The 288358-nt window shown below is 38.1% G+C and overlaps 1 protein-coding gene and 1 pseudogene across 4 annotated transcripts; both read left to right on the plus strand.

Moving 5' to 3' along the window:
* Positions 1-2649: 2649 nt before the first annotated feature.
* FBXW7 (F-box and WD repeat domain containing 7) lies at positions 2650-126043 on the plus strand. 3 transcript variants are annotated; one of them, XM_081332827.1, is made up of 12 exons: positions 2650-2763; positions 44257-44799; positions 88128-88210; positions 91263-91404; positions 96544-96678; positions 103790-103913; positions 104481-104617; positions 109433-109546; positions 111602-111783; positions 113043-113268; positions 117207-117417; positions 124221-126043. In XM_081332827.1, the coding sequence occupies exons 2-12, from the start codon at positions 44326-44328 to the stop codon at positions 124487-124489; spliced, it is 2097 nt and encodes a 698-aa protein (XP_081188953.1). In that variant the 5' UTR covers positions 2650-2763; positions 44257-44325; the 3' UTR covers positions 124490-126043. The 3 variants fall into 3 exon arrangements, with proteins under 3 accessions (XP_081188953.1, XP_081188955.1, XP_081188954.1); XM_081332829.1 differs by lacking the exons at positions 2650-2763; positions 44257-44799 and adding an exon at positions 64756-64995; XM_081332828.1 differs by lacking the exons at positions 2650-2763; positions 44257-44799 and adding an exon at positions 85259-85504.
* On the plus strand, positions 35867-36195 carry LOC308671169 (eukaryotic translation initiation factor 1b-like; annotated as a pseudogene). Its single transcript has one exon. The product of its transcript is annotated as a eukaryotic translation initiation factor 1b-like (transcript).
* Positions 126044-288358: the final 162315 nt, after the last annotated feature.

The raw sequence follows: 288358 nt of genomic DNA on the forward strand, positions 1-288358 counted from the left end.
TGTGTGGAGAAAAAAAGGCACAGCACACCAACATCGAAACCTCATCCCCACTGTAAAACATGGCGGAGGGAGCATCATGGTTTGGGGCTGCTTTGCTGCCTCAGGGCCTGGACGGATTGTTGTCAGTGATGGGAAAATGAATTCCAGAGTTTATCAGGACATTTTGCAAGAAAACGTACGACCATCTGTCCGCCAACTGAAGCTCCGCAGAGAATGGGTGATGCAACAGGACAATGACCCAAAGCATACAAGTAATTCAACAAAACAATGGCTTCAACAGAACATAATACGGCTTCTGGAGTGGCCCAGTCAGAGTCCTGACCTCAGCCCAATTGAAATGCTGTGGCATGACCTTAAGAGAGCAATTCACACCAGACATCCCAAGAATATTGCTACACTGAAAGAGTTTTGTGAAGAGGAGTGGTCCAAAATTACTCCAGATCGTTGTGCAGGTCTGATCTGCAACTACAGGAAATGTTTGGTTGAGGTTATTGCTGCCAAAGGAGGGTCAACCAGTTATTAAGTCCAAAGGTTCACATACTTTTTCCACCCTGCACTGTGAATGTTTCCATCTTATGTTCAATTAAAACATGACAACAGCTAATGTTTGTGTAGTATTATTTTAAGCAGACTGTGTTTTTCTATTGTTGTGACTTACATGACATTTAGAGCGCATTTTATGGCCAATTCATGCAAAACTCCACGTAATCCCAAAGGGTTCACATACTTTTTCTTGCAACTGTATATAAAAAAACTAAGACTTTTAAGAGACATTTCTAGACTTTGTGGGAAAGCCAGAAATATTGCAGTTTGATGCATTCTCCGATGCTTCTGATGTTTCATAGACTAACAAAAGGTTGCTTTATTAGTAGCTTTAATGAACAAATCGCTTTATTGGCTTAGGCATACTGGTAGCTTTGTAGGTCCAAACAGCAATGAGTTCTTATTTCAATTCACTATTGTGCTCAAGTAGTGAAGTGATAGCCATTGACCTTCTACTAAAGCACAATAAAAAGTTTTTTTGTGAAGAAGAGAAGTATGCAAGGAAAGCTGCAATGCCTTCATAGCTTGTGTGTTCAGACAAGCTCTTGTTTTGTTCTCAATAGATAGCCATAAAAATATAGTATTAATTATCTTTTAGTGGACTTGCTTAAAAATTTAACTTCATATTTAATATATATTTCATCCATGAATTTTTTTTTATTCAAAACACAATGAAATTTATATAGCTGTAAATAATGTTATATATAATAATATATGTTACATAGCTTTTGTACTAAATTGGTGTCCTGGACAATTTGAAGAAATTATAATGTGAAATTAAATTGAAATGTTGTATTCACTATCAATTGGCTAGAAAGGACTTCAAAAATAGTACAGAGATATTTTTTTCATGAAGTTTTATCATAGTGATCTCCCATTCAAGAACTAACAATTCTGCTTATTTTTTCTGAAGGTAAGCCATAAATGGCTGGGTGCTTCTATAGCTCTTCAAAACAGCCCTTCACCAAAATAATTAAAGTGCAGAATTAAAAGGTGGTGCATACACACACATTTCAAGTTGCTTAATGTCATTTAGCGTTATTACCAGAGATGGTTGTAAATAGATAATAACCTGCATTTTGTATCCTGTTGATTGTTTATGGGCTAGGTTTCAGCTGAGCACTCAGTTGAACTTTGGAATACACAGTTAGAGAGGAGGAAGCATAGCAGTGCTCGTTTTCGTTTGCCCAAGCCAAACCCCTACACATTTTAGAACTAACTGCTTAGGTTAGTGATGGCGAACCTTTTAGAGACCGAGTGCCCAAACTGCAACCCAAAACCCACTTATGTATCATCGGGTGCTGGCTGGGTGTGGCCGATTGGGTGGGTGTGGCTGCCGTGGTAACGGCATACTGGGTGGGACTAAAAGGTTCAATCAATCAATTCCAACTTTGCGAGATCTTTTTTTTCCCCATGAGAAGTTGAAATTGATTGATTGAACCTTTTTCTCTTTTCTTGCACATGGCGGTGGAGGCCTAAAGCGAAAAGGTTTTATAAAGCCCAGCTGAAAGCCTAGGATTGGAGTGACGGTGCACATGCCCACAGAGAGGGCTCTGCGTGCTACCTGTGGCACACATGCTATAGGTTTGCCACCACGGGCTTAGGTTGTCCCTTTTCTAAAACAGAGCTGCCAAACCTATTGTGAGAAAATGGTTGAGGAATTTCTTCTTCATCTTCACCCTTCTCATTCATTGGAATATTTGTGTAAATGTTTGTATAAAGTAGCCTGAATGAGAATCAGGATATCTGAAATTCATGTTCAGGAAGTAGGGTTTTTTTTACAAGTTTTTAAATCTTATTTTATATTCCTGCATAAATGGGAATGGCTCCATTGAACAGCAACTTGATTTTGGGTAATACATTTTCTTTGGTTTTAACTGAAATCAGATGAGCATTGTTTGGGTGAAAGATTTGTCAATAGCTGCAGAAAGGAAAGTGATATTAGACGAAAAGCAATGAAACTTGGAAGTAAAGAGAAATGAGATACCCAGGATCATCCTGACCAATTGGGGGAAGGGCGGTCCAGAGATCTACTTTGAGCACCACGTAGAGGAATTTTCTGTGCATCTGGCAGATAAAATTGCCTGATTTTATTCACATTTGGATGTCAAGCCTATGAAGATGCCGGGGTAGCAAATGTACTCAATTATCTGGGAATAGTTTGATTCTGTTTGTCCAAGGAAGTGAACAAAGTCAAAGTCCACTCAGGAGGAGACATGGGTGAGTCCGACTGATGGAGAGGATGTTTTTGGCTTCTGTAAAACGGGGTGATGCACACTGTCCCTCAAGCCATCACTATACCCTATTGTTCTAGACAATTTTTGTCCAGACTCCCACCTTCCCAACACTATCTCTTTTCAGAGATAGTGGTTGAGAAGATAGTGGCATTGCAAACTCTAGAGAATCCGGGATGAAATGGATTATCCAGACCCTTTAAGTCAGGTTTCAGGCCCAGATATGGGACAAAACAGCATTGGTTGTACTTTTAGATAATCTCTGGTAGGAGCGGGATGAAGATGGTATATCCATCCTTGCTGTTCTTTATTTCTTGATTGCTTTTCAATACCATTGACCAGGATATCCATTTAGATTGACTTGGGGAGTTGGTGGGTGGAAGGTACAGTTTTATACTTGTTCACTGTCTTTCTCCAAGGCTGGTCCAATCAGTATCGAGAGAGAGAGAGAGATCGAGCCCACTGTTGTAAGGTGTTGCAGGGCTCGGGGCTCTTTCTACTCCTTTTTGACATATAGATTAAATGCCTGAACGAAATAAATAACTATGGGATGAGGTATACATCTCTGTCATAGCTAAATAATGCTGTGGACATTCTTTTGACATTCTTTTGTAGTATCCTAATGTTTATGGGGTTTGGATGGGGAACAACAGGCTTCAGATAAACTCTGGTAAAATGGAGTTGGTGTGTGTGTGTGTGTGTGTGTGTGTGTGTGTGTGTGTGCGCACACGAATTTCACTACATCTGGAGATTTATCATCATTAGTCTTGGATGGAATGGCAGTATCCCAGACAGGCCCAGTGCATAAAGAGGTCCCTTATAACTCTTAGCTCCTGCTCAAGGAGCAGGTGGCAGCATGGCTAGGAGGTCATTTGCTCAGCAGCATGTTGTGCACCAGTTACTCCACTTCTAGTCAATCACATCCTGGACATTTCTCATTTGGACTCCTGCAGAGAGTTCTACATGAGGCTACTGCTGAAGAGAATCTGGAACCTTCAGCTAGTACAAATTGCAGCCACATGAGCAATTTTCAGCATCCTAAAGATTGCGCATGTAACACCTCTGCGGCATAAATGAAACATTATGAAATACACTTCCTTGGTATTAATAATGTCTCGATCTCTATGTTGTTTTTAGTTGCGAAGTTGTGTCTGACCCATCACGACCCCATGGACAATGTTCCTCCAGGCCTTCCTGTCCTTTACCATCTTCTGGAGTCCATTTAAGCTCACGCCTACTGGTTCAGTGACTCCATCCCGCCACCTCATTCTCTGTCGTCCCCTTCTTCCCTGGCCCTCAACCTTTCCCAGCATTAGGCTTTTCTCCAGTGAGTCTTTCCTTCTCATTAGGTGGCCAAAGTATTTGAGTTTCAACTTCAGGATCTGGCCTTCTAAAGAACAGTCAGCGTTGATCTCCTCTAGGACTGACCGGTTTGATCGTCTTGCAGTCCAAGGGACTCGTAGGAGTTTTCTCCAGCACCCTAGTTCAAAGGCTTCAATTCTTTGGTGCTCAGCCTTTCTTATGGTCCACCTTTCACTGCCATACATTGCAACTGGGAAGACCATAGCCTTGATTATACGCACTTTTGTTGACAGGGTGATGTCTCTGCTTTTTAGTGTGCTGTCTAGATTTGCCATGGCTTAGGAGCAAGCGTCTTTTAATTTCTTGGCTGCAATCCCCATCTGTGGTGATCTTGGAGCCCAGGAAAATATAATCTGTCACTGCCTCCATTTCTTCTCCATCTATTTGCCAGGAATTGAGAGGGCCGGATGCCATGATCTTGGTTTTCTTAATGTTAAGTTTCAACCCAAGTTTTGCACTCTCCTCCTTCACCCACAACAAGAGGCTCTTTAGTTCCTCTTCACTTTCTGCCATTAGAGTGGTATCATCTGTATATCTTAGGTTGTTGATATTTCTCCCAGCCATCTTAATTCTAACTTTTGATTCATTTAGCCATGCCTTTCTCATGATGTGCTCTGCATATAAGTTAAATAGGCAGGGCGACAGTATACAGCCTTGCCGGACTCCTTTCCCAATTTTGAACCAATCAGTGGTTCCGTGTCCAGTTCTCACTGTTACTTCTTGACCCGCATATAGGTTTCTCAAGAGACAAATAAGATGATCTGGTATTCTCATCTCTTTAAGAACTTGCCACAGTTTGTTGTGATCCACACAATCAAAGGCTTTAGCATAGTCAATGAAGCAGAAGTAGATGTTTTTCTGGAACTCCCTAGCTTTTTCCATGATCCAGCGTATGTTGGCAATGTGATCTCTAGTTCCTCTGCCTCTTCGAAATCCTGCCTGTACTTCTGGTAGTTCTCGATCCACATACTGGTGGAGTCTAGCTTGTAGGATTTTAAGCATAACTTTACTAGCATGTGAAATGAGTGCAAAGGTGGGATAGTTTGAACATTCTTTAGCACTGCCTTTCTTTGGAATTGGAATGTAAACTGATCTTTTCCAATCCTGTGGCCACTGTTGAGTTTTCCAAATTTGCTGGCAAATTGAGTGTAGCACTTTTACTGCATCGTCTTTTAAGACTTTGAATAGCTAACGCCCACTTCACTTCACATTCTAGGATGTCTGGCTCGAGGTCAGTGACCATCTCATCGTGGTTATCAGGGACGTTAACCTCGTTCTTGTATAGTTCTGTGTAATTTTGCCACCTCTTCTTAATCTCTTCTGCCTCTGTTAGGCCCCTGCCATTTTGGTCCTTTACTATGCCCATTTTTGCATGAAATGTTCCCTTCATCTCTCCAATTTTCTTGAAGAGATCTCTGGTCCTCCCTATTCTATTGTTTTCTTCTATTTCTTTGCACCGTTCATTTAAGAAGGCATTCTTATCTCTTCTAGCTATTCTCTGGAATTCTGCATTCAATTGGGCATATCTTTCTTGTTCTCCCTTGCCTTTCACTTCCCTCCTTTCCTCAGCTATTTGCAAAGCTTCCTCAAACAGCCATTTTGCTTTCTTGCATTTCTTTTTCTTTGGGATGGTTTTAGTTGCTACCTCTTGTACAATGTTGCGAACCTCCGTCCATAGTTCTTCAGGCACTTTGTCTATCAGATCTAATTCCTTAAATCTATTTGTCACCTCTACTGTATATTCATCAGGGATATGATTTACTTCATACCTGAGTGGCCTAGTGCTTTTCCCTACTTTCTTCAGTTTAAGCCTAAATTTTGCAATGAGAAGCTCATGGTCTGAGCCACAGTCAGCTCCTGGTCTTTTTTTTACTGACTGCATAGAGCTTCTCCATCTTTGGCTGCAGAGCATATAGTCAGTCTGATTTCTGTGTTGACCATCTGGTGATGTCCATGTGTAGAGCCATCTCTTGGGTTGTTGGAAAAGAGTGTTTGCTATGACCATCGTATTCTCTTGACAAAATTTTGTCAGCCTGTGCCCTGCTTCATTTTGTACTCCAAGACCAAACTTGCCTGTTATTCCAGTTATCTTTTAGCTTCCTACTTTAGCAATCCAATCCCCCATGATGATAAAGACATCATTTTTGGGTGTTAGTTCTATAAGGTACTGTAGGGCTTCATAGAATCGGTCAATTACATCCTCTTCAGCACCGGTGGTTGGGGCATAGACTTGGATTACTGTGATATTGAATGGCTTGCCTTGGATTCAAACTGAGATCATTCTGTCATTTTGGGGATTGTATACCAGTATTGCTTTTCCTACTCTTTTATTGACTATGAAGGTTACTCCATTTCTTCTGAGGGATTCTTGCCCACAGTAGTATACCTGATGGTCATCTGAATTAAATTCACCCATTCCTGTCCATTTTAGTTCACTGATTCCTATGATGTTGATGTTCAGTCTTGTCATCTCTTGTTTGACCACGTCTAGCTTTCCTTGTTTCATGGATCTTACATTCCAGGTTCCTATGGAGAAAAAATCTTCACAGCATCGGACTTTCCTTTCACCACCAGACACATCCACAGCTGAGCGTCCTTTCGGCTTTGGCCCAGTCGTTTCATTCTTTCTGGCGCTACTAGTACTAGCCCTCTGCTCTTCCCCAGTAGCATATTGGACGCCTTCCAACCTGAGGGGCTCATCTTCCAGCATCATATCTTTTTGCCTTTTGGTACTGTCCATGGGGTTTTCATGGCAAAGATACTGGAGTGGGTTGCCATTTCCTTCTCCAGTGGATCACGTTTTGTCAGAACTCTCTGCTATGACCTGTCCATCTTGGGTGACCCTGCACGGTATAGCTCATAGTTTCATTGAGTTATGCAAGCCTCTTCGCCACGACAAGGCAGTAATCCATGAAAGGGCCCAATCTCTATAGATAGCTTGATAAAATAGGATATTTATTAATACATAAATATTTAAATGTGAGCTATGTTTGGAAATGTTTTCTTTCTTAATGAAATATTTTTTTGCAAAAGCAAATACAATTTTTAAATCAAAAATATTTTTAAAGCTTTTATAATTTTTACTATTTTTTAACGTTCTAAATTCTGAGAATCTGGCAACTGTTACAAGTATTATTTATTTTCTGATATAACTGCTTTTCATACTGAAAGAGACACGTAGAACTAGTGACTTGACTAGAACAAGTTTCTTTTGAGAAGATTGAAAATAAACATATTTGGTCACCCAGTTTAATGTGATTTATCCCCATGAAAGTATGGAAGAAAACTATATTTTATTTGCGGAAATTTATTTTATTTAGAGTTCCATGAAACTGACAACTATGACCATACTAGTTTAGCATTTCTTTATTAGCTTTTGCCCAAAACAATACAGTACAGAGGAAAATGTATGCTGTTGACTACAAGGTAGTTTCTATGTTCAAGTAATAGCGTCCTATGCAGAATTTCAATATGATTATAGTTATTCTGAATTGTTATTATATTACATAGCCTGTGCATATAAAAGCAAGGAGGAAGAAAGGAGAAAGGTTCTCATTTCTTCATTACCATTCTTGTTACCCTATCTGGGAAGGTGAGGCTGTAACACACTATCTATCGGTCTATCATTGAGTGGGAGAACATGGTTCCTCTTGTTCATCCTGCTTCACTTCCTTATGGATTGAGATTATATGGTTAATAATGCTGCAGTACTGTAGTTGCTGCACCACTGGGACTCCTTTATTCTCTTCCTTTTGGAACAAATGATATTCTGCAGAATGCAAAAATGTTTAGGAAATAATAAGCAAAAGAAAATAATATCACATAAAAGCAACAGAAATATAGCTAAATCTAATTCAATTTGAATATACTTCATCTTTTCATATAATTGCTAACCATATTTGCTTCTAGCAGTCCCTCTTTTCAAGTGAAATCATTTCATTAGTTTTATTTTTCATTTCATTCACCCTGTTGAAGACTCCTTGCTTATCCTTTTTCATATACTTCAAAAACTTTTTTTATTTCAGTCATTCTCTTTGACTCCATTCTTACAACCATCTTTTTCTCTGTATACATATTGCATCTTTTATGCTTAGTTTTTTGTGGCAGGCTTTATCTGATGTGTATTTTTTTGTCATCTACAAACTTTTACTTCATTGCTTCATCAGTCATTCTTTTTTATATTTCCAGCATACTTTAGTGGCACTTGTAACACCATGCTTTTTACTTTATTTCAAATACAATGCACAGTATATTTTCTATCATACATATTCATTCTGTTGTGATATTAATATGTCTAGTAATAATATTTTAATATAGGACTCATTTGTTTTTTTCCTGCAGTCATTCTGCTTTCATTTCTGTCACCTTTCTCTCTTTTCTTCTGTTCATTTTGACACTATCAACGTTTAGAATATCTTATTACTCTTGTATCTTTCCCAAATTCTCTCAATCTTTTATTATAAATAACCAAAAGTCATGTTTTCCAATTTATTGCTTTTCCATGCATGAATAGACTTATTCTTAAAGTAGATATTTGAAAACAGACTGTTTTGTAAGCTGATGATCATCAGTCATCTTATTCATTTATGGGTCTCTGAATGACTGGTAATTGTTTTTGTACATTCATCAAATTTCTTTCAGTCCATTTATATCACCTAACAGAATAATCTTTTAACGTGGGTCACATCACACAGAATGTTTCACAATTTCCCCAAAACTTCAATTTCAAAACCCCCCAAATCTCTTTTGATTTATTATTGTTTATGAAATGGAACAGTTAGTTCTCATCTACTACTGAATTCTCATTTTTATATGTATTCACAGCAGTCTAATGATATCATATAATACTTTATGCATGTTAGTTTTTGCATTCATTAGAAATACATATCTTTGTTCCTTGTATGTATTTTTCAAATCTACTCCACCCCATCAGACTACCTCTTCTCACATGTAGTATATTCTTCCTCCTTAGTTGTGTAAATATGGAATATATCTATTTTTTTCTTGTGTTAGTTCAAGCTCATTACCATTTTTTTCTCTCACCATTGAAATCTTCCATATACCTCTAGAATCTCTATTCTAGAGACTTAAGTTATAAATCAGTACATCTTTGCTACACTTCGCCAAGTAGGATGTACATGCAATATATTGACAGACATGTAAAATAAGAGTTTTCAAATGTATTTAAATTTAAATCTTATAAGCTAAATATTTGTTTAAAAATTAAGTGTCTTAAGACATTTGTGTTTGTATCAGTGGAATTTGTTGTGTGCTACAAAATACAATAGAAGTTTGAGAGGGGATATATATGTTATTTTTAAAAATACATTCACTCTTTGGTAATTCTTAAACCAACATCTGCTTTTGAAATTCTGGGAATTGTGAAAAGACCAGTTAGGCCATTTGTCTTATTTTTATCCTCTGAATGCTAAATGTCTTAAATATATCACTACACATAAATGTTTTAATAGGGTCTTCAAATTCTTACAGGCTTGGACTTGGACCAACTCCCTTCTAACTGTTTTCAGTTATCTTCTGGTAGAATGTAATCGTAATGACCTTGGAGAAATTTACATATATGTAATCAGTTCTTTTTTTCTTAAAAAAAGGTGGTGGAACTCAGAGGTGCTGTCACTGGGAGCGATGCCGGTGTCTTGCTACGGCGTTGCTGCCCGTCCTTTGCACCCCCGTGCCTGCGGCTCGGAGCCACATGCTGCGGGGATTCCCTTCCCCACAGCCGCCGTGGGGATTCCCCTCCCCGCAGTTGCCACACCGCGACCCGTGCTGAGCCCCCACCCAGAGCTGCTCCGAACCCCGACCCAGAGCTGTGTTCCTCGTGGCAGTGGTCTCTGGCACCAAACAGCCTCTTTCCAACCACATCCAGAAAAATTTGTAACAAACATTGGGATTCTCAAGGCCATGTTTGGTATTTCCCAGCAATCAGTAACTGGAAGGAAAAAGCAATCCCTGCTGCGTTACTGATCCCAGAGAAGCATTTGCATGTATGCAGGTATCCTTAGGGTGCCATAGTTATGAATGAGAAATATTGGTTGCAAAGTTGGGATGTAATACAGATATTTTGGACTTATTTTTGTTTCTTTGCATGTTTGATATTTTTAAAAAGGCATATGCTACTGACTACACTTTTGCATATATGTAACATCTTTTGCTAGGATACATGACCACTGTTTGTCCAGAATGTGAAAAGTGAAAGATTGTGACTAAACAAAATTTTAATGTACAGATAATACCACCAGAAATTATTTTATCCTTTTTAATAAATGTTGTTATTGACGTTAAGCTCACCATGGGAAAATCATATATTGTTATGTATAAAGTAAAGGTAAAGGTTCCCCCGCACATGCGTGCTAGTCGTTTCCGACTCTAGGGGCCGGTGCTCATCTCCGTTTCAAAGCCGAAGAGCCAGCGTTTGTCCGAGGACATCTCCGTGGTCATGTGGCCGGCATGACTAGACGCCAAAGGCGCACGGAACGCTGTTACCTTCCCACCGGAGTGGTCCCTATTTTTCTACTTGCATTTTTACGTGCTTTCGAACTGAAGTGCAACATGACTAGATTCTAAATAATCTATTTTTCAAAACACACAACAGTCCAAACAGTAAAAGTAAAGTCCAAATTAAGAATATTTCATTCTTAAGAATTGTTTAATTTAAAGTGGTTTAGTTGTAATAGATGTTTATAGATTCAAAATAGTTTTCAAGAGTGTACAAAAGATACAATTTTTTTTTCTAGCATCAGCTAAATTAGACATATTACATTGAGAAAAATGTTTCTCATTTCTTTCCTGTTAGAAGAGCCTTGGTGGAGCAGTGGGCTAATGCCTCCTTAAGTAACACCAGCTGCCTGCAATTAGTGCAGGTTCGCATCCCACCAGGCTCAAGGTTGACTCAGCCTTCCATCCTTCCGAGGTAGGTAAAATGAGGACCCAGATTGTTGGGGGCAATTAAGCTGACTTTGTAATAATGCCGCTTGGGGTGTGTGTGAAAGCCCTAATAAGCAGGCATATACATAGAATGAAGGCTACTGCTAAGCTTGTAAGCCGCCCTGAGTCTTCGGAGAAGGGCGAGATATAAATGGAATTAAATAAATAAATAAAATAAATAAATCTTTATTGATTTCATTGCAGAGCTGTTAACATAGGAAATAGATTATTTTGTTATCTAAAGACAGAAGCAGATGAGAAATGTGAGGTTCTTTCCTGTTGGCTTTTTTGAATTAGCTGTTTTAGATTCTAAAAGTTTAGTTCCTAAAGAAGTAACCTTGTAAATAATTTTAATGTCCTCCTCTAGTGCAGGGTAGGCAACCTTGGCTCTTTTATGACTCAAGGACTTCAACTCCCAGAATTACTGAGCCAGCATGGCTCAGCTTAAAACCTTTCTCTTTCCCCTCAGCTCAGGATTTCTGGGAGTTGAAGTCCACGAGTCATAAAAAAGAGCCAAGATTGCCTACTCCTAAAGCCAATAGAGGGAGCCTTTTTTTTTTTTTTTTGCAAAAAAAGGTGCTGGAACACCGTTCTGAGCGTTCTATGAGAAAAAAAGCCCTGTATGTAATACTCAAAATCATGTGTGAATATTTCAAATATTGGTTCTTAGTAAGCTACAAAAGAAATTTATCTATCATAATATGAAATAGCCAGAATTATTTAACCTTTTCATTAGGCAGGATTACTTGAGGTAGTAAATTTAGAACCAGTTAAAGATAGAACTTTGCTCATTTTTTAGCTTACTGCATTTTTTCCCTTCTGCAGGATGCCATTTATCTCCTTTTAGCAAAGCTGCTAACTGTAATTTGCTCTGCAGCCTGTTGTGCTACTATCCTTAATTGTTTTGATAAAAAGCCCATTTTTAAGATGATGTTAGATTGGATTTAGGTACTAGGTAAGAAAGAGCAAAAAAATTAAACATTAGAAAGTAGACTTTCTCAAAGTGAAAAAAAACAGTGATAAAACATTCTAGTAAACAAAATCTTTTTTCTATAGACCGATATCACTTTTAAATACAGATTATAAGATATTTGCTAAGGTGTTGGCTAACAGATTGATGAGGGTTCTGCAACAGGTGATTCATGGGGATCAAACTGGGTTTATTAGTGGTAGGCAAATGAAAAATAATGTGAGGCATATAGTTGATGTGTTAGAGTTTTTGGAAAGGAACAACCAGATCCCTGCGGCGCTAATTTTTTTAGATGCTGAAAAAGCTTTTGATCAATTGAATTGGCAAGTTTTGATGAAAGTTTTAGATAAAATGAATTTTGGGGATAAATTTTTGCAACCAATTAGGGCATTATATCAAAAACAAACTGCCCGAATAATAGTTAACAATAGTTTGACTGAAGCATGTAATATTGAGAAGGGCACAAGGCAAGGGTGTCCGTTATCGCCTTTACTATTTGTGTTAACATTGGAGATATTACTAGTAAAAATACGGAATTCGGAAAGAATTAAGGGTATACAAATTAGAGATCAGGATTATAGATTGAGGGCGTTTGCAGACGATCTGGTTGTTACAGTGACCCAGCCAGAAAACTCTTTTGTGGACCTGATGGAGATAATAATGCAATATGGGAGGGTTTCTGGATTTAAAGTTAATGCACAAAAAACTAAAATTCTGGCCAAAAATATGACAGTATTGCAAAAGGCTCTTTTAGAAGGATTAACTGGATTTGAGATTGCTTGTTGTTGTTAGCTGCGAAGTCGTGTCCGACCCATCGCGACCCTATGGACAACATTCCTCCAGGCCTTCCTGTCCTCTACCATCTTCTGGAGTCCATTTAAGCTCACGCCTAGTGCTTCAGTGACTCCATCCAGCCACCTCATTCTCTGTCGTCCCCTTCTTCTATTGCCCTCGATCTTTCCCAGCATTAGGCTCTTCTCCAGTGAGTCCTTCCTTCTCATTAGGTGGCCAAAGTACTTGAGTTTTAGCTTCAGGATCTGGCCTTCTAAAGAGCAGTCAGGATTGATCTCCTCTAGGACTGACCGGTTTGATCGCCTTGCGGTCCAAGGGACTCGCAGGAGTCTTCTCCAGCACCACAGTTCAAAGGCCTCAATTCTTTGGCGCTCAGCCTTTCTTATGGTCCAACTTTCACTGCCATACGTTGCAGCTGGGAAGACCATAGCCTTGACTATACGCACTTTTGTTGACAGGGTGATGTCTCTGCTTTTTAGTGAGCTGTCTAGATTTGCCATGGCTTTCCTCCCCAGGAGCAAGCGTCTTTTAATTTCTTGGCTACAGTCCCCATCTGCAGTGATCTTGGAGCCCAGGAAAATAAAATCTGTCACTACCTCCATTTCTTCCCCATCTATTTGCCAGGAATTGAGAGGGCCAGATGCCATGATCTTGGTTTTCTTAATGTTAAGTTTCAACCCAAGTTTTGCACTCTCCTTCTTCACCTGCAACAAGAGGCTCTTTAGTTCTTCTTCACTTTCTGCCATTAGAGTGGTATCATCTGCGTATCTTAGGTTGTTGATATTTCTTCCGGCAATCTTAATTCCAACTTTTGATTCATCTAGCCCTGCCTTTCTCATGATGTGCTCTGCATATAAGTTAAATAGGCAGGGCGACAGTATACAGCCTTGCCGGACTCCTTTCCCAATTTTGAACCAATCAGTGGTTCCGTGTCCAGTTCTCACTGTTGCTTCTTGACCCGCATATAGGTTTCTCAAGAGACAAATAAGATGGTCTGGTACTCCCATCTCTTTAAGAACTTGCCACAGTTTGTTATGATCCACACAATCAAAGGCTTTAGCATAGTCAATGAAGCAGAAGTAGATGTTTTTCTGGAACTCCCTAGCTTTCTCCATGATCCAGCGTATGTTGGCAATTTGATCTCTAGTTCCTCTGCCTCTTTGAAATCCTGCCTGCACTTCTGGTAGTTCTCGATCCACATACTGCTGAAGTCTAGCTTGTAGGATTTTAAGCATGACTTTACTAGCATGAGAAATGAGTGCAATGGTGCGATAGTTTGAACATTCTTTGGCACTGCCTTTCTTTGGAATTGGAATGTAAACTGATCTTTTCCAATCCTGTGGCCATTGTTGAGTTTTCCAAATTTGCTGGCAAATTGAGTGTAGCACTTTTACTGCATTGTCTTTTAAGATTTTGAATAGCTCAACTGGAATACTGTCACTTCCACTAGCTTTGTTGTTGCTCAGCTTTTCTAAGGCCCACTTCACTTCACATTCTAGGATGTCTGGCTCGAGGTCAGTGACCACCTCATTGTGATTATCAGGGACGTTAAGCTCATTCTTGTATAGTTCTTCTGTGTAATTTTGCCACCTCTTCTTAATCTCTTCTGCCTCTGTTAGGTCCCTGCCATTTTGGTCCTTTATCATGCCCATTTTTGCATTAAACGTTCCCTTCATTTCTCCAATTTTCTTGAAAAGATCTCTGGTCCTCCCTATTCTATTATTTTCTTCTATTTCTTTGCACTGTTCATTTAAGAAGGCATTCTTATCTCTTCTAGCTATTCTCTGGAATTCTGCATTCAATTGGGTGTATCTTTCTTTTTCTCCCTTGCCTTTCGCTTCCCTCCTTTCCTCAGCTATTTGCAAAGCTTCCTCAGACAGCCATTTTGCTTTCTTGCATTTCTTTTTCTTTGGGATGGTTTTGGTTGCTACCTGTTGTACAATGTCGCGAACCTCTGTCCATAGTTCTTCAGGCACTCTGTCTATCAGATCTAATTCCTTAAATCTATTTGTCACCTCTACTGTATATTCAACAGGGATATGATTTAATTCATACCTGAGTGGCCTAGTGCTTTTCCCTACTTTCTTCAGTTTAAGCCTAAACTTTGCAAGGAGAAGCTCATGGTCTGAGCCACAGTCAGCTCCTGGTCTTGTTTTTACTGACTGTATAGAGCTTCTCCATCTTTGGCTGCAGAGCATATAGTCAATCTGATTTCTGTGTTGACCATCTGGTGATGTCCATGTGTAGAGCCGTCTCTTGGGTTGTTGGAAAAGAGTGTTTGCTATGACCATTGTATTCTCTTGACAGAATTCTATCAGCCTGTGCCCTGCTTCATTTTGCACTCCAAGGCCAAACTTGCCTGTTATTCCAGTTATCTTTTGGCTTCCTACTTTAGCATTCCAATCCCCCATGATGATAAGAACATCATTTTTTGGTGTTAGTTCTATAAGGTGCTGTATGTTCTGAACCAGCCCTCTTCTGGCCTTGTAAAGGCAAACCCCTATTTAGAAAGAAGAGACTGGAGAGCGTCCAAGGCTAAAAGGCATCCGCCAAGATTTATTACGCAGTTAACAAAAACACTAGAGCTTGTCTTCTCAAGCGGAAAAGTTGCTTTCAGCAACCAGCCCCTCCCCAAACACTCCTTTTATAGAGAGCTCAGGGCGTGGTCTCCCTGTGCCTCCTCCCGAGGAGTCCCACATTCTTTCTTTGTTTGTTCCTGCTCGACTGCCTCCTGCGTCGGGCGTCCTTGAACAGGGCCAGCTGTGGGTCATCATCTTCCGCACTATCGGGCTCACGCAGCTGAGAAGAGGGCCCCGGCTGGGAACTCTGCCAAGCCTCCACGCCATCATCAACCGGTTCGTCTCCCACACGGTCCTCCTCCCCCTCATCTGAGTCATCCGACACATCTGAGCCGGCTGCCGAAACCACAGGCTGGCCCTGAGTCACAACACTGTAGTGCTTCATAGAACTGGTCAATTTCATCCTCTTCAGCACTGGTGGTTGGGGCATAGACCTGGACTACTGTGATATTGAATGGTTTGCCTTGGATTCGAACTGAGATCATTCTGTCATTTTGAGGATTGTATCCCAGTATTGCTTTTCCTACTCTTTTATTGACTATGAAGGCTACTCCATTTCTTCTGAAGGATTCTTGCCCACAGTAGTATACCTGATGGTCATCTGAATTAAATTCACCCATTCCTGTCCATTTTAGTTCGCTCATTCTTTCTGGCGCTACTAGTACTAGCCCTCTGCTCTTCCCCAGTAGCATATTGGACACCTTCCAACCTGAGGGGCTCATCTTCCAGCGTCATATCGTTTTGCCTTTTGGTACTGTCCATAGGGTTTTCATGGCAAAGATACTGGAGTGGTTTGCCATTTCCTTCTCCAGTGGATCACGTTTTGTCAGAACTCTCTGCTATGACCTGTCCGTCTTGGGTGGCCCTGCACGGCATAGCTCATAGCTTCATTGAATTACGCAAGCCCCTTCGCCACGACAAGACAGTAATCCATGAAGGGGTGAGATTGCTAAAAGGGTCAAATATTTGGGGGTGTTTTTGTCACCCTCTAATACAAAGTTATATAAAAATAACTATGAAAAATTATGGGGAAAAATTCAAAAAGAAATGGAGAGTTGGGAAAAATTGCAATTGTCTTTGTTGGGAAGAATCGCAGCAGTGAAAATGAATGTCCTGCCTAAATTTTTATTCTTATTTCAAATGATACCGGTTCTTAAGAAAGATTCTAATTTGGAAGAATGGCAATGGGGTATCAGTAAATTTGTTTGGGCAGGGAAAAGGCCACGAGTTAAACTTAAGATTATGCAGGATACTCGTGAAAGAGGTGGTCTTAAAATGCCCAATCTTAAATTATACTATGAAGCTGCTGCGTTAGCAGGAATAAGTGATTGGATTAATTTGACACAAGAGAGATTATTAAATCTTGAGGGCCACGACTTGTTATTTGGCTGGCATGCATATTTGTTGTATGATAAGAAGGTAGATAATGTGTTTAAAGTGCATATTTTAAGACAGGCATTGTTGAGAGTTTGGAAGAAGTATAGACATAAGTTAGACTGTAAGATGCCATTGTGGGCAATTGCAAAACACGCAATAGAAAACATAAATGTTGGTTTCAAACATGATGTGACTACGTATAAGGAGATTTTAAGCTTGGAAAGAAGTGTATGGTGTTTAAAATCGTATAACCTCTTGCGAGATGAGAAGATTGTTCAAACCTGGTTTCAATATACTCAGTTACGGGCCAGGTGGAAAGAAGATCAGAAAACTGGTTTTGCAATGACTGATGAAAATTTGATAAAGCAAATTAGAAATCAGGGTCCAGCACATATCAAACGGATATATCTTGCATTGATAGAAATTGACTCAGAAACAGAACTTGTTAAAGATTGTATGATAAAATGGGCCCAGAATATCCAAGAAGTTATTACAATGGACACGTGGGAAAAGATCTGGGTGAGGAACGTAAAATTTACACAAGCTCAAAATCTAAGAGAGAACTTTTATAAAATGTTTTATAGATGGCATTTAGATCCTAAAAAGCTTGCAAGTATGTATCCGAATTATCAGCCAAAATGCTGGAGGTGTGGTGGCGAAGATGCAACATATTTTCATATATGGTGGACCTGTAAAAAGGTCAAGGCTTTTTGGATAAAAATTTGGTGGAACATGCAGAAGATCTTCAAGCAAAGGATAAAGTTTTGTCCGCAATTCTTTTTGTTGGGTATAATTGCAGATGCTACTGTTGTGGACACCAAGTTGATGTTGAATTTAATTACAGCACAAGACTTTTAATAGGTCAATATTGGAAGAAGGAGGAACTGCCGACTATAGAAGAATGGACTTTAAAGGTTTCTGACCTGGCAGAAATGGCAAAGATTTCGGCTTATTTGAAAGATCATTCGCAAGAATGTTATATTATGGAGTGGAAAAAATGGATTGAATATATCCAGAACAAATATGGGACTAAAAAGTTTCATTTAGCATTTGAATAAGTCTTCCTTTCTATTTTCTTTTTTTTTCTATATGAAATATTAGTATTGCTTGTAGTTATCTTATATGAGCTAGAGAGTGATAGATTTAAGAATTTATTGTTGGTAGCATATGGATGCTCATGATTGTTCTTTGTTTTTATACCCTGTACTTAGCTCTGGGAAGTCGGGGGGGGGGGGAGGGTGGAAAGGGGGGGAGGGGTAGGGAGGGATAGGTAAGGGAGGGAGAGGGGGGGATTGTTAAAGATAAAATGTATTTTAAAACTTTTCAATAAAAAAAAACAACAAAATCTTTTTATAATGGTTGAAAAATACTCAAACTATAACAATAGAAATTTTCTTACAATGTACATTTCAGGTAAAGAATAAAAACCAAATCCAATGAAATATGATTAATGAACAGAGTAAGAAAAATTGTCAGAGAAAAGAATATTTTCTTTTAAGTATAGAACTAAAAGCAAGAATATAAACTTGAGCAAAAGAAATGCACATTGGTAATAAAGAATATAAAAAAGTTAATTTTGATAGGGCAAATGATTCAAGTGGTCCTTGCTTGCCGATGGTAATTGAGACTGGGAAATCCAGTTCTAAGTTGTAAGGCATAACGTGATTACATCAACTTAAGATAGCAGTTCTGGCAGTTGCCATCATTAGGTGAGTCTGTAACCTGCTGGCTTCTCCATTTACTTTGCTTGCCAGAATCTGGCTGTGAAGAGTGCAAATGATCATGTGACCATGGAATGCTGCAATGTATTTGCAAGCCAGTCACCAAATGCCCAGATTGTAATCACATCACTATGTGGATACTACTAGTATGTGCCCTCAGTTACAATAAGCTGCGATAAGTATCCCTCACTCAGTGCCATTGTAATTCTTTGAACAGTCACTGAATGAAAGGATGGTAAATGAGGCTTACCTCACTTAAGAACAACAGCTAAAAATATTTTAATATATTATAGGGGAAAACAGGGACTATAAGAAACAAAAGATAATATTGCACAGAAACTCAATGAATTATTTGCAAGTGCCTTCACTTTTGAGGATGCTCACGTGCAAACATTTTTTGTGAGGGAAAAGATATGAATAACTGAAAAAATAGAAATATGGATTATAGGCCTTGATAAATTAAAGCTCTGAGATATATTATTTTTCTGCATTTCTTTAGTAAATGATATTCTACAATATCTAATTGGCAACTAAATTAATCCTGAAGGGAAGGAAGTCTTCAATCAGGTAGTTACATGGGTATTTTGGAGATTAAAGATAAGGAATTTTCTTTAAGAAGTATGTTACAGAATGATAGTTAAGTAGTGTGGTTGGAATAGATAATGAGAAAGGAGAGAAGTAAACTGAGACTGAGCTAACTTGATTGATAGTGGAATTAGACAGAATGGGTGTTGGTTGGAGAGACAGTGAGCAGGATCCAAAAATGGTGCCATGTGAACTCTGTGCAGCAGAAGCAGAAAAGCAAGAATGGAAATTACCTTTTTCAGAGCCATTGTGGGTACATCTATCTGGAGATCTATGGACTTAAAGGGCTGAAGGTGGAAGTCAAATTGGTTGTCATTAAAACGTGTAGTGCTGTTCAGAGAAAAACAAATGTTTTGTTAAGAGATTGTGAACAGTTTTGGTGCAGCTTAGGAAAGATTGGGAAAAGCTTTAGTGCAGCCAGTTAGGAGATTGCATGCAGGCACCCACTGTGAAAATAGTTTGGGTAGGAAGAAAGAAAGAGTCAACAGTGGAGAAAATCCGAAAGAAGGGCTATGCTGGAGGGTTGAATTGGAGTTAGGGAAGTGAAGTCAGCCAATTAAATTGAAGGACTATATTGAAGGTGAGAATGGGAGAGACCAGATTAAAATACTGTATTAGAAGTTAGAATTATATAAATAAGAGAGAAGAAAGTATAGGAATCCAGGTTGAAGAATTAAATTAGAAAATAGTGCTAGAACGGAGAAAGAAAAAGAGAGAAAATCAGGTTGTGTTATTATAGGGAAAGAGGAGATTGAGGTGGAAGATTGGATGGATGCTGGGGGAGTTGAGTGGAGACATGACGGAGGATTTTGAATATGAAGTTAAGGGCAATAGGTTGAATTTGGGCTGTAGTGAATGACTTGCTGTGAGGGGAAAGTGCTGATGTGTTTGACAAAGTTATTAATGCATCTTCTCAAGAAATTGTCTAAAGATTTCACTCTACTGGTCAACTCTTGCGTAGTGTCCAACCTTTTGTTTTTGGGAAGGTTTTTGAGAAGGTGGCAGGGTGGACAATCTACATTCTTTCCAGTTAGTATTCAGACAGCAGCATAGGATAGAAATTGCATTGATTACTCTTGCTTTCAATCTATGACAGGATTGGATAAGCAGTGCATAATCCCAATAGTTCCGTTGAAAGAGCAGTTTGTAATATCTCCCTTTAAATTTCTATGTGATTGCTAAACATAATCATTCATATTTCTTAAGATCTTAACACCATGTTGAAGTAATTGAGGCAACATTTTACCTGATGCCCTATACAGCTCCTATGGGAAGTGAATGGGTTGGGCTTCTGTGGATGAGTGGTTGGGTTGGGGATATCTTTCTTTAAGGAAGGGGTTAACATCTGCCCCTTCGAAGTAGGTGGTGGCACTTGCCCACTTAAAGAGGCCCTCTGTTAACCTAGTAGTATTACTGTTAGATACTATTCTGTTAGATAGGCACAGGTCTGATTTCTCAGTGGCTTTTGATTGCAGTGTTTACTGGTGTGCCAGTTGCTGCTGTACTTGATTCCCATAGCAGTGATAACTGATATCCTCATGATTTCTCAGTTGGATCACTACATTGTCCTTTGTGTGGGGCTGTTCTTGACAGCTACTTGGAAACTACAACTGGTGCATAACTTAGCAGCTTCCATACAGTAGGGTAAGAATCCATTGACTTAGGGTACCGAGGGGACTGTTTCCTGTGTATCAGATCTAATCTAAACATCCTGTTTGATTCAGGAGAAAATGTTCTGGTTTCGGCTTCCACACATGAGCTAAAGGAGAGATGGCCCCCAAAGTAAACATTCTCTGCCCAGTAGTAGCCCCCTCTCATTGGAATGTACTGTCCCCTGAAATTCATAGGACTCTCATTTCATATAGCTGCAAAATACTGACTTTTTAGGAGAGAGAGGGGGGGAGGGAAGGAGAGAGGGAGGGAAGGAGAGAGAGAGTGCACTAGTTTGGTTTAGTGGTTAAGGCACAAGGTTACAAGGTGGAAGACTATGAGTTCAAATGCTACCTTAGCCATGAAAGCCAGCTGTGGATGACTTTGGGCCAGTCATTCTTTTTCAGCCCAAGCATCTCACAGGATTGTTGTGGGGAGAACAGGAGGAAGGTGTATTGAATATGTATGTTGGATGTATTTGCTCCTTAGAGTTATTTGTAAAAATAATACAGGTAGTATATAAATAAATCATGCAATAAACGCCTGTAATATTTTATTATTTGCATTAATGCTTTTCTTTTTAACATTTGTTATATAGAATTGGCCTGTAACCGTAAGAAATTAATGCAGTTCAAATGTAGATATACATATAATTAAATAGAGTCAGAATTCTCAGAAAGCTTCAGACAATTTTGAACTGATTTTCTTTTACCAATGCCTTTAATCCATTTTCTTAGTAATTCTACCTTTTGATAAAGCTGTGGCTCAAAGGAAGACCAGAAAGGACTCACTGGAACTATATTGATGTGATGTGATGGTGTAGTGGTTTGAGTGGTTAGAATGCACTATTGAAGTCTGACTCTGCCGACTGCCAAGAGTTCAATCCTGACTGGCTCAAGGTTGACTCAGCCTTCCATCCTTCTGGGGTCGGTAAAATGAGGACCCAGATTGTTGGGGGTGATAGGTTGACTCTGTAAACCACTTAGAGAGTGGTGTAAAGCAGTATGGAGTGGTATATAACTTGTAAGTGCTATTGCTATTGCTATGTTACTTATATCTGAAAAACAACCCAGTCTGTTGTTTGTCAGAGTAGAACTGACAAATTATGCACATTGTCTCAAGGAAACTGACTGCTAAATCAGTCCTCCAAATAATCTCATTCTGATCTAAATTTCCAAATTTTTCCAAACACAAATTACAGATATAGGTAATCCTTGACTTATGACCACAGTTGAGCCCAAAATTTCTGTTGTTAAATGATACATCTGTTAAGTGCGTTTTGCCCCACTTTACAATCTTTCTTGTCACAGTTGTTCAGTGAATCACTGCAGCTGTTAAGTTAGTAACACAGTTAAGTGAATCTGGCTTCCCCATTGACTTTACTTGTCAGAAGGTTACAAAATGTGATCACACGACCCCGGGATACTGCAGCCATCATAAATATGAACCGGTTGCCAAGCATCTGAATTTTGATCATGTGACCATGGGGATGCTGCAAGAGTTGTGTGAAAAACAGTCATAAATCACTTTAATCAGTGCCATTGTAACTTTCAACAGTCACTAAATGAACTGTTGTAAATTGAGGATTACCTGTATTTTTTCTTAAAAAAAGTTTGTTTCATCATCAGATAATTATGATAATAATATGATAATGATTTTTTTAGCCAAGTTCACGTTTATCATTTTATGTTGTAATACACATACATTAATTTTCCAGTATTCATAACATGTTTATATCCAAAATGGTTATCATAATTTTTAAAGTTATGAAATTACTCACATTTGTAGAAATTTAGATTTAGCATTAAAAGCATCAATATTATAATGAAATATCAATATTAAATGATACTAATGCATGAACAGATATAATAATAACTAAATGTAAAATATTTGTGTCTTAAAATAATTGATTTGAATATTGAAGTGGATTAATCATACAGTTAATGGGGTTGGTTTATACATTGTACTAAACTAGAATGGATTGTTATTTTGGTTTAGTGATGTGTGGATTTACTGAGTATAGTATAGCATTAAAACAGCTTACTGTTGTGTGTTCAACAAGTCATGTTTAAAAGTTTCATTTAGTGATATTGATGATTTAATTGCTTTAAAAAAACTGGTTCATATTTAACATTTGCTTCAAAACAGTGTTATTTGCATATTTGTCACTCAGATTTTATGCATCTCAAATTATTTGTGAAGATATCACCTTGCTTTATTTCTTGGATGGTTTCCTATGTGTGGTCTGTCACTGGCTCCAACTTTATGCATCTTGAGAATCAATAGTACATTAAGGAGACTGACATGAGGTGAGAGGGAAAGCACATAAATAATGAATAACAACCTTAATTGCTAATCTTTCATTCCTGTTAGGGGAAATGTAAATTTCATTGAAATGTTTTATATTCAGTATAGCCCAAAATTATTATAACTAGTAATCTTGAATTATATGTACTATAGATTAGAAGCAGTTTCTCTTTTTAACTAGACAATGGCATTAAAATGGCATTGGATCTTATGCACATTAAAGCTTGATTTTCTTGAAGAAAAAATACAAATATAGAAGTTGATGAAGCAGCCTTATTAAGTGTATCATTTTCATCTCAAATCAGTATCTGTGTTCAAAGCAAGAGCTTCATTTTTACAGTCTTCCAAAACTTAAAAATCTAAAATTTATTTTGCCTTCTCTGGCCCAGTTCAAATTGATCCTTACATTTTCATTCATACCATGGTATCAGGTAAATCTGTTCTTTTTTGTAAATAAATTCTGTGGTAGTAGTAGTTGTTAGCGAGCTAAAACCCAAGTTAGAAAAAATATTTCAAAATTGTATGGGATGGTTTTAATCATTTGCTAGAATTATGCACTTGGACATTCATGAAAAAGGTGAATGTGGAAAACAGTATGAAATCTTTCCTTTGAGATGTAGGTGCAAGAAAAGACACTTTTAAGTTATCAGGCTAAGGATGATCAATGAACTTTAATTTTTGCATATGTTTTTATTAGCTTTCCGTGATTTCATGTGCTGCATACCAGTGCAAACCTGCTTAAGGAATAATACTTTATTAGCACATTAATGTGACTATGCAAGACGCAGTTGACTTTTTCAAAGTTGACCTGTTTCATGTCACCTTGAGTGATTCCACTTTATATTACTTTACATTTTCCCTGTAATGTTTTTCTCTGATGAATAGCTGTGTAGAATCAGCACAGGAAGAGCAAAGTCCTTGGCAATACCAGCTCAGTTGCATCTGCAGATGAGGATTTAAAATTCTATGCAGCAGACAGTACCTCCAGCAGGCGAGTAAAAGGTTACTGCATTATTTGCTTGTTTGCATGCAGAATCTTTTAATACAAAAGGCTTCTTAAATTTAATTTTCACTGGCTGTGTGAATTTAAATATTACTGTAAAATGAATTAATAAAAATGTGAATATCAAAAGGGCAGAGCAAGGTTGAAGGAAGAAGCAATGCTGGCACAATATAGCTATAATCAGTCTTGTGTGGAGGGGAGGAGGCAGAACAAATATAGCTTTTGATGCAGAGTGAAAACAAGAAGTTTTGCTTAAATATGTGTGCTTAAGCTGCTGTCCTGTCCCTTGCTTATTAAATTATCTGATGACTAAGATTTTGTAGTAGCTGCTAATACTGCCATCAGTATAACTGACAATTATTTCAAGTCTGATTATACTGTAGTTGGGTTGAGCATCTTTGTTAATGTGAGTGCGCTCTGCTTTAATGTGTGCTGCATTAAATGAAATAAATGCATTGCTTTTAATAGCTAAAGGACAGTATGTTATCTTTTAGTATATAGGGTTTTTCATTTAGTACTGCTTCAAGTTATCTGTATGCATTTATTTTACATTATAATTCACTTAAGTGAAATTTAAAAAATTACTGCTATTAAGGTCAATTTTAAAATATTTTATCAGCGCTTTTATATACAAAGGACATTTTATTTTTGTTTACTTTTCTTTCCAACTTGTATGATATAGTTTGCAAGCATATTTCTAAGTTGGCATTGCATAACAATGCTATGTTTTCCTTGCAAGGATCTTATTTTTTATTGCTTTGGCTTTTTTTAGCAGAAATTTGTTTCCCCTCTTTGTTATTGTGATGTCTTGCTTTAAATTGTCTCTTTGCTCAGTTTTATGTTTAGAAAATAGTTTTCCTTTTAATTTAAGTTTAAGTACAGTTATGTTTGTAACAAAGGCAGAACTTGAAAGTTTTAAGAACAAAAAAAATCATTCTTAAGTGTAATAGATAGCTACTCTATCTATTAAACACTTTAAGTAGCAGGTGTTCTTGCAAATTATATTTCAATTGTAATTTAAATTGCTCACAGTCTCTACTCCTACCAATGCCAAAGAAATTTTTTTTAGATATTAGGCGGATCTTGCATAGTGAATATGGGAACAGAATAGGGCGTGGTTATTTTCTGTTGGCTGCTTAAGGACTGAGCTTTCAAAGCGGGAATAACTTGGACAGAGAATGTCATTGCAGACATGAAGTGACAAAACAACAAACTATTTAGTGTATAGCGTCTGTTACTTTAGTTAATAGCTCTTTTACAAAGCAGTAGACATTATCAAAATTGCTTTTCTCATGGAAAGTGTAGTTGTAAAAGGCACTTTAAAATTGCAAGCTTTGCTTAGCGTAGAGAGAGTGGCTAGCATCAGCTTTAGAGAACCACTTTTTAAATTTTTTTGCAGTATTATTTTTTGCCAGAAAGCTGCAGAATGAGGCAGTCAGCCAATTTTGGTTGTTTGTGGGCCAGTACCAGTTCCGTTTTCTTAAGAAATAATCTCATCTGATGAGCAAGTCAATGTGTGGCTGTGGCTGCAGCATTATTTCTTCTTTAATGAAGAGGCTGGGCCGTTCGACCTGCTGCTCGGATCTCCTATCTTGTAGCCATACATCAGACCAGTTGCAGAGATTATCCATCAAATATCCCAATCAGCCAAAGAAGGTAATTATTTAGATTTATTTAAAATATTTCCTTTAATACAAATACAATGTTGAGCTAAATTTAAGCCACATTTTAAAGTGCCTTTAGGTTTCTTGACCTTGCAGCAGCTATCTAATATGCTTTTGCTATCTCTAGCTTGTGTAGCAAAAGAAATGTGCTGCAGTAATTGATTTTATAATGGAATCAGGTGATTTACTAGCTTCCTTGATAACCACTTGCTTGCTCTGAATTGTGGAACACTTTAAGAACATCCTGAACTAAAGTATGAAGTTGCTGTAAGAGGGTTAGACATTCTGGAATGTCTCATTTGAATTAAAATGGCTGGATTTCTTTTTATTGCAGTTCTTCTATATATGCATTACTTTCTTTAAAAGTTGGGTTCTAGTTTTAAAAATATGTTTTATAGAATTTAATAATACTGTGTTTTTGTAAACATTTATGGTGCCAATTTTAACAATATTCTTAGACAACAAGAAAGATCAATGTCTTTGACCATTTGTGGTTTAAAATAAAACTGTGACTTTGCAAGGTTGTTAGGTTTTCAGTTGCTTTTTATTACTGACTACAGCCAAGGTAGTCAGGGCAGTTGGCATTTTCTTTTCAGTCCTAAGTCTGTGATTCCCAATTTTAGGTCTTGCTTAAATTATGGTATAATTTACATTTATTCTGTTCTTTGAATTAATGGATAAATTAATTTATTAATACAATTAAACATTGTGACTTATAATTTAAGTTAGTGTATAGGTATTATATATGAGGACTATTATTGTTAAATTTAATGAAGCATACATATATATTTTGCTGTTTTATTTGTTCTTTTTGTGTTGCTATTTACGTTTTGATATGTGGGAAAACTGAAGATTCAAAAACCAGTGGGAGCCACAGAAATGTAATCCTTGAGCAAATAGGCAGATATTACTAAAATACCACAAATGCCCAATGAAGTGTTTTGTTTTTTTGAACAATGTCTCCAATGTCTCAGTATCTGAAGATATTTGTCATTTTTATAGTTCTTTAAGAATCAATATATAATACCTAATGTGTCTCTAAAGTAGATTATTAATTATCATTCCTGTGTCATGGATAGATATAGCCATGTGGAAGGAGGAAACTTTTGATTGGCTGATATTATTTTATATTAACAATTCAGCTGATGTGGCTGTGTTTTTGTACACACTTAATGTATAATACAGTTCAGAATTTTGAAATAAAGACACAAAGCAGCTTCAGAGCGCACAAGGCCATCAATATGCAACTGTGCAAATTCCTAAAATTATGCATACATTTTCTTACATTCACATGGGATATGTGTTATTCTGTATCACTAATGATATCATTCTGAACTATTTTTAATTTCTTTAGAAGTATAGAAGTAATTCTTAAAGATTACGAAGCACTGGTAGTCCACGACTTACAACAGTTCTTTAAGTGACCATTCAAAGTTATAACAGCACTGAAAAAAGTGACTTTTGACCGTTTTTCACAGTTACAACCATTGCAGCATCCCCATGGCCATGTAATCAAAATTTAGATGCTTGGTAACTGACCCATATTTATGGCAAGGTCAAGTGATCACCTTAGTGTCTTTCTGATAAGCAAAGACAATGAGGAAGCCATGTTCATTTAACAATCATGCTAGTAACTTAACAACTGCAGTGATTCACTTAACAACTGTGGCAAGAAAGGTTGTAAAATTGGGCAAAATTCACTTAGCAAATGTCTCACTTAGAAGAAATTTTGGGCTCAATTGTGGTCATAAGTTGAGGATTACCACTAGTAACTTGGAGATGCAAAGATTTTGTATAGTATTTACTGCAGTAAATATCAGATTTTGAATTTCAAGTCAGATGTATTATGATTAGCATCATGGCCTCTTAAAGTTTATTTTAAAATCCCCTATTTGGATAATATTTTGAGGTTTTAATTATGAGCCGTGGTGGCACAGTAGTACTGCAGGCTACGTCTGCTGACTCCAGGCTGCCTGCAGTTTGGCAGTTCGATTCTCACCGGCTCAAGGTTGACTCAGCCTTCCATCCTTCCAAGGTCAGTAAAATGAGGAGCCAGATTGTTGGGGGCCATATGCTGACTCTGTAAACTGCTTAGAGAAGGCTGTAAAGCACTGTGAAGCGGTATATAAGTCTAAGTGCTATTGCTATTGATTTATTTAATCTTTTTTTAGTGATCAAATAACTGTTAGGTTCCACAGAATTTGTAAATTCTAAAAATAGAAAAAAGTAAAAATGAGAGTAATTAAATGGGAAAAATATGATTTAATAGGTAAGTTTCTGCTTCTTCTGTTCTGAAGAAAAAACTTTTCCTATGCATTTCCCTTATAAAATTTCTGGTTGAAAAATATGTTTAAGCCTCAGAGTTAGAAAGGACCTAAAATCAAGTCCAATTGCTTGCACACTACAGGATTCACTGCTATATCCCCCCCCCAAAATAACTAACCCGTTTGTAGTCCTCCAGTGAAGAGGAAGAAATCACTATCAAGTCACCTATTCCACTGACTTGACAGGTTTTATTGTTAACAGGTTTTTCTAATATCTAATCTGTACCTACATTCTTGAAATTTCATCTTGTTAGTTCTAAACTTACCTTCTGGAGTAGGTGACAATAGGCTTGAACCATTTACAATGTGACAGCCCTTCAGATTTCTGAAGATAGCTTCCCCCTTTTCTCTGCCAAAAACTTAAATAAGTTTGACTGCTTATGTGTCTTTTACAAACTGTGAAAGTGCATTTATTTATTAGTAGTATATATTGCATTTTATGATGACTATTGAATTTTATGATGTAGATTCCTGAGAATCCTTATTGTGATGTGTTTTCATACCAACTGATAGGAAAATGCTCCCCAAATTATAGAGAGTTTTATCCTTTTTCTAAACACATGCCCTGCCCAAATATCATGCTTATTTTGATTGCTGGAAATTATTTGCGGATACCTGACTTAGTAGCCAGGCCACTATGAATAAGATCATTAAATCAGAATATAAGAGAATTGAAATGCAGCTAGCTTGGCTTGGAGGGCTACCTAAGCAAGTACCTGGATGGCAAAATAGGAGACCCCAGAGACAGAGGAAACCTACAGTAGTGAGTTTCATATTGTTTATTGAACCTTCAATAAGAGAACCTAGCAACCAGATCTTTTGTATTTTGTATTTGTAACTTGAATATTTCATAGAGTTATATCTGTACCAGAAGGTGATCTGAACGGTCTACAGCAGACATGTCAAACTTGTGATGTCACGTGACATCGCACAACATATCGGGATGGTTTTGCCATTGCCGGCAATGGGGTGGGTGCAGCTTCCAGATGACGCGTCTGGCCCATGGGCCGGCAGTTTGACACCCCTGATCTACAGCATTTTTCTATCTTCAGACTGTTCAAAGTAAATGTATACCAGATGGTGGTTTCTAAATTTTTGGAACTAAAACTGCCATAAAACCATACAATACCATCACTCAAAACATCTGGAGGGCATTGGATTAAACCCACATACCAATTATTTGTTAAACCAGGTTGTAGGAGGCATGTTTGTCTAGTGCCTCTAAATTATGTATAGAATGGGATAATATAATTACACAGATGGCATACATATTGCTATATTGTGTTAATGGCTTCAAGCTTTTCTTTTGGGAGGGGTGGTAGTGTATTTTTAAGGCATCGCACTACTTTTCTTCCTCTTCAATCCTATCTTGAATACTGGAAGAAGAATTGAAATGCCTTCTAAACAAAGTCCTAATGATTACAATATTTTATTTGAACTGCATTTTAAAAAGAACTACTATTCTTTACAATATCTTCATAAAATATAGTCTTGGTAACAGATATTGTAAATGAATACATCAACAAAATGGCTAAATGTAAGTGACTAAAAGCAAGTTTTCTGACACCATGCAATTTTTTTTAATGCTAATTGAATAACATATGATGGCTCCCATGTTTAGTATGCTCTCTGTAAGAGGACACATTCACTTCATTGTCAATGCCAATTTTCATCAATTTCTGAAGTTCCAGAGTCAGTGTCAAATGAATCACATATCTGTGTAACTTATATATTATCGTAACTATATTGGCAATGAAACACAGGTGAAATAAAGTATAATGAAAAACAAATGTGTTTGCATTTTTGAAAAAGGTAAGAGATTGGAACTGACTTCTTTCTAAAGGAAAATAATGCTTTGTGACAGAACATTCATTTTCTTATAACGACATAGAGAGGAGTGGTTCGTGCCTAAGGCAGGACCAGAGTTCAGTCTCCAGACCAGCATCTTAACCACTCTCATTTTACATTCAGTCTTTACCTTTACTAATAATCGGCTTCTTCCTTTTCACTGTTTCTCCTGTCACAACCACATTCTCTAGCTTCAATCTCTGCTGAAATTGCCTTTTTAAAGTAGTGCATTGTAATTATTGTGCTCTACTGTTGTTGCTTTCCTATCATAATGTAGAGTGGAAATTTAGCTGTCTCACAGTTATGAAGTACCGTATATACTTGAGTATAAGCCGACTCGAGTATAAGCCGAGACCCCCAATTTCACCCCCAAAAACTGGAAAAAGTTATTGACTCGAGTATAAGCCGATCCGCCGTTCTGCAAGCCTCCGCCGCCGGCGGAGGCTGGATCCGCGCTCTGCAAGCCTCTGCTGCCAGCAGAGGCTCGATCTGCCATTTTGCAAGCCTGAATACACAGGAATACCCTGTGTGGCCGCGGCTCTCGGGGAAGCCCTGGCTGTCCGCTTCCTCGCTCCACGCTGCCATTCGGGGCCCGCGCGTTCCCCGGGCAAATCGCGGCGCCCAGCAGGCGAGGAAACACGCCCGCTCCAGTCGCCCCCCCTTCCCTCAGGAGACGCGAAGCAAGTGACCGCCCGGAGCTTACCGAGGACTTGCGCGCGGCCGAGGCTTCGGTGCTTCCAGGATCGCGCGCACCTCTCCCAAGCCACCGCCGTCCGGAGACCTGCCGAAGTTTGGGGAGGTTTGGGGAGGTGCGCGCGCACCTCCCCAAACCTCCCCAAACGGCAGGTCTCCGGACCTCCGCGCCCTGCCTGCCTGCTTCTTTCCGCAGCGGAAAGAAGCAGGCAGGCAGGGCGCGGAGGTCCGGAGACCTGCCGACGTTTGGGGAGGTTTGGGGAGGTGCGCGCGCACCTCCCCAAACCTCCCCAAACTTCGGCAGGTCTCCGGACGGCGGTGGCTTGGGAGAGGTGCGCGCGATCCCGGAAGCACCAAAGCCTCGGCCGCGCACAAGTCCTCGGTAAGTTTTTTTGTTGACTGGAGTATAAGCCGAAGTGGAATTTTTCAGCCCAAAAAGTGGGCTGAAAAATTCGGCTTATACTCAAGTATATACGGTAAGTTTGCTGCATTACCTTGTGTCCCAATATATGTGGTCCCAACACTGACTCTGCTAGGAAGAGTTTATTGATGTAGCACAATTAAAACTGAAAACTGTTCAGACTATTTTCTTTCTCTTATCTGTCCATGATTAACTGTATTCTATATGGTTCTCCAGTATTAGAATTGGCAGTTAGTCTATTTCAATCTAGTTAGCATGATTGTACATTGGGAAGAATCTATTTAAAACTTATATACCAAGCTGCTCAGTGAGAAAAATTCCCTGAGTGACATATGTAACAATGAAAAGAAAAAACAAACAAACCTGTCCTCAGAACTTCAGTCTAGAAATGTGCACTATGATTTTATGATGGGAAAAAGATAGATTTTCACTAATGGCCTGCTATAATGGCAATGATTTACTTACAATATAAAAATGAAGATCTGTATGCAACCAAGAAACAGCACGATAAGCAAGTTTCTTTTTCAAAGCATCTGTGATATGTTGAGGAATCTTGGCTTGTTTGGAATGTCCTGAAAGCAACTTGAGGGGGGAAGAGGAATCTGTTTTAGTAAAAAATATTATTAGATTGAAAAAGGACTACATTGTGGAAGCTGTTCAAAATACACTGCAAAAATTTTAGTGAAATGAGCAAGCACTCTTCACTTTACAAAACACATACACAAAAAAGATATAGATATGAAAATAAATTAGAAACTAGATTTATATCAACAAGTTGTTTGTTTCTACTTCTATGTTACATGTATATTTGGTAGCTAAAATATATAGACCATTGCTAAAATATTTTCTTACATGTATTGAAAAAGTGAAATTTGAGATCATAGAATGATTATTTTGAGCCAAGAGATGGATCACTGAAGACCTTCACTTCATATCAGCACAATTCTTTATTTCTTTTGCCATAAAATGAAGATGATTCTGTTCTTAAAACGTTTTTCCATGCTGCTTGTGAATTCTGGGTTCCTCTTTTAAAGCCTGCATAAATGTGCATTTACATTATATATATTATAATAAAAACAAAACTGTTCTGGAAGTAAAACAGTTATATGGTGCAGGAAATCTTATTTATAAGAAATAATATTATTTTTAGTCATGTTAATGGTTGAATATATTCTTGCCCTCATTTCACTTCATTCATCTGGAAAGTTTAAATCTAATTACATTAATAGATTAAATTGGTGGCATTTATGTTTCTTTGGAGTGTATATATCAATTTACCTTGAAACAGAAAGTAATCTAATTAGTTCTATGAAGCATCTATACTGCTGCTTCAGCTGTTACTAAATATAAAGATGATGTACAGTCAGAAGAATATTTTTTAGGTATTCTTTACCATAGCTCTATGGCAGGGGTGTCCAACTCGCAACATCATGTGATGCGATATATCACAACTTTTTTTCCATTTCCGGCAATGGGGTGGGCGCGGTTTCACCATGACGCATCCGGCCTGCGGGCCAGCAGTTTGACAACCCCTGCTCTATGGTAACAATGTACTTTACATTTTGGTCCCAGTAATTGTAAGTATTTATCACTTTTCTACACTGCCCATCTTTTGTAAAAAAATTGCTGTATTCATTTATCCTATTCACTTTTACCTCTTCTTAGTTTTCTTACTAAAAGAATTTTGATTTCTATTTACACACTTTATTTTTGTTAAATGTGAACCTTTATTCTGTGATTTGGCCATTAATATTAAATATTATTTAATTCACAGACAAAAGAAATTTATTTATTTATTTATTTATTAGGCTTATATACCGCCCTTCTCCCATAGGACTCAGGGCGGTTCACAAGGTTTTTTTAAAAAAAACGATACAACAATTAACAAAAAATAAAAAATAAATAAATGATTACATTAACCTTGAATAAATAAAAATCCCAATTAGAATCCAATCCCAATTAATACTCTCAGTCCAGGCCAGAAAGCTCAAAGAGCCAGGTCTTCAGGTCCTGGCGGAATGAGCGAAGGTCAGGGGCAGTCCTAAGCTCTACAGGCAGCTGGTTCCAAAGGGCCGGCGCACCCACAGAGAAGGCCCTTCCCCTGGGTATTGTCTGCCAGCAATCTTTTACCGGCGGTACCCTTAGAAGGCCCTCCCTGTGGGAGCGCACAGGACGAAGGGAGCTTGATGAAATACAGGAAGCTAGAATATAAATTAATCTACATGTCTTATTTTTTGCTGAATATTTTATTTGGAATCTTAAAATATATTAAAGGGTATAAAGTGCATATATAAGTACTGTATTAGAGATGAATTTTGATATCAGATAACACTATTAATCTGTAGGAAGGGTGGGATCAGCCTTTAAAGAGAAGGAAGGAAGGAATAAACATTTGGGAGAAAAGTAGAAACAGTCCTGTGATGTTTACTGCTGGATGAATGGATGGAAAGAATGAAATAAAGTGACATGTTAATTAAAAAAAATTGCCATCTGGAATGTCCAGCCAGACCATAAGTGTTTTGTTTTGATTCTATTCACATAATTGTAAATTAATACTTCATAGTATATGACAACAATATATATTAATTTCAGTTATATGTGTTAATATATACGTACAGTACATGCTATTATAAAGCATGATGTGTTTTATAATTTCAAATGATTTAAAACTCTCATTTAGATAAGAGCTTCAATGAATTCTAATTATATTGGTTGTCTAGTACCTTAGTATTATTAGCAGTACTACTACATATACGTAATAGTGGCTGGATAGTGTAGTGGTTAGAGCGCCATCTTTGATGGAGGAGACCGGGGCAGGTCAAATCTGCTGGTACCTGACTTACCAATAGAGGTCCTTGGGCAAAGACCCCCTAACGTCTCACCTGCCTACCTCAAAATATGAGAGTGACACATGAACCAGGAGAGTCATGCCTGGAGAGGATGTGGAAAGTGAAGGCGAAAGTGGTGCCAGTGGTAGTAGGAGCATTCAGGGTTGTGACTCCTAAGCTGAGAGAGGGCTTTATCAGAGCTCTCTGTCCTGAAGAGTGCAGTGCTAAGAGGAGCTAAGATTCTGCAGAGAACTCTCAAACTCCCAGGCTTCCGGTAGAAGACCTGAGATTGAGGAAGACACAAACCATCCTTCAGCTAGCCTGTCTATTATGACATACTGAGTGCATTATATTAGTCCAGCCTAATGATGTTATCATGAATAATTGAAATTACATCCCTTCCAGTTCAGTTTCAAGTACACATACCATATAAACTAGTAAAAAGCATTCCTAATAATTGGTTTTGCTTGAACCTGCCCAGTTAGCAATACATGTTTGGTCACTTGAGAGAAATGCAAGTTTGACTTTGCAAACTTTTCTCCAGAATAATTAGTTTCTATACCTATACTGCCACATTCTTCTCAAGACACAATTTCAACTTGTTCATGCTCATAAAAACTTTTTTAAAAATATTCAAAACTTCCAAATATTGGAAAAAATAGTAATACAGTTCGTCCTCAACTTACAACTGTAGTTGAGCCAGGCAATTATTAGTCATATAACATGACAAACTCGCTTTACAACTTTTTTGTGGCAGTTACTAAGTGAACAGGACAGTCGTTAAGTGACATTGTTTACTGTGGAGCATTTTTTTCAGAAACTGGAAGTAAATGCAGATTTTCAGAAAAAAGTGTAAAATGTAGTCATGTATACCAGGGTGGGCTGCAAATGGTACTAAATGTGAGCCAGTTAAAGGTTCCCCCACACGTGCGTGCTAGTCGTTTCCAACTGTAGGGGCCGGTGCTCATCTCCGTTTCAAAGCCGAAGAGCCAGCGCTTGTCCGAGGAAGTCTCTGTGGTCATGTGGCCGGCATGACTAGACGCCAAAGGCGCACGGAACGCTGTTACCTTCCCACCGGAGTGGTCCCTATTTTTCTACTTGCATTTTTACGTGCTTTCGAACTGTTAGGTTGGCAGAAGCTGGGACGAGTAACAGGCGCTCACTCTGTTACGCGGCACTCAGGATTTGACCCGCCAAACTGCCAATCTTTTGATCGACAAGCTCAGCGTCCTAACCCACTGAGCCACCGCGTCCCTTTGTGAGCCAGTTACCAAATACCAAATGTGGTGAGGTGACTGGGGTGAGATTCAAAACTTCAGGACTGAGTCGTAAGTAGCTTTTGGGGGAGGTCCATTGTAACTTTGAATGGTTGCTAAGCAACTGGTCATGAATTGAGGAAAACGTGTAAGCTTTTTACTATGTGAAGTAAGCCTTTGAGGAACTAATTGAACTTTAAATAGTAAAATGAAAAAAATCTTGGAAATCATATTAATAGCCTTTCTTCCATTTGAAAACAGCCAACTATATGTTACAGATCCTAAAGGTAAAATATCTGAGATATCAGTTTATAATTCTTTTGTAGTTTCAGTTTTCTGATCTCTTTCATTTCTTTTCTGTGATTTACAGTTTCATAAATCCCTGTGTTGATGCTAACTATTTTTCTTCTCTCGTATAATTTGTTAGTCTGTTTGTGCTCATTCTAATATCATTTTCAATAGTTTTTTGTATCAGTACATAAATAAATGGCCAATATTGCAGAGTTCAAACATTTACAGTGGCTTACAATATGACAGCCAAAAATGACAGCCGAAATACAATATGACAGCCATTTTGTGAGCGACTGTTGCTGTTGTAGCTGCTGCCGCCTCCCCCATTCTCCCCCCAGCTGCGTCTTCTCTGCCCTTCAGGTTTTGCTAGTTTGCATTTTCCCCCCCTTTATTTCCCCCCATTACTGAACCTGGGAGTCCCCCGCGAAACTAGCTGGGGTCTTTTCCCTACAAGCGGTGCCTAGCCGCAGAAGCGCATGGCCACTATCCAGAACCTCCAATCGTTTGACTCCTTTGCTGATGCAACTAAGAGTGACAACTTACTCCCGACAGGGACTGAAGACTATATCCATATAAAGATCCAGCAATGAAACGGTAGAAAAACATTTAACAACTGATGATTATGAGAAAAAGAAACTTGTGAAAGCATTCAAAAAGAAATTTGCCTGTAATGGTACTGTGATGGAGCATCCTGAATACAGGGAGGTGATCCCAGTTGCAGGGTGACCAGAGGAAGAACATTTGCCAGTTCCTCCTAGAGGTTGGCATTGTTAAGGAGGAACAACGGAAAGTTCATGGCTTCTGAATTGTGTGTATGAATTGTTCTTATTCCATCAATAGTATTTTCTTATTCTCTCATCCATGGTGATGATGGGACTTTATAGGCAGTGCTCATAAAAAAGGAAATTACTTTTTAAGTAGTTTCTACATAACTACATGTACACGTGAAATATTAAGTGACATATCAAGAAGCAATATGACTTCACTTATAAATTCACATTTAAATAATTTTGGCCAATAGCTCAAGATCATATTAAATGATACTAAAATAAAATTAGTATTCGTTGCATAGGCACTTAGTAACTAATACTTTCATAGGTGTAAACGTTAGTCCATCATGTTCTGGGCTCATTCTGGGAGGAAAATTGGGTCAATTTACAGGCCAAAGGGTTTGGATTTGCAGTTCTTATACTTACTTCTAATCTCTATAATATGTATGGAACTGTTCATATAGAGCTGTAGTGGTGCAGTGGTTAGAATGCAGTATTGCAGGCTAATTCTAGTTTGATTCTGACCAGCTGAAGGTTGACTCAGCCTTCCATCCTTCCGAGGTCAGTAAAATAAGGACCCAGATTAAGGGCAATATGCTGACTCTGTAAACCACTTAGGGAGGGCTGTAAAGCACTGTGAAGCGGTTTATAAGTCTAAGTACTATTGCTATCTTAGCAATGCCATGTACACAGATTTAAAATTTATGCAGCAGTGGAGGTAGTTTCAACTTAAATTTAGTGACTTTTCAGAATTGCAGCAGCCTTGAAAATAGTGATTTGCCACTAGTACTCACTCTTATAACCATTGCAGCGTTCCTACGATCACATGATCAAAGGTTGGGCGCTTGGCAACCAGCACGTATTTGCTGTGGTTCCAGCATCCATAGGTCATACGATTGCCATTCGTGACCTTCCCAGCCAGCTTCTTATCAGCTGAATCAGTAGGAGAAGCCAAATTCCCTTAATGATCACACAATTCACTTAACAATTGCAGTGATTTGCTTAACAGTCATGGCAAAAAAGGTTGTAAAATCAGGCACAAGTCACTTAACTACCTTGCTTAACAATAGAAAGTCTGGATCCAATTGTGGTCATAGGTTGGGACTACCTGTACAACCATTCATTTAGTGACCATTCAGATTTACTGCTAAGCTTGTAAACTGCCCTGAGTCTTCGGAGAAGGGCGGGATATAAATGGGATTAAAAAATTTTTTTTACAGTGGCACTGAAAAAAGTGCCTTTGCACTCAGAACTGTCACAGTATCTCCCTAGTCACATTATCAAAATTTGGCGCTTGGCAACTGGCATGTATTTACAACAATTGAGTGTCCAGCAACCTCTTACGAGAAAAGTCAATGAGGGATGCCAGATTTGCTTAACAACAGCATGATTCATTTAACAACTGCAGTGCCTAACAATTGTGGCAAAAAAAGTCATAAAACTGGACATGAGTTGCTTAGGAACCATCTTAGCAATGGAAATTCTGGTCTCAATTTGGTGATAAGTTGAGGACTAGCTGTATCTATAAATATCCAACCATTTAGACTCCTGGTATGCTTCTTATTCCTGTCTATACCATGTGGAAGGTCCTGGGATGGCTAAATTAAGAGTGAAAAATTTCCATGGGAAAAGATGTACTATTAGATGAAGGATGTGCAGGAAAGAAATTGTGTTCCTCCCTCTTCCATGATCTTTTAAGGGCTTTCCCTTATTTTATTTGATGTGCCCTTTAAAAAGAGGGCATAGCTGTGTCAGTGGCAAAAAAAAAGAACAGTTGAGCAAAACTGAGCTGAGGAGAAAACAAAAATGCACAGAAAAGAGCTAAAGGCTTTGCAACTGAGCAAAACGAAGCAGCAGAACTTTCAGATAGCAGTAGCTGACAAGTGCCAGTAACAGTCACAATATTGCAGTGATATTACAACCAACTCCTTCCCTCCCTCCCAATAGTGAATAGAGGCAGAATACAAGGGACCAGAAAATCTGCAATTCCAAGGGGGTAGATTCTGGCAAGGTGAGGAACTTTACAGGAGATGATCCAGAATGAAAGCTGCAGCTTAGAGTGTCAGGAAGGCTAAGTACCTGACAGCAGCTGCAGCCTTGAAGAAGGAGGTAAGAAGCCATACATAATACAGACTCCCCCCCCCCCTACTGAGATCAAATAAATGAGCCATGGGACAGAATAGATGGGGAATCACCAGACTCAGAAAGGAATAGCCCAGACAGAATTGAAAGGAAAATAGATAAAGAAGATTCAAGAATGTGAATCATATTTAACTCCAGAATCATAAAATAAAGGATGAAGTTAGAATATACGGTAGAACAATAAAAGTAAGTGGATAGGTTAGAACTATAATTAGAGATAGAACTGTAAATAAAGTAGGAATAGAGAGAGGTAAAAATAGAACAATAGAGAATAAAAGTAAAAATAGTTCTCTGACATAACAACTTCAAAATAGAACTATTATGAGAAAACTTTATAATAATTTTTGGTAGTAAAGTCTTTGCTGAAGGGAATTGTTCAGTGTCATGACTAATTCTGTAACTATTAACCAAATTGCATCTATAACCTATATTAGTGGCAAAAATTATAGTTTTATACAATGAATAATTAATATATGAAATTCGCTACTTAAGAATTTGTGATATAATAGCACAATTATTTTTAAATAAAGGTTTATACTTATAAAATGGAACAATAAAAATGAGTAATAAAACTAAGGTAAAAATAAAAATGTATATAAGGTCAAAATAAAGCGAGCATCAGAATAAATAGAGTTGAGATGTAGAAATAGTTAACGCTTTTGAGAATAAATTGTCTTAATAGTCAGAAATCTAGGACAAAAAAACCCATAACTACAAATATTTTTCTTATTTGATATGGGACCCGAAGAAGAACCTTGTGTCAAAAACTGTAGGTTTGATAAATCTGGAAGGGGTTACTAATCGGATAACTTGACCTCAAGTCTTTTTGTTAGGAGAAACATTCTTTAAACCAGGGGTGTCAAACTGCTGGCCCACAGGCCGGATGCATCATAGTGAAACCACACCCACCCCATTGCCGGCAATGGCAAAAAAGTTGTGATACGTTGTGACATGTCACGTGACATTGCGAGTTTAACCACCCCTGCTTTAAACAATCCTTCGGACTTTAGAGTGCTTTGCCTCTTCCCCATCCAGAGTAAAAATGAAGCAAATGCTTGAGGAAGTATGAATTATTCCAACCATTCTTATGGAATATAAAAATATAGCTAATGACAGTGAGACTTATGATTGGTGTCTGTATCATCAGACCACTTGGTTTTGGTGTTGGATGAGAAGGACAAACTGCTGCTTTTCCATAAAGATGCACATGAATTGTGGGCTGACAGTAGATGAAACTGGGAATTCTGTATTCATTAATCTCTACTCCCTTTAATTGAAGAACATCCACTGTTGTGCTTTAAGACTTGGGAAGTACTTTTTATAATTTCCATGTGCAGTAAGCTTCTAGAAACAGTTTTCATCTTTGAAGATCTATATAGCTTGGCACCTGAATAGGTACAGAACTGTCTGCTTCTATTTAGATCCTATTCATTCTGTGTATGCCTCTCAGGAAGCAATCCTCCCTATGCAATCTAGGAAACAGTTATAAACTTCTGTTTTCTTTACCTTGCCGTCAAATTCAAGACTGTAAAACAATTTATAGCGTAATTACCCTAACCACTTTTTTCAGAGCTTAAAGTGGCATGCAAGCATCTCTTCTCCCGTTTATGTCAACAATAATTTCATGTATTAACTGGGTTGAGACTGAATGATTACCCCAAATCACAGAATGTTCCATAGCCAAGCACAAGTTTAACCTGGGTTTTCCTGTTCTCTTAATTGCAAAACTAATTTTAAGTAGCTCTGATTAGGAGACTGGAAGAAAGATCGAGAGGTGTCCTTAAATTTGAAGCCTTTTTTTCCTAGAAATATAGAAAATAAATGTTCCAAATTTAGCCAAGACATCAAATTGAATAGAAAGAAAATTAGCAATCTGAACTTTTAAGGTAGTTATAATTCTATGTCCTAGTAACTTCGTAATTGGACCTTCTTTGTATTCTAATTTTAGGTAGCCCAACAATTATTTTTTGTTAATAATCTTCACTCCAGCACAACATCCTATGATTTAAGCTGCTGAAACTTTTATTTCATGATATTCATGAATAAATAGATATTAATGAAATTAAGACAATCTGAGAATTAGGCACTCTTAAGACAAATTTAACATTTATGGAAACAAATTTATAGAAAGATTTCATTACAGATACTTCTGAAATCTGTATATTCCTTATTTAGTTGCCATTAGAATAAAAGGTGTATTTTAAAATGACACATTAAAGAGCTGTTATGATTTAAGTTACATACTATGCTTTAAAATAATTTGTCAGTTATTTTAATAAGCAGAAAGAGCTACCCCCTAGTGGAGTAATGTGCAAATGCATCTGATATGATATGTTTCTCATTTTTAATCTGGCTTGAAATCAGATTCCATATCATTCCATACGTGAGAGAAATTCAGTGAATAAAAGTGTATTACAGTGGAACAATTGATGCTGTATCTTCTGTTACAAATTAAATTACTTGGCTTTTCAGTATTATATCATTGATGTATTATCATATTGTGCTGTGGAGTTTTTTTTGTTTTTGTTTTGGTCAGAGTTTAAAGAACCAAATAGTACTTTTGTGTAATCAAAGATTCTTTGGCTTTGATTTCTTGATTAAGACTCCTTAAATGCACGATTGGATTTCTAAAACAGTTTAGTTTAACTGGAGGAATTGAATTCCAATATTTGTTTGTGTCGTATTTTCATCCAGTTTTATTGTAATATTATATACTTAGCCAATTAAAAATGTCAATAGCTAGTTCTTTATTACCACTTAATGTAAATTAGTATTCCATAATCTTGTTTTTTCTAGGTCTACAAATCTTATTCATACAGTCAGTAAAACAAAAAAGCATTAAAGATTAAAAACATAGTCTCATATTTCTGAAGACTATTGGAAATTACTCCTTTGACCTGAAGATTTAGTTTAAATTTAGAATGAATATTAATTTACAACTTAAAATATTTTAATAGCACATATGCCTTTTCATTTGTTTTATATAAAAGGATAAAATTTTAAAAAGTTAATTTGAGAACTATCAATGTCTGTCATTTATATTTTTATATAAATACTGTTTATACTGTGTGCTAAACAAACAAAATAGTATAAAATCAAACAGATGACAAGTGGCTTTAAAACTATTTAATGTGCATTTTGATTTTCAAACAATCTCAGTTCTTAAATATTTTTGAAAAATTAGGATTGGAGTCAATTATTAAGATTAGACTAGATTAGAAGATTAATATTAATTAAGAATCGCTATTTGTTTCACAGTGTTTGTAAAACCCAATTTACAAATATTCTGTGCAGTTTAGAGTAACACAGTAGAACACAGTAAATACCCTACTACATCCGAATACCAATTAAAATAAAATGGTTAAAATAGGATTATTAGTTCTTGATTTATGATAATTTAGTGACAGTTTCAAGTTACATCACTTAATGACTAAAACTCTGGTCCCAATTGTGGTTGTAAGCTGGGGACTACCTATACCAGGGGTCTGCAACCTTGACAACTTTAAGACTTGTGGACTTCAGCATAGCTGGATGAGGAATTCTGGGAGCTGCAGTCCACAAATCTTAAAGTTGTCAAGGTTGCAGACCCCTGACCTACAGTCATGGCCGAAATTGTTGGCACCCCAGAAATTTTTCCAGAAAATCAAGTATTTCTCACAAATATTGCAGGAACACGTTTTGCTATACACAGGTTTATTCCCTTTGTGTGTATTGGAACACAACAAAAAAGGGAGGAAAAAAAGCAAATTTGACATAATGTCAAACAAAACTCTAAAAATGGGCTGGACAAAATTATTGGCACCCTTAACTTAATATTTGGTTGCACACCCTTTGGAAAAAATAACTGAAATCAGTCGCTTCCTATAACCATCAATAAGCTTCTTACACCTCTCACCCGGAATTTTGGACCACTCTTCCTTTGCAAACTGCTCCAGGTCTCTCTTATTGGAAGGGCGCCTTTTCCCAACAGCAATTTTAAGATCTCTCCACAGGTGTTCAGTGGGATTCAGATCTGGACTCATTGCTGGCCACTTCAGAACTCTCCAGTGCTTTCTTGCCATCCATTTCTGGGTGCTTTTTGATGTATGTTTGGGGTCATTGTCCTGCTGGAAGACCCAAGATCTCGGACGCAAACCCAGCTTTCTGACACTGGGCTCTACAGTGCGACCCAAAATCCTTTGGTAATCCTCAGATTTCAAAATGCCTTGCACACATTCAAGGCACCCAGTGCCAGAGGCAGCAAAACAACCCCAAAACATCATTGAACCTCCACCATATTTCACTGTAGGTACTGTGTTCTTTTCTTTGTAGGCCTCATTTCGTTTTCGGTAAACAGAATGATGTGCTTTACCAAAAAGCTCTATCTTGGTCTCATCTGTCCACAAGACGTTTTCCCAGAAGGATTTTGGCTTACTCAAGTACATTTTGGCAAACTAATCTTGCTTTTTTATGTCTCTGTGTCAGCAGTGGGGTCCTCCTGGGTCTCCTGCCGTAGCGTTTCATTTCATTTAAATGTCGACGGATAGTTTGCGCTGACACTGATGCTCCCTGAGCCTGCAGGACAGCTTGCATTCCTTTGGAACTTGTTTGGGGCTGCTTATCCACCATCCGGACTATCCTGCGTTGCAACCTTTCATCAATTTTTCTCTTCCACCCACGACCAGGGAGATTAGCCACAGTGCCATGGGTTGCAAACTTCTTGATAATGTTGCGCACTGTGGACAAAGGCAAATCTAGATCTCTGGAGATGGACTTGTAACCTTGAGATTGTTGATATTTGTCCACAATTTTGGTTCTCAAGTCCTCAGACAGTTCTCTTCTCCTCTTTCTCTTGTCCATGCTTAGTGTGGCACACACAGACACACAATGCAAAGACTAAGTGAACTTCTCTCCTTTTTATCTGCTTTCAGGTGTGATTTTTATATTGCCCACACCTGTTACTTGCCCCAGGTGGGTTTAAAGGAGCATCACATGCTTGAAACAATCTTATTTATCCACAATTTTGAAAGGGTGCCAATAATTTTGTCCAGCCCATTTTTGGAGTTTTGTTTGACATTATGTCCAATTTGCTTTTTTTCCTCCCTTTTTTGTTGTGTTCTAATACACACAAAGGGAATAAACCTGTGTATAGCAAAACATGTGTTCCTGAAATACTTTTTCTGTGAGGAATACTTGATTTTCTGAAAAAAATTCTGGGGTGCCAACAATTTTGGCCATGACTGTATACAGTAGAATGCAGATGCTCAATGCTAATCTTTGAAGGAAGAGCCAATTCTACTTTTTCATGTTTACTAGAGTGGAGTCTATTCAGATCTTACACGTGAGTTTATTCCACAATATTGATCAGTAATGGAGAAGCAATGCTTCTGGTCTTAGCAGACATAACATCTTCTGTAAGGATTTACAGAATGGTTTTTGAATTATTTAACATTTTTTGTAATCTTTTAGCCAAATGTTTGTATAAGCTTGAAAATCTTTAGTAGTTTTTATGTTGTCAGTTACACATATGTGTATATTGTTTCATGCATTTCCATTCCCCTAAAGTATTTCCATAATTAGAGAAAATACATCCCATAATCAATTGTGAAATAGATTTTTCAAAACAAAATGTATAACATTATTTAAAATATTTCCATTATACTTGATACTACCATCAATGTCAAATTTAAGTGCAATAGTCTATAAGATTCTTACTGTATTACTGTGGGCATCTAGTGTTTTGTTCTTAATATTTCCTCTTGTACCACTTAGATTTACTTTAATATATAAAACAGACTTAAAATGCATAGAAACAAGATTTTATTTGCAATAAGTTCATTGCAATATAAAATTAAGTTGATGTGTTACATCAGAAGTATTCTGTGTTAAGAGATATTCTTAATATCTAAATCTTTATAATTAAGAGTATAACAAAGTTTATAATTGTGATAATTCTCTTCTTTTTCTCTTCTCAGAATGTAAAAACTTTTGCATCTTCAGATAGTTTAGGGAAGGTCCAAGAAGTAGCAAACTGGCTTTTGGAAATGAATCAGGAACTCATATCTGTTGGCAGCAAGAGACGACGAACTGGTGGGTCTATTCGAGGTAATACATCAAGCCAAGTGGATGAAGAGCAGATGAATCGAGTTGTGGAGGAGGAACAACAGTTACGACAACAAGATGAAGTTGTTGCAAGAAATGGGGAAATTGGTGAAGGCCAACCTGGACTGTGTCATAGAAATGAATCTCAATTGGAAGAAAACAACAACAGATTTATTGAAGTAGATGAAGAATATTCTGGCAATCAAGAAGAGGAGGAAGAAGATGAACATACTGGCATACCAGAGGAAGAGGAGGAAGAGGAGGAAGAAGAAATGGATCAAGACAGTGATGATTTTGATCAATCTGATGAAAGCAGCAGAGATGAGCAAACTAATTGTAACAATATCATAAATTCCAATGGTAATATGGATTTAGCAATACATCAGCAGTCATCACCATTCTATATTAAATCTAAGGTGAGTAACTTTAAATACTTATAAGTACAGTTTTAGAATGTAGAGAGTAAAGTTCCCAAGATGAATATATTCTGTTTACTATCAACTATTTGTAGCACTGTTCAAACATTTTTCTTTGAAAAAAACCCTGTAACTAAATAAAAATAGCATTACTATTTCTGTTCTTGCTTTCTTAAAATCTATGCTAAGATTTACTTCAAAGCACTTTTCTTTCTCTAATTTCTGAATTAATTTTTTGTAGTTATAAATAGGCTTATTCTCAGAATTTCTGAAGCATCAGATTTTGCAGGAAAATATTTTAACTTTTTACTTTTGTTTATAAATCTGTATTTGCAAAGTACTGGTGTAATAGGCTGTCAAAACCTGGTTGAATAACGAAACATATTTTTTCTGATGTTCTGAACTTTGGTTAAGAAAATGTTTTCCATTTTAATATTTCTGCTTTTAATATATTAGAAATTAGGAATTTAATTTGCTTGCATGACTTGCTAAGCTGTAATGTGGCTAAATCTAGCATGACATCTGAATATGAATCATGGTTTAAACTGTTTAAGAAGAAATGCCTTAATTCTTATTTGTAATCATTGCTATCATGAGTGAACTCCCTTAAAACACAGTGCAACCCATATATATGGGACATGGTCTTCTAGATAAGCCTTTCACCAGAGTTTTTAAAACTGGTATTACCGGTATATTTCCCTGCCATTCTGAGATGAGAAGTACCCCAAAAAACTGTAATATAATTCCAAAAATAGGCTTAACATAGCTTTAAAAAGCAAGAAAAAAATCATCTGTAAGAAAGACTGCCTTTCAAAAACAATAGCCATTTAAAAATATGTTTTATTCACTTTGCGTTATTACATCCACCCTAAAAATATAAAGTGTGATTCCTGTTGCTGATCCCTGGCATAGAATACAGCTGTGATTACCTTTCTTTCTACTCTTTGCCATAAAAAAGAGGGAGTACAAGAAGGAATTGCTATTCCCAGGTCTGCCAATGTTATTGAAGCTTTTCATTTTTAATTTGAGGTATTTACAAGTTAAAAGAATCAAGTAAAAAAGAAGAATATGTTAGCTAGCCATCACAAAGGTTGCTGTGGTTTGTGCTTATGCACGCCATGGTCAGATAAGTAGGTAATTTCTAGTAGTACTGCCAGATGTAGCTTAGCATATCTGTGAAGACGGTCTGCTTGTCGATTAACTGTTCCACAACAATTTCATTCCAAGTTGTTAGTGATGTGCAGAGCTACTCTTGAGTAAGCAAGAGCTTGCAAAGAAAAACGGGATTTTGAGAGTAGTGAATTATGCACAGTAACCATACAGATGCACTGGGATGTGTAAAGCTTTTACTTGTAGAATAAAGCATAGTCCAGGTCATTCATAAGTAATTAGTTGATAGTCAGTAACAACAGTCTAAGGATTATCCACTACAGAGCCGTCTTACCAGTCTTTAAGTCAACCACAATAAACAGAGTTCTTCAGACTTTACAAACAGTAGCAAAATCCACACTCCACAATAAACAGAGAGTATAGCAGAGAGACGTGAAAACATCACCGATTGTAACAGAGAGAAATAAGCCATGTCACTAGCTCCCTCTTATGGCCATTGGGATCAGTGCTAGACAATCGGCAAAAGGTATGATGGAATACATTTACTTTTAAAGTTATGCATTACAGTTTTTATTGCAATCATACAGTAGTAGTTTATATATTGCCAACCCAACCAGTTAGGCAACAGACATATACCTAACACAAGTACAACAAACAGGTAAGATGTCAGGGAGACAGGCTGAGAGTTACTGAAATTAACTTGAAGCCTGTTATTGGAACGAAAATACTATTTCAAATGCTGTGAAGGTGAAACAAGGATCTACAGTGTAAGTAACAACAGAAAGGTAGTCCCTTATATATTAAGATGTGAAGTGGAAAAAAATCTGTACAGGTAGTCCTCGATTTGTGATCATTTGTTCAGTGACTGAAGTTATGACGGCATTGAATGGTGATACTTACAAAGGGCCCAAAGTTACGGCTATTGCATCACCTCCACATTCACACCCTCAAGTTATCAAAATCCGGGTGTTTGACAGCCTGCCTGCTTTTAGACCACCAGGGTGCTGCAACTCACCCTGCCTGCCTTTCCATCTGTGCCCTGTTCGCCCCCTGCCATCCTGTACTCCATTGCCCTCCCTTCCATTCACCATGGTCTTCTTAGTCCCACTCATGATGAGGCCTGCCTGGCCTACCTGCTGGGCTATATGGGGCTGGCTTGACATAGCATAAAAGAAAAAAAAACCCTGCAGAAAGCAGCTTAAAGGCATCACAACACATGAAACTCCCCTTTGCAAATGCTGCGCTTGTTGGCAAATGCTGGCGCTTGCTGGCAAGCTCATGTATGCTGCCACTTGCTGGGACAGCTGGGGAGAGAAATTCTGACACTTGCTGGGGAGTGAAGGCTTCCCAGAATGTGACAAGCAGTCCAGAGTTGTGTGGTTCTCGGACTGCTTGACACCCTGCAAAACTGGATGGCCAAAATGGCATAGCAGGGAGCACGTTAGGTGGGTGGGGGGAGTTGGAGGCTGTCTCTTATCTTAATGAACTTCAAGGCTGGTAGGGATCAAGCTGGGAATGGCTTGGATTGGGGCGGGTATTTCCTTAAAGACCTGTGATTCTCAACCGCAACAGGAAGAACTGGGGTTGCCATAGTAATTCAGTGAGTCACGTGACATTTCTCTTTTATGACTGTATTGACTTATGACCGCAGTTCTGATCCCAATTGTGACTGTACAGTAAGTCGAGGACTACTAACTTTTTTTAGCTAATAGAGATAGAATGTGGAATAGTCTTGCCTCCTACATATATTTACCAACCTAATTTGATTTTGCAGTTGGCTTGGGTTCTTGAACCAAAATTTTATTTCCTCATTATTTGACTTTAGTACAGTACTGCCTTTGCACACAAGCCATTGTCAGCATCATGTAGTTTAGTTTAGCAACACAGCCAACATTTTCCTTCTATTGGGATGGTGATGCACAGTAGCCTTTTCATTTATTTCTTTGATTTATAGGGCCTCTCATTTGACTAACAACTCAACGCAGTTTTCAAGAAAGATTTAAAAACATGAATTGACAAGGCAATAAAACATTACTAAATAACTTCATAATAGGTGACTGTATATTTTCTAAACTTATTAAAACGCCATTTTAAACTCTGAACACTAGAGGGTGCAGTTAGATGCCTTCAGATAACACTCAGTGATGTTCCAGTATAAATAACATTTATACTGTTTTTCGTATTCTTGATATTTTTCAAAGGGTACAGGTAGTTCTTAACTTACAACCATTAAAAGTTACAATAGCACTGAAAGAGTGACTTACTATTATTCCCCATACTTAACGACTGTCATGATATCTCCATGGGCATGTGATCAAACTTCAGCTGCTTGGCAACCGGCATATTTATGACAGTTGTAGTGTCCCAGGATCATGTGATTGCCATTTGTGACCTTTGGCTGGCTTCTGACAAGCAAAGTCAAGACGGGAAGCCAGATTCACAACCGCATAGTTCACTTAACAACCATGGCCAGAAAGAATCATAAAATTGGGCTTGACTCACTTAACAATGGCCTTGCTTAAAATCTGAAATTCTGGTCTCAATTGTGCCGTAAGTTTTAAAATATGGGATACAGACAGTCTTCACTTTACAACCTTAATTGGGATTGGTAACTCCATCAGTAAACGAAGTGGTTGCTAGGTAGTTGTGACCACCCTGCTTCACAATGGCAGTATCACCAGTTCCATCATTAAATGAATCCTGCAGGTTGTTAGGCGAGGACTGATCTCGATCCAAGCAATTGCCACTCTGTCTTTCTATCCTCAAGCCTCTGTTCTTCCAAGGCAACCGACTGCCTCCCCTGCATCTCCCCCTATCAGTCTGTCACCCCTCCATCTCTGCCCTTTTGGCCACCCACACACCATAAAAAAGCTGTTGTATTCTCCCGCTGCGGCCCCCAGTGGACCTTCCTCCTCGGCATAATTGTTGTATTCTTTCTCTCTTCACTGCCACTGAGGTGTGCAATCTCAAACCCCATGGCACAGCATACCAAGAGGCCCCTGAACCGTGCTGCACAAGCAGTCTCAGAACTGCAATGCAGCGAGAAGCTCTAGGACATTTTGCCACATCATAGCTTGAAAGCTTCTTGCCCCAAGCAATCTCTGAGCTGCAGCGTGACAAGCAACCTCTGAGCATTTTGTTAGGAGCCCATCTCCTCTTGGGTCTCATCAGTAGCTTACCAAATGAGAAGAGCCTGGTACTGATCACCTGGTTCTCTTGCAAGGCACTGTTTGAGGACTGGTTGCAAGTCCTATTTTTTTCAGTATTGTCATAACACTAAATGAAAATTATTAGTAACAAATTATGGATAATTCTTCTCTTTTGTATTTTGACTATAACAATATAATGAAATGACATTTTAATGTAATATTTGTCCTGATTTTTGAATTTTTGAAGATATCATCCAAATAAATTGATAAGAATTAGTTAAATTTTCTCCAGTAAAAAGCATTTGGACTCATTATCTACATAGTAAATATTTTTGGAGCAAAAAATTTTCTATTTACATTTCTGTACAAGGACTGAGACTGTAATGCCTATGCAAGTTGCCACCACTTTAAGGCAAGTGCTTCCTGTAATGATTAATTTGTTTTTGTGTGTATACTATATGTCAAAGTTGACTTTTTTTGGCATCCCAGATAATATTTCCCTAGAAGACCATATAGTAGCTGTGACTAGGGGGGCCTTCGCCCAGGTCCGCCTGGTGCGCCAGTTGCGGCCCTATCTAGACCGGGATGCCTTACGTACGGTCACTCATGCGCTCGTGACCTCTCGTCTTGACTACTGCAACGCTCTCTACATGGGGCTACCCTTGAAGACCACTTGGAGGCTCCAACTGGTACAGAATGCAGCCGCGAGAGTTGTGTTGGGAGTTTCCCGACACTCCCATGTCACACCTTTGCTCCGTGAGCTGCATTGGCTTCCAGTTGTCTTCCGGGTGAGGTTCAAGGTGTTAGTAATGACCTACAAAGCCCTACATGGCATGGGTCTGGAATACCTTGGGGAGCACCTGCGGCCGGCGTCAATTTCCCTCCGCCCAGTACGCTCCCACAGAGAGGGCCTCCTCAGGGTGCCACCGGTCAAAGAATGCCGACTGGTGGCCTCCAGGGGGAGGGCGTTCTCTGTGGGCGCACCAGATTTATGGAACCATCTTCCGGTCGAGCTCCGGATGGCGCCTGATCTTCGCTCCTTCTGGCGCGATCTTAAAACCCACCTTTTTGAACAAGCCAGCCTGACCTGATGGGATGGGGTTGGGTTTTATAAATTGGTCTTAACTTTTAATCTGTACTAATTTATTACGGGCATCGCTGTTTAATTACTTTTTAATAATTTTTAATTTTTGTATCTTGTTTTTATTATGTATTGCCCTGTTCACTGCCCTGAGTCCTTCGGGAGAAGGGCGGTATACAAATTAAATTAATAAATAATAAATAAATAAATAAATATTTAAAATTCATTATAGAACCAGCCAAGGCACTTCAGTGTAAAAAATGAAGCAATGGATTTGGAATATATTGACTATTTTCTATAATTGTGTATTTTCAATATCTTATAAATTTTACAAACTTACAGCTAATAGGTTATTTAATACGCAATTTGTTCTTTCTATTTTCTTGTACTTGTCTTGTGTTATCTGGCTCTTTAGAGTTTGATAGATTTATTGCCCTTTTTTCCTGGAGATGAAGGTCGGGTACAAAGCCTTCCCTTCAATTTTTCTTTAAACAAGAATTCCATGAAATATATTGAGAGAGTGTGTCTGGCCCCAAGTCATTTGGTCAGCTTCCATATGAAAGGGTAAATTTGAATTGTAGTCTTCTCAGTCCAGAACCTTAACCACAACACCGTATTAGCTTTTGCAATACTGTATTTAGCATTTTGAAACCTAAATAGACACTGGATACTCTGTCAATAAAGCTTAAATATCTGACGTTCTACCTAAAATGGCAAAAGAGTGAAGGAAAACTATGTGCATTCCTTGCAAGTCTCTTATACTTGTATAAAGTGAATAGGGATTGCTAGAAAGAATTAATAAGAATTTACAGGGAAAGAGGAAGACACTACTCTGTTCAAAGATTGTGTGGTCCTTTCTCCTTCAAAGCTATTATGAAAATTGTGATGCTGATGAAAATCTTAAAGGGTACTTATAAAGTGTTTATATAAATGTTGAACAAATCTTTCATTTCTGCTTAGTATATCTATCTTCATTGAAGAGAGGAATATATTTACTTAATTGGAGCCATAGTGGCACAGAATGCAGTATTGCAGGCTAATTCAGCTCAATGCCAGGAGTTTGATCTTCACCGGCTCAGGGTTGATTCAGCCTTCCATCCTTCCCAAGTTAGTAAAATGAGGATCCAGATTGTTGGGGGCAATATGCTGACTTTGTAAACCGCTTAGAGAGAGCTGTAAAGCTTACATGGATCTGTATGTAAGTGTAAGTGTTACTGCTATTAAGTTGGGAATGAATAACAAGGACACTTGAAGACAAATGTAATTCTGTTGTTGAATATTTAAGCTTTTCATTTTCAATTTAAATGTATTCTTTCTAGCATTATAACTCCTACAATGGTCTATCTGAAATTGTTTTAAAAGTGTTTTAATTTTTTTAATTAATTAACCTTTACTCAAACACTTTGCTTATAATATTTGAACAAATGAAGCACTGTCTATTTGCGAAGTAAAAACTATTCCTCTTGGACTAGAGAGAGATTCATCATTTTCAGCTGCCTGGAAAGAGGCAACACAGAAGCTTCAAACAGTTCAAAATGCAGCAGTGGGAGGCGTGGTGAACATGCCTTGATATGCCCATATAACATTTTTGCTTTGCAGGCTGCACTGGTTGCCAGTTTGCTTCTGGGTTTGGCAGTTGTTATTTGTAAAGCCCTCCATGACATAGGGCCTGATTACTTGAAGCACCACCTTTCTTTTATAGTATCTGCCCAACCACTTTGATCTTGTAGAATTAGCATCGTCTGGGTTTCTTTAATTAAACAATGTCGTCTATCAAGATCCATGAAATGTGCCTTCTGTAGCAGTGCCTGCCCTCTGGAATGAGGTTTCTCTTAAGATCTAGATGGACCCCACTCAGCTGTTGTTTAGAAGAGTCATGAAGACCTGGCTGTTCACTCAGGCCTTTGGTAAGGGAGAGTGAGATCTTTCCCTTCATTCCATCTGTTCTGTTACTCTTGTCTTGTTTTACATTTTTTAAAAATCCATTCTATTGTGATTATCTTGAGGTTGTGAACCACCCACAGTCATTGGGAGGTATATCTGTATTATTACTAAGTGAACAATAGCCTTTCCCCCTTATTCACTCTGATGTCACTGAAATTATTTGCATGTACATTTGAAGGCTTCCAAATGTTCCTGAATCCTAATAGTGTAGGCTTCAGGTCTGTATGGCAGCTAGTGTAAACAAAGTTGAAAAGGTATGAAGTACTTGTGGGAATCACTCTCACTTAAATTGATTTGTGAAAGGCGTCCATTAGAGAACTTGGCGCTTGAAGGATTGTATGATACATAAGTATCACAATATTATAAAGCTATATTATAATTTTAATTATAATTTATAATAATATAAAGATAATAAAAAAGGTCTCCAGCACTTACTGGACATCAAATCAAATTTTTATTATGGCCATAAGGCCAACAGATGGAAAGAAATAAAATAGTTAAAAATGAAAATAGGTAACATTTAAAATTAATATACATTTTCCAGTCCCACGGAGAAATGAACCCAAGGAGACACACTGCAGAATTGGGCAGCTCAGAAGTATATTTCTGAAATTTGGTCAATCAGGAGAAAGGACAAATAGAATTTATGATCCCTCTCAGAAATATCTTAAAGATAGGATAAATGAAAGATATACAGGATTTTCTGTAGAGATAGAACTGGAAAAAGCTTTGCTCTCCATACAATTACATATACCGTATATACTTGAGTATAAGCCGACTCGAGTATAAGCCGAGACCCCCAATTTCACCCCCAAAAACTGGAAAAAGTTATTGACTCGAGTATAAGCCGATCCGCCGTTCTGCAAGCCTCTGCCGCCAGCAGAGGCTCGATCCGCCATTTTGCAAGCCTGAATACACAGGAATACCCTGTGTGGCCGCGGCTCGTCGGCAGGTCTCCGTTCCTCCTGCCGACCTTTGGGGAGGTTTGGGCGCCTCCCCAAACCTCCCCAAACCTCGGCAGGTCTCCGTTCCTCCTGCCGACCTTTGGGGAGGTTTGGGCGCCTCCCCAAACCTCCCCAAACCTCGGCAGGTCTCCGTTCCTCCTGCCGACCTTTGGGGAGGTTTGGGCGCCTCCCCAAACCTCCCCAAACCTCGGCAGGTCTCCGTTCCTCCTGCCGACCTTTGGGGAGGTTTGGGCGCCTCCCCAAACCTCGGCAGGTCTCCGTTCCTCCTGCCGACCTTTGGGGAGGTTTGGGCGCCTCCCCAAACCTCTGCAGGTCTCCGTTCCTCCGCGCAGACCTGCCGACCTTTGGGGAGGTTTGGGCGCCTCCCCAAACCTCGGCAGGTCTCCGTTCCTCCTGCCGACCTTTGGGGAGGTTTGGGCGCCTCCCCAAACCTCCCCAAACCTCGGCAGGTCTCCGTTCCTCCTGCCGACCTTTGGGGAGGTTTGGGCGCCTCCCCAAACCTCGGCAGGTCTCCGTTCCTCCTGCCGACCTTTGGGGAGGTTTGGGCGCCTCCCCAAACCTCGGCAGGTCTCCGTTCCTCCTGCCGACCTTTGGGGAGGTTTGGGCGCCTCCCCAAACCTCCCCAAACCTCGGCAGGTCTCCGTTCCTCCTGCCGACCTTTGGGGAGGTTTGGGCGCCTCCCCAAACCTCCCCAAACCTCTGCAGGTCTCCGTTCCTCCGCGCAGACCTGCCGACCTTTGGGGAGGTTTGGGCGCCTCCCCAAACCTCCCCAAACCTCGGCAGGTCTCCGTTCCTCCTGCCGACCTTTGGGGAGGTTTGGGCGCCTCCCCAAACCTCCCCAAACCTCGGCAGGTCTCCGTTCCTCCTGCCGACCTTTGGGGAGGTTTGGGCGCCTCCCCAAACCTCCCCAAACCTCGGCAGGTCTCCGTTCCTCCTGCCGACCTTTGGGGAGGTTTGGGCGCCTCCCCAAACCTCGGCAGGTCTCCGTTCCTCCTGCCGACCTTTGGGGAGGTTTGGGCGCCTCCCCAAACCTCCCCAAACCTCGGCAGGTCTCCGTTCCTCCTGCCGACCTTTGGGGAGGTTTGGGCGCCTCCCCAAACCTCGGCAGGTCTCCGTTCCTCCGCGCAGACCTGCCGACCTTTGGGGAGGTTTGGGCGCCTCCCCAAACCTCCCCAAACCTCGGCAGGTCTCCGTTCTTCCTGCCGACCTTTGGGGAGGTTTGGGCGCCTCCCCAAACCTCGGCAGGTCTCCGTTCCTCCTGCCGACCTTTGGGGAGGTTTGGGCGCCTCCCCAAACCTCGGCAGGTCTCCGTTCCTCCGCGCAGACCTGCCGACCTTTGGGGAGGTTTGGGCGCCTCCCCAAACCTCCCCAGGTCTCCGTTCCTGTTTGGGGAGGTTTGGGCGCCTCCCCAAACCTCCCCAAACCTCGGCAGGTCTCCGTTCCTCCGCGCAGACCTGCCGACGTTTGGGGAGGTTTGGGGAGGCGCCCAAACCTCCCCAAAGGTCGGCAGGAAGAACGGAGACCTGCCGAGGTTTGGGGAGGTTTGGGGAGGCGCCCAAACCTCCCCAAAGGTCGGCAGGTCTGCGCGGAGGAACGGAGACCTGCCGAGGTTTGGGGACGTTTGGGGAGGCGCCCAAACCTCCCCAAAGGTCGGCAGGTCTGCGCGGAGGAACGGAGACCTGCCGAGGTTTGGGGAGGTTTGGGGAGGCGCCCAAACCTCCCCAAACAGGAACGGAGACCTGCCGAGGTTTGGGGACGTTTGGGGAGGCGCCCAAACCTCCCCAAAGGTCGGCAGGTCTGCGCGGAGGAACGGAGACCTGCCGAGGTTTGGGGAGGTTTGGGGAGGTGCCCAAACCTCCCCAAACAGGAACGGAGACCTGCCGAGGTTTGGGGACGTTTGGGGAGGCGCCCAAACCTCCCCAAAGGTCGGCAGGTCTGCGCGGAGGAACGGAGACCTGCCGAGGTTTGGGGAGGCGCCCAAACCTCCCCAAACAGGAACGGAGACCTGCCGAGGTTTGGGGACGTTTGGGGAGGCGCCCAAACCTCCCCAAAGGTCGGCAGGTCTGCGCGGAGGAACGGAGACCTGCCGAGGTTTGGGGAGGCGCCCAAACCTCCCCAAACAGGAACGGAGACCTGCCGAGGTTTGGGGACGTTTGGGGAGGCGCCCAAACCTCCCCAAAGGTCGGCAGGTCTGCGCGGAGGAACGGAGACCTGCCGAGGTTTGGGGAGGTTTGGGGAGGCGCCCAAACCTCCCCAAACAGGAACGGAGACCTGCCGAGGTTTGGGGAGGTTTGGGGAGGCGCCCAAACCTCCCCAAAGGTCGGCAGGTCTGCGCGGAGGAACGGAGACCTGCCGAGGTTTGGGGAGGTTTGGGGAGGCGCCCAAACCTCCCCAAACAGGAACGGAGACCTGCCGAGGTTTGGGGACGTTTGGGGAGGCGCCCAAACCTCCCCAAAGGTTGGCAGGTCTGCGCGGAGGAACGGAGACCTGCCGAGGTTTGGGGAGGCGCCCAAACCTCCCCAAACAGGAACGGAGACCTGCCGAGGTTTGGGGACGTTTGGGGAGGCGCCCAAACCTCCCCAAAGGTCGGCAGGTCTGCGCGGAGGAACGGAGACCTGCCGAGGTTTGGGGAGGTTTGGGGAGGCGCCCAAACCTCCCCAAACAGGAACGGAGACCTGCCGAGGTTTGGGGAGGTTTGGGGAGGCGCCCAAACCTCCCCAAAGGTCGGCAGGTCTGCGCGGAGGAACGGAGACCTGCCGAGGTTTGGGGAGGTTTGGGGAGGCGCCCAAACCTCCCCAAACAGGAACGGAGACCTGCCGAGGTTTGGGGAGGTTTGGGGAGGCGCCCAAACCTCCCCAAAGGTCGGCAGGTCTGCGCGGAGGAACGGAGACCTGCCGAGGTTTGGGGAGGCGCCCAAACCTCCCCAAACAGGAACGGAGACCTGCCGAGGTTTGGGGACGTTTGGGGAGGCGCCCAAACCTCCCCAAAGGTCGGCAGGTCTGCGCGGAGGAACGGAGACCTGCCGAGGTTTGGGGAGGTTTGGGGAGGCGCCCAAACCTCCCCAAACAGGAACGGAGACCTGCCGAGGTTTGGGGACGTTTGGGGAGGCGCCCAAACCTCCCCAAAGGTCGGCAGGTCTGCGCGGAGGAACGGAGACCTGCCGAGGTTTGGGGAGGTTTGGGGAGGCGCCCAAACCTCCCCAAACAGGAACGGAGACCTGCCGAGGTTTGGGGAGGTTTGGGGAGGCGCCCAAACCTCCCCAAAGGTCGGCAGGTCTGCGCGGAGGAACGGAGACCTGCCGAGGTTTGGGGAGGTTTGGGGAGGCGCCCAAACCTCCCCAAACAGGAACGGAGACCTGCCGAGGTTTGGGGACGTTTGGGGAGGCGCCCAAACCTCCCCAAAGGTTGGCAGGTCTGCGCGGAGGAACGGAGACCTGCCGAGGTTTGGGGAGGCGCCCAAACCTCCCCAAAGGTCGGCAGGAGGAACGGAGACCTGCCGAGGTTTGGGGAGGTTTGGGGAGGCGCCCAAACCTCCCCAAAGGTCGGCAGGAGGAACGGAGACCTGCCGAGGTTTGGGGAGGTTTGGGGAGGCGCCCAAACCTCCCCAAAGGTCGGCAGGAGGAACGGAGACCTGCCGAGGTTTGGGGAGGCGCCCAAACCTCCCCAAAGGTCGGCAGGAGGAACGGAGACCTGCCGAGGTTTGGGGAGGTTTGGGGAGGCGCCCAAACCTCCCCAAAGGTCGGCAGGAGGAACGGAGACCTGCCGAGGTTTGGGGAGGCGCCCAAACCTCCCCAAAGGTCGGCAGGAGGAACGGAGACCTGCCGAGGTTTGGGGAGGTTTGGGGAGGCGCCCAAACCTCCCCAAAGGTCGGCAGGAGGAACGGAGACCTGCCGAGGTTTGGGGAGGTTTGGGGAGGCGCCCAAACCTCCCCAAAGGTCGGCAGGTCTGCGCGGAGGAACGGAGACCTGCCGAGGTTTGGGGAGGCGCCCAAACCTCCCCAAAGGTCGGCAGGAGGAACGGAGACCTGCCGAGGTTTGGGGAGGCGCCCAAACCTCCCCAAACGTCGGCAAGTCTCCGTTCCTCCGCGCCCTGCCTGCCTGCTTCTTTCCGCTGCGGAAAGAAGCAGGCAGGCAAGGCGCGGAGTTTGGGGAGGTGCGCGCGCACCTCCCCAAACCTCCCCAAACTTCGGCAGGTCTCGGACGGCGGTGGCTTGGGAGAGGTGCGGGCGATCCCGGAAGCACCAAAGCCTCGGCCGCGCACAAGTCCTCGGTAAGTTTTTTTTGTTGACTGGAGTATAAGCCGAAGTGGAATTTTTCAGCCCAAAAAGTGGGCTGAAAAATTCAGCTTATACTCAAGTATATACGGTACATTGAAGAAGGGGAATATTTTTGTAATGCTGAACCAAGATGGTATAGGACAGCAAAACGGAACTAAAAAAGTGCAAGATCTCATCAGTTGAAAAAAGACGATGCTGACTATGAACAGGTGCCAGACTTGTCTGGACTCAGAAACTAAACAGGATTAAGTTAATTAGTATTTGTATCAGAGACCGTCAATGAATGCTAGGCCTATATACTAAATTAAGAATTCAGAAAACCTCTTCGAAGAAGACTGTGGCAAATTGCTGTCATAACAGTGTCATGTTCATCTAGCCACAAAATGTTGACATCTGAGGACAATGTTATGTTTCTATCTTGAAAGTTCTGTGTGCAGAACTGAATTATCCAGACAAACCATAATAATTGGACTTAACTTTACAATCTCAATTTCCTTCCTCAGAGCTTTTGCCTTTATTCTTTGAAGTACCCAAAAGTAAGATTCCTTTTGATTTCAGTCAGATATGATGAGTGAATGGTGTCATCCACTAATTTGTGTGAATTATTTCTCACACTGATAAAATAACTGACGGACATCAAAGTAAATTTATTTGTAAATTTATATAGCTGGTCATCTCATAAATGTGACTCTGAGCAATGTGCAAAATTAAAAACAATACAACAAAAAATCTTTAAGAACCTTTAAAAAGACAAAAGTCATTTAAAAATAATACTTTTAAACTGCCCTACTGAAAAGCAAGAAGCTCTTTACATAGGATGAATTGGAGGAAATAAACATAAACAAGCCAGTTAAAGTTGTCTTTATATAGATTTTTAATTTGAACAAAGAGCACTCACTGGAATCTTTCTTCTAATAGATTCTGTTAATTAGACCTCTAGGAAACTAGAAGAGATCCTTTGTACTAAATAAAGAGATCTTAATTTCTAGATCTAGTCAATTGTCAGCATATAACAGCTAGAAGCTGCAAATATGTAGTGATGTGTTCCAATTGTATATTACGGCACCTTTATCTGGATCATATTTTTATTACAGGTAGTCCTCACTGATTGTAATTGGGATTGAGAATTATCACTGAGCAACACTGTCATAAAGCATGATTTCATGAGCGCACTTGCTTACAATGGCAGTTCCATCAGTCCCAATTGCTATGGTTAGGTGAATCCCATGATCATATGATCACCATTGGTGACTTCGAGCTGGTTTCTCTATTGACTGCTTGTTGGAAGCCAGCAGTGGACTTCGCAAATGTTGATCACGTGATTATGGGATGCTAGACTGTTGTAATAGCAAGCTGGTTGCTAAACTCTAGAGCAGAGGTATCAAACTCCCGGCCCACGGGCCGGACACATCACTCAGAAGCCGCACCCACCTCATTGCCGGCAATGTCGCGCGATGTCACATGATGTTGCGAATTTGACATGTCTGCTCTAGAATGATGATTACATGTCTATCGGGATGGCTGCAATATAAAGACTGGCTGTAAGTCCCCTTTGCTCAGCACCATCATAAGTTCAAACAGTCACTGAATGATTGGTTGTTATACAAGGATTACCTATATAATTCAGTTGTTATTCACTTTTCTATTCAGAGGCACATAAAACAGCTTAAATGCTAATCTGAAGGAAGTTATTTACAGAGGATGTTAAAGAACTCTTGAAGAAACTGCAATAATATAGTATAATATAGTATATGAACTACATAATACATAAGAACTTACTTAAAACAAGTAGCAGGAACCAGTTTGCATCAGAAAAGTAAAAAATATATTTTCAGTTTCCTGCAGCTAAACTCACAATAACATTAACTACAAGATCACAGAGAAGCCCTGTAATAGTTTCTTAGTTTGCAAATGGGAGAATTCTGTAATTCATGTAATTCCAAGAATTTAAATGGGGTACTTTCTGGCAGGCTTTCAAGATCTGTTATTGTACCCTACAATAATTTACTTCAAAGAATTCTTGCAGTGTCTGTTTTCTGGCCTGGCCTATCTTGAAGAGCTGACACTAGTGAATCATATAGAGTTTGTGTCCTAATTGCATTCTCTTCTGCTCAATTGATGGAACGCTGACAGCCTTCATCTGATGTACTATCAAAATAAAGCTACAGATAGTATCTTTGTTTATTTCAGAAGCCAGAACTGTTTTCTTTCCTTCTTACACTTTAAGTTTATAAAAAAATCAGGAAAAAGAAATGCCATATTGATACTGCATGACACTTAGTCATGTTTAATCTGTTTCACTTGTGGTCTATCAGGATGGATCAAAGGAAAGGACCACCTCAGCCATTTTTAAGCAATTGAGAGATCATGAGGCTTTGTGCAATAAACCATCCAAACACAGCACAAATCATTCAGTGAAGGGATTTCAGCAGATTTCAAGAACTTTCCTCACTAGAAAAAAAAAAGATAAGGTAAACAGTCTGGTTTATCAGTTTCTCCAGCTACTACAGAATCTGCATTTTTTTCTTAATACATGGATACTGTTTATCTAAGGGTCTTATGCAACTGCCATTGCTTGTTAAAACGACTTCTGATCTAGTTTTCTCTTTCTGTTCATTCTCAAATAGCTGTTAGGCAGATAAATTATATTATTTGGTTTATGGAACTGATTGAGAACAACAATTTTTTTTAAAAAAAAAGTAGTATTTTTTATCATTTTTACCCTGCTCTGTTTCTGAAGGTGATTTACAAGGTTAGTGATGTGATTAAATCTTATGATCTAAACCATGGGTGTCAAACTCGATCACGTCATGTGACATGACGTATCACAATATTTCTTTGCCTTAGCGGAGCCAGTGTGGGCGTGCCTGTGCGTGACACATCCGGCCCATGGACTGCCAGTTTGACACCCATGATCTAAACCGTATAAATTGGGATAGAAATCCAAATTAAATCATTTCTGATAGATGGCTCTCTAGACTGACTTTGAGCACAACTGACAAAGGAGAGCCTACCAGTTTTCAGAAATACAGTTTTTATAACATTCAATTAAAAACTATAACTGTTAGTTTATATTCTGTACTCTGGAACAATGGGAAAAAAGTTTTTACCTTGTGTTACATTCTTTCAGATCCTTGAAAAGTGCTATCATATCCCATCTCAGTCTTTACTTATGAAAGTGAAATCCTCGATTTCCATCAAGGTCTTTATATAATTTTTACCTAGTAAACTGATTGTTCCCATTGTTCTTCTTTTACTCTTAATGATCACATTTGATATAACCACCTTTAACTTCATCTTTATACAATAATCAGTATATCTATTGATCAGGATAGAATAAAGTGGAAATTACTTCCATTATTTGGAAATTATACTTTTGTTGATATACACTGTATTTTTCTTTTCTGCATTATTACTTCTGAGTCTTTCTGAGGATTTACACTAAAAATTAGGATCTTAAATATATCTGAAAGAATGATTGCCTCTATTATTGCATATATTTTAAATGTGTACCAGTACACAACAAAACAATCACCAAGCAAATTCTTCAAGAGCAACTGTAGTAGTTATTCTAACAGCTGGTACTATCCTAAGACAACCAAAGAGTTTAACTTAATCAACACATAAATCATGTTATAGCCAATAAGGATTGGAGTGACATTTCTAGAATATTTAAAGAACACAAGATGATGCAGCTGGGTTTGTGTCACATATTTGAAATGGTTTGTGGAATATTTTAATGTAGGATGAGGACAAATGTTCTTGAAACACTAATTTAAAGCAGGTAGGAGAAGTGAACTAGGAATTGCTGTTTTCTTTGAAGAAATGCTGATGTTCTATGCACAAAAATAAACTTCCCATGTTTAACTAATTTACTTCATGAACACATTTTTCATTCTTTTCATGTAGAATTGTTTGAGATAATTTCACACCCTCTACATAGAAAAATAAAATAAAAATGAGGGTAATCCACTAGATAATTTATTTAGTTTGGGATTAGCACTTGGTTAACTGAAACTTATTTTGCTACTATGTTGCTGAACCAATCAAAGAATGGATGAAATTAACTTTTCCTTTCTCCTTCTAATTTGTAATCCCCTTACAAATAAATTATAACACCATTGCACTTACCTGAGATTATAATAAAATGGGCTATCAAGCACAAAAAATCAAGAATTCAGGCAGTTCAAATGAATATAGGTGTATGCTAATGCTCTCTACGTGAATCTGAACTACTAATAGTCAAAGCAAATTGGTGGCAGGTAAGAGTAAATGGAATTCAAGGTGGACTGGACGTAGAACTCTTGTGGGCACAAAGGGACTTGAGACTGATGACGGGTTTAAGCCCTTCCTCGGGTTCAACCTGGTAATTTCCTACAGGGGCAGAGTTAATTCTAGTAATATATCCTGTAATAGTCTCTTAGCATTCTGCTATCTACATAAAAATGAGATTAGTCTGTATTTAGATATTTCACAGAGTGATGCTGATGTTACAGCAGAAAGATACTAGATTTACTGATATTGAGATTTTTATGTGCCACCCTGAGCAGCTTATAGGAGTGTAATAGTAATTAAATAGTAAGCAATATTTTCAGTAAAATGTAAAATCAAGGTGTTTTTTAAAAATTAAAATATCTGCATGAGATAATGAAAAGCTCTTGCATGTTGCTAAAGCAGTATTTGAAAAAATAAATGTCTGTCTCATGCCCCAATGTCTTGCATTTTTCTAGGTTTTTCCAGTGATCTCTTCAAAAGAAAGCCAAATTGTAACAAATAATAAGGTAATCAATGCAAAGCAACTTGAAAAACAAAATGAAACATAACCGACAGATAGGAATAACACAATGCCCTTCAAGATTTATTCCTTCAGATATGCTGAGAGTCACCTTGAACCACAAGATGGGGTGGCAAATAAATTTGATAAGTAAATAAAATACCCATGTATTTGCTCTACACAGACATAGAAAACTCAGGAAGCAATATATCTGGTAGCTTATGCTTTTCTTTAAATTGAAGATCTCCTGCATAAGTTAGAAAAAAATCTAAAACAAATACACATAAGAGTTTTAAGTTTAAGCTGTGGTGGCGCAGTGCTTAGATTGCAGGGGTTCGATCCTTATCAGCTCAAGATTGACTCAGCTTTCCATCCTTCCGAGATCAGTAAAATGATGACACAGATTGTTGGGGGCAGACTCTAAACCGCTTAGAGAAGGCTGTAAAGCACTGTGAAGTGGTATATAAGTCTAAGTGCTATTTAAGCAGCAGAGATTTCTACTTAACTCAGTCCAAGAAGCAGGATATTTCCTTGAAAAATTTAAAGAGAAAATAGAGGAGATACAAGTAGGCTCAAAAGAAAGGATCTAGGTAGCAAATGCAGCAAGAGATTGAGGAAGAGACTACTGTGATAGGCACTACAGGTGTAGACTTTTTATGTTCACAGTGTAAACATCAATTTTAAATGCCTAATGTGGAATACAAAATGGGCAAATACCTTGCAGAAAAGAAAAAAGTATTTCACTATTTTAAAAAGTTAAAGCAAGATATAATTGGTTTATTGGAAATGTAAGTAAAAGGACAAAAATATTTGATTCATAAAAATTTGAGCCAACATTTTATTATGTCAGGGACAAGTAAGCAAATGAGTTGTTTATAAACCCACAACTATGATCAAAACTGGTATTGACTGATGATTATGGTAAATATGTAGGGGTTGAAATTAATTTGAAAAACCAAGATTGTGATATATGCCTCAAATGATAACAAAGCTATATTCTTTAAAGGACAATGAAAAACTAATAGATTTCCCATATGAAAATTGGTGTTTTTTAGGAGACTGAAATGGCATAGTTTGCCCACAAAAATACAGAATCTCTGTGAAAGGCATTAAAAAACAACTGATGGTATTTTTTTTAAATGATGGATAACTTTAAATCTATAGAAATTGTAACTAAAAATATACTTCTCTGAAAAAAAAAGATCTTGTTGAAGAATAGATACATTTTGGATTTCTAAAAATCTTGGTACATGTATTAGCAAAGTGGAGAGATACTGCCAGACTTTCAATAATCTAGTGTCTTTAACATACAAGAAGAGAGTTAGAACATAAAGGGAAGCTAAAGCAAACTTTACTGCAAAGGGAATCAATAATGGAGGATTGTAAAAAGAAATGAAAGAATTTTTTGAGATCAATATTTAAAAAATAATCATGTGAAATCATAACTTTTCTGATTAGGATTTATGAGCAGCCAACCAGAAACTACTTATGGAAGATTTTTTTTAAAAAAAAATGATAACAGCACGTGCACAAAGATTGAAAAATACTGAAATGGCAGAATTTGAAGAAATGGCAAAGTGACTTGTTTGGGGATTAAACAATAAATACTATTATAAAAGACTGAAGATCCTTTATTAACTTTTGAAAATAAAAATAAAATGAGTAATTTTTGGATTTTCTGATTAAAAAGGATTGAATATGGGAAGATAGGATTTTTCTTTATTCGTGTTACAACATCTAATAAAATTATATATTAAGGAATCTTGCTGCCAATATCAGATTGGAGAGTAAAATTATAGAATATGTAATAAAGGCAAAGTTGAGAATATATATCCATAATGGAAGTGTAATCAAATGTAAATGGGAGTGGTTCCCTTATATACTATACATTACACAGCAAGAGAGTTTTAGACAGAATCTGATTTCTAAAATAAAACTATGAGACTGATAAAAAAGATACATAAACTAAACAAATAATAGTAATCTTCAGTGTTCAGTGTAAAGCACAATGTTCATGTTGTGGTCATCATTTGGAGAAACAAATGGAAAGAAATGGAAAATATATCACTAGAAAATTTTCCCATGATGTTTTTATTCTTCATTTCTCCCTACTTTATTCTCCTGTTGCAATCTAATATAGATATTTTCCTTTTATTATTCTAACAATAAAAATATATTTCAAATTAAATAAATCTTACATAGATGAGTTACACAGACACGTGTGTGCATACCACCAAGACGGGTACAATTGAAGCTCTAATAGATATAATTTATTCATGGCTTCTATGTTTAAGATTTATAGTGTATTTGTTTGAAATAGTTGTAATTGAAAATATTAAAGCCTGGTGTCACTTAAATCTATCAGAACCATAATAGACATAATTGACTTTAATTTTGTAACTCAGCTGCTTTAGTTCTAAGCATTTGCTTTTTTTTTCCATGTCACTTATGTTGATAGTATATGTGTTAGTGATACTGCATGGGTGGGCCAATGGCTATTTGATTGGCAGGAACAGTCTGTTGCCATAGTCGTTTATAATTCCTGTCTATGCTAGGATAGCTTGTACTTCACTTAGCAGCAGACAGGTCAAGACACTTACTAGGAGAGACTGAGACAAAGGCAAAGCAGGCCCTGAAAAGTGAATCTCTGCTTTAAAATCCTCAGTTGTACTAGATACTATTTTGTATTACTATTTTTTTTTGTAATGCCCTTTTATTGAAAATAATTTTGGACCAAGTGACAATAGTATAATGTCAAAACCAGGGAAAACTTCCTTAAATCATGGCTTGGTTTCTTTTGATCTTCCAAGTACAAAAGAGCCTTTGCCACATCAAACTGTGATGAAGATATTTAGCATCAGCATTATTACCCAAGGTCTTCCTTTTTGTCGTAGACGGGTAAGTGTTAAAATGTTTGCCCCTTCTATGGGAAGGGATATACCTAAGATATGAAATTACATATCTCAAGTATTGTAACTTGGTTGTAAATATTTCCAGTTCATAAATCATTATTTCTTTATAGTAAGAAAAATAAGTATATAATATATGCTTTAAGAAGGTTTGATTCCTTTTTATTAGCACGCTTATTAATCTCAAAATAAATGTCAAAGAACAAATACATTATGAAAAAAATAATGTGTAGCATTTTCTGGAAATTTCCTCAGTGTTTCAGCAAGATAACTTCCTTTGTAAATGCTGATACAGATGAGGAATAAATACATGTTATTTGAGAAACATATATATTTTTTACCTTGTTGAAATGGTAACATTAATATTTTATATGATTAAAGTGTACTGAACATTTCTATGTCATAAAATGATTTGGTTTCTCAGTAATAAATTGCTAACTTTTAAGTTACTGTAATTTTAAATATTACTAATAAAGTCAAATAATTATATGTATTTCTTACATTGCTTTCATATTTCATGTCTATCTTAAATTTCTTAATTCCAAAAACTTCTAATTAAACTATACTGTAATACTTCAGCAAAATGCTTTGATCACACTATATTACATGAGTTGTTTAATATGGTATATTTGTATTTCTCAAATACTTCTTAAGCTTTGCTTGAAATTTTGAATGAATTTCCCATGATGTGATTAGATATCAATTCAAGATATCTATTGTTCTCTCAAACATTTACACAGTGAAATCACTGAAAATAATTTCTTAAATGATCTTGCTTGCACTTAATGCTAGAAAGTTTCCTTCTCATTTAGACTGCAGATTGGATGATCTATCAGTTGGGGTTACCTGATATGTATGCTACAGTTTACTTACATTAAAACAGATGCGGTAACGATGCTTAGTAATGCTTCTGAAAGTTAACACTATTTCTCTTTAGGAAAAAAAACATAATTCTTAAATATAATCAATATTTTGAACATTCTTAATTATTTAAACCTTTATAGTACCAGTTTTCTCCTTGTGTGAACTCAGTCATGTATAGGAAGCAAAAGCGTACAGCAATCCTTGCAGTAAAAATACTTTCTGTTAGGAGATCTGACAGTTCAAGTCTTATGTGTCTCTATCACTAGTTATATTCAGCTTCCATTGAGCGCATTACTATAAATGGCCATAGAACTCAACAGTAACCATCTATATTTCTTTTACTTGAATCAAGAAGCATAAAGAGGTCTAGCTAGTTTTTTATATATATTAAATGCTGGATCTTTTCATTTTAACATGCAAAGGTATTTAGCAGTCTCTAGCTCACAACTGAAACATCTATAATAGGAAAACTATTTCTCAACTAAATGAAATCTCACTTCCGGCTATACAATATTTCTTAAAAAGCTCAACATTAGAATTCCCGGTTGAAAGTTTAATCTTGCTTATTATTAATATTAAAGAAAGTTACATTGTCATTTTGGTTTGCTCATTTCACTGCAAAGAAGCAATCTCTATTCTTGTGAAAGCCTGCAATTTTGCAGTATGATTCAGTGGATTTTAGAAGCTGCAGGAAACTGAAGTCATTTCATTTTTATCTGGTCTCCTACCTGTTATTTTACACAATGAAGTCTGATTGTTTGTTTAATATCTCTCTAAGCAGTTAGTAGTTTTACTCAGCTAACTTAAAAGTAAAAACGTATATCTTACACAGACATGCAACATGCTAATATAGCGCAAGCTTCATAGCTATCATCTTCTGTTTGGATTATTGCAGTGCTGATTAAATGGAGCTAGTCTTGGAAGAATATTGGAAGCTTCAGCTACTACAGAATGCGCCTGCATGAGCAATCTTGGTTGCTCAAAGAATGGTGCACATAACACCTCTGTTGCCCAAGCTGCATTGGGTGCCAGTTTGCTTCCAGGTCCAGTTCAGGGTGTTGGTTTATTAACTTTAAATCCCTACATGGCACAAGGCTATGTTACCTATGGAGCTGTCTTTGCTCCATTTTTTTCATGTGCAAATTCTGTAAGAGGAATAGATATATAGATACTTATTTTGTGGCAGCCTAAAGTAATACAATGCTGAAATGATTGGGGGGGGGAATGATTGGTTATTCATACTTTTTTATGCATAATTCAATCCAGTAAAATTTATGTATAATTTGTAACATTTGGGAGAATTATTTGCTCTATAAAGCTAAAGTTCCAAAAGGTTTTCTTGATAATATCATTAGTGACATGTAGATAATGATAAATGTAGCATTTATGGACAATCTTTAAACTTGACCTTTATAGGAATTGCTTTTGCATTCTTAATACTATGTAGTATAGTTAGTGAAAAACACTGAAAAAACGCTTATAACAAGTTCATATTGAAAGTGTTACAATTTTAAGTTTACTCTTTTCAGTATTGCAAAACAGTAATAACTTCATAAAATGTTAATGTCTATACTTGCAACAATCAAGCAGAGCCAAATGGAGGCACATAGCTATCTTAGGGTACTGGAAAGCAGATGAGTAAAATAGACTTTGCTTATCTTTCTTATTTCTGAAATGTCCTCTACTTTCCCAGCTTAATTTTCTCCCTAACCTGAATAGCTGAGTCTATTCTGAAACTAGTCATTGAACTGTAGCAGCCTTCAGATTTTATTTTATAATAAATTGGTACGGTATCCTACTAAAATAAAGTTTATCACTAATAAATCTGTGAAATGTGCGCATTATATTAATTTCAAAACTAAAATTTAATACGCAAAAGTTGCATGGGACAAAAGTATGATGAGCTGAAAAGGAAATGTTTGTAACCTCATTTAATGATTGATTGATTGATTACTACCTCTTCGAACAAAAATACACTTGGCAGGTAACATAAACATCAGACTGCCAACTTTGTTCTAGAAGTTTTCAATCTCTGCTTGGATTCATAGTTAACATCCCCAAAACATTGTTCAATGAATCAAAGATTAGCATTTACATTAAAAAAGTGTACTGTTTGGCAGCTCCTACTTTTTATTTCCATCTCTTTCAATCTGAATAGCTTCTCCATTAGTTGATCTCACCGAAACATATGCCCTGGTTTTGTGTTCTTTAACTTTTTATTAATGCCAGACTTGTCCGAGTCACTGCATATTGCCAATCATGAGAATCCTTATAGAGTGCCAGCCTAAAAAAGATGAATTATTTGTGACCATAGCAAGTTTACATTCTTGGATAAAGACTATAAACTAAACTATTCATTTGAAAAAAAAGGATTTATTATAGGCTTCAGTAGCTCACAAAGTTTACGGAATTCAAACAATGTTTAGAAAAACATACATATAACTACAGGGAAATTAAATTTAATTTGGTCAACTTGTATAGGTACACACTATGTTGTAATACTGCACTTTTACTATATTAAATATACTTTTATAAAAATACATGCTGATAAAGCATTTCATTGTGTGTGATCTGATGAAATTTGAAAAAAGTTATTTCTTAGTTTGCAGAATTTTAACCGTCAGGCATTAAGATTCTACCTCTGAAATTCAGAATTCATCCCTTTTTACCTTGAGGGAAGAGGACCTTTAAGATCACTTTGCAGAGAAAAAATTCATATAGTCCTGTGAAAGAAGTCAGACTTATTTAACATTTTCTCTGCAAATACTAAATTACAGACTGTCACATCTGTTTTATTAAATATTTGCCATGGAATGCATTGTTAGTATTTTAGTGGTGCATAAATAAATATGCAGTTCTAATTGTTCTGAGCTACATACAAATGGCAGACATTCCTGAAAGCAAGTTGCTATTAATAACACTGTTATACATTTTCTTCTCATGATAATGCCAACAGCTGACAAGAATGCAAGCAGTCTTGGCTATTTGCTTTAGTGTAGTTGCATTCCATTCACATTTTTCTCATAGCACGTTGTTCTTCAACAACCCATTTTAAGAGGTTCCCTAATTCCAAGATGGGTATTAATTCATAATTTTGGCACAGTTCCTTGCACTTAAGAAAGAAGTGTTTATTGCAGACCTATTCTTTGATGCTAACAATATTATGTTGATGTTAGTTTCATTTTAGGTTTTAATTATTTACTGGTTCCATATGTTACTGATTTTGTTCCTTGAGAATATGTCTTCTTCCTGAACAGGATTATTATTGACATAATTTTATATACCGAATTTTCAAATTTACATTCAGTTTAACTACTACTTTATCAGATAGGTGAAACAGGGTTTAGAAATGTTTACGGTGCAAGGGTTGGCTTAAGGATCTCAAGATAAGGATAATGTAAAAGCTAATGTCTGGACTGATGCAATTTTGATTTATTGATCTAGATTTTCAGTTTTTGCTTGCATATACATATGAGAAGTAAATGGTTGACCTTATATGTACTTTCAAAGTAGCACTGCCAATTCTTACATATAGTTCATATTAACTCATTTTACAAATATTGTACACTGCCCAATCATAGGCTCTTAGGTTCTTTACAATAATCAGTATAAAACAAAGTTCTTTTTTAAAAAAACACCTACAAAATCAACACAAAAAACAAAGACTTAAACATAGGCTTAGTATATACTTAAACAATGATCAGGACAATATATAATAACATGCTATCCAACTATTACCTACATTTAAACCCAAAGAAAGATGATAGTCTTCACCTCTTTCCTAAATAATAACAGAGAGAGTATTTTTGTGGCCCTGAGCATTTGATAGAATGGGATAGCCCCCAAATGGCCCTTTTCTATGATCTAACCCCCTTCTCTCAAGTGGAGACAATCATAAACTGTCCTGGATAAAGCATAAAATGGGCAAATTCTTGCTTAGACAAGATGTCCTTGTAGAGGATATTTTTTGTAATTTAAAAAGTTTGTATTTAATACTCCTTCAGTCTTTCTCCCCATGTGTATATTATAGGCTTTCTCATTGCACTTTCCTTAATAGTGGAGTTGGGAGATAGAGGCTACATTGAAGAAGGGGCTTCACTGAATAAGGGGCAAAAGATGCCCCCAGGATTACCCACACATCTCATATCAGTCACACTATCAACATCAACACAGCTGGAGATTCCTTCAGCTTCCTGGTTACTGCTGACAGAAAAGCTGTCTGTTTGCCTGAGTGGTCAGTTCAGAAATCTCATAGGAGCCACAGCATCACCTGAATCTATTGGTCCCCTTCCCTCAGCAGTAATTGGGCAGCCTTCTCTAAACACATGGAAAAGATTTTCTCATCCTAACAATAAAATAAGTACATAGGCCCGTGTTTTGAACTCATAAAAACGTTCTTATGTTTTAGCCTCTTAATTATCCTTTGTTAAATAAAAGGTCTGTTTATTGGGAAAGTGAATGGAAGGGTAGAAACCTTTTAGACCTTAATGATGACCTTGTAATATAACGATTGAATAAATTCTCACAACTATTTTCTTTTGCATGTTGATGTTCTTCTGACTATATAAAATATATATTCATTGAAAAGAATTGTTCATGATTTCTGGAGTTTATGAATTCAGATTTTTGTCCTTATTTAAGTTGAATAGAAGTATGACTATTATAAAGGTCTGCAACACTTTTGATTTTAAAAAGTATCATCAATATTAAGGTTTAGAAATAACTGCTCTAAATAATTTGTTAAAAATGCTTACCTAAGTTAATAATTTCTGTAATTGTAATATTAATTTTGCATGCTTTCATGCACTCAAAAATAAAAAACTATTAGAAACTATATTTGTTAGTCTACAGTATGGAATAATATAATATACAATGAATGTATTTAATTCTTTGATGTTTTTGTATAGTTTGTATCTACCTTCTAAAACAGGTCACTGAAAATATAAAAAATCAGAAACAGCCAATATTTATTCCATAACTAATAAAATGTTTTTGGAATTAAAAATAAAATAAATAAATAAATTTATATATTTATTACACATTAAGAAATTAACCCAAAATTTATAAGATTATCTTTTTTCCTAGCCATATGTTTGCAATAATATGGAAACAGTATTCCAAGTAGGGCCTGACCAAGACAGAAAAGAGTAAGGAAATTACTTTGGATTCTATGCTCAGCTAACATATCCCTTTTTAACCACCAACTGTTGGCTCATGTTCAGTTTGTGATCTACTAGAACACGTCAAACTTGCCGCATCATGTGACTTTTTTTTTGCATTGCCGGAGCTGGGGTGGGCGCGACCTCCGTATGATGCAACCGGCCCACCCCTGTACTAGAACATTCAGATCCCTTTCACATGCTAACCAAAAACTCCCTCATTCTCTATTTGTATCTCAATTTTTTCTTCTTCTCAGACACAAAACTTTATGTTTCTGTTCATTTCATCTGCCTGTTCAAGCTTGTTTAGATCTTTTTGAAACTTCTTAAGAGTTAGTCACTTGTCTTGCTTTTGTGCCCTGCATATTTGACAGCCATTCTCTCAAACTCTTCGCCCAGATCATTAAAAATGATAAATAACATAGGATCCCACACTGAGCCTCCAATTGATGCTACAATTCATACCACTCTCCAATCTGACGTGAATGCACTTCTGAGCACTCAGGAAGCAAGCAATCCATTTGTTCTGTCACTTAGTCTATATTATTTTATTAGGATATTATGAGAAACTTCACTAAATGTATTCCTGAAGTCATAGTGTTTTATGTCCCCAGCCTATTTCCCAATCTGTTAAGGTATTAACTTTGTCAGAAAAGGGGGACTCTTTTGAAGATAGAGCAACATTTGCTTTCCTCCATTTTTCCATTCCAAGTAATTTTCAAAGATTTTAGTTCTGCCATATTCTCTGCTGGTGTTCCCTATGATGTAAATTATCTGTTCTTTTATTTTCTCCTTGTTTATCCTGAGCAGCTATCTCCTTCAACTAATGATGGAGAATTAGTGCTTTATTTTTCTTCTGAGAAAATATATAAATTTGAATAAGACATTCTGCCTTCTTACTCATTACTTTCCCACTTGTTTCTCCTTCCAGTAGTCCTACAGACTTTTGCCTTTCCTTTTAAATACTGACATACCTAAAAATAGCTTTTCTGTTTTGGGGCATTTCTAACAAGCCTCAATTCATGTCTTAGTATATTATGGGAGGAATCTCCTACATTAGATTACAAGACATCCAGCAGCAGAGAAAAGTTCTAAATTATTCTGGGAAAGCAATTGAAGTTAATAAAAAAAAACTTAATTTCATTATTTCTGCAGACTGTACCCATTAAGTTTTTATTTGTTTTTAATTGGACTACTTGTGGTTTTTAAAAAGTATATTTGGTATTGCTTAAACTTGTTTCATTGTTCTCAGCTTGACTGCTTAACAATGAAGTGCATGGATTCTATCTAGAGAGATGTTATATATAACTATCAAATTATTTGCATCCTTGGAATAACTACAAATTCAACAAGAGCAGTTCAGTACTATCTAATCCCCCCAGGAATCTCCCACAGTTTCTTAGAGTCTGCAACAGATTTTCCACATGCAGTGAACTAATAGCTACAAAACATTCAGTTCAACTGGCATTGTTCTAATTCTGATGAAATTGGAGCATGGTTTCTGAATATCAGACTACCATTGTTGATCCCAATTTATAAACAAAACTGTCATGGCCATGAAAGCCTTACTTATATGAAACAAGGTGGTTGAATATTGAAATCAGATCTATAGAAGTTAGCAACATCTAGACTATTTTTTCTAAATATTAATATCTCAATTTTTCATTTAGATAAATTAATGCTTGCTATTGCATTATATATTGTTGTTTTCACATGCAGTAGAGCAGGAATAAATGCATTATTAAAATATTGTTCTAGTACTTAGCAAGTACTAGCAATTTTTGAGACATTTAGATGCTGTTTAATAATAAACTTACATGCTTTTCCATTAGTGAACATGTAGGGGCACTGCAACACTATTATAAAATAGTGTTGAGATGAATTGGTACAAATTCTGCAAGTATTTTGAGAACGTTGCAGAAATTATACTTTGTTAAATTAAATTCTGTCTTTGCAAAAATTATGTATATCCCTTGCAAATTTTAGGATTTAAATATTGTATTCAAAGTATTATTAGGTAGATTGGTATGGAAAAATAATCTTATTAAACTAATGCTAATTTTTCTATTTTCTTTCTCTTCTATTTGACCTAAACTGATTTGATGGTAAGAAAGAAATATATAAATAAGTCTTAATTAACATATTCTAAAAATTAATAAGAAAAATTAGTATTTATATTATCTACTCAGAATAAAGATCTAGTTAAATTAATAATCCAATGTATTTTTTAAAAAAAGAACAAACAGAAAAATAATTCAGTATTTTTGGTATTCATTCCTTCATACTCTTTTCTCTATTTCTTTCACAGATATACTGAGAAAAGAAAAACTGCTAATATGTCTTTTTCTTCCCTAGCAGTGATTAATGAAAATTTATTATTTTTTATAAAGTATTGACTATGACAGAGGTCCCCAACCTTTTGGGCACCAGGGACCAGTTCTGTGAAGAGAGGTTTTTCTGCGGACTGGAGGGGGCGTGGTTTTGCATGCTGCTTGCATCCCATGGATGGGGCTTCACTTGTTTTTGTGGCCCAGTTGATGGTATGCTGCGGCCCAGTACTGGTCCACGGACCGTGGGTTGGGGACCCTGGACTATGATATGCTTGGCAGTCTTTGAGGACTGGTGATCATTTAGATATTATAATTAGCATACTAATTTGATTGGATTTATATGTTTCTAATGCAGTATATAATGAAAAATACTATATGTAGAAGTCAGGATTGTACAATACAAACTACATTTATTGTAAATAGTTAACGAAAAAGGGCCAAAGCAGTTATTCTATAACCATTAAAGTAAAACTACATTTTAAGAAAAAATAATAACATTGAGATAAGAAAAATATCAGCCAATATACATACTTCACTGTAATTGTGTAGATATATACCTTGGTTCAAATAAGGTTTCTCGGAATTAATGTAATACAGTTGCAAGAAAAAGTATGTGAACCCTTTGGGATTACGTGGAGTTTTGCATGAATTGGCCATAAAATGCGCTCTAGACGTCATGTAAGTCACAACAATAGAAAAACACAGTCTGCTTAAAATAATACTACACAAACATTAACTGTTGTCATGTTTTAATTGAACATAAGATGGAAACATTCACAGTGCAGGGTGGAAAAAGTATGTGAACCCCTAGCCTAATGACTTCTCCAAGAGCTAATTGGAGCCAGGAGTGAGCCAACCTTGACTCCAACCAGTGTGATGATATTGGATGTGTTGCTGCAGGTGTCGTGCCCTTTAAAAACACACACCTGTTTTGGGTTTACTGGTCTCAAGAAGCACTGTCTGATGTGAACCGTGCCTCGCAGAAAAGAGCTCTCAGAAGACCTACGATCAAGAATTGTTGACTTGCATGAAGCTGGAAAGGGTTACAAAAGTATCTCCAAAATGTTCATGTGTCTACGGTAAGACAGACTGTCTACAAATGGAGAAAGTTTAGCACTGTTGCTACTCTCCCTAGGCGTGGCCGTCCTGTAAAAATGACTGCAAGAGCACAGCGCATAATGCTTAATGAGGTAAAGAAGAATCCTAGAGTGTCAGCTAAAGACCTACAGAAATCTCTGGCACATGCTAACATTTTTGTTGACACATCTACAATAAGGAAAACATTAAACAAGAATGGAGTACATGGGAGGACACCACGGAGGAAGCCATTGCTGTCCCAAAAAAATATTGCAGCACGTTTGAAGTTTGCAAAAGAGCACCTGGATGTTCCACAGCACTACTGGCAAAATATACTGTGGACAGATGAAACCAAAATTGAGTTGTTTGGGAAAAACACACAATACTATGTGTGGAGAAAAAAGCACAGCACACCAACATCAAAACCTCATCCCCACTGTAAAACATGGCGGAGGGAGCATCATGGTTTGGGGCTGCTTTGCTGCCTCAGGGCCTGGACGGATTGTTGTCATTGATGGGAAAATGAATTCCAGAGTTTATCAGGACATTTTGTAGGAAAACGTACGACCATCTGTCCGCCAACTGAAGCTCCACAGAGGATGGGTGATGCAACAGGACAATGACCCAAAGCATACAAGTAATTCAACAAAACAATGGCTTCAACAGAACAGAATACGGCTTCTGGAGTGGCCCAGTCAGAGTCCTGACCTCAACCCGATTGAAATGCTGTGGCATGACCTTAAGAGAGCGATTCACACCAGACATCCCAAGAATATTGCTACACTGAAAGAGTTTTGTGAAGAGGAGTGGTCCAAAATTACTCCAGATCGTTGTGCAGGTCTGATCTGCAACTAAAGGAAACGTTTGGTTGAGGTTATTGCTGCCAAAGGAGGGTCAACCAGTTATTAAGTCCAAAGGTTCGCATACTTTTTCCACCCTGCACTGTGAATGCTTCCATCTTATGTTCAGTTAAAACATGACAACAGCTAATTTTTGTGTAATATTATTTTAAGCAGACTGTGTTTTTCTATTGTTGTGACTTACATGACGTTTAGAGCCTTGGTGGAGCAGTGGGCTAATGCCTCCTTAAGTAACACCAGCTGCCTGCAATTAGTGCAGGTTCGCATCCCACCAGGCTCAAGGTTGACTCAGCCTTCCATCCCTTCCATCCTTCCGAGGTAGGTAAAATGAGGACCCAGATTGTTGGGGGCAATTAGCTGACTTTGTAATAATGCCGCTTGGGGTCCCCCCGAAAGCCCTAATAAGCAGGCATATACATAGAATGAAGGCTATTGCTAAGCACATTGATTTGTGCTTAGATTGTAAGCCGCCCTGAGTCTTCGGAGAAGGGCGGGATATAAATGGGATTAAAAAAAAATTATGGCCAATTCATGCAAAACTCCACGTAATCCCAAAGGGTTCACATACTTTTTCTTGCAACTGTATGTAGTATACAGATTTTACATATTTCCTGGACTCCATGGTCTTCAATAGTTTTACAATTCAAACACTGAAATTATATGCATTGCTGGATCTAACTTTATCCTAATCCAGCGTCATTAATACTGGCAAGATAAATCTGGAAAGCTCCCAAACAAAGGATGATGATGATGTTGACGATGGTGGTGATGATAATGATGATGATGATGATGATTGCCTTCTGCTTCAGTGGGTGCCATAATTTTTATCTTTCATGACTAGTAATATAAATTATGATTATACTGATTGTAAGATATTTGAATACTTAACATAAACATGCTTTTAACATGGTTGGATTTTCAAGTAATCAAAGAATTGAGCAAGTATGTATGATTTTAAAAAACAAAGCTTAACTTTTGCTGAAGCTGAAGCTGAAGCATATATTGAAAATACTTTTTGTTCCTTTTAGGGAGCCTTTGCAATCATTGAAAGGGGAGATAAATAAAAAGAAGCGTTCTCACTGAAAATAGAAAACTTTATGACAAATAATGTATGGTAATTTATAAATATTGCTTTCATCATACCCTCTGTAGATCCCAATGATAATTTGTGAATAGACAACTTTTATAGGAAATTTCTGCCTTTTTTGGAAATAGACTGAATATGTAAATGATCGGTATGGCAATTGGCATATCATAGTACATCAGAAATAAGCTGTGTAAAATGTGAAGAACTGATTCATGCATATTAACAAAAGTACCTTAGAATTTAGGCTTTTCATTCAGCACTTGTACCCCTTCTTGAGTTTCATTCTTCCCATGGATCCTCCCTTCTTTAACTATCTGTACAGGCCCTTTTCTTTTCCCCCCCAAACCTCCCCCATCTCTGTTCAATGGATAATCTGTAAAGTTCATGCTGCCACTGCTGCTTTGAGTGGGAGCGTTGTTTTGCCCATTTCGTACCAGCTTTGTTATTGTGCAGTATTTTTCGGCTGTTTTTGCTCATTATCATACAGCTGGTATTTAGAAGAGTGAAGCAGGCAGAAGCTGCACTGTCTGCAAGTATAAGAAGTTCTTTTGCATTTGGGAAAGTGGCAGATGGGGCATGTGTTTTAAACGGATTTTGCTGATAGCAGACTACATTAAAAATCATTCTGAGAAAGACTAAGGTCAGCCTATGAATTCAGAGCTTGAGAGGTATTCAGCTTTTGGAAACCCTTTTTAGAATATAAATTAACACATGAAAGTGGAAAATGGCCTGTTTGCACAACTGCCTACTAAATTTTCCTATTTGATGATGTGACTTATTCATTATCTATTAGCCTTTATTATCTCACTAAAAAGCAAAGCACAAATATTTTAATAAAAAATGATAATGATAAATTTGGGAAGTAATCATAAGACAATTGTAAAATATACCTTTACACATAAAAGGACCTATGTAGAACCCAAACACGTTCAGTTTCAGAATTTCAGAGGACTACAGAGCCACTGCTGATAAAGAAATAGAGAGTATTGAACCAAAAATCTTACTCAGATCAACATCTTCCCATTTTGGGGCAGGGCGGTTGTTTCTACTTGAAGATTGACTTTTTCTAATATTAAACTGAATGTATTTAAACAAATTGCTTGCATAAATATTCTAGATCATATTCTATTAGATGATATTCATATAATTCTATTAATAGCTGCAATCAGTAGACATCCTTTAGAAACATTTTTGTCCTAAAACTCCAAAATGATCAATAATGGCTTGAATTAATTATTTAATAATTTATGCAAAGTCCAAAGTATAGTATAAACTAGTCATGCATAAATTGAAAGATTCTGTTAAATTTGATTTATTTCTTAGCAACATCATTAAGAAAAGAAATACAAACTTTATATTTTAAAGTAGTATGAGACAAAAATAATAATAAATATGTTGACATTATAAAAATATAGAGAAATGATATAGTCAGAATTAAAAATTACCAATATAAATTACCAAAAGTAATTTAAGTAACCATGACCTTTCAAGATAAAAGCTTTATTAGCTTTGAACTTGTCATCTGTTATATTTGAGTTTGTTTAGATCAGGGGTGTCAAACTGCTGGCCTGCAGGCCGGATGCGTCATGGTGAAACCGCGCCCACCCCATTGCCGGCAATGGAAAAGAAGTCATGACACGTTGCAACACATCGCGTGACTGCGAGTTTGACACCCCTGGTTTAGATGAATTGAGGGAGATTTTGCTGTTAAATAATAAAAAAGCAAGTTGCTTCAAAAGATCCTGACACAAGATTACAAAACATTTCCCGCTCCTACTCTAAAAAGACATTGAATTCAACTTAGTTGTTAAAAGATAGTAACTGTGAGTTCTAATCCTTCCTTAGGCATGAAAGATGCCTGAATGACTTTAGACCACAGGTCTGCACCCGCGGCTCCGGAGCCGCATGCGGCTCTTTCAGCCGTCTCCTGCAGCTCCCAGTCCTCTGACATGTGCAGTCCAAAAAAAAAAAGTGGGACTAAAGAAGTTCAACCAATCAATTCAAATATGCAGGGTAGGTGCATATCTCGCCTTGGCTCCACTCTTCAGTCAAACCCTGTTCTGCGCATGCGCGCATGTACGTGCATGTGCACACATTTTTTGCGGCTCCCAGTTTTTCCTTTTGTGAGGGAACCGGTTCCGAGTGGCTCTTTCACTGTTTCAGGTTGCTGATCCCTGCTTTAGACCAATAACACACTCTCTCAACCCAATTTTTCTCACAGGGTTCTTAGGGAAAAATAGGTAAAGGAAGAAACGTATGTTTAATGCCTTGAGTTATTTATAAAAATAATAAAAGGTGGGATTAAAAAAAAATCTAACAACCCCCCCCCAAAAAAAATCTTAGTTAATGGCCAGGGAAAGACCTTCTATGAAAAAAGTGAAAGTGTAGTGCTTGTGAATCAGGGTCTCTCCATGACTAAGTCTTTTATCAGAGTAAGAAGAGGCTTGTTTTCTTGCCAGGGGCAAGAAATACAGATTGAAAAGCCCTCTACTTTATAAGTCATGGATAGAAATTCTTTAAATAAATTTTGCCCATCAGCTTGAGGAGTATTTTCTAGTCTTTCAACATAGAAAAAATAATTGATTTGATTTTTGATGAATTTGTTAACTTACCTTTTTAGTTAAAGTGTTAATCTGTATGAACTTTTATAAGACAGTGAATGATAATAAGTTAAAAAAAACTTCAAAGAAATTGCTATGACCTCTGCATTCTAGAGATTTGTTATTTTTATAATTACTTCAGAGGGATCACAGTTTGGATAAGGTAATATATATTAAAGTAGGATTTTGTTTTCTTTTTAAAGAAAAATAATGTCACAACAGACAATGGGCATATGAAACAGAACATAATTTCCCTGCTTCATTTTTCTTGGATTTGCAGTATTTCCTGATCAGAAGGTGATCTGTAATAAGACGTAGTCTAACCATATATTATGTACATCTATAACTGTAAGATAATGCAATACCACTTTGGTCTACTGGTTAAGGCACCAGGCTAGAAAGCGAGAGACGGGGTTCAAGTCCTTCCTTAGCCATGAAAGCCCAAGTATACTGTACCTTCTATTTCCTTAAAAGACACACAATAAAACCTTCTCAGCTAACCAAGCAAAAAGTAAATATTTTTACTTTGAACTGCTTAGTCAAAATAATTTTGTAAGCATTTTTGAGAACTTTTTTCACCATACTGCTTTGGATTCTGTGATTTGAGTAATCCAAGGAAAGGTTCATCTGAAAAAGGGCTGTTTGCAACCTACAGTATATGTGGATGTGATAACAGCATATAATTATATTTTACTGCTCTATTACAGCAATGTAATCTCTAATATAGGAACTTGGACAAGCTTTTAAGATTTTGTTTTACCTAATACCTCTATAGTAGCATTCCTGAAATTCTGGTATCTTATTTTTAATCTGGCATACCTCAGAGGACTGACGGCCCTAGATGAACAGCTCACCAGATCCTTAGGAAAAACCCTAAGCTCTTGCTGAAATCCTCCAGGTCCATTACTGCCTGGGGCAGACCTATCTAATGGTTCTACCTAATTAAGGGTGGAGTAGCACTAGCAAGCTGCAATACAATTAAAAACTAATCTGATTATGGCAGAGGAATAATGGTAACATCTTTATCTTCAAATCATGTTGCAATGCCCCGAGATAAAAAAAACAGATCATGTGTTTCTTTTAGGAAACTACAGGATCTTAATGTTTTTCAATCAGGATCATAACTGATAGAATAGGTCTATATTCTGTATTATCCAGAGACATGATAAAATCTTCAAGGACTATCAAATTTAGGGATTCCACTGCCAACTTGTAGATATAATTATCTTTTGCATCAAGGTTTCGCATCCAGTTTAAACGCATTACAGAACCTCTGAAAGCCATAAAGGTTTCCCAAATGACAACCACTACCTCATCTTCTTTGCTCTGGAAATCCAGACAGGCACAATTTTGAAACACAAACACTGGCCTTCTGGTCTACCCAGGTCTCATTTATATATGGAATGTAGACTGCTTTTTCCATGACAATTCATAACGATGCTCTTATTGCAACTATTCTAGCCATTAATAGCAACAACCAAGAACAAGGACTATCAGTAAAGGGTGTAAAACTGTTGCAAGACCTTTGCTAGTGCAAACTATAGGAATAGCTTTCTTCTTTCCCAACATTCATCCTTTAACTGGAGATAGCAAAGAAAATAAAGATTTTTTGTTCTTTTTTTTTACCAAAATAAGCGAGATGACAACTATATATCCATTTTAGACTTCATTTTAAGGGCTCATTTTAAGTAATGTACCTTCTATATAATATTATATAGTACAGCTCTGAATCTGTCTGCCTGCCTGCCTGTCTGTCTTTCTAAACCACCATGGCAGTTTTAAGACATTCAGATGATAGTCTATGCTTTCAAAATTCTCGACTATATCAGCATAAATGGAGCAACTATTTTATTAAAAGATACCGGTAATGAAGAAATTATAGATTAGAACTCAATATTAGTTCCTCAGTTTTGGATTTTGGCTTCCTAATAAGTTTTCTTCCTCCCCCTTCTTATACAATTTTTATAATTAATAAATTAGCCTTTATATTTGCTAACTTTAAATTTTAAAAATTGTTCTTGACAACTATTTAAAAGTAAATCATCTGCACTTACTTAGGTTGCAGCTTGAGGGAGCTGATTGCCTTCTCTAACAACTCAAGAGTATTTTTTATTCCTTTATCCTCACTTGATTCCTGTTTGTCCCTGATTTATTTATTATTATTACTGGAAAGTTGTTAGCTTTAAATAATTAATTGTTTTTGACAAGACTATTAATCTAGGCACCTCAGTTCTGTGTGTAAATGGTGGACTTGCATTTCTTCCCTTCTTACTATGAGACAAAAGCCTAATTGCATGTTAATTTTAATGTTATTGTCTTATTTAATATCAGCTTTTCCCTGAACGTTACCTATTTTGGAGAATTTGTCATAATAAAATGAAACAGAGGGGTCCATTAAACTATGCTACACAAGTGTTTTGAAGAATATAAAGATATATCTGAAAATGTGATTGAAATAGTATTAATTTCTTATTTCCTAGAATTTTGTTTTATATCTAATAACTCTTATCAAGAATCATTGGAGAGACAAGGTGCAGTAACTCTGATTTACTATTTTTTATGGCATATCATTATTACAATAATTTTGTAAGATGCCTAGTTAATGCAAATTGTATATGTGTGTGTGTGTGTGTGTGTGTGTGTGCGCACGCGTGCACACACACACATACTGTACAATTCAGACTAAATACAGAGTTAGGACAGGAAGGCCTGGAGGAACGTTGTCTATGGGGTCGCGATGGATCAGACAGGACTTTGCAGCTAACAACAATATAGAGTTATTTTTAACCATTTGAGCACAGGGAGGAAGCCTCTGGACAAACCTTTTCCCTGACATATTAGATTAAAGGATGTAAAGTGAACATTTTGTTTGACTTTCCCCACAGCAAGGCCTACAAGTCTATCATCTCACCACTTCATAGACTATAGGTACTTTTTAACTTTTTAAGTGGTTTGAATCTAGAACATGTATTCTGCCATTGAGTTACTTCTTGTCTATAAATACTAAACTACCTGTTGGGTTTTAAATTGAATACTGTACTGACAGATATTTCAAGTAGATTTTTCCAGATATATTTATTTACTTTATTATTATATCTAATTTATTAGATTTTATCTTGTCTTTATTACTATATAAGTAACTCAAGATGATAAGCATACATAATATTCCTTTCTCCTATTTTTCCCATAGTAGTAGCCATATGAGGGGTAGGTGGGCTCAGAGATAGCGGGTGGCATGAAGTCAACAAGATGGCTTTCACAATTAAGGAGGGACTAAAACTCACTGTCTCCGGTTTATAGGCCAGCACATTAACCACTACACCAAACAGATTCTATTATTTGTGAATTATGCTTATATGTGTGTATGTGAATATATATGTATGTATACAGTATACAGTATATACTGTATTAGTGCCCCATGTTTATCCTGGGGTACATATTTTCTACCCTCCCATTCTAAACTGTTCCTGCGATGAAAGAATATAGAAACAAGTTTTTCATTCTCTAATATTAGTGGAAAATCAGGTTTTCATCAGAAAATGTATTGTCAGGGTTTTGAATTATAAAGGTAACTACATAAGCTGGCTTCCTATTCTATACTTAATTTCCAATATTCAGAGATAATGTGGATGGGAGGGATGATGTCACTGACCAGGGAAGAACAGAAAACAGACTCCCACTATCTGTCCTCATGAGATTGTAATTAGATGAGAATAAACATGCAATGCTGTATGCCTTACTAGTTACTGCAATGTATATAAATAACCCTTTTCTATATAACATTTTGAAAGCCAGTCTAGTATAGTTGTTAAGGCATCAAGCTAGAAATCAGGAGACTATGAGTTCTGGACCCGCCTTAGGCACAAAGCCAGATGGGTGAGCTTGGGCCAGTCACTTTCTCTTAGCATTAGGAAGCAGGCAATGGTAAACCTTGCCAAGAAAGCTAAAGGCAGTCTCTAAGAATTGGACACAACTGAACAGAATGAAACAATACAGAATTATATCTTATTTTCCATATTATGGCAAGAACTGTACTGTTTCAGGACTGTATGCTAAACAATAGTATAAAGAGCAAACATATAGCAATCATGAAATAGTTTAAATATCTCTAGTCTCTGCAGCATCGTTATCTAATAAAGGTAGTCCTCGACTTATGACTACAATTGAGCCAAAATTTCTGTTGCTAAGAGAGATAGTTGTTAAGTGAGTTTTGCCCCACTTTATGACTTTCTTGCTACAGTTGTTAAATGAATCTGCTATTATTAATTTAGTAACAGTTGTTAAGCAAAGTCCCTATTGACTTTGCTTGTAAGAAGGTGTCAAAAGGTGATCACATGACCCTGGGTCACTGCAACTGTCATAAAAATAAGCCAGTTGCCAAACATCTAACTTTTGATCACATGATTGTTGGATCCTGCAAGAGTCATAAATGGGAAAAACAGTCATAAGTCATTTATTTCAGTGCTGTTGTAAGCTTGAGGTCACTAAACAAATTGTTGTAAATCGAGGACTTATATATATAATATATACGATTCTTACATTTCCTGTATTTGGAATCAACAGAATAGTGCAAATGTATCACAACAATCATGGTATGTGCACTTTAAAAAATAAGAACCATTTTTAGCATAACAAAGTGAAGGGAATTTTATTCAAGTAAATAATAGACTGTAGACAAATTAAGTAGCATTTTTTTTTAAATCCAAAGGATTTTCTTGTTTTATACTACAGTACGAGGGAGGGAAAGTACAGTGTGTTAATGGCAAGGATGCCATCTGGGAAACTATGAACATACCTTCCACACAAGTGCCACACTGCAGTTATTAACAGTAGAGAAAGCATCATGTTCAGAACATGTGATAGTTCTACTTGATTTAGCAAACTTCTGCTGATCATTTTATGTTTGTGAATCTAGAATATACTGTATAATGTTGTACTGCTTTTATCTCTCTGCAGTATAAATCATTCTCCTTTTATAGATGTTGAACTGCTGGGTTTAGACAAATCCTGTTAGCTCTTTGTAGCAATGACCATGGCTTTTATCCATGATTGCTTAGACTAGAGTGAGGTTGGTTTATTCCTCTCAAACAAAATCAACAGAAGAAATCAAGAACTTCCAATTGTGTCTTGTTTTGAGTTGATACATATTTTTTTTAAAAAAAAACTTAGTTCCTTGTCTTTCTTTTAGTAGTGAGTGTATTTACTAATAGTAGGAACTAATCAAAGGGAACAGGGCACTGCTTGTTTCTTGATAGACTATGCAAGCCTTCCCTTTGATTGCCCCTCCTTAATGGGTTACTGTGGGTTATAAGTATCTAATGGTGAAAGTGAAATGGTCACATGACTCCTGAGATATTCAGTTAAATTTCTAAGTATTTTTCATTTTTTATCTGTAATTTCATACCTTCTGAGTAAAAGCTACAATTAGTATATCTTAAAAGATTTTAAGATTTAAAAACACACTTAAAAAAAGTGTGATGGAAGCAAGTTACCATGGAAAGTCATGGAATAAATATTTTTCATTTTAGTTTTAACCAAAAAGCAATTAGAAAACATTTTCCTCATGCCACATTTAAGGTGAATTAGATGATCTCATTTTGGAATTGCAGCTTAATATTTATATCTTCCTGGTAGATGATGCTTAGTAAGATTGGACTGAATATTAAATATTCCAACGTCATGAGTTTTTTCTCAAATAAGAAATGAGCTTGCCAAAAGGAATGCTTCTCTCAGACTATTATACAATGAACTGTACTGTATGGAGCATTTTCTATATCCATTAGGTTTGGCTTGAAGGTGCAGACAGCTTGCCTGAGGGCCACGGTACGCTTGTAATGAGAGAAAATTAACTTGTTTGCTGCAGCTGGCAATTTAGAATTAGCCAGTACTATTCTGCTTGCCTAAAACGAGGGAGATAAATTATTGGTCTCGGAACGATAGAGTTTCCGTGTTTCCCCAGTCCCAGTGGCCAATGTGAGCAAGGCATGGGGCTCCTCTAATTTCCTGCCGAAGTCCTTCCCATGCTGTACGCTCACAGGCTCCTTGGAACGGAGCACCGCGTAATTGATGTGCAGTCTGCATTGCTGAAACTTGGACTGCACCATTCTCAGCGTGAGGGAAGATGTAATCCGATCTCTCTGCGCGGCTGAGGGAGGAATCCGTTCAGTCAAGGCTTTGACTGGGCAAAGTCTCCTCCAATAATCTTCCCTCCCGATCTCATTATTCCCCCAAGTTCTTCTTCGGCAAGCCCTGCGTATGTATGCGTGCCGGGAGAAGCTGTTGGATCGTGAGCTTCCTTGTCGTTCGCAGTGGAGTTTGGCTGCTGGTTTCTGTTGCCCAGTCTTCCTTTTCTGACGTGCCCGAGCATGTCCACATTAGAGTCCGTGACATACCTACCTGAAAAAGGTTTATATTGTCAGCGACTACCAAGCAGCCGAATACTTGGGGGCACGGAATCTCTAAAGGGGAAAAATACTGACAACATGGGTTTCTACGGCACTTTAAAGATGATTTTTTACAAAGTAAGTAACTCGCGCGCTTTTGAAAGAGGCATTATTATTCTGTATGTTCGGGAGAAGAGGAATGGAGGAAAAATCCGTATCATTGTAGATGGCTGCAGTATCTCCGTTAGCTGCCCCCCTCCTCTTAGTGGATGGATGCTTAAAATTCTGTGTGCTGGATAAAGGCAAATAGCGAAAAAGGCTCAGTGAGATGCGAAATGCGTTTATTTAAAAATCTGCAGGAGATACCAGGAAAAGATTCAGATTATTTACCTTCGACTGAAATGGGTCTTCACATTCAGCTCAGCTCTTTAAGCTTGTTTCTAATTAGACCTCCCGCATTCTCTTTTACGTATTGTCTCCAAAAGTATTTTATTTTTATTTTGTTAATGCTGCTGACCTTGAAAGCAAATAATTATGCTTCTATGTTAATATTTACATCGGGGAGGAATTTTAAAGATGTGCCTGGTGCATTCCCAGTAGCAGTGCAGAAAACAGGCTACAGTGGTTGTTCTTTCAGATAATAATGTTAATACTATATAATACTTTCCTATAGGATTCAAATGTTTTCATGAGTATTTATGAATCATGTTTTACATTATGTAGTAGCTCTGCATTAGATTATTCTGAAGGGAATAAACTTTACAGGATGATGTATGATAATTTATTAGGAATTTTTTTAATACAGTGTCCATTGCAGAGCTATTGCATATTTTACAATCTAGACTAAATAGGGATAGAAAAAGTTTAATACAAATATTGAGAAAATGAGAGTTTGATAACATTCTTTGGCAACTATAGAAAGTGTTTAGAATATATCCTGTACTTCTGAGACAATGAAGTTGTGTTTAACATGGGAGTTTATGTTACAGTTCTGACTCCCTAAATTTGCCTGAAGAATTTTTTTTGGGTGAATGTCTTTTTTATATTAAACTATCCTATAGGAACATCAAATTAAAGATAGAAAACATTTTCCTGAATAAACACGTTAATGTTAATATAGAGTTGATCTATATAGTAAAATAAGTAATCCTTTTCCAGTGGTTTCCTTTCTCCTGCACATGGGTAAAAATATGGTTTCTGTTATTCTGTGTCTTGTTTTAAAAAAGAGGCACGCTTGCAAAGAAGGTTGTTTTCTCATTTTGATTTTTAATTCTGCATGGTAACATGCGGAGTTATGCTCCATATGAGCCAGAATCATACAGATAGATTAACTATGAGAGCAGCTTTATTACTGAGAAAGTGAAATGAATATGCATAGCAATTTACATACCGTATTGTCCAAAATCAAATGTAATACATTGAGTGAAAGGACATAAGTACATTTTAAAGCTTTGGAAAATTTTACTGTATCTTTTTTTATTGGTACCAAAGCACCAGTACCAGTTCAATAATTAGTGCATATCCATTTAATAGGAGAAAAATAAACATAATTTGCTTGGAAGGGCAGGGTGCCTTGGACATTACAAAGGCCATTTTCAAAAACCAATAGGAAAATAATGGTATGGTAGCAATTATTTAAAACATAATATCTACAATAATAAAATCCATCAAATTCAATATTCATCATTCTGCTCAAGCATATTATGCCATGTTACTTAGCCAGTGTAGCAAGTTATGGCTGCAATGGTCAAATTTGAAAAGTTTGCATTATAAATAGATTTTAATCTGTTATAAGCAATTTTATACAGTAATGAAACTATAAAATTCTTGCATACAGATTTAATTTCAATTGCTTGCCCTAGCAGTTTCTAAAAATCATTGAGCGTATTAACATTTAATAATCTGTTTGACTCAATATGCTGATTGCTAGGTATATTTTCTTTTTAGTAGATGTACTTTTAAAACAAAACCGTTTAAGAAATTCTCTGGAGTCAAATCTTCATACATTCACACTCCCCTCCCACATTATTATTATTAGAAAAAATAGTTTTATTGAATCTATCAATAGGAGTTAGGAATACAAGGAACATCTCACAGAAAAGGAATTCAATGTCCTTGATTCCTTTTCATAAAATGTTTCTCAAATAATTAGGCAAGAACCTTTTTATATATTCATTCGGTTGTAGGCCACCCAAGTCCTTAACTCTGAACAACTTACAATTAAAAAGAAATTAAAAAAAACAAATATGAAAGAACACAGCTGACAAAAAACTAAAACAAAATCATAGGACTTCCATAACCATCCTGTTCCAAGCCTGGGAGAATAAACAGGATTTTAATCCTTTTCAAAAAGTTATTAAAGTGGGGGCAATGTGGATCTCATTTTAATCTCATCTTCCTTAGTATTTTTATGCTTTTTTTTTCATTCTGAGCAATTTTAAATGCTAGTACTTATAAATCTATGTAACCAGTTTATAGAAGACAATTTATAATGTACAAGTGTGTAGAAATAAATATAGCAAATATTCTGGAAGCCTAGTAATAATGGCATGCAAGATTACACAGAAGGTTGTCTGATTAGTGAAATTATTTCATTATTTTTTTTTTAAACTATAAATCAGAGTGTTCATTCAAAGGGACTAAGGGGTCGATAAAAAGGGAGGTTTTTTCAAAGTAATATAAATGAAACTATCACTCTGTTCGTTACAGTTCTACCTTAAGGTGGTAAGCTAACATCTTTTTTTCTTGTCCAATTTTACAGATGAAAAGAAAGTTAGACCATGGCTCAGAGGTCCGTTCTTTCTCACTGGGAAAGAAACCCTGTAAAGTGTCAGAATATACAAGGTAATTTGGTATAATAAACTGTCATCTGTTTTCAGATACTTTATCAAATGCTGTCCAGGCAACTATTTCATGTTTATACTCAAACAAAAACTCCGTTCTCTGCAAAGGACCGAAATTTGACATTTAAATGCTAACTACAGAAATATTTTAATTCTGAATTAGAAATAATGGGGTTTATAGCACTGTCCCCATGCAAAGACTTAGGCGGGTCAGGACACTTAACATTTTACTGGATTGTTTGAAATATAGAATTGACAATATATCTGATGCTAATCATAATTTTCTTGCATGCAACAGCATGATACTTCATGACTCATTGAATTATAACCGTACAAGAGTGCGAAGTTCCACTTATAAATTAAAGCAACATACATTCATCATGAGCCAGCCTTGTCAGTTTATCAACCCTTTAATTTCTTTTGGCCAGGAATTTCAGTATCAGTGCGTTCAGTTCAGCTTTACTACTAACTGGTTGCCATAACAACTAAATACAGTTCTGCTGCATTTTGTCATGTACAAATCTGCATCACTGGAACACTTGCTTTTACAGGCTGTTTATCATTTAAATATAAATTCTTTTCTAAATTTTTTATGAATTGAAATATATTCATTTATATGTTATTCACAATTACTTCTTCAACATTAACTCTTAAGAAATAAAAAAATGTCGTACTCGGAGTTTCCTGAACTGCAAGATGGGCAGCAAATAAATCTGATAAATATTTGTATCTCCTCACCCCCCACCCCCAGCTTACAAAAGTGTGACTCTGGACTTACATTGAGGCTGAAGTTAATATTAAAAATATGAAAACTTCTTCATTCTAGCCTAATTGGTTCTAATGGTTTCTAATTTGGGGGAAAAATAATATAGATGCTCCTATAAAACAATGCATTTTTAAGACAATATTACTATGAGGCAGTGTTACTTTTTGGATTTGAATTACAGATAGAATATTTGGAATTGATTTCACATAATTTAGTGGCCTGTACCAATAAAATCAAAAAATTCCTTGAACTTTTTATTAGACAAATGAAAATAATAGATAATATAAATGAATTCTTATTATAATCTTGAGATAAAATTTAACTATGAAAATGAAGTAATTTAATTTGCACTGTAATGACATCCTTATTAGACATTAGATCCTAATTTTGTTTTCAGCGGGAGATTGTAATGAAAAATAATAAAATAATGCTGTTAAAGCTATCTTATACACTGAATCAGATAACTCATCCCTCTAGAGCAGAGGTCCCCAACCTTTTGGGCACCAGGGACCGGTTGTGTGGAGAAAGGTTTTTCCACAGACCGGAGAATACATGGTTTTGTGTGCTGCCTGCATCCCATGGATGGGGCTTTGTTTGTGCGGCCTGGTTTCTGGCATGTTGCGGCCCAGCACCGGTGTACGGACCAGGGTTTGGGGACCCCTGATCTAGAATGTTTTTGACTTCTGGTCTCTTTAACTGTAGTCTCTGAAGCAGAAGGTTTTATTTGTAGCCCTACTTCCTGAAGTCCTTCTAAATGAAAATGCTTAAAAATAGAAAACCATATCTCCATTTTTCTTTCAAATACATTTTAGTATTCCTACACAAATGTTTTTCAAATATGTGGCCCTATAGTAATTGAGTCTCAGAAGAACTGGGAAAGAAATAAGTCAGCAGCTAAATATTCAAAAGTATGTTAGCAATAAATACACTGATTAGAAATACTATGTTAAAGCCTTGAATTTCTAAGCAAATTTTTTTGCTATTCAGACATTTTGTGAAGTATTTTTCATAATTTAATCTGTTCAAAGGCAAGTCAGTATGAAATATGCTTGTAATCAATAACATAACACAGAGGTTAAAATTATTTTAAAACTTGAAGATTTTCCTAGCTCTAATTTTTAATACAGGTAGTCCTTGACTTACAAAAGTTCATTAGTGACTGTTCAAAGTTACAACAGCACTGAAAAATGAGACTTATGATTGTTTTTCACAGTTATGACATTTGTAGCATCCCCATGATCATGTGATCAAAATTCAGATACTTGGCAACTGGTTCAGATTTATGCTGTGTCCCAAGCTCATGTGATCTCCTTTTGCGATCTTCTGACAAGCCAGATTCACTTAACAACTGGCTTACTAACTTATCAACTGCAGTGATTCACTTAACAGTTGAGGCAAGAAAGATCATAAAATGGGCAAAACATAAAGATACTTTAAACTGATGGCCATAGTACCACTTGCACATTATTCACAAGTAAAGGTGCAATAAAATATTTGTGCATTATGCTTCTACTTTGGGTAGTATTGCCAGCCCTCTGTCTTTCCGAGCATACTATAAGCTGTAAAACACTCAACTAGGTTATTTTACTCCTTACTGTCTTTACCACTCTGTTTTCAGTGGACAGTCATCATTCCATGATAACTGGATGTACTAATTCTTCCTGACAAATTATATTGGTTTATTTACTTTAGCTTTTTCAATGTGCATCTGGGGGGGGATTTATTTGTTCATTTATGAAAAATCAAGTTTCCTATATATATAGTGCTACTCCCTTTAATTCCCAGTGGCTGTTTTTGCTCTATTTTTGTTTGCCCTTTCCACATGAATTCACTTTGAGGTTTTATGGCTAAAATTCAGCATATTACCTAGCAGTGCCCAGTTGACTATAAACTGTTATATAAACACCAGGGGTTTGGGGATTTAAAGTAATTTGACTACTTAACTGAAGCTCAAAAATACTAGTAAATCAGTGTAAGCCCTTTGATACATCTAAAGTAATACTTCAGGTTCCCTGTTACTGCTTATAGATAATATCCCTTCTTCAATAAATTAAGCTACACATGACTCACATTTTGTTAATTTTATAGGGTTTAATTACAGCCTTTTTGGACATTTCATAGCCTTACAAAATATCAAAATACTGAATTTGTAAAGGAACTAGGATTGCATAAAATGTGCTAATAATAATGAAATTTACTTAAATAATTAGAATTGAGCTTGCTAAAGAAAACGTTATATTTAATAGAATAAATATTTCTGGAATCTGAATTATTCCCCCTGCCATAGCACTACTGGGCTTGTGCCTTGTTCAGCAACACCAACTACATTTGGAGATCTGAGAGCAGCCAATGGTCAAGGGCAGCAACGCCGTCGTATTACATCTATCCAGCCACCAACTGGGCTTCAAGAATGGCTGAAAATGTTTCAGGTAATAAGTTTCTTTAACTAACTAATGGTAATAATTCAGAATGCCCTTTTTGTGACTTTTGTATTAGAACAAATGCAGAATATTTCACTACAAAGTTACACCACTTTTCTCTCTTTACTCTTCTTTTAAAATAATGAAAATTAATAGTCTATGTGTTTTTTGTATCCTGCTCTTTTTTTCTTTTTCCCAGTCTTTTGATTATAATAAAAGTAAAGGTAAAGAAGTCCCCGTGGATTTTGTCTGTTAAGTCGTAGCGACTTTACGGGTTACTGCTCATCTCTGTTTCTAGGCCATGGAGCCAGTGGTGTCTGAAGACATTTTTGAGGTCATGTGGCCAGCATGACATCACACTGCATTGCAGAGCATGTGGTGAAACACAGAGCCCTGTTACCTTCCAACCGAAATGATACCTATTTATCTACTTGCATTTATATACTATCAAACTACTAGGGTGGCAGGAGCTGAGGCAAGTGATGGGAGCTCACTCCATCATGCAGTGGTAGGACTTGAACCGCTAGAGTACAGACCTTTGCCAGCATCTTTTAAGCCATTGAGCCACCGTGCCTCTTTGATTATCTTTATTAAATAATCTAAGTCAAAACATTACAAGGCAGTATATATCTAATTGGTCCTTTATAGATATATTAAATTAATTAAATATCTTTAAAGGCACAGTACCAAGTATAAAACAAGGTGGATGGACTCAATTATATTGGTGATGGTTGCACTATTGAAAGACTAGGTTAGACACAGATTGTCATGGACAAAATCTATCTTAGGTGGTTGCTATGAATTAATCTCGACTTGATGGCACATAATCAAAAAATAAAGTTTTATAGATCTTAATTATAAATTTAAATGAAAGATTATTTCTTCTTTGAGATTTTTCATATATTAAAAAGAAAATTAAAAAACATTTCATATAGAAACCCTTGTGTATAATACTGGTTTTTTAAAAATGCAATAACATTCATCCATAGAAATTAGCATATTGTAATTTCTAATATTTTTTTCTCTAATGTAGTTGAATATAGTTACTGCCATTGAATATTAAAAAAGTGAATTCAGCATATAATATACCATATTATACTATACTAGCTTGAGACCCAAAAAACACTAAAATTCAATCATCCTTATTAGCTATGTTGAATTGTTATAAAATTAGTGAATAATAGTAAAATCAATATTTCTTAAATAAGCTTAATTATATAATTCCAAAAAGCTTTTTAAAAATATACAGTCAAACAATGAACATGCAGAGAAGAGCAACAAAGATGATTACAGGACTGGAAGCTAAAACATATAAAGAACAGTTGCTGGAATTGGGTATGTCTAGTTTACTGAAAAGAAGGATGAGGGGTGACATGGTAGCAGTGTTCCAATATCTCAGGGGCTGCCACAAAGAAGAGGGAGTCAGGCTATTCTCCAAAGGACCTGAAGGCAAGACAAGAAGTGATGGATTGAAGCTAGTCAAGGACAGAAGCAACGTAGAACTAAGGAGAAATTTCCTGTCAGAACAATTAATGGGTGGAACAACTTGCCTCCAGAAGTTGTGAATGCTCCAACACTGGAAGTTTTTAAGAAGAGATTGGATGGCCATTTGTCTCCTGCCTGAGTAGGGGGTTGGACTAGAACACCTCCAGGTTCCTTCCAACTCTGTTATTCTGTTCTGTTCTGATATTATTCAAGAACAAAAATGCCTATTATTAAAACTGCATGCATGTTTTCATTCCCTAAATATCTTAGAAAATGTCCCATGTAGGATTTCTGCTTCCTAAAAATCTCATCCTAATGCAACTTTCTTGAAATAAATATATATTTTTTAAAGAGTCACAAGGTTCTAGGTCAGACATGTCAAACACAAGGCCCGGGGGCCAGATCCGGCCCGCGAAGTGGTTTCATGTGGCCCGCGAAGCCATCCTGGAAATAGTGAGGGAACGGCCCCCACTGCCTTGGCCCTGGCCCAGAGACCCTTCTTCTGCCAGAGACCCTCAGATCTGTCCCACTCCTGCCCAGGCCCCCATAGGCACCCTTGATGCGAACGATGTAGAGCTGGCCATGCCCACCCAGTAGGCCATACACACTCTAGCCACGCCCACCCAGTAGGCCACACCCACCCTGGCCACACCCACCCGTCCCCCTGAGGGCAACTGCAATGCTGATGCGGCCCTCAATGAAATTGAGTTTGACACCCCTGTTCTAGGTGGTATATAACAAAGCAAGAAATACAGAAAAAAACACATATATATGCTACATATATCTCTAGGGCAGGGTGTCAAACTGCCAGCCCGCAGGCCGGATGCATCATGACAAAACCGCACCCACCCCATTGCTGGCAACGGAAAAAAAGTTGTGATACATCACAACACATCACGTGATGTTGTGAGTTTGACACCTGCTCTAGGGCAAGCAGAGCATAATGCAACCTGGGTGCTTAAATTGAGGAACTTTCCAACGCTCCTGAGATGTTCAGAACTGACTGACAGTCAGGTTTGGCAAAAGTATATCTGATACATTCTATTGCTACAGCATAGTAGACTTCTCATGTGACAAGCACCAATTTGAATTGAACCCAGAAGCCTAATGGTAACCTGTACAATGACTTGGGAAAAAGTGCTATTTTGTAGTCATGGGACCATCACCCAAAACAGTGTGTTTCCTGCATTCTGGACCAATCAACATCTTCCAGGTCATTTCTAAAAGCTGCCTTACATACACAAGCTGGTGTTGCAATAGTCCAAGTTAAATATCATCTGTAGCTTAAATATGTATTATGTAGTATATAACTACGCTAAGCACATAGATCTATAATAAAATATTGAAGCTGAAGAAATTTTACATTTTGAAATGGCTAAGCTGAAGTCCTGATTTTAACTCATTTGAAATTTTGTTCAGTGACCTAGATAGTCCAAAAATACCAACAGTTTGAAGCAATTTTGTAAAGAAAAATACCAAGGTATCTCAAGCCATGTAGGATTGTCTTAAGAAAAACTGGAAACATTTGATAAGTCATTTCCACTAAAGGTCATGCTATCAAGTTACTAAATCCAAAACTGCACATATGTTTTGCAGCAAAGTAAATGTTAATTCAGTATGGTCAATACACAGTACATTACAGTTTTTAATTTATTATTTAATAAGATTGTTTAACAAGAGTCACTTTACTAATAGAATTTAGATGAACATTTGTTCACTTTTTAGAGTCACAAACATTCTTATCAGTATACTTTATAATTTAAGAAATGTTTCCGCTTAATACTTTCCAAAGACATGTGAAGTAGACTAACAGTCCCAAAATTGAGGTTTCTGAAGTATAGAAAGGTGAACTAATTCAATCATTAATATGTATCTTAATTATAAGGAAGAAATTTCAGTAATATCTTGCATGTTTGGGTATTTGACAGTTAATTGTCAGCAGAAATTACATACAATCAAAACAAGCATATAAAATACTGAACCATCTCAGATTTAAATATCATTCAAATTATTTTCTGACTCCATATAAAAATGACCTTGTTTGTAGTCAGTGTGCAAATTACATAGCCCTAAATCTCAAGTTATACTTTTTGATTGTTGAAAGAATGCTTCCTATAAACCATAATGCAATATAACAATCTATGCTTGTAAGTATAATTTGCAGACTCATGTGTAAGGAAATACATTTTAAAGACTGAATATGTGGCATTTTTCATTGCTAACTTCAGGAATCAATAATAGAACAGAATAAAAAGTTGGAAGGGACTTTGCAGTTCTTCTGGTCCAACCCCCTGCTCAAGCAGGAGACACTATACCATTTTGAACAAATGGCTGTCCAATCTTGTCTTAAAAACTTTTGGAGGCAAACCAGTTCACTGATTGTTTTCATTGTCAGGGAAATTGCTCCTTTGTTTTAGATTGGATTTCTCTTTGATAAATTTCCATCCATTGCTTCTTGTCCTGCCTTCAGGTGCTTTGGATCAGGGCTTTTCAACCTTTTCACAGATTGTACCACTTTTAGGATATGGCAGTATTCGAGTACCACCAGTCACCTAGCAAGGTGTAAAAAACTTGACTAAAAAGGGGGGGGAGTGATAAAGTACAGGTAGTTCTCAACTTAACAGTTCGCTTAGTGACTGTTCAGAGTTACAACGGTAGTGAAAAAAGTGACTTATAACCATTTTTCACACTTATGACCATTGCAGCATCCCCAGGGTCAATCTACATTTGCATGCTTGGCAACTTGATTCATATAAATGATGGTCACAGTGTTCCAGGATCATGTGATCCCCTTTTGCAACCTTCTGACAAAGTCAGTGGGGAAACCAGATTCACTCCTTTTATATCATCTCTTTTCTCCTCCCTCTTTTATTTCGTCTCTTCTCTCCCCTCCTTCTCTTATATCCTCTCTTCTCTCCCGCCTTCTTTTATATCTTCTCTTCCCCCTTCTTATATCCTTCTCTAATATCCTCTCTTTTCTCCCGCCTTCTTTTATATCTTCTCTGCTCTTCCCCCTTCTTATATCCTCTCTTCTCTCCCCTCTTCTTTTATATCCTCTTTTTTTCTCTCCTTCTTTTATAGCCTCTCCTCTCTCCCCTCCTCCTTTTCTCTTCTGTGCACCTTCAGCTGATTCCTCTCAAGGCTGCGCTTCTCCATATATGTTTTGCAGTCCCCTCCTCTTTCCCCTGTTGTCTTTTTTTCTCTTCCTCTCCCGCCAAAACCTTTTATAGCCTCTCCTCTCTCCCCCCCTTGTCTCCTGTGTGCACTGGAAGCGCCGATCCTGGGGCTTCTGTCTCACCCCTGCAACCCTGCAGAAGCGCGCGGCGATCCTGGTTCCAGAAAGCCTTGAAAATCTGGCTCTAGTCTCAACCTGGGGTTGATATTTGTCATAATTAATGGCCCCTGTTTTGTTTTGTGGCATTGGTTAGTGGAGTATTTCACTCTAGGGTGCCTATTGATTTAATATTTCTTGCTGTTTTTTGTTTATTGTACGCCAGCCTAAATCAACTGGAGATAGACCAATGAATTTAAATGATTAAATGAAATAAGATTTTTTTTTACTTCAAGAGTTTATTATAATAATTTCCAAATATTACAAAGTTTTTCTAGCTACAGTTTATTGAAACAGTAGTGTGAAAGTAAATACAGTTTTGTATCTCTCAGAGCTGGAGTGGACCGGAGAAGTTGCTTGCCTTAGATGAATTGATTGATAGTTGTGAACCTACCCAAGTGAAGCATATGATGCAAGTGATTGAACCCCAGTTTCAACGAGATTTCATTTCCTTGCTCCCCAAAGAGGTGAGGATTCTTATTTAATATTGGGCTCTGGGTACTGTTTGACTATGTAATATATCATTTGCCACCCTTAAGCATTTCCTAACTAATTATAGTCCTCAATATTTTCAGCATAACAGTGCTAATTGGTGTTAAAAAAGTTTGGAAGGTGAACACTGCTATGATTTAATAATGTAGTTCTTAGCTTAAATAAATGCTTGCAAGACCAATGACTTTATTTCATTGACTAACTTACTGTATGTCCCAGGCTGCTTTGTTACATCATTTTTTTATTTGTAATTTTCTTGAAGCTTTACAACTGATTTAAAATTATTTAGATTAAATACTTTCTATCTTGTTAGCATTTAGCTTCCCAAAGTTGGATATTATCTTTCCTGGAGGGACTAGTTTCATTATGTATGACATAATCTCTTGTAGAGTTTGTTAGGATTCTCCTTGAATTAAGTAGACAGAGAAGCTATTTATTCAAGCATACAAATCTTTATTTGAATCTTAAACATAGACAAGTCTTATTCATTCATTTATTCAGTTTTTGTGGCCACCTATTCACACATCATTCTGATTAATTCACAAGGTTTAAATCCGTAGAACAGTTAAAACAAAATTCTTACAACCATGGAGGGGGGGGGGGCACGCAATTACAAAATATTCACCCATACTAAAGGGTACTACTCTTTATGCCTTACCTTACTGCCTGCAGAAAGAGCCTGATCTTCAGCACTTTCTTGAAGGCAGATAACATTGGGTTTGTGCAGATGTTGAGGGAAATGTTCCAGCGGACATATATACAATGAGAGAGACAACACCCTTCATGAGGTGACCCTGTTTAATATATGAGACCCAAAACATGCTGAGTTTATTGGATCTTACCAAATAGGCAGACATAATAGGATACAACCAGTCCTGCTTCTATATTATGAAGGACACGTTAGATAACAATTAGATCCTTGAATTGAATTCACAAGCCTACTGGTAACTAATACAACTTGTATGCAGATAGTCCTCAATTTACAACCATATTTGGGACCAGAATTTCAGTTGCTACGTGAGATTTTACGACTCTTTTGCCAAAGTTGTTAAGCAAATGACTGCAGGTATTAAGTGAATCATGCAGTCATTTAGCAAATCTGACTTCCCCCTTGACTTTGCTTGTCAGACGCCGGTTGCAAATGACACTGGGATGCTGCAACCATTGTAAATATATGCCACTTGTCAAGAGCCTGAATTTTGATCACGTGACCATGGGGATGTTGCAACGGTCGTGAGGAGCAGTTAGTCATTTTTTTCGATGCCGTCGTAACTTTAAACAGCTGCTAAACAAATAATTATTAGTCAAGGACTACCTGTTATAGTGTTACAGGAAGGTACCATCCTACAGCTGGCACCAACCCATACTGTAACAGTTGTACTTTCTGAGTGCTTTTCAAGGATAGTTTCCTGTTGAACATATTGTAGTGCTTTTAGTGGGAATGGACTGAGGGATGAGTGATCATGAGGAGGGCCTCCCAATCCTGGAAAGAGTGCAGTTGGCCCATCAGTTGAATATGTACAAAGACCTTCCTAACCAAAGAGGTCATCTGCTCCTTGAGCACAAAAGAAACACATACTGTGAGCTAGCTCTGATTGGGGAAGTGCCACCCAATCCACAGCTAAAGTTGGTAAATCCCCAGAAATATGTAAATCATTCTTGCCAGATTGAGCTTCTCTATAGTAAAAATAATTTTGCTTAAATATAAGACCCTGCTGTTATTTCTTCAAATCTTTTGCCTAAAAATTAAACATTCAGTTTATTTAAAATCCTTTCTCAAGAAGGGTGTCTACTGTGTCTTAGAAGAATATATCAATAAAGTTGTCACAGGGAATACATGTGCTAAGTATTAATTGCAAAGGAAAGATTAAGTGGACAAGTAGGTTTTAATTATTTCTTTTAGTTCACCATTTTTACAAAGAATGCTTTCCGTTACCTTTATGTTTCAATTAACTGGGTTTTTTTGCCAATTTGTGAAATTAGCGGAAAAAATGTCATCACTATTCTGTATAATTTTGCCTATGCTCCACTCTCCTTGCCCTTGGATCAAATGGAGCAGGCAGCTGTTCCTTCTCAGAGGAGATTGGCTGCCTATCAGCACCAGTGCTGGTCATTAGCCAATTCTCCCCTGTGTTTGTGCAAGCAGGCAGGCAGTGGTCGACCACCTCCCCCAATGTCTGAGGGGCTTGGGACAGCATTGTCCTCTGCCCCTGGTGCGCCTTCCCTGTCAGATGGTCCGAGCTCCAACTCCTCCTCCTCCTCTTCTGAACCTCCTCCTCTGAGGGGGCCATAACATTTCTGCAGATATTCCACAGGGAGGGAGCCACTACAGAGAAGGCCCTTCTTCATGGGTGCCACTAAATGGACCTCCTTAGGAGAAGGGACCCTAGCATTCCCTGCCTCCCCACTCTGTTAGGGAAACAATCTATTTGGGCTTTGGAGAAGAGCTTTCTGTGTGAGGTATACAGAATCTTACAGAAGTACAAGTAGTCCTCGATTTATAAGCATAACTGAGGCTAGAGTGATATTAAGACATTCTAGTCATTAAATGGGTCATGTGATCATACCTGATTTTATAATTTTTGTGGCAGTTGTAATTTGGATGTCGTGGTCATTAACCAAACATTGCAGTCATAAAGTGAACCCATTTTAGCTAATGAGCTTGTTTTGCCCAAAACCAGAGGTTTTGCTGATTTGCAGCAAACACACACACCCATTTTAATTGTAGTCACATGACCAGGGAACACTGTAAATAGCTGTAAATGTGTACCAGTGGCCAAGCACCCAAAATACAATCCTATTCCTGGGGGGGGGAGTGTAGGGAGCAGCCATTAGAACTTAAATTTGGGTCATTAGCCCTGAAGATGTCTGTTGCTACTTCAGTTGCTTAGCTACCAGTCGTAAGTCAAGGACCACCTGTACTGTTTTCTGTCTATCTGAATGTCAGTCCCATATTCTCTGCTTAGATTCTACAAGGATATTTTTCGTCCAACTGTCTTCAATAGAAATAGAAATACTTCTTGTCTTGCCTTCAGGTGCTTGTAAAGAGCCGTGGTGGCGCAGTGTTTAGAAGGCAGTACTGCAGGCTACTTCTGCGGGCTGCTGGCATTTTGGTAGTTCAAGTCTCACCACAGCTCAAGGTTAACTCAGCCTTCCATCCTTCCAAGGTTGATAAAATGAGGAGCCAGGTGTTTGGGGGCAATATGCTGACTCTGTAAACCGCTTAGAGAGGGCTGTAAAGCACTGTGAAGTATCATATCATTCTTTGCCTTTGGCTCAGATGAGTTATTATCAAAAACTTTGCTAAAATTGAGTAGATTATATTCCCAGTATTCCCCTTATTCTCTAAAAAAAAACTTGCCGTTCATTTTGGATCCATTTTTGTTATTTTATATCCAAAATGTAATTTTTAATGGCCCCTAACTCTGATTTTCTAAACCTGCCTGAGTTGAGAAGACAGGATTATGATTAGTTCAGAAATATTTTGAATTTGTTCTAAGTTACTCTCCTTGCACTTATATTTATCCCTTACAGTGGAAGTTTTTTGAGTCTTAGATTTTACAATTTTATTTTAGAACTACTACAATAAAGTAGATTTAGAACTACTACCTTATAATCAGTGGTGGGATTCAAATATGTGAATAACTGATTCTTTGTGTGGATGCCGTTTCCGGAAGTCCATTCTGGGCCTGGGCAACAAAAAATTAGCTACCGGTTCTGCCGAAGTGGTGCAAACTGGCCGAATCCCACCACTGCTTATAATTTGTCCTAATTTTCAGGATGATTGTTGTTTTCCATTTCTACGATTTGAGTGTAAAATATATTAGTTTTTTTCTTTTATATTTTTTCACTTATGAACTGTTTCTTTCCAATCATGTTCTCATTTTTTTCTTTATATAATTGCTTTGAATTAGGTTTTTAGCCTATTAAAATATCTTGAATGCTATTAAGGATATTTAGGACAATATGCACATTTTACACAGCATAAATGACCAAATTAAGAACTAAAGAAAATTGAAGTGCAGAACTATAAATATTTTGATTAAATCAAGCAGACCAAAATATATAATGCTTCCTTAAACAAATAAGGTCAATATGATATTGTTAGAGAGTTTCCAACGCCGAATCACCTCATAAATGAACTTGTCATTTATTTTCAGCAAAATAATTAGAATCACAGGTTATGCTGCAAGCCTGTTTTCCTCAGAAACCATTCTTATCAAATCCATTGCTTTAAATTAGGTCTTCAACTCTTCTTAGTGTTTATATAGAAATTCCACTTAAGATTCTCAGAAATTATAGTCTGTTCTACTATTTTATTTTTAACATAACCTGGTGATTTGAAATACATCAGTAGTACCAATAGAGGAGACTGCATGTAGTTCAGGGTTGAACTGTGGAGTCCTTGGTGCTTTCTGAGCATGGTTGGTTGCAGAAGTTTCATTACCCTCCTGGGTAACATCATCAGTGTGAATGAGTATGGATTTGCTCCCTGATTAATATTCAATTGCTTCCCCTACCAGTTTTGGTAGATATGTGTTGTTGTTTTTACCCCTTGGTAGTTCCTTGATTAAGGATAAGTGCATATGTGTTTTATCTGGTATTAATCTCTGCTTATCTGGATGTTGGCTGCTGAAGAGGATGTGTTCTGGTCTTTTGGTTTCCTTTTTTTGCTTTCTCACTGTCTCTCTTTAATGGAGAGTAAATATGGTTTATTTCTGTGTGTCTATTAATTTGTCTAAATCCCAATCTTCCAGGAATTCCTTAGCATTTTTGGATTTACCTTGGATGCTCACAGTTTCCCAATTGAAGCTATGGTTGAATGTAACTATGTGTTGTGAGATTAAGGAGTTTTCATATGTCTTCTGACAGCTAGTTGGTATTCATGGATACTCTGCTAGTTTTCTACTTCTCTGTGCCATTTGGTGGCTCTTACACTCCTTACACTATAGCATTAGCACTTATAACTATATGTTATAAATGGCTCCTGTTTTGTCTTCTTGGGCTGCTAGGTCATTTACTGAAGATATTTGGGAGGGGTTTATTTAATTTTTGTGCTACGGTGATGTGTTGTTGTAATTGTCTTTTGGTTGTTTCTGAGATGTTTTTGATGTATGGTAGTGTTATCCGTTTTCTAGCTTGTGTTAGTTGGATTATAATAGGTTGAGTGGTCAGGTACTCTTTGATAAAGTTGTAGGGGTATCTATTTTGTTGGAAGTTATCGTATCGGCAGTCTTTCCTTTTTCTGGTGTTCTGTGCTGCTGCAGTATAGCATTCTTATACAGATCATCTTGTGTGAGGATAGATTGTTGCTTAGTACTGGAGCACTTAGTTAATGTGGGTTATTTTTCAATAGAATTACATTTCTAATTTGCATTGTTTCCTCTGCTGATGAAGATATCCAGGAGTGCTAGTGTCTTGATATTTTTCCTCTTCCCTTGTTAAATTTATTACTTTGAAGATGTTGATTGTGTATCTTCTCTAGTTGTTTCTTTTTATTATGATGAAGGTGGTGTTTACATATCAGTTCCATAGTTTTGGCCACATGTGTGGCATTGCTATAGTTTTGAGACACTGAATTATAATCTCTGTTATGAGTCCTGAGTGTGGTGATCCAATGGGTATTCCTCTGTTTTGTTAATATATTTATTTATCAAAATGAAAGTAGGTAGTTAGGCAGAAGTTTATGAGATCCATGATTTCTAGGTATTTTGATCTTAGTGTATTTGGTTAGGTTGGGCATGTTGTGTAGTGCTGCTGCCATTAGTTCTGGATCTATGGACATATAAATGCTATGATGTTGAAAGTATAATTTCATGAGCGTCTATTTTTAGCTCTTTGATTTTCTGGAGGCACTATAATGGAGAGTTGAAACTATCCAAAGATATCCAAACTTGTTTATAAATTCTTTGGCAATGTTGTATGTTGGGATCCCTGGTAATATAATTAGACAAAGAAGTATGTCAGCTTGTGTATTTTTGGATGTCCATAGAAGAGTGGCAGAATGAGTCCACCGCTTTTCATCCACCACTGTTCTTTTTTTATTTGACTTTTCTTGGTTAGGTTGTTGAGGGTTCTCTTAATTGGTTTGTGCAGTGTTGGGTTGGTATTTACTGAGATGTAAGTTTCTTTGTCTTTCAGGAATTCTTTGGATTTTTGTATGCATTCTGTCCATGATAATCATAGTTGGCCTTTGTTTTCTGGGAGAATGTGATGGTTTGGTCCTTCTTCAGGTTTTTGAGGGTTGCTCTATCCTCTGCTTTGAATTGGCTCTGCTTCAGAATTCTTCTGATCTATGGTATGATTGTTGCCTTATGTTTTCTTGGATCTCTATAGTAAATCCTGTGGTGTTTAATGCTGCTGCTAAGACTGCAAAAAATTCTAATTGAGCACAAGATCACCTAGCTGGTTTTGTGTCTAATGTGGATCTCCTTTTTTATAGTCTGTTGGCTATAATTTGGCTCATGAGCAAGCTGGTTCGTGAGTGTCCTAGATCAATCTAAATCCAAAAACACTAGAGAATTCCTGAAAGCTTAGCATTCAGACAAATCAGCCATAAGTAGACACATAGAAATAAACCATATTTAGACATCATTCAAACAAGACAATACAAAAACTAAGAAGGAAACAAGAAATCATAACACATCAGATAATACCAGATAAGCTGGAATTTCCATCAGAGAAACAATCAAGCAGAAAACAATACTCTAATCAAAGAACTACCAACAACAAAACCACATCCTCACCAAAACTGGCAGGGCAAGCTACTGAATATTAATCCAGGTGCAAACCCTATTCATACTCATATTGAAGATGTTACCCAGCAGGGTAATGAAACATCCACAAGCAAACAGAGAGTACCAAGGACTCCACATCAGTAGTAGCAGTAGGTAGTATTTGTAGAAACCTCTCAAATTCAAGGATGTTTCTTGGCATTTTGGAGAAGTTGGCAAGATATAGGTATTATGCATGTTGTGTTTGTCATAATCATTCTTTATTGATTATATAAGTGAATATACAAGGCATAGTAAATTACCTAATTATTTCGATGAGTTTCAACTTCCACTTTTTTTAAAATTTTTGTAGCTGGCTCTATATGTGCTTTCTTTCCTGGATCCCAAGGACTTGCTGCAGGCAGCACAAACATGTCGATACTGGAGAATTCTGGCAGAAGACAATCTTCTATGGAGAGAGAAATGCAGAGAAGAAGGTAAAGTTAAAATTTTTAAGTTCTGAGAGTCATTGAAAAAATGTCTTTGGTTATGGAAAGATCATTATTTTGAATATTTATATTTCACCAAAAAACCAGTTCCAAATATATGTTAACTTGCTATGGTAAATCAAACAAGCCAATAAATATGAATTCTGGTATTCAAGGCTGGAATACTAGAATTCAACACTAGAATTCAACTGAGTGTTGCTGAACCTTTTTTTTTTTTGTAGATTCAAAAAAACCGAAAGAGATGTGCCTCATGTTCCTCCAGATCATATATAAAGCTTGAAAATGAGGAACAGCAGCTCAGTTATTATACAGGGAATAGTAAATATTTAATTAAAAAAGTTTAAATGAGACATTTGAAATAACAGAGGTAAATAAGGGTTGTAGTATAAGGCTTTATGATAAATTGAATGGAGGATAGAATAGTTTTGAGTTGCATGACAAATAGGTGAGACATCACTAAGAATGTTACACAATTGGCAGTAGTTTATCATTTTAGAAAGGGAGGGTAATGAAACATACAATTAACATCATTTTGGGTTTGCTTAAAATATATAGGAATTGATGAACCTTTACATATCAAGAGGAGAAAAGTAATAAAGCCAGGCTTTATTCATAGCCCATGGAAAAGTGCTTACATCAGGCAGCACAGAATTGATACTAACTGGCGGCGAGGTGAACTTAAATCTCCGAAGGTAACGAACCATTCTTGAATAGACTATTATATTATGAATATAGTAAAATCACATCTTAGTATTGGTCTGTTCTGATTATTTTCAATATTTAAGAATCTAACTTTGTTCAGATAATTTGCAAAAGTTCAGGTTCAGTATTTTGTATTATCTTTTCTCTCACGTTATAAGTATTACAGCTCAAAACAAATTTGTTACTTCTTGATATGCTGGCAGTTACATCCATTTTAATGCATACATGCAATTTAGCATATCATATACAAAAAGTATAAATGCTTCCATTTATATGTTAAATAATGGTGTTTGGAAGAAACCATCAGAGACATAAGTGGCAATTAGATGGTGAACCAATTGAACAGGTTAACACCTTTGTATATTTGGGCATAACTTTTTCCAAGACTGGATCTTGGGTCTGCCATCATCAGCGGAGTACATTTAGAGCAAAAGCCCATTTGAATTTACTGCTCAAACTAAAGAACCATAGTTACGCAGGGCCCCTAGCCCCATTAATCAAGGTTTATAAGGCTAAGGTTACCACAATGCTCTTGTATGGAGCAGAAATTTGGGGTCTTTACTCAACCACAGTACTAGAACAAACACAGTCCCAGCATTTGAGATGTATTTTGGGTGTAGATCCAAGAACATTTGCTGCAGCAGTTAGAGCTGAATTGGGAATTCATACAATCCATGCATTATCTAAAATTAGAGCTTATAACTACTGGTGCAAAGTTAATGAAATGAAGACTGATAGACTCCCTAAGTTATGCCTAATAGAGCAAATAAAACCACAATCACAAATCTCCTGGATCACCAAACTAACAAATTTTGTAAGAAGCTGTGGCCTTCCTGTCTCTTGCGTAACAGGAGAACAATCCAAAAAAAGAGTTGCCCAAAGAATTAAGGATATAGAAGCACAAACTGATATAGCTATCCTTGGTATGGTGGGTAACTTGAAATGGCTGAGTAAATACAAACATACTTTCCAAGTAGACAGTTATTTGAAGTTACAACTCCCAAAACATCTTAGGGAGATATTTATGTGAGCGAGATTCGAACAGCTTGTCACAATGGTCAGATATGGGAGATTTTATGTTATACACTACAATGAGCGTCTCTGCATTTTGGGGCGGCAGACGTAGAAGACCTGGCTCACATCCTATTTGACTGTTGCCTGTATAAGAGGGTGAGAGACAGGTATCTTGGTATGTATGTATGTATGTATGTATTTATTTATTTATTTGGATTTGTATACCGCCCTTTCCCGAAGGACTCAGGGCAGTTTACAGGGAATTAAAACAAGAAATACAAAAATTAAAAACAATTAAAAAGATTATAATAGTCCCTGAGAGAATAAAAACCCAAATTAAAATTAAAATTAAAGTTAAAATTCTCAGCCTGGGCCAGAGAGCTCGAAGAGCCAGGTCTTCAGGTCCCGGCAGAATGAAAGGAGGTCAGGGGCAGTCCTCAACTCTACAGGCAGCTGGTTCCAGAGGGCAGGCGCACCCACTGAGAAGGCCCTCCCCCTGGGCGTTACCCGCCGGCAATCTTTATATACCAAAGGAATGACCCATTGTTGTTGTTAGCTGCGAAGTCGTGTCCGACCCATCGCGACCCTATGGACAACATTCCTCCAGGCCTTCCTGTCCTCTACCATCTTCTGGAGTCCATTTAAGCTCACGCCTACTGCTTCAGTGACTCCATCCAGCCACCTCATTCTCTGTCGTCCCCTTCTTCTATTGCCCTCGATCTTTCCCAGCATTAGGCTCTTCTCCAGTGAGTCCTTCCTTCTCATTAGGTGGCCAAAGTATTTGAGTTTTAGCTTCAGGATCTGGCCTTCTAAAGAGCAGTCAGGATTGATCTCCTCTAGGACTGACCGGTTTGATCGCCTTGCAGTCCAAGGGACTCGCAGGAGTCTTCTCCAGCACCATAGTTCAAAGGCCTCAATTCTTTGGCGCTCAGCCTTTCTTATGGTCCAACTTTCACTGCCATACATTGCAACTGGGAAGACCATAGCCTTGACTATACGCACTTTTGTTGACAGGGTGATGTCTCTGCTTTTTAGTGTGCTGTCTAGATTTGCCATGGCTTTCCTCCCCAGGAGCAAGCGTCTTTTAATTTCTTGGCTACAGTCCCCATCTGCAGTGATCTTGGAGCCCAGGAAAATAAAATCTGTCACTACTTCCATTTCTTCCCCATCTATTTGCCAGGAATTGAGAGGGCCAGATGCCATGATCTTGGTTTTCTTAATGTTAAGTTTCAACCCAAGTTTTGCACTCTCCTTCTTCACCCGCAACAAGAGGCTTTTTAGTTCTTCTTCACTTTCTGCCATTAGAGTGGTATCACCTGCGTATCTTAGGTTGTTGATATTTCTTCCGGCAATCTTAATTCCAACTTTTGATTCATCTAGCCCTGCCTTTCTCATGATGTGCTCTGCATATAAGTTAAATAGGCAGGGCGACAGTATACAGCCTTGCCGGACTCCTTTCCCAATTTTGAACCAATCAGTGGTTCCGTGTCCAGTTCTCACTGTTGCTTCTTGACCCGCATATAGGTTTCTCAAGAGACAAATAAGATGGTCTGGTACTCCCATCTCTTTAAGAACTTGCCAGAGTTTGTTATGATCCACACAATCAAAGGCTTTAGCATAGTCAATGAAGCAGAAGTAGATGTTTTTCTGGAACTCCCTAGCTTTCTCCATGATCCAGCGTATGTTGGCAATTTGATCTCTAGTTCCTCTGCCTCTTCGAAATCCTGCCTGTACTTCTGGTAGTTCTCGATCCACATACTGCTGAAGTCTAGCTTGTAGGATCCCCATATCAAAATAACTTACCTTATGTCTGGCCAGAACTTGAAAACAACATTTAACGTAGCACAGTACCCAAACAAAATGGTTCGGTTGAGATTGCATATGTGGGACTGATTGGGGGAGATTGCAAGGGCGACTCCAAAATATAATTTTATCATATTTTAATCTATATCTTAAATTATTGTACACTATTACAACTTCGTTTTAGATTGTATTTTATTATCATTTCATTTTAAATCGTATTTTATTCTAATTCCATTTTAAATTGTATTTTATCAAATTCCATTTTAAATTGCTTTTATCAAATTTTAGTAACAATTTGTTGCTGGAACTTTGCACTTTATATGGCCCAAGGGCTAATCAATAAAGACTTTTTAAAATAATTTTCACAGTCAACAAAAATTGAATTTAAAAGTGAGCTGTGTTCAGTTTTCAATGTTAATTATTGAGAAATTCAAGTTAGAAATTATAATAGGTAAAACTGTTCAGGGCACATCAATTTTTTTGAATAATAGAATCTTGTCTATACCTTACTGGTCTCTCTGGCTTTTCTTCCTTCCAGAGGCTCCCTAACAGGAATAATATCCTACATTAAGAGATACTTGCTTTTTTAGGGATTTCTACAATTATCAAATATTTCTAAAAACAAGGCAAATTATAGCATGCAAGATATAACAAATCATCAGTTGCAATGGTATTATCATTTTGTGTAGTATGCAAACAGTTAAAGGTGCTCTTTTAATATGCTAAGGCATCAACTTAAGTTATACCTGCAGATCAATGTGTATTGAGTATGACTGTAAATATATGCTACTTAATAGTATTACGGTTAATACTATTATGGAACTTGAATTTTGGTCATGATATCTCAAAGATTAAGTACTAAATAATGCGAACTAGGAGAATAAAAGTTAGATTGAAAAGCAAAATCTCCAGTTGTTTTCAAACCTCAACAGATTGCTGCAAGAATCTTCTAGGAATATATGTGTCCTACCTTAATATGTCATAAAGATGAAAATGAACAGTAAATTTAATATTGCCAGATTGTACTAATAGAAAAATCATACTGCCAAATATTCTGCTCTGTAAATAATTGCTACAGACATTAATTTTGTGGCCTTTTCAGTTAAATTTATTTGTATCTAAGATCTAGATTAGCCCATAACGGTAGGGCTCAATGAAAACTGTGTTGCTATATCTGAGTGGAGAGCAATTCAGATAGGCATTATTTTATTACAATATTTTCAAAAGCCATAATATGAGAGATTTGTCTTCAAAATGTTTGATTAAGATACAGAAATTTTTGAGGGATGTTACTGGGGCTTATCAGAAAGGAAAAATAGCGTTCTTTAATCTATGTTAAATCACAGCATTGTCTGCAGGCATGTAATTCAGTCCTATAAAATTAAGCAACTTTAGATCTATTAGTTCCTCTAAAGGAAGAACTAGTAAGGAACTTGCGTATGCAAATGTGAACATATGGAAGTTTACATAGAGCTTGTGAATGCCATTTTAATTTTTATGGAAAAAAGTATGTAAATGATTTCACCAATGAACAGTGGAGAATGCTTTTTGAGCCAAATCTTTTTGTCTAATTTCAAAATGGGATTGCCTCTTTTTTCTTCTTTTCCATTCCAATGAGTAATGAAATTCAGATATCAGGTTAGTAAAAAGTCAACAGAGACTCAGCTGAATTTGTAATGTTGCCCATTTGGAAAAGTCTGTATATATGGAAAGGCTTGCACAAAATGGCGTCACAATTAAAAGTAGCAAAATGGTACTAGAACGAAGTATGGAAAGATAAATCATGTTATGTATTACAATATTGCTATGAGTTGATTGCTACTTGTTCACATAGGTAAACTGGATTAAACAGCTGAAAACTAAATAAAAACATGTTTTGTAATATCAGGAGAAATATATCCTAATTAAAAACCATAAGAACTACCATTTTTATTTTAATGGTATAATCAATTCTGTTTTTGTCTGAGATGTGTTTTTTATATTGCTAGGTGCTCAAAGGTCATGATGATCATGTAATCACATGTCTACAGTTCTGCGGTAACCGAATAGTCAGTGGTTCTGATGATAATACATTAAAGGTTTGGTCAGCAGTTACAGGAAAGGTAAATCAAATATGTTTACTGCATTTTAATAAAGTTCATCCTAAATATGTTCTTTGCTTTGTAAAATATGCTTTCTGTAGCTCAATCTGGTATTCATAATGCATAGTTCTATTTCATCTCTGCACTTTTCTATTCACTTCACTCCCATTTTAAACCAGAGTTCCCTTATTAATATATGGAATGTGGTATTCTGCTTTATAACAGAGCAGGCCATCATGCAAGATGGGGAACGAAACCCAAAGCCTGAGGTTGTAAAGTCCATAATGTAAGGTCCATAATCCATAATTTATTATGCAAAACTGTGAACTACCTCTTGAGCAGTGTTACTTGATCACTGTAATCTTGAAGTGGATATCAACATCATATATTGTACATATGTACTATTCTTTTAGGGACGCGGTGGCTCAGTGGGTTAGGACGCTGAGCTTGTCGATCAGAAGGTCGGCAGTTTGGCGGGTCGAATCCCGAGTGCCGCATAGCAGAGTGAGCGCCTGTTACTTGTCCCAGCTTCTGCCAACCTAGCAGTTGGAAAGCACGTAAAAATGCAAGTAGAAAAATAGGGAACACTACAGTGGGAAGGTAACAGCGTTCCGTGCACCTTTGGCGTCTAGTCATGCCGGCCACATGACCACGGAGATGTCCTCGGACAAGCGCTGGCTCTTCGGCTTTGAAACGGAGATGAGCACCGGCCCCTAGAGTTGGAATCGACTAGCACGCATGTGCGGGGGAACCTTTACCTTTACCTTTCTTTTATGTGAATCCAGTCTTGTCACTGGCAGCATGTTAGCCGTTCTCGCATTCCCACATAGCTGATATCCTGTCCTCCCCACCCTAAATGATTTAACATAATTGTAGTGTATAAACAGAAAAAATGCAATGTTACAGATAGAATGTGGTATTTAATTTAATTCAAATAATACTTAAATAAATATGTTTATTTACAATAACGTGTGTGTCTCCTATTCAGAAGATGATGTATCTAATTCATTTAGCACTGTTCACTAGAATTAAGACTACCTCTAGGGTGGCCTTTAAGCTACTAAGCCAAACCAAATTCAGCATTAGTACAATTTAACCCCTTTCATTTATTACAGTCTGGGAAATACCTATTTGAAAACCATTATATTTAAAATACTGTGCACTTTCCAATTTCAATTAAATTGCCTTTCATATTCCCAGCACTTGGAATACACAACTAAAATTAGTAGCAGAAATTGTTCAAAGAAGCAATGGGGCCATTCAGAATATTTTCCTAACCACCAAGGCAAAGGACAAACACTGTATATACCAGCCACACTTTAGCTTTTAAAATTAGGTCACTGGCCAAAATGTTGTATGAGTTGCAGTTTATAAAGATTATAAATCTTTTAGAATTATTCAAGCAAAAAAAATTAAAAGCTATTTTCAAGTAACACTGTCTATCTCTAGTTCTATCTCTGTCTATGTCTGTCTGTCTCTCTCTCTCTCACACTGTAATTTAAGATAATCCATATGGAATTTGTGCATGAAATTATCTCCTCAATTGCTGGTTCAAATTAATATATCAATCCATCTTGGTAGTATAATATAGATCTGTAGTATAAGTATAGAGACTACTGTAATTCTAGTCTTACTTTCCTAGAATTATGAACCCTTCCAACAACCCATGAGCCCCTCCTCCAGGGATATAAGTTAGTCCTGGACAACAACAAAAAACAGTGTTTGAAGATGCAGTAACATGAAAAAGCAAGCTGTTTCTTTCTTGTACATATTGCAATAACATACAGCTTTATGCTGTTCCAGTGTCAGATTCAAATCAAGTATGTATTTGAATGCATCATGGCTGACTTGCTAGTATAGTTCCAGTAATCCATTTCTATATAATAGGACAATTGAAGAAGGCCAGTGAGGGCACTAGAAAATTATTGCATTGATGTTACCACATGGCTGAGTTTCCTATTTCAGGTATCAGCCTGAAGAATGCAGAATATTACTATGTGCAATAATAACATACTAGTTCATCTGTCTTTTGTCAACTTTGTCTAAATGATAACCAGATTAATTGTCTATTTCCAGTGTTTAAGAACACTTGTTGGACATACAGGTGGAGTCTGGTCTTCACAGATGAGGGACAATATAATCATCAGTGGATCTACAGACCGGACCCTCAAAGTGTGGAATGCAGAGACTGGAGAATGTATACATACATTATATGGGCATACCTCAACTGTGCGTTGCATGCATCTCCATGAAAAAAGGTAAGCATTTATCTTGCATACTTTGTTTGAAATGTAACAAACATACTCTGATATTTAAGTATTATTTTTAATGTACTGTATATAGTTTTGTACTGAAGTTTTATATTTAATAGAAAAATATTAGACAACTTGTAAATATAAATAAACTATTATGCATTATACATTTTATTCTTTCATTTATGTACAAATGCAGGAAAATCAAAAACAAAACGTTTCCTAAGAAAAAGGAGGATGCAAAAAAGAATACTAAAAGATGAGATAGAATACCGCTCAATTTAATTATTCAATATAAAGGCTCTTCCTGTCGTTTTCTTTTATTCTACTGCAATATCTATTTGTACTAAGCACTTTGCACATTTTCTTACAAAGAAGGTAGACAGTTATAGTTTCTAAGTCAAGATATTAAAATATAAGGGAGATCAATATACAGAAGCAGCTACTTTCAGTTCATTATTAAAAGGTATGATGCATGCAGGTAGTTTAAACCTGGGATCATGATCAATATGAATGTTTTGTAATCAGGTGTTCCATTAAAGTAAAATAATGTGATATTAAATAGAAGAAAAATATAGGTAGTCCTCAACTTAGAACCAATTGTTTAATGACTATTCAAAGTTTCAACAATACTGAAAAAGTGACATGACTATTTTTCACACTTATGACTTTTGTGGCATCCCCATGGTCACATGATCAGCATTCAGATGCTTGGCAACTTGTTCATATTTATGACTATTGCAGTGTCCCGGGGCGTTTTGTCACCTTTTGTGACCTTCTGACAAGCAAAGTCAGTGGGGAAGCCAGTTTCACTTAACAACCATGTTACTAATTTAACAACTACAGTAATTCACTTAACAACTGTGGCAACAGAAGTCATAAAATGGGGCAAAAAACTCAAGCAATTGTCTTGCTTAGCAACATAAAGTTTGGGCTCAATTGTGGTCATAAGTCGAGAACTACCTATATAAAGATTTTTAGAGGACACATTTTAAGAGTCTTAATCTGAGTCTTTATATTTTAATTTGTTACTAAATTCCATATCTCCTGATGAAGACAATCTATTTCTGAAATCCCAGAACTTCCTGCAAATATATTTTCTTTTTCAGCCTAAAAGGTTTGGTTGTAATATTTCAGTTAAATAGTTTTTATCATCCTACCTATGAGTTGGGTCGATTTAAATGTCTGCTTAAACATACCGCCTGCTTAATCTGGACTAAATACTGCTAAAACAGCCACATTATTTTTATTTTTCCACTTCCTAGAGTTGTCAGTGGGTCTCGAGATGCCACCCTGAGAGTTTGGGACATAGAAACAGGCCAGTGTTTACATGTTCTGATGGGTCATGTAGCTGCAGTCCGATGTGTACAATATGATGGCAGGAGGGTTGTTAGTGGAGCTTATGATTTCATGGTCAAAGTTTGGGATCCAGAAACTGAAACCTGTCTACACACCTTGCAAGGGCATACTAATAGAGTCTATTCATTACAGGTAAGCATTTTGTACTAAGTGCCTTCAGTATTCAACAAGAGTAATTAATTGGTGCCTAATATTTGCTGAGCAACCAGTACAGTATTGGCAAATAATGAGATCAAATTATTTGGTCTATGCATTCTGTACTTTCCTTTTTCTTCCTTTCCCTATTCATCTAATCTTTTGTGTTACATTATGACATTAAAAATCAGAGCATAGCCATTTGTCTTATAAGAATTCAGACCAGATCATCTGACATATGCTAGCTGTTCTGACTACACATCCATATATTTGAGATAAGTTTCTTAAATTTAGTTCATAGAGCTAAATTTAATGCATATCTTTTAAGATTGAATAATTTGATTTATGCAATTAATAATAACCACTGAGAATGAATAGGGATGTTTATTATGTATTATTATGGTGTTCTCTTGTGTTACAGAAAGATTTGTGAAGAATTTTTCTAATAAGTTACTAATGAATTGAGTAAAAGATTTTAGATGAACTCTGCAGGTTTTAAATATATCTTCTAAATGAAAAAAATGAATAGTACTTTTAATTGGATGGGTTATTAAATCTGTTAATGACAATAAATGTCTATTTACATTTAAAGCATTTCTTAGAGCAGGCATGTCAAACTTGCGACGTCACGTGACATCGCGCGACATATCGGAACTTTTTCCCATTGCCGAAAATGGGATGGGCGTGGTTTCTCTGTGACGCTCCAGCCCGCGGGCCGGCAGTTTGACACCCCTGTCTTAGAGTGTCAAAGATATTTTTGTCGTTACAAGAAATAAATTATAAGAACCATGAAATAGTGGAACTCGTGTTTGAAGAAAGTGCTTTGCAAAACAGTTATATTGAAGTTATACTTTAATTGTCTTCCTTTTCATGCACTTATTTAAACATATAATTTCTTGTAAAATAGAAAGTTTATTGATTTGTTTGCTTCATCTAATCAAATTTAACTGTTTTAAACATTGAGATGAATTTTTAAACCAATTTAATAGACGATTATTGCATAATTCATTTATTGGATTCATGTCTACTGTACATGGTACAAAAAGCAGAAAAGCATGAAATTATTTTAACGGTTAATTTTTTGTTATTTTTCAATTGTATTGTGAAAATTAGAGAATCTGATTTATAGCTTTTGAAGTCACATTTTTTAACAATTAAACTTTTGTCATAGCATGCTGTGCATAACCACTGATTTAGACTTTATTGAAAGCCAGTTTAATAATAGAACGTCATCAGCATTTCTACATATATTGTAGAGAGTTTTCTAATATCGTAAAGACTAGCAAAATTATTATTGTACAAGCTTCTTTGGACCACAAATGGCTTTATCAGAATAACTTCTTAGATAGGGATGTATCTGTATATATGTGTGTGTGTGTGTGTGTGTGTGTGTGTGTGTGTACATACACATATTTGCACACCCATCTGTGGAACCAAATTTTGTAAAGTGAGGTTTGAGAGTGAAATATAGAACATGTCAGTGACTGTAATGTTGACTGTAATATCACAAAACAGATATTAGATATGACACTGCCATGTCTATGTTGAGCTAATAACATGTACAAATCAGTATTGTCTAATTTATAGGAAAATTCTGAATCTCTTAATGAAGTATAGCTTAGGTGTTTGGGAGTGAAATCTTGTTTGCTTGCTTAAGACTACCCAGGGATGTCAGGGATGGGTTGTCCTAAGGAGAAGAAGACTTTACTGTGCCCCCCTTTTCTTTGCAGTGGACATTTCAGTGCTAGATTTGAATCTGGTTATTCTTTTGCATAGACATGGATCAATTTATACAATGCAAAGCATAATAGAGGTTGCTTACAAAGAATAACGTGTGTTATTAGTAAATGAAGAGGTGTGCAACTGCTGGTACAAGTAACTACCATATTAGATTCTATAACAATTACTAGATTCTGTCTAATAGACTAGAGATCAGATATAAAGTCCACTACATGATGACAGTGTACCTTGCGGGGTTTGAAACAACTTTTAATCCTACTTATTATGAATGAAAGGATTTGATAATAAAATAAACATGTTTTTCACTTATAATACAGATTAGAATCATTGCCAGATATAGCTTTTGAAAACTATAAGCATCTTAAAAGAAATGAGCTTGTTTTCTTTTTCTCTTTTTGGTATGTTTTAGAAGTGACATAGTAGTCATTTTAATTCATGCTATAAAGGATATTTGCTATGACTGTATGTCTTCCCATTTATCACATGTCTGGTAAATTACTTGGTCCAAGTTAATTGCTTGTTTTAAATTAAGAAAAGAGGCCAGTAGAATAATAAAACGTGAAATATTCTAGTACTAGGACAATTCCAAAAGGGACAAGCCACCTGGCATTCTGTGATACACATTCACGCAGACGTGCACATTAATTCATACATGTCAGGGTTAGGCATTCATTGTCTACATGCAATGCACAGTTTCCATTTTCCAACTACCAGTTCTCTTATCATACTGTTGAAATGGTTAATTTTAGTATGTGTGTCACCCATCTCTTTGCAGTGGAGACTAAAAATAACGGGTTATAATTCTTCTCATTAACTAATAGAAAACTTTTTCAAAAGTTACCCATAGTTGATAGAGATATAGAGAGGAAAGGAATAAACTGTATTGTGCAATAGTGAAACATTTGAACTTTTTAAAAACAAGCTTTATAAATGTGTAAGATACTTTGGTTATAGAATAAAAAACATCTTAATTTGGTTTTATAGTATGTATTTAAATCTGTTTATTTGCAAATGTACTTTTTAATATTAAAGGAACAATCTTAAAATTATTAAGCAATCTTCAAATTATTAGACATTCTTCAAAGGCTATATGTCATAGTAAAATTTAACGTTTTATATTTTTATTGATTGAGTGGGTTGGATCCAGACTGTCAGGTTTAAACTAAATCCTTGCAAATTACTGGGATACGCTAGTCATGACTAAATTTTCTTGATGATTTTAGTCAGACTACTAAAAGGCTGACGTAGTGTGTATCTAAGGATGTTTTCTCTGACAGAAAGAGGGAATTTTTTAAATAAAAGTACACCTTGTTAAAATTTCTCTATTGCAATATGACTTAGCAATTTAGTGAAAAAGGTATATTTTTTAGAAAAAGGCCATTCAATCCATTTGTCCATTAGGAATATAGAATATTTGTTATAACTGTAAAACATGTAGCCAGAATGTCTTCAAAAATATTTATGTTCAAATTCTAACCTTATAATAGAGAATTTTAAATTGTGTTGACCTTTAATTCAGCTAATCATTGTCATTTTTAGTTAACTGTAGTTGAGAATATAGTCTGTTTTATCACTAATAACCCATATCTGCTAGCTTTCTTTTATAAAAAGGACAAATGTTTCCAATTTGAATGCTTTTTGAAATCTAAATATGACAGGAATGAAAGAAAATATGCATTAATGTGGCCTATATTGTAGTATGCCTTTCAAACATAGAATTTATAGGTGAGCAGAAATGGTTTTCAGCCTGTTAGTAGATATTAGAAAATAAATCTTGCATCCTGTTCAAATCATATTAAACTTAAATATATGGGTATAATTTTCACCATGATAAAATTGTTCCAGGTTTCAAGTCCTCCTATAAATAATGAAGGCACATATGCTCCGAACTATTTTTAAGATGAAAGTTACTCCATGTCACAAAATTGACTTCTTGTTCCAAATGAGTAGGAAGTAGCTTCCTGAAGCAAAGTGTTTATCCTTAGCAAATATATATATATATATAATTGGGTAACTTTGTGATGGCACACGTTCTCTTAATATGTATTGAACTTTGTAATATCAGACTATTCACAGATTTGTATCAACTTATATTCTGAAAAGATAAAACTGTGAATTGAATTAAGCAACTAACAATAATCATAATTTGGGGAAAATATAAATATGTTGATATATGTAAACTTCTTTTCTCATAGTTTGATGGTATCCATGTGGTGAGTGGATCTCTTGACACTTCAATCCGAGTTTGGGATGTGGAAACAGGAAATTGCATTCACACATTAACAGGTCACCAGTCATTAACAAGTGGAATGGAACTCAAAGACAACATTCTTGTGTCTGGGAATGCAGATTCTACCGTCAAAATCTGGGATATCAAAACAGGACAGTGTTTACAGACATTACAAGGTAAAATTTCACAGCCTCATGTAACTGTCATAAAGTGTTTCGATAGTAATCTATATACATGTACATATGAAATGGTTTAGAAATGTTCAGATTGCTTAAGGTGGTATTTTAATGCTTCATTATTAAATCATCAAGATGGATTTTGAGGTTTGAGATATTTTTCTTCAAATAGTCAAAACAATCCAAGGATTTTGTTGAATGCTTTCAAAGCTTTTATAAGGGTATATGCTTCATGGAAGGAAAAATCTTATTGCATAATTTGGAAAGCAAGGTTAAACAAACTATGAATATTTATATAAATGAATATTTATATAAGAATTCCTACCACAGAACTACAGTTGCAAGAAAAAGTATGTGAACCCTTTGGGATTACGTGGAGTTTTGCATGAATTGGCCATAAAATGTGCTCTAAACGTCATGTAAGTCACAACAATAGAAAAACACAGTCTGCTTAAAATAATACTACACAAACATTAGCTGTTGTCATGTTTTAATTGAACATAAGATGGAAACATTCACAGTGCAGGGTGGAAAAAGTATGTGAACCCCTAGCCCACAGGTCGGCAACCCGCGGCTCCGGAGCCGCATGCGGCTCTTTGAGCCGGCCCATGCGGCTCCCAGGCCTCCTCCCTCTTGAAAAAAAAAGTGGCACTAAAAAAACTTAATCAATTTAAACTTCTCACAAAAAAACTTGAAAAGTTTAAATTGATTGGTTGGTTTGTGGGACCACCCACAAACCGTTTGTGGGCTACCCACAAACCTCTTTGTTTTTTTACTGCACTTGGCAGAGTGGAGGAAGAGGAAGAAGTAAAACGTAAGTAGATCTGCTTCTTCCCCCCCCCCCCGTTCCCTCTCGTCACCGGGGCTAGCAGCCCCGACGAGCAAGAAGGTGCGCTTCACCCACCGCCCCCCCCCCGTTGCCTCTTGTCGCCGGGGCCGAGAGCCCCGGCGAGCAAAAGGCGCTTCGCCCGCCGCCCTCCCCGTTGCCTCTTTGCCCGCCGCGCCCCCCCCCCCGTTGCCTCTCATCGCCGGGGCCGAGAGCCCCGGCGAGCAAGAGGCGCGCTTCGCCCGCCGCCCCCCGTTGCCTCTTCGCCCGCCGCCCCCCCCGTTGCCTCTCGTTGCCGGGGCTCTTAGCCCCGGCGACGAGAGCAAAAGGCAAAAGAGCAAAAGGCAAAAGAGCAAAAGGCGCGCTTCACCCGCCGCCCCCCGTTGCCTATTTGCCCGCCGCCCCCCCGTTGCCTCTCGTCGCCGGGGCCGAGAGCCCCGGCGGGCAAGAGGCACGCTTCGCCCGCCGCCCCCCATTGCCTCTTCGCCCGCCGGCACCCCCGTTGCCTCTCGTCGCCGGGGCTCTTAGCCCCGGCGACGAGAGCAAAAGGCAAAAGAGCAAAAGGCGCGCTTTGCCCGCCGCCCCCCGTTGCCTCTTCGCCCGCCGGCACCCCCGTTGCCTCTCGTCACCGGGGCTCTTAGCCCCGGCGACGAGAGCAAAACAGCAAAAGGCAAAAGAGCAAAAGGCAAAAGAGCAAAAGGCGCGCTTTGCCCGCCGCCCCCCGTTGCCTCTTCGCCCGCCGGCAACCCCGTTGCCTCTCGTCGCCGGGGCTCTTAGCCCCGGCGACGAGAGCAAAAGGCAAAAGAGCAAAAGGCGCGCTTTGCCCGCCGCCCCCCGTTGCCTCTTCGCCCGCCGCCCCCCTGTTGCCTCTTGTCGCCGGGGCCGAAAGCCCCAGCGAGCAAGAGGCACGCTTCGCCCGCCGCACCCGTTGCCTCTTCGCCCGCCGCCCCCCCCCCCCCCCGTTGCCTCTCGTCACCGGGGCTCTTAGCCCCGGCGACGAGAGCAAAAGGCAAAAGAGCAAAAGGCGCGCTTCGCCCGCCGCCCCCGTTGCCTCTTCGCCCGCCCCCCCCGTTGCCTCTCGTCGCCGGGGCTCTTAACCCCGGCGACTAGAGCAAAAGGCAAAAGAGCAAAAGGCGCGCTTCGCCCCCCCCGTTGCCTCTCGTCGCCGGGGCTAACAGCCCTACTTCTTCCCCTTTTTCCCAGCCCCCCCCGCCCCCTCCTCGATCTGTAAAGAGGTTCCATAACCCCCGTGGGGATATTTGGGTGTTTTTCCCCCCTTCCTCTCTCTCTCTTTTTCTCTCTCCCCCATCTCCCCTTCTTGGTGTCTCCCCATTCTTCTCTGTCTGCACCCCCCTCCCCCCTCCTCAGAATCCTTCAGAGAACCCCTTCCCCATCCCCTCCTTTTCAGTTTTTCAAAGGTGTATTTTGTTTTTCCCCCCTTTTTATCTCTTCGATTTTTCTGTTTTTGTTCTTTTGCTTATAAATGAATAATAACAGTCACCAAATGGGAGGGGCGTTTACTCGTTCCCAAGCAGCTGAGGGGAAACGGTCTTGGAGCTGCTCACAGCCACCTGTGTGCAAGGCTGGCCTTTTAAAAAGGATTTTACCTTAAGAACCTGGGTAAGGAGGCGCAGGTGGGGCTGCCATCCCCAAGGACTCGGGTAGGCAACCTTGGCTCTTTTATGAGTCCTGGGCTTAAACTCCCAGAATTCCTGAGCCAGCCATGCTGAGGAGAAATTGAGAGGTTTCCATACTGGCTCAGGAATTCTGGGAGTTTAAGCCCAGGACTCATAAAACAGCCAAGGCTGCCTACCCGTCACAAGGGGAAACCAGATTCACTTAACAACCTGAATACTAACTGCAGTGATTCACTTAGCAATGGTGGTAAGGTCGGAAAATGGAGCAAAACTCATTCTTCTTCAAGCAAAAACTCTGTGCTGAAGCCAGATTGGGGAGGGGGATGATGAGGAAGAGCTGTGATTGACAAACCGCCAGCCAAACTCTTTGGGAGTGGGGGCGCAGGATGGAGAGGAGGGCAGCTTGCCTTGGAGAAGGAGGGGGGAGCCAATTTTAAAGGTTGTCCAGCTAAAAGGGAGCAAAGAATCTGGGCTGGAGTGCCTTGGAAAGGCGAGCAGGCAGCGCATCTGCACGGGCTGGTTGGGCTTTCTGCAGGTTTTGCCTGCAATTAAGGCAGGGTGAGTTTTCTGGCTCAGGGGAGGCTGGGGGGAGGGGGAGCTGCTTGTGGGGGGGACATGCTTGCTCACATAAGTGCAAATGTGTTTCTTTTGCATGGAAGCTGCTTTGCTGAAGGTTGTATCTTCTTTCCTTCCTTTTCTTCCACATTCTTCGCCTCTCTGCTTTGTTCCGCCTCTGGGGATGGAGGGGGAAATTTACTCTGCACCTTTTCCTCGTGTGTGTGTGTGTGTGTGTGTGTGTGTGTGTGTGTGTGTGTGTTTGAAGCCTCCGTTTGCCTGCCTGGCAAGGCAGGGGAAATTTGCTCGTCCTCCTCACTGGTGTATGTCTTGCTTAGGTAAGCTCCACTTTAATCAAATCCTGTTCTGCACACGTGCGTGCACGTGCGCATGCACACGCGTATTTTGCGGCTCCCAGGGTTTTTTTTAGTGAGAGAACCGGTTCCAAGTGGCTCTTTCACCGATTCAGGTTGCCTACCCCTGCCCTAGCCTAATGACTTCTCCAAGAGCTAATTGGAGCCAGGAGTGAGCCAACCTTGACTCCAATCAGTGTGATGATATTGGATGTGTTGCTGACAGCTGTCCTGCCCTTTAAAAACACACACCTCTTGGGTTTACTGGTCTCAAGAAGCGCTGTCTGATGTGAACCATGCCTCGCAGAAAAGAGCTCTCAGAAGACCTACGATCAAGAATTGTTGACTTGCATGAAGCTGGAAAGGGTTACAAAAGTATCTCCAAAAGCCTTGATGTTCATGTGTCCACGGTAAGACAGACTGTCTACAAATGGAGAAAGTTTAGCACTGTTGCTACTCTCCCTAGGCGTGGTCGTCCTGTAAAAATGACTGCAAGAGCACAGTGCATAATGCTTAATGAGGTAAAGAAGAATCCTAGAGTGTCAGCTAAAGACCTACAGAAATCTCTGGCACATGCTAACATTTTTGTTGACACATCTACAATAAGGAAAACATTAAACAAGAATGGAATACATGGGAGGACACCACGGAGGAAGCCATTGCTGTCCCAAAAAAATATTGCAGCACGTTTGAAGTTTGCAAAGGAGCACCTGGATGTTCCACAGCACTACTGACAAAATATACTGTGGACAGATGAAACCAAAATTGAGTTGTTTGGGAAAAACACACAACACTGGAGAAAAAAAGGCACAGCACACCAACATCAAAACCTCATCCCCACTGTAAAACATGGCGGAGGGAGCATCATGGTTTGGGGCTGCTTTGCTGCCTCAGGGCCTGGACGGATTGTTGTCATTGATGGGAAAATGAATTCCAGAGTTTATCAGGACATTTTGCAGGAAAACGTACAACCATCTGTCCGCCAACTGAAGCTCCGCAGAGGATGGGTGATGCAACAGGACAATGACCCAAAGCATACAAGTAATTCAACAAAACAATGGCTTCAACAGAACAGAATACGCCTTCTGGAGTGGCCCAGTCAGAGTCCTGACCTCAACCCGATTGAAATGATGTGGCATGACCTTAAGAGAGCGATTCACACCAGACATCCCAAGAATATTGCTACACTGAAAGAGTTTTGTGAAGAGGAGTGGTCCAAAATTACTCCAGATCGTTGTGCAGGTCTGATCTGCAACTACGTTTGGTTGAGGTTATTGCTGCCAAAGGAGGGTCAACCAGTTATTAAGTCCAAAAGTTCACATACTTTTTCCACCCTGCACTGTGAATGTTTCCATCTTATGTTCAATTAAAACATGACAACAGCTAATGTTTGTGTAGTATTATTTTAAGCAGACTGTGTTTTTCTATTGTTGTGACTTACATGATGTTTAGAGCGCATTTTATGGCCAATTCATGGAAAACTCCATGTAATCCCAAAGGGTTCACATACTTTTTCTTGCAACTGTATATACTGTAGTAGTTTTAGGTCTGCCAACCTGACCCTTGGCTATTTGTATGCCTCTGAAATTGAACATTCATTAAAGAATTTTAAGCAGATTTTGGGAACAGGAAAAAACAGAAAAATTGCTGGCCTCTCAACTAAAACAACTGATATCTATACTAAAGCATTCTGTGAGAAAAATAATATGAGACAACATATTTCAATTTTTTGAATTTTTATACTCCCCCCTCATAAAATCTGCAGGAACTGAATTTTTAAATAATAGAATAAAATTTCCAAGGAAAGTACCTTTGGTGGCTTAGCACAATTTTAATGCTTGAGCAACAATTAAATACAATTAATTATATTCAGTCTGGTGTGAGTTTCTTATAGAATAAGACCAAAACAAAACCTATAAAAATATTTTTTCCAAATAATTTTATTGTCAGAATCCATTTATATCACATTCATAAATGTATGTTTAAAACATTATTTCCCCCCCCCCCCTGGATTCTGCCATCTCCTGAAGAAGGAAGAGCGGATGTGGATTCAGCCTGCCTTAGGTTATTTCAAAGACCAAGGGAAACCTTTTGAACTGGGGGAACAAGGGGAGGGTTAGGGAAGAAGGCATCTGGCCTGTGCCTGCATTTGAATCTGTAAAGGAAGAAGGCAATAACCGTAAAGATCCAAAGTTCCCTTTTTCCCACGAAAGGGATGACACGAAGTAAATGATGGGGGGGCTGACCAAATGGGGTTGAGGGAAGGGGGGTTGAACCAGGAACTCTTTGAAGTTTCAACCTGTAAAACAATACCAGGTCCTGTCTTGTATTTCCACAACCAAACGTCCTAGTAAAAATTCCTTTTGGACTAGAATTGACTCCAAGAGTTTTTGTTTTCCTAAGACGTGGATTGGGTTGGGTCCTGACATTTATTAAAGCTTTGAATAAAAGAATTAAAAGATAGTAGAAGCTGGGGGTGGGGAGAGAGAATTGCAGGAAAAATAAATGTATAATGAAAAATTTTCCCTCCCCTAAGAAAACAACTTCTGCTTTGTGGCAAATGTAAACAATAATCTCCTTACCTTCTCTTAGCTAACAAATATAAAAACTCTTCATCCCATTACCCATTTCTTAATAGCAAATCAGATAAGTAACATCTTCAATTCAGCTACCAGAAAAAATATCCATTTAAAGCTCTAACATTTTAACATTAATTAACGTATATAAAACTGAACATTCCGCAACTCAGCTCTTAATTATAACAAAATCAATTTAAAAGTCATGAAATTATCCCAACATCATAATATAAACAAAATAAAAAAACAAGCTTAACTTTACAAAAAGGAACCATTACCCCTTTACAAAAGATAAATTCTAGTGCACACTATTCCAAATAACATCTTATCTTCAAATATACATTCATATATCCCCTCTATTGACAGATCGTCATTTCACCACTCTAAAATAATCCCAGTATCCTAATACAGAGAAAAATCTAAAGATAAATGTATCGGCAATAAATAAATTTTGCCTTTTTTGAAACAAAAATCTCCAAATGTCCTTATTTTAACCAAAATAAAAAAAGAAAACAGTTAAATGTAAAACCAGTGCAAATACTATAAAATTAGTACCACATAAATTATAATTTAATAAATTCTCTGATGGCATTCCACGCTGGAGGTCATTAGCAGACTAGGAGTAAGAATCCACCTCCACCTGTTGTATTTAGGGTTTTAGCTCATTTAATCTCTCCCTCCCTCAGCTAAGAAATAAACATTAGAACACACACACACCCTGGGGAGTCAGATATGACGGGACAAGGGAAATCTTTACCTTTATAGAGAAATACAGTATAATGTTTGCAGGGCTAGTTTAGTAGACCCCAATGTTACTTTTTTTGCTAATTTAATTTTGAATTATTATTTGCTTTAGGTCCCAACAAGCATCAAAGTGCTGTGACCTGTTTACAGTTCAACAAGAACTTTGTAATTACCAGCTCAGATGATGGGACTGTAAAATTGTGGGACTTAAAAACGGGTGAATTTATCCGAAATCTAGTTACATTGGAAAGTGGAGGAAGTGGAGGTGTTGTATGGCGGATCAGAGCCTCCAACACAAAGCTAGTGTGTGCAGTTGGAAGCCGGAATGGGACTGAGGAAACCAAGCTGCTGGTATTGGACTTCGATGTGGATATAAAGTGAAGCTTGAAAAAATTATTTTGTCCAGAAATGCAAATGATGTTCTTGTCCTTTCTCCCCCCCCCCCTCTACAAAAAGGAAAAAAAAACCCTTGTCCTTGGTGGTGCAGGATGTTGGCTTGGGGCAACAGATCCTAAAAGACCTACAGGCTACAAAAGAGAAGACACAAAATTGAAAACTGTAACTGACAAAAGAGGCATTTGCTTTTCTCTTTACATCAAAGACTTCACCTTGGAAAGGGCCAGCTTTGCAAAATGTGACTTTCTGTATCAAGCCAGGTGCAATTATTTCTTTTCTGTTTTCCTCTCAATGCTCACTGAGCTTTGTTGAGATGTAGAAGTTGTTACAATTCTTGTTAATCCTGTTCTTTTACTTTACCTTATTCTAGAAAGGAGATTCATATCTCTATTATCAGTTATTGTCTTTCAAACAAAACCGCATCTGGGAAAGCAGAGTCCTTTGTGTATGGAAAAGCTAAACTTACTGTGAATTGTTTTGTACAGTTTTACAGCTTTTTTTTTGCCAACCATTGCCAATGTCAATCACAGTATTAGTCTTCATTGATCTCTTTTACTATTGCCTCCATCTACGTTCTTCAATGCATAAGTTACTCTGAGGTGGCAAATTGTCCTGGATTTGAAGATTTCTCAGATGGATTTAATATATGATGCTGGTGCTAGAAGTAGGTCTTCAATTATGGGATTGTTGTCCCAGCCCTGTACTGTATTCCCAGTGGCCAAACTTATTTATGCTGCTAAATGAAAGGAAAAAAAAATATTTTTATTTTTTTCTGCTGTGACGTTTTAGTCCCAGACTGAATTCCAAATTTGCTCTAGTTTGGTTACAGAGAAGAGACTTTTTTGCCACTGAAACTTGAGCCAACTGTGCCTCTAAGAGGCTGTGAATGGAAAAGTTTCAGACAATGTAGAGTGAAGTTTGCTTGCAAGTAAAGAGAGTGTGTGCAACGCTTATTTTCTTTTTTTTCTTTTTTTTTCTTTTTTTTTCTGGGCAAAAATTAAAATACATTCCTTAGAACAAAGCTCTTGCAGCCTGTTCTGTGGGGAAGTTTGTTTGTGAGGGCTGTGGTGAATGGAATAAACAGACACGAAACTGACAATATATTTAAAAAATATTCAAAAGTGAAAACAAAATTGCTAGTCGGTTGTAGTGTTTTACAAAATTTGAGAATAGCTGTTACAGTTGGGTGAGTAACTGACAAAGCAAAAATGCTTCAGTTTTTCTGTTAAAGTTGTCATATAAAAAAAGAATGCAATTGTCAAATTGATTTGCCTCATTCTCCAAGAGCCACAACTCAAGTTGAACTGTGAAAGTGGTTTAACACTGTATCCTAGCTGATCTTTTTTTCCCCCTCCTTTTTTGGTTTATTTATAGTCTGTTTCTTTTAAAGAAATCAGATTTCAGTTTGTTAATTTTAGATATGTAACAACCTGACAGGATGGAGGAAAAACCTTTAAAGGGATTGTGTCTATGATTTGATTCACTTAGAAATTTTATTTTCTTATAAATTAAGTGCAATAAAATGTGTTTTTTTCATGTTAAAAAGTCTTTCTACTAATGATTTAATAATGCAATATTCCCAAATATGGATTGAATGTAGCTTTACGAAAGCATTTATCTACTTGTGTGATAGGATAAACATACAAATTTTGAATTGACTTCAGATTTCCAGCAAAATCCTAATTTCCCTGGTTGTTAGAATCTATTGAAAAACATTTTTGATTCCATGTTTTGCAGGAATTGTAGCAACAGTTCGGTTTTATAAATATAAGTAGCCTACAGTAAGTAAAGGTAAATAAGGTATTGAATATATTCCTGCAAGAACTACACATGGACTGAACAATAAGGACTCTGCTTTTAGGCAATTAGAACAAAAATATGTCTGTAAACTGGAAAAGTAGGATATTGACAGAGCGCAAATTTGGTTCAGTATTAGTCATTGCAAAGTGATGTGTGTTGGTACAAAAAAGGCTAATTTCATAATTGATAATGTAATTGGTAATGAATAAGAAAGATATTAGAAGCAAAACTGGTAGGTCAATGAAAACAAAACAGTGTGCAGCTTCTGTGCAAAGAACAAATATTTTGGAGGTAAGTAGAAATGGAAATAAAACAGTTTTCATTACACATTTAACCAGATCTAGAATAGTTATTTTAAAATACTGAGCTATTAAAGAGGAAATTGCAAAAAGGCAAAATAATCAATAGATGGCATTGCTCCACTATGATACTTGGAACTTGGGGGCTTTTTGGATTAGAAAAGGGGCAGCAAGGAAAGGGACAAGAAATTTCACATGATTAGAAAATTGGTACATAGAATGCTTTTTCCCTTGATAAGTAGAATAAAACATGGGATCACTAACTAAAGCTGGATTCTGGACGATTCAAGATCGATGAAAACAATAGCTTTGCATCATACGTTTTAATAACAGCTACCAAAAGGAAGTTACAGTTCATGGAGAATAATCCTATTAATGTTTTTGTTTATTACATATAATAAGTTGATATATTGCTTATTGCTTAAGACTCAAGGCTGTTTATAACAAATGAACAGCAAAATACACTCCACAGAATCTCTGTCAAACTAAAAACTCTCCTATCACCAAATAGGGTAAAATGTCCTACAAATTTAGTAGTCACCTAGGAAATAATGGGACATTCCTCACCATAGGAGGCAAAATATTTGGAATCTAGGGGGAACCACCAAGAAGAAGGTCTGTTGGCAGATTCCTATCCTCCACATCTCATAATGGGTGACATCCTTCAGTATTCCTTTTTTTAAATACTTAAGGTGGGCTGACCTTTACCATGAGAATGAACATCATATATTTTTTCTAGTTACTAATTATTAGAAAATTATAATAAGGAAATACTAAAATCTGTAATTCAGAAACTTGTATCAATAATATGCAGTTTAATGAAAAATAAGGACAAGGTAAAGAGTACAAAGTACATAGAAATATGAAGAATAAAGAGTTCCATAAGCTTGCCATTATTTTTTTCACTCGGGGGGAAAATCATCATACAATATCTAGGAAGTATAATAGAATCTTATCACAAGAAGCAAATTCATGGAGATGCGGGGAAAATGTCTACAGAGTTGTGGCAAATAGTTGGAATGTTGCATTAAATTAACAATTGTTAATTAAAAACTACAATATAATACTTAAAATTCTTTCAACACTTCCTACATGCATACACTCACAAGTAAATTAGTTGGAATAAATAAGGCAATTACTCGATATTGTGATATCTATGTACATGCATACAAATAGTATAAGTGGACTCAAATAATTAGAAATAATGTCTATAGACCTCACTAGGGAAAATTATTTCACCACAGTCTGATTTGTCATTTGAGCATAAAGGTATAAAGAATAGTATTTTCTTTTGTTCTATTAGCAGTCTTCCGGTTTTGTCATTGAAAAGAAATTTGAAACTGAATAAACAAGGGTAGAAACAAAAATCCAAATAAATGTAAGTCACTAATGCTAACAACAGGTTTTATGTATAAACACACATACAAGTTCTTGCAGAATTATTTAAGGGACAGACCTAGGCTAGATGCAGGAATTGAATGAATCTTAAGGACAGGAAAATGCATGTTAATACAGTCATTTCACTATGACTCCTACCTTCCTGATAATATCAATTTATACAGCATTTTCACTAGCCTAATGCAATTAGATACTTTATGTAAGCTTTCTTATAGTAGTTGCCCAACTATAATTTTAGGCTTTCCAAATTCCCAATAAATAGTTAAATCTTAACTGAATTTGAATCTGAAAAAGCATAAAATGTTTGATAATACTTTAGAAAAATACTGTGTGGGTGAAGGTTGTTCTCCAAGCTTGTGGGTTGGTTTCCGAACGTTTTGTTACCAGGCTAGGTAACATCTTCAGCGGCGTTTAGGGGATGTCTGTGTCAGTGCTCTTCTATTTATAAGGGCTTCAGGTGTCCCTGTGTCAAGTGAGGGTCTTGTGATGAGTCAGAGAGACTTGTGATGGGGAGGTTACTACAGGTCAGGGTTGTTGGAGGGTGTGAATTATCAGTGGGTCAGGCATGAGTCATTGGTGAGAGGCTGGTGATGGCTCATCACATGACCCTCACTTGACACACCCACAACTGAAGTCCTTATAAATAGAAGAGCACTGACACCAACATCCCCTAAACGCCGCTGAAGATGTTACCTAGCCTAGTAACAAAACGTTCGGAAACAAACCCACAAGCTCGGGGAATTAACCTTCACCCTCATCCTACACCCAAACTACAGATATTTGCCACTATTGCAAATAAATTCTGTTTCCTAGCAGGCACTGATACCAATATACTACAGCAGTATCAGGTTCCCAAAAATTACAAATACTAATCAATTTCATTGTTTAGATCAGGGGTCTTCAAGCTTGGCCCTTTTATGACTTGTGGACTTCAACTCCCAGAATTCCTCAGCTAGGCACGCTAGCTGAGGAATTCTGGGAGTTGAAGTCCACAAGTCATAAAAGGGCCAAGTTTGAAGACCCCTGGTTTAGATGAATAAATATATATACAAGCTATCTGCTGGAAACTGCTACACTAAAAGTTCTAAGGTGGATTTAATTTGGGAAAATCTTAAAATTTCAAAAGTCTTTTATTCATTGTACTGCCTTTCTGGCTAAGTGTGGAGGTAAAATTGTATTTCAGTGCTATCTTCACATCTCAAAGTTGCTGTTGTTTTATTCCCAACAAACTTCTGTTTTGGCCAAAAATACAATGTGCCTTTTAAAATTCTTGAATGTGGATGTCTGCATTTAACCTGACATGTCACTTGTTGGTTTGATATTTCAGCAAGCACAGAATATATACATGGAATAAACTGACAGTTTGGAGAATGTATAACAGCTAAGCTAAAGCAGTAACTCTTGGATATGTCTATAAACAGTTAGTTGTTATCAGTCTGATATTCATTTCAGTAGTGTGATGAAGCTCAGATTTTATATTTATATTAGGTCATTGAAATATTTCAATGGCTTAATATAATTTTAAGCTTTGTGGCTTCATGATTCTTACCTTTGCATGTATTTTTTACACTGTTTTTTGAAGTATATGTTGCTAATTTAAAACCACTGTTTAATGGACTGTGAACTGTGTGATATAGTTAATGGTTTATGAGATTATTTTGCTTTGACAAAAGTCAATTTTGCTATTTAAAATGAGATCGAACATATAAAAATCTTTCCTTAGGCCAGTTGCATGCAATATACAGGAATCTTTCATTTTCATAATTACCACCAAATTTCTTTGGAACAGCTTATATTCTGCAACCCCTTCATGGATTACTGCCTTGTCGTGGCGAAGGGGCTTGCGTAATTCAATGAAGCTATGAGCTATGCCGTGGAGGGCCACCCAAGACGGACAGGTCATAGCAGAGAGTTCTGACAAAACGTGATCCACTGGAGAAGGAAATGGCAACCCACTCCAGTATCTTTGCCATGAAAACCCTATGGACAGTACCAAAAGGCAAAACGATATGACGCTGGAAGATGAGCCCCTCAGGTCGGAAGGCGTCCAATATGCTACTGGGGAAGAGCAGAGGGCTAGTACTAGTAGCGCCAGAAAGAATGAAGCGACTGGGCCAAAGCCGAAAGGACGCTCAGCTGTGGATATGTCTGGTGGTGAAAGGAAAGTCCGATGCTGTAAAGATTTTTTCTCCATAGGAACCTGGAATGTAAGATCCATGAATCAAGGCAAGCTGGACGTGGTCAAACAAGAGATGACAAGACTGAACATCGACATCTTAGGTATCAGCGAACTAAAATGGACAGGAATGGGTGAATTTAATTCAGATGACCATCAGGTATACTACTGCGGGCAAGAATCCCTCAGAAGAAATGGAGTAGCCTTCATAGTCAATAAAAGAGTAGGAAAAGCAATACTGGGATACAATCCTCAAAATGACAGAATGATCTCAGTTCGAATCCAAGGCAAACCATTCAATATCACAGTAGTCCAAGTCTATGCCCCAACCACCGGTGCTGAAGAGGATGAAATTGATCGGTTCTATGAAGCCCTACAGCACCTTATAGAACTAACACCAAAAAATGATGTCCTTATCATCATGGGGGATTGGAATGCTAAAGTAGGAAGCCAAAAGATAACCGGAATAACAGGCAAGTTTGGCCTTGGAGTACAAAATGAAGCAGGGCACAGGCTGATAGAATTTTGTCAAGAGAATACGATGGTCATAGCAAACACTCTTTTCCAACAACCCAAGAGACGGCTCTACACATGGACATCACCAGACGGTCAACACAGAAATCAGATTGACTATATGCTCTGCAGCCAAAGATGGAGAAGCTCTATACAGTCAGTAAAAACAAGACCAGGAGCTGACTGTGGCTCAGACCATGAGCTTCTTGTTGCAAAGTTTAGGCTTAAACTGAAGAAAGTTGGGAAAAGCACCAGGCCAGTCAGGTATGAATTAAATCATATCCCCGTTGAATATACAGTAGAGGTGACAAATAGATTTAAGGAATTAGATCTGATAGACAGGGTGCCTGAAGAACTATGGACAGAGGTTCGCAACATTGTACAAGAGGTAGCAACCAAAACCATCCCAAAGAAAAAGAAATGCAAGAAAGCAAAATGGCTGTCTGAGGAAGCTTTGCAAATAGCTGAGGAAAGGAGGGAAGCAAAAGGCAAGGGAGAAAAAGAAAGATACGCCCAATTGAATGCAGAATTCCAGAGAATAGCTAGAAGAGATAAGAATGCCTTCTTAAATGAACAGTGCAAAGAAATAGAAGAAAACAATAGAATAGGGAGGACCAGAGATCTTTTCAAGAAAATTGGAGAGATGAAGGGAACGTTCAATGCAAAAATGGGCATGATAAAGGACCAAAATGGCAGGGACCTAACAGAGGCAGAAGAGATTAAGAAGAGATGGCAAAATTACACAGAAGAACTATACAAGAATGAGCTTAACGTCCCTGATAATCACAATGAGGTGGTCACTGACCTCGAGCCAGACATCCTAGAATGTGAAGTGAAGTGGGCCTTAGAAAAGCTGAGCAACAACAAAGCTAGTGGAGGTGACAGTATTCCAGCTGAGCTATTCAAAATCTTAAAAGACGATGCAGTAAAAGTGCTACACTCAATTTGCCAGCAAATTTGGAAAACTCAACAGTGGCCACAGGATTGGAAAAGATCAGTTTACATTCCAATTCCAAAGAAAGGCAGTGCCAAAGAATGTTCAAACTATCGCACCATTGCACTCATTTCTCATGCTAGTAAAGTTATGCTTAAAATCCTACAAGCTAGACTCCAGCAGTATGTGGATCGAGAACTACCAGAAGTACAGGCAGGATTTCGAAGAGGCAGAGGAACTAGAGATCAAATAGCCAACATACGCTGGATCATGGAGAAAGCTAGAGAGTTCCAGAAAAACATCTACTTCTGCTTCATTGACTATGCTAAAGCCTTTGATTGTGTGGATCATAACAAACTGTGGCAAGTTCTTAAAGAGATGGGAGTACCAGAACATCTTATTTGTCTCTTGAGAAACCTATATGCGGGCCAAGAAGCAACAGTGAGAACTGGACACGGAACCACTGATTGGTTCCAAATTGGGAAAGGAGTCCGGCAAGGCTGTATACTGTCGCCTTGCCTATTTAACTTATATGCAGAGCACATCATGAGAAAGGCAGGGCTAGATGAATCAAAAGTTGGAATTAAGATTGCTGGAAGAAATATCAACAACCTAAGATATGCAGATGATACCACTCTAATGGCAGAAAGTGAAGAGGAACTGAAGAGTCTCTTGTTGCGAGTGAAGAAGGAGAGTGCAAAAGTTGGGTTGAAACTAAACATTAAGAAAACCAAGATCATGGCATCCGGCCCTCTCAATTCCTGGCAAATAGATGGGGAAGAAATGGAGGTAGTGACAGATTTTATTTTCCTGGGCTCCAAGATCACTGCAGATGGGGACTGTAGTCAAGAAATTAAAAGACGCTTGCTCCTCGGGAGGAAAGCCATGGCAAATCTAGACAGCACACTAAAAAGCAGAGACATCACCCTGTCAACAAAAGTGCGTATAGTCAAGGCTATGGTCTTCCCAGTTGCAATGTATGGCAGTGAAAGTTGGACCATAAGAAAGGCTGAGCGCAAAAGAATTGAGGCCTTTGAACTCTGGTGCTGGAGAAGACTCCTGCGAGTCCCTTGGACTGCAAGGCGATCAAACCGGTCAGTCCTAGAGGAGATCAACCCTGACTGCTCTTTAGAAGGCCAGATCCTGAAGCTAAAACTCAAATACTTTGGCCACCTAATGAGGAGGAAGGACTCACTGGAGAAGAGCCTAATGCTGGGAAAGATTGAGGGCAATAGAAGAAGGGGACGACAGAGAATGAGGTGGCTGGATGGAGTCACTGAAGCAGTAGGCGTGAGCTTAAATGGACTCCAGAAGATGGTAGAGGACAGGAAAGCCTGGAGGAACATTGTCCATAGGGTCGCGATGGGTCGGACACGACTTCGCAACTAACAACAACAACAACAACAACAACAATATTCTGCAATGATACCTTTAAAATTATTAAAAATCTACTATCCCAGGTCCTTAGGAATGACAAATCTATCTGGCTGACTGTGACCAACCTTAATAATTTATTGAATCTATATGCTCATAATGTCGTTCATAATGACTCTGGGTGGCAAGAATGTAAAGGTGGAACCAGTGAAGTGAATATTTATGACTACCATTGAACTTTAGCTTCTAGTGAATTACTGATAGGATGGTAGGTAGGTAGGTAAGTAGGTAGATGAATAGATAAAAGAAAGAGAAAAAGGAAAGAAAAGGAAAAAAAAAGTAGGAAGATTCCACCTTCAGCTATGGAAGCTCACTGAATGACTGAGTTGATCATTTCCTTCTCAGCTCAGTGGCTGTAGGGAAAAATAGGAAGAGCCCTCTGTGCATCAATGTATTCTCTTGAGTGAAAGGCAATATATAAGTCAAATAAAATCAAATTATTAATCAATTAACTAATAATTACTATAGTTTGTATCCTAACAGAGAGTCTTGAGTTTCTTCATGGTAATACTTGTCAATGAAACCTCTGGTTTATACGAAATGGTTTCTAAAGATTAAGTCCTGCCAGTTATCACCTAGATTAGTGGCCCCCAACCTTTCGGGTACCAGGGACTGGTTTCGTGGAGAGAGGTTTTTCAGTGGACCAGAGGGAGGGTGGTTTCACATGCTGCTTGCATCGTGCAGATGGAGCTTCAGTTATTTGCACAGCCCAGTTTCTGTCATGCCACAGACCGGTGCGGGTCCACAACCCAGTGGTTGGGGCCCCGTGACCTAGATCATTAATTTTTCCTTTTTGTAAGCACAGATTCTTGCTAACTTGAAGCATGTGTGTTTTTTTTCTTTTCTATCCATTTAATTTTAACAACTATTGGACATCCTAAGTAACACAGGTAGAAAAATTGCTGGTGCTATAGTTTCAAAGCATCCTTGATGATATAGGTTATTATTTAAGTCTGAACATACAATTGGATTGCTAGATAACAATGTTTATATATGAATACCATTAGTTGTACATAGAATTCATAACACTTGGGAAGTTTGGTAAAATTAATTGCCTTCCAATAGTTAAAATAAGGAGTTATGATACACTTGATCTAGGCATAAGAAATAGCACTTCCAATTTAGGTTTTTCCAGTATCTGTTCTGATCTGGCAGCTGAACTACGTTAATATAACTTAAATGAAAGAGTTTTAAAAAGTGTACAATAGAGAAGACGCATAAATAAGGCAATCTTTCACACTGATATTATACAAAGCTTGCTTTTTGCTTGTTTGTTTACTAATTCAGGTAATGTTTAGTTGGCAAATGTCTTGTAACTGTTTGCCAGTATGAAAGCAAAAGCAAGTGGGCTGGGGTAGGAGACAATTATGAAACTTAAAATGACTTATTTTAAATGCAACTTAAAATGCAAATAATCGTTAAATGTGTCATGTCTGCCAAGGATTGAAAGCTTTTTTTCCCCTTCTAGATATTGGTAGTGAAGATACCAGGCAAGACATATGGTAAGGATATTGCAAAAATAAAAGTACTTTGCAAGGAAAATTAATTTCCTTTTCAAACATTGGATTTTTTTAAGTGATAGTGCCTAGAACAGACATGTCAAACTCGTGAAGTCACATGACGTCACGCAACATATCGGAGCATTTTTGCCATTGCCGGCAATGGGGTGGGCGCAGCTTTTGTATGACGCATCCGGCCCGTGGGCCAGCAGTTTGACACCCCTGGTCTAGAAGAAAAGCCTCTGAGACTGTTATTTTATCAATTAAGCAAGAAATAGGGCCTATTCAAGTTAAATACCCTCTTTATATCCTATCTATTCAGAGCTTCAGAACCAACATTTTCAATTGGACCAGAAGCTAAGTAGCAATGATAGGTTCAAAATCACTATGTCCTTTTCTCACTGCCCTGCTATGCATTGACTGGAGTTTAGGATATATAACCCAGGTTTATTTTATAAGGTAAAACTTAAAATATAAGTATTGCTTAGAAGAAAAGTTGAAGAAAGATGATGTTACAGAGGAAAGGACAAGTTGAAAAGCTGTGGTTCTTAATCGATTCTAAGACATGGTAAAACATCAGTTCTCTATGGTTTCCTAATCCAAACTATAGCAAGCAGATCAAAGGTTTAAATATACTATCCAGTGCCAGTTGCTCAAGTTTGAAAGAATTAGACACTGTCCAAGTTGTTAATTACAAGTCGTCTTTGCAATTAACAAATATAACTAAAACAGTTTCCACAATTTCCAGGATTACTGACATCCAGCACAGCTGGGGAATAGAACAAGTTGTCAGTGTGACTTAGAAATAATGTTTAAAAACCTGTCCAATATAATCTGGTGCACGCTGAGTTTATGAATGTCTAATACACTGTGGCAGTTTATGGGGCTTCATTTTATGATATTTCTTAACTATACTGTCAATGCATTTGCAATTCACAGGAGACTTTAAGGAACATTTGAAAACCAAGAATCCGTTTTTATTATACTAAAATAGTATAATGGAATTCAAAAGATATTAACACTTAGAACACACAACCTGACAATATATCAAATTATACACAAGAAAAATAAAGAGGCAAATCTTATTTTAACTTTTATCTTTGTGACACTTTTAATTCCATTTTAAGAACTTTTTATATTCCTTCCCCCATAATTAAATGCTTTACAATTTAACTTTCCGTATATTTGGGTCAAATACTTTTTTTAATGTTTGCATTATGGCTGTTTACAAAGGCAAAACTTTCAAAGGATTTACTTAGCATTTTTGGTCTGTTTCTCATTACTATGATCTCTAAGGCCAATTTTGTATGAATAAATAGAAAAACAGTAAATGCTAATTTATTCTTGTGGTAGAAACAGGTGTGGTAGCAAATCTAGCTTGCTGTTTCTGCTTCATTATATAAAGACATATTTATGTTTAGTAATTGGAGGGTTGATTAAAATGGCATTTGATGCAGAATCAGGAATCCAGTAAGCATAGCATATTCCTTGAGTCTTTTCTCTTTGTACCCCCAACATTCAAACTCTACAGATCTACCTCAAGTTACTACATATATTAATCTGGTTGTATATCAAAATATATTCCTTTTTTACATGGAGGTTTATTATTTCTTCTTTTCCTAAAAGCGCAAAATAAAACTAATTTAAGTGTCTGATTGATTTGCAGAACTTGCGCAATAATACAATATAGCCAATGATGCACGGAGGGAATTTCTTTTGTCTTTTCTGTCTTATTATATTCTGTTCTCTATTTAGTACCCAACTCCCTTTATTTATAACCACCCATTCAAGATGTATTTTCTGCCTCAGTGAAACACCTTCATTTAATGAGTTTTGGTGTGAGCAGCAATAACAATTAAGCCTTTGTACTATGCTTCCTAACTTTATCACTAAATGAGGATTACTCAAATTTAGGGGAAAAAATACAGACCTCAAATAGTTCTGACATTCATAGAAGAAAGGTTTTAATTAGAATTAAATATAGGCACCACTATTATATATTAATGTGACTAGGAAAGCTTGTGACTCCTATTTACTAAAAATTAATTGCACATGATTTTCCTATTTCATGAATTTATAGTATTTCTAGTCCATAACTTCTAAAAGTAGGTCACTGGTCATATTGACAGCAAAGGAGAAAAATAAGGGGAAACACTTGGTAAAGAAAATATGGCAAAAGGAAGTTGAAAAATATTTCTCTTATTTTCCTAAAGGTAAAGGTAAAGGTTCCCCCACACATGCGTGCTAGTCGTTTCCGACTCTAGGGGCTGGTGCTCATCTCCGTTTCAAAGCCGAAGAGCCAGCGCTTGTCCGAGGACGTCTCCATGGTCATGTGGCTGGCATGACTAGACGCCAAAGGCGCACGGAACGCTGTTACCTTCCCACCGTAGTGGTCCCTATTTTTCTACTTGCATTTTTACGTGCTTTCGAACTGCTAGGTTGGCAGTTATTTTCCTACACTACCATAATATGCAGTGATTAACATATAAGATTAGGATTAAGGAGACCGAGTAATAAAAATTCACCAAGGACTTGGATGAGGCACAGACAGAATACTTATTGAATCTTAATCAGAAACAAAACTGGTGGGACAGCTAATATCAAGATGATATTTTAAGTACTATTATATATAAAAATAAAGGGACGCGGTGGCTCAGTGGGTTAGGACGCTGAGCCTGTCAATCAGAAGGTCGGCTGTTTGGCGGGTCGAATCCTGAGTGCCGCATAACAGAGTGAGCGCCTGTTACTCATCCCAGCTTCTCCCAACCTAGCAGTTCGAAAGCATGTAAAAATGCAAGTAGAAAAATAGGGACCACTACAGTGGGAAGGTAACAGCGTTCCGTGCGCCTTTGGCGTCTAGTCATGCCAGCCACATGACCACGGAGTCGTTCTCAGACTAGCGCTGGCTCTTAGGCTTTGAAACGCAGATGAGCACCGGCCCCTAGAGTCGGAAATGACTAGCACGCATGTGCGGGGGAACCTTTACCTTTACCTATATATAAAAATATTGTACTATCACTAATGTAGAAGATTGTGCAATGATGAAAGTAGGAGCAGCTGGAGTTTGGGGGCTAGACATGAAGACACATTCTAATCTAGTCTTATAAAAGTAGAAAAGTTGATATCTGAAATAACATTCAGATCATGTTTCATAAAGATTGGCCTGTTGAAACTGCTATGCCAAAAAATAAAAGGTGGCATACATAATTTGTTTCTAATTATATCCATGTGCTATAGCATGATGCAGTGAAGATTGAAATATGAGAATTCACCAGATACAAACACATTGGCAGAATATATTTGTTTGGGGTATCCTTGGCAAGAAGCATTCATTCCCAGCGGGAGGTGGGCGGGAGGGAATGATGTATTAGGTTTAGAGTTTATAATGGGAAGAATATTAGTGAATTATTTATAAACAACATAAATTACTGTATTGTAATTCAGTAAATTACATTATTGGATGCATGGTCTATAGAATGCATGGTCAGAGACAGATCTGTTTATACACAGTTAATAGGATCATTTCTCTACTAAATCAGATACAGTAACTACAAATTCAGGAAAAAGATCTGTAAATGAAGCTGTTTTTAAATAATTGATAATTAAATAAAATGTTTAAATATGATTACTAACAATAAACTACTGAGAAAGTAGTTCAGTATATTGACAGCGCATTCAGACACTGACATATAATATGAAAGAATGCCAAAACTACTGAGAAAGTAGTTCAGTATATTGACAGAGCATTCAGACACTGACATATAATATGAAAGAATGCCAAAACAGAAGCATACTGGTCACCTCCTTCTTTGCAGTCATATGATACATGCATCCAAATGCTGGATACAAGTAGCTATGAAAAACAAATTATTTAAGTCTCCTTAACTAATTTCTCTAGCACTGAAAGAATGTAGAACTAATTTCAACACATCACAAAAGTCTGCAAGGACTGTTGGTTTTCAAAATCTCAAATGATTCATTTGAAAGATTCTATAGAGACTAGTGAAACTAAGCCAATAGAAAACTGGCTAAACTTCAAGATAGGGCAACTTAGATGGCATCCAGTAACTGGAAAACATATCTTTTAACTCTTCAAAAATGTTATATCTTCTGTTTTTATCTAACCCCTTCTTATAACATCAGTTAGTGAATATTGGCAATTATTATGCCTCACTTCTAATGTATTTTCAGCAAGCTTATTTTTTCTTAATTAGAAGAGGCGGAATGATATATCACCTTCTAACTTTATTGGGATTTTTTAAATTGTTCTCTTCAGTATGCTGATCAGTAATGAAATCAATACAGTGCTACCTTTTGAGAGCGGTATCTGTTCTTTATTATCCATTTCTAGATTAAGGACTAAGCCTGCTGAGTGAATAGCCAACATTGCAGAAAAGAATCAATATGCAGGCCTTTAATGTTGGAAAATGAAAGGGGTTTTTGAGGTAAATTGTAACTTTTTATTTTTTTGTGTGGACAAAGAACATAAATCTAGTTTCAAAATGTGTACTCCTGTAGACAAACAGATCAGAGTAGAGAATTGTCATATTTGTTGACATCAAACTATCATGTCTCATGATGAGAATTACCCAGTGAAGAATTGTTTTATGACTGATATGTTATCCTAGACTTTAGTATCTTTAGAGAACAGAATTATTATTAAAAATATTATTAAATTATTTTTGGACAACTCAGGGCAGTATCAATAGATAAAGTTCCTGTCTTCTACTTTCTCCAGAACAACCACCCAAAGTCACCCAGCTGGCTTTCATGCCTAAAGGAGGCCTAGAACTTGCAGTCTCCTGGGTTCTGTCTTGTATCTTACAAATTACACTAAACTGGCTCTCATTTCACACTTGTTTTTTTATTTTTTCAGCAAAGTGAAGATTAAAGTTTGGAATGAGATGAATCTGCTGACAGGTTTGAAAAAGAAGATTGGAAAGTAATCACAGAGAATAGGGATGAAATGGAAGTGGTTAACATCTTAGTGTTTGTTTTTATTCTGTCAGAAGAGAAAAGGAGTCCTTCCTAAGAAGTATGAGGAGAACAGAGGGATAGAATGCAAGTGATATGGCTCTCCTAAAGAAGTCATCCTTGGACATAGTAGTATTAGACAACTTTTGTCCAGTTTCCAATCTTCCCTTTTTAGGGAAAGTTGCTGAGGGGGTAGCTGGCACATAGCTACAAAAGGCCCTGGATCAAGCAGATTTTCTGGACCTTTTTCAGGCTGGGTTCAGGCTGGGGCAGAGCCTGGTTCAATCTGTGGATAATTTGGAGGTCTCAGCATGGAGGTGGTAGAACCATTCTTGTCCTCCTAGACCTGTCAGTGAAGTTTGATACTATCAACCATGGTATCTTTCTGGACTGGCGTGGGGTTGGGTGTGAGACTCACTGTTCTATGGTGATTCTCATTCCTCTGTGGCCACGTCCAGTCAGTGTTGGTGGGAAAGGAGAAAGCCGCTAAAATATGGAGTGCCTCAGGACTCAAGCCTTTTGCCTTTCCTTTTAATATCTAAATGAAATTGCTGGGGGAGGCCATCCATCAGTGTGGGGTGGGGTATTACCAGTATACTAATGATAATGTGCATGCCAATTATATATTTCTACCCTTAGCTGGTCAGGTGATCCTGTGGCAATGCTGGCCAAGTGCTTGGAGGCTGTAAGGATCTGGATGGGGAGGAATTGGCTTTGGCTTAATCCTGGCAAGGTGGAGTAGTTCTCCCCAGACCTACATGATATTTGCTCTTTGACTATGGATGGGGTGGCACTCCCCCAGACTGAGTTGGAGCATTATTTGGAGATCCTCCTAGAGGTGGTGCACAATTTGGAAATCCTCCAGCTGCTCAAGGAACAGATGACAGCCATGGCTGGGCCTGGCACGGGGGGGGGGGAGACATTGCACAGATTCATCTGCTGCACCAATTGCACCATTTCCTGGACCTGGAGCTTTTGTTCATGGTCATTTATGCCTTGGTCATTACCCATTTGGATTACTGCAATGGGTTCTACCTGGGGCTCCCCTTGAAGATCACCTGAAAGCTATAACTTGCTGTCAATTTCCTTGTGGGTACAATTCAAAGTGCTGATTATCACTCTACATGGCACAGGGGTAGGTTACCTAGAGGCCTGTCTTTCCATAAGGACATCTACCCATCCTACCAGATCATTCTAGGGCAAGCATGCTCCTAGTCCCCTACCTGAAACATTTCTACCCTACAGAACACTCTGCCCTCTGAAGTTCAGCAAACTTCTGCCTTCCTAGCCCTCCAAAAAACACTGAAGATCTGTTTTACCTCCCAAGTGCTAGAATAGAATGAGGTGGGTGAGAAGATTTGAGAGAGAATGTATGTCTGAAGTAACTTTGATGTCAGGTTTTTGGTGTTTATGTAATTTTGTATTGTTATTTTATTATTTATATTGGTTTAATTGATGTTTGGGAACCACCCAGAGTTTGATCTAATATGGATGCATATATAAATGTTTAAATAAATTATGGATTGATAGATGTATAGTAAGAATCAATCTTGCTGCTTTAAATAATTCTAAGCCTCTCAAACCAAATGAATTATGCACCAAGGTATTGAAAGAACTAGCAGGAGTGATCTGTGGACTGCAGATTGTAATCTTCAAAATCTCCTAAAGACAGGGAAGAAGTATCTGGCAAACTATGGATGAGTTAATTTAAAGTCTGTGCTAGAAAGATAATAGAATTGATTGTCAAACAGAATGTCTGGCAGTATGTAGAAAAAATGGGGATAAATTACAAAGGGACCCATGCTGCTCAACACATTTATCAATGATCCATAGGAAGATATAGAAAGAATACATTAATTTTGCAGATGTCCTCAAGTGAAGGAATTGGTTAATATCTTAGAATAAAAAATCATGAATGAAGTGGTCTGAGTAGCCTGGATATTTACTAATGACAAATATAAGGACTTGCATCTGGTAACAAAAATTCAAATACAAAAGTAATGCATGTGAGAAGTTAAGGCGGTTCCTCTTGAAACTAGCAACTACTGGATATGTCTTTAGAGTTGTAATAATGTTCTGAATGAAGTTTCTCCTCAAGAAAAAATGGCAGACTAAAGATCACTAAAAGCCAACAACTACAGCAGAACGAAGAGCTGGCTCTTCATAATTCTCTGCACAAGGAGAGGACTTGATATTGCTCAGAAATGCTCCACATATTGGAGTTAGCAACTTTAAAAAGACACTGGGTTATCATACAGCTTTTTCTCATCATTTTTGGAAATTGTCCTTTTTCAGCTGTTAGGGACCTTTGGATTGATATGTTTTATATCACTGGGTGCATTTCCCTTAATATTTATTGGCAGAAATATTGAATACAAGTTTAATGACTTTAAAATTGGGGGAGGGGACAAAAAGGGGTGATTTTAGAATATTTCAAATGGACTAAGGTTCCAGATAAATTAGAAATAAGATTTTGGAGTTGATTATAAGAATCCCTCCCGTGGGAAAATACTTTTGACTTGAATTCTTAAAAAAAAGACTTTTAGAAGTGGAAACTAGAAGGGAACCAAAGATTACAATTAAAGGAAAACAGCACTTAAATTTGAATTAAAAATGAAATGTTGCAAAATATTTTATCATTGGACATATTGAAGAATATTTTTGAATAATGGATCCAGATCTCTACCTCTATAGATTATGTTTAAGATGTGCTATGGAAGAAGAACAAGTTTTACCTGACAAGACTGAGGCTGATTTGAAAGTGGGTTTAAAAATGACAGGCTACAAAAATGAAATGAAACAAAATATGTGACACTGGACATAGAAAGGAACCAGTAGATTTCTTAATAATTAAAAGGGGTATACAAACAACAAATTGAGAGTGATCTGAATAATTTTCTTACATTGGATTTTCAAAAAGTGCTTGCTAAAACTTGGAAGAATTTTGTGAAAAGGGACAAAGAAAAAAATGAAAAAAATCAAATTCTAGGACATTATTTGAAGATACTAAATATCAAGATTGTTTAGAACTAAAAAGAAATACAAAGTTGGTTTATTTGATCAAGGTTAAAATAGATGTGTAATCCTTAATAGATTTCATTTCAGGAATGAAATGAAGAGATGGGGATATTTTACAGATAAGTGATGGGATATTGAAAGAAGAGATCATTTGTTGCATTTTAAGACAAGGTGATAAGTTACTAAAATTGTATATTTTTGTTATGATAAAGGGGAAGTCATGTTTTTGTATATTTCTTTTCTTTCTATTTACTATTTTTTTTTCTTTTTTCTTTTTCTTCCTTTTTTCTTTTCTGCATCTTCTATTTTTCCTTTTACTCTTTTTTATTTGTATTAGTTTTTATTGTTGTAAATTGTAATCTTTACTGAAATTACTATTTAAAAACATTATGCATCTCTTTTCCAGTATTGTACTAAATTTATCTTTGCCATCATCAACATGTAGTAAAGCATGCTATCTTTTATTATGTTTTGGAATTATGCCTAGTAAGCATTATGATTTCATTTTAAATTTGATTTCTAAAATTCTGTGAATTTCTTTGCAGTACTTTTAAAGTTTTCCACATGTTCACTACATATGGTAAAAATGTCACATGACATTTATTATTATATAATCCATCTAACTTGGCAATTACTGATGGAGTTATACACCATCTATTAAAATTTGATAATTTGGGATAAATTTTATAGTTTTTTTCCACAACTGAAACTGGAAAAGGCATCATGCAAGGCACCAATCTTATTCAATGTTTGTATCAGCTGCATGTAATGCTTGTTCGAAGGGAAGGGAAGGTATATATAGTTTGTTTATTTGATCAAGATTGAAATAGACAATCCTGTTTTCTCTAGTAACTCTTGATGAACTTTTGCTGACATCAAGATTGAAATGATAAGGTGTTAAGGATAAGAAATGGGATGGAATATGGGAAGAAGAAATTATGGGTCGTATTTTAAGAGAAGGTAAGTTACTAAAATTGCCTATATATGCAATGAAGGTGAAAAGTCACCTCTTTAGATATTTTTTTCTTAATCATATTCTTATTTTCTCTTTTCTGTTTTTCTATTTTTTCTTGTCTGCATCTTTTCTTTTTGTTTTAGCATAATTTTTATTGCTATATTTGTATTTTTTAATAAAATTACTGTAAAATTTAAATTAAATTAAACTGAAGTTTCTAGCAATATGACAATATGTGAAATGCATGCTGTACCAGATTATTAATTTAAACAGAGATTACCATAGGTAAAGGTAAAGGTTCCCCCGCACATGCGTGCTAGTCGTTTCCGACTCTAGGAGCCAGTGCTCATCTCCCTTTCAAAGCCGAAGAGCCAGCACTTGTCCGAGGACGTCTCCGTGGTCATGTGGCCGGCATGACTAGATGCCAAAGGCGCACAGAACACTGTTACCTTCCCACCATAGTGGTCCCTATTTTTCTACTTGCATTTTTACGTGCTTTCGAACTGCTAGGTTGGCAGAAGCTGGGACGAGTAACAGGCGCTCACTCTGCTATGCGGTGCTTGGGATTTGACCCGCCAAAGTGCCGACCTTCTGATCGACAAGCTCAGCGTCCTAACCTACTGAGCCACCACGTCCCTAGAGATTACCATACATAATAGCTATTCCACAGTTGATCTGCATTCAAATGGATTTTAATTTACTCTCTAACCAAAACAGATCTTGAAGTGTAATGCAACTATTTTTGTGATATGAGAAACCCTATTTTTTTGGGCTCTCAATCTCAAAGATACAACATAAAAGGATAAAGGATTAAGGGGAAAAATCCAAACATTTTGGTATTCAACTCAGTGTTGCATGTCTGAACATGCATAGTATGGAGATGCCAATATGTTTTGTCCCACAAATCTTACAATGTTTAAACAAAGGTTTAAAAATACTACTATGGAAAGAATGTAAATAATTCTGACCCTCCTTTTGATCATTAACATGACCCACAAGTAACCAGACTAGAAAACTATGTTGCAAAGATTGCTAATCCATTTCTGGTAATTAGTGACCAGACTAAACTAATTAACCTATGCAAATAATAGCAGACCAGGAAAATCCTTTCACAATATAGAATTTCCCTAGGTACACAAAGGTGATGACCAAAACCACCACGTTGGCACACATTAAAGAGAAAAGGTACACTCAGCAAAATAAGATAAGAACATTTCCACCAGACCTGCAGATCCATCAAATTACTGAGTTCAAGTTCACACAAGCACCCATACCACACCAAAGGACCACCTATCCTATAAATATTACCAGCCTCTGTAACCCAGTTTGTAGCTACCTTCAAGGGTTGTCTGTATGTACTCTTAAATATTTTTTTTTCTTCAAACAGCTAGTATCATTCTTATGTAAATCCCACCTTGGATTGGGATCCCAAAATTCTTGTGACACTAGTTAGATTTATTCAATTTGAATAATAAATAATATTCTGTTTATTACTTACTATTAAATAATTTATGAGTATCTAAAACCTGCAGTTCAGAAGATTAGAAAGCATGGTTGCCTGCCAATTTAGTGAAAAATCAGAGCAACTACTTGCTTGACTTTACTTTTTTACTCCAGATTTATTTTCTCCATCTTTTCTACTCTCCCACTTATCAATATATTGCCAAAGCTTCCCTAACAAGTCTAATAGGTGAAGAACACTTGACAATACAAGAAGTGGTCATTCTATTTTTTAAAAAATGTGCCATATATATTTTGTGATTGCTACGTGGAATCTATCTGGGCCTGGCATAGTAATGACTGCACATGTGCTAAGGAACATGTATGCTTAAATGCCTTAAGGCCTCCTGCTCATCATTGTTACAGTTTTGACAGATGAGGGAGACTATTTTAGGAAAGCCTTATTAATTTTTCAGGTGGAATCCATAGATTGGCAGTTGTGGATATTCCCTACAATAAGACCATTCAGATAGTACTCAAGGCTAAACAGAATAGAAAAGGGATTTGACTTTTTATGTATCTTGTGGCAGATCATAAGGCAGGGGTAGGCAACCTTGGCTCTTTTATGACTCATGGACTTCAACTCCCAGAATTCCTGAGTAAGCCATGCTTACTCAGGAATTCTGGGAGTTGAAGTCCATGAGTCATAAAAGAGCCGAGGTTGCCTACCCCTGTCATAAGGAATCACTTAACACTTGTATATTTGAGAACTTTAAGATGCTTATACATTAAAAAGGTAAAGGTTCCCCCGCACGTGCGTGCTAGTCGTTTCCAACTCTAGGGGCTGGTGCTCATCTCCATTTCAAACCCAAAGAGCCAACGCTTGTCCGAGGATGTCTCCGTGGTCATGTGGCCAGCATGACTAGACGCCAAAGGCGCACGGAACGCTGTTACCTTCCCACCGTAGTGGTCCCTATTTTTCTACTTGCATTTTTACGTGCTTTCGAACTGCTAGGTTGGCAGAAGTTGGGACGAGTAACAGGCACTCACTCTGTTACGCGGCACTCAGGATTCGACCTGCCAAACTGCCGACCTTCTGATCAACAAGCTCAGCGTTCTAACCCACTGAGCCACCGCGTCCCTTGATTATACATTACAGTATAGTAATTTATACCTATATGAACAAGACTTACACATACACTTGAAAAAAGTCATGTGCATAATTATTAATTATTATTCTGATTCACTTTTATTATTATTATTATTTATTTTATTAATTTTATTTGTATACCGCCCTTCTCCCGAAGGACTCAGGGCGGTGAACAGGGCAATACATATTAAAAAACAAGATACAAAAATTAAAAACAATTAAACAAAATGCCCATGAATAAGTTAGAACACATTAAAAAATAGGTTAAAACAGATTAATAAAACCCAACCCCATCCCATCAGGCCAGGCCAGCTTGTTCGAAAAGGTAGGTTTTGAGATCGCGCCGGAAGGAGCGGAGGTCAGGCGCCATCTGGAGCTCGACCGGAAGATGGTTCCATAAATCCGGCGTGCCCACAGAGAACGCCCTCCCCCTGGGGGCCACCAGTCGACATTCTTTGACCGGTGGCACCCTGAGGAGGCCCTCTCTGTGGGAGCGTACTGGGCGGAGGGAAGTTGACGCCGGCCGCAGGTGCTCCCCAAGGTATTCCGGACCCATGCCATGTAGGGCTTTGTAGGTCATTACCAACACCTTGAATCTCACCCGGAAGACAACTGGAAGCCAATGCAGCTCGCGGAGCAGAGGTGTAACATGGGAGTGTCGGGAAACTCCCAACACAACTCTCGCGGCTGCATTCTGTACCAGCTGGAGCCTCCGAGTGGTCTTCAAGGGTAGCCCCATGTAGAGAGCGTTGCAGTAGTCCAGACGAGAGGTCACGAGGGCGTGAGTGACCGTACGTAAGGCATCCCGGTCTAGATAGGGCCGCAACTGGCGCACCAGGCAAACCTGGGCGAAGGCCCCCCTAGTCACAGTTACTATATGGTCTTCTAGAGAAAGCTGTGAATCTAGGAGGACTCCCAAGTTGTGAGCTCTATCTACGGGGGGTAATAACTCACCCCCCCATAGAGAGAGATGGAATATCCTGAATATTTGCCTATTTTGCTTGGCAATTGCAAAAGTTGGCAATTAATGAGAAGTCATTTAGGTTTAAAGTTCTAGAATCATTTCAATCATAAAAGTTAGTAAAGAGGAAAGGCTTAAGCAGATTCTGAAGAGGCATAAAGTTATTATCTCAGGTTTTGTGAATCTATTTGATTCTAAAGCGTAAACCAAAGCATTCAAAAGAACAAAGCTATTAAGTTTGTTTTGATTCTGTGCCCCATTTTTATTACTCTTATGTTATGCTATCCTATTTTCATAACTTTGTGACTTTTAAAGACTAAAGGTATATGTACTTGTGTGTATACACACACATGTACACTCACATACATGCAGACACAGACACATAAAGACACACATATAGACACAAACCTAAATACACACAGAGATATTTAATAATGGCCTTCTTGTGCGCAACGTTTCTCACACCGAGAGGGAATCATTTGAAAAAAATTGCATTTTTAGGATATTTTCTCAAATACAAGCAGAAAAGAGATGAGGCTCGAATTAGAAATTTTTATGTTTTTTAATACTATAAACAAGCCTGTGCTTTTCTCAACTATTTTGTCTTCAGGTCTCTTAATTGTTTATTTTTATTATTTATTGAGTCTCCAAAGTTAGAATTCGCCAAATCCCTTCAGATCTCTGAAATAATCTGCACATTCTTATGATATGTAGTTATTTATATGCATATTTTGAATTGTTAACTACATTGCAACATTCTTATACTACCATAAAACTACTCTCCTGGTTTATGGAACTGCAAATTGTGAATTATTCATACAAACATTAGCAAAAATATTTCTCTAATAAAACACTTTTATTGCTTTAACTCTAGTTTAAATTTTGGGTTATGACACAGTAAAATGTATTAATTCATTTTTTAATAACCTAGACATTAAATAAATGCAGACATTGATTTGTTGAATCAGCCATACTTAAAACATAAATGGCTCCTTTTTAATGGCTGACAGGCTTTGGGATCTTATGGTACTTGGTTTGAATGCAAAGGCCTCTGTAACCAGGTTTCACTCAAAGGAACACAGCATCATCAGATCACTGCCTCATGCATATAAACCTTCAAAGGTAAAATACAAAGCAGAGTGTGATATTGCTTGTAAGGTAGGATTGGCGGGGGGAATATCCAAAGTCACATGAGCCAAGCCCCCACGTCTTTATAATATGCACTGTGATGCATCCAAAAAGGGGGCTTCATTCATCTGATCATGGCTACCATTTTTTTTTCTAAACATAGCTCTCTGTGGATGCCTGTGTTATTTGTTGCATTGTTTCTTTTTCCTTATAGCTAGGTGTTGATTTGTTGCATGTTAAATAGCTTTGCATTATTTTTAGCATTTCTGCATGGCTACTTTTGAACCTTTTTACAATTTTAAAAATAGAGTTGATCTCCCTGTCAGTCTGGTTTTTTACTTGTTTTCTTGCTGGCTGTGGCATCCTGAAGAGTGAATCCAGGAAAGCAGAGGAATCATTCATATTATGCGTATCTCCAGTCATTGGCAGTGAGACAGAACAGAGGAACAGAGAGAGATCAGCAATGGGGCAGCAAATTTCATGCCAGTATAATTTTTTGCTAACTCAAGGATAGATGGAGAGCATTTTAATTCAGTAATGGGGAAACATCCAAAGCGTAGTTGTACACTGCTATTTCCAATTTTCCAGTTTACTGAGGCTATAATTTTATAAGCTTACCTGGAAGTCTGCCAAACCTAAGTACTGATTCAGAACCTATGTGAGACGAGCTCCCCTCAACCACACACATTTATTTTCATGATTTCATAAATGGGTGAGAATTGCAACTGCAAGCAATGTTAGCATATCCAGGTCTAGTGGTATTCTTTCTATGGTCTGAAAAATGCTGGTTCAAGGCAGTGAATGACGCTTCAGGAATATGAGTCAGTTCATTATGTTACCATAGGAATTTTTTGCTCAGTCCACCTCTCAACTCCTAGAATCTACTATATCTTTGTTGGTTGTGTTTTGCATAGGATAACACCTGCAATGCAGAACACCTCCATGCTACATTAGGAACTTTGAAGGCAACAGAATTTGGCCACCATGATAAGTATTTCCTTTATCAAATGTATTACAGCTGCCCACTCCAGAAAATTATGGGAGGCTTACAAAACCAAACAATTAAAAAGTTTTAAAACACATGAAACAAACATGGCAGCTCAATTTAAAACCACCATACCTATTAAAACACTATAGGAAACACTTTCGAAGCTACACAAACATGCCTTCCCAGGCCTAGGAAGAAAGCCTTCTGGAACCCTGGGAAAGTGAGCGCCATATGCATTTCTTGGGGAATGCTGTTCCAGCAGGCAAGGGTGGCAACAGAGAAGGCATGCTTCCTTGGTCCTATAACCAAGTAACCACTTTTAATTGAGTGCATCCATTCTGCCACAATGCACAGAGAAGGCAGAAACAATCGGAGGTAGGCAATCTCTCCAATAACCAAATCCTATGGCATGAAGGGTTTTGTAGGTAATAGCCAACTTCAAATTTGCGGCCAAGTGCGGCTTGTAAAACTGTAGTGACACATGGCCATAACGAGAAAAGCCCGTTATAATTTTTAGGCACAGATCTGAGAAGCTGAGTCAAGACATTCAGTTTCTATCTGGCAAGCAAGCTTGATTAGGTGAAAGTTCTTTGCATTAAGCTGTTAGCCAGAAAGTGTATCACTGCTTGGCTGGTGGTGTTCTGTGAACTCATAAACATGGGAAAGTTTCCAAGTCACTTTGCGTAATACCTGAATTCATGTACGCATCAAATCATTCTTTTGTTGTTTTTTTTGGAAATCTCATATATATTATGCATGGTTTTCAAACTGTCATAGTATCGTGTAGTAATTTTTAGATTAGGCTTTTATCCTGTAACAAATTATCCTTTCCTTACTCAGAGAATATAAAAAAGAAGAAAAAAAAGATTGAATAGAAAGACAGGGTTCTGAGAGTAGACTCGAGACTTCACAAACTCTATAAGTTCAGAGAACTATAAATAAATCATGCAAACCATTTGAACATGTGATTTAGCTTAGTTCAATGTGCAAGTGAAAACAGCAACTACAAATTAATCATAAAAATGGGGCATCTATTATTCACTGAGTTTGCAGTGCTGTCATTGTATTAAAATAATTTTTACTGGAGAAAGAACCTTGTAACAAGTGAAATCTTAAAGTCAAGTCTGTCTTTGCTCCTCAGACATTTTATTTTGTCTTTGATTTGATTAGAGCTTGAGGTCCAAAATGAAAATAAAACAAACTGAGGCAGCAAACCATCTTCACTTTCATTTCCAATAATTGTCAGACCTGCCACAAAGTTAAACCTTTAAGTAGAAAACAATCATTGGCTCCATTTGCTGAGAAAGGAATATTTTTATTAGAGATAAACTGTATTGCAGCAATGCATAGCCAGAACTGAGATTTGCATGACAACATCCTTACATTATATTTTCCCCTCCTTTCCTCTCCTTAAACGTCTTTCATCTCCCACTCCAGGGTAACCAATTAAAATCTTGCAAGCTGTTTTTTAACAGTTCAAGCAGGCTCTAATATGCCACTCCCTCCTCCTTCCAACTGGGAGACCTTGAAGCAGGTTCTCGAGATGGCACAGAATCTACTTTTGGTTTCCCAACCATCGTCCACTTCATCCCCCTTCTCCATAGTTCATGGCAGACTTTCACTCCATATCAATGAAGCACAAGCAAGCCTGAGGTGGCAACTGAATAATCTCTACTGTTTGTTTAAAATAAGTCAGTTTTCTCAGGAAACCTGGATATATTGCTCAGAGGAGCTTCTATAAAAAATATCTATCTGTCTCTTGCTGACTTTGTGGTACACATGTTTTAGGGCAAGTGAACTGCTGAAATAATGGAAAGGCAGGGAACAGGTAAATCTCCAAGTAATAAGCCACTGTTCCTTTCAAATAAATCCAAAATCAAATTCACAATTACATCTTTAAAGTTCATCACTATTGCTTTTTCATGTTACTGCTATTGTTTGCTTGGCAATATGTTGTAGTTAATGCTTGATTTTAAATTGATATAATTAAGACAATAGCAGCTGACTCCCCTCACCCCGTGCAACTAAAAATAAAACCAGTCAATCACCCAACTCCTATAAAAAGATACTGTACTGTTTGGGATGCAATATTGGATTATTTAAAGATGTTATCTGTGATAACAGCAGGATAGCTGGAACTGTTACAGTATGCTGTGAAAATTTTACTCTATGGTATAAATAAACTTGATTCCAATTTGTGTAGATTGCAAAGAAAATTAAGAACAGAGAGATTGATGCCCTGGAAAGATCAATGATCCATCGAGTCTCATATCCTGCTTCTGACAGTGTCCTGATGATCAGGAAAAGAAATATACACTGCCAGTTGTGGGACACTGTTCCAGAGGGAAAACCCTTTTCCTATACCCAGCTGGTGATCAGTATCTGTTTAAAAGCATGAGAATTGATGGCCATTGTAAATTTCACCCTAGCTATTGCAACTAAATTGGATAGCTTATTGTCCCCAAACTGCTCTTTGCCTGTATTTCGCAAAACTACAGTTCCGTTGGCCATAACTAAACACTGTTTTTTTTAAATAGATGCTGGCTGAACATGCTTTTCTATTTTCTGACAAATTTACTGCTAGATTAATTGTCATTGAAGGGTTTTCCTAAAAAATCAGTTAATGAAAAGATTGACAGAATAATCATCCCAGTATCATCTGCCCTGGGGCAGCTAACATTGTGTACAATAAAAGTGCAACAAATTATTGTTTATTCATTGTATCATTCATTTTACTGCCAGAGTGGTAGTTGTAACTCCTCCTCTTCCTCCTTCTCAGGTCTCAAAATAATTCAGCTAGTCTTGGGTAAAATGCTTCTTCATTAGGTATGGTGTGCTCCATTTCCTACCTGCCTCAGGAAAGAAAACCAGAAGTTATACACTTTCTTTCCTCATTTCTCAGTTACTCAATAAATTTCCTTGTTGCGGCAAAGCTTTGTTGAAGTTCTATCCATTCTTCAACTTTACTGCAAAAGCTATTATGGCTTAGAGAGAATTTGAAGAAAGGTGTCCAATATAAGAATGACAGAAATTCATGGCAGTACTATGCTTATTGTCTCCTCTTTCCAAAATTTGTAAACTTTTATCTAAATGGGGCCATGTCAAGATGCCACCCAGTGTTGAGGAGTGCATACGCACATCAGGTTGCATGACTAACTGAAAAAGCCACAGAGAATATCTCTTTAAACAGGAACATGATTGAGCATTTCATGCCATTGCCAATTGGGCACATGGCACGGAAGGTGTAGCATATGGAACAGATGATCCCCACATAGCTATTGGTCTGCATGCTCTTTAGCCCCAGGATTGTCTCTAATGTTTTATCCGTAATGGCAAAGTGGTTAGAATGCAGCATTGCAGGCTAATTCTACCGACTGCAGCAGTTCGATCCTCACTGGCTCAAGGCCGAGTCAGCCTTCCATCCTTCCAAAGTCAGTAAAATGAGGACCCAGATTGTTGAGGGCAATATGCTGACTCTGTAAATTGCTTAGAGAGGGCTGTAAAGCACTGTGTAGTGGTATATAAATCTAAGTGCTATTGCTATTGCTATCCCTACAGTCTGTGATTTTTATCTTGAGATTTGTAATTATCTGGAATTTCCCCACTTTTTTCCTGAGTTGTCCTAACTCTGCAGAACTTTTTGTTAGAGTTAGAGTTGTCCTATCTATGAAGATCTTCATGGATTTGGAAATACTCTTATCCACTTCCTTTAACAACTTCATCACTAATACGGGAGGCACATCAGCCTGGAGGCCTGTTCCAATAGCAGACGTCATCTCTTCTTCCATATTCTTTTGGGACACTGGAGTCTACAGTGGATAGAAAGAAGGATTGGAAACATCAGTGTCATGCACTATTTCTTTCTTTCCTTGTATTCCATATTCCATACCTGTTTTCAAATTTGAAAAATGTAGTCCTAAAGTCACCTGGTGGCTTTATGTCACTCCATTGATATACAAAGCAAGAGATCCCAGGAAAGTTTAGTGTTTCATTTATTTCATAGGCAAGGTTAATAAAATTGGGATATAGCAGCATGAAAAACAATTGCCACCATAATTCAATCAATTCAGCAAAAAAGAGATAATTATGCTCATGACTCCATCAGAAAAGCACTTTAGTACAAATGGGATTTATGGGCTTACTATAAAGAATATGCATGCTTGGCTCACATTGACAAAATAGTACTGAGATGACTTTCCAGATTTCTGGATAAATATTTTGTCTAGGTGAATAGAACATTCATATGGGTATTACATGAGTATTATTAGGTCTGTTGGAAACCAACTGTGCATTACATGGTAAAATCTTATAACAATGGTCATTCATGCAAGTGGTGGGATCATAGTTAGGAAAACTTTACTGCTCAGAGACTAGAAGGCTAGCTATAATTGAAGGAATCTTGAATTTTCCTTTTCTGTCAGAGAACTCTAAGGGGAATTGAATGTTTGTGATTCAGCTTCTAGCAACCACATATATACATTTTCTCCATGACAATCTATCCTTTATCAATTCTTCCAGGACTCAATGGTGCATGTATTACCATTGTGATTAAGTCCATCTACATTGCTTCTAGTTCTCTTCTTCTCTTTACTTTTACCTTACTTTTACCTTTCCCAACATTGATGTCTTCTTCAGAAAGCTACTTCTTCACATAATGCATCCCAAGTAGAATAAATTGCATCTGGTTGTATGTTCCTTGAGTGAGACCGTTGGGTTGATTTGTTCAGTTATCCATCAGTTTGTTTTCTTGGATGTTCTTGGTATTCTCAGGATTCTTCTCTAACACCAAAGTTCAAAGGTGTCAATATTCTTTATATCCTGCTTTTTCAAAGTTTCACTTTCACAGAAGAGAATACCATGGCTTACACAATTCTGGTCTTTGTAGATATAGACATTATATGGCATTTGGATATTTTTTTTCAAGGCCTTCGTAGCTATTCTAACCATTGTTAGTCTGCTGTGTATTTCTTGATTCCTTGTTCCTTTAGTGTTGATGATTGATCCTAAAAAGCAAAAACTCTCCACCATTTTGATATATTTATTTCCAATTCTAAGGCTGGTAACCATTGGTTTGATCTTCTTTATATTTAATTTTAGTCCCATTTTTTTCTCACTATGCTCTTTGACTTTTACTACTAGAGTTTGGAGATCCTGTGCATTTGGGGCTATCAGAGTAGTGTTGTAGTAACAAGTTAATGATGTTTCTTCCTCCAATTTTAAAACCACACTCATCTTCTTCTAAACCCACTTCCTGTAATATATATTCAGCATATAGGTTGAATAAATAAGAGAATATACAGCCATGTCACACTCCTTTGCCAAGCTGGTGCCAGTCTGCTTCATCGGATGGTGCCTGGGGAATAACCAGGAGAAAATAAGAGAAAGTAACCAGTTGAATTACAGAACAGAAATTGGAAGTGCCAAGCAGTATGAATAATATTGCTGACTCGTACCAATTCTTAATGCAAGAATAAGGTTTGTAAAAAAATACTGTATATGTTATCACATTTCAAAACATTAGCCTACTAATAGATTTCATTAAATCATTATACGGTATTACTATACAAACTAGGAAGGAGATGGTAATTGAGTGTGGTTTACATAAAAGAAGCACGGTTTACTAGTTAGAATGTTAAATATTTAATTGCAGGCCCTCTTTTTACATCCTTTATTTTAAAATTCCCATCACCCCATGATTTATTTATGCTTGTTTTGAATGGAGTTTGTTCTCACTTGTTCTAGGTGATTGATTTATTGATTGGCAGGATTGATTATGTGCCATTAAGTCAGTGTCAACACTCAGTAATCACAAAGACAGAGTTTCTGTCCCCACCTTGGACCTTCAGGTCTTCCAGTGATACACTCATCACATAAGTAATTGAATCTATCCACCTTACTGTACTCAAGCTCTCTTTCTCTTTTTCTCTTTCCTTCTTCTTGCCTAGCATTAAAGACTTTTCCAGAGAGTAAGCTCCTTGGGCTTGTCATTGATATCTCAGTGATTGGTTTGTTCTACGATCCATTTATTTGGTTTCTTGGTATTCTCAGAAGTTGTCTCTAGATAATATGGAACTTTGTTGCAGTGTTAAAATTGAATGCACTAAGATAGCAAATTGCTTACTATAAAACCAAGCACTATGATCTCATCATTAGTGAAATCTATTAATGTATTTTACATAACCTCAGGAAACCGTAATACAATTAAGCTCTCATCTTTGTCGTTTGATTCTCTAATAATACTTCCTCTTTCACAATAGTGTGCATATGAAAAAATAAAATAGTCAATATTTGAGATTCGCATAGCTAAAAGCATTGTTTCCTGTAATTTCTTTTCTCTCTAATGCTAGGAAGAATTTGAAACTATCACCACTGCACCTTATTCTCTGGTATACTCACTAATATCCACTAATTAAGAATCAGCTTGACAAACAGCATATTCACTTTCTGTTCTACTGTGAAAACATTATATACTCAGGCCATCCTCAATAGTCTATATTCCCATTATTTAACTAGAATTAAGATCCTTTACTTCTGCATTAATTCCTTCTCCTTTGCTTCCTTCATGTGTCCTATCATATATTGCTATTATTGTTAAAAATGGAGGGATGAGGAAGAACACCAGCATATTATTTGAGGTTTTGTTGGTATCTATATTGCCTATCAATTACTTTTTAAAAACTAGCTTTTATTGCTATTAAACCACCAGTATTACTCTTTCAGTCAGTTATTGTTTAATTTCTTTAGAACTATCTCCTTCAACTTGTCTAAAAGTCATGAGAATTGTAATTCAATGCATAGATAAATAGTTATACTAGACATTGTACAGAATTATTACTTCATGGTTTCAAAAGTGTTACCATATACAGTGAGATAGAATCATAAAACCATTAACAGAACAAATATGCATTATCTTTCTTAAATTCACTTCTAATCAATGTTATAGAATCAGCATCCTTAGCGGTAGAGCGGGCTCTTGATTATGTTCTTGTGGTATGTTCTTCAGCATCAAAGGATAAATGTGTCCTTTTGAAACATTTTTGCTATGTCTGGTGGCACTGCCTCTGTTACTGTGCTAAAGAGGAAATATAAATGATGGGCAATACTAGCTTCATCTGATGCGTCATTTTCACACTGGGCTCACAAGTCTATTTAAAAAGTTTGAATATATATATTTAAGGATGTTCAACTGGCATGAAGTTAATAGATTGCATGGAGCCTGACATCTGCTGCACCCTGCCAGGTGCTTCCACAGGGCATGAATATGAGGAAAAAAAAACCACTAGAAATGGCAAACAGCTACTCAATTTCCCCATAAAGTCTGTAATGGTTTTAAGAACATCTCTTGTATTTATGAAACTGTGAAGGATGTCATGTATTTCTGAAAAATCTTGCAGTACTCAGGGTTGCGAGGAGGGATTATTCACTTTTCACTTCCTTATTTACTTTCCCTAGAGCAGGGGTAGGGAACCTTGGCTCTTTTATGACTGGTGGACTTCAACTTCCAGAATTCCTGAGCCAGCCATGCTGAGGGGAAAAAGAGAGGTTTCCAAGCTGAGCCATGCTGGCTCAGGAATTCTGGGAGTTGAAGTCCACTAGTTATAAAAGAGCCAAGGTTGCCTACCCCTGCCCTAGAGACTACAGTTGAGAGCAGAAATTCACCAGTAGCTGGAGAGTTTGGTTCACCAGCTGCTCACTCTTCCTATCAATCAACTGTAGAAATCTCAATGTATACATGGTTGTACTTTGACAATAAAGGTTCATTCATTCATTCATTCATTCAAATTGTAAGGATTCTTGTAAGAATACTCAGAAGCATCTTATCCTGGCAAGATCAAGACATTACAGTTTAAGAAAAGTTGAATAAGCAGATCAATAAGCTGCCTGTCTTGTTTATTATTAACAAAGCAAAGGTTATTCACTTTTTATGAGCAGAGAGGAATTCATGAAGATACAACATATGACTCCATTTTGATGAATTAAGTCAACTGTTTTATTTTGGTTAGTTTTCATTTTCTTTCCTACTTCCAAAGAACAAACTGAAAAACAAGCCTTCTAATGGCTTCTTCTTTGTATCCAACTCAGTGAAATTTATTGAAGAGCTTTAGAGGTAGAACATATGATTGTAGGCATAAGGCCCCAAATTCAGAACAGTTCAGTTCAGTTCTGGATGCAATTCAAGGTGCTGGTCATTATGTTTGAAGTCTGGATATTGGATGGATGAGAAAGTCAGGATCTGAGTTCTTCTAGAACAGACATGTCAAACTCGCGACGTCACTTGACATCGTGCAACGTATCAGGACAGTTTTGACATTGCTGGCAGGGGGGTGGGCGTGGCTTCTGGATGAGGCATCTGACCTGCAGGCTGGGAGTTTGACACCTCTGTTCTAGAATAAACCTGGTAAATCACCTAAACCTAAACCCCACTTTTCTGGGAGATAAAGCCCATTGAATTAGTAGAGCATCTTTCAGCGGCTCCCTGGAGGTATGTGCCCATCCCACTACATTAGATAGTTCTCTTCCCTGAAATACTGCCATCTAATGGGACATAGGAAGTGTGCCTTTTCTGTGACTGCCCCTACCTTATGGAACAGTTTCCCCAGGCAATCTGGCAGACTTTCACCTTTGTAATCTTTTGGAAGACAAATATATTTAGAAAAATTCCTAATCTAGCTTCAATGTACATTGTGAAGACATTAGGCAATAGATATCTTCAGATCTATTTGTCTATTTCTTGAGCTGACAAAAACTTAGATCTTAGACATATACTTCTTAAAAATGAGTTTAAAAATAAGAAGAAAAATGTGATTCATTATTTTTTTCCAATATATTATAACCAGCTCCAATGTGAACAACAAAATCTCAGGTTAAAAAAAGGACAGGCACAATTTTTTTCCTCACAAGATGCATTTCCTCTTTGTATTGCAACTTTTTCCAACCTGACAGCTCAACCACATTCCAGTTGAATTCTTTTTTTTTGTATCACAGCAGTTAAGAAAGTGAAAAAACCCCCACTAAAAAGCTGTCTGTATTGTTGTCTTCAATTGTAAAGCAGTTTTATATGGCAATTTGTTTAGAAAGGTTTTTTTTGTTTACATCCACAACATCTGGTAACATATGAAGGCGACACAAATCACTTCACTCCAGATGTTTAATAACTTGTCGACATATTTTTAAAATATAGAAGAATTCTTGTCATTCTTCAATTTGTGGGTTTCTCAGACTTTAAGATGAAAGTTTCCTTTATCTAACATATTTTTTAAAACATAATTTTTAGTAGCATACCTTTTCCTAGTTTTTCCCCCCAAGATATTTTTACTTGACTTTTACTTTGGTGGATTTCAAAACTAACATTTGCTTAGTTGTGAAATCCAGAGGGAACAAAACTCACCAAAGTGCTTCCAGAAAAATTCATGATGCAATCTTTTACATTGCTAATGGCAGCCTACAGGGAAACAGCCTTAAAAGAACTAGCAACTGTTAAAAGCACTTTCAACATTATAGTCCAACTGTGGTAATGATTAAGGCATGGATACATTCTACAATAAGGGTGTCTTATTAAATGGGATCATTATTATTATTATTTCAGCAATTGTGACTTCCCTTCCTACAATCAGTATGCATAGTTTATTTTTGCTCATTATTCCAGAAAAGGGAATGGGAAGCTATGTAGTAGCACTTGGTCCTTTTATCTTTCTCCTAAACTGCCTTGTGTCAAACCTGCTGTAAAATGCAAGTCCAGCTGCCACTTACTTGTCTGGCTTCTACTAGATACCAAGGAACAATAACTAGACCATTTTAAAGCCTTATATATTTTGTTCTTCAACAATGTCAACCTATATGTGAAAAGCTGTGAGTCAACACTGGGACTAAATTGAGGGTTTTACTAGAGCAGGTAAGACATGGGGGAAAAAGTAGTTCCTTTCAGTCTGTAAATCTATCAGAAAATGGTCTCTTGAACTATTGGTTATTTTCTTCATTCTAAGGATTTCACTATCTTAAATGCCTTAAAGCTAAACTAAAAATGACTCATCACATTGACTTTTCAAGGAGATGTCCTATTATAAAATGATGCTGACAGATTCTTTTGTAATTATTTGAAACTTACACTCCTGGAAAACCTTAGCATTAGATGACTATTCACAGTATTTCTTTTTAACATTTATAGCCAATTTTATTTATAATTAATTGTTGGATTTTTTTTTCTTTGCTGTGGGCAGAAATATGATTAGATTGTGAAATGAATTTGCCTTACATCTTTTTCCAAATATATTTCCAAACATATTTGGAAAAAGATGTAAAACAAATATATATATCTGAAAATTAAGATGTAGATATATAATAAAGATTTTCCCTAAAACAGCCTGCTTCCTATTTTTGACTTAATAGGTAAAGGTAAAGGTTCCCCCGCACATGCGTGCTAGTCGTTTCCGACTCTAGGGGCCGGTGCTCATCTCCGTTTCAAAGCCGAAGAGCCAGCGCTTGTCCGAGGACATCTCCATGGTCATGTGGCCGGCATGACTAGATGCCAAAGGCACACGGAACGCTGTTACTTTCCCACCGTAGTGGTCCCTATTTTTCTACTTGCATTTTTACGTGCTTTCAAACTGCTAGGTTGGCAGAAGCTGGGACGAGTAACAGGCGCTCACTCTGCTACGCGGCACTCGGGATTCAACCCGCCAAACTGCTGACCTTCAAAATCACTTCAATGTGGAAATCATATTTTCCAATTCTATCCAGTGCATTGCTAAATAAGATCCATTGCCAGATGTTGAAAGGTAATCTGAGGACTGAGAATTTTTTTAAAAAAATACAGAATCCTTATTAATATAATAACTTTATTAAATGCACTCAAAATAAATAAACATTATAGAAAATTTGAGTTTCTAAAAATTTTATCAGTTTTGTTATTCATAGAGAAATTTTGTACAGATCTAATTATCCAACTTTGCTGTATTATCCTTATGCCAGAGTAATTGCATGTAAAGATCATGTTGTTTTATATTCAGAATCATATGTAGTATGGCTAGCTATGAAAAGCCATTTAAATCACAGATAAGGAAAAGATCAGTAAGTCATGCTACACATATAAAGGCTTCACATCGTGAAGGCTTTGCTGTACTCATTACACACCTCTAAAGCTATTGTCATCTAAATGTTAAAAAAGTATGCTTTTCATTACTCTTTATAGTATCTCTAATATAGTAAGTTCTCAGCCTGAATGCCTCTAACCTTAAGCTGTGGTTACTTGGAATCAGTTATGCAAAGCCGATTCATTTCAAAATGAAGCAGTGAATTACTTTTTTCCTGGGTTGTTTTTTTTTTTTTGCTTTTTTGAGAAATCTTTACAATTTCCTTGCCTATACTCAGTCCTAACTTCTTCTCTTAACTATATTATCGACTGTTCAATAGGCTGTTTCTCTATGCAGTTTTGTCGAATGTAGCATAGGTAAAAACAATTACCCATGGAACATACCTAGGGATTAAATTTAATTCCATATGTTAACATAGTCGGCTATGAGCAGATAATTATATTAAGACACACACATAATGACAGGATCATTATTACAGGAAATGAAAGAGTCAGTTGACAAAATTGCTTGGAAAGGAAAAATATCTGGATATCCAAATGTGTCTATATCAAACACATTTGCTTCATCCTTTAATGCAGACATGTCAAACTCACGACGTCATATGACATCGTGGGATGTATCTGAGCTTTTCCCCCATTGCTGGCAATGGGGTGGGTGCGGTTTCCTGGTGATGCATCCGGCCCATGGGCCGGCAGTTTGACACTCCTGTTTTAATGTCATTGCATACTTTAATTTTAAATCAGATATATCATTTCAACTGCTTTTCTTCCTTTTTTATTTTGCTTTGTGATTTAACTTGTATTTTAAGGCAGATGTGGATAATATAAGCATCCGCTGTTTACAGACTTTTTGAGTTTCTCCAGAGCTCATCCTGATGTGTTGTGAAGCAAATTCCTGCCATGCTTAGGCAGAAAATACATGCAAAGTGAAATATAGCTTAACTAACAAAGGTAAATAAAAATCAATCTCTCACAAAAACAGAAACAAATGCAAGCTCTCTGCCCTGCCTGTGAGTCTGAACTTTGTCCATTTTCTTGCATCTCTTCAACCATTAAAAGGTAAGGGAATCCCTGAAAATTTTTACTCAGCTAGTCATTGCAAACTATAGGGGGCAGTGCTCATCTCTGTTTCAAAGCTATTAAGCCAACACTGTCCAAAGATATTTCTGTGGTTATGTAGCCAGCCTGACGTCACAGAGTGCTGTTACCTTCCCACTGAAGTGGTACCTATTTATCTATTCATATTTGTATGCTTTTGAACTGCTAGGTTGGTAGAAGCTGGGAGAAGGACAAGAGCTCACCCCATTGTATGGAACTCAGGTCTCGAACCCGGGCTGCTGGCTTTCCAGCCAACAAGTATCTTAACCACAGCCCCTTCAACCAGTGGTGGGATTCAGCCAGTTTGCACCACTTCGGTAGAACCGGTAGCTAATTTTTGTTGCCCAGACCCATAATGGACTTCCGGAAGCGGCATCCACACAGAGAACCGATTGTTCACATATTTGAATCCCACCATTGCCTTCAACTATTAGGGCCATATTAAATAGATATCCCTCAATTTGACCTCTCAGTCTATTAAACTATTCATTGGTATAAATATCTTTAAACCTTGATTTATATATATTTGTTGCAACGAAATGCTATCAAAAGACCTTCTACAAGAAACTAAGCTTTCGAGGGCCTACTTTCCAGAAACAGCTTGTAAAGAATAGCAGGGAGAAAACTTCAATGAAACATTCTGGTTAATGTTCAGAGATGCTTCCATGTTTATAAAATGTGCAGACTAAGAGAAATTTGCTGTTTCTCTTAGTGATTCAGAGTTTATTTTAAAAATCACATTTTGTTGTGATTGCTTTTTTGTCAATTTGCTGTTCTATTTTGTTTTATTGCTGCTTTATTTATTCAATGCACCTAAAATAAGAAAACACAACACAGAAGCACCAATCATAAAATCACTAAAAACATTTTTAAAAACCAACAACATTAATTATATTCTATATTCTTTGGTATATTCTGCTTGTGAAACAATTACGGTAAAAAAGCCCAAGGAGATACTTACAATTTAATATATACCTAGTTATAGTTTGGACATATTATTAATTTTCATTGCAGGAATAGAAAATCTTTTCCACTAGGTGCTACCTTTTACTGAGGATAATGTTCTACATGCTGATGTTGATCAGTCAGAACTGTTGCACCTTTTTGCTTTATTTATTTTTCTATGTATCACATTTATATGGCTGTCCATCTCATCAAAAATAACTTTGGGTGGCATACATTAAAACTATAAAACCATTAGCATATTAAAAAATTCTTAAATCAGATTTTTTTTAAAAAAAAATGCAATTAAAGGCTAAGAGAGGGTAGCAAATATCAACATCAATGGAGCCATCTGAGTATCTCACTGGAGCTTGGATCTCCAGGCCTGATGAGGTCAGTTGAGGGATTCAGTAAAATCAACAGGGTGGGGGGTGGCATTCATAAGGTGGGTACCATGGCAGAGAAGACCTGCCTCCTGGGTCCTAGCAGGCCTATAGCATGCCTCTTCTGCAGGATCTGATGGGATAGGAAGCTATAATTGGAGAGAGACAATCACCTGATAATTTGTCCCCATGCCATGATGGACTTAAAAGTTCAAAACCAGGACCTTGAATTGTATCCAGAAGCAAAGTGGCTTCAGCTTAAGGAGCAGAGGTTATTGCATCTTTTACCACCTGAAGCTTCTAGATAGATTTCAAGGGTAGCCTCCCCTGTGGAGCTCATTACAATAATCAAACTGGAAGGTGACTAGAAATTCTTAGAGAGTTGTTGGAAAGAGTCTGGCTGAACCACTGGGAGGAGTTAATGGGGAATTAGTCAATACATAAGCACAAGAGAGCAAGATCCAAGAGAGCAAGATCCAAGCCTTCCACTCTTTTTTTTTTATTGAAAAGTTTTAACATACAGTTTATCTTTAACAATCCCCCCCTCCCCCTCCCCTCTCCCTCCCTCCCTACCCCTCCCCCCTCCCCCCCCGACTTCCCAGAGCTAAATACAAGGTATAGAAAAGAAAAACAATCATAAACAAGCATATGCTAACAACCATAAACTCTAAAATCCATCACTCTCTAGCTTATACAGGATAATACAAATCTTAATAATATTAAATATATATAGAAAAGGAAAAAGAAAGGAAAAAAAAGGAAATAAAGAAAGAGAAAGCGAAGGAAGACTTATTCAAATGCTCTCAATACTACAAGCTTCAGTCAAGCTATTGTTAACTATTATTCGGGCAGTTTGTTTTTGATATAATGCCCTAATTGGTTGCAAAAATTTATCCCCAAAATTCATTTTATCTAAAACTTTCATCAAAAATTGCCAATTCAATTGATCAAAGGCTTTTTCAGCATCTAAAAAAATTAGCGCCGCAGGGATCTGGTTGTTCCTTTCCAAAAATTCCAACACATCAACTATATGCCTCACGTTATTTTTCATTTGCCTACCACTAATAAACCCAGTTTGATCCCCATGAATCACCCGTTGCAGAACCCTCATCAATCTATTAGCCAACACCTTAGCAAATATCTTATAGTCTGTATTTAGTAGTGATATCGGTCTATAGTTTTTTACTTGAGTAGCATCTTGGTCTTCCTTCGGAATCAAAGAGATAAAAGCAGTTCTCCAAGATGGAGGCACCTTTCCCCCTCTCTGGATTGTCTGGAACAATTCCTTTAACGGTTTAACCATCTCTAATTGTAAATTTTTGTAGTAGGCCGCAGTCAGACCATCTGTACCTGGCGCTTTGTCAACCTTCAACTCCTTAATTGCTGTAAATATTTCTTCTTCTGTAATCAATTGATTAATCTCCTCTTTTTGTACTTGCGTGAGAACCGGGATGCTAGCATTCTCCAAATACTCATCAATATCTTTTTCATTAATCTTCTCCTTAGCATATAATTTAGAATAAAAATCCACAAAGGCTTCCTTAATAAAGTCCTGTTGAAACACTACCTTCCCCTTATATTCAATTTTGTCTATGTTAGAAGCCCTCTGCTTTTTCCTTAGTCTATAAGCTAGCCATCTACCTGGCTTATTAGCATTGCAAAAAGTATTATGCCTGGCAAACCTCAAGTTGGTTGCCACTTGATCAGCCATTAATTTATCAAATTGCCCTCTTAATAGCTTGATAGCCTCCTTAGTCTTCACATCCACTGGATTCAAAGTCAAGGCCTTCTCTTTTTCCTTAATTTCATTCTCCAATTCTTTCCTTCTAGCTTCCAAAGTACGTCTGCATTTATTATTCATATATATCAGCACCCCTCTCATATATGCCTTGCTAGCATCCCAAACCATGTCCATAGACGTATCCTTATTCATATTAATTTCAAAAAAATCCTTCATCCGTTGTTTACATTCTTCCACATTTTTCTGGTTTCTAAACAAGTTCTCATTTACGCGCCACGAGCGCCTATCTCTATTGTCCTTATTGATCTCTAACCATACTGGACTATGGTCAGAAATAGCTCTTGCACAGATCTTTACCTTCTTAATCCTAGAAAAAAAGTCATTAGTCAGCAAAATGAAGTCAATCCTAGAAAAAGATTGATGTCTATCAGAAAAAAAGGTATAATCCTTTTCATGCGGGTGTGTGTCACGCCAAATGTCTCGCAGTTCCAAATCATCCTTCATTTCAAAAAAAGACTTAGGCAGTCTGGCATGGCACGGAATACGCTTAAAAAAACCAGCTTTATCCATCTGTACGTCCAAAACGCCATTCCAATCCCCCATAAAAATAAACGATTTGTAATCCAACTGGGTAAGCTTTGTATGAAGTGAGCTAAAAAAATCAGCCTGTTGTTGTTGTTGATTAGGAGCATACAATCCAACTAAAAGCGTTTTTTTACCTTCTAACAACAAATCTATCATTACGTATCTTCCATGCTTATCTGCTTCAATTAAGTCCGCTGTTATAGCACTTTTAACATAAACAACCACTCCGTTTTTCTTGTTCATTGCAGAGGCAACAAATTGCGTACCCAATCTTGAATTCAATAAAAACTTTTGGTCCATAGCCCTAATATGCGTTTCTTGCAAACATATAACATCAGTCTTAAATTGTTTTAAATATTGAAAGACTTTCTTCCTCTTCTGAGGCGAATTTAGTCCATTAACATTCCAAGTTAAGAATTTAGTCGCCATTCTTGTCCCCCCGAAGCTTCTGGAGCACCCCTCCAATGGCCCTATCTTCTTTGGGCCGCGCTCCTCCCACTGCCTCGCTGTAAGTACGCTTTGAAAGTTCCATAAACTTCTGGTGGTCTTGTTCTTTTATTTGTTTTGCTCTTTTTAAAGCAGCACGCGTCACCCTTAGCTCTCCAGCATCAGCCAACAAAGTTGTAGTTTGATCCCTTCCAGCACCATCCTCCTCTGTCAGACCATCTTCAGCCTCATGAGGTTTTTCTTCACCAGATCCCTTTGCCGCATCCAAAAGTGATAGTGGGGTTGCTTTTAAGACATTATTGTAGAAATCACGCGCCTGTGCCACAGTAGCCAGACGGTATCTTTTACCTTCATACATCGCCACCAGCCCAACTGGAATCTCCCATCTGAACCTTATATCACGTTGCTTAAGTTCCTGCACGAGAAATGCAAAGTCCTTTCTTCTCCTTAAAATCTTTGGAGGAATTTCCTTTAAGACCAAAACTTCTTGGTCAGCAACCACCACTTTAGTATCGTAGGCAGCTTGGATAACTTCATCTCTGATTTCTCTCTTTGTAAAGTAAACCACAACATCTCTAGGTAACTTCCTCTGTCTGGCAATCCATGAGTTAACACGAAAAGCTTTATCCATACATCCCTTTATTTCAGATGCTGGCTGACCCAATACTGCTTCCAGGGCTTCAGAAATCAGCTGCTTTAAATCTTCTTTAATATTTTCTTTTAAGCCTCTGATTCTAACAGCATACTGCATCTGATGAAACTGAACAAGGCTTAACTCTCTGTCCATTTTGTCTCTTAAGTCTTCATTCTCCAATACCTTTATTTCTAGTACAGCATTTTTTTTGAGTCAAATCTTCCACCTTTTCTTCCAAACTTTGCACACATTCAGCCACACTTTCCACTGTAGACAAAATGTCTACCCTCATCGCACTAAATTTCTCTTCCATCCTCTCTTCTATTCTCTCCTCCATTTTTGCCAGTTTATCACCCAATGTTACTAAAATTACCTGGGCATGTTTTTCAAGGGCATCTTCTAAATCCTTCGATGTCAATGCAGCAGGAGGAAGCAAGGCTTGCAACGGTGTCTGTTGCACCGGAGAAGTTCCAGCACTCCGAAGGGTTTTTGAGGGAGGTTTAGCCGCCATCTTTTACTTTCACTTGTGACGCAGTTTCACTTTAAGTTTAAAAAGTCCATTAAGCTTGAGAGTAAAAATAAAGATCCTCTTCTCCTTTTTCTCTTGTACCGCTCTGCCTGCTCCTTTTATTCCAGGGTCTTTCCTTCTGGCAGGGGTGGTCGTAAACGCCTGGCTCTGCTCCAAGAAATCCGGAGCAGAGACGCTGACCAGCTGGGAGCAACCCAGGCTACGGGGGAGTTCGATCCTTCAGCCGCCCAAGTTTTGAACTCAGGCGGCCCCGGAGAACTCGACCCCTACCTGGGGCCTCACCCCCTCCTCTTCTCCCGAGGAGGGGGCTTCAAATTCACCCGAACAGCTGATCGGCGCTGTTTCGGGTGAAATCTACACAGCTGAGCCGCGGGCAGCCCGAAAGGCTGTCTCCGGCGCTCCGCCGCCACCGGAAGTCCCAAGCCTTCCACTCTTGAATGCCATTGAACCTTAACTAGTCTGGCTCAGGTGTTAATTGCTAGTCTGGGAAGATTCCTGTGAAATAGGCATGAGCAATAAAATAACTTATTGAACTCTTCATGTGTTACGCTGGTAGTTTGTGGCTGATAAGAATATAGATTTGTAATCATACAGATAAAGATATTTTTTCCTATTTGTCTTTCTCTCATGCATACACATGTTTTTTACACAGTCACACAATCCAGACTTCTTGCAAGACAAACAGATTCACCTATCTACACTCATATGCTGAAACTCTCATATGAACCTATCCATGCATGTACATTAATCTGTCCAAATACATTATTCCATTAACCCAACTTCCCAGATCCTGAAAATAAAATGTAATCTTTCCCATGCACTACAAACAAGAGTAACTTGCACACACTGAGATATAATAGGAAATGCTAATACAGCCAAGAAAGACACTTACAGGCTAGAGGGAAAGGTATGATATATGCTAGACTTGTTATAGTCGAAGCCACCACAAAGACACTTCTTTATTGAAAATAAAATTATTGTTTGTGGTTTTGAGCAGGATATATATACTACAGAATCCTACTCATCTAACCTTATGAACCTTTTTACTTGCAGAATCATTTCTAGGATGAAATTGCACTTTTTTCTGCCATAGGCTAACCTCAGGCTAGGAGACTGTACTGGCTATTGATGTTAGTTTTCAGGAGATAAAAAATAAACAAACAGATCTAAAGTTGCAAATATCTAACCATATGTCTTATATCTGTTGTAAAAGAAAATTGGAAGTCATTTCTTTGCATTTGTTTTTGCACTTCGGGCTTTGCTTTGCTTTCCATTCTTTACTTTTTCCTTTCTTTTCCTTTAATTATTAGTTTTGTTAACTTTTTATTTCTTTAATTGAAAATCTAATAAAGTTGTGGGGTTTTTTTTAAAAAAAAGCAAATAGAAGCATATTTCAATAGTATGGAGATTAATAAAGAATCTGCATTTTGATAATTTCAGTCAAATAAGTCTATTGTGCTGTTAGTGTTTGTTTTATATTTATTGGATTTATATAGCTGTTGTACCTACAAAAGCAGCTTACAATTTGGACAGCTTACAATTTGATAGAAGCATAAAAACCAAGAGACCAGAAACAAAACAAAACAATACATAGAAAAAAAACAGAATAATGAAATAACAACCAAGGTTTCTTTCTTTCTTTCTTTCTTTCTTTCTTTCTTTCTTTCTTTCTTTCTTTCTTTCTTTCTTTCTTTCTTTCTTTCTTTCTTTCTTTCTTTCTTTCTTTCTTTCTTTCTTTCTTTCTTTCTTTCTTTCTTTCTTTCAATATGCTTCCCATTCACAGTTCAAGACAACTCTGGGCAATTTACAATGTAATAACTAATGGAATAAAACACATAGGAAGCAATCTTTGGCTGCTGTTTGGGACCTCCAAATTTTGACTCTGTCATGATGCTCACTTTCTTTCTTTCTTTCTTTCTTTCTTTCTTTCTTTCTTTCTTTCTTTCTTTCTTTCTTTCTTTCTTTCTTTCTTTCTTTCTTTCTTTCTTTCTTTCTTTCTTTCTTTCAATATGCTTCCCATTCACAGTTCAAGACAACTCTGGGCAATTTACAATGTAATAACTAATGGAATAAAACACATAGGAAGCAATCTTTGGCTGCTGTTTGGGACCTCCAAATTTTGACTCTGTCATGATGCTCACTGGAGAAGAGCCTAATGCTGGGAAAGATTGAGGGCAATAGAAGAAGGGGACAACAGAAAATGAGGTGGATGGATGGAGTCACTGAAGCAGTAGGCGTGAGCTTAAATGGATTACAGAAGATGGTAGAGGACAGGAAGGCCTGGAGAAACGTCCATGGGGTCGCGATGGGTCGGACATGACTTTGCAACTAAGAACAACATGATGCTTTGTGGTATTTTGTCCAGAGATCTAATGTTTGTTCTTGAAGAAAAAGCTGGCTTCCGGTTACGGATTTTCGGTGCAGTCAGACATGCGAGGGAATCGTTCCTCATGTCCCCTGGATTTCTTCATCGGGGGGCCCCTGTAAAGGGGTCAAAAGTTGCCCTGGAGGGATGATGAGCAGGGGAGAGGTCTCTCCAGTCAGCGGTAGAAGGGCGGCAGCCCTCCCGTCAGCTTGGAGCTACTCTTTGAACTGAAAAAGAAAGGACCGGCCACTCCCATGGCCCATCATTTAGCCATTTCCTGCTGAAGCCAAAAGCACAACAAAGCACTTGAAAGCACTTGAAAACTGGGTGAGAATTGCCTTCTTGTTTTCCTAATTGTCTACTTTCCCTGCCAAAAGCTTCTCGAATTTGCTTCCCCTTGCGAGGAGAGAGGGAAGGGATTTTTTCCCCACCCTCCTTAAGAGTGGCCTTTGTCTACATTGGGAGAGAAAAGAAAAAGCCTTCTACTAAATTATACTGATTTATTGGACTTGCTGCCTTTCTACTTTTGGCCCAAAGTTCCTATATTTACAGAAATGGAGTATTCTACCTATTAGTCTAAAAGAGGGGACAAAAAAGAGAAATAAATAAAAAGATACTGTCTGAAAAGGATTTGAAGTACTCTGGGGATATCTAGTGAATACTATTGGCAAACAAGCTTGCTTACATTTTGGACTGACCTTGGTATTAAGATAAAAACCTGAAACAGCTGGAGATGAATTTGGCTTAGACTTGTGGAGGTGGACTCTTACTGATTTTTGTTTGAAAAATAGCCTCCACCAAGGACTATTTATAATTATTACAAAGTGGAGAAGGATCAGCCACAAACCTCGCTTGACTATAACCTTATACTTGAAACAATCTACAGAGTCACTGAGATGTCTATCTCCAGATTTAATAATTTGCATGCCAACCTTAAGTCACAAATTGAAACCCAGACTGCAACTAAAGAATTTACACTTCAGAATATAACAAAATTGGAAGATATTACTATTGAGACAGAGGAATATAAGCAACAATTATCCAAAGAACTGACAACTCTAAAAGTACAAGGAACTATCACTATGGCAAATAACCTTAAGGACTAAAAACAAACTATGGGAAAACGTAATACTCAACTTTTGACTCCATCAAAAGAGCCTATAACTTTAGAAGTATACTATGTGCAAGATAGTGATGCTAACATAGAGGACGTGGAATATCAAAAAACCAGTTTCCTGAAAGCCTGGATAGCCAAGCATTAATTACAAAATTGGATAAGACTCTCTAGTTAAAGCAGATGAACCCAGATGGAAGAGGAATCCAGACCGAACTGAAGATAAAGTTTTTAGAGCAAATACAGAGACTAGAACTAACAGGGCAACAACATAATGATTACAAATGGTTTGGTTTTTGTGGATCACTGATGGCTAGATGGCCTCCTTCGATTCAAATAATATGTATTGGAGTGAAGGGAGACCTAACTGGCAATTCAAAGGCCTTGGTCTGGAAACCTGATTGGCAAAAAAGAAAGAAAGCCAGAGTTAGATTTTAAAAGTGAGTTCTTACAGAACCATTAAAGGTTATCCTTTTAGTAATCAGTGATCTATCAGGATCTAAAATAGAAAATGTTTATGAGATAGAACTAGAATCTGTTTATGTCTCTATTAGGCTTATTTTAGACATTATAATTTGTGCACTGACATAATGGAAATTTGGTTTATAGACCCCACGTTTGATGTTAAAAGACGTTTGATTATTCTATTTAAGAATTAAGAATTAGCTAAAATTTAAAACAGAATCTGGTTGTGTATAAATAGTTGTAGATTGATAAAGATAGGCTGTGGTCCTGTCAGTAATGTGTGATGTATTAGGATGTGAAACAGACAATGTTTATTAGGTAGAACATAGCTACTCAGCCACTGTGTACATGTTAGATGCTATATTTTTTGCTGTAATGAAATAAGGGAAATTTGGGTTGTGAATATTATTTGGGATGTTAAAGGCTAAATTTGAATAATATAATTAAAATTAGGTAAACTTTAATAACAGGACATAGATATATTTCAATGAAATTGAATTGACAAATTTTTCAACTGACCATGCTATTTCTAGAAATTTATTAGTTTAAACTGGTTGTATGAAATGTTAAGGGAAATTGAGAAGGATGTTTTGATAATGTAACCTGAATTATGTACTGAAAACTCTGTTACTGAATCTCTGATTACCCAGTCATCATGATGCTTTCTAAATATGTAGATTTTAACTGAAAAACCAATAAAACTTGTTTTTTAAAAAAAACAAAGCATTGGCATCACAATTACAGATGAAAATTTAGTAAAACAAATTAGAGATTTAAATTGTGCACATATAAAGAGGATATATAATGTTTTAATTGAATTGGATTCGGAAACGGAATTAGTTAAAGATTGTATGATAAAGTGGGCACAAAATATCCAGGAACCAATTCCGTTGGATACTTGGGAGGTAATTTGGGTTAGAAATGTTAAATTTACTCAGGCTCAAAATTTAAGAGAAAATTTTTATAAAATGTTTTATAGATGTCATCTGGATCCCAAAAAGTTGTCTAACATGTATCCTAACTTACAGTCTAAATGCTGGAGATGTGGTAGTTTAGAAGCCACCTATTTTCATATGTGGTGGACTTGCAGAAATATAAAAGCTTTTTGGGTTAAAATTTGGTGGAACATTCAAAAGATTTTTAAGAGAAAGATAAAGTTCTCTCCGCAATTGTTTTTATTGAGCATTGTTGTAGATTGTGATGTTAAAGAAACCAATTTGATGTTGAATTTGATAACAGCAGCACGGTTACTGGTGGGACAATACTGGAAGAAGGATAGTTTGCCTACCATAGAAGAATGGGTGTTTAAAGTATCAAATCTTGCAGAAATGTCTAAGATTTCTGCTTATTTGAAGGATCATTCACAAGAAAGATATATTTCAGTTTGGAGGAGATGGATAGATTATATTCAGAATAAATATGGGACTAAAAAGTTCCATTTAGCTTATGAGTAGATTTTAGAGGGATATTGTTATTAATTTTAGTGTTAGTACTTTGTATGTATCTATGTTAAAGGGGAGTTAAAGCACATTATGAATTTGGTTAATTTTATATTATGGATAATTTTTAGTTAGAATATGATTATTATATCTATAACCCTGTATTTAGCTCTGGGAAGCGGGGGGGGGAAGGGGGGTGGTTTGGGATGGGTGGGTTTTGGGGATATGTATTGAAAAAAAAATTTTTTGTAAAACTTTAAAAAAAAAGACAAAGCTGAAACAGACTTATGCCCTCTGATGCAGCTCTAAGATGAATCAGGAAAAAATGATTTGTTTTTTACATAATAGAATCTCCAATATCCCTTCTCTATCAGTTTTCACTATGATATTCAGAGATAATACCTTAACGCCCCCCCCTTTTAAGAATTCATTTGTTCAATGGATCAATACTGCAATGGAGAAGGCACACTTTTTGGGTCACACTACATTGTTTTATTTTTGTTATTTTTATTTTAATCCCATTTATATCCCGCCCTTCTCCGAAGACTCAGGGCGGCTTACAATTTAAGCACAAACCAATGTGCTTAGCAATAGCCTTCATTCTATGTATATGCCTGCTTATTACCCCCCCCAATCGGCATTATTACAAAGTCAGCTTATTGCCCCCAACAATCTGGGTCCTCATTTTACCTACCTCGGAAGGATGGAAGGCTGAGTCAACCTTGAGCCTGGTGGGACGCGAACCTGCACTAATTGCAGGCAGCTGGTGTTACTTAAGGAGGCATTAGCCCACTGCTCCACCAAGGCTCCTTATAGAAGGTTTTATAGAAGAGACCAAAGAATGCCCATCATGGTATCAGGCCCACTAAGTAAACCAGAGCAGGAAAACAGCTTTTCAGAAAGACTAAAACTACTTTAACTGAGTTTGGCAATAATCATAGACGTAAGTATCATTGTGCTATACCTTCTGAATTAAGGAGATGTCTGCCCAAGTTTCTTCTGAGTGTTATCTTATGCTCTGGACTTAAAAAAATGTTTTAGTCTCATTTCCTTAGACAATATCTTGCATTTCTCTATCAAGATCATCTTCTGTACTCTTTACATGTGATGACACAACTGGAGAGAAACCGTCTTGAAAATAACCCATCCCTGTGCCATGTATCTCATAACCAGCATTTAATTGATTTGGAAGCCTATTGGGAACCAGTGCATCTATGAAGCATGAGTGTACTGAACTGTGCCATAACTATATGTACTGTTGAATTCTGGACCAAATTCTGGGAGCTTTTAAAGGCAGCCATATGTAGAGTGCGTTTCAATAGTCCAACAGAATTCAAGGCATGAATGACTGAGCTGAACCTGCTATAGAAATAGGCAGGTTTGGCAGATATATCTGTGAACAGTAAAAGATTCCCTGATCATCTGATTTTCGAGCAGAACCTGAGAGTCCAGTGGAGTTTATTGTATTCTTCCTCATCTGTGTATCATAAAATAAAGGGAGAATGTATAGTAAATAAATGTTTCATATTGTGTCATGTCAACTCTGAGGTACTATGAGGAAAATAGCTGATAACCACTCAATAACCCGATAAAGTTAAGGAGTCCAAAAATTACTCTGGAAAGAAATATAATTGAATCTTGTGATTTCCCCCCCTTAATTTATTGACAACTAAGGCCATATAAGATTTAAAGCACCACCCAGAATAGAATGGGAAATATGTCCTTTGATGTCTAACAGAGCACCATACCTCTATATGAAAGGCAAACCTTAGGTACTATAATGAATTAACACTAACAAGCTTTTAATATGACAGTCTTTCTGTTTTGTAGGAAGGTTGCAAACATTCCCCAAGATAAACAAACAATGGGCAATTTCTGACAGTGGATATGCACAAACAGATTCATTTTGCATCACTACTTACAAAAGTATTTGCTCTTTTCTTGTGTTTCTCATCTCCAACTTGATGCTTTCCTGCTGTATGGACCATACTGGCTAGGAGTCCAGCCATAATTAGGAAAGCTATGTTCACCTGTAAAGATAGTCTTCCAAAAATAAAGTGGATTAACATCTGCACCTTTACTGGCCCTTTCGAATGGCAAATCCTTTCTTCAAAAAAAAAAGGCAAAATACTGTACTGCTCAAAATGTATACTGGGGAAACAAAAGAGCTGAAATCTTCTGTTCTCAGTCTTTGTTAACAATGCTAAGACTTTTGAGATTTAATGTTAGTACCCAGAACGTTTTGCTCACTTTCATTTCTTCTTTTTTACTGAAGCATTAGTTGCACGGCACTTTCAGAACTTATTTCTTCAACACCTCTGAGCCTCCTTTCAATTCAATCTCAGCTGCAACGATCATTAAAAACAATGAGTATGTCTAGCGCAAGTAAACGTGCTTAGACTATCAACCATTCACTAAGTACCTGGCATTGGATCCATAAGTATAAGATTCTGACACGGGAAGAAAAGCTTAAGCACTCATTGAAAAGACTCAGCTTTCCAGGCAAAGGCATTAAATGACGCACCTTTGGCAGGGGCGAGGAAAAATCTTTTGAAGTGGTATTGATAGTCTCATCATTTATACATGCTAATTTTGCCTATTTAGGATACCACCTTTTTGAAATCGCAGATTAATTAACTCAACTTTAAGCTAATATGGTAATGATTTGTGGTGAGTGGCAGATATTTCCCTGTAATTATGCATGAATCAATGTGTGATTTCCTAATGAGCTTAACTGAGGAAACCATCCTTTTATGAAAAGATGCCTTATTTCCTAAAATGTTGGTAACGCATTTTTAGTAAATTCAATCAAGAGGTTCTTACTTCTGTAACATGTATTGTTATATATTGCTTACTGTTTTGTATAGCTGCAGGATGCAGAAGTTTAGTATTTCTAGAAAAGGCCACAATAATTCATTATATTATTTTCCCCACAACCATTATTTAATTTTATACTTTAGTTCTGGTGAAGAGTTTATGCCTTCCCAAGGGCTAATTCTTTGGGCTGTTTATATATTAAACTATGCATCACAGAAACCTATTTTTCATTATCTTTCATCATGCAGCCTTGTTCACTGAGAACATGAAATGAGACAAAACAGACTTTTGGCAATATTCTAAATAATGTTCTGCCAAATTAATTATTTGTTTATTTGACTCCTTGCATCCTGATAATGTACAAATGAAGAAATCATCTTCTTGTCAAAGCAAAATTTCCTGATAAAATAGAAGGAACCTCCATTTGTGCCGAAGGGCTGATCCCTGATCATAAGGAGACCAATTCCCCCCCCCCAATTTTTTTTTTAGCATTTCTGGGGATGGCAAAATAAGAGCTCTTAATATAATGTATATGGAAGGGAAAATAATTTGATGATGATGATGATGATAATAATAATAATAATAATAATAATAATAATAATAATAATAATAATAATAATAATAATAATAATAATAATAATAATAATAATAATAATAATAATGTTGGAAGGGACCTTGGAGGTCTTCTAGTCCAACCCCCTGCTTAGATACTATCTAGGAAGATTTGCTTATTGTATAATAATAATAATAATAATAATAATAACAACAACAACAACAACAACAACAACAACAAAATGAAAAAGTTGGAAGGGACCTTGAAAGTCATCTAGTCCAAATCTCTTCCCAGGCAGGAAACCCTATACCATTTCAGACAAATGGCTGTCTAGTCTCTTCTTAAAAACTTCCAGTGTTGGAGCATTCACAGCTTCTGGAGGCAGGTTGTTCCACTGGTTAGTTGTTCTAACTGTCAGGAAATTTCTCTTTAGTTCTAGGCTGCTTCTCTCTTTGGTCAGTTTCCATCTGTTGCTTCTTTTCTTGCCTTCAGGTGCTTTGGAGAATAGCTTGACTGCCTCTTCTTTGTGGCAACCCCTGAGATATTGGAACACTGCTATCATGTCACCCCTGGTCCTTCTCTTCATTAAATAGACATACCCAATTCCAGCAACTGTTCTTTATATGTTTTAGCCTCCAGTTCCATGACCTCTTTGATTTTTTTTCTAATGAAATCAGTAAGGCCTCTCCTAAAGATAAAAAAAGAGTTACTAAGGGAGTAACAGAAAAACAATAGCAGGTATTTACATGTAAAAACAAAAATTAGACTCACAAGGTTGCAGGTCTTCAACTTCTCCCTAGGACTCCTCTGAAACTCCCCATTTCTTAGCATAGCCTTTCAGCCTTGGTGCAGTTGCTTGGGGGTTACCCGTCTCTGCTAACTTAGATATGTGGGACCAATAGAGATTCCACAAATTGATGAAGTAATACATGGTATACAGGTGAAACTCTAAAAATTAGAATATCGTGCAAAAGTTCATTTATTTCAGTAATGCAACTTAAAAGGGAAAATAATATATGAGATAGACTCATTACATGCAAAGCAAGATAGTTCAAGCTGTGATTTGTCATAATTGTGATGATTATGGCTTACAGCTCATGAAAACCCCAAATCCACAATCTCAGAAAATTAGAATATTGTGAAAAGGTGCAATATTCTAGGCTCAAAGTGTCCCACTCTAATCAGCTAATTAAGCCATAACACCTGCAAAGGGTTCCTGAGCCTTTAAATGGTCTCTCAGTCTGGTTCAGTGGGAATCACAATCATGGGGAAGACTGCTGACCTGACAGTTCTGCAGAAAACCATCACTGACACCCTCCATAAGGAGGGAAAGCCTCAAAAGGTAATTGCAAAAGAAGTCGGATGTTCCCAAAGTGCTGTATCAAAGCACATTAATAGCAAGTTATGTGGAAGGGAAAAGTGTGGAAGAAAAACGTGCACAAACAGCAGGGATGACCGCAGCCTGGAGAGGATTGTCAGGAAAAGGCCATTCAAAAGTGTTGGGGACTTTCACAAGGAGTGGACTGAGGCTGGAGTCAGTGCATCAAGAGCCACCACACACAGACGGATCCTGGACATGGGCTTCAAATGTTGTATTCCTCTTGTCAAGCCGTTCCTGAACAACCAACAACGTCAGAAGCGTCTTACCTGGGCTAAAGAAAAACAGACCTGGTCTGTTGCTCAGTGGTCCAAAGTCCTCTTTTCTGATGAGAGCAACTTTTGCATCTCATTTGGAAACCAAGGACCTAGAGTCTGGAGGAAAAATGGAGAGGCACACAGTGCAAGATGCTTGAAGTCCAGTGTGAACTTTCCACAGTCTGTGTTGATTTGGGGAGCCATGTCATCTGCTGGTGTTGGTCCACTGTGCTTCATTAAGTCCAGGGTCAACGCAGCCATCTACCAGGAGATTTTGGAGCACTTCATGCTTCCTTCCGCAGACGAGCTTTATGGGGATGCTGACTTCATTTTCCAGCAGGACTTGGCACCTGCCCACACTGCCAAAAGCACCAAAACCTGGTTCAATGACCGTGGGATTACTGTGCTTGATTGGCCAACAAACTCGCCTGACCTGAACCCCATAGAGAATCTATGGGGCATTGCCAAGAGAAAGATGAGAGACATGAGACTGAACAATGCAGAAGAGCTGAAGGCCGCTATTGAAGCATCCTGGTCTTCCATAACACCTCAGCAGTGCCACAGGCTGATAGCTTCCATGCCATGCCGCATTGAGGCAGTAATTGCTGCAAAAGGGGCCCAAACCAAGTACTGAGTACATATGCATGCTTATACTTTTCAGAGGTCCGATATTGTTCTATGTACACTCCTTGTTTTATTGATTGCAAGTAATATTCTAATTTTCTGAGATTTTGGATATGGGGTTTTCATGAGCTGTACGCCATAATCATCACAATTATGACAAATCACAGCTTGAACTATCTTGCTTTGCATGTAATGAGTCTATCTCATATATTAGTTTCCCCTTTTAAGTTGCATTACTGAAATAAATGAACTTTTGCACGATATTCTAATTTTTCGAGTTTCACCTGTATTTTGGTTGTTGTCTTAGTAGGACTGCTTCCTGGCTCTAAGGCATTAAAGGATGTGACTAGAGAAATCAGTCTCTTTGGAGTCTGATTAATTACTTAAAGGATTATTTAAGGGTTGTTGTTTTTTTAAAGAAAATGGAAAAGAGAATATAGACATTTTTTGGGAAATTTATGAGTCCCATGCAAAACATTCTATAATAAAGACATTGAAATATATAGCTGATAAATTATCTCCAGAAAAACCTCCCTCATAATAAACTAATTGAATCAGTTTAATGTTATAAGATTTTGAGCATAACACAAGATTATGTCGATTTGTTAATTATCAATGAACGTTTAGTTGCCTAGATCTAATTTCAAAGTTCACCAAAATATAAGGCCGGCATAGAGATAAAAAAGATAGCTATCAAGATATCATCAAAATATAAAAGGCCTTTAAAAATACAAGGTCAGATTAAAGCACAAACCCTTAAGATAGATGTTTAGTTTATACGTTTATCCATTTCTTGAAGACAGAGTTCCTGAAGCCAAGGGTCCCTCTTGGCCCTCCTAGCATCCGTGAAATTCATGTACAGTGCTACCTTGATACTCATTTTTCTGGGAGATGCAATGAGTATCAAAAACGATGAGTACCAAATTTTTCCCATAAGTAATAATGTAGTGAGTCACAAGGCAGCTGACTCCAACACGTTCTAGCTTGTGCATTGAGGACCAAACAAACAATGAGTACTGAGACAAAATGTTTGTGTCAAAATGCATTGAGTACCTAATTCGATGAGTTTCAAAGCAGTTGATTACCAAGGTACCACTAGATTGCTATGCTTTTTTTCAAGAGATCCCCTTTCCTTCCTTAACTGCTCATATTTAAAGCAACCATTTTTCTTTCTAGAAAGAGAAAGGTTGAAAATATCTCTGAGATCTACATTCAGGCTTTAACTTTCCTGCTTGAGGTAAAGATTTAAATTCAGAACTTTGCCTGCTTGACATATACTTGACAGTCTAAGATGAGGGCATCTCTGAAATATTAGTGAATGCAAATGGACTGAGTATATAACTTCACCAATATCCGTGTAAATATGCATTACATCTGTGGTACATACTCATGACAAAGAATATAATAATTTTTCCAAAAGTAATTTTAGGATGAGAGTTGTCCTAGTGTATGGTAGACAAAACTCAAGAGGATTCTCGTATCAATTGTTTAGACTAACATATAGTTGCATCAAAATAAATGGGGTTTCAACAAGTCACAACAGAAAAACCAATTTTTAACATCTAAGACAACAGATATGGCGATAATGATATATTGTTAGGTGAAAAAGATTCAGTAAATTGAAAAGAAAATGTAACCCCTAAAAAACTAAAAAGTGAATAGATTGAGAAAAGGTATATGCTTCATAGTTCATATTCATAGTCTTTTCAAATTCTGCAACTTCTTAATTTTATTCTCCCCAATTTCACACAGTATAAGTCACATAAGAAGGATAAATTCTTCAATTTTTAGCACTACAGTAAATCATTTTCATTTCTGAGACATTCCATAAAATATTCTAGAAAGCTTTAGTAGATAGTTCCTCTTGAACCAAGAAAAATATTTCATCTGCATTCAGCTGCAGTGAGGGAAACTTATATTTCTTTAGATAATTGTCTCATATGTTTCATAAATAATCAATGTAATGAGTAAATTGGTATTGGACATCTGTAAGCAAGCTGCAATAAATAAATAAATGGCAGACCTGATTGCTAAGACTGAGCATCATCAATCTATAAGATGGCCAATTTAACAGATGCTGATTTCATCCACAGACTGCTGTATGACTGAATTTTTACAGAATATTGAATTCCTTCTTATTTTTGTGCCAACAGTATTGCACACTAATTTTCTTTTCAAGCTATTGTACACAGAAAAGGATGTCCTCTAGCTATTGCCAAGATTTCTTCTTTTGTATCAAACAGTGTTATAAATAGAATGATTAAGGCTACTTCAACTTTTCTCTCTCTAGAGATCAGTGTATATGATCAGCTAAGATGTCAGCTAGGAATAAACATAACACTTCATGTACTAGGCTGCAATGAGAGTAAATGTGAAAACTTCCAGTCAGGAATGAATCCGAACTATTATTCAACAACTGTAATTCATCCTCTATAAACAATCTAATAACAATATTTTAAATGTGTGAAATATAGAAGAAATGAAAGAAGAAATGCATACTTAAAACATGTATATGACTAGAAAATAAATATTTTCTCACACACATTTTTATGTATGCCTTTGCCCTTAATATTGCAATAATAATATCATCAGTTTGCACCATACAAGTAGTTCTCAACTTACAACCTTTTGTTTAGCAACTGTTTGAAGTTAAAACAGCACTGGAAAAAGTGACATGATTAGTCGCCCCACATATGACTGTTGCAGCATCCCCGTGGTTACATGATCAGAATTGGAGTGCTTGGCAACTGGTATGAATTCATGTTAGTTGTAGCATCCTGGGGTCATGTAATTGCTATTTGCAACCTTCCCAGCTGGCTTCGACAAGGAAAGTCTGTGGGGGAAACTTGATTCATTTAACAGCCACATGATTCACTGAACAACTGCAATGATTCATTTAACAAGCATGGCAAAAAAGTTCGTAAAATTGTAAAACAACTCAATAACCGTCTTGCTTAGTAATTCTGGTCATGATTGTGGTTGTAAGTTGAGAAGTATCCATAATTGCTATTAGTGCTGTAGACTGGTGGTCCCAAACCTTTCTGGCTCCACGGACCAGTGGTAGCAGCGGGTGGGGGTTGGTTTGGGACTTAGGGTTGGTGGTCTTTACTGTAGGCCACATTAAAGGCTAATTTTGCTCCCTTTTACTTAATTAGGTTCACTTAATTTAGGTTTCTAGGAACAGTAATTTAGTATTTTAATTTAGGAAGCAGAAAGAAAGGAATGTCCCTTCCAAAAAGTCATCCTGCATACCTGGAGTAAATGATGATGATAATGATGATAATGATGATGATGATGATGATGATGATGATGATGATGATGATGATAATAATAATAATAATAATAATAATAATAATAATAATAATAATAATAATAATGACTTGATAGATAGACAAAAATGCCAAATCCAGTCTGAACATCTGGCTGACTGTGCAATGATGTGATTTGAACTTGTCTATGATGGACAGGTGCTCACTCAACATTTTCTTACCTATTTTAACATGTGTTTCTAATCTGTTTTTTACAGTACTGTTTTTGATAGGTTGGACTGTTTTTTCCCTTTGTGTAAAGACAGATGCAAAAAAATGAGTTAAATAGTTCTGCTTTCTCCCTGTTGCTTGTCACCTTCTTGCCACTTTCTCCCACTAATGGACCAATCATTTCCTTAACCTTTTCTTGTTTTTTACATGTTGAAAGAAGCTTTTTGTTGCTGTTGTTGTTGTTTTTGACTTTGGTCGCAAGCCTTAGTTCATCTTGAGCCTTAGCTTTCTTCACTTCATCTTTGCAGGCTTGGGCTATTTGCTGATATTCTGACTTAGTTTTGTGCCCCTCTTTCCACTTTTTATACTTGTCCTTTTTGTCTTTCAATTTTGAGAGTTCTTTATGCAGCCATGCTGGTTTCTTTTGAGAGCTGTTATTTTTGTTTTTCATTGGTATTGTGCTAGACTGGTCTTTTATTATCTCACTTTTCAAAATTTCCCAAGCTTCTTGGGTTGTTTTCACCTTGAGAATTCTCATCCATGGAATCCTTCCCAAGCTCTCTCTCTAAGTTTATTGAAATTAGCTCTCTTAAAGTCCAAGACTCTAGTTTGACTGTGTTGCTTGTGCTTGCATAATGTTGAATTCCAATATTGCATGATACTCCCCACCAAGGCTTCAACACCTTCTATCATTTCATCTCTGTTAGTGAGAATTAGGTCCAATATGGCCAATCCCCTAGTTCCCTTCTCTACCTTTTGGCAGACAAAGTTGTCTGCTAAGTTTGTCAGGAATATGTTTGATCTTCCACTTGGTACAGATTTTGTCTCCCAGTTGATGTCAAGGTAATTAAAGTCTCCCATTACTATTGTGATGTGCTTACTACATACCTTAGTTAGCTGACTAGCAAAAAGTTCATCTATTTCCTCTGTTGGTTTGCGTGGCCTATAGTATACACCTATGGCAATGTCATTTTTTCCCCTTATATTGACCCAAATGCAATCAAGACAGTTTTCATCATAAACAAGTTTGGACAGTGCAATCCACAGTCTGTTTCTGCCAAAACACCCTCACAGATAAATATTTTCAACAATAAACATTTCCAATTTAAAAATACTTCATCTTGACATTTTGTAATTATAGTTTCTTAGCAACAGGACCTCATACTAGAAAAACTCTTGCTGTGTAAAGAAGCTGTATTCAGAATATTTCACTAATCTTTAATTTCCCATATGTTTTCAAAGGCTTAATTCCACAGGACTGCCCACGGTGAGTGTTCAAATGTCTCAGGTGTTTCTCCCCAACTGGGGTATTGTGTTACTTGCTAGTAACACAATACCTAGATTCTGCATATAGATATGCTGCCATTTTCCTTTTACAAATCTCTCAGCAATTGCTCTAATATTACTCCCTGCTCTTGTAAACTCTGAGCAGTTCTTCCTAAGGAAAATCGGAACATATTTTGGGCAATTGTTCCTCTGTAGAAGGGAGCTATCCATTTTGTTGCTCTTCATCTTCCTAAATTACAAAGTTGGTCCTGTATCATTTTTCATCACAGCATTCATACCATTTAATTCTACCCAAGTCTTCTACTCATTCAAGGCCATTATTCACAGCTCTCTGACTATTGTGCAAACAAGGTTTGCAGCAAATCCATCAACAGTAGCCATTTGAATTGCATTTGTTCTTTTGTTGCCAGTATGCAACATTTTTATAAGCTCCTTTGAAGGCATATATGGAGTAGGTGATATCATGCCCAGTATAGTGTTGGAATAAAGGAATTTATGCTTGGCCACGTAACTTACTTTTCGTAGACTCATTAGCTTTCCTGGGATAACAAGTTATCTTGCTTATCCATTTTTGATAGTTTCAGAATAACTTTTCCTTTGTTACAGCAATTGATGACACCCCCCCCCCCAAACCGCTAGCAGGGGAAGATCAGGCAGAGCTGAAGTCGGAGTTATCAGCTTGGAGTCTTTACATAGCCACAAATGATCCAAGCCCAGCCTGTCTTGAATTCAATTGATCCTTATCTGGCGCTAATTTAATATTGAATTTTGGTTGACTAGATTTTTGTTCAAAGATTTGGTATGTGGGAAGAATCCAGAGAAAGAAATATTTTGGGAAATATTAAAAAGGCAGAATAAATTTCCCCAAAGGCAGAATATATTTCCCCAAGGAATTTTAAAGGCAGAAACCAACCCTACCCCCAAGTCTCTCTGCCCCAAACAGAAACCAGGCCTGCAGAAATGCAAATGTGATAATCTTGTCAGAAAGATTGGAGTCAGGAAGTTGGGATTAGAAAGAAAGATCCCTAGAATCAACAATCCTTCACACCAAAAAATCCAACAGTCAACCCCAGCCCCAGGGAAGCAGGATATGACCTTTGAGGCATAATAGGATTAATCCACCACAATCAAAATACCAGAAAGGCACACTCAGACTCAGGTCAAAGTTCATGCCACAGGAACAACTCCAAACAAAAGCACGAGAAGGTATAAACCCACTCCCTACTACATGTGGTTAGCTTTTTTCCAGAGCCATCTTTCTGTCTGGCTCTCCTCTTCATTAAGCTACAACCTTCTTTCTAAAGCAGTCTCCATGTTGTTTATTCCCGGCTTGGACTGGACCCTGATGAAGATTTTTCCTTCAACAGGTAAATAAATCTTTGAACTGCAACTTAATGTATGGTCCTGATCATTTGTGCCTGATACCTTCTCCCTTGGTCTTTATTCACTGGTGAAAAAGTATTGCAGAAAGGTTCCAAATAAACACAGTTTGCTATTACAATGCTGCTGAGTGTAGTATTAGAAACAGTCAACATATAGCAACCAGGACTGGGATTGGCAACTCAGTTGTTAAGGGAAGTGGAACCTAAGTGTACATCACAATTTTAGAATCTTATCTCAGCTTTCTTTTGAATTACAGACTTGGGGAGGTCATAAATGCGAAACTGGTCACAAGGTTATTTTTTCATCATTGTTGTAACTGGAAATGGTCACTAAATGAGGCAATTACTATATGAGGCATACCTGTATTGCTAGTCCTGATCATTTCTCTGATTTTTTCCCCTATTCATTTTCATTCATTCTTTTCTCTCACCAAATAAAAACATGTCTGATGGCAGAATTCTGTTTGCGACATTTATTTGGGGCCATTCTGTTCTGAATTAAGTCTAGTTCATTTGCCTATTCATAAAGTCAGCAGGAGGTTTGAGGCTTTGGGCTGTTAATTTCTAACTGTGAAATTAATTTGCTGGTGAAAGAATCCTCTGTTATCAGGTGTTGAGATCATAATCCACTGCTAGCATCTGATGTTTTATGGATTGGATACTGACAATGCATCTGCTTCTGTGGTTGCAAAGGTAATAAATAAAATGCATGAAAATTTGACTTCGTATTCACCAAAGCAAAATGTATTTAAAGATGTAAAATTAAAAGTTTGGACTAACTAGTTTAAATATTAATGTATTTTTTTAAAAAAAAACAACGTATCAGTTTATTTTGCATTATTTCCTTTTCCTGGAAGCATAATAATGAATTTATCTGTACTTCATGCACAGTCAGATAAATTATTATGAATAATTATGCCCTAACCAATAATAGTTCTGTACATTTTTATTTTATGGAGAATTCTACCCTATGAAGTTTTTATGCCGTACTCATTAATTAATGCACTATCCATTCACCTTCTAGCAGTGCATTAAGCTAGTAAATAACATCTGTTTTGTATTTTTCTTTCTCACTCAGTGTTATGAAAAAATGATAGCACTTAGCAAAAATCCTTACTGGAGATTCTGACTTGGTACAGGAATATATTTTTTATGCAGCTGAATAATTTCCAGTTTATTTTAATCATCCTAAATTCAGCCAATATATGGTTGACTAAATGATGAGAACTGTGTAACCACATTGATCCCTATTTTCTTCACATATTTAGTATAAATAACCAAATTATTCTTGGTTCCTGGAGATTACCTGGACTAATCCTTGTAGTTTTCTGGGCAAGATTTCAGAAGTGGTTTGCCATTGCTTCCTTCCTGGGGCTGAAAATGTAATTGCTCCAAGGTCTGTCTGTCCGTCTGTCTGTTTTCCTTCCTTCCTTCCTTCCTTCCTTCCTTCCTTCCTTCCTTCCTTCCTTCCTTCCTTCCTTCCTTCCTTCCTTCCTCCACCAAAGATCCATATATATATATATATATATATATATATATATATATATATATATATATATATATATACACACATATATACATACAGTATATATATACAGTATATATATACAGTATATATATACAGTATATATATACAGTATATATATACAGTATATATATATATATATATATATATATATATATATATATATATATATATATATATATATATATATATATATATATATATATATATATATATATATATATATATATATATATATATATATATATATATATATATATATATATATATATATATATATATATATATATATATATATATATATATATATATATATATATATATATATATATATATATATATATATATATATATATATATATATATATATATACATATACATACATACATATGCATTTGGGTCAATATAAAAGGGGAAAAAATGACATTGCCATAGGTGTATACTATAGGCCGCCCAACCAAGCGGAGGAAATAGATGAACTTTTTGCTAGTCAGCTAACTAAGGTATGTAAGAAGCACATCACAATAGTAATGGGGGACTTTAATTACCCTGATATCAACTGGGAGACAAACTCTGCACCAAGTGGAAGATCAAACAGATTCCTGACAAACCTAGCAGAGAACTTTCTCTCCCAAAAAGTAGAGAAGGGAACTAGGGGATTAGTCATATTGGATTTAATTCTCACAAACAGAGATGAAATGATAGAAAATGTCGAAGCCACAGGAACCTTGGGGGGAAGTGATCATGCAATATTGGAATTCAACATTCTGGAGGCACAAGCAATAGAACACAGCCAAACTAGAGTCTTGGACTTTAAAAGAGCTAATTTCAATAAACTTAGAGAGACCATGGGAAGAATTCCATGGATGAGAATTTCTCAAGGTGAAAACAACTCAAGAAGCTTGGGAAATTTTGAAAAGTGAGATAATAAAGGCCCAGTCTAGTACAATACCAACAAAGAAGAAAAATAACAGCTCTCAAAAGAAACCAGCATGGCTGCATAAAGAACTCTCTGATAAATTTAAAGATAAAAAGGACAAGTATAAGAATTGGAAAGAGGGGCACATAACTAAGTCAGAATATCAGCAAATAGCCCGTGCCTGCAAAGATAAAGTGAGGAAAGCTAAGGCTCAAAATGAACTAAGGCTTGCAACCAAAGTCAGAAATAACAAAAAAAAGCTTCTTTCAACATATAAAAAACAAGAAAAAAGTTAAGGAAATGATTGGTCCATTAGTGGGGGAAAGTGGCAAGAATGTGACAAGCAATAGGGAGAAAGCAGAACTATTTAACTCATTTTTTGCATCTGTCTTTACACAAAGGGAAAAAACAGTCCAACCTACCAAAACCAGTGCCATAAAAACAGAATAGAAACGCAAGTTAAGATAGGCAAAAAAATGGTAAGTGAACACGTGTCCAGCCTTGATGAGTTCAAATCACCAGGACCAGATGGATTACACCCCAAAGTTCTCAAGGAACTGGCAGACGTGAACTCAAAACCACTGAACTATATTTTTCATAGATCCTGGAGCACTGGGGAACTACCAGAGGACTGGAAGAGAGCTGATGTAGTTCCCGTCTTCAAAAAAGGGAAAAATAGATCCAGGAAACTACAGACCTATCAGCCTGACCTCAATACCTGTGAAGATTCTGGAAAAGATAATCAAACAACAAATCAGCGAACACCTAGATGCAAACAAAGTCATCACTAAAAGTCAACATGGATTTGTCAAAAACAGATCATGCCAGACAAATCTTATTACATTCTTTGACCAAGTGACAAAATTAGTGGACCAGAGGAATGCTGTAGATATAATTTACTTGGACTTCAGTAAGGCATTTGATAAAGTAGATCACAACCTACTACTTGATAAGATAGAAAAATGTGGGTTAGATAGCATCACCACCAGATGGATTCGTAGCTGGCTGATAGGCCGTACTCAGTGTGTGGTCCTCAATGGAACTGCATCTACATGGAAGGAAGTGTGTAGTGGGGTGCCCCAGGGCTCTGTTCTGGGCCCAGTGCTCTTCAATATCTTCATTAACGATTTGGATGAGGGGATAGATGGGGAACTCATCAAATTTGCAGACGACACCAAGCTGGCAGGAATAGCCAATACTCCAGAAGATAGGCTTAAAGATAGGAGGATCTGGAGAAACTCGAACACTGGGCGCTATCTAATAAAATGAAATTCAATGGTGAAAAAAGTAAGGTTCTACATTTAGGCAGGAAAAATCAAATGCACAGGTATAGTATAGGTGGTACCTTGCTCAATAGTAGTAACTGTGAGAGGGATCTCGGAGTCCTAGTAGACAATCACTTCAATATGAGCCAGCAGTGTGCTGCAGCTGCCAAAAAAGCCAACACAGTGCTAGGCTGCACTAACAGAGGGATAGAATCAAGATCAAGTGAAGTACTAATACCACTTTACAATGCTTTGGTAAGGCCACACCTGGAATACTGCATCCAGTTTGTTTTAAATGTTTATTTGTAAGTCATCTTAATTTTAATTTCACTTAGTTAAAACCATCATTAGTTATTTAAAGAAATCTTTTTGAATATATATTTTGAGTTATCCATGCAAATGTCCATGAAGTTGAACAACAAGAAATATGTAATAAAAGAGAACAAATGCATAAACCAATAGATAATAAATCAGATAAGAGCAGATACAAAACAGCAGATGGTTAAAAATATTAATTATATGCGGGATTCCAAACTCCAAAGTGCTGTTAATATTCTTTTCTATTAAAAGAAAGATCAGCAGGGCACCATACATTAGCTATTGCTGACAATGTTAAAATTAGATCTTTAAAATTTAGTCACCGTGAAAGTGGTGAGCTTATATAACTCACATATGTGTCACCCACTGGTTATGCTTATAATGTAGCTTGTTCCTACTTTAGATATGGTTGTTAATTGACAATCAAGGCATTTACAGGAATTTATCTTTCTTTCCTGGAACACTGTTGGTTGGCATTCTAAATGTTGGGATAGATAATGGATTATATTTCTAATTACAATATTATACTGTTCTAAGATACATGATCTATTGAGATCGTAGTATCCAACAAATATACTGTTACTAGGAAGGATGAACATCAAGTGGGGGAACTGGTGTTTTTGTGTCTCAAATAACATTCAAGATTCAAGTGATGATTACATAGAAATCCTGTATCCTGTTGGTTATAGGTCCCCAATTCAGATTTTACCATATTACAGTTATCAATATTTACTAATTAACGAGAAAGCCTCAGAAAGGTTTTATAACCTGTATCATTGCTACATTGTAAATAGTACTGATTTGTAAAACTAAGGGTGATTCTAACAAAAGAAGATCCAAACCACAGTTTGATGAAGAATATGCAAAGTCCTTAATTGGCAATATCAGTTTATTATTTGTTTATTTATTTAGTGGTCCATATCTAAGCACAGGCTTTAAATAGGGATTTTGGAAGCTTCACTTTCTTTAACGGCTCCAACTGCGGTTTGAGCAAGATGGCTATTCTCTTACCCCACCCCACCCCGCCCCACAGCTCTAAACTCACCAGACACAGCTATTTTGTAGTCCTCTTATGAGGAACAGCTGTCTGGAGCATTTGTGTGATCTCAAATCCTCTCCTTGTCTGGAAGTTTTCAATTGACTGGCCTACTCACTGTCTCTTCATTCTGCCATTATTGCTGACTCCATTTTTTTGTGGTGATGCCTTCAGTCTGCCATTTTATCCTCCATAAGTCACCAGTGTAACTGCTGATTTTATATAAGAACAATAAACACATTATTCTTGATTTTATTTCATAAACAAAAAAGAAATACAAAGCTTTACTGAAAAAGAATAAAAGGGATGTTCAGAGAAATTATGCAGACAACTGACCTCTCCAAATTGGCTGGTGAGATTCCATTTTGGAGTATTGTTAATCAATCAAATTTTTAGCTGGTCATAAACCAGCAAATAAAACACAAAAGTCACAATTAATTCATATAAAGGGAAAAATATAGTTATTCTAAAATATCTAAAAATGGTTAGAGTTAATACTTCCATAAGACTATAGAATAAGAAATAAAAATATTTTAAAACAGAATTAATACTACCATAAGATTATAGAGCAAGATATAAAATCAGATTGAGCCAATAATAAAATCTGGAGATAAAATAGATCAGAATAACCAGGATATTTATTAAAGAGTGGAAATAATAATTCCTGGTGAGCACCTGAATAGAGAGGGCAATAGGGAATAACATATTCCATTGATTCAATTATTCCTCCACTGCATGAACCTAGTCTCTGAAGATTTTTTTTGTATCTTCCTTCAGCAATGGCTATTGGGAGGGCATTGAATCTGGCTAAAGATAAGGCCTTCCTGAATTTTGGGATTATCATGCAAGTATGATATTTGGAATGTTGTATCTGACTTTGTCCCTGATCAAACTACATAATCCCCCATCCTGTCTCCACATGGAAAGTTTTTTTTTAAACTCAATCTGTTTATACTTTAAAAAATTAAACATTTATAACCACAGAGGCACAAGATGCCTTTCCAGATTGGCCCCTTGTTTTCCCAACTGAAACTGCTATGCTAATGTTACAGCTGAAAAATGGGAAAGCTGGAGGAGGGGACAATATCCCACCTAAATTATTAAAAATCAAGTAGATGAGTAGACTAGTAGACACAGTTTTTAGTGGTTTCACTCATAACGATTATCTGAATATTGAACATACTACCAAAATGGGACAACTTTATTATTGACCCTATAATTAAAAAAGGAGACAGGTCTGACTATCCATCCTCTAATCAGTATAGTGAACCATTTGTTAGATTATTATTTTGAAAATTAGTGGACCACATAGAAGAGGAAGATAAACTTGCTCAAGGGCAACCTGGATTTAGGATGAGGAGATCGATTGTGATTCAGTGCTTAGTTTTACAATGATTTATTTTTTAAAAAATGCTTACCAGTCCTCAGAAGAGTACTCTATGTGGCATTCATGAACCTCAAGGCAACCTTTAACCTTCTTTCTAGAGAACAATTGTAGAAGAAACTGGAGACATCATCAGTTAATAGAGGCCTTTTGGCCTTGTAACATTAAAATGTTACATGAGAATGTTTTCAATTCAAATAAGAGTTGACAACTGAAATCAGCTTTTGCTTTGGTGACGGCGCCTACCGATGTTAACAAAGGTGGAATTTTAGTCTCTGCTATTTTGATGTATCTATTTTATTTTTAAGTTGTTCTGCTCTATTACCATAATCTAAACTAAACTAAATTTGTTCCCAATACAATTATGAAACTAGTCAAGTTATATTTTAAAGATGTAATTAATTCATTTATTAATAAAGTATGTAAAATACTAAAAAAGATATGGCTCCAAATACCAGTTAATATTACATGAAAGAAAGCATAATTTTCATTATACATCCTCAGGCTGGTGACTTCAGCTTCGTTCTTCTGGGAGAAGTGTGTGATAGTGGCTGTTTTTTCTTCTTTTTTAAACTGCCAGAGGGGGTGTGTTCTGTGGGTGGAGGCTTGGCTGTGTTCTGATGGGGTGGAGGTGTGCTCTGATTGGGTGGGGGCTTAGCTGTGTTCTGATTGGGTGGGAGTGTGTTTTGAATGGGGGCTGTGTTCTGATTGGGTGGGGATGTGTTTTGAGTGGATGGGCTGGTCTCAGCTGCCAGCCTTAGACCTGAACTGGTGAGTTGTGCTGCTTTTGTTCGGCTCCGTGTTTGTGGTGGTGCCATGTTTTTATAGTGGGTGTCAGTTTGCTTATTGTGTGGTTTGGAGGGGTTTAAAGTGGCTAATGTTGCAGCTGTAGAGATGATACCTCTCGCCTACCAGCCATTTGGAAACCCGCCTTGATTGACAGACGAGTCCCAACCACCAAGAATGATACCAGACCCAAGAATGATACCAGACCCAAACTCATGATAACATCACATGACATCACCACCACACAACCATTCAAAGAGCAAATCCGAACCCACAACGATAACGACACACAACCACAAAACAGAAACCTAACTACAGCTGCAACATTAGCCACTTTAAACCTCTCCAAACCACACAATAAGCAAACTGACACCCACTATAAAAACATGGCACCATACATGGTATGTATGTATGTATGTATGTATGTATGTATATATGTATGTATGTGTATATATAAATATGTATATATATGTATATATATATGTGTGTATATATATATATGTGTGTGTCTATGTATATGTGTGTGTGTGTGTGTGTAAATTTTTTTGCTTGCTAACAAATATGAGCTGCCACTGCTGTGGCTACTGCCTGTAGATGGCCTTGGGCTAGGCTGAAACAGGAAATAAGATTTGTCCCGTGCTAAGTGCATTCTAAATACTTAACAAACATTTCACACACACACACACACACACACACACACATATATATAGATTGCTAACAAAGAATTAAAGGTTAGGCTTTAAAGGTTAGGCTTCAATCATTCAATCAATCCAAGGTCTAAAAACCAATGATATTAAAGTTTACAGTATTACTCCTTTATTTGAATGAAACCACTAAGTAAGTCATACTTTTAGGAAAAAGTATGTATTTAGAAAAATCTGCAGAATATAAAATTATTGATCCAATAATTCAATCTACAGTTAGCCCAGCAGAGTTGAAAAGGTCACAAATTTTGGCAGCTTCATTGGGAAGATATCTTTACCAGTTTCTAGATGGTTTATTGCTTTCAGTCTTTTCATTGAAAACCTGATCAGAGGTCATGGAAAGTTTATGAAAAACAATAATATTTGCCTCTGACTTCATTTTATACTCCAGTAGATCATAAGTGAATTACTTTTTTAAATTATAGCAAAATGGTAGCAGGAGCAGCAGGGCGATCCAAGGACAGAAAGATGACTCCTGCAGGCTTGCACTGGCAAAGAGAAGCAGATTTTTTTGTTGTTGTTTCATTTTGCTTTTCCCTTTTCAGACTATTATTTTTAACAGATTACTTTGTCTTGGTTCAAGTGGCAGGAAAGTAATTTACATCAGTTCTAGAATGTCATAGATCTGTTGTTGGCTTGAGTGCACGTCTTTGCCCTGGATGAGCTGAAAATCTGTCATCTTTCTTAGTGTGCCTCTGACTTCAGTCTGGAGACCCTTATTCTCCAGGTATCACTGCTGGAGATTCAATAGCAGAGAAGCAGCGCAGGTGAGTAAACCCACTGAGGTGATATTCTGGGACTGGATCTCTTGTTCTCTGATTCCAGCAATTCACTCCAGGTTTCATTTCTAATGTTTACAATAGGTTATTTTAGTTTATTTAATTTTACATTCAGAAAGACAGAACAAGAGTTTTGGCATTAGACAGCCAATATAGTTGAATAAATAAATAAATAGCATAATATAACAAAAAGCAACATAACACAATCAAATTAGAAGCAAATGCTTACCTTAAAGAATTCAGGTTAACTTAATTGCTAAACAATTGAGCCTCTAACAGCTATCACAATTGCAATGAATTTAATTGGTCTTCTGGAGCTACCTCATTATATGTTCTTCTTAGAAGAAAGCTGGCAAATAAGAGGGTAGACAGGTCCCTTATTAAAGGGACCTGCCACATTGTGTAGAAGAGATGGCATGGAAGCACATAAAAACTGTTTCTAATTTTTCCAGCAAGCAGGAATCTTTCTTGTGTAGAGATATGGTGAATTACTAGGAGTAAAAATGTCAGGACATTATAATGGGCAAGAGTGAATGATTTTCTATTCTATGGGCAAAGGTATTTGCTAAATATTTAGCACCTGAGAACAGCTTCCTGAAAAGACTAGATCTGTTCAAAGACTTATTCTTAAACTGAACTGTATTGTTGAAGGAGAAGTCTTCATCATGGTTCAGTCCAAGCCGGGGATAAACAACATGGTGACTGCTTTAGAAAAAAAGGTTGCAGTTTATTGAAGAGGAGAGCCAGACAGGAAGATGGCTCTGGAAGAAAAGAGAGCGAACACATGTAGGGAGTGGGTTTTTATACTCTCTGGGGCTTTTGTTTGGGGTTGTTTCCTGTTCCTGTTTGAGGATTTGCATTTCCTGTGTCATGTATTTTGACCTGTGTTCGTTTGGCACCTGTGGGTTAATCCTATTATGTCCTGTCTTAGAGTTTGGGTGGGGTATGTAGATTTTAGGTGTCTTTGTCTTCTTAATCTTCTAGCTGGGGGCCTCCAACCTTCATGGATTTACATCTGCATTTGTACAGAGCTGGTGTCTGCTTGGGTGAGGGAGACTTGGGCCTATTAAGAAAACTGGGCATGCTTTTCTGCCTCTTTAAGATCCTTTGAGGAAATATTTTTTTCTGCCCTTTTAATATTTCCTTCTCTTGGGGGGGGGCTGACTTCCCACAGTATATTAGTGCCAAAAAGCCTAACTGACCAAGTTCTCTCAGGGTCAACTGTAGTCAGATATTGGGGCTATAACTAGCAGATTTGTAACTCCATGAAGTTGACTGCCTTTCATGAGTATATTTAGTTATCCTGAAAGATTCTGGAGGCCAGAATAATTTAGTTACCTTGTGCATAAATCCTAAGTAGGAATCAAAAGCAGTAATTTTTTTTCATTGCCAATTTTTGTCTTCATGGAATATACAATGAAGGTTAAACATACATTCATATATACAATGATGAAAACAGATGTGTGTGTGTGCAAGCATGCTCATGCATTCTTATACTATTTATGTTTTTATGCTACAGTATTTCATAAACATTGGCTTCTTCATATTGTCTAATGGAGTCGTCTTAGCTATAAATTCTGAATTAATAAATGTACAAAAGCTTATGAAGACAACTTTTAATTTTGGAATTAAATCTATATGTAACTGAAAACAAAGCCTAAGAAAACAGAACATGGAGATGCTAGCTGGAGATGAGCCCAAGTGGAGGAGAATAAGAGGTTTCAAGGAACTAGCATACATAATACTAGACTCGATGAAGTGAAAGTCTAAGATTTTGGTCTAAAGTCATGTAGCAGCTGCTTCTGTACAGTTGATTATTTACACCTTAGGCAAAATATTGATTGCTTTTTGTGATTAATTGTGGAGTAATATCTATTTACTATGCTTTGAAGGTCAGCCTTCCATAGCATAATAACCTTGCAGATGTTTTAGATATAAAATGGTCAGAATTCCCAGCCAATATTAGAATTTTTAGCATGGTAGTCCGAATGCTCAGACACTCAGAGACAAAAAATAACAGAGTTGGAAGGGACCTTGGAGATCTTAGTCCAATCTCCTGCTTGAGCAGGAGACCCTATACCATTTTAGACAAATGATTGTTCAGTCCCTTCTTAAAAGCTTCCAGTGTTGGAGCATTCACAACCTCTGGAGGCAGGTTGTTCCACTGATTGATTGTTCTTACTATCAGGAAATTTTTCCTTAGTTCAAGGTTGTTTCTCTCTTTGTTCAGTTTCCATCCATTGCTTCTAGTCTTGCCTTCTGGTGCTTTGGAAAATAGGTTGACCTCCCCTCTTCTTTCTGGCAGCCCCTCAAATATTGGAACACTGCTATCATGTCACTCCTAACTGGACTGAAAAAGGCTAACACCTAACATATTGTATGGCCTGAATGCAGGCATTCCATATGAGTTTATAACAGCCCCAATAGATCATCTTAAAAAGGGAAATATAAACAATTGAACAATATATATTTCCCTAAGTTAATACTTATGCAGCAAAAGTGGAATATACTGAACATTACACAATCATAATATAATTTGTGCATATCTGTTGGTTCTACATGAGTAACAAAGCATTTCAATTAATTAAATGATAATGCTATTATTAAATAGAGGTACTTTTATCTTCCTGAAGAACACACATAAAATTATCCATCAGACAGAAATAATAAAATAGAAAAGTCCTGAATACATATCTTTAAAGCCTACTGAAGTTAACTGTGTTCAGGAAGTTGATTGATCAGTAGGGTATGTTTTAATAGCAATCATTGGTTGAAATAAAATCTGTAATCACATACAGTGAACCAGAATCACAGCCTTTGAAAAATTATGTGAATGGTCTATGATATCACTGAGCATGGTACTGAGTAAAAGAATTATTATACAGCACTTGATTTGCATCAATGAATCGTTGGTGTATGTTGTCTGACTTTTTTGACAATGGAGCAAGAAAAATGACTTTTGAACAATACAGTCAACTTTACAATCCTTCTTGTAGCATAATTTCCCAAGACTTTAATCCCTTTTATTATTTTTACTATGGTTATTAATTTTGATTTTACCTTGTGTTTTAATACTGTGGTATATATGTATTTTTCCTTAAACTCGTTTGTTTAGTTTGTATTAAAACTTGTTAAGAACAGAAGAAAATAATTATTAATATAAACAAGCGCTGATTTTCTTTTTAAAATGACACTCAATTATCTTAGTGTCGTAAGTCACTTAGTTCTCTTTAAAATATTATATTCACATTTCTCTATATTATTTATTACATATCTGTAACCCAAAATTTGTAATGAGATCCTTGGATCCTAAGCATCTCCATCATCGCTTAACCCAGAACACTATACATTAAGGCTACTGAGTGATGAAACAGCATGCAGATGGGTTTGTTCTGCTATTCATAATTTACATCTTCTTTCTGCCAAATGCCGTACATGAAGATTGGTCTTCTACAGCCAGCAGAAACTGGGTAGAGGCCAATGGTTAATCAAATATAGCTGAATTATTACCCCTAAGAGTTAGCTACATAACCATATTCATTTGACTGATACTGGCTTTATTCTTTACAAATATGTATTTCTTGTATATAATTCTTTTTGGAGAATGTTGCCCTGGAGAAATTCAGGGAACTCCAGTTTCTCTGCCTGCAAATTAGAAAGAGAATTTTGAAATATTATTTGTGTACACTTTCTCTGAAACCATTGTGGTCATGTGATCATTTTGTACACCTACTCTATTTATGCATGGGATATTTAGATCATTTTCAGGTTATAACAAAAATGCCAAAATTAAAAGTGAATGCTTCTCTAGTCCTGAACATCATTAAATCTTGAACACATATTAACCTTGGCTTGAGAAATTAATATTAGCCAGTGGAGTAGCTTCATCTTACCATTTATTTGCAGAGGAATGCAAATAAACAGTGTGCTCTGCTGTAGTTTCTGAAGTCTTTGTCAAAATCTAGCTGTGCTGCATTTCAAAGACAAGTCAGCTATTGATTCAGAAATGTTATTACCCTGAGCTAGGTTGGGACTTGGCAAAGACAGTATAGGTAAGCTATAACCCTTCTTCATAGTAAATATGTAATTTCCCCAGTGATCCACTGGGTAATAACAAAAAAGTTATATGTAGTTCACATTGTTTCTGCTCTTTGGGGTTTAATATTGGTCACAATAAAAGTGATTTTCATGGATCATGCAATAAATATGCCACCCAGAGTCATCCAGTGAGATGGGCAATTATATACATTTGGTTGCAATAAACAAACAAATAAATAAATAAATAAATAAATCTGCATTAAACTCTATGCTGGCTGTTTGTGAAGAATTGAGACAAGACTTCTGATTAGATGCTGTTTTCATTAAATCTCTTTCATTCTATTGAGATCCAGTAGAAATTATTAACAATATTTAAAAGTTTTCTAAATGCGCTTTCTTCTAATTTTTTAATAGCAAGATGGTGTTAAAACATCAAAATACTAAGGGAAGCCAATGAACCAATGAAAATGGATAGCACTGTTAGTTTGAGACATTATTTTAAACTCTTGCTTTATGTATTTGCAAAGTAAAGATTCTTTAGTGGTAGGAAACCAGCTTAGCAGATAGTTGCATTCACACTGTTGCTATTTACCACTTGAGACATAGTGAAACATACAGTATATGTAGGACTGTCTTGTTGTATAGAATGAGGGTTCACTTTATTCTCCTGGTTTTGTATGAAGCTAAAGGTAAATACAAGGGCCTTGGTGGAGCAGTGGGCTAATGCCTCCTTAAGTAACACCAGCTGCCTGCAATTAGTGCAGGTTCGCATCCCACCAGGCTCAAGGTTGACTCAGCCTTCCATCCTTCCGAGGTAGGTAAAATGAGGACCCAGATTGTTGGGGGCAATAAGCTGTTGGGGGCAATAAGCTGACTTTGTAATAATGCCGCTGGGGGTGGTGGTGAAAGCCCTAATAAGCAGGCATATACATAGAATGAAGGCTATTGCTAAGCACATTGATTTGTGCTTAGATTGTAAGCCGCCCTGAGTCTTCGGAGAAGGGCGGGATATAAATGGGATTAAAAATAATAATAATGGGTGTCTCTCCATTTAACAATATTTTCATTAAATTGATTGTTGATAGCTAAAGTTAACGGCCATAATCAGGGCTTTTTTTGTCATAGATTGCTCAGAACGGAGTTCCGGCACCTTTTCTGGATGGAACCTTGTAGGGTAGGCAAGGTGGGTTGTATGACATGTGTGAGTTCCGGCACCTTTTTCTTTTACTGGCCATAATTAATAGACAAGAAGACTGGCGTGCAGTATCTCAGTATCCCCATGCTGGTGTTCTTGGTCTGTTGAATATTCATGCTGGGCAATGCTTTCTTACTATACAGTAGTTCCTCAGCCAAAGGATATATTAGTTTTTGCCCAGATAAAAGCTAGTACTTCTTTTTTTAAAGAAACTCATCTCATAATTATAATTATATAAGGAGGTTTAATATTGAAATGAGTCTGGCTACAAGAAATGAATTAGCATGGGAGTCCATTTGAAGGAAAGGGAACTACCAAGTTCCTATTTCTTTGAATAAAATTCATACAATTACAAGCTGCTTTTCAACAGAAAACAGAGGAAGCTTGATCAAAGACTGTTTTTATTTCCATATTTATCCCTAATTAAATGAAAAAAGCCAAAGTTCCCTAGAATAAAATCTTTGAGATTCTCTTTCTCTGTCTGGATGGGATATGCAATAGTAAACAGCCATGCTTTATTTTATTACATATTATATTTTATTACATATTATTATGTAATAACAATAATTGCCATTAGAAAATCTCTCAGTGCATTTAAAAAAAAAGACAGCAGAGTAATATAATGTTCACATTTTTCAGGGCTCAAATCTCATTTTTTGGGACTTTGTCCATCTATTAAAAATTAGGGATTTAAATGTCTAAAAGTTATTTTAATATACATAAATATACAAATGCAGATTTTGTAATTAAATATGTTATTCTTTGAAAATATTTAAATATAATTTTAGCATTTTTTTAAAAAGTGGATTATTTTGGAAACAAAATAGAAGATCATACTGTATCCAAAGTTGTATGGGTCTGAAATAGGTGAATTATCTTAAATTTTCTTAAACTTATATGAAAGAAGAGATTTTTAGCTGGTGATTTACTTACTGTGTCAGAATATTTAATAAATACTAGCATTCATTTTGCAACTATATATGATACTTGGATAAAAGCAATACTCTCATTTCAGAGTAGACCTATATTATGGATCATGACTATTTTGGCCTTCAGCGACATGAACTGTTTTCTCATTTGGGTGGAAATTCACTTCCCTGAATCACTTCCCATCAATAAAATGCAATCCAATGGCCCTAAGAAGGTATGGAAAAGTGCTTCTCACATAAAGAATTCCCAGAATTCTCCAGTTAGCCTACTGGTTAGGGAATTCTGGGAGTTGAAGTCAAGAAACCTTTAAGTTGTTAACATGGAGAAGCACTGTTCTGTAGAGCCTGTAGGCTCTCATTCCAGAGCGTTAGAGACTTGGTATTTGAGAAGGAGAGCAAAGTTGGGGAAAAGATTGAAGGATATTCAAATATTGAAAGAATGCCTTTGTGCCTCCCAGCAGTGTGAATATTGTTAACCTAAAACGTAAAATTACAGTTTAGACTTCCGGTGGCGGCGCGGCGCCGAAGACAGCCTTCCCCGGCTGCCCGCGGCTCAGCTGTTTGTTTTTTCGCCCGAAACAGCGCCGACCAGCTGTTCGGGTGAAATTGAAGCCCCCTCCTCGGGAGAAGAGGAGGGGGTGAGGCCCCTGGTAGGGGTAGAGTTCTCCGGGGCCGCCTGAGCATGGAGCTTGGGCGGCTGAAGGATTGAACTCCCCCGAAGCCTGGGTTGCTCCCAGCTGGCCGGCGTCTCTGCTCTGAACTTCTTGGAGCAGAGCCAGGCGTCTGCGAACCATCCCTGCCTGAAGAAAGGACTATGATTTAAAGGAGCAGGCAGAGCGGTACAAGTGGCAAAGGTGAAGAGGATTATTTTATTATACTCTCTAGCTTGTTGGACTTTTTAAACTTTAAGTGAAAGTGCGTCATAATTGAGGACTAAAAGATGGCGGCGAAACCTCCCCCTAAAACTCTTCGGAGCGGTGGATCCTCGCCGGTGCAACAGTCATCACTACAGGCGTTGCACCCTTCTGAAGCGCTGACATCGAAGGACTTACGAGATGCTCTGGATAAACTTTTGGAATCAATCAATCAATCAATGAGTGATAAATTTGCACAGATGGAGGAGAAATTGGAGAAATTGGAGGAGAGAATGGAAGAGAGGATGGAACAGAAGCTCAGCGTGATGAAGGTAGACATTTTGTCTTCAGTGCATAAAGTGGCGGAATGTGTGGAAGAATTAGATGAAAAAATGGATGATTTGGCTCAAAGGAATGCTATATTAGAAGTAAAAGCACGGGAGAATGAAATTGCAAGAGACAAAGTGGAAAGGGAGGTAAGCCTAGCCCAATATTACCAGATGCAGTTTGCTGTCAGAATCAGAGGTTTAAAAGAGAACATTAAAGAAGATTTAAAGCAGCTGATTTCTGAGGCTCTTGAAGTGGTATTAAATCAGCCAGCATCTGAAATAAGAGCAGCTATGGATAAAGTGTTTCGGGTGAATTCATGGATTGCCAGACAGAGAAAGTTGCCTAGAGTTGTGGTGGTTTATTTTGCAAAAAGAGAGATTAGAGATCAAGTTATACAAGCTGCCTATGATGCTAAAGTGGTGATTGCTGAACAAGAAGTCTTGGTTTTAAAAGAAATTCCTCCAAGGATTTTAAGGGGAAGGAAGGACTATACATTTCTCGTGCATGAGCTTAAGCAAAGAGATATAAGGTTCAGATGGGAGATTCCAGATGGGCTGATGGTGATGCATGAAGGTAAAAGGTATCGGCTGATTACTGTAAAGCAAGCGCGTGATTTCTACAATAATGTCTTAAAAGCAACCCCATTAACACTTCTGGAAGCTGGAAAGGGATCTGGAGAAGGAGAACATCAAGAGGATGAAACAGAGGAAAGTGGTGCTGGAGGAGATCAAGCTACAACTTCTTTGGATGATCCTAGAGAGCAAAGAGTAACGCGTGCTGCTTTAAAACGAGCAAAGAAAATAAAAGAACAAGATCAGCAAAAGTCTTCAGATTCTTCACAACGTACATATAGTCAAGCTGTGGGAGGAGCACGGCCTAAAGAAGTTAGTCCTATCAAAGCTGTGGTCCAAGAGCTTTTGGAGGATATGCATGGCAACTAAATTTCTAACCTGGAATGTTAATGGACTAAATTCACCGCAGAAGAGGAAGAAAGTTTTTCAATATTTAAAACAATTTAAGATAGATGTTATATGTTTGCAAGAAACGCATATTAGAGTTTTGGATCAAAAGCATTTATTGAACTCGAGACTGGGTACGCAATTTGTTGCCTCTGCAGAGAATAAGAAAAATGGAGTGGTTGTTTATGTTAAAAGTGCCTTAACAGCAGACTTAATTGAAGCAGATAAGCATGGAAGATATGTTATGATTGAGCTGTTGTTAGAAGGTAAAAAGACGCTTCTAGTTGGATTATCTGCACCTAACCAACAACAAGCTGATTTTTTTAGCTTACTCCACACAAAGCTTACCCAGTTGGATTATAAATCTTTTATTTTTATGGGAGACTGGAATGGTGTTTTGGATGTACAGTTGGACAAGGCTGGAGCTTTTAAGCGCATTCCAAGTCATGCTAGACTGCCTAAATCTTTTTTTGAAATGAAGGATGACCTGGAATTGCGAGATATTTGGCGTGAGAGACACTTGCGGGAGAAGGATTATACTTTTTATTCTGACAGACACCAATCTTTTTCGAGGATTGATTTTATTTTGTTGACTAATGATTTTTTTTTGAGAACTAAAAAGGTGAAGATTTGTGCAAGAACTATTTCTGACCACAGTCCAGTTTGGTTGGAGATTGATAAGGAGAAAAGAGACAGGCGCTCGTGGCGCGTAAATGAGAATTTGTTTAGAAATCAGAGAAATGTGGAAGAATGCAAACAGCGGATGAAGGATTTTTTTGAGATTAATATGAATAAGGGTACCTCTATGGACATGGTTTGGGATGCTAGCAAGGCCTATATGAGAGGGGTGTTGATATATATGAATAATAGATATAGACGTGCAGTGGAAACTAGAAGGAAAGAACTGGAGAATGAAATAAAGGAAAAAGAAAAGGCTCTGATTTTGAACCCAGAGGATGTGAAGATCAAGGAGGCTATTAGACTGCTAAGAGGACAATTTGATAAATTAATGGCAGATCAAGTGGCAACCAATCTGCGGTTTGCTAGGCACAATACTTTTTGCAACGCTAATAAACCAGGCAGATGGTTAGCTTATAGACTGAGGAAAAAACAAAGGGCCTCTAATATAGATAAGATTGAGTATAAAGGAAGGGTTGTGTTTCAACAGAATCTTATTAAGGATGCTTTTGTGGATTTTTATTCGAAATTATATACTAAAGAGGAAATTAATGTAAAAGATATTGATATATACTTGGAGAATGCTAGCATCCCGGTTCTTACGCAAGTACAAAAAGAGGGGATTAATCAACTGATTACAGAAGAAGAAATTCTTACAGCAATTAAGGAGTTGAAGGTGGATAAAGCGCCAGGCACGGATGGCTTGACTGCGGCCTATTATAAAAATTTACAATTTGAGATGATAAAGCCGTTAAAGGAACTGTTTCAGACAATTCAGAGGGGGGGAAAGGTGCCACCGTCTTGGAGAACAGCTTTTATCTCTTTGATTCCGAAGGAAGACCAGGATGCTACTCAAGTTAAAAACTACAGACCGATATCGCTTTTAAATACAGATTATAAGATATTTGCTAAGGTTTTGGCTAATAGACTGATGAGGGTTCTGCAACAGGTGATTCATGGGGATCAAACGGGGTTTATTAGTGGCAGGCAAATGAAAAATAATGTGAGACATATAGTTGATGTGTTAGAGTTTTTGGAAAGGCACAACCAGATCTCTGCAGCGCTAATTTTTTTAGATGCTGAAAAGGCCTTTGATCAATTGAATTGGCAATTTTTGTTGAAAGTTTTAGATAAAATGGATTTTGGGGAAAATTTTTTACAGCCGATTAGGGCATTATATCAAAAACAAACTGCCCGAATCATAGTTAACAATAGCCTGACAGTAGCATGTAATATTGAGAAGGGCACAAGGCAAGGGTGTCCGTTATCGCCCTTGTTATTTGTGTTAACATTAGAGATACTATTGGTTAAGATTCGGAACTCGGGAAAAATTAAAGGGATACAAGTTGGAGATCAGGATTATAGATTGAGAGCATTTGCAGATGATCTGGTTGTTACAGTGACCCAGCCAGAGAACTCTGTTGTGGACCTGATGGAGATAATAACACAATATGGGAAGGTTTCTGGATTTAAAGTAAATACACAGAAAACTAAAATTTTGGCTAGAAATATGACAGTTTCACAGAAGGCTCTCTTAGAAGGATTAACTGGATTTGAGATTGTTAAAAGGGTTAAATATCTGGGGGTGATTTTGTCGCCCTCTAATACAAAGCTATATAAAAATAATTATGAAAAACTATGGGGGAAAATTCAAAAGGAATTGGAGAGTTGGCAAAAATTGCAATTGTCTTTGCTGGGACGGATTGCAGCAGTGAAAATGAATGTCCTGCCCAAATTTTTATTTTTGTTTCAAATGATACGGATTCTTAAGAAAGATTCTAATCTGGAGGAATGGCAGCGAGGTATCAATAAATTTGTGTGGGCAGGGAAAAAGCCACGAGTTAAACTTAAGATTATGCAGGATACTCGTGAGAGAGGTGGCCTTAAATTGCCTAATCTTAAATTATATTATGAAGCTGCTGCATTAGTAGGAATAAGCGATTGGATTAATTTGACGCAATTGAGGTTATTAAATCTTGAGGGCCATGATTTGTTGTTTGGCTGGCATGCATATTTGTTGTATGATAAGAAGGTAGATACTGTGTTTAGGATGCATATTTTAAGACAGGCATTGCTGAGAGTTTGGAAGAAGTATAGACATAAGCTAAGCAGCAAGATACCATTGTGGGCAATTCCAAAACACGCAATAGAAAATATACATGCTGGTTTCAAACATGATGTGACTACGTACAAGGAAATTTTAAGCCTGGAAAGGAATGTTTGGTGTTTGAAATCATATAGCCTCTTGCGAGAAGAGAAGGTTGTTCAATCTTGGTTTCAATATATTCAATTACAGGCCAGGTGGAAAGAAGACCAGAAAAATGGATTTACAATGACTGATGGAAATTTGATAAAGCAGATTAGAAATCAGGGGTCAGCACATATTAAACGGATATATCTTGCATTGATAGAGATTGACTCGGAAACAGAGCTTGTTAAGGATTGTATGATAAAATGGGCCCAAAATATCCAGGAAGTTATTACAATGGACACGTGGGAAAAGATTTGGGTGAGGAACGTAAAATTTACTCAAGCTCAAAATTTAAGAGAGAACTTTTACAAAATGTTTTATAGATGGCATCTAGATCCTAAAAAGCTTGCAAGTATGTATCCGAATTATCAGCCTAAGTGTTGGAGGTGTGGTGATGAAGATGCAACGTATTTTCACATATGGTGGACATGTAAGAAGGTTAAGGCTTTTTGGATAAAAGTCTGGTGGAATATGCAGAAGATTTTTAAACAGAGGATAAAGTTTTGTCCGCAACTTTTTTTGTTGGGAATAATTGCAGACGCTACAGTTGTGGACACCAAGCTGATGTTGAACTTAATTACGGCGGCAAGACTTTTGATAGGCCAATATTGGAAGAAAGAGGAACTGCCGACCATAGAAGAGTGGACTTTAAAGGTTTCCGACCTGGCAGAGATGGCGAAGATTTCGGCTTATTTGAAAGATCATTCGCAAGAACGCTATATTATGGAATGGAGAAAATGGATTGAGTTTATCCAGAACAAGTATAGGGTTAAGAAGTTTTATGTAGCATTCGAATAAGTCTTCTTTCGTTTTTTTTCTTTTTTTTTTATTCTAGTTTTTTATATATATTTAATATTGTTAAGGTGTGTCTTATCCTATATAAGCTAGAGAGTGATGGATTTTAGAATTTATAGTTGTTAGTATATGGTTGTTTATGGTTGCCTTTTTATATATATATACCTTGTATTTAGCTCTGGGAAGTCGGGGGGTGGAGGGGGGGGTGGAGGGAGAGGGGGAGGGAGGGAGGTTGGGGGGAGGTAGGGGGGGAGCAGGGAGGGGGAAGGGGGGTTTCTTAAGGGAAAACTGTATTTTAAAACTTTTCAATAAAAAAAAATTACAGTTTAAAAAAAGTTAGGGGCAAAAAGATATACACATATGATTTTCTATCCTCAATTCCATATTGGGTCTGTTCTCTGCACAACATTAAAAATGCTTCAGCTCTAAAATCAGGCTGCTCCCACTGAGAGAATTAACTGGTTTGCTCTCCGTGTTTCCCAAATAGAATTATCCATAGTATATTTAGTAGCTTGTGCTGATGTTAGGCAATGCAGATGGCTCATTTTTTTTTCTAGGTATGCAACTGAACCAGAAATATTTCTATCTAGCCTCAAGTGGGTGTGTGAGTCAGTTCTAACAGAAGTAATAAAGGCACTGAATTTAGCAGAGTAATATTCACCGCAAAACAATGCCAAAATCAAGACCCAATCTGTTCATTGGCCATGCTATCTTTAAAATAGGCTATCTTGTTTATGCCTATGTTTGTGTATAATATATGGATTATTAGGTCAATGAAGTCCTCTTTGAAACTGAAATTGCATGTTCCTGGATCCCTATTATGACACTGATTATGTTATAATAGCTATGGATTTTCTAGTGTTAAGCATACCCACTTTCTTTAATATTAACATAAATCTTCCTCACTCTAAATTTGTTCAAATCAAATCAATGCAATACAAAAAACAGCATAGTAAATAAAATTTACCAGAGCTATCATTAACAGTAGTTTCAACAAAAAATGTTCTATATATTTAATATATAGTGAGAATATATATAGAAATATCACCAGAGTTAAATTAAATTTATTTTTTCTTTATTCCAAGCCTCAAGAAATACAATATTTTTTCTCCAACTGTGTTTCATTTCATATAATTGTTGATTTGGTTATGCTTCAACTTTATATATTTTTTCTTATTGTTGACTTTTAAGCTTGACTATGGTTGTCCCTTAACCATAGTATTAATTCTATAAATTGCTAGACATACAATTAAAGAAGGGAAAAATATGGATTGGAGAAATGGTTAACCAGGTCACAGAGACAGAGGAAAGAAACACATTTCTCAACTAGTACTACATTAAAGGAATAGTAATAGAAAACCATACTCTCATGGGTTACATGTTGCCATGGACACTCTGCATTGTGTCTACCACTTTTGACTTTAAAAAAATGAAATAATCCCTTTAATTAAAAACAAACCAATCCTCAGTACATTGTGGCATTTGCACAGTAATGCATTATCCTCCAACAAAATATTTGTTCAAAAGAATTCTTCCAGGCATTAGTCATCCTTAGAAAATACACGGGTGCCTGCACCCCAAAGTTTATTTTAAGAAAATATAGAAATCAGCCTAAACAGAAAAGCAGCGAAATAGCAAGAACTTCCTGTAGAGATAGAGAGAGCAAACCGATCAGGTTGCCCTCTGCAAACGCCTTTCTCCAAGTCTCTCAAAATTATAAATGACAAGCAAAGCAATGTTTGCTTCTCCTTGACTCCAGAAATACTATGTGGAGGATGGGAAGCTTCTAAATTGCAAGCTTCTAATTGCAGGGTTCTTGTTACCTATCATTCAGCTTGATGAAAAGTTTGCTTGTGTCTTTTTAATTAGACTCAAAGGAACTTCTGATAGTCATCTGTAAACTATGCAGTGTTTTGTAGCTTTGGCAGCACATTGCTATTATGGGAAAGTCAAACTCATGTTGTGATGATTATAAAAAGGACTGGAAAACTAATCAACTTGGACAGGAGAAAAACAAACCATCACCCTTTCTGATTAGAGCATTGCTGTCAAGACTATTTATAGAATCCAGATTATGATTTTTTTCAAAAGAAACAGCTTGCACTGAATGCCCACTCCAGCCTTCCCTAATCTGATAATTTCCATGTGGGTTGTATTTAATACTTCTAGTTAGCATAGACAAATATATTCTGGAATTTGCATTCCTAATAATTCTGAAGAATGTTATGTTGGCAAAGACTATTTTCTTTTATGTAGTGACATCTATAATCTTGAGGGAGTTACATGCGCTCCTAACATAGCATTTGTCCAATTCTACTGTGGTACTGTGATTCCAAGTGTTCCTTTAAATTATTTAGAGGAGAGGTTGATGACTCAATAAAAAATATTTCCATCAAAAGATAAAAAGTTATGCCATCATATTATTTTATACAGGCTTCTCATGTGTCTATTCATCTGACGTTCAGTTTTATGGTTGAAATAACTGAAACATAGTGACTCTAGTATCAATTTATGGGCTAGTATTTCTTTTTCATAAAGTGCAAATATTCAAAGATTAGAGGGCTAGAATTGGACAATGAATGTTCATGGGAAAAAACATGAAGAAGTTTAACATGGATTTAGTTACTTAATTGTTTTTACACTGGCATATGCAAATATTTATACAATTTATCATTCAAAATAATTTGCCTAGAGGTTCAAACTAAAGATGTGTTATCCCGCCCGACAGATGTGCTGCAACTTTCACAATCTAAGCTATCTCAAACGATCTGAACAGGAACAACTTTTTCCTCCAGTCCAGAAAACCAAACAACATGATAGTATTTACTGTTTCTAAATAAGAAATGTGGGCTTCTTTCCAGATCTTGTAGTAATCAATAGTTTAGACCAGGCTGGCTGGGCAATTCTAGGAGCTGAAATCCACAAGTTAAGTTGTCAAGGTTGGACACACCTGGTTTAGATGGTGGAAAGGGAAGCATCCAGGTTTAGGGTAGGGAGGAAGGAATATTCTCTCCTTTTCTGAAGTCTTTAAAATGCTCCTGCCGGTAACTAACTCCAAGGTCACATTGTTTGCCATCTTCAGTTTACTCTGTTTCTATGTTGTGTCAAATAATACAAGCTTTGTTTCATTAATATTTAAGAGTAATTTAGATTGTTCCAGATAAATTTAAAGTTCATTTAAATCACTATGAAGATAATATTAGCCTTTTTTCTCTGCATAATCTACTACCATAAATGATTGAGATGTCTGCATATAAATGGAAAGCTAAATATGATAATGCAGTATAACTTTTATCAATAGAGAATGACAAATGCAACTGATTTAAGACTAGTTCTCTCAAGACTCATCTATGCAAATTCTGGTGATAAAATGTATTGTTTAATCACAAGTATTTTAAACAAAAACATAACGCATATGGATAAGTGGAATTTTTATCCCTACAATAAGGGATACTGAGTGGCAATAATAATATGGTTCTCCAAACAAGTTCTGAAGATAAATGGCACATGAAATATTTGAGGAAACCTCCGCAACATATAGGTTGATGATAAAATATGAGGGCAATTCGGAAATAAACCTCCATTTGGTTATCAATGACAAACATTTGCAGATACAGAATTTTTATTATACACATTAGAAAACTACAACATTACATTACTTTTTGACATAACCACCATTCAAATTGAGGCACTTGTCATAACGTCTTACAAGGTTTGAAATTTCTTAATAGTAGTTGCTCAGCGCCAAATCTGGGGTATGTGGGGGGGGTGATCAAAAACATCCCAACGGAACTGCTTCAAAAGTTCTTGGGTGCATCTAGTGGTGTGCGGGCGAGCATTATCATGAACCAACACATCGGAAGTCAGCATGCCCCAACACAGTAGACTTCTGAATTGATGGTTGAATCATGCTCTATGAACTTCACTAGCAGTACTCCTTTGGCATCTTCACATTTGGCATGATTTTCTATGGCATCACTTCTGGTGTGGTGTTGGTTCACAATAATATATATGTATATATTGCTAATACACACACACACACACACACACACACAGGCCTTTTTCTTAAAAAATAATAATTATAATCTTTTGGTTGCTGTTTTGGAGTCAAGCAGCAAACTATAGTAGCTGTCTCTCCAACATGTAGCTGTCTCTCCAACTCCCCTTTTTGTTCCAGAAATGGCAGTTTCAGCAGCATAATAATCCAAAAGAGCATATTTTTTAATGTGCTGCTTGTGCATAGTTATTTTCTCAATTACTTTTTTTTAACTGCTTCTTATGTATAGGCATAGGGACGCGGTGGCTCAGTGGGTTAGGACGCTGAGCTTGTCGATCAGAAGGTCGGCAGTTTGGCGGATTGAATCCCGAGTGCCGCATAACAGAGTGAGCGCCTGTTACTCGTCCCAGCTTCTGCCAACCTAGCAGTTCGAAAGCAGGTAAAAATGCAAGTAGAAAAATAGGGACCACTATGGTCGGAAGGTAACAGCGTTCCGTGCGCCATTGGCATCTAGTCATGCCGGCCACATGACCACAGAGACATCCTCGGACAAGCGCTGGCTCTTCGGCTTTGAAATGGAGATGAGCACTGGCCCCTAGAGTTGGAATAGACTCACACGCATGTGTGGGGGAACCTTTACCTTTACCTATATATAGGCATCTGACACAATCATCATATCAATGCTATGACTTACCTAAGTCAGACATGAGAGGATATAATTGCAGCAATAGTGCCATCATTTTGTGTTCTCCCTGTTTGTTAGAGATGCCACTGTCCCCCTATTAAGAAAACTTTTCCATATTAATGTGGCAGATTTATAACCAGGTACAGATATAAATCTGCAACCGAAGGAGAGAAGTGTAGACTGATTTTAATCTCTAGCCCTTACCGTCTAGTTTAGAGGTACTCTGAAGTAATACTGTATGATCTTAAATTGTACATCCTTTACCCAATCCCTACATAAATTCTCCTTTCTTTTTGCTCAAGCATTCAGCATCTTTGTGGATTTATCATTTTTCTTTGTACCATGAATGACTCTTCTTGTGTGGATGAGTTTTTATTCTAACAGTGGTTTTAGACAGTTATCTTTTATTTAGAAGGAGATATTTCCATTTTGTTAAAACTCAACACATAAATGTCCTTTCTGAATGTCACACATCTAAAAGAGATGTCTTATGCCCACATTATTTTATATACGCATTGAGTGTTTTTGCACATGCATGAGCACAAAGGATGAAGTAGTGTCCTTGTATTCCTTAGAAGAATTATGAGAAAGGCTAAATTCTTTTTTTTTAAGCAAGGATTTGTGTAATTGATGTTACGGTAAAGAGGCAGTAAACAGTGACAAATGACTGTTTCTATTGTGCTATATAAAATAGAGAATGAAAGACAGTAAAAGAAATAGTTCAGAAGCAAACAATGAATGATTAATTTGAAATAGTAAACAGTAAATATTTTTTCTTTTCAATCATTCGCATTTCTTAGAGGTTGCCTGTATAAGTCCCTGCAGTTTTCTTGGCAAGGTTCTTTTTAAGAAGCGATTTGCCATTCCCTTCTTTCTAGGGCTGACAGAGCGTGACCAAGATCACCTAGCTAGTTTCATGTTCAAGGTGGGACTAGAACTCACAATTGGCTCAGCCAATCTCATTGTATACATGTTGTACTTTGATAATAAAGGTTTATTCATTTATTCATATTCATCTCCCAGTTTCTAGCCTGATGCCTTGATAATTACACCAAACTAGCTTTCATTTTTAATGCACCGTACTCATTGTGCTATTATTATAATCCCAAATCAATCCACTTCAGGATGAAAGGCTCTTCATTAAAAGTTATGAACAGTAATCTACCATGTTGATCCAGTGCAAATTGGTAGGTAGAGGTTTCTTTTACATAATCTCTAGCATGGTGGCTCTTGCTGAGGATGAAATAGTTTGATAAGAAGCAGTTTGAGGAAGGTTCTATTAAGTACTTTATAAAATTTAACTATTCTAGAATGTGCTAGAAAACAGGAAATACTTTGAAAAAATGGGAATGGTTAGCAGCATTACCTAAAAGAAATATGGATAGCATGATTACTATTAAACACATGTGTTAGAAAAGAAAGTGGTGAGCCACAGGACTCAAGTAAACATAGCTTGGGCTTGTGTTTGCCTTATCATGTAACCACAACTTGTTTTTATTTCACGTTGTCTACAACAGGTGCCACATAAATACATTTGGTACCTTCAACAGCTGTGACTGGGCTGCAGTGAGATTCCAAATCTTCAGGAGAAGTTATACAAAACGTCTGTCTCAGATGGCTAAGAGCAATTCCAGAATCTAAAACATCTACTTGCCCTGATGTTAAATTGGGTGATGATTGATACCCATTTGTAACTTAATATGACAGGGCTTGGATAGGCAGAAAGAAGGGATATTTGGGACCTGGCTTTGTAATTCCAGCAGATTTAAAAGGAAATAGCTACAGAATTTGCTATGCAGATGATAAGCAAGCACAAATGTAATTTTGATTGATACACTAAGAGGCAGGGCTTTTTTTCTCATAGAATGCTCAGAACGGAGTTCCGGCACCTTTTTTGGATGGAACCTTGTAGGGTAGGCAAGGCGGGTTGTATAACATGTGTGAGTTCCGGCACCTTTTTCTTTTACAAAAAAAGCACTGCTAAGAGGATTTGATTTATGTACCCTTCACACAGCTTTACTAGCTAACTAATGTGGGGGTTTTTTGAGTCAAGAACAAAATATAGCCTTCAGTTTCTTTTTCTTTTTCTGAGATGGAAAATCCAAAAAGAAAAATGGTAAATCTACATTTTATTGATTTTTTTTTTTTGCAATCTTGCTTTTAATATAAATGGGATGGTTGCATGTAATCCACAATAATAAAACAATTTCAGCATCAGATGTCAGTGGCTTTATATGAAGCATTTTTAAAGCTGCATTTTTAATTACACTATGCTAGGAATACACAAGCACTACAACAGGCTTTGCATGGCATATCACTGGTCACACTTGTGGATAGGACTAACATATTTGGAGAGAGGCTCAAATGAAAAGGGGTGGGATGGATGTCTTAAGGTTCAAGTCTTTGTAAGGTTAATCTCACCTAGTTTACTTCTAATTCTAAAACGTGAGAAAAAGGGTGAAATATTTGGCCTCCTCTTTTGTGATAATGCACTGGCCCCACATACTGTAAATGGTTGGCTATAAGTAGACTGAGTCACAATTTTGGTAACCTGTCCCATGGCTATATGGTTGAAAATAAGTCTGGGACTTTTCTTTGTACAATCCTATGTCTTTCAGTAATCATCAGTAAACAATGGTTAAACAACTATTGGCATAAGTCCATCATTATCTTATGAAAATGAATAGAATTGAAATGTGAACATGCCTCATTTAATACTATATTATTTTCATATTGGCTGATGATGGTGGTAAATAGAGTTTCTTAATTTGTGGTTCCATTTTCTTTTTTCCCCTCTTGCAAAAAAGCAATTTATTTCTTACACCAAGGAATTTTACTAATTAACTTTGTAAAATTGAATGATTTACAAAGATTGTGTATAATGATAAAGCCAATTATTTTAATCCAAAATTTGTTTAAGAAACTATAACCTGCTATGCACACTATTAGTCATAGTTCATAAAAAAAACACAATAAGGCAGGTGTGTCAAACTCAATTTCATTGAGGGCCACATCAGCATTGTGGTTGCCCTCGAAGGGCCAGTTGGATGTGGCCAGGCAGGTTGTGGCTTCCTGGGTGGGCATGGCTGGAGTGGGTGTGGCCTACTGGGTGGGCATGGCCAGCTCCACATCGTTCGCATCAAGGGTGCTTGTGGGGGCCTGGGCAGGAGTGGGACAGATCTGAGGGTCTCTGGCAGAAGGGGGTGGGACCAGGGCAAGTGCCAAGGCATGGTCCACTGGAGGAGCCTCACTGGGGGGGGGGGCTGGATGGTGCCTGGAGTCCTAGGCAGCAGAGGTCCTTCCTTCCTTCCTTCCTTCCTTCCTTCCTTCCTTCCTTCCTTCCTTCCTTCCTTCCTTCCTTCCTTCCTTCCTTCCTTCCTTCCTTCCTTCCTTCCTTCCTTCCTTCCTTAGAACAGAGTGGTGGGAAAATATTTGAGTTGAGAGAGGGAGAAAAACAGGCAAGAAATGCAGCTGGGGAGGTGTCACCCTTCATAGGAATGAAGAAATGCACCATCACCTGGAAGTGACCAGCACATGGCCCTTGCCTACTTTACATATCTGGCTTGGTGGTCTCTGGGGGAGGGGACGCCATGAGCAGCGGGAGAGTTAACATTACCTGCACAATGCCACCCAGCCCCCAGCCTGCCTGGTTTCAGCAGGCAGTGAGGTGCTCTCCTCACAGTGCCGAGAGGCTGAGCCAGGCAGCGCGAATCCAAAAAGAAATGTGATGCCGCCCAGCCCCCAGCCTGCCCAATTTTGGCAGACAGCAGGGCGTTCTCCTCACAGCGCCAAGAGGCTGAGTCGGACGGTGCGAATCTGAAGAGAAGTGTGATGCCACCCAGCCCCCAGCTGAGCTGGCTTTGCACCTTGCTGCCTGCTGAAACTGGGCAGGCTGGTGGCTAGGCAGCATTGCACTTCTCATCAGATTCGTGCCATCCGGCTCAGCTCTTGGCGCTGTGAGGAGAGCGCCCCACTGCCTGCCGAAACTGGGCAGGCTGGGAGGTGGCGCACTTCTTTTTGGATTCGCATTGCCTGGCTCAGCCTCTCAGTGCTGTGAGAAGAGCGCCCCGCTGTCTGCTGAGACCCCTCCCCTGGAGCCCATCAAGCTGGATATGTGAAGTAGGTGAGGGCCATTTGCTGGCCACTTCCAGGCAATGGTGCACTTCTTCATTCTGCACAAAGGGTGACACCTCCCCAGCGTGCATCCAGGGGATGGGGCCATCATGGCAGGGGCCGGTCCCTCACTGTTTCCAGATGGCCTTGTGGAGCTAAGACTGAATGTGTTTCAGCATAGATGGCCACCACAAAATTGTACATTGGCTCCTGGCTGGCCTGGGCTGGGGCCAAGGCAGTGGGGGCCGTTCCCCCACTGTTCCCAGGATGGCTTCGCGGGCCACATGAAACCACTTTGTGGGTCGGATCCGGCCCCCGGGCCTTGTGTTTGACATGTCTGCAATAAGGCATAAATCATAAATTACAAAGAACTTTTTAACAAAATGACATAGTTTGCATGTAATATTAAACAATATGAATGAATTCTTACAATGCACAACCATATATACTGTACAGTTTTATAAATTTGATAAATAAAATGTAACTTACCTATATAGCACGTAGGTAACGTAAGTAGACTTACTGTATGACCAATTGTGCTTGATTTTACTATCTTTTTTATCACATTTGTTAAGCAAATCACCGCAATTATTAAGTGATTCATGCTGTTGTTACGTGAATCCTACTTCCTCACTGACTTTGCTGTCTGAGAAATTGCAAATAGGAATCACATGACCCTGGGATAATCACATGACCCGGGGATGATCACATAACCCTGGGATGTTGCAACCATTGTAAATATATGCTGGTTGCCATGCACTGGAATTCTGATCACATGAATGTGGACTGCGATGGTTGTAAGTCACTTTTTCCAATGCTGTTGAAACTTCAAATGGTTGCTAAATGAATGTTTGTAAACAAGGGTTATGCTACCTATATATGACATATGAATAATCTGAGGTTCCATTACCCTGATTATTAGAATGTGTTTTTCAACTTTTAGACAAAGATGAAAGCTTAATAATTTTGTCTAAAGCATGACAAATATCACCAGAGCTACCTGTGTCATTTATTTTATAGCTCAATCTACAGAATTAATTATGTGCTGTACAATATAGGCTTATTATTAAAGGTCCTCCAAGATTTATTTACAGCATGACATTCAAAGGGAACAAATTTCATATTAGTAAAACTGGAACAAATATTTTATTGAACCATTTTTCTCAATCTTGGTAACTTTAAGATGTGTGGATTTCAAATCCCAGAATTCCCAATCCATGGGAGTTGAAGTCCACACATCTTTAAATTGCCAAGGTTGAGAAACATTGTTATAGAGAAATATCTCTGCACTGCAGTAGATCCAAACCTGTCCTCTTCTTTTCCTGTGAAAAAGAGAAGCATCAAAGTTTAATTTAAAAATAAGAACAAGTTGTTTCAATGAATGAATATAAGTGTGCGTGTGATGTTTATGGAGATTTTCAATTATCCAAGTCATGGTTGTCCCAATGGTGCATTACCAAAAGATAACTGGGCTTTCGTGGTGGTTTTTTTTAAAAAAAAAAACATTTCGCTTCTCATCCAAGAAGCTTCTTCAGTTCATGTTCAGTTTAAACTGCAGTTCAAACTTCAGTTCAAACTCCATTTGCCTTTAGAAAAGCACCTTTGGGTGTGTACGATGTATACATAGTGATGTATATGGCACAACTTTAACTAACTAGCTGATTAAATTAGACAAGGTGAAATTACAGTATACACTCAGCCACAGAAAAATGTAACATATGCAGTTATACAGCAATTCATAGTTATGCATGGCACTTGATTCCTTCCACCTGAAGACTACATTGAGATCTAGGCAGGAAACTATGTTAAATATAATAGATAGCCTGCACAGAGATTAAGCTGCTAACAATTTGATGAATGTGATGTGATATATATATAAAATGCATTACATTCATCACATTCTTGTTCTAAGAATAAAAGGACTGGGTGCAGTTTCAATTATAAATAGTATTTTGAAGGGGGTTATATTTTAATTCATTCCACACAGTCAGAAGTGTTCATATTTACAGTGATTTACAGAATATATTACATGTTTCCAACATTCTTTTGATGTGGCATTTTAAACAAGAACCTGGGCTTTGTAATTTTCTCCTTTATACTTTTGCCATCTTAACTGTTTTCAGTTAAGTTTAAGACGTCGATATGAAATGAAGTTGTATGTAAATAATAAAATATATATGTTTATGTGTATTCATAAATATGCATTCATTTTAAATTTCCTGCCATACAATTTCTAAAAGCCTAATGCTGGGAAAGATCGAGGGCAATAGAAGAAGGGGACGACAGAGAATGAGGTGGCTGGATGGAGTCACTGAAGCAGTAGGCGTGAGCTTAAATGGACTCCAGAAGATGGTAGAGGACAGAAAGGCCTGGAGGAATGTTGTCCATAGGGTCGCGATGGGTCGGACACGACTTTGCAGCTAACAACAACAACAATTTCTATCCTAATAACATGTTAAAGGCAGTATACCAATTAACACAAACTTGGGATTCAGCTTCATGATTATCCAAGGTATTATTAGTTTAGCCCTGAAGTCATGCCTGCATTCCAGATGCGGAAATGCATTTATTTGTATGTCCAATCAATTTAGACACCATCACACATGTGATTTTAAAACTAAATAACTATAAAATACAAACACAAAGCATATGAATGGACTGCATATCTTAAGACAGTTCAAGTAACTTAAAATACTCAACCAAGCAAAAATGTTTGAAACTTTGATATCATTTCAAAGTTGACACCAGTCACATTTCCATTTTTTCTAAAGATATGGTAAAATATATATCTAAAGATATCTAAAGATTTGTGTCCCTTAATTTTCACATAGGCAGAAGAGACTCTGAGAAGGACTTTCCATGAAAAGCCCAAGATAACAGAATAAGAGAATAACAGAGGTGGAAGGGATCTTGGAGGTCTTCTAGCCCAACCCTCTCTCAGGCAGGAAACCCTGTAACATTTCAGACAAATGGTTGTCCAATATCTTCCTAAAAATTCCCAGTGTTGGAGAAGCCACAACTTTTGGATTAAGTGGTAAATTGTTCTGTCAGGAAATTTCTCCTTAGTTCTAGGTTGCTTCTCTCCTTCATTAGTTTCCATCCATTGCTTCTTGTCCTACCTTCAAAATATAATTTTTGAATTTTAACACTGAATTGTATCACTCCAAAAGCAAATGAGCCATAATAATGGGGCATCCTTTATCCTTTACTTAATCAATGATTCTACAAGTAATGACATCATTTTTTTCTGACTGTGGGAACTTATCTGGATAACATCACCACAAGCTGGTGGGGAGGGGAATAGCGAAGGATTTATGTAGGATAAAAAAAACCCACAGCACTACAGAATTATAAAATGTTATTTCCTTTTTTAAAAACTACTATGCAAAATAGAACTGCCAGACATGTCGTCCACTTATCCAGTTGAAATACAGCCTTTAATTTCAAAAACATATACTTTAGAAAATTATGTGTTTGAGCTACTGCTAGGTAGTAGAAAATAGCTGCAGATAAATCTGAAAGCATTGGAGACCAGAAACAGATCTTCCTTTGTGATCTCCACGGAAGAGAAAAAGGAGCGCAGATTAGAAATGCAATATTAAGAAGGAATTTCTCCAGTTGCTGCTGTTCCCTTCACAGCTGAGGAGTTGTTGAAGAGAGAAAGGAAGAAGCTCTATGGACAGACTTAGCCATAGTTTCAACTGGGAAAATGTGACCATCCTAGACCAAGCCAAATCCAAAAACACTAGGGAATTTTTAGAAGCCTGGCACTCTGACAAATTAACCATCAATAGACACATAGATATAAACAATATTTATATATATTTTGCAAAAGAGACGCGGTGGCTCAGTGGGTTAGGACGCTGAGCCTGTCGATCAGATGGTCGGCAGTTTGGTGGGTCGAATCCCGAGTGCCGCATAACAGAGTGAGCACCTGTTACTCATCCCAGTTTCTGCCAACCTAGCAGTTCGAAAGCAGTAAAAATGCAAGTAGAAAAATAGGGACCACTACGGTGGGAAGGCAACAGCGTTCTGTGCGCCTTTGGCATCTAGTCATGCCGGCCACATGACCACGGAAGACATCCTCAGACAAGCACTGGCTCTTTGGCTTTGAAACGGAGATGAGCACCGGCCCCTAGAGTCGGAAACAACTAGCACGCATGTGTGGGGGAACCTTTACCTTTACCTTTTTATATATTTTGCAAAAGAGACTATCAACAAGCTAAAAACAGCTCTCCACCAACAATCAGCACCTAGATGAGCATAGATTAACTCCAAGATTAACATCAGACCAACAATCAAGCAAACAATACCCCAATCAAGGCACTATCTAACAAGCCAACAGTAAACAGCCCAACCAAAGAACCTCTAAGACCACCCCAGGGCAAGCCACTAGGATGTAAACCGAGAGTAAACTCCATTTCTTACTAGCACTGATGATGTTACCTAGTTTGGGTAATGAAATGTCTGCAAGAAAACAACCAAGTTCAGAGAGCCCCAAGGACCCATATTTCAACCTAGAATTACAAATATTCTCCTTTATAAGAAGCCCTTCCTTCCCAACCATACCTTGTCCTACTAGGCTGCTGTGCTGAAGTGGATTTTCTAGGAATGGGGGCAATCAGAAACTTGAATAATATGGAATAGCAACTGAGGTGACCCAACTGAAAAACAGTATCTAGAACACTAATTTTAAAAAAAAGTAAACAACAAGAAGGGAGAAGGGATCTTTCAAATGTTACTGGATGACATTGTTCCTCATGGAGGACATGAAAGGAGCTTCCCTGAAGAATGTGTGCTGTTAACTCATTCAGGCGTGTCCTGGACAACAGCTTATCGCTGACTAATCCTTTCAATCCATAAGCATGTAATGCGTAGAATTGTGGTGCTTCTGACACAAAACGTAGAAAAAGGAACTAGGGGATAGGCCATATTGGACTTAATTCTAACTAACATATATGGAACATTATAAGGTGTTGAAGCTACAGGAATCTTGGGAGGAGAGTGATCATGCAATACAAGCACAAACAATAGAACAAAGTCAAACTAGAGTCTTGGGCTTTAAGAGAGCTAATTTCAATAATCTTAGAGAGCTTGGGAAGGATTCCATGGATGAGAATTCTCAAGGTGAAAACAACCCAAGAAGCTTGGAAAACTTTGAAAAGTGAGATTATAAAAGTACAGTCTAGCACAATACCAACAAAGAAGAAAAATAACAGCATGGCTGCATAAAGAACAAGTATAAAAAGTGGAAAGAGGGGCACATAACTAAGGCAGAATATCAGCAAATAGCCCGAGCCTGCAATGATCAATGATATGGATGAACTCATCAAATTTGCAGATGACACAACCTAGCAGGAATAGCCAACATTCCAGAAGATAGGCTTAAGATACAGAAGGATACAGACTTGAACATTGGGCTCTATCTAACAAAATGAAATTCAATGGTGAAAAAAGTAAGGTTCTACATTTAGGCAAGAAAAACAAATGCACAGATACAGTACAGGTAGTACCTTGCTCAATAGTAGTAACTGTGAGAGGGATCTCAGAGTCCTAGTGGACAATCACTTAAATATGATCTAGCAGTGTGCTGCAGCTGCCAAAAAAGCCAACACAGTTTTAAGCTGCATTAACAGAGGGATAGAATCAAGATCACGTGACCACTTTATAATGCCTTGGTAAGGCCACACTTGGAATACTGCATCCAGTTTTGCTCACCACAATGTAAAACAGATGTTGAGACTCTAGAAAAAGTGCAGAGAAGAGCAACAAAGATGATTAGGGAACTGGAGGATAAAACATATAAAGAACAATTGCTGGAATTGGGTATGTCTAGTTTAATGAAGAGAAGGACCAGGGGTGACATGGCATGGGTCTGGATTACCTACGGCAGCACCTGCTGCCGGCATCAACTTCCCTCCGTCCAGTGCGCTCCCACAGAGAGGGCCTCCTCAGGGTGCCTCCGATGAGAGAATGTCGATTGGTGGCCCCCAGGGGGAGGGCGTTCTCTGTGGGAGCGCCAGACCTATGGAACTGCTTGCCAGTTGAGCTCAGGATGGCCCCCGACCTTCGCTCCTTCCGGCGTGATTTAAAAACTTATTTATTTGAACAATCTGGCCTGGTCTGATGGGTTTGGGGTTGGACTTAGTTTTAACACAGTTTTATTATTGTATTATATTGGGCATAATTATTTAATTCTTTCTAACTTCTTTTTTAACTTTTGTATTTATATTTTGATATTTATTGCCCTGTACACCACCCTGAGTCCTTCGGGAGAAGGGCGGTATAAAAATTTAATAAATAAAATAAAAAATAAATAAATAGTACTGTTCCAATATCTCAGTGGATTTCACAAAGAAGAGGAAGTTAAGCTATTCTCCAAAGCACTTGAAGGCAGGACAAGAAGCAATGGATGGAAACTAATTAAGAAGAGAAGCAACCTAGAATGAAGGAGAAATTTCCTGACAGTTAAAACAATCAGTGGAACAACCTGCCTCCAGAAGTGGTGAATGCTCCAACACTGGAAGTTTTTAAGAAGAGACTGGACAACCATGAAATGTTCCTTCCAATTCTGTTATTGTGTTATTCCGAATAATCAAACATTGTTCCTCATCAATATCTTCACTAGATAGGAATTATAGCTCAGAAACATCTGTAGGGCAATTTTTTCCCCAGTGTCTGATATATGAACCACGGGCCAAACTTATTATTAGGTAAAAAAGGTAAAGGTAAAGTTTCCCCTGCACATGCGTGCTAGTCGTTCCCAACTTTAGGGGCCGGTGCTCATCTCCGTTTCAAAGCCGAAGAGCCAGCACTTGTCCGAGGACGTCTTCCGTGGTCATGTGGCTGGCATGACTAGACGCCAAAGGCGCATGGAACGCTGTTACCTTCCCACCATAGTGGTCCCTATTTTTCTACTTGCATTTTTACGTGCTTTCGAACTGCTAGGTTGGCAGAAGCTGGGACGAGTAACAGGCGTTCACTGTGTTACATGGCACTCGGGATTCAACCCGCCAAACTGCCGACCATCTGATTGACAAGCTCAGCATCCTAACCCGCTGAGCCACCGCGTCCCTTTCTATTATTAGGTAGGCTGAAGTAATCTGCCTCATTTGGCAAATTGGAGCACCCTTGGCTGGGGCTGATGGAGATAGTAACTCTTCACATGTGGAAGCTACCAAATTGAGAATGGCTGAATTGGACCAAATTTTACTCCGAGTCTAAATATGTGACATTCAATTCTCTTATACCAAATCAGGTCTGATGACAAATGTGACCCCTTTTCATCATATTGTTTTTTAATAGGCTCCTCTTAAGCTGAATGTAATCCTCCGCAATTCATTGCCCTTTTAGCATAGGAAGAGCTAAAGGTTTTCCTACCAATGCCTTATCCAGCCTGAAAACCTTTTATTTTACCAAAATGTTAATTTAAATTGTGGTTGGATTATTATTCCATTCTTATATATTGATTATTATTGTATTTTTAAAATTAGGATTTTTGCTAGAGATTTCTCTTTAGTGGCAGCCCTGACAGGAAGAGAGGCAAAAAAGGTTTGGTTGTTAATTCAGGTCATCTTTTCTATTTTATCAAGTCAAAGTAGTCCTCGACTTATAACAGTTTGCTTAGTGACAGTTCAAAGATAGAACAGCACTGAAAAAAACTGACTTATGACCATTTTTCACACTTACAACCATTGCAGGATCCCCATGGCCATGTCATCAGAATTCGAATGCTTGGCAAACTGGTTCCTACTAACAACTGTGCAAGTGTCCCAGAATCATGTGATCAGCTTTTGCGACCTTCTGATAAGCAAAGTCAATGGGGAAGCCAGATTCACTTAACAACCACGTTACTATCTTAACAACTGCAATCATTCACTTAACAACTGCGGCAAAAAAATTGAAAACTGGGGAAAAACTCACTTAACAAATGTCTCGGTTAGCAACATAAATTTTGGGCTCTATTGTGGTCTTAAGCTGAGGACTACCTCTACTAGTTTTTTTTTCCATGTGTATGACTCTTTTTAACCCACTGCTGATCTTACAATAAAACCCAGGATGCATAACAAATATTCAAGGCACATATTCCAGTCCCATACCCACAAGGGCTTGAAGGCAGGATTATATATATAAACCTGTCTTGGTGTCAGCAGCAGCCATAAAAAAAATCAGACAATTAAATATAGCCTAAGAGGTAATTAAAACTACTTACAATATATGGGGGAAATTTGTCAGCAATTTAATAAGATAATAGACTCAAGGAGCACTGTTTATCTGAGAATAAAAAAGGATGTGCCTTGCATCGTCTGCCCCCAAAAGAATGCCTCCTCAGTGGTTAATGAAATCAAACGCTGGGCTCACTTCAAAGTCTGTTAGCAGAGAGCACTGCAATGAGCCAATTGTCCAATTAGGGGCAGTTCTTGATGGCAAATCAAACCCTGGTTTGGACATTTTCCAGAAAGGAAATGTTCTAGCTCTCTCATTCTCTCCTCAGTTTTGTTGCACCACATGTGTGCAGTCTTTCAAGTGTGTTGACAAACTCTGTCGTGGCTGATCCCAGCTAGCCAAATCTATTGTTTCAAGCCAGCTTGAAAAGACTTGAAAGAAAATCTGCAGAGCAAGTGCTTTAGTTCGTTCTCAAGCACGGTTAGATTTTGGCTGAGTCGAATAGATTCATCTTATTTCGTTTTGGTAAACAAGGTGCATATTCATTTGACTTCAGATGTTCTAATTTTGTACCTCTTCCTTAACTTTGCATTTAATCCAATTTTCCACTGGGCAATTGATATAGTCCCAAAATAGTGTAACGTTTTAAAAAGTCATGCATAGTTCTAATGGTGAACTATTTCTAATGGCCAAATTAGATATAGCAGCAGTAAACATTGTGTCAGAATCAGCTTTACTCCTAATCTCTACAAATGCCTTTAGTGAAGTTGTTGATGAATGAAAAAGCATGTTGTTGTTAGTTGCGAAGTCGTGTCCGACCCATCGCTACCCTATGGACAATGTTCCTCCAGGCCTTCCTGTCCTCTACCATCTTCTGGAGTCCATTTAAGCTCACGCCTACTGCTTCAGTGACTCCATCCAGCCACCTCATTCTCTGTTGTCCCCTTCTTCTATTGCCCTTGATCTTTCCCAGCATTAGGCTCTTCTCCAGTGAGTCCTTCCTTCTCATTAGGTGGCCAAAGTATTTGAGTTTTAGCTTCAGGATCTGGCCTTCTAAAGAGCAGTCAGGGTTGATCTCTTCTAGGACTGACCGGTTTGATTGCCTTGCAGTCCAAGGGACTCGCAGGAATCTTCTCCAGCACCATAGTTCAAAAGCATCAATTCTTTGGCGCTCAGCCTTTCTTATGGTCCAGCTTTCACTGCCATACATTGCAACTTGGAAAACCATAGCCTTGACTATACGCACTTTTGTTGACAGGGTGATGTCTCTGCTTTTTAGTGTGCTGTCTAGATTTGCCATGGCTTTCCTCCTGAGGAGCAAGCGTCTTTTAATTTCTTGGCTACAGTCCCCATCTGCAGTGATCTTGGAGCCCAGGAAAATAAAATCTGTCACTACCTCCATTTCTTCCCCATCTATTTGCCAGGAATTGAGAGGGCCAGATGCCATGATCTTGGTTTTCTTAATGTTTAGTTTCAACCCAAGTTTTGCACTCTCCTTCTTCACTCGCAACAAGAGGCTCTTTAGTTCCTCTTCACTTTCTGCCATTAATGAATCCCTATGGACAGTACCAAAAGGCAAAATGAAAAAGCATATCAGAATGTAAATATTATAGACATGCAATATTTAGGTTGCATTTATCCTAAGTTGTTCTTGGATTGTTTTTGTTCTTTGGTTTTTGCCTTTTGTCCTTCTCTCTCTCTCTCCCTTTGTACATACCCATCTGATTTTTAGAGTTGGAAGAGCTTATGGTGATTTAATATATTATGTGACCCCATTTGTAGTGAGTTAATCAAGTGTATTAAGCCATATGTGAACTGAGCCAGTGAATAACTTCAGGGCTATGTGATTGCTTGATCCTGTCTTTCTCCTTCAATATATCACTGAGTTAAAAATAAAAGCCTTTGTCATCTAATAGTTGCCACCAATATCTCAGGAAAGAAAAAAAACATACTTCAGTTAATATTTTCCATATTCCATTTATATTTTCCAAATATTCCATGCTATTATCATATAACGTATGCAGGAGAACTGACAAGTGATAATTCCTTTTGAGAAAACAAAGATGCAAAATCTGATTCTGTAGGATTTTTTCTTATTCTTCTCAATTCTCCAATAGTTGATTAAAATAAGTAGGCTTTATTATTTTTACATGATTTTGCTGTTCTCTCCCCATGAGTGCAAATTCTTTGAAACCAAAATGAAAAATTCTTGTAATAGTCACTAAGTTCCAGAGAATTTATTACCAAAATGTTTTAGGAAGCATTTCAGGTTCTCTGATTAACTCTAATTTATAAAAGACAGGTAAAGGTCTTTGCTAAGGCAGCCAAACTAAAATTCACATCATAATGAGGGATGCCAGTGCTGCAAACGTTGACATGTTTTGCACTGACAATATAAGAGACAGCCTGTTACTTTAATTGCTTCATTTGGGGGGGGGGAGGAAATCTACTCGTATGTTGTGAGAAGATTGGAAAAGCCTGCATACAGAATGGGAAGTGAAACCTCATATGTAAAACTAATTGGATAATGTGATTTATGACATGTAGATAAGGACAGGGATTGTGTGTGTGTTATGATGGGTTTGGGGTGAGGAGATTTCAGATTCTGGCATCCCTCCATGAGTGCCGATGCTTGCATTTTGTTTGAAACTGTGTCTTTTATTGGAACCATGACAGGGGACAGATTTCCACATAATTGCTTATCTGAATGGTAAATTTACTGTTGTTTTTATATTTGTTTTTATATTTTTATATTTGTTCCTATTTAAATTTAGAATTTAAACTTCATGTGCTCTTTTGTTCTCCATTTTTTTAATTTTATCCTGCTTTGGAATTTCTTTTACTGAAAAGTAATATATTTTCAAACAATTATATAAATTATATCTATTCAGTATGAGTTCTGTTTTTTAAAAGACTGTTTACAAACTGTGTAAGAAAAAGTGCACACAATCAGCATTTGCCTTACAGACAGAAGTTTCAAATCCAAAGCATGAAGTGTGTTTTTATAGTTGTGATATTCATGCCGCTTAGCTCGTATTTACAAAAACACGCTCAACTTATGCTTTTGTTTGCTATAGGGATATTAAAACATTTCATTTTTTAATGTTTATTTTCATTTCATTTAGAAGGGTGGTAGGTAATACTCAGCATAGACAACCTCCAACTATTTATGTAATTGTAAAATGAAAAATAAGGATGCAAGAGATTGTTTTGAGTTTTTATTGTTCTCAGTTTTGAAATACTCACAATGTTCTATAGAACACAGCATTCAAAACACTCTCACATACCCCATTTCTTTCTTTCCTAGTGACTTATTCCTGGTATTAAAACGGGCAGTGGTGTATACGCTGAAAGACTACTTGTGTGGGCAGAGTTTGAGGTCCAGACCGATCACAAACCATTGGTGTATCTCCTCACAAAAACAAGTTCAACAACATAAAGCATTGATGATTACCTGTCCTGTCTGGATTCCATTTCAACCTAACCATTGATTTGAAAGAGGGATAAAAGAGGCCATTTATGTTAAGATTGAGCAGCCCTCTCTTAACAGAGGGGGAGGGATAAGACACCACCTATTTCCTGCCTACAATGCAGTTCTTTCAGCGGTTCCAAGAAGATTCCAACCCCGTTTGCACTCTGATGCAAGTGACCCCCGAGGGCACAGATAAAGCCCCTAGTCATCTCAAGAGCTCTCAGGCAGAGTGCTAAGACCACATGACTGCAACAAATATGATTCCTCCAACCCACCTTCCCATTCTGTCAGAACTATAGCCCGCACCATCCTGTCAGAACCGATGAAGCTTCTTCAATGAAAAGCAAAACTTCTTCTTCAAAGAAAAAACAGTCCAGTTGCCTTTTGAAAAAGTACCTTTGAGGCAACTATGACCTAAATGACTGAGAATCTCCACAGACATATGTTCACAAAGAAACAAGTTAAGAAAATAGACAACACATAGAAACATTTTGTAATACTGTTCTAATTGTTGCTTTAGGTAAAGTCTTGGACTGAGATTGTTATATCAATGCAGCAATTTCCCAGTGTAAATGAAAAATTCAGCAAAGTTACATTTAAATCCATGAAAGCTGGACTTAGAACAGCCCCAAAAGTTCTATCACAAACACAAATAGTTTAAATTAACTAAGGTCTGTAACTTTATGGAATCCTATCAATATGTTTTTATGTATTTTCTCCTTGAAGGATTATCATGAGCTGCATAAATGCATCCATTGTCTTTTAATCCCTTGAGATATTAAGGCATTGAGATGTTGGGGTGAAAATAGTTATAAAAATTGGGTTCTTTTACTCACACTTTTTTAGTTATCATATTAGAAATACTATTGTCTTTACAGATGACAATATTGAGCCAAATAGCATAATTCCCCATGAAAAGAAAGAAGATTGTTGATTATCTGTCATCCACAAGGGTCGTTGTATAACTGAGAAGAGCTGTGTTGTTTTCATAAGAAAAGAATCATGGGAAAATAACTGTAATGCCTAGTTCAAAGGACTAGCTTTTACAGCAACAGGGCCAACAGGCACTGCCATTTGTCTTTCCAGTCATTCCTCTGCCTCTTCAGCTGAATGTCTCAACAGGACTTAGAGGTTTTTTTAAAAAGTTCATAATTGTATCCTGAGGATATTCAGATAAACCCTCAGGAACATGCACTTTAATTCCAAAATCATTAATACCATTATAGTTATAGTGCATGAACTTCACCCTAGTTTGATTCAGCCTTGGTATCACTAAACACCTCTTTGTAAGAGATAACCAGGCTGAGCCTGAGGGAGGGGTCAAATGCATCAACAGTCATGAGTTCCTCCACGCCCACAAGAGATCTAAGTCCAGCCCACCTTGAATTCCTTCTACTCTTATCTCCTGCTAATTTCCCTTGGCCACTAATAGTTCAGATTCTTGTAGAGAGCCCAAGCTTACAATAAATCTTTATACCCATTGGTCTGGATCTCCTGGTGTTTGGCACTTTTCCTCATAGCTCACGTTAACCCATGCTAAACTGCATTTTTTCTTTATTCACATCCCTTAACTTTTCCAGTTAGAATGATGAGGTGTAAAACTTATTCTTATTTCCACCAATAACATAACTGCTACTACCCATCTGATTGATTCAACAGCTATTGCTGCTTTGAGTGAATAATATCTCTTATTTCTTTCCAGGCAGAGTTTGGCATAAATGGCCTTTTAAATTTCTCCATACAATTTGAGCAGACAAATTGAGTGGAAGCTTTCTCTGAAATTCTTTAGAGGAAAAAGTTTTTTCCCCTCAACAGTTTCTCAAGGACAGAATTCCTGCTTAGAAGTGACAGCAGAAATACTGCTGGAAAAGCCCCAAAGAAGAATTCCCTCCTGAAATCTTCTATAAGACTTATGGATGCATGACCAGCCAAGAATATGGCAGGCCACTGAAAGTAGGACCATGGAAGTCATGCACAATCCTTGGTCACATAATTAAATAAATGTAAGAACCATTGATGGTTCTCTAAGACTCTCTCCCCCATCTCAGCTCAAATTATCTTGCAAATGAAAAGAATTAATTCTCACATAAGTTCCCTGGAGCTTTAGAGTAGGTATCTCTCCAAACCCATAAGCACAATACTATACTGTTCTTCATAGTTTTATCCTTTTTATTCTTTGTAGTTTGTATTAGTTTATGTTTGTATTACTGTATAATTTAAACAAAGGTATTGTATAAAAAAGACCAAGGCCATCATCACCATCTGTACCTTCTTGACAAATATGTTCTAAATTGCCCACTGCCAATATATGTTCTCAAAACGGTGTGACTCAGCACATCACAGTTTGACTAGGAATGTGCAGTGTTTGGGATCCAAAGTTGAAAATGTGCTTGACAGTGGGTGTGGGCTGTCATGCCACACCTACCATCTTTCAAGAAGCTGAATGTTCCTTGGCATCACAGGATAGCCATGCAATTCCAGGAAAATACATATTTCAGCTGAGGAGGCATCAGCAAGGAGTGACTTGATTGCTTACAGCATGTATGGACATATATCTGAAGACATATTAAAAGCCTTCTTAACTCAGACATATATATTTTTGCAATTCCACAGCCACTATGTGAATCCAAGAAAAAAATAAAGCTTCTTTAAGGGTATGCTGACAGGTGAGTGCCCAACCCCACACTTTGGCTTTATGTAAAAAGTGGTACAGTTCTCTGATTAGGAATATTCTAGCTATCCTGAGACATGAATATGTTGCTAAGTGCTTAGAGGGTGGAAAGGCAAATCCAAGTAAGTACAGCTGTGGCCAGCTGGTTGCAAAAAGAAATCCTGCATGGAGATCGGAAAGAGGGGATTCTTATTTTTCATGGTAGAAGGCTTCTTATAGTACTAGAACTTATTCACAGCATTCAAGCAACCCATTCACATGACAATAGACCCACGTCTTTCTTCCCAACATTATGCAGAATTTTCCCATCAATGTGCTCTTCCTTGTCCTTTTGTCATGATGTTTCCTTTTTGTGGTGGGGAAAAAAAACAGCCACAAGCTAGTATCTGGAGACAGAATGGGACAACTCGCTGCAGCCAACTCATCCCAGTTAACTCACACTGGCCATCTTGCCCTGGCTGACTCACTCTCAGTGACTTGCCATAGGACAACTTGCCACAGCCAACTTGCCATGGGACAATTCAACAAAGGATACCTGAAGAGAGGGACAAGTGGAATTGCAGCTCACCCCAGCCTAAGCTGAGAAGTTTCAAACTTAACACAAGGCAAGGCGTGCTACAATTCACTTGTCCCTCCCTTGAGATATCCTGTATTGAATGGTCCTGTGACAAGTTGGCTGGAGTGAGTTGACTGCAGTGAGTTGTTCTAGACCTAGACCCATCTGGACAAGTGACTGAAAAGATTAGGAAATTGTGGCAAGGCATGATGGGACTCTAGTTGCAGGAGGCAACTATAATGGGGAAATGCCTTTCCTAGACTGAAGAAAACCCAGCAACTCTGTCTTTGTAATGCTTCCTCTGCAGTCCAATTCTTGTCTATAGTATAGGCTCAGCTTTCAAAGTCCAACTGATAACTCCAGAAGGTGACAAGGAGGTGTTCAGAAAATGGCAAACACCTCTATAGAAAATGCTTAACCTGGAAATTAATGAAGAATCCTGATGCCAGAGCAGCCCATCGGTAGCCCTAAATTTACCTACAATTTGTTTTAATGCCCAATTTACCACCCCTTCCATTTCCTAGGTTTGCATTCCTTCATTTTCTAGCAAAGGCTATTTATTTATTTATTTATTTATTTATTTATTTATTTATTTATTTATTTATTTATTTATTTATTTATTTATTTATTTATTAAATTTGTATACCGCCCTTCTCCCGAAGGACTCAGGGCGGTGAACAGGGCAATACATATCAAAAACAAGATACAAAAATTAAAAACGATTAAACAAAATGCCCACGAATAAGTTAAACACATTAAAATTCTAATTAAATTCTAATTACTATTGTGATCTCTCTGTTCTTTGTCATTTATAAGCATAATCCAAACTAAAGTTTTACAGTATGTTGTCACACTTTATCACCATAATGATAAATGTGATAAAATCACAACAATTATTGCCATTTAAGCCAGTCTATCGTTAATGGTTTGCGGCAGGTAAAAATTCTAGAGGATCCATAAGCAGAAAAACATATTTATTTATTCAAGAGAGCTGAAATATTATCTTCTATCCTTTTTCTATGAAATGAAAATGGCAAATTCATTAGAATTATTTTGCAGTTGTGGATAACAAACTCCAATATTTGTGATAGATAAATATTACTGACAAATTTCATGCCATTAAATAGTATAGGCTTGGAGTAGATGTGACAATGTCAGTGTTATGTTTATCAAGATGTCATTTTTATTTTAGGATGGCAGCAGAACATTGTGGCCAGATATATACAAAAAAACTGAATAAGATTTAGAGGGATGTTTGCATTTGGTGCTTGACAGCAAGAACCCTTTTTGGCTTAAAAAATGTCAAAATATATGTTACCTGACCAGAGTAATCCTGTGGCAGCTTTCTCTCAAAAACTAAATATGCCAAACTTGTTTATGCAGAAGTAAGTTTGATGGTCTTCGGTCAAGCCAGTTTTCCTTTTTTCCTTCATACTTGATTATGCAGCTGCAGTAAGAGCAGACAATGAATTTATAAAAGTCAATCACTAATGCAGGGTGAAAATCTGCTCCCAATTTCTTTTTAAACATATTTTTTTATTAAGAATGTTGATTCCTATAGTTGAAAACTAATACAAACTAAAATTAGAAAAAGAGAATGTAATAAACAAAGACAAGAAATATATTAAAAAGTGACTTCCAATCTTCATCAAAAGTATAAATATAGTATATTTAGTAACTGTTCACTCCCTATTAGATTATAAATATATATTTCTTCATCCTATATCAGGATGAAGAGACATCTATAGATAAGAGATATCACGTATTGATATCTCTTATCAGGCCCAAGGAACCTGACACAAGGGTTACTTCTGGGTGATTTCTTTATTATTGCTTGCCTATAGACAGACATCTTGCCAGACTAAAGCACTTATCTGTATAACTATTAAATTATACTCTACAAAGTATCTGTGGAAGAGAATAGCTATTGCTCAGGATTGAACTGTGAGGTCCTTGATATTCTTTGAGCTTGGTTGTTGTTCTTCAAACTGGTAACATCATCAGTATATTCTAGTGGCTTGCCCTATCAATGTTGATCGGAGTGGTCTTGATGTTCCTTGATTAGGCTGTTTTTTACTGTTAACTTATTTGTCTGAGTTGGTAGTTCCTTGATTGAGGTATTGTTTACTTCCTGATTGTTGGTCCAGTGTTAATATTAGAGATAAGCTCTGCTCATCTGAGTGTTGATTGCTGGTGAGGAAGTGTTTTAATTTTTTTGTTTCCTTTTGGGTTTTTTGATTGTCTTTTTTGAATGCTATGTACCGTATTTTCCGGTGTATAAGACGACTGGGCGTATAAGACGACTGGGCGTATAAGACGACCCCCGACTTTTGAGAAGATTTTCAAGATTTTTCATCTTATACACCGGAAAATACTTACATGCCAGTTGCCAAGTGTCCAACACAAGCCCGATTCAGCCCCCTCTGATGCAGATGGTGCAAAGCCTCCCTTCTGAAGTCCAAAGGGGCTTTTCCTTCCACCCACCCTTTGGAATAAATGCAAGAGCTGCATTCACACGACACGCTCTTCCAGGCCAGACTCTGCAAACTGCACACCAGAAGCCGCAACCACCACGGGAACTCCGAGTCCCCGCCTTTCGGCAGCCTTCATGGCCAAGCGCAATCCGGCTTTGAGAGCACATTTGCAGACGGAGCAGCCGCCAGAGAGGGGTGCCCCCCTCTCCTGGGTGCGTCCCGCCTTTTTTGCCTCTCCCAGTCTCAATGAAGGGCCCAATTATTGGGACCCTGAGAGATGGCCGGGTAAGGTCAGGGGCTCTCGATCCAAATTTAACAGGAGGCCCCTGGTTACTTTTTTAGTTAAATTTTTTAGGGGGTTAGGGAGAGGGGCGGGGGGTAATGGTTGTTTGACTATGGGGGGTGGCCATACAACCATGGTGCAGGCCAGGCCTGGGTCTGACTGCGTTCGGGGGGAGCGGGGTGTGGTTACATCTGGGGCTCAGGAGCGGGTCGTGGGATTACCGATTCCCACGACACTGGGGTATGGCAGCAGGCGTATGGACAGAGGGCCGTATCGTTACCGGGAGGGCCGTCCCCGCTGTTTACAAGCGGTGAGGCGCTCCGACCCTCTGTTTCTTCCCCGAGGTGCCGGGAGCGAGGATGCGCAGCCTCCTGAGCTCCGGCTGGTGTACCTGAATGCCAGGTCCGTGGTTAATAAGGCTCCCCTTGTGCGGGATTTGGTGGAGGGTGAGCATGCGGACCTGGCTTGTATTACCGAAACCTGGTTGGGCCCAGAGGGTGGGGTCCCTTTGGTTGATCTTTGCCCACCAGGTTTCCGAGCGTTACACCGGCCCCGGGCTCAAGGTAGGGGCGGGGGAGTGGCGGTAGTTATCAGGGAGACCTTATGTCCGCGGGAGACCACCGTCCCTCAGATAGTCGGGTGTGAGTCTCTCTTTTTGAGGTTTGGTTCGGGGGCGCAGTTGGGCTTGCTGCTGGTGTACGTTTCGCCTAGTCACACAGCGGCAGCCCTGCCTGAGCTACTCGATGTCCTCTCCGGTTTGGTGATTGAGTTCCCCAAACTTTTAGTTTTGGGTGACTTCAATCTACCATCCCTGGGAGGGTCATCTGAGTTGGCTCGGGAGTTCATGGCTTCCATGACGGCCATGGACCTGACGCAGGTAATTTCTGAACCAACTCATGAGGGAGGCCACACCCTGGACCTAGTTTTTTTATCTGGACGATGGTTGGATGATCTTGGTGGGGGCTCTCCATTTATCATGCCCCTGTCATGGACGGATCATCACCTCCTGCGGCTGGTCTTCCGTTTTACCACCCCCCGCCGTGGGGATACGGAACCAATTAGATGGTACCGCCCCAGGCGCTTAATGGACCCCGATGGGTTCCAGGCAGCGCTGGGATCCCCACCTGCCTCCGTCGCTCACAGCTCGGCGGATGCCTTAGTGGAAGCCTGGGAAAGGGCAGCCACTGAGGCACTGGACCGAGTTGTACCCTTGCGGCCCCTGACCCGGTGCAGATCCCAACGAGCTCCATGGTTCTCCGCGGAGCTCCGGGAGATGAAGCGTCGGAAACGGGGCCTAGAGAGCTGCTGGAGGTCCAGCCGATCCGAATCCGACCGATTGCGGTTAAGAACCTATATTAGGTCTTATCTCGCTGCGATGAGGGTGGCGAGGTGTAATTACTTCTCCACCCTCATCGCGTCCGCAGATAATCGCCCGGCCGCCCTGTTTAGGGTGACTCGCTCACTTCTTAATCAGGAGGTGAGGGGGGATCCCTTACAGGGTCGTGCCGAGGAGTTTGGTCAGCATCTGTCGGATAAAATCGCTCGGATTCGGACCGGTTTGGACTCCAGCTGGGCAGAGTCTGACGATCAGGACACGGGCGGTCTTGTCAATGTTATCTGGGAGGAGTTTGATTCTGTGACCCCTGATGAAGTGGACAGGATTATGGGGAGGCTGAGCTCCACCACATGTTTATTGGACCCGTGCCCTTCCTGGCTGGTTTATGCAGCTAGGGAGAGGACACGAGGCTGGTTCCAGGCGGTGATATCTGCTTCTTTGAGTGAGGGTAATTTCCCCACCGTCTTGAAGGAGGCGGTGGTGAGACCCCTCCTCAAGAAGCCTGCCTTGGACCCAGCTGTGTTGAACAACTTTCGTCCAGTCTCCAACCTTCGCTTTCTTGCGAAGGTTGTTGAGAGTGTGGTGGCGCATCAGCTCCCTCTGGTCCTGGATGAAGCGGATTATCTGGATCCGTACCAATCGGGTTTCAGGCCCGGGTACAGCACGGAGACGGCATTGGTCGCTCTGGTGAATGATCTCTGGAGGGCTCGGGATAGGGGATGTTCCTCTGTCCTAGTCCTATTAGACCTCTCAGCGGCTTTCGATACCATCGACCATGGTATCCTGCTGCGGCGTCTCAGGGGATTGGGAGTGGGAGGCACAGTTCTTCGGTGGTTCTCCTCCTATCTCCTGGGACGTTCGCAGTCGGTGTTGGCAGGGGGGCAGAGATCGGCCCCTAGGTCTCTCGTTTGTGGAGTTCCTCAGGGGTCGGTTCTCTCGCCTCTCCTGTTCAACATCTACATGAAACCGCTGGGTGAGATCATTCGTGGTTTTGGAGTTGGGTATCATCAATATGCTGATGATACCCAACTTTTTATTTCTACCCCAAACCACCCCAGTGATGCCCTCGCTGTGATGTCCCGTTGCCTGGAGGCGGTTCGGGTCTGGATGGGGAGGAACAGACTTCAACTCAACCCGGACAAGACTGAGTGGCTGTACATTCCGGCATCCCGGGACATTCAAAATGTTCCATCCCTTTCTATGGGGGGTGAGCTGTTACCCCCCGTGGATAGGGCTCGCAACTTGGGAGTCCTCCTAGATTCACGACTTACCTTGGAAGATCATGTAGCAGCTGTGACTAGGGGGGCTTTCGCCCAGGTTCGCCTGGTGCGCCAGTTGCGGCCCTATCTGGACCGGGATGCCCTGTGTACGGTCACTCATGCGCTCGTGACCTCTCGCCTTGACTACTGTAATGCTCTCTACATGGGGCTTCCCTTGAAGACCACTCGGAGGCTCCAACTGGTACAGAATGCGGCCGCGAGAGTTGTCTTGGGAGTTTCCCGGTACTCCCATGTTACACCTTTGCTCCGCGAGCTACATTGGTTACCAGTTGTCTTCCGGGTGAGGTTCAAGGTCTTAGTGATGGTTTTTAAGTCCCTACATGGCATGGGTCCGGAATACCTCGGGGACCACCTGCTGCCGGCGTCAACTCCCCTCCGCCCTGTGCGTTCCCACAGAGAGGGCCTCCTCAGGGTGCCTCCGGTCAGAGAATGCCGGCTGGTGGCCCCCAGGGGGAGGGCCTTCTCTGTGGGCGCCCCGGCTTTGTGGAATCAACTGCCGGTGGAGCTCCGGATGGCACAGGATCTCCGCTCCTTCCGGCGCGGGTTAAAGACCCACCTGTTTGAACAAGCTGGCCTGGCCTGATGGGGAGTTAATTTGGGTTTTAAATATTTGTATATTTTATTGTTTTATCTTGGGCATTAATTTAATTCTATTTTAACTTTTGTAGTTTTGTATTTTTATCACATGCCCTGTTCACCGCCCTGAGTCCCTCGGGAGAAGGGCGGTATAAAAATTTAAAAAAACACAAACACAAACACAAACACATCTGGAGCCAAGCCCCGCCCAGGAGGCGGTTGGCTAGGCGGACCCAGAAGACGCACTGGAGAGCCGGGCTTGGGGTGGCCATGCCGAGGCCGGCTGGCGAGGGCCGCTGCGTGGTCTGTGAGCAAGAGGGGCGCCAGGCTGCCAAGTACCGCTGTCCAGACTGCCGGGAGAGATAGTGGGTAGCAGGGCACGCTCTGCTTATGCTCAGATGCCGCTTAGGCGAGGGGGAGGGGCTTCCTGCCGCTCCCGGGGTCTGGCATTTGCAAGGGGGAGGGGAAGGGGCTTAGAGGCTCTTGGGGGTGGGAAGGGAGAGTCACGTTGGAGGGGGGACTGGACTAAGGAGGCTTGAAGTTGCTTTGCAAGAACGGGGGTGCTCGATTGATTTATGTACTATTTTCTGGCGTATAAGACAACTGGGTGTATAAGACAACCCCCCAACTTTTGAGAAGATTTTCATGGGTTAAAAAGTCATCTTATACACCGGAAAATACGGTAGATATTGTTTATCTCTATTTCAAAGATGGCTTCTCTGATCTCTTGTTCTTCACAGCAGTTGTTGTCTTCACTAGTTCACATATATTCAGTCAGCTATGACTCACACTGGAAGCCATAGGATCTGATTTCTCTTCTCTTCTTCATAATCACATCTCACAGATTTCTTCAAGGCTTTAACAAGTCTCTTTTGTAGATCCAGTAAGAAAACATTTTCCAGGTCATTCTCTTGATTTATCATTTGTATTTCCCTTTTCATTTTTAAAACCTCACCCATTTCTTTGGTATATCCAGTAAACATCCTTCTTCAAAGCATTCTCTTGGTCTGTCAGTGTTGTGGCCTGTCAGTCACCGGAAGACTCCACGGCCGACTCAGTGGAGGAAGTATAGGAGTGGGCATCGACCCCAGTGTCAGGGCCATCTGAAAGCTCTGATGGGCATGAAGGATTGCAGCTGTCACAGCCAGGGACAGAGGCAGAGCCTGGGCCATCCACCAGCCCCCAGATGGAAAGGCTGAGACCTCCATGCCTTGAGGCAAGTGATTCAGGAGAGGAGGATCACATGGGGCCAGTAATTGATGTGTAGGCAGGGCGGAGGCTGAGAAGAGGAGAACAGTAAGAGACTATGTGCCAGTCTTTGGGGTGGAAGAGTTACCGCTGCTAACAGCCCCACCCTCAGCTGTGGATAAAAGGCAGGTGCAGAGATGAATAGGTGTGGCAGACAACTATTTGTCTCCCTGCCGGTCAGCCACTTCTATTTGGAATTCCTGACTCTGGTTTGTAAACTTGCCAGAGTTTTCCTCAGATCCTGTGGCGCTGGAAGTCAGAGCGCCTTCTGAGTGTGTGCATGTTGAAAAATAGCCAGCTTGCCTGAAGGACTCTTGCTGCAAGCATGGTGAGAGACTGAAATTAACTCTGGGTTTTGGAAGCCCCTGCAGGGGAAAAGGGACTGAGCTCCATTGTTTGGAGGCAACTAAAGACTTGTAACTGTTTGCTGGGTGAAGCTGCTGGCATTCCTGAATAAAAGGAACGTTGGAGATTTGTTGGTTTGTCTGTTGTGTTTGGGGAGTCGGGTCAGAACAGTCATTTGTAGTTTTGATATTTTGTTTGTCAGATAAAATTTGTTCCACATCATTCCTTCATTAACATCTTTTGGACTGATAGTGTTGATATTGTAGTTGCTAATTCTGACTCTATTCTTCAAAGACCTCATTTAATATTTCAGATATTACATTGTTTTGTGTCATTTTGTAAGTCCCACTATTAACTGACATCAAGAACAGAATTACATATTTTTCCCTTCTGCTTAGAATCTTTAGACCCCTTTAGAAATGAATCTATCCAAGAATCTATTTACTTTTATGTTTTTTTAGTTAATTCTAAAATCTTACAGTAAAAGTCATTGTTCAAAATTTATCTGGACTCTTAATCTGTTTACAACTTTTTAGAACTAAATCCCTATCCTGCAGTTTGCTTGTGAGGAGCAATGGTCCAGGACACATGTGGGTTATCTCCCATCTTCTTCCTATCCAGACAGGTTCCTTAGTGTTTGCTGAAGTTGTTTGTTTACCATACCTCCCTCGGAAGTAAAAATCTGATTCTAATATTTTTGGTCTGCAAAATACCTCAGAAAACTTGGCAATTTTGTTCTTTGTGTTTTTTCTAAGTGGTTTTCTAACACAGCAAAATTGTCCTTAAATAAGACTCACTCTGCACAGGATGTGGGAACTTATAACAGTTCTGTTGGCAGATCACATATTGTCTATACATATCAGGTTGCTCATCTATCTTAAACCAATACTAGCACGCACTCTACATTTCTCTCACCAACTTGCAATAGAAATAATATGAATATATGAGAGAAGAGAATATTCAAAAGATTGGAAGAGGAACATTTTTCGATCCTTTTTTCACTTCAGCTCTACAACAACTGTTTCTGTCTGCCAAAAGGTGTTAGTAAGATTTCCTACAGTGCGTAAGAGAAGTAGTAACTGTACTAACTAATACTTCCTTTGTGAATAAGATTTCTTGTAAACATGCCCTTAAATGAAGCCAGCTGGAGAATCTGTTAGCAGAATCTTAAAGAAAATAAACATGGTAATTCTGTAATACATATATGGTGAAATTATAATTGCATTTAAGATACATGTAATGTGATTAGCTGCATTTTAGACATTTAGATATAAATCTCTAAAAGCAAGTTAAACCAATATGCCATAAAACAGCAGTCCCCAACCTTTCCAGCTTGGCGGCCTGGCCTGGCATGGGTGGGCATGTGAGTGGCAGGCACACACAGCTCCATTTGTATGCACACCCTCCACTTGCACAAATGGAGCTTCACATGCATAAACAGGAATCTTGTCTTTCTTGGAGTCTAGAAGGCAGTGATCAGAGGAAGGGAAATATGCCCAACAATATCCTAACATAGCTAATAGGAGTTGAACAGATCCCAGCTTCTGACCAATACCGAAATAGACCTTTCAATTCTTTTCATATGGTTATCCATCTTACAGCCTTCTTTTTTCTGTAGTATAAGTAGGTGGTTGTAGAAGAGGAATCATTGTCTTGGTACTGAGGATCAGAATTGCAACCTAACCTATTCTAATATATCCTAATGGTTCACAGAAGGACAAGAAAGATGATTCAGAGGACTACAGCAAAGCCTATAAATAGAAATTGAAAGAGATGGAAAGGCTGAGAGATGATGGCACTCTTCTGATACATGAGAGGATAACATACAGAAGAAGAAGAAGACTCTTTTTCTCTCATTCTCAGGGTATCAAACACATTTAGGGTTTATTTTGAAAAAGATCATGAATTTAAATTACAAGAAGGAAGATTCTAATAGAACATTGGGGGGGAACCCACCCTAGCAGACCCATTCAACAGTGAAACCAGTACCTAGAAAGGAAGTGACTTCACTTGAGATGATCAAGCAAAGGCTACCGTCATTTGACAGCAGGATGCTTTAATTTCAACCTCTGCACTACGTGGGGAGTACACCTATGGCATAAGCAGCACCATCTACCTACTTACCTTCTCTCCATTCGTGCTGTAAGGACTCTTCTAATGACCCAAGCTTCAAAATAAACCATGATGTTGTTTGTTTCTTCTCTTTAGCCTGATGTGTGAACCCATTCAAGGAAGCAAATCATTATGTTCATATGTGGTGCTGCTCAGAATCAAAGAATCAAAGAAAACACTTTATTGTTTAGCATAATGTATAAATCAGGTGTTACCCAATTATATATAAAAAGTAAGTCAGCATGTGGTAGAATTCAGAGTTCATTTCTGAGCATAGTGTTTATAGGATTCTGTAAAGGTGTTAAGTTAGAACATCACCTTTTTTCTTAACTCTTGAAATCAGCACTATTAACATTTCAGTTTGGATCAACTTTTGTAACCACTCCAGAAAGTGATGAATTCCATTTTACAAGGTGATGCAATGCCAGAAACTTGGAAAGAGGCCAATATTGCATTGTTACCAAAGAAGAACAAGATTTAATTTAATTTAATTATAGATTAATTTCTTTATTGAACAATGATTGAACTGCTATACATTTTGGCAGGTAGACTAAAAAAACTGTTTACAATAGTTTATTCATGAAGATCAATGTGGATTTTTACCTAAATGACAAAGGACAATGTGAGGACTACACTGAATGTGATAGAATGTCTATCAAGCTGTGCAATCTTCTTAGTTGCCGAGAAAGCTTTTGACAGTTTGAACTGAATATTTCTGTTTGAAGTTTTGGAAGATATGGACATTGCTAAGAATTGATTTCAAGAAATCAAGTTGATATATACATCCCAAAATGATCAGATTGTTGTTTATTTGGTGCTTGAAATTCTGTTAGACAAGACAAGAACATAGTGGGCTTAAAAATAAGAACTTTTAAATTGAGAGCTTTTGCTGATGATTTGGTTTTGATTTTACAAAACTGGATTGAATTTTTGATGAAAAATTGAAAGATTTTGGCACACTAGCAGGTTTTAAGATTAATAAACAAAACAAATATATATTTGCTTTGAATTAAATAATGCAGTTTCAGAATTTTTTTTTAAATCAGAACTTATTTAATAACATTCTAGAGCTATAACAAAACAAATGAAAACTCTCTAGGCATGTACAGAGTTCATTTTTATCATAGTGTAACCAAAATCAATTTCACATCTAAATAAAGGGCAGAATTAAAAATAACAGCCTTCATAATAAACATTAATTTCATTATAAACTAAATTTTAATTATTAAAATTCAAGAAAATTATGTTTGCCAGGTATGTCCTGGACTATAAATTATAACATTCTTACATGATATTTGAAGTTCAAAGACAGTATAGAGTGTTAGGGTGACGTAAATATTGCCAAAAACAAGAATACAAACATACTTCCATTTTTTCAGATATGTTTAGAAGCATTATATTCTAAACCAAGGCCCATTTATCCTCGTTGGCAAGGAAACAAGCTTCCATTGTACTACCAAGCTGATTTGTGTACTTATTCACACAAGTTCTCCATGCTGAGAAGAAACAAAAAATGTTTCCTTTCTGTTGTCATGAATAAATGTTCCTTATATTTTAATCTGGAAGAAAATTCATGTATAACCTTACCATTTGTGCCAATACACAAATGTATTTTTTTAAAAGTTATGCAAAAGTTAATCTTGTAATAAATGAAATAACAAGGCCAACACGTAAGTGTTCTCTTTAAGTGCATTAAATACCTATGCCTTTCTGCAGGCTGAATGACATATGTAGGTGTTTTCTGTAGGTGTTCTTTCCAAAAACACTGAAATCTATCATTTTTACATAAAAATAAGAGTTCATTCTTTTTACACATATAAAATTGAAATTATTGCTGCCTGCAAGATAACAGCCTCAATAGACATTCTTTTTTAAAAATAAGGATGGTATTTTAGCAACCCATATGCTATTTTAACAGTGCAGAAAAACTGGCAGACGTATAATTCTTAAGCCCTGGCAGAGTGGTTCTTTTATTTTTTTATTTTTTTACTCTTCCATTTGTATGGCCACCCAGTTCAAAAGTACTCTGGGCAGCTTACAACACATTTAAAAATAAAAATAAAAACATAAACCCCCCACACCCCCACACCCAAGCAGCTGAAGACAAGAATTCATGCCTACAAAACATCCATTAAGACATATCTCAGAGTGGAACTCATTCAATATCTTGATACAATGCTCATTGGAACAGGTAGGTATTCAATACACTTTAACAAACAAATAAGGTTGAGATTCTCTGAATTTCCTGGAGTGAAGAGATGTAAACTCTTCTATAGGGCAGGTATTATAACAGAAGACATGTTTCTTGAATCCTATCAGATAGCATTGTCTCAGAGAAGAGACCAGGGGTTTGCCAGCTCTATCAAATCCAGTAGGGTAGACAGAATTATTTGGGAGACAAATAATTTCACAAATAAACAGCCCCATGTCATGATAATCAACATCCTGAACTGCACGAAGTAGCAATGTAACATAGGTGTACCAAGGCATACCCATAATTGCCACATTTTGCCAAACACAATTGCCAAGTGCATAGCAGTAATCCAACTGGGAGGTGACCAAAGACCAAGACTGATCAACTCCTGATCTGGGACTGGGTTCAATTGACACAGAAGATGAATTTGTACAAATGCAGTCGTGGGCATTGCTTCAACCTGCTCCTCAAGTGAGAGTCCAGAAAAAAGAAATAAAGATTTATAACACATCCAGAACTAAAGATGGATGGTCTGCAGTACTGGGTGTCGTAAAATCCACAGATTCCTACTAGTCCTATTAGAGCTGAGCATTATTTTTGATGAGAACATAATTTCTTGAACATTATCTGTGCAACTGCTCATTTTTAACCTCTATCCCTATGAGAACAAGGCACTTCCCCACATAGCAGAATAAGCATATTACAAAAATAGTGGAAACCAGTAAGTTTAAATGATTTTCTTCTAGTATAATGACACTGTGTAAGGATCTAAACTAGTGTTTGCCAACTCTATGAAATCATGAACAACTTACAGGCAGGGAATCCTGAGGGTGAAGCTTCAAACTCTTCTGGCAGTAAGATCAAATTGTAAATGGCTGGGTTAGAGATCCTCTTGTTTGTGCCCAAAATCTAAATCAAGATTCCCTTGATGTGGTTGATCAGTTGTTCCTCAAGCAGCTGAATGTAATATAAGGCCAGATGGTGAATTCCATAGAGAGGTTACTGCTGTAAATACATTCCAAAGAAACAAAATCTTGCACAATCACAAAAGAAGTTATTCTTTTCTAGAGCTGCCTAGAGTTTCTAGTGAGTTATGAGAGAAGAAGAGCTCTATAACAGCTTGTTAGGAATTTATTATCAAATGTGTGATTCAAACCATGCATGACATGAAAATAGTAAACTGCTTTTCTTAATCCTATAATCAAAAGGAAAAGTGTAGCTTTTCATAGTTGATCTGCCAATTTTCCCTCATGGGGAGGAAGATAGATATTTGCAAAATAGGAATAGTTAATTAATCAGTAAGTAATCCTACCTTCCTGGGTTTTTTCCCTTCTGAAAAACATATCTGATGGTGGGACAGAAGAAACAGCAAACTATTTCACCTTGTCACTTCCATCCTTTCTCTGGAGTTCTGCCTTTCAACCTCTTTGGTTTTGTTTCTAGCACCTAAGAGGTTACATAAGCACAGAACATTAGAATGGCATAAGCCATTTGTTTGGGGGGCAACTAACCCTGCCGAAACACATTTTCCCTGGGGAATTTTTCACAGAGGAGGAAAGACTTTGCTGGTGCCACTCCCTATTGCTGAGCCAAGCAGTAAATACCAGCATGCAGAAAACGAAGCTAAAGAAGTATATTTTTAATGGCATAAAATATAGCTGTTGTTGTTGGTTTATCTTTGTGCAAGTGTATTTATGTTTAAAAGTTATTTGTTAAGTTGGCTTCCGGAATCAGAGATAACACGGGTTCAGGAGCTAAGTTGTTTTATTGAGGAACATGGTCGAACTGGGGAACAAAGGATTTCAGCCCTCATTTATACCTGGCCAGGTAACTGCCTGGCCAATGGGTTAAAATCCAAGCGTCCTGCCGGCTGGTCAGCCAATCCCTTTAAATCCAGCTCTCCCGCCAAACACTGTCTCTTTGTTCTGGCTTCCCGCTGAACGCTGTTCCTGCTTGCTGTTCCTGCGCGGAGCTGTCCAGCTCCACGTCTCCTTAATTCACTGACCCACACGTATATGCAAAACCTGCATACACTACACCCCTTCCCCCATGGCGGGAAACACCCTTGTTCCCATTTGCTTCTTTCCCCGACCCCACACTATCAACACAATTTACCCACAACCCCCTACCCCCCCTCAAGTATGTACATAATCTGAGAGGTAGGCTGGAGGCCTGTGGGCTTGGCCGGACCGCCTAGGGGGAGTCCCCTCCCACAGGCTTGATGTTGTCCTTTGAGTTTATGATTTTGTGGTTATGCTCCCCCGGTGCTGGTGAAAAAAAAACGATGAGTTTTCAGGTGTGGTCACCCCTGGGTTAAGTGGCCTCCTTTGACTGGCCCCAGGTGTTGTCATTCCCTCACTCTGATCCAGCTGTTGATGAGGTCTGAGCAGTTCCACCCCCTCTGAGTTGGGAACTATTTCCCTGTTTACTGTGTCTCTTTGGTCACTCTGAGTCACTTAAGGTTGGAGTGAGGCCTCTTGCCCATTATTGGCTGGGCCCCTCTCAGGTGCTCAATGCCTGAGTTGGTCAACATGTCTCTTCCACTGTAAACCCCCCTCCACCCTAACGATGTAAGATACTGGTCCCATCCGCTCAATTACTTCCCCTTGCACCCATGTATCCCTGGAGCTATAGTTCCTAGCCCAGATGAGGTCCCCCGTTGTAAATTCTCTGGGAACCTTTGGATGTTCCACATCTGCTGCCACTCTGTCTGGGTGTAATCTGTCAAGAGTGGTTATGAGACGTCTGGGCTCTTCCCGGTTGTGGTGCAGGGAGTGGTGTGTTGGTGCAACAGGAATTTAGCCAAACGTTTCCAATTTCCATGGATGATGCGCTTCAATGCGTCCTTTGTGGTGCGCACTGCCCGTTCAGCCAAGCCATTACTGGAGGGGTGGACGGGAACCAAGGTGATGTGTCTAATCCCATTGGTCTTCAAAAACACCTGGAATTCCGAGGAGGTAAATTGTGGACCGTTATCAGTGACCAATACATCAGGAAGGCCGTGAGTGGCAAAGAGTCCCATGAGCGCCTGGACAGTCCCTGATGTGGTCAAGATACTGACTGGCACCACCTCCAACCATTTCGAGTGGCTGTCTACTATATCAAGAATGATTGGTTGTGCAGGGGGCCTGCGTAGTCAATGTGTAACCGGGACCAAGGTGTGTATGTCTCCTCCCACTTGTGGACAGTGGCATGTGGTGGCCGAGATTTTTGGCACGTGTAACAGCCAGCTACTTGTTCTTCAATATTCTTGTCAAGGCCCGGCCACCACAGATAGCTCCTTGCCAATGCCTTCATCCGTACAACCCCTGGATGCCCCTCATGTAGTGAGTGGATAACTCTGTCTCTCAGTGTTTGTGGTATGATGACCCTGCATCTCCACAATAGGCAACCCTTGTGTGAGGATAACTCGTGTCTTCTTGTGAAAAATGCCGTGAATTCGGGCCCTGGTGGTTTGTCTTGCCACCCTGTGTTAACCCATGTCTGTACCCTACTCAAAATCCTATCCCTTGTTGTTTCTGCTGTGATGTCTCGGGCACTGAAAGGACATTCTGGCAGATCCTGAATAGCTAATATTTGGGCTGCTGGTGCTGGATCTGGTTCCATGTTGTTAAGAGGAAGTCTGCTTAACCCGTCTGCATGGCCCATTTCCTTGCCCGGCTTGTGTACTAGTTTACAAGAGTAAGCTGCAAGGAAGATGGACCAACAAAGCATTCTGGGTGACAAGATCTGTGGGGTTGGCTTATCTGTGGTAAACAGACCTAGCAAGGGTTTATGGTCTGTAAAAATGGTGAAATTCCTCCCATACAAATAATCATGGAATTTTTTTTACTCCAGCATCTATTGCCAGGGCTTCCTTGTCTATCTGTGCGTAGTTCCGCTCGGGTGCTGACAAGGTCCTGGAGTAATATGCAATGGGAATTTGTCTGCCATCCTCCTCTAGGTGGCTCAACACAGCCCCCACTCCATAAGGAGAAGCATCGCAAGCAATGCAAATTGGTTTATTTTCAATGAAGTGGGTGATGGTGGTGTTGCTTGCCAACAGGTTTTTTAGAGATTGGAAACTGGTGTCATGTGCCTTGGTCCAGTTCCATGTTGATTTCTTATCTAACAGCCTATGCAAGGGTTCAGCAATTGAAGCCTTGTGGGGTAGGAAAGCATGATAGAAATTAAGTAACCCCAGGAAAGCTTGCAGCTCTGCTTTGTTTTTTTGGTGTGGGGGCCTCTTTGACCGCTTTCACCTTAGATGCTGCAGGGTGAACCCCCTCAGCGTCAATCCTGAACCCCAAGAATTCTGCCTCAGGCACTCCAATGCAGCACTTCTCTTTCTTAAGCTTAAGGCCATCAGCACGAAATCTACCCAGAACAGCCTGCAGTCGTTCTGCCAAAGCCTCCTCTGAGTCCCCTGCTATGAGGATGTCATCAAAATATGGGCAGACACCCGGTATGCCCTTAAGTGTTCACTCCATCACCTCCTGGAAGATGCCTGGAGCTACACTGACTCCGAACTGCAACTGGTCTACCCGGAACGCCCCCTTGTGGGTGACTATTGTTTGCGCACTAGCAGTCTCTGGGTTGACTGGGAGCTGTAAATAAGCCTGAGCGAGATCCAGCTTGGTGAAAATGGCCCCTCCCTGGAGTGATGCTAGGATGCTGCTAACTGTGGGTACTGGGTATGTGTGGGGGTTCAACGATTTATTGATTTTGCATTTATAATCAGCACAGATCCTGACATCACCGTTTGCCTTGAGGGAGTGTGACAATTGGGGTCTCCCACTCTGCCCCCTCTACTGGGTGCAGAACCCCCTGCGCAACTAGCTTGTCGAGTTCCCGCTCAATTTTATGTTTAAGGGTGAATGGTACTCTCCTGGGCTTAATTCTGATTGGTTGAACGTTGGGGTTCAATTTGAATGCAATCGGTGGACCTGTGTATTTTCCTAGCATTCCATCGAATACGTCTGCAAATGCCTTGCACACGAATTCGATGCTGGGCGTCTGAGTCTGTGTCTAGTGAATTCCCACGATGCGGATTCCCAGTGCTTTGAACCAGCTTAACCCTAACAAGCTGGTTCTCTGTCCCTTGACCACTAGAACGTCCAAGGGCCCCTGGAACCCCCTTTACCTCACAGAGAAAGTGGCCTCCCCCCGGACTTGTATTGGGGTATTCTGGAAATCAGTAAGGGTAATGCTAGATGGCCTCAAGGGAACCCGCTGGCCGCTCTGACTGCAGATGAGCTTATAAGTCTCATGTGAAATGACTGAGACGGCAGAGCCTGAGTCCAGCTCCATTTTACATGGAACCCTTGGAGGTGCACCTCTAGCTTAATTTTGGGGGTGAGGGATTGAGAACCCCCCATGTTACAAACCACCCATCTGCTCTTGGTATAGCTGATAGGCACTCTGCGCTTCAGACCCCCAGTACCTGCTGGCAGGTGAGTTTCAGCGTCCACCTCGTGTAGCGCGTCTCTGCTCCAGCTCCGGCAGATGGACATGATGTGTCCCGTCTTGCCGCACGCTCGGCATTTGGCCCCCCGGAATTTGCAGGTAGAACGGTGATGGTTCCCCCTGCAACCGGCACATTTTTTGTCGGGACATGCAGCTTTTGCACCCAGAGCATCTCTTGTCCTGGCTGTTGGCGGCTGGTGTTGTTGATGCTGGTCATTGTCCTTTTGTGCTTCCACACCATCCAGATAGATGGGGGGGTCGTAGATGAACTGCATCTACTTCGGCCGCTAGTTCATCCTTGCTGGTTCCATCTGATGGATGGTGCTCCCCTGGCTGCTGCGGCTGGTGTCAGACGTCTGTGGCTTCTCAGCTAGCTCCCAGGCCAATACCTCTTCTTGTACCATCTTGAGCAGACATGTCAAACATAAGGCCCGGGGGCCAAATCCGGCCCGTGAAGTGGTTTCATGCGGCCCGCGAAGCCATCCTGGAAACAGTGAGGGAATGGCCCCCACTGCCTTGGCCCTGGCCCAGAGACCCTCCTTCTGCCAGAGACCCTCAGATCTGTCCCACCCCTGCCGGGGCCCCCATAGGCACCCTTGATGCAAACGATGTAGAGCTGGCCATGCCCACCCAGTAGGCCATATGCACTCTAGCCACGCCCACCCAGTAGGCCACACCCACCCAGGCCACACCCACCCAGCCCCCTGAGGGCAACCGCAATGCTGATGCGGCCCTCAATGAAATTGAGTTTGACAACCCTGGTCTTGAGGGTTAGACCCGGTCTGGCCAGCAGCTTTTGTCTCAATTTTCGGTCTCTGAGCCCGCAAACAATTCGGTCCCGCAATCTCCTCTCTAAATCGTTGAAGTTGCATAGGTGAGCTGCCTGCCTGACTGCAGCCATGAATGCAGACCCTGACTCCCCCGGCCGCTGGTTCGTTTTTTCGAATTCAAACGTCCATGCCACCTCCGACATGTGCGGGTTAAAATGCTGATTTAATTTGTCCATAAGGTCATCATACTTCACTGCCCTGATGGCTGTGGGTGCGCACAGGCCCACGGCTAATTGATAAATGTCCTTCCCACATGTGCTGAGCAGGGTGGCTGCCTTGATCCTGTCCTCAGTAATATTATTGGTAATGAAGTAAAATTCTAGCTGCCCCACGAATGCCTCCCACTCTTTGGGACGAGCGCTATTAAAAGTGTGGGCTTGACTGAGCTGGACCATGGGAGCTGGACCCGCCTGAGCCATTTGAGCGTGACCGTCCTGGGACATCTCGTGCGTTCCTTCCGTTCTGTTCTGATGCAGGTGGTGATTTTCCAGTCATTTGGGATTCCTATCACCCTTCAGAACAAAATCCCATCCTCGTCGCCAGTTGTTAAGTTGGGTTCCGGAATCAGAGATGACATGGGTTCAGGAGCTAAGTTGTTCTATTGAGGAACATGGCCAAACTGGGGAACAAAGGATTTCAGTCCTCATTTATACCTGGCCAGGTAACTGCCTGGCCAATGGGTTAAAATCCAAGCGTCCTGCCGGCTGGTCAGCCAATCCCTTTAAATCCGGGTCTCCCGCCGAACGCTGTCTCTTTGTTCTGGCTTCCCGCCGAACGCTATTCCTGCTTGCTCTTCCTGTGCGGAGCTGTCCAGCTCCACGCCTCCTTAATTCACTGACCCACACGTATATGCAAAACCTGCATACACTACATTATTTTTGAGCAGAATTCTTGCATAGCATAATATTGAAATTGGTACTTTGTTTGACTAGCTCTGTACTATGCTATTTGTCTAATGAAGATTTACTTGTTCTTCAGTGTACAGTATTAAATGAAACTATAAAGACCTCTGCTTTTAATCCTATCCCTCATCCTTTCATCTTCTTTTCGTCTTTGCAGACTTCTTTCCCATTCTTTAAAAAAAAACCTGACTTCAAGTCTAAAAAACCCCTTTTGCTAGCTTTTCTTTATTTCTTTTCCTAAACCTCTGTCCCTCCCTATTTTCCATTCTCCACCTTTCTTCCAGTCTGTTCCGTATGCACAGAAAAAGTAACATTTTGACCTAATCAGCAAATAACCAATTTTTATAGGTGTTTTCCACAATGCTAAAAAAGAACTGTGAAAATTAAACCTGATTTAGTTCATGATCCAAAATAGACAAAATTCAATTCAGGATTCAAAGCCAAATCAATTTAAACCAAGCTGTGTCAAGATTAGATAAGGGGAAAAAAACTTGCACTAAGGCTTGCATGGGGCAGCATTAAAATGAAACAGTTCAAACATTTCTATTGGAAGGGAATGGAAATAGTTGACACTCTAGGGTTTCATCACAATGATTTTTCAAAATATCTATTCTATCCCATTTTTTGAGAGAGAAAATTAATAATAATAATAATAATAATAATAATAATAATAATAATAATAATAATAATAATAATAATAATAATAATAATAATAATAATAATAATAATAATAATAATAATAATTTAATTTTTATACCGCCCTTCTCCCGAAGGACTCAGGGCGGTGTACAGGGCAATACAATAAAATACAATATATAAAAATTAAAAGAAATATTAAATACAGTAGCCCAATTAAATAAATTAATACAAAATGTTAAAATACCCCTAAACCCATCAGACCAGGCCGGCTTGTTCAAATAAATATGTTTTTAGGTCACGTTGGAAGGAGCGAAGGTCGGGAGCCATCCGGAGCTCCACCGGTAAACGGTTCCAAAGGTCTGGCGCACCCACAGAGAACGCCCTCCCCCTGGGGGCCGCCAGTCAACACTCTTTGACCGACGGCACCCTAAGGAGGCCCTCTCTGTGGGAGCGCACTGGACGAAGGGAAGTTGATGCCGTCAGCAGATGCTCCCGTAAGTAACCCGGACCCATGCCATTTAGGGCTTTATAGGTCGTAACCAGCACCTTGAATCTTTCCCGGAGGACAACCGGAAGCCAATGCAGCTCACGGAGTAGAGGTGTTACATGGGAGTATCGGGAAGCCCCCACCACCACTCGTACGGCTGCATTCTGCACCAGCTGGAGCCTCCGAGTAGTCCTCAAGGGCAGCCCCATGTAGAGAGCATTGCAGTAGTCCAAACGGGAGGTCACGAGTGCATGAGTGACTGTGCGCAAGGCATCCCGGTCTAGATAGGGCCGCAACTGACACACCAGGCGAACCTGAGCAAAGGCCCCCCTAGTCACAGCTCCTATATGATCATCCAAGGAGAGCTGTGAATCTAGGAGGACACCCAAGTTACGAGCCCTATCTACGGGGGGGGGGGTAATATCTCACCCCCCATAATTAGCGATGGAATATTCTGAATTTCCCGAGACGCCGGCACACACAGCCACTCAGTCTTGTCAGGGTTGAGTCGAAGCCTGTTCCTCCCCATCCAGACCCGGACCGCCTCCAGGCAACGGGACATCACGGAGAGGGCATCAAATGTGGTTGAGGAAAGCATACCATCTTCAATTTATCCAGGAAATAACATGAATCTTCTTAATGAAACAATAGTACAGGTAGTCCTGAACTTACAACCATTGTTAAGCAAGGCAGATGCTAAGTGAGTTTTGCCTCATTTTATGACCTTTTTTGCCCCAATTGTTAAGCGGATCACTGACATTGTTAAGTGAATCTGGCTTCCCTCATTGACTTTGCTTATCAGAAGCCAGCTGAGGGTTAATGGTGATCACATGACCCTGCAACACTGCTACTGTCACAAATACATGCCTGTTGTCAAGCGCCCAAATTTTGATCACACAACCATGGGTTGTCAGTGTGAAAAGTGTGAAAAACAGTCATAAGTCACTTTTTATAGCCATTATAACTGAGAATGGTCACTAAATGAATGCTTGTAAATCAAGGACTATCATGCTCTAAATTTCACAGAGAATAAAAGCTAAAAACCTACTTTCCTACATTGGGTATAGGAAAGTAACTGCCATATTGCATGTCACTCTGAAGAATGTTCATTTAAGTAGAACTGTGGTATTTCTTGGCTTTCTCTAATCAGTGTATTATGTGGATACTGTTGTGATTCCATGTCAGCCTGTGCTCCCAGCAGCTGAGTCTAAGGGATCTGAGGAGGAGGAGGGGTTTGGAGAGTCTTCGGTGTTGGAGGGAGGCTCTGATGCATTGCAAGACTTTCAGTCGGAGGAAGAGCCGGGGCCCATCCAGTCGTGTTCGTTATGAGGCTCAGCTGTGTGAGGAGGAGGGTTCAGAATCAGAGGAGTCACAGCTGAATCTGTTTAGAGACGCTAGAAGCAGAAGGCAGTTGAGCAGAGCAGACCAGAGGAAGTCTATGAAGCAACTCAGCGAAAAGAGAAGGCATTGAGAAGCCACACCTTGGGGCTGTTAATAAAAGGGGAAGGTGTGGGCGGTGCTGGTTGCTGAAGGCAACCGTTCGTAGAAACCCAAAGAAAATCCTGGTCTGTTCTTGCTAATCTTCCTGTTTGACTCTTGTTTGAGGTTTGAATCATTTATTTTTGTTAAGGAAAATATTCTGCTGCTTTTTTGTTTGAAGGACTTTATTATTTGGAACTGTAAATAAATTTGGGTTGGTTTTTACCAGCCTATTGATTTAAAAAGAAAAAAGGGGTTGTCCTTGAAGTAAACTGGGACGGTCATAGGCTGGAACAGAACAGATACCAGGAAAAGTTTGTTCTTCCTGTTTACTCTTAAGCCTCAATAATATGATACCTCCTAATAAGGAGTTCTTCATTACTGATGGTGGTGAGGTATGGTGCCAAACTGGGCATAATGCATTGGCAAAGCTATCTAATTTAAGTAGGACTTTGCAGTGGCGTAGCGTGGGGGGTGCAGGGGGGGCCGGCCGCACCGGGCGCAACATCTGGGGGGGCGCGCTCGCACTGAGCTGCTCAGGGAGCCCCAAGGGCTGCACAGAGTCGGCTTGGCTCCGCTCTCGAGCTGCTCTTTCTTGCAAAGCGAAATGAGTCCGGCAGGTGAGATGGGCGGCCACATAAACTGAATAAAATAAATAGAAGCGCCCAACTCTCTGCCCAGGCTCAGGCCAACTGCAGGCGCCCCGGCAGGCTTGGCCGAGCGAAGACGGACCCGCCGGCCGGCTGGCCTAGCTTCGTGCGCATGCGTGGCTTTATTTAGCGGGGCTCACGTGCGAGCTTGAATGCAGCGGCTCTTGCAGGTCGGAGCCCCGCCCAGCCGCCCTCGAGAGGGACCCGGAAGCATCCCGCATGCGCGCGACTCTTCTTGGAAAGTCTACGCCGCTGCGGGGCGCGTCTTTTCGGCGGTGCCATGACGTCACCGGGTTAGGGGGCGCAAATTGCCCCGGGTGCTGACAACCCACGCTACGCCACTGGGACTTTGTTGTATCAGGATTGTGGCTCACTAATTATCTTCTGCATTATAGTGCAAATTCTAATATGTGGCAATGAGTAATTAAATCTTCTGGAAAGATGGGAAGTAATAAACAAACAAATATTGAAGTTAACTTGAAATCACGTTTTCTCTATTGGTTAATATATTTTTTCCTCTTCTCATCCTTCAAAGGATAAAATCATCAAAATGACATTAATTTTCTGTAAGGACCACACTTGGTACCGTTTGTCTGTAATAGATGAAAGGGTAATTAAAGTCTCTCACTGAGCTGAAACATCTGTAATATTTTACCTTTTACCTTATGCAATAAGGACCAATAACATTTTTGTACTTGTTCTTTCATTTATTTAATTGGGATATTTTCTGCAGTATCATTAAACCTTCACTGAGGAGGCAAAATAATTCTTTTAACTTTGTGCAACACTTCTTATCCTTTTATTGTATGCCTTCATTGTGAATAAATCATAGGTTTTAATTATTATAGGTCAGTCATAGGAGTCACCACATCGTCCTGTTATCATTATTAAATTATATTTCTCTTCCTGCATTTTCAAATTAATTTCATCTATTTCCCATAACCGAAACATTAGTTTGTAGACAATGGCCATAAACTGTATGATCTAATTTTCATTCTGGTATCTGGGAGAAGCAGCAGGCAGCAAACGGTGACACAAATATTACAGCTCTGCTTTTCTATGTGCATCATGATTTCATACTCAAATGGATAATTATGTGGAAGCGCCTGGGGGTTACACATATAGGATTGCACTCACACTCTTTTACGCTGGATAAGTCTTCATATGAGGCCCTTACTTTAAGATTTTTATATCAGGATTTGTTTTACAGCTATTTTCATTCTGCAGGATTCAGTTCAAAGTCTTCCTGATTGAGCTTGTCATTCCATTACCAGCCAACTATCATCCAATTTACTCAAATTGTTGTCCCAGAAACCAAATCTCTATTTACAATGTCATCTTCATAGCCATGTGTTCACTTATAGTTTCTCTTTCCAATTTTTTTTTTCAGTGAAAGTAGATGGGATTACTTCAGTCCTCAGCATTTTAAGCTTTCTTTTTGGATATTCAGAGTCAATGATGAAATTATTCTAACAGTATTGCAGTGTCATTTCCCCCTCCACCCCATACATTGCTATTCCCAATACATTATAAGGAAAAGATAACTGTCATTGGACTTGTATATTTTACAAATTGAAGTGAATGGTACATCTGTGTTTTCTTGCTTTTTAGAGTTCTACTTATTCTTGTTCCTTTGGGTCTCACGTTCTTCCATTGGAGAATCAGAGCCTCTTTTTTCCTTCAGAGCCTGACTGAATTCCACTGGATTACAAAATATTCTAGGTTTCCCATTTCTAATTATCACTCTCATCTCCCGGATTTAATCCTTTGTTCAACTAATTTACCATGGACATCTTTCCTTTGCTTTTCATTCTCCTTTGCAAGTTGTACTCTGGCCTCTTGCTGTTCCAAGTTTTGTGGGTGGTTTTTTGTTTAGCTCTTTCTTAAAAAATAATCACAAGTGTGTACCTACTGCAAATATGTGCCAGGTTATATTGAGATGAAAATAGTAACATGACATAAAAATTGCAGGTCACATTATGAATGTAGAAACCTATTTTCATTTTTTAATATCTGAAGCAGAACATCTAGATTCAGTCACAGTTTTGTTCCACATAGTATCAACCTTGTAAACTCTCAAGTTTCCTCTCTGCTATGTATTCAAAATGGAGTGGTTAATGTGTGTGTGTGTGTTAAGTATGTATATGGGTAGATATATACTTTGAGATCAGAGAACAGAATTTCATTTTTAATGTGTGCCAGTCTGCTCACAATAAAAAAATGACAATAAAGGTTATCTCAGTCTTAAAAATCACTACCAGAAAAAGGGCTTTTATTTTTTCTTAATTCCCTTTTAATTATTCAAGTTAGCCAAATATACAATTCTCCAGCTGATTCCACCAGCACACTTCTCTTTGTATTCCCTGTTTACTCACCAAGGGAATCTACTTACTAGAACTTGGCTGTCTTATATTGCCTTAACTGTCTGTGCTCACTCAACAGGAAACAGTCACTGACAGCATGCAATCAGCTTTCAGTGTGCATCCTCACATTTTGCATCTATTCATGAGAATACTTTTTTACTTTCCTGTGTGAGTCCATATTCCATCTGTAGAGATGAATGTAGAGAAAAATATAAGACAACATTCAGAAAAGCTCAGACATACACTGCCTTGATTCACTGGAGAATAGAAAATAGAAAATAAAATCACAGACTTGGAAGGGACTTTGGAGGTCTTCTAGTCCAACCCTCTGCTCAGGCAGGAAACCCTATACCAGGGGTAGGCAACCTCGGCTCTTTCATGACTCGTGGACTTCAACTCCCAGAATTCCTGAGCCAGCTTGGCTGGCTCAGGAATTCTGGAAGTTGAAGTCCACGAGTCATAAAAGAGCCGAGGTTGCCTACCCCTGCCCTATACCATTTCAGACAAATCATTGTCCAATCTCTTCTTAAAAACTTCCAGTGTTGGAGCATTTACAACCTCTGGAGGCAAGTTGTTCCACTGATTAATTGTTCTAACTGTCAGGAAATTTCTCCTTAGTTCTAGGTTGCTTCTCTCCTTGACTAGTTTCCATCTGTTGCTTCTTGTCCTGCCTTCAGGTGCTTTGGAGAATAGCTTGACTCCCTCTTCTTTGTGGCAACCCCTGAGAAATTGGAACACTGCTATTATGTCACCCCTAGTCCTTCTCTTCATTAAACTAGACATACTCAATTCCAACAGTCATTAAGATGGAAAAGATGGAAGAGGAAGAACAACACAATCAGACTTTCAGGATGCTATTATTGTAAATCTCAATAAAAGTAGCCTTGCTATGGAGCTGATTTCCTGATCTGGTCTACCTAGTAGTGCTGACAGAATCAGAAAATAGAAACAGCATTTAGCACTTAGACTTACAGTATATACCACTTCACAGTGCTTTACAGCCCTCTCTAAGCAGTTTACAGAGTCAGCATACTGCCCCCAACAATCTGGCTCCTCATTTTACCCACCCCGGGAAGGATGGAAGTCTGAGTTAACCTTAAGCCGGTGAGACTCGAACTGCCAAACTGCTAGCAGCTGGCAATCAGCAGAAGTAGTCTGCAGTACTGCCTTCTAATCACTGAGCCACCAAGGCGCAGTTTGTTTTTCTAGAGCAGACATGTCAAACTCACTATGTCACGTGATATCGCACAACGTATCAGGACAGTTTTGCCATTGCCGGCAATGGGATGGGTGCAGCCTTCACATGACACATCCGGCCCGCAGGCTGGAAGTTTGACACCCCTGCTCTAGAGGCATTTTTCCCCTTGTGGCTTCCTCATATTGAATTCCACAGGAAAATTATTTTTTAAATCTCTTTCACTTACTTATACGGTAGATACAGAAAAGGTATAGAGAAGTTCAAGCCTTGCCTTCCACTGTCCCAAAAAGCAGTAAACATTGAATCTTTGCCTAAAAGAACTAGCCTGACATTCATTCATTTTCAAGAGATTTAAACTTGCCTCATTTATGCTCAATTTAAAAATAAAGTTTGTCCCAAGAAAATATTCTGGACTGACTAGGCTTGAGCCCAAATTTAGAATGCTAGAAGTTAAGTTGAACTCCAACAGTATTGACAAGAAATATCATATAACTGTCACATTTCGACAGAGATCAAAGTTAAGCTTCTGGTTGGATGCTCTAAAGAATCTAAAAGCGAAGAAAGTGAATGAAGCCCAAAGTTTTCTTAAACCTATCACTTCAGAAAATCTCTGAAAGGCAGATAACTCACTGAGATGATAGAATTCATTGGCCAGCTATGGTAGCTGCTGTCCAAGGCAATCACTAAACAATAACCACCTGTAAAATTATTGTGTAATTGCTTATTTTTCTTTAAATAGCAAGTAGACTCTTATTTTAAATTATATTAATAATAAAACAATTATTTTAAAAAACAAATATATTATTTATATGTGTGTGTATGTATACATAGATAGAGATAGATAGATAGATAGATAGATAGATAGATAGATAGATAGATAGATAGATAGATAGATATAAAATCAATATTATTGAAATTTGCCTTCACATTAATTACATTTGTACTAAAAGGTATATTTTAAAATTCTATAATTTATTTTATATTGATTAAAATCACAGAGATCTTTAGGAATATATGCTTGCAATGTCCATTTAAAAGGCTCTATAATATATATATATATATATATATATATATATATATATATATATATATATATATATATATATATATATATATATATAATCAAAATGAGTCTTATTAATTTTTAAAGAAATAGCACACTTATAAATATTGATCTCATTATACTAATTAGTTCCAAAGGTCAAGGAAAAGATTTGAATCATTGTAATAATTAATGCTCCTTGGATAAGTTGTCATTGGTTATACTATTTACTGTTTAGTTTTTATCAACATATTGCTGCAAAATCATATTTTTCCATTCCAAGTGAGATGATCTACAAACATTCAGTGAAAAGGCCTATATTTGCAAGCCTTTTTCAGAAATAAATAATGAAATCTCACTAACCATCATCAGCAAAGACGCCCTAGGACTTGCTTTTGTTGACAGAGGTATAATTTGCACCAATATGTTTATTCAGTGCTTTTTTTGTTAAAAAAATAAAAAAGGTGCCGGAACTCACACATGTCATACAACCTGCCTTGCCTACAAGGTTCCATCCAAAAAAGGTGCCGGAACTCTGTTCTGGGCGTTCTATGACAAAAAAAGCTCTGTTCAAAGGTATATTACAACTACAAATAACAAGAAGCTTATTGTATTGAAAGGTTGTTTTTTTTTAAAAAAAAGAAGGGTTAAGCCTCTTGATAAACATCTGATTTTTCTGTTTTATAACACTGATTTTACCTCAGTTTCTCTTAGGTAAATAGCAACTGGTCCCTCAATTTCCTATCAACAAATAGAATTTCAAAAATTTCAAGCTTTAATTCAGCTGTGTGAATGCTTAGTTAAAATTGCACTTTTTAAACATATTTTATTAATTTTCTAGTTTTACAATCATACGTACTTAATAAACAATGTGTTATCTGGGTCTATTAGTAATTCAATCGTACATATTAACTTTCTCAATCTAGGTACAATACTACACCATCCAGTCAGTGGTGGGATTTAAATATGTGAACAACCAGTTTTCTGTGTAGATGCCACTTCCGGACGTCCATTCTGGGCCTGGGCAACAAAAAATTAGCTACCCTTTCTGCCAAAGTGGTGTGAAATGGCTGAATCCCACCACTGCATCCAATGCTTCTTCTCTTCTTCTGGTGTTATACATTTTCCATACTGGGCAAATACAATTCTTATTATTCATATACAATTGAATATCAACATCTTTGTTACATTTTTCTAATATATATAATATCAGTAGTGTCAATTTTGAATATCTTTTGTAACCAAATCATATCTCAATTGCATTTGCACTTAATATACATTTGTTCAATCAATATCCTGTTTTTCCCACTTTTAAAAAAATTTGATTTCCCATCAGTGTTCAAAGTGTCTCTATTGCTTATAATTTTCTCATAATAATATTTGAGCAACCAAAGGCTTCCCTTGTTCAAACCCTCTTAACATTTTCATATTTCCCTTCTCATACCAAAATATAAAATTCTAGTTGTAATGTATTGGGGTTTTTTGCTTGTACTGATTCATGTGTCTGTTTAAATGCTGCATTAACGGTTGCTCATTGGTGTGTATGTGTAACAGCTACTGACTAAGCCAGACTTCTTGTTTCCAGGATTATCATTGGTAGATTTGGGGTAGGAATGGCTTCCTTCAAATCTATTGGCCGCTGCCTACTGGCCAACTGTATAAATAGCTGCGCAGCAGTTCTGTTCTGTTCTGCTTGACTTCAATAAAGCAGGTTACTGTTTGGAACCTTCGTCTTGCTTATGGCCTGCAACGAACCGACTACACAACACTAGTTATAAATCATATCTTTCTAATTCTAATAACACTTCTATTTCTAACAATTATCTTTTCTTTTAGCCATGTTCAAACATCTCTTTAATAGTATAATATCCCATCTAATGGGTCAGGATCTCTATTTTCTTCAGTCTTACTCTAGCTTTCTTCCTTTGCCAACTAACTTTCTAAGTCAATGTCTTTGAATTATCAAGTAGTTCTTCCTCTATTTTTATGTATACTGTTTGGAATAAGAAAGACAATTTGGTTAAGGTATTTTTGGAATAATGTAAAATTGCACATTTCTCACTTAGTGCATCTTGAAAGCATATTCCTCTACTCATTCATAATCTCAAAGAAGGTTATTTGGCTGTACGAAGGATCAGCAGATAAATATGTCAAAAGGAAGGAAGAAAAGTGGCAGGTATTATGACATAAATTTAATAAATTTAACATAAAAAAGAAACAAAGAGAACAGATCATTAGTAATCTATAATTTAAGGACTAACCCAAATTTAAAAATTGTGAAATCAAACAGAAGACATGCCTCAAACAAAAGTCAGAGGTTTGATAGCATCCAAAGTGATTGCTTTCTGATTATTTTAAGTGCAAGATCATAATTCAGAAATAATATTGTCAGAATCTTGATGATCATATATAAATCCTTTTTGACTCTCTTTGAGAAAGGTGGGTAGTTTGGAAATATGAAATATAAATAAACAATTAAAATCCTGGCTGAGTTGAGGACACTATGGTTAGAAAAATATGCAGTTGATTTGCAAGCCAAAATAGTTCTTAAATCATGGTATCCACATTTATCAATGAAATAAGTCTATTGTAACATATTAAGTATTTGAAATAATTATGCCTGGATTAGAAATAACTATGATATATTTTTTATAAAACTAAAAAGTCTGAATTTATTTTAAGAAATGAAAAACCTGAATATATTTTGCCCCAAGCCAGGGGAAGACTCTCAGAATCTATAGCATTGTTATAGGTGTAATTATAACCATAATGTTGGCTATACAAAAAATTGATCTCTAATACATGCTTTCTAAAATTTATTCTTTTACTATTTTTAAAATAGATCTTTAGTGGTATCCAATTCCAAAGACAGTGATGTAAAGAAATCCCCATTAATGCAGAAAATTCTGCCATTTCCTATTGTATCTTCTTAATAAAGTCTTTATCTTTCAATAAAGAGACTTCAAGGACTGCTTAAAGTATGACTTTAATTTCATATCGAACAATAAAACTGTATCAGTGTCTATATCATGTGTTTTAATTTTAAACGGCAAAGAATGAGATATCAGAAAACAATCCATCTAAAAAAAATTTCTGTCTGTGCAAGAAGGAAATATATTCCTATTGAGAAGATTAATAGGTATTCATTTAAATTCAGACATATAACTTTGTATTTTGAAATATTGTTCGGGCTGATTAAAAAAAATCAGTTGCATGGTTGATTGCAATGACTGTGATGGTTTTCAATGAAAAGAAATTAAAATAAATAATTTAAAATATATGTGCTCAATGCTTACCTCCTTATCTCACTTACCTTCATTGTCCCAAGTATGAGAGCCTTCCTGAGCCCAATTTGTTTGATTAAAATTACTTGCATCCATTAGATGATCCATTAAATTAAACTCAGATATTGATTATGTATTGTCCTGTAGCACTTTTGATGAATCATGTACTTTAAATACAGGAATGTAGATCTTGATCATTCTACCACGTTGTGATTATTTTCTATTTTATTAAAATGGTGCTTTTTTGTAAATTAGCTTTCTTATTATTTTAATTGAAAAATAGCATATAAATGGGAGTTATATTAAATTAACAAGAGAGCCAAGGAGATACTTGCTGCTATTTCTGTGCCTAATTTGGTAGCCTAATAGCAATAAGGAGAAAGTTCTTATTTAGTACGTTTAATTGTAGAAAAAAAATAGCTAAATTTACCTGGCAGCAGGAAGCATACTTGAGGGAATTGAGGCCTTGGAGTTTTAATTATGTAAAATTATAATGTTAAAAAGTGATAATTTGGCAATAGGGGTGTTATGTATTGAGCTTTTGGGAAGACCTTATCACGTATACGCTTGAAAGCTAATGGTTCTCCAGCAACACAGATGGGACTTTTCAGTCCAGGTTGCAGTCAACTTGGCGGAAATGATGGGCTCAATCTGATTGGCTGTTCAGACTATGGAAGACTATATAAAGACTGCATGGATACCCCTAACCCTCAGTACAGTTAAAGTTATGAATAAAGCAACTATTCTTCTGTACTAATCTGCCTGGCGTCTTTCCTGCTCATCCGAACCCAAAACATAACAGTGGCGACGAGGATGGGATCTTGCTTTGCAAAGAGCTGAAGTCACGAGGGGTTGGCTTTACATGCTGGTGGAAAGAGGTATCTTTTCCCCCCCCTCTTTCGGCTGGCTAGTATTAATACGCTAGTGGCCACATGCTCAGAATTACCCGCCTGAGCTCATGAAGCAGGATCCAGAACGCAGGAATTGAGAAGATGCTAAAGGTCGGCAAGCTCTGAGAGTTCGACATTCGCCACTCCAAATATTGGCCGTCGTACCTCGGGCAGATTGAAAATTACCTATGGGAAAATCAAATCACTGAAGAAGGCCTCAAGGCAGCAACACTGCTCTGCATATGCGGACCTGCAATGTTTGATCTAGTGGAGAGCCTATTTGCCCCCACGCCGATAGAGTCAGTATCATTTGCCGACCTCAAGCAGAAATTGAATGGACATTTTAAACCAAGAATATCCGAAATGGCGTGGAGATTCAAATTTAATTAGAGAGTGCAACGCCCAGGAGAAACAGCATTGGAGTTCATCGCAGGCCTGCGCCAGGCCACGCATCTTTGCAAATTCTCCAACCTGGAAGAACGCCTGAGGGATCAGTTAGTATGCGGCCTTCGTGATAAAGCCCTCCAACAGAGACTATTCTCAAAACCAAATTTAACACTGTTAGAGGCACAAGATGAAATAATGGCTGACGAAGAAGCTGGAGGCACAGTACAAGTAGTGCAAACCACCAAACCTCTCAAAACAGAAGAATCAATCCACCACGAGCTCGCAAAATATGGCGGCGAAACCACAGTAGAGGAAGAGACAGATAGACAAGCTACAGAAGCAAGCAGGAACACAAGAACGCGGACTTCAACAAAAAGAGAACAGGCAGTTATAAGGCAGTTCTCTTCCCTAGATGCATGGGTTGTGGCGGCAACCATGCCTGCGTGAACTGCAGGTTCTGGATGGCTATGTGTTGGGCCTGTGGAAGGACTGGACACATCGTGGTCATATGCCGAGCTCGTCAAAGAGACGGTCAACACAAGCAGCAGTCGGGGGAGCCGAAAAGGAGAGGTACTGGGGCCCAGGGTCCAACCGATGTGGGGTTTTTTAAAAGCCAAAGGAGTATCTGCCACACAGGGGCTCGTCGTCCCCTTAAATCCAAGCTTAAACTTTCAATTGAATTACAAGGTAAAATGGAATTAGACTCTGGCTCAGCAGTCTCGATCATTTCACACAAGACATTTAACTATGTTTGCAGCCGCAGCAATCACTGGGTGAAATTGAAGCCCTCAAGCATTATTCTCACCAACTTTCAGAACGCCCATGTTAAAATCAGGAGGAGACCACCCTGTCAGTAAAATTTAAAAAGTTTCTAGGGCACCTGGATGTCGTAGTGGTAGAGGGCCAACGAACAAGTCTGATAGGACTTGACTGGTTTGAGGCATTGGGAATCCAGACAACAGGCATAAATCGAACACAAATTATTGACCTCAGAACTGTGTGTGAGGAATTTGCAGACGTGTTTGATTCTAAGTTGGGAACTTACACAGGGCTGCCTATTTTGTTTAAATTAGACCCTAATGTAATGCCAATCAGAATAAAACCAAGAAGAGTTCCGTTCGTGTTAAAACACAAAATCGAAGCAGAAATAGATAAATTAGTGGAACAAGAAGTGTTGCAGCCTGTTGAAGGGGGGGAATGGGAAACCCCTATCGTTACCCCACTTAAGCCAAATAGAGAAGTTTGTATTTGCATGGACTATAAATGCACCCTAAACAAAGCTTTAAACCAGCATGCTTACCTGGTTCCAATAGTCAGCCATATTCTCGCATCTTTACAGGGAGGCACCATTTTCGCTAAGCTCAATTTGGTGCAGGCATATCAGCAGCTGCCAGTAGATGAGGCCACAGCAGCGGCTCAAACTATAGTCACACACAAAGGAGCTTTCAAGGTCAAACAGTTGCAGTTTGGCGTAAGCGTTGCACCAGGCATATTTCAAGAAATTATGGAACGCACACTTAAGGGCATTCAGGGTGTTTGCCCATACTTTGATGATGTTCTCATCGCAGGAGAATCTGAAGAGGTTTTGGCCAGTAGGCTCAGGGCTGTATTGCACAGGCTCCACAACGCGGGCCTTAAATTGAAAAGAAACAAATGCAGTATAGGGGTCACTTCAGTTTTTGGGATTCCGTATAGATGCCAGTGGAATTCACCCTGCAGAATCAAAGGTAAAGGCCATCAAAATGGCTCCTAGTCCCAAGAATAAAGCAGAATTACAAGCATTTTTGGGTTTATTGAATTTTTATCATACATTTCTGTCTCATAAGGCAGCTATAGCAGAGCCCCTCCACAGGCTGCTTGATAAGAAGGCTGTCTGGAATTGGACTAATGTACATGAGAGGAGTTTTCAGGACCTTAAGGGCCTGTTGTCAGACAAATCTACTGTCACACATTATATAGAATCTAAACCTGTTTGCATTGCTTGTGATGCATCTCCTTATGGAGTGGGAGCTGTTCTAAGCCACTTAGAAAAAAATGGGAAGCAAGTCCCCATAGCATATTATTCTAGAACCTTATCTGTTGCTGAAAGAAATTATGCACAAATTGATAAGGAAGCCTTAGCCATAGTGGCTGGGGTCAAAAAATTCCATGATTATTTATATGGAAGGAAATTCACTGTATTTACTGATCACAAACCTCTTTTGGGCTTATTCACAACAGATAAGCAAACCCCCCACATATTATCACCTAGAATGCTCAGGTGGTCTATATTTTTGTCTGCTTATAATTTCAAGATGATTCACAAACCTGAAAGGGAAATGGGCCATGCAGATGGCCTCAGTAGGCTACCCTTAGATCTTATGGATCGAATTCTAAGCAGAGTATTGTCATGGGTATTCACGGGATGGCAAGACAGAAGTCCAGGCCCTGAATTCCAGAGTTATTTTATCAGAAGGCATGAGTTATCTGCACACAAAGGGTGTTTGTTATGGGGTAATAGAGTCATTATTCCCTCAGTTTTAAGGGATAGAGTACCACAGTCCTTGCATGAGCCACACCCTGGTATAGTACGCATGAAAGCATTAGCTAGAAGCTATCTGTGTTGGCCTGGTTTAGATAAGGCTGTTGAGGAGCAGGTACATGGTTGCTATACCTGCCAAAGGTCAAGACCTGAAATGCCTCAGGCACCTGTCCATAGATGGGAGGCAACTCATACGCCCTGGTCCAGGATTCATATTGATTACGCTGGGCCTTTTCAAGGACAGCTATTCTTAGTTGTAGTGGATAGCCACTCAAAATGGCTGGAAGTAGTTCCAGTCCCCAATATGACTACTGCTAGGACCATCCAGGTGCTGAGGAAACTTTTTGCTACACATGGGCTACCTGATGTCGTGGTTTCAGATAATGGGGCTCAATTTACTGCTGCTGAGTTTCAGGCTTTTCTCAGAGCAAACATCATCAGACATGCCACATCTGCACCATTCCACCCATTGTCGAATGAACAAGCAGAACGAATGGTGAGAATGACCAAAGAAGCACTCAAGCGCATCATTACCAAATCTTACATGAATTATTAAGATGTTATGGGAATTAAAGTAGGCCAATGCAATATTAGAATTGACTATAAACAGATTATGTGTTTTTTTTTTTACATAGATTGTATTTTCTCATTAATACACAAGTTTAGTATCTTGTCTGGTTATTCTGTAAATTGGAATGACTTGGTACCATTGGGCCATATAACAAGGACTGGAGTTTTAGATTAGGGTTGTGACTTCTGTGTATCTCTTGGCATAAGAAATTCCATGGCCTTTTCTTAATTGATAAATTAGAATTTATCCCTTATTCTGTTGCAATTTAAGCAATGAAAGAAAAAGCTTTTGAGTTTTTGAATTAAATAAATATGATCAATATGAATCTAGCTCCAAGAGTTTTTTTAAAAACATCTCCCCGCATTTATATTGCAGTATCACAGTACTATTCTGAACCAAATGATAGGATATTCTTAGATAGATGATTGATTGATGGAAATGGATGTGAAAATATTAAAGATGAAAGTAGACAGTGTAAACTGAGGATGTCCCTTTGTATATTCTCTTCAATATTCATTTTCCTGGAACTTAGCACTCATGGGAATTCAGAGATTCAACTTAAGTGACTAAGATATTTTATTGTAGATACTATAACCTTAGTAAGATAAAGAACATCTTCTGATAAACTAAAAATCTGGAAAGAGACACAGACAGAAAGACAGACATATTGACAGACAGATAGAGATGATAGACAGGCAGACAGACAGGGAAGACAGATTGACAGATGCTGAAAGGTTTAAATATTGAACTTCTTTTGTACTGTTAGTAGGCAGCTTGCAGTCTATTTCTTACACTGCACCTGGGATGGGTTCACAAAAGAGTCCTGTCCGATTTCAGAGTCTTTGTTTCTCACCTTGCCAGTTTTTGCTCTCATGTCATCTGCCTTTCTAGTCTCAGTTTCTCAACTTCTCTGAAACATGGGGTGCCAAGTGCCACCTTCTCTTTTATAATTTATCTCTGTTAATTATCTGATACTGTCCTTCACCTGTTTTTCTCTCATTTTCACTCTTCCCACTTCTTCCTGCCCATGGATATCAGCCTGAGAAATGTAGGAGAAGGAATGACAGAACCTGGGGGCAGAATGAAAAGGTGGATCAGCCTAGAACTCCTACATAGCCACAAGCGAACTAAGTCCAACCCCCCCCCCTTGAGTACCATTGACCCTTATCTAACCCCAAGAAGATGCCAACTTTTAATTGAGAAGATTCCCATGGATAGGCTTTTGGCAATAAATCAGCTTAATTCAACCTTCATTTGTGAACCTTTTCTTTCACTCCTGACAGGAAAGAATTTTTACCTCTTTTTCTTTCCCATTTATAGGTATTGCATTTCTCCATTCTAACAAAAACTCACAGCAGAGAAGTGGGATAGAGTTCCATATCTTCAACAGATGCAGAAGAATTTTCTATTTCTTTCCTCTCAGGATGGCAAGCCCAACCCAAGAATGACATAGAACAATCCAATTAAAGTTTAATTCTTTATTTACTCACATCATATAGACAGAAAATTGTCAGACTAAATCTGTACTACTCTAAATCTATCAGATATACCCTGGGAGATTTTAGGAAAATGGCCATTTAAATCTCTTCTTCCTTTTCCTATCTAACTCTGAGACATGTTGTCTCTTGTCTCACCCCTCCCCCTTGGATTGTGCTCTCTCCTTCCTGGGAAATTGCCAGGTCACTGTGGTTCATTACCTCAGCTCCCTCTTCATAGATACAATCCATAAAATGAGTATGCCTCCTCTAATACTATAACATCAGGCAGCAAATATCCATGTCAATTAACTTCATTATCAGTTTTTTCTATCCAGAACCATCTCTTTTCGTTGTAGATTGCACAGATTCATTCTTTTTGTCAGAAGATGGGTGAGCACCTCCTCCCTCCTCCCTCTTCTCCAGTCTTCGCAGTCTGTTGACATCTGGAAGCTGGAATGGGAGGACAGTTTGGAGGTTTAGGCTTGCGTGTTTGGGTGTTTGGGTGAGTGTATATAAACAGATCTGCCAAAGCAGAGGGATCCATACAATCCAATAGTTTAATCAGAAAGATGACATGAACATAAGAACGTTGCCAAGTAAATTTTTGCCTTAACCATATAGAGGCAAAACATGCAACATGGCAATGCTTGTTTCATCATTTGCCTCCTGGTAGTTCCTCCATTGATATCTTTGTGCTGGAGAAAGCAGTGGGAAAATTATTGCTTCCCAGTAGCCCTTAATCAGGACAGAGCTTGGCCGAAATGATCTAGCATGCATCTATCTCAAATTCATCTTTCCTTTCCATTGAGATAGACATGGGGCAGAGATGTGCATTGGAAAGGGGGGGATTATTACAGGGTAATACAACTGAAGAGGAAAAAAGATAAGAACTGACTTTTAGAGGGAGCTCTTGACAGAAGATGCTAACTCATCCCCATCTTAGAAGTAATTTCAAAATCTCTTGGAAATTTGTAAGTGTTCCAAATTTTTATAGTCAGGCCATATTTCAACAGCATGTTTCACTTCTTCCAGGAAAAGGTACTGTACTGAAAAGCCTTCTTTGTAGCCAACATGTGTTTATTTAAAGCAGTATATTTATTTCAATTATATAGGAATTTTTCTATATCCTTACAGAAGCATTCTCAGAGGTATATTATGTTTTCATAAATTTTCCATAATCGTGAATTCCTTATTTATTTAACTTAATTAAGGCCCTACTTACCTCCAAACCAATTCTAGGAAGCTAATAATATAATAAACATATAAAACACAATTCAAAAGAAACCAAAGTCAGACCCAGTTATTTAATACAAAAAAACCCCACATCCAATATGAGGGTCTGTCTTAACCTACAACAATCAGGTATTTAAGACCTATGTAGAGTAAAGAAAATGGAAAGTAAACTTGATGGAAATAGCCATTATTTAGGCAAAAGCGTTTGGGGGGGCAGGCTGGGCAGCCCAATGTACACCACATTGCAATACCAAGATGCAAGGTGATTAGAACATAAATGTCTGTCTGAAAGGTCTCTCAATCCAGGAAGTGATGCAACTGGGGCACCAGACAAAGCTGTGCCAAGGCCCCATTATTGGCCACAGTTGCATCTGCTGTTTGGGTAGGAACTTTGAATCCAAGAGGGCCCCAAATTGTGTCCTACTCTTGAGTGGACAAGTCTACCCCATCCAAGAGTATATATGGAACTTTTGCACAAAATAACCCTGGGTCCAGGTGACCATAGTGCCTGCAGCCACTTGATGTTGGTAGGTGTGAGTTAGAGTTAAGAGTTAGAGTTGTCTCTTTCCCATCTAGCCTGTACAGTCTCTAGGTAATGGGAGATGGCTGCCATAATCTCCCTTGGCAAACTTGAAGTGGAAAAATATAATTATTTAATGGTGATATTCTAAACCATTTTCTGTTTTTATTCTGTCAGGTAATTATTGGATTTTGATAGGTTTTTCCTTTTCTAAGCATTAGCTAATAATCTGGGGTATGGCTATTCATAGTGTTTTAATTTGTTTGTTGTCATTTTGAATCAAAGTCTAATAGCTGCTTTCTAATCATTATTATAGGAATTATACTGATAACACTGCTGTATCTGAAGATCCAGGGCTCCTATTTCAGAAGAATTCATAATTGTATGAAGCTCTGGTTCAATTTCAAGAAGCTCTGGTTTAAGCGTTCAAAAATCATTGCTCACTTGGAAAGCCCTGAATTCAAATATAAAGATTCAGATTCATTAACCATAAATTCTGTGAATTAGAAATATTAGAAGAGTTCAGCAGATGCTCACAGTTTTGGTCAGATTTTAAAAAGAGAAATAAACAGGTTGCTGTACCATCTGCTTATTAACAGAATTACATTTCATTTCCAAAGGAGTAACTGTTAATGTCTTCAGCAAAACTGATTTATTTATTTATCAGATTTATATAGCAGCTCATCTCACAAACATGACTTTGGGTGGCATATAATAAAATAAGTCATTAAAACAATTAGAACAATAATTAAACAATTAAATATAAATATAAAAGAAGACTTTTATGGCATGTTATTGAATAATATATTCTTTAACACATATAATATGGGTTCATCACAATTTACTTCATGAGATGCATAAAATATGATCCTGAGAAATTGAAGACATACCCACACAGCTTTTGGGGAGAAGGGAGAGGAACTGGTAAAAGGAAAGAAAATCATAGTAGGGTTAAATTTTCATGCACTTAAAACTAGGTACAAAACAAAATGATGAAATAGAAACCAACAATTCAGTATAATGATGCAAATCCCCAATTTCTGCCGTTTTAATTATCCAGTAAAACAGACTGTCTCCACGTTGGTAAAGTAGTAGGATAAAGCTGTATACTCCCCCTGTTTATTCCAATTTTATGTTGAATATAGATTAAGGAAAGCTGAAGAAGATGGACATAGTTTTAGAATGGAAGGAAGAAACATCAATAACCTGCACTATGCTAATGACACTAGCCAAAAATTTACAATTATGAGATGTTTATGGGCTTTATGAGATTGTGAGATGTAGGCCTTTGTTATGTTGGAAAATGAGCAAATGTATATTTCCCAATGTTGCAGGTGGGTTTATTTGGGGATTATTAGTTGAAATACATTGAATAATAACCTTCAGGAAAATATGTATGTTTTTTTTACTTTTTACTAGGCTTGCAATGAATTTACATTACTCTGGTAGCTTGTCAAGAAGGTTAATTGAGGAGATTCAGGCTGAATGTTCATTTATACTTTCTAATTCATAGTTACGACATGCCAATTAATCAAAATGGTACAATGGTAGCATAATAAACAGAGTATCATTGTAAGTTGCTCAGTGATAAAATACTGCATGTGATCTTGCAGTATATCTGAACTTATATTTTAAGAGGTTACAATACAAGTAAGACCCCCCTTAAACCTGGGGCCTAAAAGTTTTGATGCAATCAAATAAAAATAGGCACCCCCTTATACTTTATATAGACAGAAACAACATCTACATACTATGCAAAAGGGACAATCAGCAAGCCAAAAAGGGAATAAGAAGACTAAAATATCTTTCCACCAGCAATCAACACCCACATGAGCATAGCTTAACATCAAGATTAACATCAGACCAACAATCAAGAAGTAAACAATAACCCAATCAAACAATGGCCAAACAAGCTAACAGTAAACAGCCCAACCAAAGAACCTCCACGACCTCCAACACCGGCAGGGCAAGCCACTACTAGACAATAAATTGAGAGCAAACCCCACTTCCTACTACTATTGATGGTGTTACCTAGTTTGAGTAATGAAACATCTACAAGAAATCAACCAAGGACCCTGCATTTGAACCACAAATATTTATCAGTAAGACATAGCCCTGTATTTATTGATAAAACAGTCACTCAAGCTGTTCCTATATGTCCAATGCAAATTTTACATTCTGACTGCCTTTTTTCTCCAGCAACTGCTTACTAACTGCTGCTTACTAAGAATCTAGTTTAGTTATGTTCTTCATTATCACAATTATTCAAAATTTAGTCATTTTGAAAGAGAGGTTTTTCTTTTCTTTTTCTTTTTTATTTTTTTTATTTTAATTCCATTTATATCCCGCCCTCCTCCGAAGACTCAGGGCGGCTTACAAGCTTAGCAGTAGCCTTCATTCTATGTATATGCCTGCTTATTAGGGCTTTCACACACACCCCAAGCAGCATTATTACAAAGTCAGCTTAATTGCCCCCAACAATCTGGGTCCTCATTTTACCTACCTCCGAAGGATGGAAGGCTGAGTCAACCTTGAGCCTGGTGGGATGCGAACCTGCACTAATTGCAGGCAGCTGGTGTTACTTAAGGAGGCATTAGCCCACTGCTCCACCAATGTCTCTTTTCAACAGATTGCACCAAAACTTTCACAAATTCTTGTGATGTCAATTAAAAAATAAAAATGTCTATACCATATAAAGAATATATCATTTTTTAAAAAAAATGATGCAGATCACTACTCAATTGGAATCATGTCATTACAGGTCTGAAAAGATAGCTTTGCTTAACACTAGTGAAAGCCTTGATTATGCCTATCTTGCTGTTGCATTATGTGAGATGCACATTTTTTTATTTTTTTCTTCAGGCATTTAAAATATGTATTTTGAATTCTAAACAGCGAATGTCAGGGAAAATAAACACTTGTGTAATCTTTGATAGGTAAAACTTATTTTCAGTGAAAGTTCTGTGCATTCAGCTATGAAATAGAGTGCTCTTACTTATATCATAGAACAAGTGGGAGTGAGTAGTGTGAATCAAAGCAATATAGTGTAGAGATTAATTATTAGATTTTACGAAGAGTGTGCCAATTGATATCAAAACATAGCATAAATACTTAACATTATTTCTGTCAAGAAACTTTCTGAGTAGTAGTTTTCTTGTAATGAACATTCAAAAGTGTTGGAAGATGATCAGGAAATTTTGAAAGGAGGTCCTTATAATACAAATTCACACAATATAGCTCTATAAGCATCATTTTTGTTTGCCCTGAAGCCTGAATGGAACTTCCAAATTTGGGAGCCTGGATTCTACTGAATATCAATTGTTCTGGGCATCCCAAGGGTGCTTTTAAAAGAGGCAACTGGACTTTCTTCAAGGTTTTTCCTTCAAGATGTTTCTGGTATAGAATGGTACGCCAGAATTTTATATCTGATGGTATAGAATTAGTTGGCCCTTCTTACAGTTGCCTTTGTGGCTATTGCTGATGGCACAATTCTGAGTTGCCATTCTATTGTGGAATGAACCATGATTAATAAACGGCTTTCTAAATTTTATAGCTCAAGTATAAAAAAAGTTTGCATAAGTGTAACTAGCTTGTCGAAGGTCAGAATCAAAATGGGGCACAATTACCGTATTTTTCGGACCATAAGACGCACTTTTCCTCTCCCAAAAGTGGGTGGAAAAACGAGGTGCGTCTTATGGTCCGAAGGTAAGCGAAAACACTTGTCTCCCGTTCAGTCAACGCAGTCCATCAGCTCCATTGGAGAGACGTGATTGAATGAAGACATGGAATTCTCCGCCCCGCCCCTGTGATTGGTCGGCAGGGGAGGAAATACGGACGTGCCTGCCATGCCTTCTGACTGCCTCCCCCTCCTTGTGCGTGCACATTTTCTTTCTTTTACCTCGCTGCTAAAGAAATAGTTTTTGCTAAACTAAACCTCATAGGCGACTTGCCCCAGCAAAGCCGTGAGGAGTTGTCCCTGCAGGTTTCTCTGCGAAGTTTATTGGAAGTGATTTCCCATTTGCAAGATAATACTGCTAATTGTTTGAAATTGCTTCGGCATCTTAGAAAACCTATTCAGGGAAAAGAAACTATCTTTCTTTCTTTCTTTCTTTCTTTCTTTCTTTCTTTCTTTCTTTCTTTTTCTCTCTTTCTTCCTCCCTCCCTCCTTTCTTTCTTCCTTCCTTCTCTTCCTTCCTTCCTTCCTTCTCTCTTTCTTCCTTCCTTCTCCCTTCCTTCCTTCCTTCCTTCCTTCCTTCCTTCTTTCTCTCTCTCTCTCTCTTCCTTGCTCCCTCCATCCTCCCTCCTTTCTTTCTTCCTTCCTTCTTTCTTTCTTTCTTTCTTTCTTTCTTTCTTTCTTTCTTTCTTTCTTTCTTTCTTTCTTTCTTCCTTCCTTCTTTCTCTCTCTCCTTTCTTTCTTCTTTCTTTCTTTCTTTCTTTCTTTCTTTCTTTCTTTCTTTCTTTATCTCTCTCTTTCTTCCTTCCTCCCTCCCTCCTTCCTTCCTTCTCTCTCTCTCTCCCCTCCTTCCTTCCTAGTATACCGGTACTATTTGGTTCAGAATATTTTTTTTCTTGTTTTCCTGCTCTAAAAACTGGGTGTGTCTTATGGTCAGGTGCGTGTTATGGTCCGAAAAATACGGTAATACTTGTATAGAAGACCAAGGGAACCCAAGGCTGTAAACTAATTGGGGGAAAAACCCATAAGATAACCTTATTGTCATATATCTGTGTGCACAATGGTTTACATTAAAATGAAGTTTCAATGTCCCATTCTCAAAAGACAGAACACCGAACAATGTCACCGTCCAAAAGATAACAGCAAACGTTGCCAAAAAAACAATAACCCTGCATCCATTATTGTATGTTGTATTCATTAGATACCAGAATTTAAGCAGAATACAAGGGAATATTTTTATTTCTAGTATGGAAAAAATCCAAGTTTATGACACCATACGTAAAATGAATTGTTTATTGTTGATAATTACATAGTAATTAAAATCTGGTTCAGTGGCTAATTATTCTCAGGCCTTACCTGGTGAAGGGAAAACCACAGTGCCTGAGTGAAAGTGCCTTCAAACTCAGGGCTGGCTAATCTTAAAGGCGACTCTTCAAAAGAATAGGTATGGAGAATGGAATAGAAGGTGAAAGATGGCAAAGAGGTGCATGCTAAAATTACTCTTAGCAAGACCTGTATAGAAGTATGGGAAGTCAGCCCCCCCCCCCAAGAAAGAAATATTTTGGCAAATATTAAAATGCAGAATATTATATTTCCCCAAAGGATCTTAAAGGCAGACACCTGAAAGAGAGTGACTTGCCCAAAGTCATTCAGCCTCTTTTCATCTCTAAGGTGGGACTAGAACTCATAGTCTCCTGGTTTCTAGAGCAGCATCTTAACCACTTCACCAAACTGGCTCTCTGTAAAAAGATGTTGAGACTCTAGAAAGAGTACAGAGAAGAAGAACAAAGATGATTAGGGGACTGGAGGCTAAAACATATAAGGAACAGTTGCTGGAATTGGGTATATCTAGTTTAATGAAGAGAAGGGTGAGGGGTGACATGATAGCAGTGTTCCAATATCTCAAGGGCTGCCACAAAGAAGAGTGAGTCAAGCTATTCTCCAAAGCACTTGAAGGTAGGACAAGAAGCAATGGATGGAAACTAACTAAAGAGAGAAGCAACCTAGAACTAAGGAGAAATTTCCTAACAGTTAAAACAATCAGTGGAACAACCTGCCTCCAGAAGCTGTGAATGCTCCAACACTGGAAGTTTTTAAGAAGAAACTGGACAGTCATTTGTCTGAAATGGTATAGGGTTCCCTGCCTGAGCAAGGGGTTGGACTATATGACCTCCAAGGTCCCTTCCATCATCATCATCATCATTATTATTATTAATCACACAGCCAGATGTTCAGACTGGATTTGGCATTTTTGTCTTCCTATCGAGTCCTTACCAAGGACCTGGGATAGGCAGATGTGGATGTTTGATGGTATTACAGATATTGTCGCAGGATGGAAGCAGTTCCTAGTAAGGCTGCCTTTTGCAATTGACTAATGGAGAAGTTGTCAATGCCAATGGTGTTCAAGTGGTGCTCCAGTTGTTTTGGGATTGCACCCAAAGTGCCAATTACTATTGGTACTATTATTATCATCATCATCATCATTATTATTATTATCATTATTATTACTTTTGAATTCTTGATTTGGACTGCTGGTTCTCCAGAGTCTGTTTTTGTTTACAGATCTGGGCAGAATAAACTACAGCATATTTTATATATTATTGGAGAGTCCAGAGTTCATTTTCTCTACAAGTCATCTCTCCTGATCTTTCTGTCTACACGGGACTTTGTCACACCTTGTTATTAGTCCCATTCATAATACAGGAAAGAGGCTTACAACAAAATAAGCTGCTGTAAACTGTAATCCTGTCCCTATGTTCCATGCAGATTGGATCATTGTATGACCAGAATCATAACAAGGAAAAGGATCCTTATTAAATGCACTTACACATTAATGGTTTATTTGTTTTTAGGAATAATTTGAAAGTTCCACACATAGGTAGGCCATTGTGAAGATCCAGCCGGGACTAAACAAGCAACAGGATTTTAAATAGCTTTCTTTTGTCTCTTGTTTAATTTATACTTTTCATTTCTAGTAGGTACCTCAAGCTGAGTTTTGTTCTCCTTCCTGTTGTGATTCAGGGTCAGCCTGTGGGTTCGGCAGTTGGGTCGGACGACTCAGAGGAGGAGGGGGGTGTTGAAGAGCTTGCTGAGGGGGTTGGAGAAGCTTGCTGAGGGGGTTGGAGAGCTTGCTGATGAGAGCCCTCAGCCAGGCCCCTCCCACCTGGTCACGACGGAGACCCAGCTGTGTGAGCCTGACAGCGTGGATGAAGATGACCCACAGCTGGCCCTGTTCAAGGACGCCCGACGCAAGAGGCAGTCAATCAGGAGTAAACAGAGGAAGGCAATGGGGCACCTCGGAAGGAGGCAGAGAGGAGCCACGCCCTGAACTGTATAAAAGGGGAATGCGTGGGAGGGCTAGTTTGCTGAAGGCAACTGCTTGAATAGCTCCTGTTTCATGGTTCGTGTCTTGTTTTGCTCTGTTTTATGTTAATAAATGTGGCAGGCTTAGTTCCAGCCTCTTGCCTTCTTGTAAAGGGGTTGTCCCTGCCTTTTCTGCAGGGCCGGTAGCAGGCTGGTACAGAACACTTCCTTTCTGATTTTTCCATGCAGTTATTATTTTTAATTAACTTTCAATATTGTTTATATGTTAATTATAAATTTTACTTTTCATTATCTGGCATGAGTCGTTTCTTTACCTTTCCTTTCTGCTTTAACAGTTTGGCTTGAACATCACAATTTTCCTTATCTATCTCATCATTGCTTTCCTATTCTATATTACATTCATTTTATATTTCCCTATTTTAATGTTCTTCAAATGTTTAAGAACTTAAGAAACACCTGCTGGATCATACCAAAGGCATAGGCATCCAGTTCTAACCACAGCGCCACCCCACAATGACAAAAAAATGCATTATGACATCATAATACAAGATGCATCCTTTCACGCTTGCCCTTGAGGTCACAAGCAAATAAAAAAAATAGAGCTTACAATGCAAAATTACCATTTACTCCTCTTATCTTCCCCACAGATGTTTCTGTCAAAGGCTATTCAGTTCATTCTGTGTCACTCATTTTTTTCTAGAAATCCTCTGGAAAGGTTTCAAAGCAGCAGTCCTTCCTTACTCAGATTTACCAGCAGTTTCAATTTAGGAGAACATTGCCTGAGAGACTAGAAGTAATATACAGTATATCCATCATGATTGTACCCATATAGAGCTTTCAGGAACCCATAACTATTTCATGTATACATAAATAAAAATATATGTAGAATAAGTTGAGATATGGAAATGAATATACATATATATTAGGCACCTATTTGGCATAAGTTCAATATACTAACTTTTATTGCATATATAAACTGGCATGCATATAAATGCACATATAAATTATTTCCATTAATATTAAATGAGAAAAATACATTTAGTTCAGTTATGTGGGTTGCACTTGCTTTTTCTCATCACATATTCTATTTAGTTCCTCTTGTTGCTATTATTTTTACCGGCTCCTTCTGTTCATCACACAGAAGGAGAGAACATTTTCCTTTGAAACCAGTGTGAATGCTTCTCCATAAATCATTCAGCAGAAGCTGCAGAAACATTGCTCTATCAACCACAGCCCATGCTAGATCTAGAATGTGGAATTGCTGCCCAAAATGAATATAGTACAATATACTGCTGTAGTCAAGATAAGGCTAGGTTGATGAAGCATAGAGTGAAATATCCTACATTCTAATCTGATATGCATCACAGTAAACTCTGTTTAATATGCTTTCAGCAAGGGTCCATTTTAAAAACAGATAATAAATCAAAGCCTCGTATTTAACTCTCTATAAGAGTCTAAGAATATTTTCCCCATTGTAATTGCAAATGGAAAATAAACCTCCAATGTTCAGGCAGATTTCACTGGAGATTTCTTTTGCTTTAAATCAAAACAGCAAATACAACAGTTTGTTGTAGCTTCCCACAAGGGAAGCATCATTTCCAGTATCCTGATTCTTCACAGCTGCTCATGCCGTATGTATACAACTTGGGCATAATCAGTAACAAAGCAATGTTGCCATTGCCTGTTTCATAAGAAAAAATGTCCAGAAAGAATTAATACTAATTCTTTAGGTCTGATTTAAGAAATATTCACATAAATGTAGTTATTAGCATTCGAGACATTTATTATATATCCACTTTGCATTATTATCATTCATTAACATGATATTTTTGCATATATGTTTAGGTGCAGAAAAGAAAATATTCCAATTGGGAAGGTAAAAGGAAACTTATGAAGGCTATGGTATAGAAAGCAATACAATGCAACCAAAAATCTTGGTAAATTCATTTGGAGTTCCTTTTTTCTAAGCAAGCTTAGGATTTCACCTCGAAGCTACATATATCTACATTTACCTGGAAAACTGGTAGAACGGTTATATCAACCTTCCCAAGTCTGGGGATTGTCCATATCTGGACCAATTAAATCTGAACCAACAAAGTTATTCATGAAAACTCTTACAGTAGTTGGGTTCCACATATCTAGAAAGCATTGAGTTGATTGAAGCATTGTGATGACCATGATAGTTGGCTCAGAATAAGTAGGGCTATACTCATATCTTTACGCTTCAATGAAAGTTACTGGATAGGTTTATGTCAATCACTCTCATCTATCCTGCTCCTTGAAGACTTATGATAATAAGATGGGAGGAAGGAATTTTTTGCTCCTGGGTTTTCTTAGAAGTAAATAAGAGATACAATTGAAATTGAACATATTTTCATTATATTCATTGTTAAGCTTTCTCATCATGCAGAACAGAATTTGGCTCTATATCAAAACCTTCTCTTCCTCCTCTTCTTCCTTATATTACAGCCCATAACTTTACATCAGAAAATACTACTCTACGCTTGAAGCATGTAATATTCATACAATGTTAACAAACATGTTGCCAAGTGAGGATATAAGTAAGATTTCTTGTATAAATACTTTTTTCAGGTTTCATGGTTTAATTGTCATATATTTTCAAAGATTTGCAGATAGTTTAAATGTGCAACACAGAACAATGTCAGCTGTGTTTTAAGTACCTGAGGTCTATCTTAAAGGAAGATAAGGCAGCACAATATATATATATATATATATATATATATATATATATATATATATATATATATATATATATATATATATATATATATATATATATATAGCAAACAACAGAGTGATTTACACACAGAGACACACACACACACAGAGAGAAAGAGAGACAGACAGACAGATGGACAGATAGACAGACACACCCCAATAAACACAAGCAAGCTTGTGTTCAAAGAAGTTGATATAGATTTTCAGTGTCAGATACCTCAAAGCGGTGTAACAATTATCTGACTAGAGAAGTGAAAATATGTGACAAATATTGTATCAGTAATGTTTCAGAGTTTAATTGTCATATATTTTCAAAGATTTGCAGATAGTTCTTCTAAATAAGAACCAAAATCTAAAGGTTAATAACAAAATATAAATGGTGACAATAACCAAATGGTCTTATGGTTAAGGTACCAGGCTAGAAACCAAGAGACTGTGAGTTTTAGTCCTGCCCTAGGCGTGAAAGCTAGCTGGGTGACTATGCAGCAGTCGTCTTTCAGCCCAGGTCATGCCACAGGATTGTTGTATGAGGAAAAGAGGAGAAGGAGGGAGTATTAGGCATGTTCACTGCTTTAAGGTACTTATAAAAAAAATAGAGCAGGATAAAAGCCAATCAAATGAGCAAATAAATACAAGTTTGGAATAAGTTACTGGACACTAAATTTAAACCAAGTTTCCCGGTACTAAACTAGATGCTCATTTTGTCTGAAGCAACAATTGCATTAGGCAGATTAAAAGAATGGCCATAAGGTGAACCAGGAAACTTTATGATCTATTAGAAAATTGAATACATGATTTCACTGATGAAAGGCCCACTATACCCTTTTTGTTATTTTATTCCTAGTATAGAGTAATTTTAGGGACGCGGTGGCTCAGTGGGTTAGGACGCTGAGCTTGTCGATCAGAAGGTCGGCAGTTTGGCGGGTCGAATCCTGAGTGCCGCGTAACAGAGTGAGCGCCTGTTACTCGTCCCAGCTTCTGCCAACCTAGCAGTTCGAAAGCACGTAAAAATGCAAGTAGAAAAATAGGGACCACTACGGTGGGAAGGTAACAGCGTTCCGTGCGCCTTTGGCGTCTAGTCATGCCGGCCACATGACCACGGAGATGTCCTCGGACAAGCGCTGGCTCTTCGGCTTTGAAACGGAGATGAGCACCGGCCCCTAGAGTCGGAAACGACTAGCACACATGTGCGGGGGAACCTTTACCTTTTTTATAGAGTAATTTGGTTAAATTTATTTTTAAATCATTATCTTACAAATTTGAGAAGCTAAAACTATGTAGCCTCTTTAGTTGTTGTTTTATTGCACTTTCATCCATTATTGAATGTCTTTGCCTCTCTTTATGTAAGCAAGGAGGGAAAAGAAATACTGAATCCATTGCTTTCACATTATGTCTCTCATGACTCAGAGTTCAGAATTATTGGCTTAAGATATAAATCACTGCCTAACAAAAAGATGAATCTTATACGTTTTAGCTTACAGGTAGAATCCAGTAATATGTTCTACCAGGAAGGGGGAAAAATCCTGGTAACATGGTTTTCTTTTCCTCTCTATATCTCCAAAATTTGCTGTATGGACAATTTGAGTACATAGAGAGAGCTGAATGAGGACAGCAGAGGGAAGTTTGCTTGCATGAGGAGAAATATGTTTATATTAGACTAGCTGTATTTATGTGCATATAAAAGAATATTGATTTATAGTGGGACCTTTTATTTAATTTTTCCCCAGAATGTATTAAAAAGACCTTAACAGTATGTCATACAGATCAAATTCAAAAGATGCTGCAATGTTCTGTGTGCAAATTTAGTAATCATATACAGAATAAGCTCAGAATGAACTAAGGTTGCACTGCATTATCAATGTAACTGCCCCAGTGGTTAAAGGATAAGATTCATGGTAAATTATTTAAGCAGTTTTAATAATTCCAAGGCATTATTGTCATGTTGATAAATAATTCAATGAACTTAAATGTTTTGGATATTTAAAAATGCTATCCATCTCGGAAAGCCAGATAGAATTTAATTCAGCCATGACAGCTAGTTATAGTACAGCTTCCCAGAAAATGTCTGTCTGAAAATATCATTTTTCAAAGGATCTGCAGTACATCAATAAACAAGATTAAATGGCATTCTACTACTGAAGTCATTAGATGCAGTTTTATAAGTACTGGAAATGGCATTTTGGAAAAAAAAACAAGTTGCCTGAAATGGGAACAGTAAAAGAATGAATGGGGTTAGTTTTATATAAAAATGTGGTATGCAACCTTGCAAAGAAATATTGACTCAACTTGGCAGAAATTCTTTCTTGAACTGGGGCTTTTTAGTGATTGCACATAAACACTTTATGGGACATGCACATATTTTTCCCGGAGAAAATGTTATGCAATCATCATACCTATAAGATCTAAAAGAAAAACAGTAGTGTATAAGCAGTGTTTATTTTCTAAACATAAAGATAGCTCTCCTTTAAAATTACATGCTTTGATTTAGATTCTGCACATAGTGATTGTCAAGGATGTTTGGGTCATGATTCAGCATTGTCCAATCAGTAGGAAAGGAAAGATTGCAAGGCAGCGATGCTAAATTAAATATAACAACCTAGGATTCAGGAAGATCAAAGGACTCTAACCATACTGAGACCCATGTCGCTTAATTTAAAGTTAAAACTCAGGAGAGGAGATAAGCAATTTCATTTGTTAAAGGTGGCTTTAAAATATTAGACAAGGCTCAACAAAGATCCATGAACAAGAAGCAAAATTATCATAAGGAAGGAGAAAGAAGCTCAGTGTAGCTAAATAATCCAAATATGTTCAATTCTTTGGTCATGGTATCGTACCATACCAAGCTTGTACTGGGCACTTTCAGTAATGCAGAAAATCCCAATCTATCAGAATCCATCTACAATTGATTTATAAACAAAAAAAGGTAAATTGGGAGGGAGAGCAGTTAATCCCTGAATAAAGCATTTCCCTTTGCCCCCCGCCACTCCCTCCCCATAGGGATAAGAGAGAGAGGTTTTGTGCATACTTTTTCTCTTTAGAATATCCATGAGAGCACTCTCTAGCGGTGAGGAAAAAAAAGAAAATAATAGAAATTCGTTTCCAAAACATGAGTAAAGTTTCTAGGAAGAAGAATGGAATTTAACAGTTTCTACCTGCACGGAGCAACTGGACTTGGTTGAGCTATTTTCTCAGCTAGTCCTTCTCTGAGGCTTGAGATGAGCATTCTCATTGTAATTAACATTTGCCCACATTATTTTCCTTTGCTGATATCTGTTATTAATAAATTCTAAATCATTTTGAATAGTCATTTTGTTGTCAATTTATATGTTGGGGTTTTAATCTGATACCATGCCTTAGAATTTCTAGGCCAATCCAGATTGACTGCTGGAAGCTGCATTTAATATAATAGAATACTTTAGAACAGAATACTTTATTGATGAAGTGTGATTAGACACACATGGAATTTGTCTCTGGTGCATAAGGTGTTAGTGTACATGCAAAACAACAATGTAATAATAATCATGATAAAAAAGGATAATAATCAGAATAATGATACCAATAGAGAATGAAGTGGAACAGATGAAAAGGATAAAAATAATATATATAGCCAGACTACATGGGTAATATACTTAGACATAAGACAGAACTTGTCTTATGTCTGTAGTTTTAAAAAGGAATGAGAAGACATTTTACTTTCTTTTGTCCTTGTACCTGGTTCTGGGATGGAAAGAAGGCTGTGGCTGCAAATATCAGTAACTGCAGCATTGTCCTTGGCTGTGTTGGCTGGACAGGGAGGACCTAGCAAGAGAAAAAGCCTATTTATGTTGGTCCTATTACAGTATGAATAATGTAATAAAACAAAATATACCTGATTAAGCAGGAAGGCTATAAAATGAATTAATATCGGTTTTGTGACCATTGTTTTGATAACTATACCCTTCAGTAGTGAAAATTGCGCACTGCTGCTAGAACAGTATATTTGGATAGTGGGCATCAAATAAAAATAACCCATTTCTTTCAGATCAGTGAAGTTAATGTAGCATTCTCTCAACAAACAGCTGTTATGTAGAGCAAATTTTCTTCATATCTATAGATCCCATCTATAAAGGTAAAGGTAAAGGTTCCCCCGCACATGCGTGCTAGTCGTTTCCGACTCTAGGGGCCGGTGCTCATCTCCGTTTCAAAGCCGAAGAGCCATAATTTTGAAAACCTTTACAATGTATGTTTATATGAAATCAGATGGAAAATAAAGTTATTTTAATTTTTGTTTGCTCTATATCGATATCCCTAGCATTTTAATCACTAGCAAATCTCTATTTGGTAAATCTAGTGGTTGCTGCCTCCAAGCATGAGATGATTAAGAGATGACTGGCCATGGTGCAAATCATAACTGAACAAAAAATCCCTTTATTCCATTACCACAAAAAAATGTTCTTTCATTTCCCACTCCCAATCCATACATTTGTCTACATGTTGTTCTTGTTTAATTTGTGAAATAAAAGAAGATAAACCTCTTCTGAGAAATTGTAATAGAAATTATGTTTATTTGAAGAAGAGAAGGACAAGAGGTGACATGATAGCAGTGTTCCAATATCTCAGGGGTTGCCACAAAGAAGAGGGAGTCAAGTTATTCTCCAAAACGTCTGAAGGCAGAACAAGAAGCAGCGGATGGAAACTAATCAAGGAGAGAAGCAACCTAGAACTAAGGAGAAACTTCCTGACAGTTAGAACAATTAACCAGTGGAACAACCTGCCTCCAGAAGCTGTGAATACTCCAATACTGAAAGTCTTTAAGAAGAGATTGGACAGCCATTTGTCTGAAATGGTATAGGGTTTCCTGCTTGGGCAGAGATTTGGACTAGATGACTTTCAAGGTCCCTTCCAACTTTTTCATTTTATTATTGTTGTTGTTGTTGTTGTTGTTGTTATTAAATAAGCAAATCTTAGATATAGTGCATAAGCTCTTTTGAGTGGATGGGGTAGGAGAATGCCAGAAGACTGATTTTACATACATATACAAACAGCAGGATGTTAGAAGCTCTATCAATATAATGTTTATGAGGTGGGGGAATATATTGACTGTGAATGGTGTAATATTCTGGGATTAGATAGAAATAAAATGCCAAGTCTGAGCACAGATGCAGGAAAACTGAAAGTGTGGTGAGAGATGCCCCCTTTGGAAATAGATTATTGCCTCATGTTTTGCAGAGTTGCAGCTGCATTTCCCAGTATATAAGAATTTTGGTAATGTTGGATATTTCAAAGGATAACCAGCTTTCATTCGTTTGGGAAAATGCCAATGAAAAACCCATACATGTATAATGGATAACTTCTGCATTGTGAAACTGAGTAAATGGGATATTTTGCTAGTAGAATAAAAAGACACCTTGAAAGATTTTGGCTCAAAATGAAATTTAAAAGTTTGTGTGTTTTCCACACACACAAATTTGCTAGGCACTAATGTATTTTGTTCAAGGGATCATGGGTCAATAGCTCTAAATATTCAGATAATTAAAGGTAATGATTAATGGGTACTTTGGATACACGTGTGTCCATTAAATATTCACCAGAGCTTATGAAAAACAATATGTGCAGGCATTCATCTTGACTAAGTGTGAAAAAACATGTGTATACAAAGAAACAGCATCTGAGATTGCAAGATGGAAGAGACAAAAAACCTCTTCAGGCAGCTGTTTGAACATATGGAGAGATGAAAGAGGAGAAAAGAGAGGTAACCTGCCTCTACCTTTTTCAAACTTTCAGAAATGTCTGAAAAGGATTTGACCCAAACAGCTGCCAGCGGTATTCAAGAACCTGCTTTATTGGGGACCCAGATTGTATGGAAAGTTATCTTTATATTCACATGTGTGCAGTTATAGAAGGCCTTCAGATTTTTTGCCTGAACACGTAGAAATTGGAGAGTGACAGGTCTGTGTTCAAAGTAATGCTGCAGTGGAGACATGTGACAATTCATTCAGTAAATCAAGAACCCTCCTATCTGTAAGCACCACATTTTGATCCATTTAAATATAGTGACAACAGTTTGCTGCCAGACATTGTTTCCAAACCATAGCATGATTGAAATGTACAAAAGCAAACCTTTCATAGCCCGAAGGATTTCAGAGTGCTGGACTCAAAAATTATCAATTTATTACCATGAAACTATAGAAAGCTAGATGCACTGAAAGTCAGGTCAAACAATTTAAAATTTATACATACATTTTAAAAAATTAATATCAGTTAATGATATGCTGGAAGACAGTTGCATGGCTACATTATTTATGTGCATTGTCCTAAGAATTCAGAACAGCAAATAAAGATAAGTTCTTTTTAAGGCCTTCTTGGCCAACTACACATTATTTAGGTTAGAAATGCATTTTGTATGTATGTAATGTATTGCTAACTAGTACAAACCTAAGGGAACAGCACTGAAGTATTGCTTGAAGTACAGATAAATTACCTAAATTGTAAAATTATGATAACTAATACATGACCTGAAAAATAGTTTATGATTTCACCTGAGTGTATTCATGAGTCTGTAGACTAGAGGTCAATATTTTCTGGTTATGCTAATGGTTTTTACATGGTGATATGCTGCATTTTTAAAAAAAATATTGATTAGGTCTTTATAATAGAGAGGTAGAACTGGAAATGAGCAAAATATATTGTTTCATGTGAAAAGAAGGGTAAAAACTAAAATTGGTGATGATAAATGATAAACTGGCCTTAGTTTCAACAGCAATATCTAAAAGAGGGTCCAGAGACTATATTATATATAATAAAACCAATGCCATGACCAGATTTTTGTGGATGTGAAATTTTTGGATATCTATTGAATAAACTGAAAAAAGGAGGGCTATGTTTTCCAGTGCTACAAAGATATTACAGTTGTGTTCTGTACATTAGCTTCTGAACTGCACAGAACAGTGATCAAATTAACTTCATATTATGAACTACATGTTTCTAGCGTGTAGTTACATTATTATGTACTACCTTTATGAAAGATGGAAGAAAATTTTCTGCTATAAATCTTTCACCACGGCCATCAGAGGGGCCATTTTCGTCCATCATTCACTAGATGAAGTGCAAATCTCATAAATTAGAAAAACTCTTCTGTGAAAATAATTCAATAATGGGGCCAAAGTAAATTGCCCAAAGCATTAGCCAAAGCCATTCCAGAGTTTTAATAATTAAACAAAAATTAGCAAGCAAGCATTAGGCCTGAGAAATAGGAGAGACTGATAATAGTAACTTGAGCATGAGCAATGTTATTATAAGAAACTGAAGAACATTTAGTATACACTCTTATTCTACCTAGATCAGCCTAAGTTTAATTGAATTCAGTGCAACTTAATTTGGGAGAGTGTTGTGTTGCTAAGAATACAATTGCATTTTCCTCTAATCAAATTTAAGACAAAAAAAGACATTTTAAAAAGGTAGATAATCCATAGGAAAGAAACAAAATAAAAGCCACCATATAGTAAGAAATACTCAAAGTTTTCAGAAAGAAAGAACTTATGAATTCCCGTTCATCTTCTTGGCAATGTTTCTCAACATCAACTCCTTTAAAATGTGTGGACTACAACTCCCAGAATTCTCCTGCCAGCAAGGCAGCTGAAGCTCACACGTTTTAACGATGCCAAGGTTAAGAAGCTTTGCTGGATATACCTGACGACAAAGAAGTGCTTTCTTCACAATGAGATCTGACCATGACAATCAGTACTACCAATTCAAAGATGCCAAATGCAGGATCCACATAACTTGTGGAACAGAAAGCAAATAGTACCTGGTGCAGAGGAAATTATATTGCTTTCCCCGGGGAAGTTTAAAAAAAAGATGTTAGACTTATATGCATGTCCACAGTACATACTTCCTCCACCCCCTGACAAGGAAATGTACATTATGTTTTATTTTTTATTGATCAAATTTATATAGCAGTCCGTTTCCTCCAGAAGAGACTCTGGAGGCACACAATAAATAAAACAGCCAATTATATCTAAAAACTCACAGTAGTAAATAACATAAAAACAAAATACTAACTGTGGAAAGATAAAAATGGCCCTCTTAGCAGTGTAACATTGGGACAATTTATCGTTCCCTAGAAAACCCAGGCTTGGCTACATATCTAGGTCTTGAGGACCTTTCAATAAGTCAAAAGGAATGGAGTTAATCTAATTTGGGGAAAGAATGTTCCATGAAATAGGTGCCGCAGCAAAGAAGGCATGTAACCTGGAGCCTGCCAAATGTAGATCCTTAGCTGATGGTACCCGCAGCATGCCTTCTCTGCCAAAACTAATACTGCAGGCTGATGTAATCAGATGGCCAGCTTGCTCAGATAGCCAGGTCCCACACAATGAAGACCTTAAAATTTAAAACCAGCATCTCGAACTGGGCCGGCAATTCCATAAGCTGGCAACCAGTAAAAGCTTGCAGAGCAGAGGTGTAACGTATTGCTATAGAAGCACACATAACTGTCCACCCTGCCATATTCTGTACCATCTGAAGCTTCTGGATATTCTTCAAGAGCAGCCCCATGTAGTGGTCCAATCTGGAGATGACTAGGGCATGAGTGACTGTAATAGAAATGCATTGCTTTAAATAACTGTCTTTAAATTGCATTTAAAAATATCCCCTACACATACACACTAATTGACTGCACTAGCCAAATCACGTCTACCACTACTTTCTGCATAATGGGGAAGGGGCTAGTGATGTCATGTAACCTTCTGATACACAAATTCAGTGGACATTCTGGGGAAATTAAGTGGTGAATTTTCACTTAGTTATTGTGATTTTCTGCTGTTAGAATTGCCAGTAAGATCATTTGAATAATTTTGTGGCTGATTGGGTTAAGCATGTTGTGGGACAATGCTATTAAGTCCATCTATTCAATAATGATGTAAGACTAATTTCAGATTTTGTTTATTTACTGTAGTGCATCAATTAGGGCTCTCCATTGGTCCAGGGAATGTGACTTGTGAGAAACCCCTCTTTGCAGCTCGACCTCATCTGCCTTCAAAGCACTTGATTGTGGCAAGGCCGTCTCAAGGTGTCTGGAGTCTCCACTAGGTAAAGTCCAGTCCGACGACCAGATCAGTTTTCCTCCTGGCTTGGGTCTTGCCCCCATCTGGGAGACCTGAAAAGATTCCTTCTCCAACAGTGTGCTGGCCTGCGCTCCTCCCTCTGAGGCAGCAGCCACTGCCAGGGTGCTGGTTTCAGGTGCCTCTTCCTTTTCCATGTTAAAATCTTCCCCAAAACTTTGTCAGTTTATCTCTTGACTCTAGGGACAGCGACTGGAGCTTGGGACCCCAGGGTGGATAGGTAAAAATTGTAGTTTGGGGGTTAATGTCATGGTTCCAACAGATGAAACCCTTCAAAAGAACTTCAAGGCATTGTTTACCTTAAAGAATCTTTTATTTGGGAAACAAAGTATCAGCACTACATAGTTCAACCCAAAAACTAAATTCCCCTACCCTAAATAGAAAGAAGCAAAGTACAATTCTCACCTCCAATAAACAGTCATAAATCACATTCCCCAATTAGCTTGAAGCACGGGCTTCCTCCCCAGCTCTCCAGCCTGCCAAAACGCTATCAGCTCTGGGCCCAATGTCCTTGGGTTCCCACAGCCGAGTTATTATTGTTATGACTAGCTGAACTCTCATTCCTATCCCCCCTCCCAGCAGCAACTAATTCTAAAAGCATAGAGAAAATGGCTGCATTTTCATCTGTTATCAAAGCAAGAACATCCGATGTTAGCAGCGTTGACACATACTTTGCATCAGTCTTCACACAAAGAAGAACTATAGCCCAACGTACCAAAAAAACCACTGCAAAAGACAAATTAGAAAGAAAAATTAAAATAAGCAAGAAAATGGTAAGAGAACATCTATCTGACCTTGATGAATATAAATCACTGGGGCCTGACAGATTACATCCCAGAGTTCTGAAGGAGCTGGCAGATGTTATCTCAGAACCATTGCACCACATCTTTCATAAATCCTGGAGCACCGGGAAGAACCTGAGAATTTTATTTTTATTTATTTTAATTCCATTTATATCCCGCCCTTCTCCGAAGACTCAGGGCGGCTTACAAGCTTAGCAGTAGCCTTCATTCTATGTATATGCCTGCTTATTAGGGCTTTCATACACCCCCCAAGCGGCATTATTACAAAGTCAGCTTAATTGCCCCCAACAATCTGGGTCCTCATTTTACCTACCTCGGAAGGATGGAAGGCTGAGTCAACCTTGAGCCTGGTGGGATGCGAACCTGCACTGATTGCAGGCAGCTGGTGTTACTTAAGGAGGCATTAGCCCACTGCTCCACCAAGGAAATTGGAAAAGGGCTGATGTGGTTCCAATCTACAAGAAAGGAAGAAAAAAAAACAGACCCAGGAAACTACAGACCAATCAGTTTAACATTAACACCTGGGAAGATCCTAGAAAAGATAATCAAAAAACAGATCTGCGAACAACTAGAAGCAAACAAGTTATAACTAGTAGCCAGTACATGTTTGTTAAAAACAGATCATGCCAAAACAATCTCATTTCATTCTTTGACAAAGTGACTAAACTAACAGACCAGCGATATACTGTAGATGTAATATACTTCAGTAAAGCATTTGATAAAGTAGACCACAACCTACCCCTTGGTAAGCTAGAAAAAAGTGGAATAGACAACATCACCACCAGATGGCTGGCAAACCGTACTCAGTGAGTAGTCCTCAATGGCACTACATCTACATGGAGAAAAGTAAGCAGTGAGGTACAAGTTCCGTCTTAGTCCCAGTACTCTTCAATATCTTCATCAATGACTTAGATGAGGGAATTGAAGGGGAATTCATCAAATCTGCAGATGACACCAAACTGGCAGGAGTAGACAACACCACAGAAGACAAACTCAGGATCCAAAAAGATCTTGACAAACTTGAATAATGGGTCCTATCCAACACAATGAGTTTCAGTGTGGAGAAAAACAAAGTTTTACATTTAGGTAGGAAAAATCAAAGGTACAAGTACAGATTGGGCAAGACCTGTCTTAAAAACAGTAATTGTGAGAGGGACCTTGGAGTCCTAATGGATGATCACTTAACCATGAAGCAGCAGTGTGCAGCAACAGCCAAAAAAGCTAATACAATCCTGGGTTGTATAAACAGAGGCATAGAATCAAGATCATGCAAGGTATTAGTACCGCTTTATAAAACCCTAGTAAGACCACACCTGGTATTCTGCAGCCAATTTTGGTCACCATATCACAAAAAAGATGTTGAGAGTTTGGAAAAAATTCAGAGAAGAGCAGCTAAGATGATATGAAGAACAGCTGCAGGACTTGGGTTTGGCTAGTCTAAAGATAAGAAGAAATAGGGGAGACATGATAGCAGTATTCCAATATTTATTTGAAAGGCTGCCACAAAGAAGACAGGGTCACATTATTCACCACAGCACCAGAGGGCAGGACAAGAAACAATGGTTGGAAACCGATCAAAGAGAGAAGCAACCTGGAATTAAGGAGAAACTTCCTGACAGTGAGGACAATTAATCAGTGGAATAGCTTGCCCCAAGAAATTGTAGGTGTTCCATCACTGGAGATTTTTTAAAAGAGGCTAGACAGTCACTTGTCTGAGATGGTATAGGTTCTCCTGTTTGAGCAGGGGGCTGGACTAGAAGACCTCCAAGGTCCCTTCCAGCTCTATTCTATTCTATCTTTCTATCTGATGGGTAGACAGAGTGTTGCAATACCATAGTGGAGCTCAGTTTGAAGAAGAGTATCTCAAGGGTATCTCCTGGAAACTTATCTAGTACCTGAACAAATCCCATCAAATATTTATCTCTGTAAAAAAGAAGCACTGGGCCTACCAACTGGTTACATATTCATGTTCAAAGCTTTATTTTAGAAAAATATGTAAGTTTGGTGTCCAACTGAAAACTTTGGAAGATAAGTTTGAGTTAATGTGCATGGTTAAAGCAGACTGTTGAAAGAATGCAAAATAAGTTAAATTTACTACAAAAAGTAATAAATTCCTAAGTTCAAGAGGTATTGTTTCATTGTGTTATTAAGGCATAATATCTTAAAAGCAAGCCATCATATACATAACTGCAATAGAAATTACAGCAAAATCCCAAATTAGGTATGTAAATATTCTAGTGTTTCTGCTAATACAGAAACAATTGCTACAGTACTAATAGCTATTGCTGTAGCTTACCCATTGCTCTTTATTTTTTAAGTACTGCAAAGAGTTTATTGCATATATTTTCATGATTATATTATTCTAATTTCATAACTGGGGAAAATTGCCAAAATGACACAGTAACTCCACAATACCGACAGGGATTCTTAATCGCAAATCCATTGGAGATACCACTCTAGAGGCATCTATTTTTTATACTGTACATTTTACTTATTGACACTTAGGGGAATTAGAAGTAAATATAGCAACCAATGGGCATTTTGGTGCTTTCAGCTTTTTATAAATGGAAAAGTAATATTGTGACAGTATAAAATTTCCCCCATGTTGTGTTAATTGTTAGCCAACAATCCTAGAGTCAGCAGAAAATTATCAGCATGAAATTTGCTGTCCCAGTTATATGTATCTATTGTGTCTAATCCAAGTCATAAGGTGCTGTCCTAATTAATATAGCAAGTGACAAGCAAATTGATTGTTTCATGGAATTT

The sequence above is a fragment of the Vipera berus genome (genome assembly GCF_964194415.1).
Source record: "Vipera berus genome assembly, chromosome: 7".
NCBI lineage: Eukaryota > Metazoa > Chordata > Lepidosauria > Squamata > Viperidae > Vipera > Vipera berus.

What these genes read in the sequence shown, in the direction of transcription:
- FBXW7 (XM_081332827.1), top strand. Translation starts at nt 44,326, where the DNA reads ATGAATCAGGAACTCATATCTGTTGGCAGCAAGAGACGACGAACTGGT. An exon ending in CATTCTATATTAAATCTAAG is followed by an intron (nt 44,800 to 88,127) that starts GTGAGTAACTTT and finishes CCAATTTTACAG; the next exon opens with ATGAAAAGAAAGTTAGACCA. An exon ending in AATGGCTGAAAATGTTTCAG is followed by an intron (nt 91,405 to 96,543) that starts GTAATAAGTTTC and finishes TGTATCTCTCAG; the next exon opens with AGCTGGAGTGGACCGGAGAA.